Genomic DNA, 243793 nt, shown 5'->3' with positions numbered 1-243793 from the left:
TACCACAATCTGGACAGATATAAGCAACATTTTTATTACAGGCCATCCTGATCACAAAAGCCAGTGATAATATCCCATCTACTGAATCAATAACCACTAAGACCATTCCCCTGTAAATCATTAAACACCCCCACTGACTCCTAGGAGGCAGCATTGTATCACTTTTCACTCATCCATCCAATGTTGAAATCCAGGATTTGTAAGTAGAAAAAGGCTGCCCCTAAAACACTTCCAGGTAAAGAACCTGGAACACCTCCCTTAACATCTCCAGACTCTCAGAACTGTCCCTGAGATCACTGCAACTCACTTTCATTGTTTGGGACTTCATGCCCCCCACCCACAAGTGCTACCATAGGGAAGATCATATTTTCTTTTCTCATGTTATAAACAGATATCCTTATAGTTTGCTATTCATCCAAAATGTTAATCACAGACAGCAATATTATATGGTAGTATCTAGAAGTATGGTTCTTTGGATGAACATTATAAATTTCCAGAACTGACTTTCCCCACTGAAAACTGGTCCAAAACCTGTGGGAGGGGGGACCCTGGCTTTTCCACCATTTGTTTCACCCAAGTCAAATGTGGATGTGTCCTCATGTCACTGAAGATGGCACACTATTTTACTCTATATATTATTTGGAAGACTAATTCATTTTCACCAGAAATCTTAAATTTCTGCTACAATGTAACTTGTTTTACTCTTTTTATTTCTTGTCCTGAATACTGCTTGATTCTGTTTAGGATTATAAAAGATTGCCATCTGGAAGGTTGGTGTGATAAGAAATCATGAACTAATAAAAAAGTAAGCTATCACATAACTGAGTTTTACATCCTACGATAGATATTTCAGCTAAGCAACTGTCCTAGCTAACAGTCTTAGCTAGGGACAAATCTCATATGTTATGGGAAAAACAGTAAGTTCCTCTTAGAAAATATTTTAACTATGATAATGTATACTTTAAAAAATAAGAGATGTCTCCTGTACCAAGCAGAGAGAAAATGCTGTTAGTACCCACATATAGAAAGCAGATAGCCATTCTTACCAGATTGATATTCAAGGAGCTGGTTCAGTGAAACTGAAATGGGAGTCATATTTCAAAGTCTTTGGCAGGAACCACCAAGTTGGATTTAGAAGTACTGTACAAACCTAATAATAATTATATTTTCCACAGAATCAGTACAGATACTACTCAACTTATAACAGTTCACTTACCAACTGTTCGAAGTTACGGCACTGAAAAAAGTGACTTAGGGTCATTTTTCACACTTAAAGACCGTTGCCGCATCCCCATGGTCCCGTGATCAAAATTCAGATGCTTGACAACTGACTCATATTTATGATGGTTGCACTGTTCTGAATCATGTGATCACCTTTTGCGATCTGACAAGCAAAGGCAATGGGCAAACCAGATTTCACTTAACAACCTTGTATTATTAATTGAACAATTGCAGTGATTCACTTAACTATGGAAAGAAAGGTTGTAAAATGAGGCAAAAATCACTTAACAAATGTTTCACTTAGCAACATAAATTTTGGGCTCAATTGTGGTTGTAAGTCGAGGGCTATCTGCATTTGTATTAAAGTAAGTACGCATTGTTACCATCTGTTTATAGAGCAGTGTGGGGGCCTAGTGCTTACCTCCCACTCGGAAGTTGAGGATTGAATCCTAAGTAGCTAGAGATGTTTCTTTACTAGGGTGCAAAGAAAAAATATCTGCTGTGTCCATTCAATTGCCCCAACTCTCAAATTAAGGGATTATAGGACCATAACAAAGGAGTTTTTACAATCTATTTATCAGGGAACACCCAAATGGCATCTTTTTCTTCAAATAGTGGACAACTATGAATAACAATCAGTATTTATTACCTAAACTAGCAGCTTCTGCTTAATTGCTTAAGTAGGGCTACTATAAGGAATTGCAGGGAAAAAATTCTGTCATCAGATTTGTTCAAGGCAGATAAGGTAATCTTAATATTGGGCTTGCCATGATTCTATCAGAATGAGCAAATCAGTGTATTTTCTATCAAAATAAATTAAGTAAAAAAAATTCAATGCAATCTGTTCCAAAGATCAATTGAGTTCATTGATCCTTATGGGTATATATGTTTCCTGAAATTTTCTTCCAGAACTTATGCAGTTCTACTGTTCAGAACTATTCTGCTCCACTGAATGGTATAGGGACATCTGAATAATGACTTAAAGTAAAACAGATTTCCTAAGAATATGGAATCCTACCATCTGGACTCAGATCTGGAATTTGCAATCAAGCAAGCATACATAAAGGACAGAAAAGTGCTTTAATATACTTGAATGAATAGGATAACAGAAGTTCCTTGAGTGACATTGTGTTTATCTGGGCTTCATCAGAAATGTGAAAAATTAATTTGAATTGTTATCTTGACAAACTATCTGGTTTGGCTGCCCTTATCAAGCCTCGATTTTTCACTTAGTCTGCTTATCCATTTGGGTACATTTCAGGCTCTGCTGCAGCAGAAAACAAAAAGATAAAAGAGGTGGTTTTGTGTAACTCCATGCTACCCATATTCAGCGGGTACATTTAAGTCGAATGGAGTTTACTCCCAAATAAAGGCAGACAGTCCTCGTCACCTTGCACGCTTCGATTCGTGTAAGCCTCACCTCTAGGAAGGACCTGCAACGTCTGAGCAACCTATACACAACGTCGCTCCGCGGCGTCCCCAAGTGTGTGATAGCGCAGCAATGGGGCGGGGTGTGTGTGTGGCGGCTTGACATCCTTGACCCTGCCGTCGGAAGCCACGGCAGCTAAGACTATATCGTAAGTAAAACCCTTAAACATTACAGCCTAAATGATCACCCGCTACTCGGAGCGGGGGGGGAGGGAGGGAGAAAGTTAAAAAGAGGGACTCCCAACCGGTACGTCCAAAGACGCCCGCCACGTCCAAGATGGCTGCTCTGCGTATGACGGTGGCGCGTCTGGAGAGAAGATGCACGTTGCCATTGGCACATGCGCAGGAGGATGAGCGGGAGCCTGCCGAAACGACCCTTTTCTTCCTCATCCTGAGTGCTATTTAAAGGGGAAGTAGCCCCTTTTCTTTTCTCACCCCCCCTTTTCTTTCTTTTTTTCCCCTCCCCCTTGTCCAGCCTCTCCTATGGCCTGGCCTGGGCGGTGGAGGGCGGTAGTCATAGCGAAGACCGGGGGGTTATGGCCGGTTCCGGATCGACCCGGCTCCTTTACGATTTGCCTCCCGCGGTCATGTGCAAGTTCTACGAAATCATGGACGCTCTGGACCGGGCTGAGTGGGAGCGTTTCGGTAAGTGGGCCGGGCCGAGTGGGAGGGAGAGAGGGGCTTGAGTTTGGTGGCCAGCCAGGGGAAGGGGAAAGGGTCCCTTGGGTAAAGCGGAAGGGCAAGCGCGCATGGTAAAGTGTAGGCAAGAATACGGGCTTGGCCTCTGCTGCCCCGTCTTGTGGTGTCTTATGGGGCTTTTGCCTTTTTAACCACAGTTAAATTCCTGGGCTCGGCTTATACCTCTCCCAGGTACCCCAACCTGTCTTTAAATCTATGTTTGTGCCCACTGTTGGGCTATGGACGTGGTTGGTTCGAGTGGGTGGATCTCTGGTGTAAGATACCTTACCTGAACACCCATTAAGTCATCTGCCCCGAACCACTGATCCACTTAGGTGGATTCAAATGCTGTGTCTGTGTGTGTTGCTTTTGTGGTCAGGATTATTATTTTTTTAATTCCTTCAGTTTGTTTGTTAAACACATTTCTTTGCCATTGGAACCAAAACGAACATCTCTCAGTGGGTAGAAGATGACCTATTTCTTTTTTCTCTTACCTATTCGCATACATCAGATTGTGGCTTTTCTTGTTTCTTCCTTTCAGTAAATATCTATGGGTAAAATGGAATAACAGCAGCATTGAGTTAAGTCTTTCAAAAAAAGAAAAGCCCTGCCAAAAGAGTAGCCAAAATCTGGCTGAAGAGAGTTACGCAGAAGTACAGTTCAATTCTTATATATACATGTCTTATATCCAATTTTATGTATTTATCCATAGAAGAGAATATCTATACATATCAATAGTATAATGGGAAAGGAGAAAGAAAAATATTTTTTTGTTTACCAGTAGAAGCAGCATTTCACTCCAAATATAGTGGAGTTAGAACAGACAAAAAAGAAATAGTTGTTCTCACAGTAAATAGGAAATTTATCGAGTCTGCTATTCCAAGATATAAAATGGCTTTAAAAGAAGTTAGATCTAAATGCAACGGGCATGTTATATTACATACACATTCTGTTTGGGGGCTTTCTAGAGCAAATGACTAGCCATGTTTGAAGTAAGATGCTAAATGGAGTGCCCATGTAGTCTAATCCAGTGGCACACAAATATCCTTAGGACCATGATCTCAGCAAATGAAGAATGGTGTAATATTTTCCAAAGATTATAACTTCCGTCACTGTAAGGCTCTGAGGTACAGCTCAAAATGGGTTCTCATCTAGCCAGAAGTCATATTGGCTCATTTCATTTGGCAGCCCTGAAACAGAAATAATATACTGTATAATATGGGGTAGAGATGGGACTTTCTAAAACTTAATTTGAGGATTTAAATTGTGCACTAAAAATTATAATGCAGCACGGATTTACAGAGGGGAAATTTATTTCCATCCATCCTCCAGAAAAAGGGAGATGCGATTGCTTGAAGAGCTAAGAATGGCTGAAATGATCTCAGAATAAAGATTGCTTTAAAAATCATAACTGAAGAGCAGACAGTAAACCATCAGGCATTTACAGCGCTACCAAATTGCCCTCCACTCCAAGATAGATTTTATCTCTCTCTTTCCCTTCTATGTATATTCAAATTTTGCGTAAAAACATCCTATGGTTTTGACAGGAAACCCTCCTCAGTTTCATATGTTAAAAAACTCCAACCAGTTATGGTCACTTCTGATAACCCAGTGGCATTTGGGTTGCGATAACAGTTGAATAAATGAGTACTTCCAAATGCAAACTGTGCAATTTGTCTTCCCTGTTGGTGCAAAGATAACTGTACTTTGGGCAAATGGCAGCCATACTCCAAGAATAGAATAGAATTTTTTTTTATTGGCCAAGTGTGATTGGACACACAAGGAATTTTTCTTGGTGCATATGCTCTCAGTGTACATAAAAGAAAAGATATTTTCATCAAGAATCATAAGGTACAAGACTTAATGATAGTCATAGGGTACAAATAAGCAATCAGGAAACAATATCAATATAAATTGTAAGGAGACAAGCAACAAAGTTATACTCATACAGTCATAAACGGAAGGAGATGGGTGGTGGGAACGATGAGAGCTTCAAAGCTTTAGGACTAAATGTTGGTTGGCTAATCTTAAATGTAGCTAAAATAAAATGACACAAAAAATGTGGGGGCTGAGAGAATACCCACAATAAAAGTATAAATTTTAATTCCGGAATGAAGTTCTTTAGGAAATAAAACAATCTTGTTAGGCCCCTGGGCACTTATGAAATGTTGAGAGTACAAAGTTGATGATATTAAAAGTGGCTGTCGAAATAAGTGTGGTAACTCACAAAATGCTCTCTTAGTCAAACAAGTGAGGTTCCCAACTATCTCCCTGTCTCATATGATGTTCTTTGTCACAACTTACCTTTGATATTTTTCTGGATACACATTCAAATACAGCAGTGGGCAACTGCTACTCTCTTTTTACCCCCTGGAATGCCAGTGGGATCAGGAAAAAATTGTAAAGATGCCAGCTTCCCCTTTAATGCCAATGAGAGAAAAGAGACTGGGAACAATCTACGTTACGTGCCCATTATTTTCATTCAGGAGGGAGATGGGTGGGTTAGAAATTTGAAACACACACACATACACACACACACACACACACACACACACGATAAGATGGAAATGGTAAAAATTGAGTATAGAACCATAAGAACATCTGGTTTGGTAGTTCATTTTTATCTAGTATCAATTTTAGTTCCTGTTAATGTTACTGGCTTTGTGCTTGTTACTCAAAACAGCAATACCAGGCAGAACCTGGACATGTTCAAGACAGGAAGAAACTGAATAGTATTTATTAAATTCCTTGAACAGATAGGTGTTTATCAACCAAAGATGAATGCAGGTCTGATGTTGAAATGAACCAAGAACTGAATACCAGCTGTATTAATTCACTTCAGTTTAGTCAGAGGCAAGCAAATGATTCTTTCAGTTTTCTTTCTCATTTCTTGTCTGCCACAGCTGCTGATTAAAAGTTGCTTGTGGCCTTGCTTTGTAAAATACGCAAAGGAAGAACATAATTTAATCTACAGTACTCCTAAATTGAGTTCTTAACATCTCCATTAAAAGAAAAGTGAACACATAAGAAAGAGAAACTCCTTAAGCTAGCATGAATCAAAATAGGTAAGGCAAAAATAAATGGATAGATAATTTGGTGTTATATGAGATAGTTCCTATATTTGTGTTCAGATCCTATAGCACAGAAACATTTTGCCCATGTCAGCCTTCCCCGATCTGGTAACTTTCCAACCAGTGTGAATTAGGAAGTATGTTACTGGCCAGATTTTTAGGTTCCTGAAACCTTAATTGACTGGTTTGGATCAAAAAATCTGATTGTACTAGTTGTTGTTGTTAGTTGCGAAGTCGTGTTTGACCCATCGCGACCCCATGGACAATGTTCCTCCAGGCCTTCCTGTCCTCTACCATCCTCTGGAGTCCATTTAAGCTCATGCCTACTGCTTCAGTGACTCCATCCAGCCACCTCGTTCTCTGTCCCATTCTTCTTTTGCCCTCAATCTTTCCAGCATTAGGCTCTTCTCCAGTGAGTCTATTGTACTATATTGTATATATTGTTATATATTGTATAATATATATTATATATATTGTATATATTGTACTCTTCTCTAGTGAGTCTATTGTACTATAGATTAGCAATTATCCACTTAGAATTGGAACGAGAGCTAAAGAGCGGGTGCAAGATATAAATGGATATTGTTACATTTTGTTCACAAGACAATTGAATCTATATACTACTAAAATTCTTATATGATCTTTAACTGGGTAAAATAGAGTATCATAGGGGAACAACATATGAACCAAGATACCTCAAACAGGTTAACTTACATTACAAACCTGACGTCTAAGGAATGAAATTTGGGGAAGTTGTGGCTGCTTCAGTGCTACTGGCTGCTGCTGGGAATGATTTTCATTTCCAACATTGTGTGAAGGTCTCGATCTCTTGCCCCTTCCCCCACTCAGCAGCAGCTACTTGCCCTGCATCCTACAAATAGAAGGGAAGAAGCTTTCCAATGCTCTCTACCAGATTCCCACAAGGAAACTCAGTGGGGAAGCTAGAAGGAAGTTGGAAGTTGCTCCTGTTCCCACTATTTTGCCCCTCCCCAATCATTCTGTTTCTGTTTATAGAAGGAAATATCTCTGAAATAATGATCCAACCAAGACCCGGGTTGTCTAGTATATCAATAGTAATGTATCAACATTCAGTCTAGACTCTCGAACAGTAGTCAAGCCTGTTACATATGAGGCTAATTATGAGGTTACACCCTTGATAGTAAATGTGTGATTGGTAATCAACCTTTCTCTTACATACTAGCTTCCAGGATTGTACGAAACCAGGTTGAATTGCGACTGTATGAGAAGATGGATGGGCGGACACACAACCTTATGTGGACCTGGATGAATCGCAATGCCTACATTGATGATTTAATTCAGATACTTGATGACTTGCAACTATATCGGGCACGTGATATCATTGTTTCAGGTGATTCCTTCCTGCCTCCTTCAGCTTAGATGAAGTTAGTAGCAATGGAGGAATTAAAGGGATCTGCCCAAGTAATTTTTTGAGTTGGGTTTCATAGAACCAGTTTGGCTTAGTGGTTTATTTTATTTTTTCATTTTATTTATCAATCAAACTTGTATGCTGCCTATCCCTCCAAGGTGACAGTAGGCAGCTTGTGATTAAGGCACCAGGCTAGAAAGCAGAAGACCGTGAGTTCAAGTCCCAGCCTATCTAGGAAAGCCAGCAGGGTGACCTTGGGCCAGTTCCTCTCAGGCCAACTCACCTCACAGGGTTGTTGTGGAGAAAATAGGTAGAGGAAAATGTGTTGGATATGTTCACTGCCTTGATTACTTGTGAAAATAATAAAGGCGAGATATAAACAAATAAAATGTTCTCAAATCTTCTCTTTTTCCACCTCTCTTACCCAAGGACAAATGACCTTAATCCCAGAATCTGCAATGGCAGTTGTGGTTTTTTTTAATCTATCATAATTAATCCATTCAGTTGGATATTTTTCACTTATCATCTTCAAGGAGCTTAGCCTTTTCCAGTAAGCTGTTCAGAATCTCTCTTAAACTTGTGTGTAAGTAGAGGCACTGAACTATATGTATTATTTCTTATACTGCATTAAATGATACATTGCACATTTCCATTTCATGATTTTATTATATTCTGCTTGCAGTTCATGATTTATAACATGTTATAACATGTTATAAAAAATGAGTTATTTTTGCACCCAAAAATTACCATATTTTTCGGACTATAAGATGCTCCAGACTATAAGACGCACCTAGCATTTGGGGAGGAAAACAAGAAAAAAAAATCTGCCTCTGCCTCTCAGCATTCATCCGGTATTCATCTGGCCCATTCACTGCCGCCTGTTCGCTGCTGCGGCCCATTTGCCACCACCGCAGCCCATTTGCCGCAGCCTGTTTGCTGCGGCCCGTTTGCTGCAGCCCATTTACTGTGGCCCATTTGCCACAACCCATTTGCCACCTTTGTGGCCCATTTGCCGCCTCTCATTTGCTGCCGCTGTGGCCTGTTTGCTGCTGCCCGTTTGTTGTCAGTTGCCGGTGAATGGGTGGCAGCAAATGGGCGCTGATAGGCTGCAGCGGCAGTTCCCGCTGTCTAGAACAGTCGATTGAGGCTGCACCAACCCCCCTCCCTGCTGCAGTATTTGCTCTATAAGATGCACAGACATTTCCATCCCACTTTTTTGGGGGGGAGGAAGTGCGTCTTATAGTCCGAAAAATACGGTATACGTCAAAACAACTTGAAAACTGCAAAACAAGTAAATGCTAGCAATGAAACTTTATGCAAAATGTCAGAATATCTCAATTCAGAATTTAAAATTATATCAGTATTTTTTTAAAAAAAATAGTTTTTCACCTCTTGTTAAGAAATATGTTTGCCTGCATATTCCTTTAGATATTCCATAGATGGTTTTCCAACAAAAAAACCCCACTGATCAGTTTCCACTGATCTAATCTTTTGACTCTTGCCTCAATCATATTTGAATAAACAAGCTTAGATAAAACACATGAGTGAGTCTGGATGGCTTTTCAGTGTTGATTAGTGTTGTATTGCCACTTTAAGTTGATAATATCACATGTTCATCATACATGCTGCATTTCCATATAACATAGAATCTAGAATGCTTCTATTACTTTCTTCACAAATAATATGACAGAATGTTTCCAGCAATGACGATAGACATAAACCTGTTCTGAAACAACTAACTTATATTTTATGATCCCCAAATTGCTTGTTAATTTTATCTTATGTTATATTCACATAACCTATTGTTTTCTAGAGCTCTTGGGCTAAAGTTCTAAGTCAGTCTTAAAATATAAACTTCTGCACACAGCATTTGCACAAACCTCTGTGTGCAGCATTTTAAGTTATGATGCCAATCTATTGAAGTGAGCAGGTCAGTAGAAAAAAGAAAGCCATTTAACATTTCTATACATAACATCTCTAACTTTCAAGGCAATCTAGAACCACAGTTCCGTAGCTAAAGGTGACAGGAAGCTAATGCTGCAAATGGCCATGGCCTCTTGTGCTGCTTTTCTCTACTAGTCCACATAACTTTACTGTTCATCCTGATTCTTGCCAGTTCTCTAGAATCCTCTAGAATCAACTAACTGGCTGTAATAGGGATTTGGCTTTCTGTAGACAGGTGGATTCTTAGGAGCATTCCTAAGGTGGATTCTCCTGCCCATTAGATCTAATGTGAATTATTTGTTGCAAGTATCATTATAAAAAGCTAATTTGCATGATTGCTAAACCATAGCTTAATTAATTGTTGGTTAAGCAGCTAATCATTGGGCTTGGATAATATTCTAAGATATGACACATAGTTTAGAAAGCATAATAGTTGGGTACAGAACTACAGTAACCAAAGTTGTATATGAACTAGTATTTGATTCTTTTTTTCCCCATTCTTCTTACAGGATGTCTGTTGCCATGTTCCCAGAAGGCCAGGCCAGTGTCTTCTCAAAAGCCATCTACTTCTCCTAAACCCCCACCTGCTCCAGATCCAGGTGGCAGAGGCAGCTGCAAGATCATTACAAAAATGTGGGAACCCCACCAAAAACCCTCCCCACCTGAACCAGGTACAAGGTCCATGTTTGCCATTGCTCCTGGAATGTTTAGAAACAAAAGTATAATTTGTTTTCCTGTCCAGTGGGGTTGTTCAGGGACAACTTTCCTCAGATATTTGAAGCATGATATGTTTTCCATTTCATGAAACCCCCATTTCATAAAACTCAAAAGCATTTGAGCTTGGGATAATGGAATGAACCGAGAGCACAAATTTCAGAGTCTCCTCAGCAAGGCTGCAGATATTCTAAACACTGATTATGCAGTGCAGAAATTGACACTGGTTACAAAATTCAACTTTGCTCTAGGTTACTACTATCTTTTAAAATTATGAAGATGTGCCTGATAAAATTTCGGAGAACATGAAGAAGGAAAGTGGAACAAGAATCTAGCATATAGAAATCTATTTGAATAACTGGATTCTAATTTGCTTTACAGATGATGACAAGTCTAATCTTGATCAATTGGTCAAATGATTTTTAGAAAGTTAATCTAAACCAATTTTATTACACATTGGTGGAGCAGGAAATTCCTCGTTGTTATTTCTGAACATGTCAATTATGATTCCAAATTCTTGTACCAGAAAGAAAGTAATCGTACTTTTAAAATAATCTCCCTTCCCCCTCCCAGTGATTTTGCGGAGGATCTGTTCCTCCTAAAGAAATTATTTCAATCCTTTTGATCATTCTTCTTGCCATTCTGTGTGATTTTTCTTGCAATGTTCTCTTTGCAGTTATGAAAAGTAACTGAAAGGAGTGTGCATGAATATATTGAGGTTTTATGACTAAGGGTTTGACAATGCAATACAGATTTGAAAAATTTCATAAGGCCAGCAATTCTCATTCTTCTCCTCATCTACAATTCTTGTCACAGAAACAACTGTAACAATGCAGTTGTCATTTGTAATGTGTCCTCAGAAAAGATGATGAGGCCAAGCATGCATTTTTACTTTCTACTTGAAACTTTAGCAAAAAGTGAAGATGTAAAATCTTCTTCACTTTTTCAGCTTTACTTCTCCTGGCATTGTAGCCAACTGGTTTGGCACATTTAGCATTTTTATTAGAAAAGCATGGTAAAACTATTTTGATAAAGTGTCTTATGCGGCAGGGAGGTTATTAGACTAGCAACAGCTCAACTGTTAGAGCACATACTAACAAGAAAGCCTTGCAACCAGGTTCTATAGAACAGCATCCTTGAACAATGGTAGAATGTCTCAGATGATCATAACCAACTCCCCCTCCCCACTTCCTGCTCTGGGTTTTTGATTGATGCCCTACATCTCTGAGAGAATAACTCCACCCCACTGCGTTTTACGTGAGGTTTTATTGTTGTGGCTCAGGTTTACACTGCATAAAATGTTTAATAGCTTCCATTCTTGAGTGAATCTGAAATGTAAATATATTTACTTTTGATTATATTTGCTTAGGTATGTATTTAAAATTTCTGTTTTTTAAATTTTTGTATTTGCTGTTTTGAATTACCTGGAATGATTTGTTGTTGTTGTTTTAAAAAATAGTATGCAAACTCTAAAAAGCCTAATAGGCTTTTATACTTTTCAACTCATCAAAATGTTGGAAAGAAATAAAGTAAAGGTGTTTGGGACTCTAATCGATCAGCAGAGTAACACAAAGGAGAAATTTTGTGGGGTGGTAGAAACTGGTTAAAAACAAGAGAGTTAAAAAATGGGCAAATTAGTCTAGTCACTGCAGAGGAATAGAAATTTAGAATTTAAAAAACCATAATGCATCCCTATAAGAAAGATAAATGAGAAACTGCTCAGAGGCTGCCAATTGCTCCTTTGTTAATAATCCCTGTTCTTCCCTCTTCTAATTTTTGTTCATCCTGAGTGGAGTTGCTATTAATGGGTTGAAAAGAATTCCAAAAGCTATGCTCCAAATTTTTTTCCTATCTTTATTTTTGTACTTGAAATTGTCTTCCACCTATATTTTCAAATACTTGCTAGTCCACAAGCTTTTATATCCCAGCTTGTCTATTTAAGCTGCTCCTGATACAAGAGAAGTGAGCCAGGAGGGAACATACTATATGCTCATCCGTACCAGACATTTTCATAGTTTGTTCATTTCGTCTGTATGTTCCAAATACGTGGCTATTAATAACTCTCTCTTTTTCAGTGATTTGGTTGTTGCTATCAGTGTAGATTATGTTTTTTAAAAAATGTAATACATTTTTTAAGACTTTACAAAATGGAAATAAGAACAAATTCATGAGCTTCCCACTGGTGAGATGGTAAGGCAAAGGCTATGTAGAAATTTTGAACTTTGATATGGGAAAATTTTTTACTGCTCCTTATTTAACCTGACAGATTATGGGTTTACTCAGTCTGGGAAATAACTCTTCTCAAACATTTAGATTGAATTTGCTCAATCTGGAGAGCTTTGTAATAAACTTTTCAGTTTCCTCATTTACATTATCAAATATGGAGTTGGTGACCAAGATAATTCTTTGCCTTGTTCCCAAGTTTTGGAATGCACTTCTTGGTAGCTGTATTCATTTGTCTGTTTGTCTGCTCTCTTGCTTTATAGGCCACTCCAATGAACCAACTCTCAGCAGTATAGAACTCCCTAAATCCTTAATTTGGGTTAAAATAACACATAATAGTCAAAATCAAAAACATGGAGTATAAACAATTATGTGCACAGTTAAACATTCGCATTCCAAAAACACAACTACAATGCTTGCTAATCCAGAGACACTATCACAATGACCTCAAAGCTTGATAGAATAGTTTGTGCTTCACCATCTTTCTGAAGATCAGAAGATCCTGAACAGCAGGAGGAAGGGGACCATCTGAATGTCTGAGAGGGCAATACTATTTCAGAGGAGGTTATATATAGCAAATAAAAAAGTGTGTTCCATGGCCTCTTCTAGGTGGTGTCTCTAATTAAGTGGCCAACATAAGGAACCTGCTGTGCTATCTCTTACAAGGCAGGCTGATGAGAAATCTGTCCTATAGACATCCAAGCCTTGAATCATGCAGAGCTTTAAAATTAACAACCGGCACCTTGAATTGAAACCAGTGCAGCTTTCAAAATAGAGATATATAGATTCCTCCAGGTATTCCCATAAGTACTTGAGCCTTGCAACTTTACAGTCTCTGTCTTTTACAAAGGGAATAAAGACTAGGGTTGCCCAGTGATTCAGATTCAACTGAGGAAGTGATTTAGAGCATTCAGGTGCTCTCATGTGGTATCTGTTGGCAACTTCTCAAAGAATCTGTAGGAAAATACACTTCTGATTTAAGATGTTGATAGGTGTGACAGGTGAGCCCCCATACTCTAGAAAGAGTGCAGAGAAGAGCAACAAAGATGATTAGGGGACTGGAGGCTAAAACATATGAAGAACGGTTGCAGGAACTTGGTATGCCTAGTTTAATGAAAAGAAGGACTAGGGGAGACATGATAGCAGTGTTCCAATATCTCAGGGGCTGCCACAAAGAAGAGGGAGTCAAACTATTCTCCAATGCACCTGAGAGTAGAACAAGAAGCAATGGGTGGAAACTGATCAAGGAGAGAAGGAACTTAGAACTAAGGAGAAATTTCCTGACAGGTAGAACAATTAATCAGTGGAACAACTTGCCTGCAGAAGTTGTAAATGCTCCAACACTGGAAATTTTTAAGAAAATGTTGGATAACCATTTGTCTGAAATGGTGTAGGGTTTCCTGCCTGGACAGAGGGTTGGACTAGAAGACCTCCCAGGTCCCTTCCAACTCTGTTGTTGTTGCTGCTGCTGCTGCTGCTGCTGCTGCTGCTGCTGCTGCTGCTGTTATTATTATTATTATTATTATTATTATCCAAGTCACCATTTTTTTTGGAATTTGGAGCATTGCATAGCCCCAGGAGAGACCTCCCTTTTTTTGCGGTCTTTAGTCTTTGAGATACTTGAATTTTAACTGCTAAAATCAATTGGGCTTTGATTATTTTATATCATTTGGGATTTGGTGTTGACTGGATTACTGAACTACCCTATGGAAGGTAAAATAAACTACAGATTGAAATAAGAGATTAATAAATAACACAGCATCTTGTTGCTTAGAAGACTACGTTACATAGCAATTGTAATTTTCAAAATATGTGTGGTGAAAAATTGCTAACGTACATTTTTGAATTATCACTTTTGTAAAGCTATTACTGTGTCTTTCAACTTCCCACCCATCTTGTGCACATTTTTTTTTTCAAAAAAGTTTTATTTTGACATTCTTATCCAATAACATATCCAATAACATATTTAATGTACCATCATATACAATTAATCGGGTCTGCCCGGTCACCATCCCCTTCCTTTTCCTTTTACTCTCCTTCTCTACCTTCTTCTACTTTCCATAACCATCCTCCCCCTCTCTTATCTACATCCTCTCCTCTTTCCTCCCTACTCCTTTCTTCTCCCTCTTCCCCTCTTCCTTCCTTTCCTCCTCCTCCTCTTCTCTTTCCTCCTTCTCTCTTCTACTCCTTCTTTCCCTTCATTCTAAAGTAGTAGCCAGGCAGGTCCGATCTTACATTAATTATACATCTTCAATCATCTTTGTACATTAACTATCAATCCATTTTCTGCCCCTCCCCTCCCTTCCCTTCCTCCCCACCCCCAGGACTTCCGAGAACCGAGTACAGGGTATAAAACTAACAACAAAATTAAAATCTAGCACAAATCATAATCCATAGTCATTCCTTAAAACCTCCACTCCTTCCAAAGACAAAGAAGATACTTTTCTTCCACTCCATTATATATCAGACCATTCCACTCCTAGAGTTCTCAGAAGTTTCCGATTGAGTTAGTGTTTATTCTTGAATAAAGTACATAGTTTTTAATATCCAACCTTCATCAATCAATATCAAAACAACGTTCCATCTTCCAATATTCACCAAGGGTTCTTCTAAAATGTCTTTCTTCCCTTAGCAGTCTCTCAAAAATAGCTCATATTTCCAACTTAGTTTCTTTAATTTTTCTGTCCAACCTTCAGGGTAAGCAATAGTCCATTTTTCACATCTTTAACATTTATATATACAACAAATAATATTACAAATATCCAAAGTATCAATTGTAGTAATTAAAATCTTCACTTTACCTTACTTATATCAAATAACATTGTTAAAATTACACCTATAACTTATCCAAAATATATCTATTATAACAATTACATTCTAATTAACATTACATCCATCTCTTAAATATAATATTTAATCCAAATTCCTAAATTTTACTATCTATCCTCCAAAATTAAACAATATTCCATCTTCCTATTCCTTTATACCTTTAATATATCATATAGTACCCCTAAAATTACACATTTATATCCACAATAAATCATTTACAAAAATTAACCATAATCATATGTAATAAAGTTAAACATTCTCCCTCCCCTTCTTCTATCTTACACATTTTCGACCATCTATTCACCATTCAACTTAACATTTGTTAACAAAGAATTCCCAATCTTTAATACATTAGTATAAAAATCTCGTGCTTTACAAATTGTGTTGAGAAAATACTTTCTTCCTTTATAGTTCAGTGTTAAACCATCTTGTGCACATTTTAACTAGTGCGAGAAGCCCAATTACCCAGTTCTGTCTTTAATATATAATATAGGAAGATTCTGCCTATGATTCAGTATTTTTACTCATTGTAGAGAGAGCCTTTGTAAAAGTCAAGGAATTTGTCAAATCATTTCTGGAAAGGATAGGCTTCCCAATTGTTGTTGCAATAATCCACATAAGTGATACAGTGTTTCTGGGAAAACTGAATTTTACATAAATTGACATATTTTACACCTTCTCTGCTGTTTTAAAAAGTGCACATAGAAATGATTGCTTGAAATCCTGAGGGAAAACCATTTCACTGGGAAGGGGGGAAGGAATATGTTTAATCCTCTCCCTCTTCCTCATTTTTCCTAGAAGTGAAGAAGTTGGAAAATTTTATTGAAAAAAAATGAGGCAAAGATGGTACCAGGTTCCAAAGTTCCACATGTACTTTGTGGTTTGGTGCTTTGACAATTTCTCTAAACTTGATACTATTTGTGCTGTCTGGGAATTCTGGGACTTTAGTTTGAATACCTCTGAAGGGTCTTTGGTTACAAAAAGCTATTATTGATTTTTTCCTGGCTGAGAAAATAGAAAATTCTCTCCTCAAGATGGAGTCAGATGGACTTAATTCAATGGGGGATGTGTCTGCCCTATAAGTAAGAAGTATAATCCTTCTTGCCAGAAGTGAAAACCCTGATCTTTCACCAGGTTTATTTGGTTTGGTATTAATATGGTCAGTGAGGAGAGGGAAAGAAGGAGAAAGAAAGAGATTGTTCTGATAGTATTTAAGATGGTTAATTAATAACAGGAGGAAATTGTTTTGCTGGCTTTGACATTAGAAGCTTCTAGGTATAGCAAGCTCCTAATGAGCAGAACTGTGCTCTGTAGTGGAGAATACTAAAGCCTACAGGCAAAAAATTTGTTACCAGGAAAATCAACTTGGGATCTTGAATAAAGTTTGCATGCTTGTCTCCCTCCTCTCCCATATTGTATTACTGTAGTTATGGAAAAGCATAAAAAAACAATCAAGGGAGTTACTGAAGAAGGGAGCTTTATGAAATTTCATATGCACACCCAGCGTAAAGATGCTTATGAAGTTTCATCCGCTTTAAAACTTGGTATGGCAGTCTTGAAGGCTGCTAATTGTCTTCTTTCAAATGAAAGTGAGAACTTCATGAGTAATTATTTCCTTCTAGACCATCTGTCTTAGGATAGAGAAAACCAATTTCAAAGGGATGCCTGATGCAACACACATTACTAGAATTAAATGTTCATGAGTTTCTTAGAATAAACCATTTCCTGTATATAATTCGTAATGCCACACTAATGTAGTGCCTCCCTTCCTCTTTCATGTTTCACTTTTTAGTTTATTTCTATGCCTATTCTTGTTTCACCAGACCTTCTCAAAGAGGTGAATGGGCTATGAGTACTAGGGCTATTTTGAATCTTGATTGTAACTGAATTCCCTCTTGTTTCTTGGGCAATCAGATCACTCCAACCCTCAGCTCCCTTCGAGAGTCTCCCCTCCAAGGGGCTGTTTCAGCAGTGCAGCATCCAACACCCTACCATCGCCTCCTACACAGAGTGACACACAGGTATTGACTGCATTCTGCTTGCTTGCATTCAGTGGCATGTAGTCAGAAGAGATAATGGTCAATATAAGAGAAACTATGATGTGAGCAAACAATGGAACTTTAATGTTTGGTTGTTTATGATAATAGCAGATATTTAGGACTTCTTATGAGCTACAACACTTTGTTCTGTGTTTTTTTATAACAAGTTTGTTTTGTGTCTAATTGTGTGTAGCAGGCATAATCAGTATCTTTCATAGATATTCAATACATATGTACCTTTTCTTCCATCATATGTTATTCAGTATCTTTTAAATAATGGTTCTTCCTTTCTTATTGTTTTGAGGTTGCTTATGGCTCTGCTGTAAATCCCTAACCATCACCCCTTCTCATGTCCTTTTGCATTCTGCACTGACGCTAGTACTTCATTTCTCTTTACTGCTGCAGTTTTGCCATTGCCAAAGTTACTTCTCTTTGGTTTTAATTATATGAAAACCCATGTCCATCATTTTATTAAAGTACTTATCCTGTTGTTACATTAGTATTTTCTGCCTTCTTCTGGCTGCCTAATATGCTGCCTGTATGCTGTACAGGTAAGTCCATGGTTAACAGTGATAATTGAGACTGGAATTTGCAATGTTAAGTGATGCGGTCATATCCCATGTCTGCCTCACTTAGCAATGGCAATCTTGGCCCTTCCCGTTGTCATTGTTAAGCAAGAGTCACAGGTGGTTAAACAATCCCAGGGAGCTCACATACCGGCAGGCAAATAAGAGTTGCTGTTGAGTAAGGGAAGATGCACAAGGGTAAGGATGCATTGCTGGCCCTGTGGTACAAGTGCAGCAGAGCCAGGGATGGTTTCTATCAGGTTGGGAGGAAGTGCGAGCAACGTAGCAGAGTGACTTATAATCTTCCCTTCTGGGTTCTCCATTGATTTTGCTTCTGAGAAACCATCAGGGAAGTTCACAAATAGCTATCATGTGACCATGGAGATGCTGGGATGGCCAGAATTTCCAGGACCAGTTGTGAGTACAGTGTTTGCTCAGTGCTTCGTTCAACCATTACTTTGAATGGTTACATAATGAGCAGTTGTTAAACGGGGACTACCTATACTTTAATCTCTTAATCCCATTCGTTTCTAATTTCCTAATTCTTCCAACAAGTACAGGAATTAACTTTGGAATTAACTTTGACTGGGTGTCTAAAAGTCTGACCCCCAAATCAAGATTCCTGGTTTAGAAATCTGGAATTTCTGACATAAATATTTCATAGTGTTTGCCAAACTTATTCCTTTTCCCTAGCTTAATGTATATGAATATAACACAAATCTACTTTTTTATGATGTTGGAAGAGTCATTAGACTTTGCTGTAGAAAAAGTATTTTCACCTTTCAGTGTTTTGCCTTTTTTTTCTATTCATTTTCTGTCTTTTCCTTATTCATCTGAAGCTTCAGTTTATGTTTTTAAGTATCTTCATTTAATCGCTTTCATTTTGTTCATCTGGAAACAGGATTAGAGTTTCTCTTGAGGCCACTCTCTGCTACTCTAACTTACTTCCAGCTGATCTGAGGCAGACATGACTTTTCGATCATTGAAAGCCTGTTGCTTCCATTTCTCCAGTTGAGGGGGAGAAGCAATCAGCAGCCAGAGAAAAAGACACTCCTGACTAAAATGCTTATGCTTCAGAGTTATTGTGCTTTGGAGAGAAGGGATGCCCTTTCGTTCTGTTTACGTTAGGATTGCCCACCCTGTTCCAGGGCCTTGAATCTCTGCCCTCCACATGCCCTTTTGAGTGGCAGTTAGAAGAGTTGCGCCAAGCTACAGATGACTTCTCTGAACATCTCAAGATTGGTGAAGGAGGTTTTGGCTGCGTCTACCAGGCCCGATTGCGCAACACTGTCTATGCTGTGAAACGGCTCAAGGAGGTATTTCTATTGGGTATTACAACTCACAATGCTCACACTTTTTTATTTTATGTTCATTTCCACTGGCTTTTCATTTCATTCATTCATTTCCCCTCTCAACTAGTCCATGGAACGATGAACGGTAAAATTTCTTAGACTTGGCTCCTGCACCTCTAATAGACCATCCCCTAAAAATAAGATTGGGCATCAGCTCTTTGCAACCCAGGGGCCTGATAGCCATGACAGACCTAACTGCCCTTCAGTGTGACAGGGCTGTTCTTCATATACATTTGGTACTTAGTTGCTGAGCCTGCTCCTTTGTACCTCTCAGAATTCTTTTTCACTTAGTCCAGCTAATGATGACTTATATATCTTCCTTCCTTTTTTAAAATCTCCCTTAAACTAACTGACAGGAAGCAGAACTGGACTGGACTGTAATAAAGAATAGTTTTGTCACAGAAGTGGAAAAACTTTCCCGGTAAGAACCAAAATCTATTTTGGATGTTCTATGGGATCCCAGAAATGAAATAATGGGTTGGAGGTTTTCTAGTATCCTTCTGATGTGTTGGATTTCATCTCCCCTGAACCCAGCACATTCGGGGAGTGCCAAACTGGAGAACACAGTGCTAGAGAATCATGGGAACAAGGGTGTGGGCTGTGTTGGAACTACCGTTGTTTAATATTGTCTCACTTATAACTTAGGTTTCGCCATCCTAACATTGTAGAGTTTGCTGGTTGTTGTGCTGAACAGGGATGTTTCTGCCTTGTCTATGTCTTCCTGCCCAAAGGATCCTTGGAAGATCATTTACATGGCCAGGTACCTAGCTGAATTGTCCTCTCTATTTAAAAGTAGCCTCTTCTTGCAAACAAGTCTTTCAGGATCACTCCTGTCCTTGAACCTATTTTGAATTTCTTAGGTTGATGCTTGCCTCTCCTGGACACAGCGACTCCATGTGGCTCTGGGCACTGCCAGAGCTATTCAGTTTCTGCACAGTGACTCCCCTAGCCTTATCCACGGAGATGTAAAGAGGTAAGAGAATGGAGGGGAACTCATCTCCTAGAGTGAGATATAAACATAACTAATGCATTGTTTTTGTTTAAATGTGAGAATATCTGCTTTTTGGGTGAGGAGAGAGATGTTTTATTTATTTATTTTATTTATTTATTTTATTTGATTTTTATACCGCCCTTCTCCCGAAGGACTCAGGGCGGTGTACAGGCAAAATAAAACCAACAATACAAATATACACAATTTAAATACCCTTAAAAAACTTATTCAAAATTAGCCTGATGTTAAAAATTATCATCAATTAAAACCCCATTTAAAATTGGTAAAATTTAAAATCCAATTAAGCCAGTGAATAAAAGATGTGTCTTCAGTTCATGGAATGTCCGAAGGTCAGGTATTTGGCGTAAACCGGGAAGCTCGTTCCAGAGTGGGAGCCCCCACAGAGAAGGCCCTTCCTGGGGCCGCCAGCCGACATTGTTTGGCGGACGGCACCCTGAGAAGTCCCTCTCTATGGGAGCGTGCGGTCGGTGGGAGGCATGTGGTAACAGCAGGCGGTCCCGTAAGTACCCAGGTCCTAAGCCATGGGCGCTTTAAAGGTCGTAACCAACACCTTAAAGTGCACTCGAAGGCCACAGGCAGCCAGTGCAGTCTGCGCAGGCGGTGTTACATGGAGCTGTAGCTCCTCTATCACCAGCGCAGCTGCATTCTGGACTAACTGAAGCCTCCGAGTGCACCTCAAGGGGAGCCCCATGTAGAGAGCATTACAGTAATCCAAGCGAGAGGTAACGAGGGCATGAGTGACTGTGCATAAGGCATCCCGATCAAGGAAGGGGCGCAACTGCCGGACCAGGCGAACCTGGTAGAAGGCCCTCCTGGAGACGGCCGTCAAATGATCTTCAAACGACAGCCGATCGTCCAGGAGGACGCCTAAGTTGCGCACCCTATCCTTTGGGGCCAATAACTCGCCTCCAACAGCCAGCTGCGGCTGCAGCTGACTGAATCGGGATGCCGGCATCCACAGCCACTCCGTCTTGGAGGGATTAAGCTTGAGCCTGTTTCTCCCCATCCAGACCCGTACGGCTTCCAAACACCGGGACAGCACTTCAACAACTTCATTGGGGTGGCCCGGGGTGGAGAAGTACAGCTGAGTATCATCAACTCTATTAACAACTCTTCACCTTCTGTGCTTCAATATGGGGTGGTGGTGGGTGGAGGATTGTGCAAGAGAGAATGAAAATAGACAATGAATATTGTGTAAGCACAATAGTAGCTGGAGTGAGAAACTTATGACCTTTCACATTACTAAATTCCAATTCCTAGTATTTCACACCATTGGCTAGGCTGACTGGAGCTGCAAAGAATTGTGATTAACATCATTCTGAAATGCCTTGGTCATTGATTAAATACCAAATTTTATATGATTTATGTTATTATTGTATATGCTTTTTTCTGGATCTATTGGAGTAGTGTCTAGTTCAAGGAGCTCTCTAATTCAATTATCACTGTATTGGGAAGATAAAGCAAATTGAAGCAAATCTGAAATTAGTGGTTTCCAGGGCAAAATAACTTTTCTGATCCAGAAGGAATTTCTGTTCATCATCCATTAAGCTGTTTGCATCTTTTGATGTCTTGATTCCTCTTGCTTTCATAATGACTCCTTTAGTTCAGGATTTTGTTTTTCATCATGGTCAACCAAATGTTTCTGAGACAGAGAGGATACATATTTCTTTCCCCTGTAACTGGTATTTGGGAGTAACACTGAGTTTTCAAGCGTTGAGTCTCCAAACAACAAGATGAAAATTTCCCTGGTCATGCTTATTACATATAGGAGTTTGAGAAGGAATTGCAGGATCCTTGGTGCTCTCTGAGCTTTGTGGTTTTCTTGCAGACATTTCATTACCAAACTAGTGACAAAACCCTCTTTTCCTGTCATATACAGCTCTAACATCCTTTTGGATGCAGCACTCAATCCACGGCTGGCTGATTTTGGATTGGCACGATTCAGCCGCCGGCCAAAGCAGGGAGCAATAAGCAGTTCACTGGGCCAGACCCAGACTGTGAGGGGCACATTGGCCTATCTACCTCCTGAATACGTCCGGACTGGGATGCTTTCTACTGCTATTGATATATTCAGCTTTGGTGTGGTGAGTAATGTGGGAACAGGAATGTTATAGGTAGGTTTTGATTTATAACCACAATTGGGACTAGAATTTCTGTTGCTAAGCAAGACAGTTCTTCAGTGAGTTGCCCCCGATTTTACAAGCTTTTTGCTACAGTTGTTAAGTGAAGCACTGCGCTGAATGAATCGTGCGGTTGTTAAATGAATCCGGCTTCCCCCATTGACTTTGCTTGTTGCAAGCTGGCTGGGAAAGTCAAAAAAGACAATTACATGATCGTAGGATGGTGCATCTGTTATAAATACATGCTAGTTGCCAGGAATTTAGATCACATGACCATGGGGATGTTGTGATGGTCCAAAGTGCGAGGACTAAGTCACTTTTTCAGTCCCATTGTAACTTTGAATGGTCACTAAATGAATGGTTGTAAGTTGAAAACTACTTGTATTTCCAATAAATGCAGTATGATGAAGACACGATATGTCATACAAGCGGAGGGCAATTCTAAGTTCATTTGTTCAACAGCCTGTGTTCGTTTCTATAATGTCCATCTGGTGTATTCTGCTTCTACTTAGAATGCCATCTTCCCAGGTAATACTGTATGTTAAACAATTGATGATTCCAGGGAACATGCTGAGTTCATCTTCTCTTTCTGAGGGGATAGTCTCTTTAAACAATTCAGAGGGTTATTCTCTTCAGGTACCTTTCATATTCACATAACTGTCATAGGGTCTGTCTATTAAATCCATCCAATAATGGCCAGGGAGCTGCTTCTAGTTTTGATAGAAAATCTTCTTTCCCTGGGCAACTTAAGATGATTTGGGCGCAATTAAAAGAAGTTGGTAATTTTATTTGTCCATTATATGCAGACCTAAGTAAGTATCGCATTCTACATGTCAGGGGGAAAAATACTACTTGTGGGATTGTTTAAATTAATGGAAAAACTTTTTTTACTTCAGCTATGTGATGCATGGTTTGTCATGGCCAAAATACTTATGTAATTACATTTTATAATTGATTTAGATTTCGACTTAAAAGATTTGGGGCATTTTGTACATCATTAAGGGATTCAGAGTTGTTATTATATATAATAATAGCAACATAAATTGCATTTGATTTGACCAGATGGATTGCAATGAACCCTGATATCCATTTATAATTATGATGTTTTAAATGTTGATTTTTATGGCTACTAGTTAATATACATTATAAAGTTTGCCTTAATATTAGAATTGAGAGCCTTCAAAGGCTTCAAACTATACACAGCAAAACTATATTCTATTAAGAGGCAGGAAGGAAAATCCTGCCAGAACCTAATATTGTTTGCTTTTAGTTATAGAGTCTGACTTTCAGAGCAGACTTTCAGAGCAGAACTAATCAAAGAAATAATTCAGTTGATTCCAGAGTTCTTAGGAAAAAGGCCTGGTTGGAAAACTTGACACAAAAAGGTTCTTTGTAATAAATCTGATTAGCTTTATCCTAGGATGACCTGATCCTATAATGAAATTCTGTGTTCTGGTCACCTGACTGCCTGTACTGAAATATGAGGAAAGAACAAAGTGTCCATTTTAGTAGTATTCTATGTTTCTCCCATAGTTCAAAATAATCTTTCTTCATCCCTGACAGGTTCTTCTAGAACTCTTGACTGGAAGACGACCCATGGAAGTAGATTCTCGTGGACACAGCAAGTACTTGGTGAGCAATTCTTATCTCATCTTATGCTAATTAATTATGTAACATGCAGTTTGGCTTTTTACAATTGCTTGTCCACCTTTGTGCTTTCAGAAGGATCTGGTAAATGATGAAGAAGAGCAAGAAGCCCATCAGTCAACAGACACAACTTCTTCTAGTCATACCAAAGCAGTTCAGCTTGGCAGTCATCTCTACCAAAAGCATGTAGATCTCCGGTCTGGCCCCTGTCCAGAGCAACTGGGCAAAACACTAGGAAAGTTGGCTTGTTGCTGTCTCCACCCACGAGCCAAGCGCCGCCCTTCAATGGCTGAAGTAAGAGAACAAACACTTGATTTCTTCCTCTGTGAAGAAATCTGGAATTTGCTTTGTTGTAACAAAGCTTTTAACTTTAAGCCTTTGTTTCATAGTCAGGAAGAATTTTGAACTTCCATCAAAATCTGGCACAATCATGCATGCTTTGTGTATGTTACCTTCTGAATCTGTTCTTTTCACATATACTGACTTTGCTTTATGCTGTTGTTTCACATTAGCTTCATAAAGAAAGCGTATGTGTATAAATACATATATTCACAGTAGTGTTTCCTGCTCCCTTCTCTTTGAAATCCCTTTCTTTGAACATCTCCATAGCTCTGTCTGTATCTGTGCCTGGTGTGCCTTTCTGCGTATTTAGAAAGTGGAAATTTTAGAAATATTCCAGACCAAGCTTATACCAGGAGGTTCATATCAGTTGGTTGGCATCAGAAAAGTCTGGTTCCACCCCCCACTCCCCTCAAATTTATCTGATTTTTGCATGCAAGTGCAAACTGTTACTTGTCTTAAGTTCTAAGGAGAGGATTATAATTCATTTGACTCACCCAGATCATTGTAAGCACTGTAAAACATTATCCCAAGTTGGCCCTGACTTGTGAATGAGTCACTGAGAAATAATTATCGATGTCTAGAAACCATTTGGTGACCATAGAAATGCTTCTATTTACCTTCAGCGGGAGAACTAAGAACAGAGATGAGAAAAAACTGTAGGTTTTCAGATACTTTCCAACTGATTTGATTGCGTTATATATAAATAGAAACATCTGTGTCTCTTTTATTGGATGATGTTCCTGTGATGGCCATATAGTGTAAATAAAAGAGGGATGGTATATTCATGCTGGAGCCTGGAGAGAAAGGACACACATGCACACATACACATAACCCACCCATTGCTCCTCCCTTCCTCCAATGTTTTTGTAAAGTTTACTTCGTCAGCTATCTATGCCCATCCCATAGGACCTGCAACTAGAAGGATCCAGGAAGGGGGAATCAGTGGTCTTCCAGACATTGCTAAGTTTCATTCTCAGCAAGCATGACCATTGATTAAGGGTTTTGAGTTAAAATGAAGCAATGTCCAAATTCCAGTCCAGAATTACTCTATTTTTGTGGATAATGCTACTGTCACAGTGGAGTACTGTTTTCATTTGCAGGTGCCCATATCACTTCTATGGAACTGCCCAATGCATGAACCCTAAAAGGAAAGAATTAATGATGGCAAATGGGGAAGCGACAATGAATAAATACCGAGTTATTTTGAGTCTCTCTTGTTTCTGTTGCTTCCTACTGCCATTGCAGTATCTGCTGATGGCTATTTGTGCTCCATTTACCATAAATATAAGTGAAGGAATCTCAGCTTAGAATATTCACTATATTGTTTGCAGCATTTCAGGTATATTGTAAGGCTGCCTATCAGACATTAAGTGAGCTTGGGAGGGAATGGAGCTTCCTGTTCAAAGGAGCTAGCTTGTATGGCCACAGTGGCTTTGCCTTGGAAATGGAAGAATGAGTGAGTTATTTTATTTGCCAGATGGTGTTCCTAAGAAGCAATAGTATGTAACTATTCTTCCTATCCTGCAGGTCTATCAAGAGCTGGAGAGGCTACAGTTACTCCTACAAGGAAACTCTTCTGCCTCTTTACTACTGCCTCCACAGCAACCTCACACACCCCAAGAAGACTACTATTCATCCATGCCTCTTAATGAACCTGAGGAAAGTGATGAAAGCCTAGAGGCCAACTCCAAACTGTTGAGCTACAGAAGAGTGACCAGAGAAAGTGTATCTCTTGGCCAGTTAGGTACGATATTCTGCAGACATCTCTTTCTCCCATTCCATTCAGAGGCTTTGCCAGACAGAATGATCAGCCGGCTAAACAGATAACAGAAAGCTATAAGGGTGGGTTCACACAAGATGACAAGCCAAATATAAGCAAACAACATTATATATCGTCAAGCCCATGTTGCAGCAAATAACAGCCATACATTTAAAGCAGTGTTTATCAACTACCAGATGTATAGACTTCAGCTCAGAATTTTCAGCAATGGCTACATGGCTGCACTGCTTGGGAAATCCAGTGAGCTGAACACCAAAGAGCTGGAAGTTACCAAGGTTGGAAATTTAAAGTATTTATTAAGCATAATGAAATATTTGCTTATTAGAAAAATGGCTAGGAAACAACCACATTTATAATTAAGGCATTTGTTTGGAATACTTTAATGCGTCCTTGTTCCAACAAGTACAGCTGTGCAATGAATGCCTGTAATTTAGACAGAAATTCCAAATGTTTATTTTTAAATGAAAATAACAACTGGGGGTTGTGGGCACTTGGTTATCAAGCGTGTTCATGTAAATGTAATAGACTAAAATATTTTCCCTCCTGTGCTTTGCTGTCAGATGGAAGGAATGATGCAATTAAGAAGGTAGGCCTCCACTAACATTAAATCAGTTATTTGTGGAATGTATTTTGAGATCAGATACAATATGACACAAAACCTGATTTATTAAGCTCCCAATTTCAGCCTCTAGAGTCTCCAGTTGGCTAAGAAAATACCTACCTTAAACCCTGGCAAGATGTGGCATTCTGGTGCATCAGTAATATGGAGCAAGTTGGAGCTGTGGCCTAACATGGCTTTAAATACTGTTCCATATCCGTGTTAATTACTTGACCTGTCCATCTGATGTTTTACAGCTTGTTTGGTCAATTTTGTTTTAATCATTGGTTCTCCTGCTGGGCTGCTGCTTTTTAAAAATGCATTGCTTCCTTGCTTGTTCTGTGCCATCTCCACCCAGTCCTACATCTGGTAACTTTCAGGCACCCTTAGGATAGCAATACAAATACATTAAAGTAGGAGTGAAGGTACTTAAAAGATACAACTTAAAAGCAATGCTGCAACCAAGGTGCCTTTTAAGAAGCTCAAAATGTAAAAGTTGCTTCATCTGGCACTGAAAATACACAGGCTGGCATCTGGAGAACAGCTAAATGACATATTGCCGATCGGAATGATAATATGGGAAAGGCCTTGAGACACAAGAGATGCTGCCAAGGGAACTGTCAGATAAGAGACAGTATAGCCTACATTTGGATAGTGTTGTGCCTCGTCTGCTTTCCCCGCAGCTGGGGCCTTCTTATCTGCTTCCGAATGCTGAGGAATGTCCTAGCATGCCTCCCAGCCCCAGCCCTGGCTCCATGCCCAGACAGGCTGAGGAAGAAGAAGTGCCCCCAGCCCTGGCTCCACGCCCAGGCAAACGGAGCAACTAGACCCCTCTCCCTCCCCCACAGCATGTGAGCCTGAGGAAGGTCAATTACCAACAGCTGCAGACTGGAGTGACCCTCGTGTCAGGAGAATTGATAGGTGGCGTCAACAGAAGGAAGGGAGGGGCAGGCCTGGATAAGTGCTGGGTCATGGAGCCACACCCCATGGCCTATATAAAGGATCTGCTTTCTGGCATTCTCTGAGTCAGGCAAAATCTACCTTATCTTGCTGAAATCACTTTCTGGTCTCCTGCCTGCCTTGAGAACTTTGCTAGGACTTTGGCAGAGCTGCAGAGGCATGCCTGATTCGGATTTCCCTGACCTGGCTGTCAGCGGAGGAGTGGGACACGACAGATAGTTGGATGGGGCAAAAGGCTCAGAAGATACCTTGTCTTGTTTCTCGGGCTGTAAAGGAGATAGGGTGGGAGAATTGTACTTTCATACTTGCAAGATTCTGTCAATAGAGTTTTACAGTAAAGAACTAGCTCATCTAGTTGTGATTCTTATCTGGTTTACTCCAGGAGATAGACACTAATCCAGCTCTTCTGTTAAGGGCCTCAGTTTGATGATCCGGTAGGCTGTCACTTAGTGATGGTCTCTTTTATTTCCGCAGGTAACTCTGCTCCTCAGATTGTCATCAACCCAGCGCGGAGGCGCATGATGGAACGGCTAGCACTCTATCATGAGGGGGAGCTTGACAGCCTGGCTGTGCTTGCCTCTACACCTTCAAGAGAAGGTAAATGCCCCACCTCTGTAATGCTGTGGCAGCTGGAGGTGGCACTATTCAATCTCCAAATTGGTTCTGTTAAATTAGGGAGTGACATTTCAAGAAATGTAAGGGACGTAGTGGCTCAGTGGCTAAGACGTTGAGCTTGTCCATCAAAAGGTTGGCAATTCAGTGGTTCGAATCACTAGTGCCACGTAACGGGATGAGCTCCCATTACTTGTCCCAGCTTCTGCCAACCTAGCAGTTTGAAAGCATGTAAAAAATGGAGTAGAAAAATAGGGACCACCTTTAGTGGGAAGGTATCAGCGTTCTGTGCGCCTTTGGCATTGAGTCATGCCGGCCACATGACTATGGAGACGTCTTCGGACAGCACTGGCTCTTTGGCTTGGAAACGGAGATGAGCACCGCCCCCTAGAGTCGGGAACGACTAGCACATATGTGCAAAGGGAACATTTACCTTTATTTCAAGAAGGGCAGTTCAGTTCCAATCATCATTGTTCAGTTTCACTTCATCAATCAGCGTGCTCAATAGAAAAGTATCAGAAACTATCTTCTCTTATTTTCATGTCAGAATCAAAAAGATTAAGTAAGCTTTAAGATCAATAAAACAAAATGTTTGATAACTAGAGCAAGATTACTTTTGCCTGAAGTGTGCATAGACAAATCTGAATAGAAGATGTCATGATGGTTTATGTGCTTTAAATATTGTGACCTTACACATTGCAGATAAGTTTCGACAAATAGCCTTTTTTCATGTAGGAAAGCCATACAATAGGAGCAGCAGGTGTGACATTCCTGGCTTGCTCTGCATAAGCTATTCATGTCAAATATATAAAGCCTCTGTAGAAACAATGGCTCCATTTTAATCTCTGCTCTGACATCTCTATTTTCCTGTCGAATATATACTGGTATGTCACAAAGTCAATTCTTCTTGCCTGTTTCATTTTCCTATATACAGTCAAGCTTGCCATTTCACTAATGCCCACAGTGCAGCCCTAATAGTCGTGATCAGAGAAATTTGGTGTTTCACTACTTTTTTTTTCAGATTTAATTTTCCCTAGTCCGAAATGAACTGAGGGGAAAAAATGCCTTGGGGGAAAAAAAATATGTTCATCAACAGATGCCTAGGTTAAAACATTTCCTTCACTTCTGCTATTGCTGATCTTTGAAATAAATGCCTTGTGTGAGGCATTTATTTCAAATAAGTGCAGGTGCGAGGCATTCCATTAGAAGGAAAGGGAAAAGCAACAGGCCTGCCATTTTATTCTGAGCTCAACTACCTGGTTTATGTGGGGTTTTATGTATTGCTGTATTTCCTTACCTCCTTAGCATAAACAAGGATCTCACTCAAAAAGTTTTTGTTACCTAGCTTGCCCTGTGGAGTTTGCTGATGTCCAATAAGTTTTCCATCAGAAAATGTTGAAGCATAGTAATTGTATTTGCTAAGGTTCTTCCTTCTTATTGTTGGCTGACATTTACAACACTTTTTTCCAAAAGCAAAACTCTGGAAAAAAATACATACATAGAAGAAATTGCTCTTCTTTAAAGTTTAGGCTTCTCTTTGCCACTGTGAGGTTTAGCTTTGTGGGCCCATTTTATATGAAATGATTGTATTTAGGGGTGACTTTTTATTTTTAAGTTACCCGTATATACTCGAATATAAGCCGATCCGAGTATAAGCCGAGGTCCCCAATTTTACCCCAAAAAACTGGGGTAAACTGGGGACTCGAGTATAAGCCGAGGGTGGAAATGAAAACCTCCCTCCTCAGCCGAGAAGGCTGGCGGCTCCCGCCCGCCTCTCACTGCACCGGCAGGGCTTCCAGCTAATGCAAAAGCCCGCCAAGTTTGCGCCATCCGTATAATGTGAAAAAGAAGAAAAAAAGTATAAGCCGAGGGGACGTTTTTCAGCACAAAAAACGTGCTGAAAAACTCGGCTTATACTCGAGTATATACGGTAAACTAATATGGGTTTTGTTGAAAAATTATCCAGGCTTCAATCTTGCTTAGCAAGTTGTCTCCTAAAGCCAAACAGAAGTCTCCGGGACACCCCCAAGCTGGAGATATTAATGGCATATCAGTCCTCCGTATTGATATTCTGTTGCATACTACTTCTGAACATTTACTCCAAGTTAACATCTACATGGAACTGCTGAGTTAGGTCATTTTGCCACAGAGTTAACTATTATCAGTATGTTGATAACATTGTTATACATCTGTCCCAGGCCATCTTATTCAAGGTGTTGGTGTTCTTTCTTGGCCTGGAAGCTGTGCAGATTAGAGTGGAGCAGCTCTGAAAAAATTAGCTGTGGGTTTTAAGATCCCCTGTACTTGGTGATTTTCCACCATTCATCGTTCTCAATCGGGTCACGCTCCCCCAGGCAGTTTGTATGAAGTCTGGGAGTTCTGCACTCGCAGGTCCTGTTCACAAGTAGGATCTTTACATCTTGTGCATCAGTTGCACCCATTTTTATATTAGTAAATATTACTGGCTGTCACTCATGTCTTAGTCACCTTCTGGTTAGACTATTGCAACATAGTCTTATGTGGAGCTGCTTTTAAAAAAACACTTGGAAAGTTCAGCCAGTTCAAAATGTATACCGCTTGTGCCAAGACATGCCCATGGAACACTCCTGTGTGGGCTTTCAAATGCTATTGTAAAGTTGGTACCTTTAAAGCCATATGTACTCATGAGGCCAATCTGGCAGAGGGTTTGCTTCAGGCCTCCCCGGTTAGGCGTTACCTGGTAGGACTCAGGAAATATACTTTCTCAGTCACAGTACCTGTCCTGTTGTATAGTCTTCTCCCTGAATTACAAATAGTCCAGCTTATTGGCCTTTTGGAAGAACTGGCTCTTTATCTAGGCACTAGAGCTGGGATGCAGATGGATGGAGTTCTGGCATGGGTGTGGATTTGTTTGATAAGTTAATATACTTTTTAGAGGTTTTGAGCTAGTTTCCTTTGAATTGGATTTGTATAGTTTAGTTATGTTTTATTTCTGTTTAGAGTTCCTTGGGTAGAAATGTTTTAAGTAAATAAACTAACGCGGGAAGTCATTATTTTCAGAGGATGTCTGTCCTTTATCCAATATAGCACAAAATCATCCAAGAAACTAAATCCAAGCTCTTTGACACATTGTAGCAGCAGCAGTAATCTGGTCGTTAGGTCACTCACTCCTCACGTGGGTATTTTCCAGATGTGTTAGATTTTAACTCTCAATCACAGCTAGAGGATACTAAGCTTGGAGCGTCTTTGAGAAAGATGGACTGAGGGCAACCCAGACAGATTTATGGTCCTATTGTGCTATTTCTGTATTCCAGTTTTGAGACAGATGAGAACCCTGGTAGCTGATAAAGAGCAGCTGGAAAAATTTTACTCTGTGAGAGGTTGAAACCTGAGTTTCTTTTCTTTCTCCCCTTCAGATGGTGTTGCTGAGCCACCTCGTGAACCTGAAGAGAGTGATGAATTTGAATGACAAATTCAACAAACACAGGATGAAAGTTCTCATAGCGCTGACAGCACTTTGCAAATTATAGGAGTCATGCTATCCTCCTTTGGATACCATGCCTCTTCCCTTAGTTGGTACCAGTGTGGCATTTGTTTTTGGTAGAATTTGGCTTCAGGCCAGCAATCTGTCATAAATGAAAGTCACCACTGGAGTTATGAATGGAGATCAAAAGTGATGGGGAGGAAGTGATGATGATGTGGATTTTCATTGTTATACAAGTTCCTCACTACATGCTCCCTTTCACTGAATAGATAATAAAACATTTTATATATTTGTAAGTTGTCAGTATCATTTAGTTTGTGGTTTATATGATTATTCACAGGGTGTAGTAGATGTTTGCAATAGTTATAAACAAAATTACCTCCTGTGGAAGAGGAAACTTAGAAAGCAGAATCTTTGTCCTACCAGTTTTCAGAAAGGCCAGAACATCTCCTTTCTCTCATGCCTTCTTCCCCTTATTTTCACTGCAACAAACGGAGCTGTGAAACCATATGGAAGCAAAACTCCCAAAGACCGTACATGGTAGATTACTGATTTTTCAACCAGATCAAAGTGGTTGGCTTTATTATTATTGTTCTTATTTGTTTAATACCAAAACCCACAAAATTAAGAGAAAAAAAGTACAGCAAAAGGGGAAAAATTTAAAACCCCAAATTTAGATATGATTATAATAAAGAGAAATTGGGAAGAAAAAAAAAAGAGAACATCAACATAATGTCAGAAGGGTAAGTTTTGTCCATTGACATGATTTTTTTTATTTTTTTTTTTGCTGTCCTGCAATTGTGATGGAGCCCAAATAGATTCTGTTTTAGGAATGTACTTCAACATCATAGTAAGATGCTTATATTCAAAACTGAACTATGCTGAATATTAATAATGCTGAATAATTACATTGCATCACTGTGAAAGGAGAAGTTGTGGTAGGAAAAGATTACCCTTTGGACCAGTAGTGAAATCTGAACTGGTTTACTACTGGTTCGCTGGCACCAAATGTGAGGTGCGCATGCAGCACACGCCAAAAGGAGGCATGGGGTAAGTAGAACAGCGCGCACGGAGGTGGTGGTGATCAGCTGTGGCACGTGATCTTTTATTTTTAAAACCATTTTTTACAACCTATTCAGTTGTAGAAAAAATGCTTTTAAAAGTAAAAAAAGGCTCTGATGATTACACGGCTCAGCTGTGATCGTCGGAGCCTTTTTTTTACCGTTCAAAAGCATTTTTAGAACCTATTCGGCCAAATAGGTTGTAAAAAAATGCTTTTGAATGGTAAAAAAAAGGCTCTGACAATTATGTGGCTCAACTGGGCATGGGGGGGGCCAGGGATTTTTGCTACCAGTTCTCCGAACCACCCGCCACCATCGCTACTGGATCAGCTAATCCGGTCCGAACCAGGAGCATTTCACCCCTGCTTTGGACAAAGGACATGAAAGTTCAAATTCATTCTTAGCCATTGAAGCTCAGTGTATGATTTTAGCCAGTCTGTCTCGTCCCAAACCCTGATGATGGGATGGGATGGGATAGAAGAGGAAGTGTTATGTACCCTAAACTAAGCTCCGTGATAAAGTTAAAAGTATATAGGTACAAAGAGGAAATGTTAAAGGAGATGGACGACATTTACAGGGTCAGCATGAATTATGTGAGAAGAAACAATCTCCCAAAAGAGGTCCACATCCGATTTACAAGAAGGAAAGTACGAGATATAATATATTGTATAAAATATCCAGAGAAAAATAAAGATAAAAAGAAAGATAAAAAGAAACATATAAAGGTAAAGAAATTCAGATCCTCAAGCAAATCCCGAAAAGAGTGAGAGAGCAGAGAAGGGACTAAAAATTTCTGGCCAAGCAGTTGAATAAATGAGACAATCTATTTCGATGGCTGGTTCCAGAAGAGATGTTGGTTGCTTGGGAGGAAAGGATAATTAAAATAGATACGCTTGAAAAAGCTGAGGATCTTTTTGAACAACTGGCAGGGTTGGAAGACCAAAGAAGCAGAGAAGAGTTAGATCTAAACCCCCAAAGAGGACAAGACCAACTAAAAAGTGACTTATGACCATTTTTCAGAGTTACCTTTCCAGCATCCCCCATGATCATGTGATCAAAATTCAGATGCTTAGCAACTGGTTCATACTTATGACCAGTGCAGGTCCCAGGGTCGTGATCACGTTTTGCAACCTGAGAAGCGAAGTCAACAGGGAAGGCAGATTCACTTAACCACCACAACTTATCAACTACAGTGATTCACTTAACTGTGGCAAGAAATGTTGTAAAATGGGGCAAAACTCAACAAATTCTCACTTAACAACATAAATTTTGGGCCCAATTGTGGTCGTAAGTCGAGGACTACTATATTCCCATAGCCAATTTACAGAGGGCTCAGGAAATCACTGTTTGCACAGTGGCACAGTGACCTTACAAAAGCAGTTATTCAGAATAAAAGGAAAATGACTTCCTCAAATCATGCTCCAGAGCAGCTCTCCTACACTGAGACAGACGTGTTTCTCCACATGGATCAAGTGATTCCATTTTGCACTTCCAAAATGCGAATCTGCTCCATTCTCCCCGCACCCCACAAATGATACTGCCATCTGAAAAGCATCTGCCTCTGTAACAAGTTATTATTATTTTATTATTATTATTTAAATTTTTTTATACCGCCCTTCTCCCGAAGGACTCAGGGCGGTTCACAGCCAGATAAAAATACACAATAATATTACAATATAAATACAATTAAAATACAATTAAAAAACTTATTCAATTGGCCGAGATTAAAAAATTTAGGATAAATAATAAAAAACCCATTAAAAAACCCATAAATTTAAAAACTAATCCAGTCCTGTGCAGATGAATAAGTGAGTTTTAAGCTCGCGACGAAAGGTTCGGAGGTCCGGAAGTTGACGGAGTCCTGGGGGGAGTTCGTTCCAGAGGGCGGGAGCCCCCACAGAGAAGGCCCTTACCCTGGGCGTCGCCAGACGACACTGTCGCGCCGATGGCACCCTGAGGAGTCCATCTGTGAGAGGGCACGGGTCGGTGAGAGGTATTCGGTAGCAGTAGGCGGTCCCGTAAATAGCCCGGCCCTATGCCATGGAGCGCTTTAAAGACGTTCACCAAAACCTTGAAGCGCACCCGGAAGGCCACAGGTAGCCAGTGCAGTCTGCGCAGGATAGGTGTCACGCGGGAGCCACGAGGGGCTCCCTCTATCACCCGCGCAGCCGCATTCTGGACTAACTGAAGCCTCCGGATGCCCCTCAAGGGGAGCCCCATGTAGAGAGCATTGCAGTAATCCAGACGAGACGTCACGAGGGCGTGAGTGACTGTGCACAAGGCATCCCGGTCTAGAAAGGGGCGCAACTGGCGCACCAGGCAAACCTGGTGGAAAGCTCTCCTGGAGACGGCCGTCAGGTGGTCTTCAAAAGACAGCCGTTCATCCAGGAGAACGCCCAAGTTGCGCACCCTCTCCATCGGGGCCAATGACTCGCTCCCAACAGTCAGCCGTGGACTCAGCTGACTGTACCGGGATGCCGGCATCCACAGCCACTCCGTCTTGGAGGGATTGAGCTTGAGCCTGTTTCTCCCCATCCAGACCCGTACGGCTTCCAAACACCGGGACAGCACTTCAATAGCTTCATTGGGGTGGCCCGGTGTGGAAAAGTACAGCTGGGTGTCATCAGCGTACAGCTGGTACCTCACACCGAAGCCACTGATGATCTCACCCAGCGGCTTCATATAGATGTTGAACAGAAGGGGCGAGAGAATCGACCCCTGCGGCACCCCAAGTGAGGCGCCGCGGGGTCGACCTCTGCCCCCCCGTCAACACCGTCTGCGACCGGTGTTGAAGTTGTGCTTCAAAGGTTCTGATCTTAGTGTGTTTGTATGGCATTGTCAGCAGTGCCGTCTGGCGACACCCAGGGGAAGGGCCTTCTCTGTGGGGGCTCCCACCCTCTGGAACGAACTCCCCCCAGGACTTCGTCAACTTCCGGACCTCCGAACCTTCCGTCGCGAGCTTAAAACACATCTATTCATCTGCGCAGGACTGGATTAGATTTTAAATTTATATTGGTTTTAATGGGTTTTATTATTTATATTGTTTTTTTTAAAAATTCGGCCATGTAGAATAAGTTTTTTAACTGTTATTTTATTCTGTATTTATATGTACTTTTTTACTTGCCTGTGAACCACCCTGAGTCCCTAGGGAGATAGGGCGGTATACAAATGTGATAAATAAATAAATAAATAAATAAACCTGCAGTGTTAGCTATGACCTAACTGCCACATAAAAGCTGTATGCAGATATTGCCTCTTGAAAATGCCACCTTCCTACTGGTAGTATTCCATCAGAAACTTCAACTGGCTGAAAGGACTTTTCTAATGGGATTATTTTACAGGTAGTCCCTTGACTTTTGGGACCAGAATTTCTGTTGCTAAGCAAGGCGATTGTTCAGCAAATTGTACATGATTTTACAATCTTTTTTGCCATAGTTGTTAACTGAATTATTATTAATTCTAATTAATTATTAAGTTATTAAATGAATCTCAGCATCGTTAAACAAATCCATCTTCCCCATTGATTTTGCTTGTCAGAAGCCAGCTGGGAAGATCGCAAAAGTGATCACATGACCCTGGGACACGGCAACTGTCATACATTTCGGTTGCCAAGCACCTGAATTCCGATGACATGGCCCTGGCGATCCTGGCTGTGACGGTTAAGTATAGGGCCTGGTCATAAGTCACTTTTTTCAGTGCTGCTGTAATTTCACACTGTCACTAAACAATTGGTTGTAAGTTGAGGACTACTGTATAAACCAACTTTTTTTCTCTCCTATGTGGTTTTATAAAAAGCATTATATTCAACAGGAAATAAACTGAGTTGATACTGTATGGATTTCACCAAATATCTTCAATAGCTTTTTGAAGAAACTGGCGTATTTTAGCAGATTTTTTATTCTTTCAAACCACATTACAGTATACTCTTGTACGGTTGTAAGTTTCTTCTTTGATTAAGACTGCTCATTGAAATTACAGATTATTTCACTGAGCTTAGCCGGTGTCTGCTGATTAAGGTAAGGAAGAGAAAAGCACAATGGAACTGCAGCACATCGCATACCTTGGACCAAAAATGACCAGTGAGCCGAGAGAAGAATGCCCACTGGGCCAGTTCCCAATCCCACACTTTGAGGCTTACAAAACCAAAGCAACACATCGTCCCCAGAACTATAATCCAGATGGAACTGGCATTGCCAAAATGTCTTTGCACTTTCAGTACTCTCCAAAAAACAACAATTATATGTCCACTCAATGCCAACTCAAAACCCTGTGGGTGAAGAACTGCCAGGACATAACTAGTCAGTGAAGTCACTTCTATGGCTAGAAAAACATACGGTTCCCACCCATTTTCAAGAAAAAGGCACCAAAATATGACCCAAGCAAAAATTGGTAGTGTTAACAACTGATCTAACACAGCTGCCCAATGATGCTGTGTCCACAGCCGGACCCACTGTGTAGGCCCATATAAAAGCGACATGAGGGCAAAGACCTCTTGAAAGTAGGTCTGCCTACTCTTGTTACCTGGTGGCCACCAATACCAACCCAGAAGCATGTAGGCCAAATTGATTAAACAATTTGCTGGCATAGCTAGGAAGGCTGGCATTCCAGGTACTGTTGGTTCAGCATAATGCTTGTAACCAGTATCTGTGTGAGCACCATCAAAAATTCCCGAAGCCACCACTAGTATGCAAAGCAGCAGGCCTCCAGTCGCATGCAAGAACGGCTTGTTGTCTTCTGACTTCATAGCTGTCCTTTTCAAAGTCTTGAGTCTTGCTCTCTGCACCGCTCCCAAATGACCGCCACTGCTACAAATGCTTTGTTTTCAATTATTTATTCACTTGTTTTGCCAGTCTGGCCATCTGTTGAAGTCCCATTCCTCCTAGAATGGCTTACGAAAAACAAGAAGAGAGCATGAAATGGATGACGCAGCTGATTAGTTTCCCAAGATGAATTTACTTCCCAGGTTGGGCTTTGATACTTTCCTCACTAATGCTGCACAGGAAGTGAGTGGGTTCAGTTAAACTCAACTCTTAGAAACCTGAAAGCTTGGTGACATTTTGCATCGCTGAAAACACTCATCCTCCCTCTCCTGCTCAAACAGCCAACAGCATGAGATTACTCAAGCAAAGGCCCAGCATGTTTTCTTGGCAGCTCCTGTACTCACAATTCTAGCTGTTATGCTGTTATGAAACAGCTGTAGTGGCAGGATTGGCTATTGGTGACATCACTGCTTAGTGGGGGAAATGGGGGGTAGGGTTGTTTCCTTCCCATGATCTTCTGTTTTGTAACCATGGAGACAGCAAGTGCTAGATAGTAAGCCTAGAGAGCTCTTTAAGCTCAGGCTACAAAACTTTCTGTTCTCCAGTCTTGCTTGCAAACAAGTTGCTTTCGTATGCATCATCTTTGCAGACACATCTACTGCACCCTCTTAGAAATAAATCTATGGTATTATTTAAAAAACATTTCAGAAGTAATTTAGAGTTGGGAAGAGAGTCAGGTGGGGGGAAAGTTCAATTAATATTATAAACAGCAATGGGAAATCACAGCTGCTACCGTAGTTCTTTACCTGGTGTTTGCTTTTATATGCATCAAGTTCTTCCCAAGAACCTAGGATCTTGTAACTAATTGGTGCAGTATACAGGTAGTCCTCAACTTACGACTGCCGTTGAACTCAAAATTCGTGTTGTTAAGTGGGTTTTGCCCCATTTTACAACTTTTCTCGCCACATTTGTTAAGTGCGGTTCTTAAATTAGTAACTTGGTTGTTAAGTGAATCTGGCTTCCCCATTGACTTTGCTTGTCAGAATGTGGCAAAAGATGGTCACATGACCTCAGACAGTGTAATCATCATAAATGCGAGTTAGTTGTCAAGCATCTGAATGTAAATCACGTGACTATGGGGATGTTGCAATGGTCATATGTCGGAAAAATGGTCATAAGTCACTTTTTTCAGTGCTGTTGTAACTTCGAATGGTCCCTAAGTGAATTATTGTAAGTCGAGGACTACCTGTATACATGGATCTAAGCAGTGTGGTCCTTTGTAATTGACAGATGAAAATTTTGTCCATGTACACATTTTTTTTAAATGCCATTCAAGATTTTTTGGTATTGTATTGCACCCAATGTTTATTAATTTAGCAATAACTTTTGTATCATTTAGATGGGGGGGAAAAGATTATTTCCACATCAAGCTTGGCTCCTAATAACCACATGGTCCAAGCCTGAGGTTTTCCTGCCAATTGCATAGAATTTGCTCACCACTGCCTTGTAGTTTGACTTGCAACATGACTTACAACTCTGTTATCCGCGTGAGATACCCCATCAAGTCCCACAAAGCAAGGTGCTGTAGCTCTGGGATTCTTTCATCCAAGTACTAGATGTATCCAAACCTATTTTTCTGATATGACTCCAGGATAGCTAGATACTGCCATCTAGCGGAGCATCAGGAAAATACTTCCAATTATGGAATACAAAAAACCCTCAAAAATCTGGAAAATACAGTACATTGTCTATTTGGTCCAACTGGGGGGGAAAAAACCACTTCTCCGAAATTCTCAAATCACCATTCAATACAAAATCTACATAGAGCCTGGAGAGTGCAGCGAATCCAAGACAAAACTGGGGTACCTCACCACTCTCTCCACTCATCAAATCCCAGAGTGATAGCCAGCTGGCCCCCTTTGATCTCCCTAATGGTTTCCCCTCTGCTGCATCCCCTCCCCCCTCCTCTCCCTCCACCAACGTCCTTCAATTTTTCTTGCTCTTCTGCTTCCACTTCATAATTCAGGACAACACAGCCCATTTTGGTATCTGAGCCAAACACAAATGTTTTGGGTCAGATACAAACTACCTAAATTCAGTTGCTATATGTAAAGAATAGTTCATACACCAGTGGCTTTATAGATACCGTGTTTCCCCGAAAATAAGACTATGTCTTATATTTTTTTGAACCCTGAAATAAGTGCTTGACCTTATTTTTTACACTCAGAGGCCCAATTGGGCTTTTTATCAGGGGATGTCTTATTTTGGGGGAAACAGGGTAGATCCCTATTCCTAATTAACACTGCCTTCAGGTTCTTTATTCAGGAAACCTGGTTGTCCTTCTGATCAGAATATTAACTGGAAGTCTTTTTGAGCCTATGTATTGTTTACCTTTTCTCTAAACTGAAGGGAGTATCCATTTGTATGCTTGCAACCACTCAAACTACTTATTCAAAAAGGGATGGCATAATCACCCAGGGAATTTCATGGGTCAGGAATATTGATTTTCTTGGGTCTTTGTCTGAAACTTATGGACGTCCCAATATTGCTCAACTACAGCATCCAGCTTTTTCATTTTTATGTCGTAGTTCAATACCAATACAAAATGCCCCATTCCTACATTTTACTGCATTTTATTATTTGAAAGCAAATCCAGGTGTTACCTTAATTATGTTCCCAAACATATACTTATTGGTAATGACTTAATAGCAGCGATCCCCAACCTTTTTGGCTAGACAGACCGGTGGCGGTGGGAACGGAGGGGATTGGTTCGCACGCTCAACCTAATACAGCACATGTGCAAATGAAGCTTCATGCACTCGCCCACCACTTGCACGGCCTGCTTCCCAACAGGCCACAGCCCTGTAGTGGTCCACGGTTCAGAAACTGGGAACCCCTGACTTAGATGAAGGAGGCATTTTCTGATAGAAATCAATAGACAAGAATATCATTTTTGTCTAAAATATTATTCAATAACAAAAATGTAATTCATTTAAAAATTACTGGTATGTGAAATTCAGAGCAGAATGGATGAACTGCTAAGGGGCAAGTAGAAGCACCCACTTAAAGTGATGAGACATTAGCAACAAATTTTCCATTAAAGGCTGAATGAACCCTGATTATCAATAAGGTGGCAAATATCACAGCAAGATTGCCTTCAGATTATTATTTCATTTTTACTCAGCTTGGAAAATGACACTGGAAGCAAAATTATAAAATAATGATGCATCTAAAACAGCCCCAAATTCTTTGGGTTTCCCCAAAGCTAAAAAAATTGCCCAAAAGCAATTAACATATTGATTTGCATAGAGAGAATGCTCGGAGCATCCCTTCTCCTGAGTGTGAACATTAATATAATGTCCCTCCCTAAATAAACTTGTTTACACCAGCGTAATTCAACACTATTTTCATCCTTCATTAAAAGGAAGATACCAATAAATTCACTTCAAAGCAGGGGTGAAATGTAAAATTTGTTACTACCAGTTCTGTGGGCGTGGCTTGGGTTTTTTTAATGTGACTGGGTGGACATGGCCAACTTTTTTTTTTACTTTTAAAAACATTTTTTCTACAACCTCTTCCGCCGAAGAGCTTGTAGAAAACATGCTTTTAAAAGCCTCTGATGATCAGGCAACTCAGCTGGGATCACCAGGAGCCTTTTAAAAGCTTTTTTTTTTTTACAACCTCTTCGGCTTTTAAAGGGTTCTGACGATCCCAGCTGAGCCGTGTGATCATCAGAGCCTTTTCTTTTTACTTTTAAAAGCATTTTTCAACCGAAGAAAAAATGCTTTTAAAAGTAAAAAAAAACAACCTCTGATGATTGCGCAGCTCAGCTGGGGCAGGGATTTTTGCTACCAGTTCTCCGAACCACCCGCCACCATCGCTACCGGATGGGCGATCCGGTCCGAACCGGGAGCATTTTACCCCTGCTTCAAAGAGAGGCTTTGTCTCTGCCATTCCAGAGCAGTTGAAACCACAGGTCATGTGTTCCTGTACTGCTAACGTTATGATGAAATTCATCACCTCTATTTCATTTCATTTCTTCTGAAAATTTTTATATTATTTTATATTATTTACCAAGATATAACAGAAAAGCGTACTCCAATCTAAAGCAATAACTCAGTGTGTTTTTTATTTTTGCCTTTATCTTGGTAAAGTAATATTATGATTTAGTGATTATAACACATTTTTAGCACTTTAATACTTGCATTTTATTCCTCAATTTTAGTTTATCCTAATTTAATCAAAAGTTTTCATATAGTTCCATTTGAGATCAGCAAACGCTATCACAAAAGTATATACTATTCTGGTCAGTGAACACAATAAAGATGTTCTGTTCTTTTTCATCAATTGTAATTTTTGAGACATGGATGTCTCTTCATAACCAAACCTTCTTTCCCCTACCTATACAATACAAACAACATTCATGAGTTACAGAATGATTGAACAAAGGTTCAAAACATTTGACATTTGGAGGGAGAATGCAAGATAAAATTGGCAGAAGGAGAGTAAGTCATGGACTTCTAAGAGAAGATCGTCCTTGCACAATCAACCTTGATTTCAATGAATACTACTGAGGCTGTGTTTGCATAACACACTTATTCATAATTCACTGAACAATGATTTACTGACTCATGTAAGTACCCAGGTTTGTACACCATACTGAAACATAGATGAATCACGCTATTGTAATTTGTTTCATGTACACCATTCATCTACAAACTAGGAAAACATATAATAACCTTGTGTATTATGCAAACCCCCTCTGTGACAATAAATCATACTCTCCTTAGGGGGATGTAAAAAGAGGGACCAAGCAATATATTTATTACTACGGTGAGAAAGTTAACCATAGGAACCAATGTCTCCATAGGACAACTACATAATATATAGAAACATCCAGGATTAAAATATGACTATTAAACATTTTCTAAATTGCAATCCAAAAATGTATATTTCAGATAAGGTATTTACATGAATATTGCACATTTGTATGGAAAATTAAAAATGCAGGGGGAATCAAAGTGCTTTGGGGAACCATTTTAAAGTTAAAAAATGAATTAGTAAAAGAATTCCAAAGTGTTTTGCAAAAAAAATGATTACATCAGAGGTGGCATTTAGCAGGTTCTCACCAGTTCTGAAGAACCGGTAGTGAAACTTTTGAGTAGTTCCAAGAACTGGTAAATACCACCTCACTGGCCCCGCCCCCATCTATTCACTGCTTCCCAAGTCCCAGCTGATCGGGAGGAAATGGGGATTTTGCAGTAACCTTCCCCTGGAGTGGGGTGGGAATAGAGATTTTACAGTATCCTTCCCCTACCATGCCCACCAAGCCACGGCCACAGTAAAAAAATTGGAATCCCACCACTGGATTACAGGTTTTAATTTTTAAAACATTTCATTATTTATTATGTATGAACCAGCCAATAGCTGGAGCTCTCTGGGAAATGTAGAATAAAACACACTAAAATGCAATTTAAATAAAAAAGGTAAAATGAACTACAAACATTACATAAACTAGACAGCTATTATTCAAAAACTAAAACAATATCCAGATCCCATCAGCCAAAGAATGTTGGATGGCGGGGACTAGAAGACGGGCTTTTTCCACAGTGGCCCCTGCTTTACAGAACATCCTCCCTTTGAATGGCTCTGACAGTTAAATTTTTGTAAGCCCCTAACAACCTGGTTATGTTCCTGAGCCCGGGGTGCTGAATTTGTCAACGGCCCTGTTTCCCAGCTGCATTGCTAATTGGTCAAATATCTCAGCTGCTATGTATGTTTATTTTGGATGTTTTTGTTTATTGTTTTCAGATGTTTTTAGTGGCTTAATTGTATTTTTTTGAATTGTAAATTGCCCAGAGTCATTGACTGGCTGGCTGTAGGAAATGAATTAATGAGAATTGAGATACATTAAAAGCAGTTAAAAAGCTAGGAAGATACAAAGGTATCTTTTGGTACCTGGTACCAAAATGATACTATGGGCACCAATCAACACACTGTGGAGGAAATTCCAGGAATGGAATGCCACCACAGAAAACTCTTTGCCCTTTGCAGAGGTTTGGCTCAGCTATTTTGGTGAGACGACCTGGTGAAGGCCCTCAATTGATAATCTTAAAAGTATACAGGAGAAAGCAGACCTTCACCTAAACCTAAGCAGTTTAGTGCCTTAAAATCAACACTTTGAATTGACATCAGAAATGGACTGGCAGTCAGTGTAAATCACAAAGAACCGGTATCACTAAATTCACATCAGCCAATCCCACTAAGCCAGCGATGTTAAACTGGTGGCCCGCGGGCCGGATGCATCATGTGCAAGCCACGCCCACCCCAGCTCCACAAAGGCAAAAAAAGTCACGACACATCGTGATATGTCATGTGACGGAATCGAGTTTGACACCCGTGGACTAAGCAGTCTAGCTGCTTTATGAGCTTGAACAAAGAGCATCAAGGACTACTCAAACCTTTGCAGAGGTTTGGCTCAGCTATTTTGGTGAGACAACCTGGTGAAGGCCCTCAATTGATAATCAACTCTGAGCTACAAATATTCTTCTCTATTGGTAACTACCTTATTTTGAACTAATTGAAGTTTGCAGATCATTTTCAGAGGCAGCCTATGTACAACGTATTGCAAAGCTGTTTCTGTCCAATAAGGTCACAGTTGATAAATCAACCAAAGCTAACTATTTTCTTCTGCAATATATCAGGAGTCAAGCCCATGATATTTCAGCTGAAGAAAAAAAAAAGGTTCCTCTGTTTTCATTAAAATATATCACATATCCATAGAAAAATTTCAGCAAAATTTCTGGGCAGCTAGAACCAGATTAAAGGGAATTGCATTAATCAAAACATGTTTAACAAAACTGTATTGGGCCATCTGTCTTGGTTTCCTAATCTTTTCAAAGGTACAATTTGCAATCTTCTGTCACAATCTTTTTATAAAACAGAAACTCAAATAGAAAAAAATGTGACAATAAAAGCAACCCAAAATATTAAAAGCTTTTCCATGACGGTGGGATTGAAATGAATCAACTTTGAAATCTTTATAATTTAGCCCACTCCTTGTTCCCATTTGCTTTTTCTGTTGTTTAAAATTATTTTTTAAAATATATGTTATATTCTGAATCTTAATGTTGATCTTTCATTTTGGACAATTATGTGACTGCGGCTGACCACCCCAGCATGGCCACGCAGCAAGACTGAAGCAGCCAAAATGTTGCCAAATTTCAATTCCCAGATTTTGGATGCATTCTGTAAATTAGCCAATTTAAGGTACATTAATTTAAAAATTTGCCCAATGAATTATTTTTAAAAAAATCAAACAAGAGAGCTTTAGTAGTACATGCTAAGAAAGATACTCCATATGGATGAGGGGGGAAAAGAAATTGCAAAGGAAACAGAAAAAAACACATAAAAAGATATTACTATGGAAGAAAAACTCCTGAATTCAATTTACAAAGCAAAATAACTATTTATTTTGAATTCATAAGATATGGGTCCCTATTTCTCTCCAAGTATTGTACCTTCTGATCATAAATATATATTGATTTGGTACTTATACCTTCAGCAAAAAAAAAAAAAAAGCAAAACTCCATGATCTTGCTTCATCTGTTTGCAGTACATAAATCACTTATTTTCAATTTTAGAAACTTCGTACTATCTTCCCTTCCCGTGGATGCTAGTTAGGAATTTAACTTACCCTTGGAAAAAAGCACAGGTCTCCTGCAATTTAGTATCGATGTACAGAACAAAAAAACAAGTTGAGGATATATATATATATATATATAACCGAAAAAGCCCCTACTTTTGGGAATCTAAGTGTTGAATGATGAGAAACAATGGTGAAAAATAAAACAGGAGACTGTTCAAAATACAGGTATACAAAGGCAGTATGTCTAAGTTACTGCTTCACGCCAAAATCCTACAGTACTATATAATTATTAATATGCAAAGCTTGCAACTCTGAATTGACTTGATTTAAACAAAAGCCCCATTGAACTTACTTCCGAGTAACCATGCAGAGGACTAGGCTGATACTTATTGGGCAAGTTTAACTGGTTTCAGCGCAACGTAACCCTTTGCAGGTAGACCCCAAAATGAATCCTTGGGGATTCACGGGGGTTTATTGTTAGGCCAACGTGTGCAAAGCCGGAGACAATCGCAAGTCAGAAGACAAGCGATAGGGGAAAGAAAGACCGCTTTCTTATCGCGGGCGCCCAGACCCAACACATCCGGGTCTTCCCAGATGCAGCCGGGAAGGGCCTATCAGCGACAGGTTTCTGCGCCTGCGCATTGAGACCGGCGAGTCCCAGACGGTCAGTCCTAGAGTAGTTGCTAAAATCCTGTTATTGTTTCAATGTCTGAATATGCTAGTAATAGCACTTTTCTCCATTCAAGAGAAATTCGCCAGCGATAATTTAAATAAGTCTCCTACGGATCCGTGTTTTGGTAACTGAACATCTGAACCGCCAACTTGAGTAGACCAATCCTTGCAGCTCCTTCGACAAACGGCTCTGGTCATGCTGAAAAACCGGCATCACGACAGCCCGCTTGTTCTTTATTCCTAATGCGTCATTGTCAGTTCCTGTCTTTCAACATCCGGGTAATTGAGCCCGTTAGCGCCATCTTGATTCCCGATACGTACAGCGTTCGCCATCTTGGTTGCTTTTTAAGTCACGCCACCCGCTAGATTTCAGCTGGCGCCATTTTGAGGCTGTATAGCAATTCGCGTAGGGCAAGAGATTGTACATTTCTATTATCCGGTGATTCAATAAAATTTGGTTTAATCGGGAAAATACACCAGGAACGTAACATGGAAGTTTCTTGATTTTAACGAAGCCGTTTTTGCCGATGGTTCGGCCCATCCGGGTATTTATTAGGCAGCCATCTTGAATGCGTATATGTCCGCACCATCCGGGAATACAAGAATCGCCATATTGAATCTCGCATAACACAGGGCGGCAACATACGGGCATTGGAGAAAGACGCCATTTTAATGCTTGAAAGGGAGGGAAATACATCCGGGAACTTAATGGGACATTTGTGTGGGGTTTTTTTTTTAAAAAAAATTGGGATAGTAATAGCAAAGGGGAGGATCCAAAATGGCAGCTTCCAGGAAAGCATGAAACATGAATTTTATCACCATTCCCAATATTATATAAACCTGCCTAATTCCGAATCGTGTTATTTAATTCTTTGAAATTTGGGATAAGATTTAGGACCAGAAATGTTTATAGAAATTAAGATAGCTTTCCCGGAAAATAGATGCAGGTGCATTACTGAGCATGAGTGGGTCATGGGTACTGTCTTAACCGCTGGATGACACGCGAACATCCAATAAATATTATTCACGTGCATCCACGAAACGAACGCAGCGTCAATTTTTATCCCTAAAGATGGCGGCGCCCATAAGCGTTGCTATGCAGTGTAGTACTTGCTGAGAGGTGGAGGCCCATCGGACCTCCCCAAAGCACTCGTGGCCGGTACTAGCGGCAAGGCCGATTATTGGTGGAGCAGACTTTTTTAAAATGAAAGAGGGGCGGAGTTTTGCATTCAAAATGGCAACACACACACACCATTCGGAGAGTTTACACAGCTTACAGCCGGGAAAGACGCTGACAATCGTGTTGAACTTCGAATAATAATAATAATAAAAAAAAAGTGCGGTGAAACTGATCCAGAATTTCCCCTCCGTACGCATCGCAAAAGAAAGAGGGGGACTTGGCGGTCCCCCAACATGGCGGTGCCCAAGCAGCCCTGCCCACCGAAAATGGCGGCGCCCTAGTGGGTGGGGTTCCGTACAGAGGCCTCGTTTTGGCTCCGCCTTCAGGCGCTGCCGAGGAAGAGAGACTCCTCACAGGCGCAAGATGGCGGCTCCCAGGGCGGCGTGAAGGCGCCTGGAGCCCGTACTTTGCCCATCGGTGCCGTACAGCGGGGCTGGATCGAGCTGCCCGTTGCGCTTGGAAGCCGGAGGGAGAGCGCCCTGGCTTAGAACTTCGGGCTGGGGAGTAGGCAGGATCAGCGGGGAAGACGCGCCGGGTGGGGGGACGAGGGGGAGGCGGCTTCTCCCTCTCTGCGGCCGCCATTTTCCGTCCGGGCAACACAAGATGGCGGCTCCCAGGGCCGGGCTCTGAGCGGGGGCCGGAGGGGGGCGGCAGAGGGGCCCTGTTACGAGGGGGGAGGAGTAACTGCCCCACGCGGGGTAGTTCCCTCGCAGGGGGAATTGGTGTTGGTTTTGAAAAGGCAGGAGGCAATTGGGGTAATTTTGTATTAGCCCCCTCTCTTATTGCAAGGGTGGGTGTCTGTTCCATAGAGAATTCTGTATTCCGGTCGTGGGGGGAGAAATACGGTCATTGTCGGAAAGGGAGCCTTAGGAGTTTTTCAGCAACGGGGTATGCCTCTTAAACTGTGACTGCCTCACGAAATAAAAAGGGCAGCTACTTGTCCCGCCAATACTTTTTTGGGGGGGGAGGGGAGGGGAGGATTTTATTTTATTTTTTACTTTTCGGATTAGTTTGTTTGCAGCAAAGGAGGTGACTGTGACCCGGTGCCCGCGGTGAGGGGGTGTCTCACTAGTTAGAAGAATCGTGGGCGTCTTGCGTCACAGGAGAGGACTGCTTTGGTCTTGTCCTCTGAAGAAAGTAAATCTGGTGTTGCTTCCACGAACAGCCTTACCTCGAAAGAGGTAGAGTGCATGTGGCTTGGGGGGATCTTTTTTGAACTACCGCTTGGGAAGCAGAACTGATAAGGAAGCCCTTAACAACTCTGCTGTTTTAGAGGACTGGTTGCTAGAAAGGATACTTATTGAGAGTTAGGAGGTGCTTTCTATGGCCTCTCCTGTTGTCCCTAGTGGGGGCTCCCCAACAGGTGGTGGGGCCACTGCAGGGCTGCTGCAGCCCCGCTGGAAACGTGTGATTGGGTGGTCAGGCCCTGTGCCTCGGCCCCGACATGGACACAGAGCTGTGGCAATCAAAGAGCTGATTGTGGTCTTCGGAGGGGGCAATGAGGGCATCGTGGATGAGTTGCATGTCTATAATACAGGTAAGGGGGGGCCTGAACGGGCAACAGTATTTAGGGTATTCGTAGGACCAGGGCATTACTCCATTTGGGTCCATTGGGCAAAGATTGTCTATAATTGGTCACAGAGTGATTTAGTTCTCCCATGAACATATGATCTTCAATATCTCTTGTACAGAAGAAAAAAAAAGTATCTGCAACGACTGTTGTATATTCATTACATTTCTTTAACTGCTTTCATTTTCTCAAAGTGATTGGTGTATGGAAACTTAAGTGATAGAGGAGAGAACTGTAAAGATGAAACAATGGTAAAGTCTTGTTTCTCTTGAATTTTCTTCAGGCTTTTCAATGAGATAACTGGCATGTGCCTTGGAACATCTTCCATTAGATGGAGTCCAGCACCTTCACTTTGGAGACTTTTCCGATTTACATGCTTGTGCTTGGCTTGTGTAGGAATTGATTTATCTTTGCAGAAAGGACATAAAAGCAATGTTTTTTTGCGGAATGCCCATCAGACTAGCAACAGTGTACCTCAGGATTATTTTGTCAAAACCATAGGAGTTCAAATCATCAGTCCCACAACAATGTGGGAGGTGGAGGAATGAATAGTTGGCAAAAAGAGAAAGATCTCTGCCAGCTTGATGGGGGGGGGGCGGGGGGGGCGGAATCTAGAGAACTATCCATCAATGAAGCCCATGAACCAGTTTTGAACATAGCGCAGGGTGCTTTAAGGACACAAAGTTCTTGCGCTTCCATATTAACCTGGCGCTTTGTGAGAAGCTTTGCAACTTTGCTTGGCATTGTAATTTTATCTCTCCTCCCGGTGTTAATACACTATTTTCCCTCATGGACTCTCAAATGCACTCATGTGATGAGATGGCAGGACAGTACTAGAAGGAGCTTTTCTTCCCCAAAGACTTGGCGCCTAAAATTTAACTTTCGAATGCTACAGCTTTTAACTCTTCCGTTGCCTGTTTTTCCCCGTTGGCTTGGATGCATAAGAATACAATTGAACTGGGCTGACAGTAATGCTGTGGTAGGGAGCAAATGAAGGAACATTTCACCTTCTAGCTAATTGAGAGGGGTCAATTTATCTTAAGTACCAAGCTATTCATCTCCTGTAGTCTCAATTCAGGTTTGAAATTGCCTAAAATAATTCAGCACCCTGGGTTTAGTTCTAGTGCCAATTGGAAAAGTTATGTTCTGCCCCTGCAGATAGATGCCACCCCTGGCCTTTATATTTTTAATTAAAGGTTAGAGGCTTCTAAAGTTGAGGCTTTACAAATTGAGGAAGGGAGGTCTAAATAGATGGTCTCGAGACTGATGCTGTTTATCTAGGCTGCTTTGTATACATTCAAGGAGACCACAGTTTGACAGTAGAGTTAGCACAGTTTTTTTAAAGAAAGAGTGTTGGTTGGTAAAGACAGGACTTGGTTTACCCGTCTCATTCTGGCTTTCAGTCTTGGTAACATGCCACAGTAAGGTTAAGACATATACTCTGTCAGTAACGGAAATGGTAAAAGTAGCCTTGCCAGTATAAGATTGCAGAGGATAGCTACAAATGAAAATATTAGCTTTGAGTATTAAATGGAAGAATTCAGGTTTTCACATTGTTAATGAACTCATTGACCCTCGGATGCCATTGAGACCTAATCATATTTCTAAACTATGGAACTTTTAAAATAGACAGAAGTGAGCAAAGGCATAATAAGTTCAGGCTCATTGTGTATTCTGAAGAAAAAATTCAAACTCAAAGTTTTAAGAAAGTCAAAACAAAAATTCTCTTTAAAAAAAGTATTCAGATAATTTTTAATTTTTGTTTGAAATTGGCATTTCCTTTTCTTGCATGAGTAAAAGTTTCCCTCTTAGAAAATGCATTCTTGAATTCAATATCATATGGTATAGATTCTGTTGCTTTCTGCTTTTTGTATCTTTAGTGCTTTCATGCCACTGCTATGTTGCTGCAAATACAGCCCTTGAGTCAAACAATATGAAAATATATTTTAGTAACTAACAAGCCAAATACTTGGCAAAAAAAATCTGCAGTAGAAGTGCTAGATTGGGATGCCTGTCAAAATCCCAGTAAGTACCAGTGCAATGCTGGCTAAACAGAAGGGACTATAAGTAGTTAAGTCCAAGAATAAATATGTGGAATGAAGCAGTATGTTGGCTGGCAAGCACATTCAGAAGGGAGTATGCCTGCCTTCTCCACTTTTAGTGTCAGCTACAGCATCTAGATATCCTATGGTTCGGAGTCCTCTTACTATGTAACTAGAGCTGGACAGAAGTGGGTGGGTCTCAGCTTCCTGATTGGCAGCTGCCTCATCTCTCATCTCCTGATAGGTTGCTTCCTCTTGCCTGCTCATTGTAAACAGTTCAGCGCCCATGCCTCTTACTGCTATCTGCTGCATTAATCCAGACCGTTGTCCCAGAGCAGGAAGGAAGGTTTTCTTTTCTCTGACATCCTTTACTATCACAGGCTGCTTCCTTTATTTTATGCCCTCTCAGTTTAGATTATAGCTATCCTGAAAGACTGCCATTTTTTTTAAACATCCGGCATAAAACGGAATTGTTAGTTGAGAGAGCAAATAATATAATTGCAATGATGGCAATCTTATTTTCACCACAAAAAAAATAGCTTCTGAGGTGAGCTTGGGTAATTCCAATTTTTGTAGAACTTTATTTGATAAAGTATCAGTTAAGAGAAAAAGAGTGAAATCCCAAATGTCCAGCTCTGAGTTGCTTCCAGAATGTCACATGAAGCTCTATTGTATTTTAATGTAAGCTGTCCTTCATATTTATTTTTTTCCAGCTACAAACCAGTGGTTCATCCCAGCTGTGCGTGGAGACATTCCACCTGGTTGTGCTGCATATGGTTTTGTTTGTGATGGGACTCGTCTCCTGGTATTTGGTGGAATGGTTGAATATGGCAAGTACAGCAATGATCTGTATGAATTGCAGGTGAGTGCTTGCCAACTTAGTTCTTTATCTTAATTTGCATTGCTTACTTCGGTTAATAATAATTTGATCCTTTATTATTCTAGGCCAGCCGTTGGGAATGGAAGAGACTCAAGGCCAAGATGCCCAAGAATGGGTCCACACCATGTCCACGCCTTGGCCATAGCTTCTCGTTGGTGGGCAACAAATGTTACCTTTTTGGGGGATTGGCCAATGACAGTGAAGATCCTAAGAATAACATTCCCAGGTACATTGATATGATGTATTTCTGCAGTCCAGGTTCAATAACTTTTTGCCAGTTTAGATCAGAAGAAACAGGTTTTGTATAACGTTGTAATGAGTCATGTTCCCTTTTGTTTTACCTTTTCTCCAGTTTTTAAGAAAACATCCCAAGTGGTATCAAAAACAAACAGCAAAAAACAAGAGAACTACAATTTCTCACCTGGCTTTCACATGTTCTCTCTCTTTTTGTTTTTTTTACAGGTACCTAAATGACCTCTATACCTTGGAGCTGCGGCCAGGATCTGGTGTAGGGTCCTGGGACATTCCCATCACCTATGGTGTATTGCCTCCACCACGAGAATCCCATACTGCTGTGGTCTACACAGAAAAAGACAACAAAAAATCCAAACTGGTCATATACGGGGGCATGAGTGGTTGTCGTCTTGGTGATCTTTGGACACTTGATATCGGTAAAAGCAACAACGTTGAGAGGGGACAGATTTTAAACAGGCTTTTAGATAGAGCACATAACAATTTTAGTTCTATCGAAGCACTAGCCAGTTTGTATGTGTACTGTGTCTTGGAAGACAATGACCTTTGGTATGGTTTCTTCTTCTAGATTCTTTGATGTGGAACAAGCCCAACCTGAGAGGCGTGGCTCCACTCCCTCGTAGTTTGCATTCAGCCACAACCATTGGGAACAAGTAAGTTCCGCTCCTATCCTGACATGTTTCAGACTGATTTCTCACCCAAATTTTAATTTTTGTTCTTTCTTTCTTTGGCAGAATGTATGTATTTGGTGGCTGGGTGCCTCTTGTTATGGATGATGTTAAAGTGGCTACACATGAAAAGGAATGGAAATGCACAAATACTCTGGCCTGCCTCAACTTAGGTATGTGAGGATATAAAGGCAGTGCCTCTTTTAACCTTAGTTGCTCTGTATTCTATTAACAAGCCTGACATTTTGTGCATATTTCTATCAATGCAGACTCCATGGCTTGGGAGCCCATTCTGATGGATACACTGGAAGAGAATACTCCACGGGCACGTGCAGGGCATTGTGCCGTGGCCATTAATACCCGCTTGTACATCTGGAGTGGCCGTGATGGCTACCGTAAAGCCTGGAACAACCAGGTTTGCTGCAAGGATCTCTGGTATCTTGAGACTGGTAAGAAGGCTAGGTAGAAGTACTGCAGTGGGGATACTATCTACCTATTTATATATTACTCAGGTTTCTATGATGTTGTAGTCTGTTAAATCTCATGATATGCTCATGCTATTTGTTTGGATTCTCCTAATTTTATGTATTTTTTTTATCTTGCCTTTATTACTTTATAGTAACTCAAGGCAGTGAACATACCTAATACTCCTCCCTCCTCCTATTTTCCCCACAACAACTGTTTGAGGTAGCTTAGGATAAGATAGAGTGACTGCCTCAAAGTCACCCAGCCAGCTTTCATTCCTAAGGTGAGACTAGAATTCACAGTCTCCTGGTTTCTAGGCCAGCACCTTAATTATTATACAAACCAACTCTTAATTTCTTAATTAGAAATTAATTAAGATGTTTAGAGATCATCTGTCATTGAAACATAAACAGTGCCAATATTTGAACAAACTGGTTCTCTATATGGAAATTTTTAAAATACAGTAGAACAGTGAAACATGTTGCTGCTCCAGTTACATCCTGAAGTACACATTTCAGGAAGGTCTGTACTTGTGATTTTTTTTGAACGTGAATGTTGCCTTCATATTGAAATTTCTGATGGAAATGCATTGCTCTGGATGCGTTTTCTGCATTCTTTTAAAGAGAATTGTGTTGCTATAAGCCAAGACTCCAAAACTTTTAGATCTATAGCCTCACACTGATTAAGTGCACTATGGATAATACTAGTGTTACATTGATTGTTCTCCTCATCCCACAAAAAGTAAGCAGGGTGTCTAAAGTAAAATAGGATCCAACAGTAGAACTAAACTAGTCCCTGTTGAAATTGTATGAGTTTTATATCATGTTTTCAATAAGTAACTTCTAAATTAAATATTTTGATAATAATTGTAGAAGATTCCATAAGTATCCCTTCCTTGGTTTTCTGGGTCTTTTGGGGGGCGGGGGGCGGGTTTTCTATAAATGGTATAACTGCAAATTTCTCAATCTCAAGCTTTTTAGAAAGCAGAAGGAAAAGTTATTTTTCCTGGTTTTGTTTAGCCTAAGGCATTTTGTGGGAATTAAAGAGGTGGGCAGTTAGAACCTCAAATGGTACTTTATCACCCCATCAAAAGAAGTTTTAAAAGAAGATGTTTGGGGAGAAACAGCAATGTTTTGGTGCTATATTGTGTGACAGTACCTTCAGGGGGAAAAATCTAACCAGTATCCTTTCAGGTGTGTTTAAAATGGTACGGGAAACTTGTTTTCTCTGGAATGTGGGAGTTTGTGCTTTCATGACAGATAACAGTGGGGCAATTTTCCTAATACCATCTATCATCTTGTTCTCTTTTGTCCACAGAGAAACCTCCACCCCCTTCACGGGTTCAGCTGGTTCGTGCCAATACCAATTCCTTGGAAGTGAGCTGGGGTTCTGTCCCAACTGCGGATACTTACTTACTCCAACTGCAGAAATACGACATCCCAGCTGCCTCCTCGCCAGCTGCTAATCCTGTACCTTCAGTGCCTGTCAATCCCCCCAAGAGCCCTGCCCCTGCTGCTGCTGCACCTGTCCCTGCCGTGCAGCCTCTGGCACAAATGGGTATCACTCTGCTGCCACAGACCACAGCTGTCGCTGCGGCCACTGCTGCTGCTGCTGCTGCTCCTGCTGCTGCTCCTGCCCCACCAACCACAACAACCATCCAGGTGCTTCCTACTGTGCCTACAAGCCCAATGCCAGGGCCTCCTCCAGCAGCTGCTGTTGCTACTCCTCGTCCACAAAGTAAGGGAGAAGTTTTTTTTGAATTTTCAAAATTTACTCCTTTCAAAAGCTGGGCTAATTGTATACAGGTCTTGAAGTCTGAGTTTCCTTTTTAGCAGGAGCCCTGCTTAGTAAGAGCACCATCTTCAGTTTTCCAAAGGTGTGCGGGGGGTGGACATCTGTACATGGCGTTTTTTTCCTTAATGTCAGTCTTCTGAAATTCTTTTTCTTAAGAATTATCTTAAAATAATTGATTTCCTTTTAGCAGGGAACAAAGTAAATAGAGTGGAGTTGCTCCACTGAACACAGTGTACTTTCAGGTTCATATTTTAACAAATATTCTCACAATCCGTTATTTTTCTACTTGTGCATTCCAAAAATTCAAAGCCACGCAGTTGAGTGCTTTTTACATTTTTCCATGAGGGGAAAAAGATGAGCTATCCTTATGATGCATTGTGCAATCTGCAAATTGTTTCAAAGGGAAAAGATTTTAAATTGATGTTCCAGCAATTCCAGAAGTGTTTCATACTCATAGTGGTACTATTTGAATAGCTGTTTAGACTTTGGAGCATTTTGCTTACTACTTATGTTCTATCCTGCCAAGGTCATGGGTAATAACAAAATGTAGTTTCCAAATTAACTGCATTTTGCTAGGATAGCGTTTTTGGAACCCAATTCCTGGAATAGGTCAAAATCTATATTTTTGATGCACATGCATCAAAATTAATTTAGAAGTGTTGTTTTAGACATCATTTGCCATTTTGTGTCTCTGTCAAGTCATAATGTGATTCTTAAAGCAACTGCCACTTTGGAAGGCTGGAAAAAAGACAGACTACTTGAATAATTAATAAATGCTCTGTTTATATGAAGCCCATAGTACTTCTGAAACATTTTGGTAAACACAACCCTTATGTGCATGTAGTCTAAAATTTTACCTGTTTATTTTCTTTCTGCAGCTGTTCCAGCTGTGCTGAAGGTCACTGGCCCACAAGCTACCACAGGAGCACCACTGGTAACAGTGCGGTCAGCAGGACAAGCTGGGAAAGGCCCAGTGACCGTGACTTCTTTGCCAGCTGGGGTACGCATGGTGGTACCCACACAGAGCGCTCAAGGGACGGTAAGTGAAGGCAGGAATGATGGGGACTGTGCTGAAAGGAGGAATTCATCACATCTCATCCTGTCTTGTCTGCCTATGTCTTTAACACATTGTCATTGTTATTTGCATGGAATCCTAGTGGTATTAACTCACTGACTTTTTTCCTTAGGTGATTGGTAGCAGCTCCCAGATGAGTGGCATGGCAGCTCTGGCAGCTGCTGCTGCAGCCACTCAGAAAATTCCACCGTCCTCAGCCCCCACTATGTTAAGCATGCCTGCTGGTACTACCATAGTTAAGACTGTCGCAGTGTCCCCAGGCACTACCACATTACCCACCACAGTTAAAGTTGCTTCTTCTCCAGTCATGGTGAGTATCAATGGCAATTTTGCTTCTTTGCTTTATTAAATTTATATGCCTCCCATCTCATTCTTGGGACATCTTACAAAATCATAAATACAGAAAATATTAACATGAAAGATATTAAATCTAAAGCAAGGCTAATACAATACAAAGGCTTTGTATTAAATACAAAGGCAAGAGGCAGAAAGGCAAAATCGGTATGGGGGCAGTCTCTTCCCAATCAATACACCAACCACCTCCAATGATGAGCATCCCCAGGAAGACCTCAGGCTAAATTGGCAGAGTCAGGTTTCAAGCCCTTCCAGGGCACCTACACAATGTGGACAGGCCTCATCTTAAGCAGAGCCTCACTCCATTATTTCCAAGAATAGGGGCCACAGCAGAAAAGGCTCTTCTTCCACACATTGTGAGCTGAACTGACCAACAGAGATTGTACAATGCCCCTTCTGCTTGATCAAGTGGGATGGGCTGATCCCATTGAGGCAAGGCAGTTCCTCAGTTAACCTGACCTATACCATGAAACGCTTCAAAGATGATAACCAAAACCTTGAATTGGACTCAGAAGTAATATTCCCATAGTATGAATGGGTCACCAGTTTCGTTGGAATTAGTACATGGCAAAAGGGATACGGCAAACACTTGGGATCCTTGATTTACATTTGTTAGACCATGTTCTATCTGTAATAAAAAGATGTGAGAATTCATATTGTCGCCATAGACACTTATAAGATGCTCTTTTTTTAATACTGATCTTGTCTAACAAGCAGGTGAGCAACCCAGCCACCCGCATGCTGAAGACAGCAGCTGCCCAGGTGGGCACTTCAGTCTCTTCATCCACCACTAACACAGCTACCCGGCCCATCATCACCGTGCACAAATCAGGCACTGTCACTGTAGCACAGCAGGCCCAGGTGATGACAACCGTAGTGGGTGGGGTAACAAAGACCATCACATTGGTGAAAAGCCCTATCTCCATGCCTGGAGGAAGTGCGTTGGTAAGCATAATTCTTTTGATAGGGGTTTAAGAGAGGATGCTGGAAATGGAGGTTTTTTTTCCTGTCAACTTGTTCTTCATACAAGTGAGCATTTTGAGTGAGCCCTCAGCTTTTTTATGTAATGCTGAGCAGATGCTCTCATTTAACAGGCTCCTCATAAATGATTGCTGGGTATTTTACTGGTCAAATAATTGCTGAGAGAATTAGAGGAAGGGGACCATGTCCCTTTATATTAGAAGGAGTCTTAAAGCAGACTTTCTCTCTTTCTTTGTGGGGGAGCAGATTTCCAATTTGGGAAAAATGATGTCTGTTGTGCAGACCAAACCAGTCCAGACATCAGCTGTAACAGGCCAAGCATCAACTGGTCCTGTGACTCAGATAATCCAGGTAAGAGCATACAATGGAGGAGCAATGCCAGATGTAACCTCAATCCTAGGGTACTTCCCAGAGTGTATGCCATTCTCACCCCAATTGTTTATATGCCTCTTCTTCTTTGCCTGCCATTTCCCCCCCTCTAGTATATTTTCTCTTTGCGGAACGCAAGAATATTGAGACTTCCTGCATTGTGCTGATTCTTGGTGTTTTCTTTCTCCCCCTTCCCCCCTTTAAGACCAAAGGGACTCTGCCTGCTGGCACTATTCTGAAACTAGTGACTTCAGCAGATGGCAAGCCCACCACAATCATCACCACCTCTCAGGCAGGTGGCACAGGTACTAAGCCTACCATCCTGGGCATCAGCAGTGTGTCACCCAACACAACAAAGCCTGGTACCACAACTATTTTCAAGACCATCCCCATGTCAGCTATTATTACGCAAGCAGGTGCCACAGGTAAGAAATGGAATTTGATTTACCATAGCAGTTATCCTGTTTCAGTCTGTGGACCATTGGGTTGTACAGCAACCAGTGAGATCATAGCATGGTTGCTGGGGATGGGGGAAGAAAATAAGTGTGTGTATTTATATTCTCCTTTTTTATTTTCAGGTGTTACTAGTAGTCCTGGGATTAAGTCTCCCATCACCATTATCACCACAAAAGTGATGACCTCTGGCACTGGTACACCCGCCAAGATCATTACAGCAGTACCCAAATTAACCACAAGTCATGGACAGCAAAGTGTAACACAGGTGAGCTAAATGACAGGTTGGGGGATGTTAGAAGCCCCGTTCTGACTTCAGCAGTTTAATATGACAAATGTGTGTTTTCATAGGTAGTGCTTAAGGGAGCACCAGGACAACCAGGCACAATCTTGCGAACTGTCCCTATGGGTGGAGTACGACTCGTTACCCCTGTCACTGTGTCTGCTGTCAAGCCTACTGTTACCACTTTGGTAGTGAAAGGAACAACAGGTAAAGGCATTAAGTTGGAGGAAGAATTAATGGATTTAGAGTTTATGTGAGTGCATTTGCTTTCCATAGTGCGTCAGCGGGTAGATTGGCTGTTGCATAAATTTTTGGTCCTATGGACATCTTCACACCTCACAGGATCCCCTCTGTGCTGCAAAACTGGCTTGCTAACAATGTATTTTTACCAGTCTATAGCTATATGGCCTAGAAACATGACCAGGAACTTCAGAGCTTATGTTTCTAGTACTAAGGTTACTGAAATTAACATGGATACCTCTTTCAGAGTTTTTTCCATCTATATATTTTTTTTCTTTGTATCTTTTAAGGAGTTACAACTTTAGGCACTGTAACAGGCACAGTCTCAACAAGCCTAGCTGGAACTGGTGCACACAATACTAATGCTTCCTTGGCTACGCCTATTACCACCTTGGGGACCATTGCCACACTTTCAAGCCAGGTCATCAACCCAGCTGCCATCACTGTTTCAGCAGCACAGACAACCATGACAGCAGCAGGAGGCCTCACCACTCCCACCATCACTATGCAGGTATGGTTATGGCCTGGTCAAAAATTGCAAGCAATGTTTCCCAACAAAATGATGCACAGAGAGAGTGGTGCTCTGCAAAGCCTATGATAAACTTGCAACATGAAATGTGGTGGTAGTTGTTGACACAGGTGGTTTCAGAGAATGATGTTCTGTTTTATAAAAATTGATGTGTTATTGGTTATTTGCTGAGACTTTTCATATACTAGGAGTGGGTTTGATTGTAGTTAGAGAAAAGATTATATATTTAGAGGGTTCCTAGAGGAAGAAAACTGATAGCTATTAGAAACAAAATATGAAAACTAGATTCGTACATGCCTACAAATGATACGGGGTTGTGTGAAGGGAATGTACTGTAAAAGATGTAGTTCAGGGGTGTTAAACTGGTGGCGTCACATGACATATCAGGACTTTCCCCCCCTTTGCTAAACGGGGGGGGGGGGGCAGCATGTGACGCATCTGACTCTCAAGCTGTGAGTTTGACACCCCTGGTGTAGTTGGAAGAGACTTTGTGTACGTGAACCCGAACAATTGGGTTTTCCCTCTCTGAGGCTTGTTACTGGCTTTTAACTGTCATCCAGGATTTGATGTTCTGGATAATTCTGTGGGCTGTTTGGAAAGGAAAGGCAGCTGGTACTCTTCAGATTCCTTGGATTTCAAATCCCATCACTCTAGCAGACATGGCCAATGACCATGGAATTGCAATTCTAGAGAGCTAGGCTACTTGTCAATACAATACCCTTTTTAAAAAACAGTACAAAGTAGCAGTTCTGTTGTAATTCATAGATGTCATGAGAATTGTAGCTGTGGGGAAAGAAACCCTAATAGTTACCTTAGGTATCAGCATGTATTGATTTGAAACAGGCAGCATGCATGTCATGCGCAGCTCTCTGTATTGGGTAAGAATAGCTAGCATTTGAAACAGGTGAGAGCTTTTGTCCTGGGATTAGACGACTTGCTGTGCCTATCTATTTTAAAGAAGACGACCATGAGTCATGGTCTTCTTTACAAGAAGTTTATCATCTGTACAAGATCTCATCAAGTTCTGTGTCTCCAATTACTTTATATCAATATATTTTAATTTGCATCTTTAATCTTGTTGCAGACTTTTATAATCTATATATATAAAAGCGAAAACCACTCACGCATTAATCACGAAATCTCCAGAACCGTAAAGCCTACAAACTTGAAATTTTCCACAACTGTTCCTCTTGGCTTCTAGGTGCCCACTAGGAAAGGATTTTTTGAAATGACCATCAGAGCATTAGTATTTTCTATATTATTATAACATGCACTGATGCTAATTAGTTAGATGTTCTACTCCCCTTCCAACTTGAAAATAACTATGGAGAGAATGGGATAGCATAGGACAGGCTTCTGTGGGGCAAGCCTCATGGAAAGAAGTGGCTAGAAAGCCTGAGGGAGAGAAGGGGTTAGGACAGGTTGAAGCTGTAAGTGTTGATTTAATATAATATAATATAATATAATATAATATAATATAATATAATATAATATAATATAATATAATATAATATAATAACAGAGTTGGAAGGGACCTTGGAGGTCTTCTAGTCCAACCCCTTGCTGAGGCAGGAAACCCTACATCATTTCAGACAAATGGTTATCCAACATTTTCTTAAAAATTTCCAGTGTTGGAGCATTCACAACTTCTGCAGGCAAGTTGTTCCACTTATTGATTGTTCTAACTGTCAGGAAATTTCTCCTTAGTTCTAAGTTGCTTCTTTCCTTGATTAGTTTCCACCCATTGCTTCTTGTTCTACCCTCAGGTGCTTTGGAGAATAGTTTGACTCTCTCTTCTTTGTGGCAACTCCTGAGATATTGGAACACTGCTATCATGTCTCCCCTAGTCCTTCTTTTCATAAAACTAGACATACCGAGTTCCTGCAACCGTTCTTCATATGTTTTAGCCTCCAGTCCCCTAATCATCTTTGTTGCTCTTCTCTGCACTCTTTCTAGAGTCTCAACTGAATGCAATATTCCAAGTGTGGCCTTACCAAGGCATTATAAAGTGGTATTAACACTTCACATGATCTTGATTCTATCCCTCTGTTTATGCAGCCCAAAACTGTTTTATCAAGCCTGATCACATAGGTTTCGTAGCGAAGCACGGGGATCCAGCTAATCCTAGTGTCAACGTTCCAGAAACAACCTCTCTCCAAATAAAAGCAAACATTTCTCAAAGTTCTTTTTAATTAAGTAGGTATACTGGCACATATGGGAAAACCTGAATCTGAGAGTTCCAGGTTTTCCCTCAGTAAATCAAAACCCCCAAAACCATCCCCTCAATCATCAGTCAATCACATTTATTTATTTTATTTATTTATAATTAAACTTTTATACCGCCTTTCTCCCGAAGGACTCGGGGTGGTGTACAGCCATCTTAAAATACAACAAATAAATAGCAAATTTAAAAGAATTTAAAAACAAATATTAACAAGGCCATCAACTAAAACGGTCAAAGACCAACTTAAAAACCCCTTAAAATACAATTAAAATACACATTAAAATATACTTAGGCTAGTCACGCCCGATGAAATAGTAACGTCTTCAATTCCCGCTTGAAGGTCCGGAGGTCGGGAAGTTGGCGTAAACCCAGAAGCAACTTGTTCCAAAGGGCCGGTGCTGCCACAGAGAAGGCTCTCCCCCTGGGGGCCGCCAACCAACATTGTTTGGTCCACGGCACCCTGAGAAGGCCCACTCTGTGGGAGCGCACAGGACGTTGGGAGGCTATAGTGGCAGAAGGCGGTCTCGTAAATATCCCGGTCCTAAGCCATAGAGCACTTTAAAGGTGGTCACTAACACCTTGAAGTGCACCTGGAAGGCTACCGGCAACCAGTGCAGGCCGCGCAGGATGGGTGTTATATGGGAACAGCGCGGTGCTCCCTCTATCACCCGCGCGGCTGCATTCTGGACTAGCTGGAGCCGCCTGGTGCTCTTCAAGGGGAGCCCCATGTAGAGAGCATTGCAATAGTCCAGGCGGGACGTAACGAGGGCGTGAGTAACCGTGCGTAAGGAGTCCCGGTCAAGGAAAGGGTGCAACTGGTGAATCAGGCGAACCTGATAAAATGCTCCCCTGGTGACGGCCGTCAAATGGTCTATGGACAGCCGATCATCCAGGAGAACGCCCAAGTTGCGCACCCTCCCCCTGGGGGCCAATACTTCACCCCCAACAGTCAGCAAAGGCGTAAGCTGACTGTACCGGGACGCCGGAACCCACAGCCACTCTGTCTTGGAAGGGTTGAGCTGGAGCCTCAGCGTCCCGGTACAGTCCCCATCCGGACCCGCACAGCCTCAAGACACCGGCCCATCACCTTGACAGCTTCGTTGGGGTGGTTCGGAGTGGAAATGTACAGCTGAGTATCATCAGTGTACAGATGATATTCCACTCCGAAACCACGGATAACCTCACCCAGCGGCTTCATATAGATGTTGAACAGGAGAGGCGAGAGAACCGACCCCTGAGGCACCCCACAAGTGAGACACCTTGAGGTCGATCTCTGCCCCCCTGCCAACACCATCTGCGAGTGGTCAGAGAGATAGGAGGAGAACCACCGATAAACGGTGCCCAACCACCCCCAATCCCTCCAACTGCCGCAGCAAGATACCATGGTCGATGGTATCAAAAGCCGCCGAGAGGTCTAACAGGACCAGGACAGAGGAACATCCCCTGTCCCGAGCTCTCCAGAGGTCATCTACCAACGCAACCAAAGTCGTCTCAGTGCTGTATCCAGGTCTGAAGCCGGACTGGAACGGGTCTAGATAGACAGTTTCATCCAGGTATTGGGGAAGCTGATCTGCCACCACACTCTCAACAACCTTCGCCAAAAAGCGAAGGTTGGAGACTGGACGATAGTTCGCCGATGCAGCTGGGTCCAGGGAAGGCTTCTTGAGGAGGGGCCTCACCACTGCCTCTTTCAAGGCAGTGGGAAAGGTACCCCCCGACAAGGAAGCGTTGGTAACTCCCAGGATCCAGCCTTGTGTAACCTCCCGTGTGGCCAGTACCAACCAGGAGGGACATGGGTCCAATAAACATGTGATGGGATTCAGCCTACCCAACAACCTGTCCATGTCATCGGGAGTCACAGGATCAAACTCAGCCCAGGTAATATCCACAAGACCCGTCCCCGCCACCCCGCCCGAATCTATCCAATCAGTGTCCAGTCCGTCCCGGATCTGAGCGATTTTATCGGACAGATACTGTACAAAATCCTCAGCACACCCCTGCAAGGGGTCCTCCCGAGCCTCCTGCGTAAGCAGGGAGCGGGTCACCCTAAACAGGGTGGCTGGGCGATTATCTGCCGATGCGATGAGAGTGGAGAAATAATGATGTTTCGCCGTCCTTATCGCCACTAGGTAGGTCTGAATATATGACCTCACTAGTGTTCGGTCGGATTCGGCGCGACTGGACCTCCAGACACACTCTAAGCGTCTTTTCCAGCGCTTCATCTCTCTCAGCTCCTCGTTATACCAAGGAGCTGGTCGAGTTCGGCGCCGGGTCAGAGGCCGCAAAGGCACGACGCGGTCCAAAGCCCCGGACGCCGCCTCCTCCCAGGCAGCCACCAGTTCTTCGGCCAAGCCGTGGGCTAATTCCCTAGGAAACGGCCCAAGCTCCGTCAGAAACCTCTCTGGGTCCATCAGGCGCCTGGGACGGAACCATCGAATCGGCTCCGTCTCCCTGCGGTGTGGTGCAGCGGTTCGAAAGTCCAGTTGAAGGAGTAAATGATCTGACCATGACAGGGGTTTAAGAAGTAACTCCCCTAATTCCAGATCATTTAGCCACTATCCCGAGATAAAAATCAAGTCCAGAGTGTTACCCCCAGTGTGGGTGGGACCATTAACTACCTGGGTCAGGTCCAAGGCCGCCATGGAAGCCATGAACCCCCGAGCTGTCGTTGACAATTCATCTGCCGATGGCAAGTTGAAATCGCCCATGACATTAAGTCTGGTGGTCTCAACCGCCGTCCCGGCTATCATATCCAACAGCTCAGGCAGGGCTGCTGCCACGTAGCAGGGAACCAGGTACGTAATCAGCACGCCCACCTGCACCCCATGGCCCCACTTCACGAGGGATTCACAGCCGGCTATCTGCGGGACAGTGACCTCCCTCGGTTCTAGACTCTCGTTTATCACAACCGCTACCCCCCACCCCTACTTTGGACCCTCGGCTGATGGAATGCACGGAAGCCTGGTGGGCACATCTCAATAAGGGGAACCCCCCTTCTGCGCCCAATCAGGTCTCAGAAATGCCCATCAGGTCCACACCCCCCTCCTGAATAAGATCGGTTATGAGGGGGGCTTTATTCATAACGGATTTATTCATATACATGCTCCAATCACCATCCGTCCCATCTCAAGACAGCACTCCAATCACTCTTTCTCCAGATGCAGGATCGTCCTGACCTTGACTGACAGGAAGAATGCTATTTTGTCTAAAACCAATCTCTACGAAAATCCCCCCTCCTACTTTTCCACATAGGAGAAGGTGGCAGCGTGGAAGCTTCCGGCCTAATATGGCTTCCAAAGCTGACACCTAGTATATAAAATTCTGCTTCTCAAGGCGGATGTGAAGCTCTGCAATTCTCTGCAGTACAACTTAAGTTTGCTTCCATGGTCTAGTCACGTCCTTTACTACCTAATCAGTTCTGTAATATTCCTCATGCCCATTTTTTTTTTTTGCCCTACTTAGAGCTGTTCTCTGTAAATGCATGTGTATATACATCACACTGTAGTCCCTTTCAGGTTAAGCAGTATTGTACAAAGTGCAGAAAAAGAATGAGAAGTGATGGGCGAAGGAATTAAAAATAGATTTTTAAAAATCAGATTGCAGAATTCTGCATTAGACTGCATCAGAATGAAAGTAATAGGGAGATATATTTTTAAATATTCCCAAGAGTATATTTCTTGCATGTATAAATGCATTGCGTGGATATTTTGCAGAGGATTATTAAATTCATATTTCTCCATGATATGGCTGTAGCTTTTATAAGTGCAATAACTATTTTCTTTACATATGATGTTTTGTAATGCCCGCAGCCTGAAATACAGTTAGCCAAACTGTTCTGCATAACAGAACGCTTGTAAATCTTACATGTGATTTAGATATGTCTCTTGACTAGAGGTTCCTCCACTAACCTATGTGTATTTGTTTCACTCCCCCTAGCCTGTTTCTCAGCCTACTCAAGTCACCCTGATTACAACCCCCAGCGGTGTAGAGGCCCAGCCGGTGCATGATTTGCCTGTTTCTATCTTGGCCTCTCCCACCACAGAGCAGCCCACAGCCACAGTCGCCATTGCTGAGCCGGGGCAAGGAGATTCACAGCCAGGCACTGTTACACTGGTGTGCTCCAATCCACCCTGTGAAACACATGATACTGGCACAACCAACACAGCTACGACCACAGTTGTGGGCACTTTGGGTGGGCCAGCTCAGTTACAGTTTGTGTGTGATGGGCAGGAGGGTGGTGGCCTCCAGCCCAATGGTCGAGTGGTGCGGATATGCTCAAATCCTCCTTGTGAGATGCATGAGACTGGTACCACCAACACAGCAACCACTGTTCTGAGTGCTGGGCAGAAGATATGTTCCAATCCACCTTGTGAAACTCATGAGACTGGCACCACCAATACAGCCACCATCTCCAAAACAGAGAGGGCACCCTCAGAGCCACCATGCCCTACTTTCCAGACCAATGCCACTGGCACCACTATGACAGTAAAGCCCATCGTAGGTACAGGTCAGCTAGTGTGTTCCAATCCTCCCCGTGAAACCCACGAGACTGGCACTACAAATACTGCTACCACCACCACCTCAAACATGGGCCAAGGGCAACCTGATGACGGACAGAAGGAATTGACTAACACTTCATGCCAAACAAAGCAGACAGGTAGCACCAGCACTACCATGACAGCAAAAACAGATATTCCCACAGAGCGTCCATGTGCAGTTCAAATAGTAAGCTTCATGCCAGCTGCTGGCGTGCCTAATGTTGCTTCTGGCACTACCACAGAGCAAAGCAGTGAAAGACTACAAGCCCCGAAAAAAGGCCAGTGTGAATCCCATCATACTCATACCACCAATACTGCCACCACAGCTCGGTCCCTCATGGGCCAAGGGCAGCCGGATGGCGAATGGGTGGGATCTGCCAACCCTCCGTGCCAAACACAGCAAACCAATTCTACCAGCACCACCATGTCTGTCAAAGTTGATGTGCCAGTTCAGTCAAGTACACCTTGCAAGACCCATAACACGGATACCAAGGATACAAATCTTCAAGTGTGTTCTAATCCACCTTGTGAAACTCATGAAACAGGTACCACAAATACAGCTACTGTAACGACATCAAACCTGGGTGCTACCGAGCAGGTGTGCTCGAATCCACCTTGTGAGATTCATGAAACGGGCACCACCAACACCGCTACCACAGCGACTTCCAACATAGCCGTGGGACAGCAAGTGTGCTCGAATCCACCTTGTGAGACTCATGAGACTGGTACTACGAACACAGCCACCACCACCACATCAAACCTTGGAGCTGGACAAAATGAAGGTGCCCAGCACCAGCACCCCCCTGTTACTCCACCCTGTGAAACACAGCAAACCAACTCCACCAGCACCACAATGACACCCAGCATAGGAGGTGATGGCGCTCAGTCTTCCAGCTCAGCATCAGCACAATGTGGGAACTCAGAACTAAGAAAAACTCCTGAGAGAGAATCACCAGGGATTGCTGGGCCTTTGCCTCAGAGCTCAACACCCAGAATATGCTCAAACCCTCCTTGTGAGACCCATGAAACAGGAACCACCCATACTGCCACCACAGTTACTTCTTCCATGGGTGCCAACCAAGGTAAAAGAAACACAAAGGAAGGGTATTAGAAACATCTTTTATGTTTTTATATAGGGATATACAGACTTCTCTGGGTAGTAACCTCAGGGATTCCTCGGTACTCTTAATAGTACAGGACAATATTCTTTGAATTACCCCTGTTCCTTAACAAGTTTGCCCTTGGAAATGAACTGAATAATTTAGGATTACATGGTTCACGAAATGTTTGTGAGGCCTAATTTGTGATCAGTGCCTTGCATGGGCCTTGTGTAGCTTGGAGAATTTTACAAAATCGTTTGCAGTGTATCTTGGTTTGTCTCAGACACAATGGTTCCTTAGCAAGCAGTGAAAGTGGAAATTCATAGTAGCATCATATATTGTATCACAAAAATATATAAGCTTTACTAAGTTATATTCGGGTTAATTTTTCTTCATCTATCTTTAGAATTTTATCCTTGTTTTGGAATCACTATAATCAAGCACTGCATGTATTCAGAAGTTTCGTAGCTCTATAATAGCTGCTTTGGACATTATAATTCTTTGGCGGGATAGATAAAACTAAATCGAGTATCTCTGAAAAATATGTCCTCACTGCTGTCAGTCATCCCATACAAAGTACAATTGCTGAAAAATGGATTTATCTGGATAGCATTCTTTACTTCTCTCAGTGCGTATTCAAGCTATAGCCCAGAATCTTATATAAGCATGTATGTTCCTCACTTAAAAGTTTGTGCAAGGCTTTTTTTTTTTTCAATTTTAAGTGTGTGAGATTTGGTCCTAGAAAAATTCTGTCCTCTGATGAACAGCTTGCTACCTAAGAATGAGATGGGCAAACGGTAAGAATATGCCACAAAATTCTTAATAAAACAAACAAGTATTGTATTTTTCGCTCCATAAGATGCACCTAGGTTTAGAGGAGGAACAAGAAACAAAATGAACCTGGAGCACCGTCTCACTGTGCATATGGAGTGCCGAATATGTGTAGTGAGGGCAGGAGGCGGAGCCTGAGAGGACCACAGATAGGTGTCCTCTCATGTGCCAGCTCTGCCTACTGATTCCTGCACTCCAGCGGGGTTCAGCACTGTAAAAGGAGCCTACCACTGTGGCCCAGCTGCAATATTTGCTCCATTAGACACACAGACAATTCCACCCACTTTTGGGAGATGAAAGGTGTGTCTTATGGAGGGGAAAAATACAGTATTTTAAGTTTAAAACGAACATTCTGACTTGGGATGTCGGCTTAAACATTGTGCAGACAGGTTTCAAAAACATCCTTATTTCTGCTTACCTAACATTTTTAAGTTTGCTAAAGAACTATGGGGTTTTGTTGTTGTTTTAGATATCCACTTGATCAGATTTTCTCAGTCAGGTGGTAGATAATTCTGAAATTGATCTATCACATTCTATTTTGTAATACTACAATTAGGAAGTTGAGCTTCAAGTCCATTTTTCTATCGAAGCACTCATTATGGAATGAAGCAGTAAAGTTGGGGGTGGATTCCAAAATATGGAGCATTTTGTTTTAAGTTTTGAACTTTTGAAACAACTGATGTTCCAAATCTTGAAAATCCAGTGGATTCTCACAGCCAAAGACCTCTCCTTGTATCTTTGTCTTCAGTGTGTAACCTGTTTTCTTTCTGCAGATCAGCCACCTGCCACCAATGGGCAGCAAGGGGAACCTGAGATACCTGTGACTGAGAGTCCAGCTGCCAGCAGCCCGAGTGCTGCTGCGGTGACCACAGTTTCCTCCACTCAAATCAGAGCTGTCACTACTGTCACCCAGTCCACGCCAGCACCAGGGCCTTCTGTACCGGTGAGAATCAGAGGAGGAACTAGATCTTGTGTCCTGTTTTCTTTGGTTCATTCCAGACAAGAATTGAGATTCCCTAGATCACGGGTCTCCAACCTTGGCAACTTTGAGCTTAGAGGACTTCAACCCCCAGAAAAGCTGGCTGGTGAATTCTGAGAGTTGAAGTTCTCCAGGTTTAAAGTTGCCAAGGTTGGAGGCCCCTGCCCTAGATGATTCTATTGCGTTCTTTGAGGGGATGGAGTTATCCCTGGCAACCTTTCCTGATTTTAAGTCTGCTAAATCTCTGGGAAAACAAAATGTTGGCAGTTTGCTACTCATTCAGCAGATGCAGAACTATCACATTAATCTGAATATTTCTTCTTTAAATTTTATTTGTCCTTTGCACTCCCTCTTCCCCCCAATCCATTTTTCTAGTCTTGGATTTGTCTACATGCCTGATGAGCAGTGTTAAGTCTTCTAGTTCCCAATTTTTGGCTCATTTTTGTCCAAATATATTATGTAGATTCATTACCGGATATAAATGTTGTTTCCATAAATACATGTGCACATAAATATCTCCCAAATTCAGTTTAACTTGGCTCATTGTAATAACCCTTACCAAAAAATATATCTCTGAGAATCCTCAAAGGAGAAACGGCATTCCTTGGGGAAAAAAAGATAATGGCAAAGAAAAAGAGCAGAATGCAGTAGAATTTTATTAACTACGACAGTGAAATCATTTAAGGAGGAGTGATACTCGATGGCTTCTCAGTGGAGACGGCTGGTTTAACTGGGCCTTCAACCTGATCTAATGGAGATGCTCCTAGGTCCTAGTGTTTGTATAAAAAGTGTTCGTGGTAGACTAAATGCTGCCTGGTCCAGAATTCACACATAACACTTTTCTATCCATCCTTCCTGTTGCAGAACATCTCCTCGCTCACTGATGTCCCTGCAGATGAGGCAGTTCCCCCTGTTGAGACTCCTGATGCCACCAGCACAGACTCCCTTCCAGCACCCTCTGAACCACTGCAGCCCTCCATAGAGATGCAGACAGCAGTTGCAACCCCTGAGCCTCAGGGGCAAGCACAGGTTGCCTCAACTGGCATGCCGCCAACCGAAGGTCCTCTGGGTGAAACTGCTCCCCATCCAGAACTTGTCCCTCCTGCTGAAGAGACACCACCCACACCAGCAGCCCCCACCCAAGAGTCTGTGGCTATGGTGGTGCTGCCCCAGGCCACTCCTGCAGCTCCACCGTCCTCAGAGGTAGAGCATTTAGCATTGCCTCAGGAATTGATGGCGGAGAGCCAGGCGGGCACCACCACTCTGATGGTGACAGGGTTGACTCCTGAGGAACTAGCCGTAACAGCTGCTGCAGAGGCTGCTGCCCAAGCTGCTGCCACTGAAGAGGCACAAGCCCTGGCCATCCAGGCAGTCTTGCAAGCAGCCCAGCAGGCTGTAATGGGTGAGTACTTGTAACTCTCTCTTTTCCTCTCTGGAATCTTCTCCACTTACCACATGAGTCCTTGGTGAAAGATCTTGCCAACTTTCTTGGGTTTCGGTAAACATTTAGCCCAGAAGAGTCTTTTGGCTTGCCTGGGGCGCATTGAGTGAGGAGAAATTACCCTGGGCCACATATAAAATATATAAGATAAATTGCATATATAAATAATCATCTTTTTTATATTTTTGTATACAAAGAAATGATTATTTATACAATCTATGTTATATATATATTCTCTCACCCCTCTCTCTCCATCCATCCATCTTTACCTATCTATCTATCTATCTATCTATCTATCTATCTATCTATCTATCTATCTATCTCTATCTATCTATCTATCTATCTATCTATCTATCTATCTTTCATCTATTTTCTGTAGAGCCGCATTATTAGCTGTCCAGGGCTACATACAGACTGGTGATTGGACATGCCTGATTTAGCTCTTTCTTGAACAGGTCCTGGAGAAGCCATGGATACCTCGGAGGCAGCAGCCACACAGGCTGAACTAGGCCACCTGAGTTCAGAGGGCCCTGAAGGACAGGCCACCGCCATCCCCATCGTGCTTACTCAGCAAGACTTGGCAGCCCTGGTGCAGCAGCAGCAACAGCAGCTTCAGGAGGCTCAAGCAGCAGCAGCAGCAGCAGCAGCTGCCGTTCAGCAGCAACAACAGCAGCAGCAGCAACAACAACAGCAGCAGCAGCAGCAGCAGCAGCCCCCTCAGCATCAACTGCCTGCCCATTTGCCTACAGAAGCCCTGGCTCCTGCTGATAGCCTCAATGATCCTGCCAGTGAGAGTAATGGCCTCAATGAGTTGGCTAGTGCAGTGACCAGCACGGTTGGGCTGTTACCTCCCACTCCCACAGAGAGTAAGTGAGGCAAAGATGACTGCCATTTTATTTGGCAGTGGCCTTTAAAAGCTTGTTTCCATTTGTAAGCAGAGGTGCCACAGCTCAGTGATAACAGTTTGTTACAATGGTGCTTTTCAGCCAATAGCGAAAGGGAGGGTCCCCTGCTGCTCCCTTGCTCGAGATGAGTGTCTGAGCAAAGCTGTATTGCAGGGCTGTCAAATTCCTGGCCCATGGGCCGGATGTGTCACGCACTAGGCACGCCCAGTGAAGGGGGAAAAAGTCCTGCTGTATTGGGTGTTCCGGGTGGATAAGCACAATTTTTTGATCATAGGATAATTTTATGTTCCAGCCTTGTCAAGGCACCTATTACTCTTGGGAATTCTGTCTAAGGTGGGCCTTTTAGTTAAATCAGGACTTGGTTCTGTTGCCTGTATTTCCTTTCCAGTTTTAGACATGGATCAATGTCTTTGGGGATCAGGGATCTCATGGAAGTTATTGAAATTCTTTCCCTCATCCAGGTCTTGCTCCTTCAAATACTTTTGTGGCCCCACAGCCTGTGGTAGTAGCCAGCCCAGCAAAATTGCAGGCAGCAGCTGCCCTGACAGAAGTTGCTAATGGAATTGAACCAGCTCCAGTGGTAAGGAAAAAATATTGGTAGGAATTTAAGGAATGAGTTCACAAGTGTTCCAAAGTTCACCTTGAATTATCCATTCTTCACTAGAAACCAGAACCTCCCACACAACCTCCAAAAGTGGTTGTTAAGAAGGAAAATCAATGGTTTGATGTGGGTATTGTCAAGGCAACCAACATGGTGGTGACACACTACTTCCTGCCGCCTGATGATGCACCTGCTACAGATGTGAGTGGCAAGAATTAATATACTTAATATCGTCTTAACTTCACCTTAAAGATCCAAATTTTTGCTGCCACATATGTTCCTATCCATTCCAATAGTATCAAGATAATTGTGATGTCTTATTCCTACTCTTCTATCCTCTGCAGGATGATTCAGGAACTACTCCTGATTATTCTCAATTCAAGAAGCAGGAGCTGCAGCCTGGTACTGCTTATAAGTTCCGAGTGGCAGGAATTAATGCCTGCGGACGAGGCCCTTTCAGTGAAATCTCAGCGTTCAAGACCTGTCTGCCTGGTTTTCCTGGAGCACCTTGTGCCATTAAAATCAGTAAAGTGAGAGCTTTTTCTGTTTTTAAAGTCCTGTTAATTCATCTCCTTGTTTGGGTGGGGGTAATTGAAAAATGTTTGTAGAATTTGTTGTCTCCCACTCTTGCTGCAATATCTGTTGGCTGTTGTGGTTTTCAAGCTCTTTTTGCGTGTTTCTAACACAGAGTCCAGACGGGGCCCACTTGACTTGGGAACCACCTTCAGTCACCTCTGGAAAAATCACAGAATACTCGGTGTACCTGGCCATCCAGAGTCCTCAGGCGGGTGAACCTAAGAGTGCAGCACCTGCCCAACTGGCCTTCATGCGGGTTTACTGTGGGCCCAGTCCTTCGTGCCTGGTCCAGTCAGCTAGTCTCTCCAATGCCCATATAGACTACACCACAAAGCCTGCCATTATTTTCCGCATTGCTGCCCGCAACGAGAAGGGCTATGGTCCTGCCACACAAGTTCGGTGGCTTCAAGGTGAGTGGCGGCTGTGATGGGACATTGGAGGGAGGAATGTAGCTTCAAGCCACATAGGAGTGGAAAGACAGGTCCTTTAAACTAAACCTGTCAACAAGATGAGGAACTGCTACCAGGTCTCAGACTCTTGTAAATATCTGCATATCACTCACTTTCCCATCTTGAGCCTTAGTTTGCAAATGAAGAAAAACTTCCATATTGCCTTAGATGCAGGCTGGATCTTTATGCTGATATTACTGTTAGGAGGACGGGGGGTATAAGTAAGAAGGTCTCATTCAGAGTTTTAGAATATTATTTTATTGAATTTAATAAGAATTGATGAATTAGTCAGATATTTCTGCCAATTCCTAGTCTGGAATGTATCAAATTTTGGATTTTCTAATATGTGAATCTCACCATGTAGAGTGAAAATGTATTTTCAGTCCCAGCTGCAGTATAAATCGCTTGGGAGGCTAGGTTTACTGAGTTCAGTGGTAGAGACATGCTCAGCAAGCCAGATTCTAATAGTATGACTAAAGGACTGAATATCAGAATAAAATTACCCTTTTTTTTTTCATGTCAGCATTCAGTTGTATTTTATTCGTAGTTTTATCCCTATTGGATATCATGATTTAGAAACAAGTTCACATTCCTATAATGATTCAATTTGATTCAGGCCATGTTTTATCTTTGCCTTCAGTGTGTGTAATGCACTTTTGTCTTTACAGAATCCAGTAAAGATGGATCTGTGACAAAACCAACCAACAAGCGGCCGCTTTCATCTTCTGATTTGTGAGTATTGATTGGTGTATCAAGCAGTTATTTCAGCCTTTGTATTTCCTTTGTAGAGTTGTGGTGGGTTATGGAAGGAAATCTACATATATGCCCAGTCATTTTGGGAGAAAAAATGCCTCATAAATTTTCTTTTGTGTTCATCAGAACATTTTGGGTCAGCCCTAGATTGAATAAAGGGTTAAGTTACTAGATTTCTATGCAGAGTGGAAGAGGGACCTTCAGCCAGAATAGGATTTCTCCTATAAGCAGCCTAGCAAATCAAGGATGCTGCAGCAAATTCTCTACAGGAATATTGCTAAAGTTACAACTGTGGAGCTCAGCTGTTCGAAGCCTAGAAGCAGTTTGGTGTAGTATTTAAGATGTTCTAGCTTAGAAACCAGAAGACTGAGTTCTGGACCACCTTTATGCATGAAAGCTGGCTGGATAACTTTGGGCTAGTCAGTCACACAGCCCAGACCATCTCACAAGGTGGTTATTGTGGATAAAATAGAAAGAGGAAGGAGCATAAGGTATATTAGCCACTTTGAGTTGTATATAAAAAAGGTGGGATGAAGATTAAGAAGTTGGTGGCTTGCTAGTACTGATAGTGGAAAATTCCAGGGAATGAAAATTTGAATGTTGTCAGTATTCTGGGCAAGAAGAGCATCGCATTCATTGCCAAGCAGGAAGTTGGACCTTAAGTGTTTCTTTTTCATCTTCCAGGAAAAGTGCTCCAAAGAAGCCCAAAGCAGATGGGCAGTGAAGGGAGTCACCAGCCGTCCCCTCTTCCTGCCTGCTTCGCAGCCTCTGCCTGAACTCCCCCAACCAGCCAGTCACCCCATGTATGGAGGAAGATGGAACTGTCGAAAGCACATTTCATACACCATGGGATGAACTGTTGGGGTGGGGGGGGGAGAAGAGACGCTGAGGCTCATGTGAGGGAGCCCCAAGCAGGGCCATCACTGTGCCATACCCCACCTAGGAAGGGGGAAGAAGGAATGGAATTCCTCCCTCACCCTCTGCTTACTGCCCCAATAACATGGACATTGATGTTTGGGGTGGGCTTGAGGGAAAACTTGTTATGGGGGAAGGGGGGGCTGTTGGGTTTTTTACAAGTTGCAGTTACAGGAATGAAGTTCTTTTGTATTCCCCTGAATCCTGTGTGTTGGGGGTAGGAGACTTGATCTCCCTGCCTCCAGTTCTTGCCTCTGTATAGACCCTCTTCCTCAGTTTAGTTTTTAGTGTCTGCGTTTGGTAATGGAGAGAAGTCCCTGCTAGTGGGGATTGAGAAGATGTGACATGGTTGGCCACAGATGCAGCTACTTTGAACATTGGAGGGAAGGGGCTCATGCTACAGCAGCTGTTCTAATGCTCAGCGCAGGGTGTTTGTGGCTTGAATCCCCCCCCCTTTTTTTCCCCTGTACATGGAACAGCCCCCTCCTTAGCAGCACAAGCCGGGTTTGTTTTCTCTCTATGCTCTTCCTGCCTCCAGGCCACAAGGTGGCATTCTGTAGGCAGATGTCTTGCCATTCCTCTCCATTGTTTTGTATAAAACTTTTTTTAGGAAAAAAATGATTTGGGAGGGAGAATGTAGCTGATCCACCAGAGGCTTTTGGGTCAGAGCAAGGCTGGAGGGCAATATTCTTGATGGTTGACATACAACTCTCCACTGTATGTGGTAAGAGTTTAGGTTTCTCTCTATAGAGAAATATATGCCCCCTCCCCTCTTTCTCTCACTGGTTGTCTTGGGACATTCCACATAGGGAAGGATGGGGAAAGCAACAGGGCTTACTCTGTAGAGTTGGGGGAGCTCTATGGAATACAGAAGAAATGGCTCCCCCCACGCGCACTGTTTGCTGTGTTGAGATTGGTAGACAAACTAGCCCTCAGAAAATACCCCCATGAGCAAACCTCTCCCTTGCTCTGTGCCCTGGTCTTTTGTATTATAGTATATTTCGCTGTGTCCCATTTTCCTGTTCAGTCCTTAAGATTCCTTCTGTCCTTCCTATATTTGACCCGATTTATTTTCCACCGAGACAGGAACAGCCCTCATAGGAGTTTACCCTGGCTATCCACCCTGACCTCCCCTTCCCTCCCCCTAGTGCTGCGTATCTGTCGTTTTTGTGCTATTTTGAACAATTAAAGACTTTTTTTTGGAAACAAGAGTTGCTGTTTGGAAAAAGAGCTCTTTCCCTCATCTTCTCCCTTCAAAGTGTTTGCTGTCAGGTTTTTCTCTATGAAAGGACTAGATAATGCCCGTTTTCTGTCACCGGAAAGTATCAGGTTGAGATTTATTTCCATATGTTTGGATGAAGACTATCCAGCATCCAATCTGGGTCCTCCAATTATAAGGCGCGCTCTTCCAGAAGGCCACGAATATTATGGGATCCAACTACCAAAGTGGCAGGTTGCAGAGTTGGCAGACTTGTTACTGCACTATGGGGGTAACTTCCTGTTCTTGTTGGTTGCATCATGTCAAAGATCTGCAGTGAAAAATAAATCTTCCCATCTGCATTTGGGCTCATCAGCAGCCACACCTTTCCCGGTGTGTCCCTTCTGGTGGCCTGGTCTCTAGGTGAACAGAGTTGAGCTGTGACTCTTCAGGTACCCTGCGCTGAAATGAAACAGAAGGTGATAAGCACAAGTGAGAAAAGAGGTCTGATATGGAGCGCTGCCTTGATGTAGGAATTGCTTCTTGTCACAAAGAATGTAGTCTTAAAAGCATAGGCAATACCTTTTGTGGCTGGAGGCAACGTATTATTTAATAGTATTAATATATTTTTTCAGCCTAACGCATTCTTACTGCCTTTAGCTGTTTCTCTTATTAATTTTGCTAGCATATTTTGATGGCACACTGTTGGGTTATCCAGGAGTTATAAAAAGGAATAGCCATGCTTTAAAAGGTTTAAAATTGGAAATGGAGGGAATGCATTCCTTACGTTTTTCAGTACAGCCCGTATGGCCCACTCAAACACATCCTGCACGTTGGCAGCTGTCTTGGCACTGGTTTCAAAGTAGGTAGCATCATGAAGCCTGCTCCACATTTCAGCTTCCTCTGAAGAAACCTGCTTAAAGACAGGAAACCTTCATACTTTGCCCTCTTCCCAGTCCTGTCTGCAACCCTAAACTAAAAGTAGAACCTACAAATGTAAAACCTCTCCTGTAAGTTCTATATCTGCATCCTCTGCCATCAAAACCTATCCAGATTTTTCATTCAAGGCTCTGTTCCTAATCTTTAAAATACCCCTTCATTCTTAAGTTGGGTGCTACATGAGCTCTTGCACAGTAGCTGCAATTGGTGGGATTCAGCCAGTTCGCACCTATTCGGGAGAACCGGTTGTTAACTTTTTAAGCAGTTCGGAGAACCAGTTGTTGGAAGGAATTTCATTTTGTTTTTTCCCACTTTACAGGGCTAATCCTGTAAGGAAGGCAGGAAGGAAACATTTTAGTGGTGTTTCTAGCCTAATCTTTACTGCCCTGCTTACAGAAACTGCCTCTCTGGTTAACCCTTATTACATTGCAACAGCTAAGGCAAAGCGCCCATCGACGTGAGAGATGTTGACCACGCCCACTTGGTCACATGACCACCGAGCCACACCTACCCAGATGGTTATTAGGGCAGAGAACCGGTTGTTAAATTATTTGAATCCCACCACTGGTTGCAATCTATCCTCTCCGTGTGCTCGGTATGTACCTCACGGTTCTCCAGGTCAGTCTTGTTCCCAATGATGGCAATGGGAAAAGTGGGTTCTTCCTCTGGCTCAATCTGCAGCAAGAGCTGCTTGTGCCACTTCTCAAGGGCTTGAAAAGAATAGACAGATGTGACATCAAAGACGAGCAGGCAGCAGTCGGATCCTCGATAAAGGGCCGTCCCCAGGGCATGGAACCTTTCTGTACCAGCTGTATCCCAGATCTTGAGGCAGGGAGAAAGAGAGAGAGAAGATCTGATTGCTCAAGTACTGGGGAATTTAAGTGGGCAAGATGAGAAAATGCATCATTATAGGATGAGCTAAATTTTCTTTGCCATGAACATTTTAGCACAGAATGAAAAGTTTTTTTTGAAAGGCCCCATACACTTAAGACTGGTCAAGGTAGGCCAGGGCTGTCAAACTTGCAGTCCCCAGGCTGGATGCATTGCACTGGCCACGCCGACACCCTGTTTAGTGAAGGGGAAAAAAGTTACGATACGCCACATGACGATGCCTTGACGCAATTTTGACAACCTAAAGCTAGACCACCTCAAAACAATTAGCTGATGATATATTTACGTTAGGAATGTTACACCTTTTTCGAGTGCTCTAGCTTTCTTTATATTTTTAAAAATGACTGAAATGTTAGCTTGTGGTTCCAAGTTTTGATATTTAGTGATAAATTCTGGCATGTGGCAATTGTTAGTGTTAGCTCAGATAATGGTTACAACACATGTAGTGAAAGTTTTGCTTGAACTGCTTCCTTTGCTTCAACAGCTGTAAAGCCCTTGATGTAAACTATAAGCACTTTTAAGTTAACCCATCTTCCAGAAATGGTGTATCATAACTTCCATGTGCCATAGCCAGCTAAACTAGTTTAGATACTAAAGCTGAAATTTCCAAGAATTGGGTTATTGCTTATTTGAGATTGCTATACTGTACAGCTTATAGAAATAAGAAAATGAAGGAAGCAGGAAGCAAATATTTTTACTATTATTTCTATATCTACAGTACATCTAGCAGAATATTTCTAATGGCGAAACAATGCTATAGGGAGGATATTTTTGTATATTTGAGGTATCTGAAAATATGGATGTCTCTTCTGGTAATATACATGCCTGTTCTGATGAAGGTCACAGAGTCATACATGTACAGCACATTTTCTTTTTGTCTTACAAGTTGAGAGAAGTGGAATCTTTCCACAAAAATATATAATGTGGAGCTTCCCAGTTCACAAAACAAAAAAGTTGAGCTTTGCTTTAACTTTTAAATATTCTGACATCCACAGTTCAACAATCACCATTGTGAGCACACTGAATACCTGATTGATTACTGGACTGTTGTGGGTTCCTTCCCACCCCGCCCCACCCCAAAACTATGGGAGTTTTTTACTTGCATTTCTTCTTACCCTTTATCATTTTTTGATATTTAGCCTGGCTTGCTGATATCATTTCACGTGTAAGGGGTTATATACAAGAGTCTCTTTTGACTGTGTTTCATGCAAAATATAGGCTTGGTAACACCGAAGTTGGCTTGTTCAGTGATGGGAAGAGAACATTAAAATTGATCAAGGCATGTCAAAGGGTAGTCAGTAATCCGCCTTGTATCAGGCCTACCTGCACTATCAAAGTGCGGCCATCAATGTGTACTTCTTTGCTGAGGAAGTCCGCTCCAATGGTGGCTCTGAAGCGGCTACTGAAGCGGTTGTTAACATACTGGTTCATCAGGGCGGACTTGCCCACCCTGTGGAGAAGGCAACACTGGCATCAGATCCTGAAAGCAGACCAGTTACCCGTCCTCCCATTAATCAACAGATGACTGGTTGGTATCAAGGAAGAACATTATTTCCCACACCCAAGCTGTGTTGCATGAAGATTAAAGAGTGTTACGATCACAGGAATTGTGGCCCAGTGGCTGAATATTCTGCTGAACTTACTGACACTCCCAGTTAACCAATGAGCAACATTAAGCCAATTGTTCTCAACCAACCTTCCTCAGAAAATTGTTGGGATAAAATTGAGAGATACATACATTTTGGATTCCAAGTGCAATGAGTAAATATAAATATATAGTAAATATACAGAAACTTGAGCCTCCCCAAGCTACTTCATGATTTCTCATAATCCCAGCTAGCATGACTTCATAATTCCTAAGATTTGAGGCTATGATTTGGGAAGGCTTGCAGAGGGAATGTCTGATAAAACATAGGCAAGAATATGTTAAATCAGGTTGTCAAAAATAACATTTCTTTTAGTGTTTTAGATTTAGAAGTGTATTAGATCAGGGGTCATCAATCCCCGGTCGAGGCCCTGGGACCAGTCCGTGGCATGCCAGCAACCGGGCTGTGCAAACAAGCAAAGCCCCATCGGCGGGATGCAGGCAGCATGCAAAATCATGCCTCCTCCAGTCCGTGGAAAAACTTTTCTCCACAGAACTAGTCCCCGCTGCCCAAAAGATTGGGGGCCGTTGTTTTAGATAGAATACAGCTCTTATCTGAAACAAAAAAAAATTAGTTTATTAAGAAAGATGTATGGTATTTAATATTGCAACAGCCAAATTACAATAGCAAAATCAGATGCAGAAGAAGAAAATCAATTCTATTCAGAAAGCTTAGTTGAAAAGCAGATTTTGTGAAATTACAAATGATTTAAAATGTACACCTGAAAAAAATCTCATTTTAAAAAAATTACTATTGCTTTCTCTGAGGATGAAGCATTAAAAATAATTTTAACTATGTTTCTTCCTGTCCCACCAAAACAAAAAGATCTTATATAATACATCTATGTTTTCTTGTTACATTGTGATACTTTCATGATGAACAGTACCAAATGCATAAATACCTCTTTTAGCAATATTGTAAACTTTCTGCTAAAAGAGGGATATGTCCAGTCAAATTCAGTTTTTCTGGAGCCCTATTTATTTCAATAGGAGTAGCAATTGCATCTTAGTGCAAGAAATGCTCTTGGAGATAGTTTTTTTCAGAAATCAATTCATTTTTAAATGCCAATGTATGCACTTATAAGGAAGACCAATTAGGATTTCAAGGAATTTTAGCATCCAAGACAGTTATTTGTCTCTATGATTAGTAAAATTTTAAACTTAATTCTTCTTTGAAGTAAGTTTAGTTAAAATCAGTCCCTTAGTCACAGATAACTAGTTACAGTCTTGCACTTTCAGTATACTATTATACTCTAGTCCTATAGTAGAGGGACATAATTATGTTTAAGCATGTTCCACTTTAGCTTTCTCAAACATTTCCAGCATGGACAGCTGATAATTCATAATATTATAGTCCCACCACACATACATACACCAAATTTGAGGGTTTTTATTGTAATGATGAATTTTGCATATTCACATCTCTTCCACTGGGATACCATAACTCTCCAAAGCAGCACCATAGCTATTTGATTCTTGACATTCTTCAAAATAACTTTCTGCTACTGCTAGAAACAAGCACGTAATTTAACTCAACTCTCCCAAAATAAAATCTTTCAAACATTAGGCAGCTTAAACACAGCACACACTGGTTTGTACAAAGAGTAGCATGCACCTACATAAGCTGAGCTCAAAGATTCAAGGAAGAATGCCAATTTAATTCCTAAGAAGTAAAGCAAAAAATTTCTTTGAAAGATGTCTGATCATTGATTATATGAGAAGGAAGTAGCCTTTCAAATCCTAAATGGGAGAAGACAAAAAAGGAGCATGGGGCTAAAAGTTATACAGCAAAATTAAAAATTAAAATTAAAATTGAAGGTCTGTAGAACTTCAAGATAAACAAATTTTTGCCTAATTTTGTAAAAGATGAGAAGAGATTCATAGAATCTTTTAAATTTAAAACATTTGGCACTGCTGCAGTTATAGACTAGTATTCCTGAAAATTCTTCCCTTTCACCGTCATATTTGTTATGAAAAACTGAAATCTCTCTACTTTCATCAATAGGATACCCTCTATTTGCTCTTAATTATATTCTCATCATTTCTGGTGGGTTACCATGTCGCATGGGGTTGATAAGAATTGCCAAGTATAATATTGTTAACTCATGTGATTCCTCCTTCCATTTAGACAGAGTGTCAATTGGGGCATAATTCTACATCTCCAATAGCACATAGGGCAAACTCTCTGCAAAAGAATTAATGAATATAACTTTGAGTCCTGATGTCATGCTGTGTTCATTAATTCTGTTGATGAACAAAGTACCAGATGATTATTGCAGCCTCCCAGGACACTCATTAGAAATCTCACTACAAGCATTCTAAGAAAAAGAAATCTTGAACAGCACAATTGAGCAAGAGATTGCTCAATTCACATCAAAAGATTTTGGGCTATTTCCCAAAGTTTCAACAAATACAAAGGTTTTTAACCCAATACAGCAGTTAATTGATGAGATACTTACAATTTGTCTCACCTTGTATCTGCATAATCCAACTTCCCACTTCCTTCCTCATTCCAGTTTAAATCCTACAGCAGTCTAACCACTCTATGTATCTGATGAAGTAAGCTGTAGCTCACAAAAGTGTATGCCTTTTAATAAAATGTGTTACTTGGAAAGGATGAATCCTCATGAGCACTGCAGTTGAGGTCATTTTAGTTGCTCCTCTTCTATTCCAGAAAGGACTCAAAGGGCGAATAATGCCAGATTGGGTTATCTTGCTCTCTTTTCCCCCTGCATGGTGCCTGTACAGTGGCCCATCAATCTTCCTCATTTATTTCCATCCGTTTTATCTTTTCATAAATAACTCCAGGTGACAAACACACCTAAGTATTTCTTCTTCCTATTTTTCCCCATAACAACAAACCTATGAGATAGGTTTGACTAGGAGAGAATGACTAGTCTAAAGTCACCCAGCTAGCTTCCATGCCTAAAGCAGGACTAAAATACACAGTCCTCAGGTTTTTTAATCTAGTGCCTTAATCACTAGACCAGGGGTGTCAAACTTACATCATCATGGCATCATATGACATATTGCGACTTTTTCTCCTTTCGCTAAACCGGGAGTGGGCATGGCCAGCACCCGCAGGCTGCAAGTTTGACATCCCTGCACTAGATCAAACTGGCTCTCAACTTAGTCATAACATGAAGCATTTGTATCCTCTGGCATGAAGGGTTGAAGACAACGTGGGATCACAGAAATTTAGCTGTCATCAACCATCCAAGAGTCAGCCTTAACCCCTTCCACCCCCACCCATCTTTTCTTCATCTGCCACCCAATCTACTATGTTTGTTCTACTTCTGTGGATCTTGCCATTTTCCTCCTCTGTCCACTCAAAACGCTTCTTTCTGGAGCAGGTTTGAGTTTGGGGGCTGTGCACACAACCTAATCCATGGACAGACAGAATTATCAGGTGCACCCGTTTTGCACAAACTGATGAAAGTCTATTGCAACCTGCCTCCGCTAGGATTGGGAATGAGAGGAAGACAATGTTATGAGCATATACAGGTAGCCCTCGACTTATTACCACAATGGAGATCCACATTTTTGTTGTCAAGTGAAAACATTTGTTCAGTGAATTTTGCCCCGTTTTAGGACTTTACATGCCACCATTAAGTGAATAACTGGAGTCATTAAGTTAGTAACGAGGTTATTAAATGAATCTGACTTCCCCATTGACTTTCCTTATAAGAAGGTCACAAAAGGGGAACACATGACCCCAGGACACTGCAACTGTCAAGTCAGTTGCCAAAAGTGTCTGAGTTTTGCTCTGGTGATGCCGCCGTGGTTGTAAGTGTGAAAAAACAGTCATAAGTCACTTTTTTCAGTGCTTTTCAACTTTCAACAGTCACTAAAGGTACTCCTGTAAGCCGAGGACTACCTGTAAAAGACAAAGTCTGCCAGATAGGTTCAGGCTGTGCTTAAGAGTACAGGGATTAAGAGCCCTCAGTCTTGCGATCCACTTCACTAGGATAGGGAGGTGACCTCAGCCGTCCCTCTTCCCTCTCCAGTTTCCAGAGCTGCGGCTTCCCTGAGAGGCAGCAGGTGCCTTTACTTCAGCCTACACACCCACTCAGCAAACACAGCCTGGGCGTCCGGTTCCTGCGCGCTCTCCGGACTTTTGTCTTTCCAAGGCATGGGGGGGGGGGAAGGTGATGTCCACGCGCCCTCCACCCCCCTCTCCCAAAAAAAGCTTCGTGCTGTCGGTGGCTTACCCTGAATTCCCAATAAGCAGGATTTTGAGGTGTGAACGTCTGAACATGGGGCGTCTCCGCCAGAACCTGAAAAGAGAGAAGTTGGGGGCTCAGGCGTTGCCACCTCACCTGGTCCGGTAGTGTGTGGCGGCTTCCCCCGGAATCCGGTCGCCCGTCTTTCGACGGCAGCGAAAAAGCGGCAACCTAGAGGAAAACTTAGGCGCCTTATTTTTAAAGCCCAATTTCTTTCGCCCCCAGCCTCCTCCCTTCCCTCATGGTGGCTCTCTTACTCCGAGAGCACCCGTCTGCCTTTTCGTTCCAGAATGTCCGAGGGAGGGAGGGAGGGAGGGAAGGTACTGCCAAAGGAGGTCGTTCCTCACAGTTTCCTCCCAGGAGCAAGAGAAGGTGCTTGCGAGCGCGCGCAACCAACCACGCCTGCCGCTGCTGGGATTCAGGGCTGAGCAGCGGCTCCCTGACGAAATTCCCGGGGTTTGTCCTTCGGCGGGAAAAGAGTTTCTCTTAGCAGCCGATAGCCTGGAAGGAGCAATTGGCCAAAGGGGGAATTCGCTTGGATCTTCCTGTCTGCTAGAGAGGCGGTATTCAAGGCTGGTCAAAACCGACTTCCAGGCCTCAGCATCAGGACTTTCTCCTGGAGCTCCGAGAGGGGGAAGAACGTTTAAATAGCTCCTGAGCAAGTGCAGACTACAAGTAGTCCTCGACTTACGACAGTGCATTTAGTGACCATTCAAAGTTACAACAGCACTAAAAAAAGTGACTTATGTCCATTTTTCACACTTATGACCATTGCAGCATCCCCATGGTCATGTGTTTTAGATGCTTGACAACTGGTTCATATTTATGACTGTTGCAATGTCCCGGGGTCATGTGATCCCCTTTTGTGACCATCTGGCAAGCAGAGTCAATGGGAAAGCCAGATTCCCTTAACAACAGTCTTGCTAACTTAACAATTGCAGTGATTCACTTAACAAATGTGGCAAGAAAAGTCGTAAAATGGGGCAAAACCCAACACATTTCTCATTTAGCGACAGAAATTTTGGGCTCAGTTGTGCTTGTAAGTCAAGGACTACCCGTACTTTCTTTTGTCACTTGGCAGAACCAATCTGTGTTCTAAATAGTGTGCCATTGGGCTAACTGAGACATTAAACAGATTTTCAGGGCCAGGAATGATGGCCTCCTGGTCACTGGCTTGAAAATCCCTTCCTTGGAGAACAGAACACCACTCCTAAATCAGGGTGCAGCAAAGCATTGTAAGAAGCTTTGATCTGAAGGAAGGTCCACAGTCTATCCATGTTGCTGCCTCCTAAGCATCTAGCCAAGGGCAGCAAAACCTTGGGTTGCCTTGGCTTCCTCTTGGGCTAATGGAGGAAGTTGCTTTGAGCCACTATTTTGGATTATCAAGAAAAAGCAATGAACCATGATTGAGTTTACCAGTGCATATTAATTTCCAGGAATGGGGTAAGGATAGGGAGATGAATATACAGCACAGATAGTCATCAACTTACAATAGTGACCATTCAAAGTTACAATGGCACTGAAAAAAGTGATTTACAAGCATTTTTATGACTTATTGTAGCATCCCCATGGTTGTGTGATCAAAATTCAGATGCTTAGCAAATGACTCATATTTATGACAGTTGTCCCGGGGTCATGTGATCATCTTTTGCAACCTTCTGACAAGCTGTCTGGGAAAACCAGATTCACTTAACAACTGTGTTATTAATTTAACAACTGCACTGATTCACTTGACAACTGTGGCACAATAAGTTGTAAAATGGGGCAAAATTCACTTCACAACTGTCTTGCTTAGCAACAGCAATGGGCTTAATTATAGTCATAAGTTGAAGACTACCTGTATGCAATTCTTCCTTAGCTGCCTTTTTTTTCTGAACTAGGGTGTTTAGTATGCTGCTGTGAAAGCTGTGTTCCAAAGCAGGGGTCTCCAATCTTAGCAACTTTAAGATTTGTAGACTTCAACTCCCAGAGTTCCTCAGCCAGCAAAGCAAAGCTGGCTGAGGAATTCTGGGAGTTGAAGTCCACAAGTCTTAAAGTTGCCAAGATTGGAGGCCCCTGTTCCAAAGGAAAGCTTCAATATGAGATGCCTTTAACAGATTCCCTTCACAGCTCATAGCTTGCCTGGCCCTTCCCAATCTGCCCCATCCCCTTGATCTTAGTAATAATAATAGTTTACCTTACAGGATTGTTGTAAGCACTGTAACAGAATCATGCTTGTAAAAACTTTTAAACAATTTAGAATGCTAAAACTGAAGCCTTTTCTTTTTACTACAGAAATGCCCAAGTATATATTTGAAATATATGAGACTTTTCTAAAAGAATATCACTCTCCTTTGACATTATAGTTAGCACATTGCAACTGGGTAATGTAAGAATGAACAAGGGATCCAAACTCTGCCCCAAAGAACTTTGATTATATTTAGATAAGAGATAATTGATGGTTTTACTCCCATTGATTTCCATAGGTTTTCAAAATTAAAATGTCTTTTAAATGTTATACTGTGTATTAAATAATGAGTAAAAAGGGAGGTGGCTTGAATTGTATAGACTAGGCATGGGAAATTTATTTTTCATCCTGAGGCAGAAAGGTACGCATGTCTTTCCAAGAAGCAAGAAGATGAGATGTTCTGGCTCTCCATACCACAAAAGCATAACAAAATTCAACCCATAAATGCATCTATCATGCATGTGCAAACTATATTTAACTTCCAGTACAGAAGTGCTTTCTGTGTTGGGGTTTTTTGTTTGCTTGTTTTTGCTTTAGTGTGCCTATATGCAAAGGAAAATACTGTTTTTTTGCATTTTTAATGTGAGGAAGAATTCTGCCTGCCCAGATGCTATTGGCTTAGTCAGGGATGATTCCCCCATCTATTTACTTGGGAGTGGTAGGCTCACTTTAAATCTAGGATATATTTTTTTCAGATGAATACGATACATTGTTTTTCCACACAGCTCAAGCCCACAGCGGAACACAGCTGCGTAAAGGTTCAGGAAGGCAAAAAAAGAGGAGGGAGATCTCTGCACAGATACACTCCACAAATCTGCTCCTGTTTCTCGACTATTTTTGTTGCTTTCACCAGCTTAATTTTAATTTTAGACTGATAGAAAAAAATCGCTGCCGGTTTTCACCATTACTCAATCATTCGAAGTGGAAAACGCTTTGTTGATTTACACACAAGGAATCGCGGCGGCGAGTCAGTGGAATAATCTTCATTGCCCGCCCGGCCCTTGCTTTAAATAAATCGCTTTATTTAGTCTCTATGCCCAGAGTTAGATAATCAGTTGCTCTGTACGGATCCCCGGAGTGCTTTAAAATGATCTACGCAAAGAATCGACTAACAGTTCTGTAGATTTTAGAAGGGAAATTTTTATATACATCAGCGGGTCCGGGAATTAAAAGTGCAAGATAGCAGTTATCTTGTTTTTTTGTTGTTATTGTGCCAGGCTCGGGAGCAATTTACAGCAATTTTAGGGTTAAAAAAGATTCTAGGAAAAAGACACACCAAATCAACTCTTCCCCCACTCCTTTGGACTAGAATCAGGTGACTCAAACGATCATATGATCAGCGACTCACTAATTGGTTGCAAAACTTTTGCTAGATTTAAAAAAAAAATAACTTGGGTCACATACAAGAATGTGCTGATACCTCGATTTGCTTCACCAGCGGCAACAACAGCTCTCTGGATTTCTCAGAGCTAAATTAGACCAAGGAGCAGAAATGGATTGGCAGAAAACGCTGCACATCTGGCAGGAACGGATCTCTCAAGAACTGGACTCGGTGGTGGATTTTTGGCTACGGCACTCCCATGATAAGGAATATGGGTGAGCTTCGATCTGTAAAAGGCAGCTCTTCGGTATCGTGTGCAGTGCAAGCCAAGGCGATGTGGTTGGTTTATAATAAATGCAGGGCATGATCGTGTGAATTCGCAGACGAGTTGAGTAAATGGTAGTCCAGATGATCAGGCATGATGCGAATATAACCTACTATTAAATTATTTTAAAAAGCATATTTGAAAGGAATAGGAGCCGTATGCTTGCTACTGTTGCTATTTTTAAGCAAACTGTTAAAATGGAAGGGATGCAGAAAGACCTTTTTAAGATAAGGAGGGGATCCTGTTCCTATATAGCCCAGTCACTGTAGGTTTGTAGCTCTTAGTTCTTAGCAATTCCCGATGATTACTTGGGAATAATAGGCATTAACATCCAGCATACTCTGAATATCAGACTAAGAGTTATCAGACTGTTTTTGAATGATTATGATGTATTATTTTTGATTGTTTTTGGGGGAAGTTAGGAATTGATGATTGTAGGGGTATAATTAACTTGGGACGAAAATTTTTTAGCATATGTTTGTTTTATTTTTAACTATACCTTGTGCTCGTTCCGGGAAGTCGAGGGGGGGGAGGGGGGTTGTGAAGGGAGGGGGGAGGGGAGGGGGGGAAAGGGGAAAAAATGTTCTGTAAAACTTTTTGAATTAAAAAAACAAACATCCAGCATACTCTGGATTCATGATGTATCATATATAAGATCTGGCTGTGGTTAGATTCACACATCATGCTAAGCTTAATTTATATTTTCCCTGTGATTAGTGTTTTTTTTTAATGAACATCACTAAAGATGGTTTCTTTAGTGACATAACTTTAAAGTTCAAAGCCTTTATTGTCATTGTACATCATGTATACAACAATAATATGTGGCTCATCTCTTTCTCCTTTCAATAGTATGCAGAATTTACTAAGATAACTTATTTCTCTTGCTACTTGAAGAAGCCAGCTATAGGTGCCTTCGTTTGAAAAATTATTGCTAATTACCCTGTTAATGCCGTTTCTGGGAAATGCTGTTTAGTTCCTCCTTTCTTTCTCAGAGATATTTAAATTGCTGGCTAGGAATTCTGGGAGTTGTAGTACAATACTACAAGCTAAGTCAAGCTAAGGAAACCTTCAGTCTCTTTCTGGTTCTAAATGCTGCTGCCTCTTTTATTTTTCCAGAGGGTTCTTTACATGTCTGGACCAAACTGGAAAAGTTTATGATGATCAGAAATATGTATGGTTGCAAGGTCGACAGGTAATTTTCAGATTTTCTGTTCTTATCCCCATTGAAAGTTGGAAAAATAAACTGAAGTAACTGATCTGTCAGACAAGCTTTCTTAGTATAAGTCAAGAAAATGTGAGCCTTGGGAATTTGTTGAATCTTGGCTTCATAATTCATTTGGAAGGGATGGAATAAAAAAGATAAAAGATTCAAGTACATATGAAAAATAGATTAAGCCAAAAAGATGGAGCATTTGCTACTTCTTCTAATTGTGTTTGACTCTTACAACCAAAGCTATAGAAATATCACATTATTTCAACTGGGAGCAACCATAATTTTGAGTATAAAAGCTTATTGTAAATTACACATTTTGATTTGCATAAACTTAGGTTGATGACTGTCTTGGGCTTTTGGATGGCATGGGTAAACCTAAGATTTTGATTAAACAGATTCACACAAAGCAGGGTAAGATGTTTAGCAGATTGTGGGAATACTGATACTCGGGAAAATGTTTTTTAATGTAGTATTTCTGTCTTGAGCTTTCACATATTTCTTTAGAGCAGGAGAAAAGAACTAGTAGTCCTCCAGATATTGATAAACAACACTTTCCAACAACCCCTGCCAATAAGTAATTGTAATTAGCAATGTGTAGAGGGTCACATGTTCCCCATCTCTACTTTGGAAGTTAAATACAGGGCTGGTTAGTGAATAACTATGAACAAGCATATCCCAGCATCATTCTTAGCACTAAGCAGAGTGCAGGCATTAACCCTGGAAGGGAAAAATGTCATAGGGTAGATGAAAGAGTAGAGAGCAATCCTGTAAACTTTGTTTATATTGGGCTGCAGGCCCAGCTGTTTTCTTATTCATCCAAAGGATTGGCTCTTGGCAAGAAAAAGATTTACCACATTTGGTTAGATGGTGGGTCATACCCATACCAGAAAACTCAGTTGGATGTTTGCAATCTTTTTCCTCCAAGGTATGGATGTATAGTCGGTTGTATCGAAAAGTACCAAGATTCCAGCGTCCAGAACTACTACAGGCAGCAAAAGCAGGTAAATTTCCTTGCTGTGCTTGTGTTTATGTTATCAGCATAAGAGCCTAGGGCTCCTAGTGAACACACAGCCAACTTCCATTGACCCGCTAAATTTAGTATGTGTTAATTAAAATAAAGTGAAAAGGCAACATTTTCCAAAGCAAAGTGCCATCCTCAAGCTTAACTCTTATTGATAATAATGCTTATGGATTACCATAAAGTGTTTTTTAAAAATAAAAAATTTGGAGATTGCAGCTGAGTGTTTGTTTGGAAGTGTGTTCACAAACCAGGAAAAAAGGAGAACTTAGTTTAGGGGTGTCAAACCCGTGGCCTGTGGGCCAGATGCATCACATGATGGCCACACCCATACCTGGTTTAGCAAAGGGGAAAAAAATTTGTGATATGTTACCCCTGACTTAGATGGTTGACACCCTGTTCTCACCCTGTTGACACCCCTGACTCAGATGGTTCATCATATCCCAAAAGTTTTAAGGGGATATGATGACATGAGAAAATCCCTCATCTGCGTTTTGGTAAATAGGTATTCTGACGCTGACTATGACATTTATTTTGAGAAAGTGCCCACAACATGCTTTGAAAATTAAAGATGATGTCACTGACCTTAAACAAATTGAGAAGCCTTGATGTTCAGGGTAAGTTTTCAAAATTTATGAGGGGTTGAATGGCTAGGTAAGTTAGGAAGGAGGAGATAATCTTGAAAGATCTAATGCTTTGGAATAGCAATGGATCTGAGGGACAAATATATAAAATGCGGGATTTATGGATTGGAAACACTTTATCTGAAGAAGACTTTGAGCTATGGTCATCTCCAGTAATCTGAACATTATTCAGTAATGAAAGATAGCTGCTAGAAAGACAAATCCAATCTGCATTAAAAGAGTGTATCAATGATGCACTGAAGTTATTATTCCTTTCTTCTTGGCACTGGAGAAACCTGATCTGGAGTGCGGTACATAATTTTGGGTATCTGTATTTCCAGTTAGGTATTCACATGTTAAAAAAGATTCAGAGGAGAACGACAAAAATTATACATGGATTTGAGGATCGTGTCCTATAAGGACAAGCTAAAGGAATGTTCAGTCCATAGAAAAGACCCTAGGACCAGAAATATTGCATATAAGTTGAAACTAGATTTCATTTAAACTTAAAGGGAAAAAACCCTCCCTGACAGTAGGTTGTGGTTTCATCATCTTTGACGGTTTTAAAGAAGAGGTAGAACAGCCACCTCTTGAGGATGGTGTATTTGGTTTTCCTGCACATTTCCTGCAGAAGGTTGAAATAGATGATCCACGTGCTCTCTTTCAACTCTACATTTTGGGATTCTGTGAAATGTCATAAACTGGACAGTAATAACATTTGGTGTTTACATTCATTAAGTTATCCAAGGAACAACTCTGAAGGTAAACCTTTATAGTTGGAACTGTTTTGAGTAGACAAACTGTAGACTCAGTTTGGACTAGTGGTTAAGGCACCAGACTAAAAAGCAGGAGATCCTGAGCTCAAGTCCCATCTTAGCCATGAAAGCCAGCTGGGTGACTTTGGACCAGTCACTCTATCTCAGTCCAACCCACCTCCACAAGGCTGTTGTTGGGGGGAAATAGTAGGGAGGTGTTTGTGGCCTTGAGCTGTTTGCGAAAGTAATAAAGATGCTATAAAAATAACTAAACAAAGTAAACAAATTGCAGAGTTGTAATATAGTACAGGAGACTTTTGTTAAGCCTTTTCACTGTAAATCTATTTCTGGATTCCAGCTCACTCACGGCTTTCCTGCTATGCTAGCTTTTTGTGAAGAGTTTCATAAGAAATGCATTTATAAAAAGAATAAACAATGGGTTGAGCTCATTTTCTGGGCACAAGCTAAAAGAAATAGGAGTGAGATACCACTATCCAGTTCCATTTCTTTTCTCAAGGAGGGGAATTCCTGCTGAGACATGCACGAGTGGCTCCACCTTCCCAGAAATGTGCCTTTGTCCTGACCCGTGATGGCCGGCCTGTGAAAATCCAGCGTACCATTTTTAGCGAGTGTTTTTATGTTCTTGCGTTGGATGAACTTGGTCGAGCTACAGGGGAATCTCATTATCAGGTCAGACTGTGAGAGCTGAATATCAAAGTTCCTGTTACTTTCTTAAAACTATTTCCCATTTGGCACCCTCCAGCGCTCTTGGTCTATTTTTAGCGATCAGGTCTCTGGTTGGGGTTGGTGAAAATTGGCTCCATTATAATCCAATATATCTGGAGGGAGCCAGTTTGGGAAAGAGTGCTGGAAAACAACATGGGTCTTCAAACCTGTTTATTCTCCTTCCCTCTGATTAGCACCTTTTCCTGAAGCCAGGCACAACTTCTATTGCATATAGTTAAAGTGGTATAAATTGAGTAGGCCCACTTTACCTCATGATGCTGCAGTTAGAGATGGTCTTCCTGTCTCTATGGATACGGGGGTTCTACTGATAGAATCTGGGAAAGAATATCCACAATGATCTCTATGAGAAATGGCCTGTCAGAAGACTGAAATAATGTCTTGCAGGAATAATGCTTGGTTTTACAAGTAGTGGTTTGTAAGAAGAGCTACAGGATTTAATTTCTCCCATAGATGAATAGCTGGGCAGATGCCAATGTTATCCCACTCCATCCCAATATAAACAAAAAGCTCCTGAAGTGAATAAAATGTGGTAAGCCTGTGTATGCTGTTCTGAGCCCAGACAGACTCAAACCACATGTTGCTCAGCAACCTCTATGCTATGAGGTCCGATCCCATGCCTGTAGAATTAAGCTCTTGTTTACTCTGGGGATAGAAGGGAACTCAGGAATAGAAAATCTATACTTGAAAGAGAAAACTGTGGTTATAATGGTATTCCTATTGGCAGAGGGAGGCCCTTTCAATGATGGAGGCCATCGTGCACTGGGTGAGAGAGGATCCCTCTAAGTTGGGTCGTCCGCAGCTGGCCGGCGCTGTCCCACATGACTCTATGGCCGTCCCCATGATGCTCCTCAACTTGGTGGATCAGCTGTCAGAAGGAGATGTGGAAGTTGCAAATCACTTCAAGGAATTGGACAACTGGTCTGCTCAAAAAATACTGAGTCACCTTCAGGTAAAGAAATGGGTGTGGTCAGCTTCCCTCTCTATAAACGTGTTTGCCTCACCTCTGATACATTACCAGCAGGGGTGAAATGCTGCCAGTTCGGACTGGATTGGCTGATCCGGTAGCGATGGCGGGTGGTTCGGAGAACCGGTAACAAAAATCCCTGCCCCCCCATGCCCCCCCAATCACCCATTTGCCCACTTGCCGCTTCTTTTAAAAAACGCTTTTAAAAGATAAAAAGAAGGCTCTGATGATCACAGCTGAGCCGTGCTATCATCAGAGCCTTTTTTTTTTACTTTTAAAAGTAGTTTTTTACAACCTATTTGCCTGAATAGGTTGTAAAAAATTCTTTTAAAAGGTTAAAAAAAAGGCTCTGATAGTCACACCTGAGCTGCCTGATTGTCAGAGCCTTTTTTTTTTTACTTTTAAAAGAATTTTGTTACAACCTATTCGGGGAATAGGTTGTAAAAAAAATGCTTTTAAAAGTAAAAAAAAAAGATCACGCGCCACAGCTGATCACCCACCACCACCACCACAGTGTTCTACTTACCTCATGCCTCCTTCTGGGTGCGCACACCTCACATTTGGTATGTGGTGTGCACTGCGCATGTGCAGCCACAAACCAGTAGTAAACCGGTTCAGATTTCACCACTGATTACCAGCCATCTTATTTTCTTATAGAGGAATGGTGCTGCAGTTTTGGAGAATGTTTCTGAAGATGGCAAGGAATTGCCAGGGTGTTTGGGAAGACAGCAGAATCCTGGTAAAAAGTGAGGATGCTTTTGCATTCTCTAATTTGAAATATATAGAATGTATATATGATTTTATTAAACACACATTCTTATAGTAGTTTACTTTATTGTCATTGCACCTCGTACAATGAAATGAAATGCCATCTTCAGTGTACAGTATAACTATAAAAATAAAACACAAACACACATCCTTCACATTCTATACAATTGAATTGAAAACCCGATATTGCATTAATATTGCACTACTATATGCAGAAATATTGTATATAGTAGACAAGGATCAGACGATAGCAGTAGTGATAAATGTTACTAAGTGACACCAACATTAGGAAGGAGTATAAGAAGCTGGAGAAGTACCATGTTTGAAGGAAGAATCAGAGAAGATGTGGAAAATAAAAGCCACAGCTTTTTGGGCTGTAACTCCTAAGCTGGTGGATTGGCTCCAACAGATCCCAGGAATGACATCAGAGCTCTCTGTCCATAAAAAGGCAGTACTGTTAAAACTCTTGTCCTGACCTTTAACTTGAAACAGGCAAAACAGTACATCATAGGACAACACATTTTGAACCAAGGTACCTCAAATGGGCTAAATTACAAAATATATCCAAAATTCAGGATCAATGTCTCCCAAGGGAATGAAATTTGGAAAAGTTGTGGCTGCTTCAGTGCTACTGGCTGCTGCTGTCACGTGATCTTTGTTTTCAACTTTCCTTGAAGATTTCCTAGCCAGTCTCGCAATCCTTCCCACATCCAGCAGCTGCCACTTATCTCTCTGCTGGGGAAGGGAAAGAAGGAAGGAAAGGAAATTTCTGATCAGATTCCCCCAAGAAAACTCAATGGGGAAGCTGGCAGGAAGTTGGAAGTTGCTCCTACTCCGACTGCTTTTTTGCCTACTCTTGGTCTTTCTGTTTTTCTGTTTCGGTAAGAAAATATCTCTGAAACGAATGACCCAATGAGGCACAGTTTGTCTAGTGCTAATTTATGGATTGACTGTAATTAAGAGTCAGATGTTCTGAATGATTTGGTTTGTTCCTTCCTGTTCATTTTCATCTTCAGGTCATGCAATTGAAGCAGGCTGGTTCTTGCTCCGTTGTGCCATGCGCCAGCTTAACTCAGGCCTCCAGTCCCAAGCAGTGGACAAATTCATGAAACAGCCATTCCGTTCAGGCTGGGATCCTGAACATGGGGGACTGTTTGCCTTCCAAGATGTTGATGGTTTCTGCCCCACTCAGGTATGGACCATAAAGTCTTATTTTCACCACAAAGTTGAAAATCCCACCCCACCCTTAAACATTAGGGACTCTTTTTTTCTATTTTTTTTTCACCCTTTTCTGCAGCTAGAGTGGAGAATGAAACTTTGGTGGCCACACACAGAGGCCATGATTGCATTCCTGATGGGTTTTGCTGAAACTCAAGACCAAGAGCTTCTGGAGCTATTTCACCAGGTGGCCAATTACACCTTTGCTAAGGTACCTTTGAGGACTGAAAGCTGGGAATCATGGAATCTGTTTAGCCTCGGGAAATAGATGTGTTTCAGTTAGTTAGGAAAGAGGTGGGGAAATAGAGATAGAGGTAGAAAATGCTCTGCAATTTCACTTCATGAAAACACTTCATGAATCCTTGGAAAATTGCTATTAATGTTTCATAAGCAATGTTAGCCTTGATGGACTGAATATGGTTTTGTATGAGCATAGATTGTTTGCTTAGTTTCTGGAAGAACGTCAACACCCTAATATATTTGATAAAAATGAGATGAGATGCTATTTATTTTTTTAGCTTTATAGACAGCCTATTTTTCCTTCAAAGCTCTTTGGCAACACACAAAGCACTTTCTTCTCTCATTTTTCCCTACAACAGCTCCCTCTTTCAGGCTGACTGAGCTGAAAGAGAGTAGATGGCCCATTGTTACTCAGTGAGGTTCTATCACTAGTGAGGATTTGAACTCCTGTGCTAGACTAGCATTTTCACTATCACAGCTTCAGAATCAAAATAAAAATTGTGTGCTTTGGCTTTTTCTACAAATGTAGCTTGTCTTTCACCCCCATTATTTTTGCTACTAGAAGCCTTAAATTTGTTTTGTATAGACCTTGAAGTTATTAGGAATCCTCCAGATTGTGCTAGACAATTCCTATCATAATTTCTTCTATTATCTTTAGCCTTCAGATACAGACAATGCTGTTTCATGCTTTCTCACATCCTTCCTGCTCATAGCACAAAGAACGTGAAGGGTTAGAATTCATAAATTTTGGAAGGATTCCTAAATGGATACTGGGGACAACAACAGGATGCTGGTTCATTATCCTGTTGCTGTTTGTAACAGAACAAATCCTTTTGCAACACAGCACTATTATTACCTGATCACAAATAGAGTAGAATTTTTTATTGGCCAAGTATGATTGGACGCACAAGGAATTTGTCTCTGGTGCATACGTTCTCAGTGTACATACAGGCAACAAGTGATAAACCATGGTCATAATCAACATAAAATACATTCATCATAAATCATAAGATGCAACACTTAGATGTCTACTATCTACTGGATGTCCATGTTTGTTTTATTACTGTCCTCATTAGACTTGCACTGTTAAACAAAGACAACAAACATTTCTTTATATGCAAAATAATAAAAATTATAATATAGAGTGCAGGAGCTGGGAAACAATCATTTTTGAAAGTATAGTTCCTATTTGTGTGCCCTTGTAATATATCCAGAATTGACATCATATATGAAATAATTGTATATTATCTTCACAGTGTTTGTAGATAATATACTGGTAGTCCTTGACTTATGACTTCAATTGAGTCCAAAACTTCTTTTACCATGCAAGATGGTTGTTAAATGAATTGCCCCCCCCACCTTTTATAACTTTCCTTGCCACAGTTAAGTGAATCCTGCAGTTGTTAAGTTAGTAATATGGTTGTTGAGTGAATCTGGCTTCCCCATTGACTTTGCTTGTCAGAAGATCACAAAAGGCACATGACCCCGGAAACTGTAAGCATCATAAATAAATTGCCAAGCATCCAGATTTTGATTATGTGACCGTGGGGATGCGGCAATGTTTGTAAGTGTGAAAAATAGTCCCTTGTTTTCAGTGCAATTGTAACTTCATAGGCTCACTAAAAAAATGGTTTCAAATCAAGGACTACTTGTATTAGGTGTCCACTGAACTTTAGTTCCTCTTTACCCTAGTCCAGCATCCTGTTCTCCACTTCTGTCCTGCTCTTTGGTTGTTCCATGTTACGTAGCATAATTGTTATCATATTTGTTTATTCCTTAGTTCCGTGATCCGGGACTAGCGGGAGAATGGTTTGGGTATCTGAGCCAGGAAGGCAAGGTGGCTCTCACAATCAAAGGAGGGCCATTTAAAGGTAAAATACATACATACATACATACATACATACATACATACATACATACATAAAAACAATGGCCAGGGATGGGGTTTTAGTCTAAAGGTAGCTGTGTAAATGGGAAATCAGCAGAAATAAAATAACTTGTGAGTTCAACCAAAGAGCCATAAAAATAAAATGTGAGCTCCGCCATACAATGCAAAAAGTAATTAAGCAAGAGTACTTCTTATTTCCTGCAATATATGTAAGAAATAGTCCAAATGCATATAAATTGAGGGAGGAGGGGCTGAGACGTGCACTGATAATGTTACCTAGTAGAACAATGAAGTGTTTGTAAGCAAATAATTGCTTGGAGAACACCAAGAACTCCACAATTCATCTCTGAGGTACAGATATTATCTTCAGTCATAATTCATTTCCTTATCCCTTCCACTTCATGGAAATGTCCTGCTGTTGTAGATTGTCCATCAACAAGACACAATCTAAGTCTGACAGATCTCTTCCTGGGATTCCATTCATCCCTCCCTCCCTGGTATGTTGTTCCCCCTGGTGAATGTTACACCAAGGACAGTTAGTTAAATTAAGATCACTTGGTCTTGAATGGGAAGGTACCATTTTGCTTTCTACATTTCATCTTTAAACAGGACATTGGAGCAAAATAGTTCTGGAAAACATGCTCTTAGTAAAAACCCACTATTGCTGTTAATCATAAATATAGACAATATATTGTAGTGAAATGAGTAATTAAAGAATAGGACTGTTTAACCAAGGTGTAGGAAACCAATAGGAAAACTAGCAATCATTATCAGTAGAGATAGAGAAAATGCAAGCATTAGATGAATAACTAAGCAAACTCCAAAAACAGATCAATGTCCCTAGTGTTCCTTCTTAGTTTCCCTGCTATGTTTATTACCTTCCAAGGTTTTTTTCTCCAAGTCTGTTACTGTACCTTTATCTACTCTAGTGATTTGCAGAAAATATTATAGTAATGAGGAAAAAGAAAGTTCTAGCTGCTCCTCGGGAAGGAAAAAGAAGAGATCTGTAAGAATAGAGCAGTTGGCATCTGCCTCTCACACATGGATGCCTGGGGGAAACCTTTCCATACTTTTTTCTCTCTGTGGCCCCTGTTGAATTTTTGATTTTTGAAATCCACATTTAATAACTTTACGGTACCATAAATATTCATGCCATCCATAACAATTCTACAAATTATATAGTATTAATTAATTTAGGAGAGAGTAGACAACATTTTAAAATAAACAAGTTTATACACAACTTTAGGGCTTAGAAAGCATAGAGGATGCGATCAAAGGAAAAGCTGCTACCAAGGCAACGGTCAGAAAAGAGGGGTTTGGGCCTGGGCCAAAAAAGTAACTCAGACAAACCTCTCCCTAGCTCACTTGAAGATGAAGTGAAGGGACTAGGGAAGCACATTTAGACCTGCAGGTTTCTGTTACTATGGCTGTTACAATATGACGTATATATGGCATTATTTCTTGGTTTGGTCTGCCTTTTTTGTTCTGACAGGTTTATAGTTTTATTGATTTTATGGTTCCCATAAGTGGAAAGCATTTTATTGATTTTGGCAGTACTGTAGTGGTGAAAGGAGCTCTAGAGAACATACAAAAATCAAAGGGGGGGGGCAGGTATATGAGGTAAAACCCTTTAATGATAAATCCTTTCTTTTTTTCCCTTTGCAGGTTGTTTCCATGTCCCTCGTGCTCTCTATATGTGTGAAGAAATTCTGAAATCCTTGCTGGAAACAAAATCTGCCATTCAGAAATAAAATATTTTTTTGACTTTTGTAAAAGGCTGTATTTTCTGCATTTTCTGCCCTCGGGAGAGTCTAATTATAAAAATGATCTTTTCTGGTCATTTTGAAACTCACCCCTCAAAGCCTCATTTTAGAAGCCAAACATCAATGCAATGCTCTCTACATGGGGCTTCCCTTGAAGAGCACCCGAAGACTTCAATTAGTTCAGAATGCGGCCACGCGGGTGATAGAGGGAGCGACTCGTTGCTCCCATATAACACCTCTCCTGCGCAGGCTGCACTGGCTTCCGGTGGTCTTTCGGGTGCAATTCAAGGTGTTAGTTACCACCTTTAAAGCGCTCCATGGCATAGGACCGGGTTACTTACGGGACCGCCTGCTGCTACTGGCGATCTCCCATCGACCAATGCGCTCCCATAGGGAGGTTCTCCTTGGGGTGCCGTCGGCCAGTCAATGTCGGCTGGCGACACCCAGGGGGACGGCCTTCTCTGTGGGGGCACCAACCCTCTGGAACACGCTACTACCAGGTATCCGTCAACTCCCTGATCTTCGGACCTTTCAACGCGAGCTGAAAACATTTCTGTTTCATCGTGCAGGACTGGCCTAGTGGGGTTTTAATAAGGGGTTTTATTGGTTTTAAGTTCTTCAATCAACTCTAAATTTTCCTTTGTATTAATTGATTTTACTTTGACTGTAAACCGCCCTGAGTCCTTTGGGAGAAGGGTGGTATAGAAATCGAAACAATAATAATAATAATCTATTTTTACTTGTGATTTTTTGCTTTTAGATATTTTAGAAAAAGGAAGTCCCTATCATTTCTCACTTCATATTCAACTGGTTGGTTATTTTTTTATCTGTACTCTGACTAAATCTGGCAACACCAAATTTATAAGTCCCAGAATAAATCTGCAGAATGCTACTGAGCCACATTTATACACTGCTTAAAAGAGCAGATAAATGGTTAAATGTAACAATTATTTGCATTTTCTATTGGGATGGAAAAATATTTTTAGTCTCTGTTTTCTCTCTCTGATCATGATTTACTTGCTGGTCATTGTCAAATATGTGCCATTTTATTTAGATCTGTGCAATAAAGACACAAAATTTTCTCAAAAACAAATATCCCACTTTTATCTTAATGTGCTTAGGGTGGTATAAATACCTCAGCTTACAATTGGGACTAGAACTTCCATCACTAAGCATCATGGTTAAGTGAGTTATGCCTGATTTTATGTCTCTTTTTGCCATGGTCATTAATGACATCATGTCATTAAGCAAAGTCAGCTTCTCCCATTGACTTTTCTTTTTCGAAGCTTCCTGGGAAAGTTGCAAATGCAATCATGTGATTCTAGGATGCTGGTTTGATCATATGATACTACAGCATAAGTGTAGTATCATAAGTGTACAGAGTGGTTGTAAATCACATTTTTTCAGCACTGTCATAAGTCTGAGCAGTTGTTAAAGGAGTGGTTGTAAATTCAGGATTAGCTATACATAGTGCTTCTTCCTTACTACTAGGCTGATTTGGCTGAGAGGACTCGTCAGCTACGGTAGCTAAAGGAAGATCAGAATTCACCATCTTCCATTTTTAACATTTAAAAAAATAAAACAGCATTTTGATTGACTTGCTTCCAAATTTCCTTCTGAGGCAATTTAGAATGGTATTCTAAAACTGCACTCCCCAACCTTTGTGGCTTGGCCTATGTGAGCAGCAGGCTGGCATGCATGTGTGCATAACTCAACTGTGAGTTGAGTTGAGCTGTGCATGCGTGCTGACCTGCCGCTTGCGTGAGTTGAGCTGCACGTATGCATGCACCCTCACCCATGCATGCACGCCTCCAGACCAATGATAAAAATGGTGGTAGGTATATTCTTTTATTGGCATTAGGGATCTTAGCATTAGCGATCTTCTCGTTTGTCTCGCTTTGAATGTTTGCGTGTTTGTGTGTGTGAGTGAGTATATCCAACATTTTTTTCCTTCTGCCAATTGAGTCTGATTCTCGAAGACTGACTGACAGGTCCCTGCAGTTTTCTTGGCAAGGTTTTTCAGAAGTGGTTTGCCCTTGCTTTCTTATTAGAGCTGAGAAAGAATGACTGGCCCAAGATCACCCAGCTGGGTTTGTGCCCGAGACAGGACTAGACCTTTACGTTCTCTTGGTTTTAGTTTGATGCAGACATGATTCCATAGAATTCCTTGACTCAATAGAAGATATAGAAATATTAATAAACTTCTGGGCTACCTAATAGCCTGGATTTCATTTTTTTTAACACCTCATTTTGAGGAATAATTGGTAAGGGTGGAAAACAAGAGGTAAGAGCTGTTTTTCTGTGCTTGCAGTGCCATATTTTTTATTGTCTCCACTTTTTAGGCAGATTCATTGGGAAGAAAGACACAGCATGCATATGGTTCCAGCTTTAAATTTTATTTTGCATCATATTAAGGTTGTTTAACTCTATACATAAAAAGGTTGACTGAAGAGTGGTAAATCTGTGGGCCTTCACTAGGTACAGCTAATGGTAGCGTGGCATGATGACATAGAGGGCCACAGAATCTCCAGCACTGATCCCCTTGCTTGAATTTGCCCTAGACAGAAATTTTACTGACAAAATGGTTAGAAGAATGGTTAGCAGCTTTTCTTTTTTTATCTAAAATTTGTGTAGGGTGTTCCTTAATAAACTTTTGCTTGTTTAATGTATTTCTAAGCAAGATAATTTCTCATTTATTTGGCAAATTCAAGTTTTCAGAGTACTTCAGACATATTTTGCTGCAGTCTTTACAACAATTTTGATCTGATACTATAAATTGAGGAGAAAGGAAAAGTTCTAAGCCTCAGGATGGCATGTTAAAATCATAGTCTAAATGTACGACAGTGGTAGGATATCTGTAATTGGGAGATTTCTTTCTATTTTAACTTCCTAATGTGTAATCTTTACGTTTAGGGCTTCAGTCTCATTAAGGAGCAATTAAAGACAAATTCCTTGTGTGTCCAATCACACTTAACCAATTAAAAAAATCTATTCTATTCTATTCTATTCTATTCTATTCTATTCTATTCTATTCTATTCTATTCTATTCTTCCTTTGGAAAAAAACTATCACATTGCACAGTTTGTGACTTATTTCTAATCATAAAAATTAAAATTTTAAAAACAAGGTCTGGTAGTTTCTCTATCGCCTACTGCTTCCCAAAATAAAAACTGCATATGAAATGAATTTTAAACATTCAAGAAATCTTCCTTCTTGGAAACCAGGGAAGGGAGCATACAAATTAAGCCGGGTTGTTTGTAAGAAACTCATCTACACACATCTTGATATGTACAAGGGGCATCCACTCTGCTTTTATTTGAATTTAGATGACTGATATTTTGCAGGTATTTTCAGTGCACACAAATATGATGGTTTGGTTAAACTATGAATTGCAACCCGGCACATAAAGGGTCATTCAGATGTCACACCATCAAGCAAGGTTCATTTATAGTCTCTACCATACTCTTCCCCAAGCTCAGAACTCGGCAACTAATCTAACTGCAGTGTGTTCTGCTGCTGTAGTAGAATAGCTGCTATTCACTATAGTAGAACAGGCTCCACATGATTGCCATCTTCTGGAAACAGAAAGAACTATTGCTATTCATCAAAATTACACTCTTATTCAATAAGCGTTTTCTAAACAGCCCTATAAAATCTATACTGTACTAACTCCCTAGGAACATGCCTTTTTAAAAGAAATTGTTCCTTTCAAATCTAAAGAAAAGAGTCAGCTGTTCGATAGCAGCAAGGCTTCCAAATGAAGCTTCTATTATATAGTAATCCTGCCTCACTCATTATAGATTTGGGGGGAAAAACTTCCTCTCCTTGTAACTCCTGGTGTTTTCACACTAACTGCTTCTAAATCATTAACTTTTAAAATTATCATTCCAAAGATCCCACAGTCTCCCCTGAGTGCACTTTTTAATCTTTCTGCCCAAAAATTGGTTGACAGTATACTTACATGTCTTGTGATGGTTGTCACTACTAGAAGCCTCCATTTGTGGCATAAGGTAAAGGTTCCCCTCGCACATACGTGCTAGTTGTTGCCGACTCTAGGGGGCGGTGCTCATCTCCGTTTCAAAGCCGAAGAGCCAGCACTGTCCAAAGACGTCTCCGTGGTCATGTGGCCAGCATGACTCAACGCCAAAGACGCACGGAACGCTGTTTCCTTCCCACCAAAGGTGGTCCCTATTTTTTCTACTTGCATTTTTAGGTGCTTTCGAAACTGCTAGGTTGGCAGAAGCTGGGATAAGTAACGGGAGCTCACCCCGTTACATGGCAGCACTAGGGATTCAAACCGCTGAGCTGCTGACCTTTCGATTGACAAGCTCAACGTCCTAGCCCCTGAGCCACCGCGTCCCTTCTATTTGTGGCACAGAAGCCTTAATTTGCCAAATTAACCCTTTGCTAAATATGGTAATTGCTTCAACCAAGTTGTCAGATGGAATTATTTAATGTACTTTAGCATATGAGAATGTAGTGTAACCATTTAAGCCTTTCAGATAACCTCCTCCTTGCCAGTTCCAAAATTAAATATCGAAACTGCCCAGAAAAAATGGAACCATTTTTGTACGTTACAGATGTTTGGTTATGCAGAAAGAAAGGAAGACTAAATGCTGTCATCTAAATGAAGAAAGTTACATCTCTCTCTCTCTCCTCTCTCCATTTGTTCCATTTAGAAACTGCCCATCTCCTTCACAAAGTGAATCTGGATACAAACACACGTCAAAACACAAATAGAATATTTAAAATTCAGAATTAAAAAGCAGGGGGAGGGTTTTCAAGGGATTAACCACCTCCATGGCTGCATTCACCTCTGGGGGCCCCAAGCTACCTAGTTGGTAAACTGGGTCTTTTCTGGAAGACCAGGACATTTCTGAAAGGCCAGGAGAATAGGGGTCTGTTTTGCCCCTGGTGGGAGAATGTTCCAAATGATGGGGGCAATAACAGAGAAGACTCTCTTCCTGGACCCTTTCAGCTGAAATTGTTTAATTGATGGGGTCCACAGCATGCCTGACAGGTGAGATGGGCCAACGCAATAGAGTGAAGGAGGCTCTGCACACATAGGGCTTCAGAGCTCATAAAGAAATCTTGAATTGGATCCAGAAGCAAACCAGCACCCAATGCAGCTCAAGCAAATATATTGACAAGATGCCAAACTCAGGGAGGCTGAGCTAGAGAGACTTATTATATCCTTTTTGCAAATGGATCTGAGGCTTGTTGGAAGAAATGTCCATCTGGGTTCAGTTCCAAGTAGGAAGGCAGACACTGGAAACATGGAGGCTGTTTGGAAAGATGATTTAATGGTGGACAGGACCACATAGGTTCCTTGCTCCTGGGCAAAAAAAAAAAGGGCAGAGATGCTGAGAGTGCCTGTGTTTTATACCCTCTCTGGGCTTTGGATTTCCTGGGGCATAGGAAGAGTATTGTGATTGTTTGCTGTCAGAGGTCATAGCTAGCTTTGTAGGTTGTCTGTGTGATAAGTTTGGTTGAATCTTGCTGGGTGATGCAATGAAGGGTCTCCCTTTTAGGGGAAATATTTTGCCCTTTTAATATTTCCTAAAATATCTCATTTTCCTAGGAGAGGCTAACTTCCTACAGGCTCAAGATTGTGACTTTTAGAGAATACGAATTTTGAAGTTATTTCAACTTCTTTCCTGTTTTCATTCAAGAGCACAACCTGGTGTATACATTACCTTCACCTCCAATTTCCCCCCACAACCCTGTGAGACAGCTTGGGCTGAGAAAAAGGTGTGTCTGCCCAGAGTCACCAAGGTCTTCTTGACATGATTTCACGCATGTTATTAAAAAAATCCGGTAATGTCTTAGATTTGTTATTTAATTTAGATTACGCCCCTTTCTTTGGTCGATTGAGTGCGTCTCTAAATTCATTTCTGAATTTAACCACTCACAAATGCAGAGCCTCACTTTTTCACTGCTACTTTCCCTATATTATCATTCAATTTCTGGTTGCCAAGGTTTGGTTTTACTGATAATCAATGAAAGCACTTTCTCCCTTTCCCTCATTTATTTTTTTGTGCCCAAAGGGGCGGGGACAATGCAAGACTTTCCTGATCTGGATACGAGGAAAGAACCAATCAAACAGAATCATAGATGAGTTAAAAAACGATTTCACGAACGGGGGGGGAGGGAGGGGAGAAGAGAAGAGTAAGCCAAATACTCATTGGCCAGCATGACCAGTTCTAGGCAAGCTCTGATTGGATACAGAAGAAATCTTCCTTAGACAGGGTTTTCTTAATTGGAGAAGAGGGGTGGTACAATTATCAGCATTTTTGTCGGGATTGGCTAGTGGCCTTTCCTGTTTCTGCCCCGGTATTGGCTGCGTAGCGTAGATGAGCACGTTCTTCCCCCCCCTCACGTCTTTTTCCCGGGGCAACGTACCTTGATGATCGTAGCTAGCGCGTGAGCCGAGGAAGGGTCGCTGCTGTCACTATGAATATCCGGAATGCGCGGGTTCGAGTCTGGGGCTGGCAGAAGTGGAGGGGGGGAGGAGGCGTTGGGTGGGGGGGTTCAGGAGGTGCGCTGGGGCGAAAGCGGGAAAAGGCGTCAGCCTTTTTCTTTGAGGTAAAGGCTACGTAGAGAAGGCCATTGTTCAATCCTTCCCCCTCCCTAGTTAATTAAGATGAAAGAGTGGGAGCTCTTTTTCCCCGTCCTCCTAATTGTTGCTGCGCATTTTTTGCCGAAGGGACTTCAGTCAGTCAGTCAGTTCCAGATTGTTGTGGGATATTAATTGAACATTTTAAAGTTGGTTCTCCTGCTAGGTAGGCCTACCCAGGTTTCGCGTTGGTGGGGGCCAACAACCTGGTCTCGGGGAAGGAGTCTAAAATTTACAGCGCACAGAGCTGCGCTTTTGGATCCAAAGGGTCAGCCCGGCAGGAGGAGTTGATAGCTGTGAGGATCAGAGTGGAACCTTCCTTGTGAGGAGCAATATATCCTTCATGATTTAGGACTTGCCTGAAACTTCTATGTGTTATCTGGCACCAGGATATCTCCTGACCAAAATTAAAATGCTGGATAAAATAGGCAGTGTTTGGTATATAGCATGTACATAACTTTTTTAAAAAAAAATATTTGACTGGTAACAGTTCATAGCTGGTGACAGCCGTTGTTGCAATCGGTTTGATCCAAAAAGATGATTTTAATCAATGGGCAGGTTTCTGTTCCTAAAGTCAGCACTGTGGTGTGTTTAGAAAAACAAGGACTAAAATAGACAGGCACACCTTGCTGAATGGCCCACTTTTTGGCACTGTGCTACAGTGCCTTTGATTGCAGAAAATCCTGTGGTTTATTTCAGCATGAGCAGTCTCCTCTTGTGGGAATGAATTGCTACCTCTTTTTTTCTGTCTCAATTTTTATTCCTTTTTTCACTATCAGCCCGAGGACCTGATGAACATGCAACATTGCAATCTCCTTTGCTTGCCAGAGAATTATCAGATGAAGTACTATTTTTATCATGGACTCTCGTGGCCACAGGTGATTCCTTTTACATTTACATTTACTCATGTGTGAAGAATATGAAAGCTAAGGGTTGAGCCTGATCTCAAAGGGGCTTGGTGCAAGTTTCTTCTACACCAGGGGTCTCCAACCTTGGCAACTTTAAGACTTGTGGACTTCAACTCTAAGAGTCTTAAAGTTGCCAAGGTTGGAGATCCCTGTTCTACACCATATTTTCCTTTGTTTTGTCTTTTTTGACTTGGCATTGGGAACTGATACAGTACAGGTAGTCCTTGACTTACAACAGTTTGTTTAGTGACCAAAGTTACAATGGTACTGAAAAAAGTGACTTATGATTGTTTTTCACACTTAATGACCATTGCAGCATCCCCATGGTCATGTGATCAAAATTCCCATGCTTAGCAACTCACTCAAATTTATTATTGTTACAGTATCTTGGGGTCATGTGATCACTTGCAATCCTCTGACAAGCAAAGTCAATGGAGAAACCAGATTCACTTAACCGTGTTACTAACTTAACAACTGCAGTGATTCGCTTAAGAATAGAATAGAATAGAATAGAATTTTTTATTGGCCAAGTGTGATTGGACACACAAGGAATTTGTCTTGGTGCATATGCAAATGATGTAAAATGGTGCAAAAATCACTTAACTGTTTCACTTAGCAACAGAAATTTTGAAGAGTACCTGTAGCAAGGTGAAGCCTCTTCAGAAAACTAGTCTGATCCAGGTTTTCTAAGTATATATGTGTCCTCCCTCAGCCTCAATCTGCCATGTCTGTTCCAACTTCCATATGGCTATTGTTTTCAGTAAGCTGTGTAGCAGATTATATTAATAGTAATACTTTACTTCGAATCCTTAGAATTCCTCTTGGTTCTTTGATCATAAACACAAGTACTTCATATTTTAACCTTCAAAATTATTCTTTTATTTAGCTAGCTGTACCTTTAGTGATATGGGAACAGCTGACAGGGAGGAATTTCAAGTAAATTAATTTTATGAAAGACTACAAATGTAATAATATAATATGCATAGAATATTTATATTATGATTATTTAGCAAGTATATCAGGTTAACAAGTAGTCCAAAAAAGTCAAATTTTAAGCTGGCTAGTTTGACTTCTTTATGAAAAAGTAATTTGGATGATTCCCTTTGGTTTCTGGATTCTTTTCCAAGGCTTTGTGTGTCTAATCTCCTCATTGCTCTTTCCAGCTCTCCTACATTGCTGAAGATGAGAATGGCAAGATTGTAGGCTATGTACTAGCTAAAATGTGAGTATATGCATTGGATGATTTTAATGAGTGTGTACTACAGATAAACATGTTTGCAATCTTTTATGCTGCAGCAGTGAAAGGTTTCAAGCTATGATTTTATCATATTGTGTATATTTGTGTTTGTATATTTAAATTCTAAAGCTGCATAACCTCATTTTCTTCTTACTGATGATTAGTCATGAGCTTGAAAACAGAAGGGATTTTAAGAATGAATGAAATATTGCAGGATTGCAAGGGTAGATTACAGGAGGATCACAAAACAGTTACATTTGGTTTTTTTTAACAATCCCCAGGTCTTCTAGGACACTCATTATAGTTTTACTAAACCTTTGTTGATTAATAAGGAGAGCTGAAGATTTAGAGAAGAATTTATAGAGTTTATAGAAAATGGAGTGATGTATGGAATGAAGATGTATTTGAGTATATTCTAGGAGGCACTGAAAAGTTATTAAAGTTGAGTATACTTGCTAGGAATAAAGGGGAAAGTTGCTTTTTCCTTACTTTTTCCTTTTTTCAGGATATTTTTTTTATTCTATATTTTAAAATATTTTTTCTTTTTTTGTATTAGGTTCTTGTATTATTTGGGCTTGGTTGTTTTCCTGCAGCTGTTTCTTTACCAGGCTAGATAATATCAGTGTGTAGGATTGTGGGAACCAATTCAAGGAATTGGAGTTTGTAGCTTTTTGTTGCATTTTGTGGATCATTTTTGTTTATTAAATAATACAATCAGTTGATTAAATGTATTCCATTTTCACATATGGAACTATAAAAATGTGTAGGCGCTATTTTGTCTTTCCACCTTATTATTTGCTTAGGCAAAGGTAATCCTCGACTTACAACTGTAGTTAGTATTGCTGCTGTAAATTATGCCAGTTGTTAAATGAGTCATCATGTGACCACACCTGATTTTGCAGGCTTTTTTTCCTGATGGTCATTAAGTGAATGTCGTGGTTGTAATGTGGTAATTAGGTGTTTACAGTGGGCATTTTTTGTTGGAAACTGGAAATATATGGATTCCGGCAAAAAATTGCAAATCGTGGTCATGTGATCATGACATGCTGCAAACAACCATTGATGTGGGCCAGTTGCCAAGTGCCCAGAACGCAATCATGTGACTATAGGTTGCCCTATGCTTTTGGAACTTCAAATCCAGGTTATAAATCGTTCTTGAGAGGTCTGTTGTAACTTCAAATGATCGCTAAGTGACCGCTGCTGAAAATAACATAGGAAGAAGTAAATAAAGCAAGGGATGGATGAGGCAGAGGAGAAGTAAAGAATAGTCAAATGTTGATTTTTTCATGATAAGAAAAGCATTCATTTAATTATGAATGAGATAATATGAGATTTCAGATGATATGAGATTTCAATATCGTGAGATTTCTTATCTCATGATAAGAAATGCATTCCCATTAGCTAACTAAAGGATAAGGAATTGGTGAACTTTCAGAATTACAGCTCCAGGCGTCCCCCATCATTGGTTATCCTGCTGGGAGACAACATTCCTCAGCCTGAGCTAATTTAGGACTTCAGGGACCAATAGAGCAATTTCTAGTATTATAGCTGTTAGGCATTGCAAGTGGCAGAAGCAAGTGGTTTTTGTTGTTGTTATTTCAGAATGAATATACTAAACAACTTTAAGCATAAGATTGACATGCTGAATCTTCTATTATTATAATATATTGACAAAGGACTGGAAGAAGCTACAGGGAACTATTTCCTCATTTCACAAGCAAATTGTCATAGGATATAATTAAAATAACAACTTTGGTATAATTTGGGAGATGAAAGAATCAAAGAATCTGCTCTTAGTTGTTAAAATAATCCTAAGAGCTCCCTTTAAGATGAAATAGCTGAAATCTCATAATTGCTCTTGTAATGTGAAAGTCCTGAGGCAGAAAAAGGTGCAGAGTATGGTCCAAGCTTCTAATTTAGACACAGCTTTGTTTTACCTAGATGTTCTTGTATCAGGCATTTAGGAATTGCTGTTGGCTTCATCTGAACCTGTGCTTTGATAAACTATGTGTGTGTGTGTGTGTGTGTGTTTGACTCTTTCTTGGCTTACACTCTCTGTGTGTGAGCTGAAAGATACAGATGAGTACCAAAAGAGAACAAGATGGTATATCAGGCGATGAATCGTGCTCCTTCAAGATAAGGCTTGGGGTGGATTCATGGAGGATAAGATTTTCAAGACTTACTGGCTGTATAAGACCCCTAATATCAGAGGCAGGATATATTTCAGTACCAGTTGCTGGGGACCACAAATGGAAGGGTGCTGGTGGTTTCATAGCCTGCTTGAGAGATTCCTATTGATGGTAGTTTAGCCACAGTAGAAACAGAATGCTGAAATAAATGAGTCTTTGGTATTGCTGCTTTTACATTCTATGGGGCTGGGCTCTCAGCCATATGGGGGGTTACTTGGTTTAATATACAGTCTAAAACAGCCTTGCCAAATTGGAGTTCTTCAGTGTAGGGCAACACTTTCCATCATAATGAGGGTAGTTACTGTCTCACAATAAAAAGACTACTAGATTGGGAAATACATCCCAATGTAAAAAATAATTTTTTTAAAAACGCACACGAACATACACATAGTTATGCCTGGGATTTGCGTGTGGTTGAAACTGAGTTAATTTTTACTATTTCTAGGGAGGAAGACCCCGACGATGTCCCCCATGGACACATCACATCTCTGGTAATATTTCTTTGCCTTCTCTCCCCCATTTTAGCTCCAAGAGAGGTCAGTTATTGGACTTAAATAGAAAGCATTGCATTGTCCTCTGTTAGGATCAAACTCAAATTGAGAGGTGGAATCCTTCAAAAGAAATTATGAAAAGTTGCACAGATAGTCCTGAGAGCTGGTACTTGAGGCTTGACTCAGTGTTGAGTAATGCCTGGGGCTCTTTTTTCTCTGCGATTCTGAGAGTACCATTGCACAGAAATAAGTTGTTTAATTGCTGACAATCAAGTTAGTACCCATTTGGACCTCTTTGGTAGATAATGGAGAATAGGGGAAGCCATTTATACCTTTGCTAAGAAGTTTGGAGACAGATCACTATGATCTGCAGCCATATTTGTACATAGGTATGATGCTGGCAAATGCCTCCCCCCAAGTAAGAATAAGCTTAGACATGAATAGTAGCAGTATACTGCACTGACTTAGATTAGTATGTAAAATCTTCTATTGGCTCTCTTTTTTGATTAAATAAGCAGTAATCTTCCTTGCTGTCCCTCTTTGGTAGGCAGTCAAGCGGTCCCATCGTCGCTTAGGGCTGGCTCAAAAGCTGATGGACCAGGCTTCTCGAGCCATGATTGAGAACTTCAATGCTAAGTATGTCTCACTGCATGTTCGCAAAAGGTGAGTTTTCCTGTCCTGTGTCAGGTTTATTTGCAGAAACCTCCTTTTAAAAGGCAAGCCTAAACTTACCATTGTTACCATATAATTGTAAGCTTGGTTATGTTCAGAAAGGCAGGCCTTCCATTTTTCACCGCCTCTCCCAACATCTAAAGATTTTTAGAATGAATGATTCACACAAAATCCACATATTCTGTTCATTTGCACATTGTCAAATTGGATAATGTGAGAAAAGGCTATCTACACTAATTCAGTATTTGTGGAGAGACATGTCTGGACAAACAGATGTGCATAACTTTGTAAGTAACATTGTCTGCACTCTCACCCATGGTCTTCAGGGGACCACCTGTCTTTTACCACTATGTTGTTTTCAACTCAATGCCGTTTCTATTTTCAGTGAGAATTTGAATTATTTCAATTCAGCAAGGATCCAGTCCTTGTTCTTGGCATGCTCTGACCGCACTGGCTTCACAATGAATTTCCATTTGTGGCTCTTGATACTTAAGTTGGATATAAATGTAATGACCACCAAAAAGTTGATATGCATTGAAAGAGTTCTGCTCTCCTTAGGTGTGGCCATAAAAGAGGAAAAAGAGTTGGGAATTGGTGGATAGACATGTGGAAAATTTTGTCTCTGTTACATAAGTAAAACTCATCTGGATCCAGTCCTGCATTTTGGGTTACACACTGTATATGCAGGTGAAGCTGGGAAGCTTAATAGCAGGGATAGGAAGGCACCAGTTAGCTTCTAAGCAGCTTACATTTAAGGTATGTTTCCTGTGATTGAGGAAATAGTAAGCTTCATGACTAGTAGCTATTAATGGACCAATTCTGTGTAAATGTTAGTTCTCTTTTAAAACCATCTGCATTTGACACTATTGTCTCATCTGAGAGCAGCAATTTCCAATTTTAATAATAGCAATAAAAAGAAATAATGTATAGGACCCATTTTATGGGTCTTGCATATCCTTCCCTTAGTTTCTGTGAATGATTTCAGGTTCATGATGGTCTCAATCCAAAAACTGGATCAGTCCAATTTTATCATTTCTCTTGATTTATATAACTTGCATTTTCTCTCTTCCATCTTTCAGTAACCGAGCTGCATTACACCTCTATTCCAACACGCTCAATTTTCAGTGAGTACCACAAGGATGGGAGGGGGCATGGTAAAGAGTTGTTTGATGTTAGAACATTGTTGGAAATTGAGCTTTTGATCTTTTAACTGGATTGCAAAAGACCCTTGAGTGGCTCTGAAGGGGTGAGAGTCCCTCAGACTAATTACAGTACTTTGCAGGCTTGCGAGTCCCTTGTTGCTTTCCCAAGAATGAATGAGGGTATGTGGGAGTACATGGGATGGGAATTACAGGAGATGTAATCCAGTACATGTTCAGATTGGAGATATTCTGTGTTTTTAACATGGTTGATCCCATGCAAAGACCTTGCCTTGGTGAAGGTTTTATTTGGGCAATATGCTAGCAACTGATCTCCTATATATATATGTCAGAATACAGCTTTGTTTGTTTTGTACTACTTTATTAACTAGAATTGTATGGATTAAGATATCTGGATTTCTAAAACTTAGGGTTTGTTAGTACCAAGAAAACATTACACAAACAAGGAGCTACTTTTAAAATTGGCATCATCCTAAAACTTGCCAGACATTTTTTTCTCACTGCCTGAAAATACTTGCCTTCTGAACATCTGTAAATCTTCTCAGAGTATTACTGTCTAATAATTTACGTTTTGAATATTCCAAGCATATAAATACTTTCTCTCAGTAATAGTTAAAACAACCCTATAGTGTATCCCAGAATTTTCTATTACTGGGAGGAGTTCTGAGCTTGTAAGAATATCACATTGCATTTGAGTACATGGATATAAACCTGGGGCTTTGCAGCTTATATTTTTCTGTATTCTGTTGTTCCGGCTGTGAGCAGAGGAGAGGAGATTGTGAAGATTTGCTTTTATTTTTTTCAAAAAAGGAAACATGCTTGTTCTTTCTCACAGGATCAGTGAAGTGGAGCCTAAATACTATGCTGATGGGGAGGATGCATATGCTATGAAGCGTGATTTAACACAGATGGCAGATGAGGTGAGCACAGATTCTGTTGGTGGACACATGCTGGAGAACATGGCCTTGTTATCTTAAGTCTGAAACTGCTGCTGTCAGCTACAGTTGGCCCTACCATGCAGTTCAGAGTCACCACTTGTGCAGAAACGGATAGGTAGCCAGCTTGCCTTCTGGCAGGAACAAAAGCTTTATTAAAAAATCAGAACAAATGCTTAACTACATTTGCCTTTGTGACAGCCCACGTTACAACAGTTCATTTAGTGACCGTTCAAAGTTACAACGGCACTGAAAAAAGTGACTTATGACCGTTTTTCACAGTTACGACCTTTGCAGCAGCCCCATAATCATGTGATCAAAATCCAGATGCTTGGCAACTGGTTCATATTTATGACCGTTGCTGTGTCCCACGGTCATGTGATCACCTTTTGCAACCTTCCGGTTAGCAAAGTCAATGGGGAAGCTAGATTCACTTAACAAGTGGGTTACTAATTTATCATTCACTTAACAACTGAGGCAAGAAAGGTTGTAAAAATGGGGCAAAACTAAAAAATATCTGAGTTAATGACAGAAATTTTGGGCTCAATTGTGGTTGTAAGTTGAGGATTACCTGTACCTCTGAATAAGCTATTTCTTGATAATCATATTCTAAATAATCTGAAAGTGGCCTGAGCAGCCTAGAAAGAGACATTTGCATGAAAGCTGTAGCATCCACCTTTTTTTCTTTCACCGTGGGCTATATTTAATGTATTCTGGAAATGCCTTATTGGTTTATAAAAATAGATAAGGACTCCCTTGAATTGATTTTGACTCCTGTTGACTAAAAGGAAGCATTCATGCAGGTTGCTTGCTAATAATAGTACAGGTAGTCCTCGATTTATCACCACAATTGAATCAAAAATTACTCTGTTATTAAAAAGGACAGTTGCTAAATGGGTTTTGCCCCATTTTATGACCTTTTCTGCCACAGTTAAGTGAATCATTACAGTTTTTAAGTTAGTAACAATGACAGTTATTAAGTGAATCTGGCTTCCCCATTCACTTTTCTTGTCAGAAGATTGCAAAAGATGATTACATGACGCCAGGACCCTGCAACTGTCATAAATATGAGTCAGCTGTCAAGTGTCTGAATTTTGTACACATGACCATGGAGAAGCTGCAGCGGTCATAAGTGTGAAAACAGTCATAAGTCACTTTTTTCAGTATCATTGTAACTTTGAATGGTCACTAAATAAATAGCTGTAAGTTGGGACTAATTTGTGGTGAATTGGGGGGGGGGGATATTTTTTTCAACTTTGCTGTATAGCTTAGAAATACTTGGGATTTCATGTACTAACCAAGATCAAGCTTGTTTTGGTTTTCTTTATATATATATATATATATATATATATATATATATATATATATATATATATATATATATATATATATATATATATATATATATATATATATATATATATATATATATATATGCTTTATTGAACTTTTTTACATTAAAAGTGTAAAAAAAAAGGAAAAAAAGGAAAAAGAAAAGATTATATCACTTAACAGCTATTTGTGGTGTTTTTCTTCTAACAGTAATCCGTGCAATAATTACAAACATTAAATTGTACATATTTGTTTTCTTATTTTATCTATTGATTATACTTAGTAACTAAATACCCCTATCTATCTCCTTTCCATCCATCCATACCATAAAATACTGATACCATATACCATAAAATACTGATGTCTCTTTATCTTTCAGAGTTAGTTTGTCCATTTCTGTGCAATTCATGATCTTTTGTATAATAAGTCTCTCTGTGGGCACACATGGCTGTTTCCAACATTGAGCGAAGGCCATCCTAGCAGCAGTTAATATATGTAGTATTAAATATTTTATACTCTTCACGTATTTTTTTAAAAAATCCCCAATAAAAAGAGTTCGGGTTCTAGATCCAATTGTTCATTCGTGATTTCTTGTAGCCACTTTTTAATTTTTAACCAATATTTACGGGATTCGGGGCAGGACCACCACATATGGTAATATGTTCTCTCTTTATTTTTACATTTCCAGCATATGGGAGACATTTTGGGATACATTTTCGCTAGTCTCGAAAGGGGTAGGTGCCACCTGTAGAACATTTTATATGCATTTTCTTTTTATGCTGCTGATTTTGTTAGTTTATAATTTCTGTTCCATATTTACTCCCAATCTGATAAATTTATATTATGTCCAATATTTTGACCCCATGCAATCATACATCCTTTCACTACTTTTTCTTCCAATTCTACTTCTAGCAAGTATTTATAAATTTGGGTAATATTTTTTTTGTCTGGCCCTAGTAAAATTTTATCTAATTGCTGTAGTTTAAGATATATTCCATATTCTTTTATATCTTGTTTGTATTGATTTTGTAACTGAAGATAGGCTCACCAGTCAACCCGTAGTCCTTGTTCTTGGAGGTCCTGTAGTGTTTTTAATTTTCCATGAATATCTAGATCTTTATATTTTAGCATTTTATTCAACTCTAAATTATTTGGGTGAATCATCGCTTCTATTGTGGATAGCCAAATTGGGATTTTTATATAGTGTTTCTTTTTAACTTTAATCCAATTGTTTATTAGGGAATCTCTAATCAAATGTCTGTGGAAATACTGTTGTTTCGTGTGGCCTGTTTCCCACAGGAAGGGATGCCATCCTCTCTGTAGATCGTGGCCTTCTATAGCTAGTATTCTTTTATTCTTTAAATTGATCCAATCTTTTAACCAAACTAGTGTTGCTCACTATAATATAGTTCCCAATTTGGTAATTCAAATCCTCCTCTGCTCTTCATATCTTATAGATATTTCATTTTTATTCTAGGTTTTTTCCCATGCCAAATAAATTTTCCAATTGTTTTATTAAGGTCGTTAAAAAAGGTCTTTTCTAATTTGACTGGAACAGTCTGAAACAAATATAAGAATTTTGGTAGTATAGACATCTTTACGGGTGCTATTCTTCCTAATAGTGACAGCTGCATCTTCAGCCACAATTCTAAATCTTTTTTTGTTTCTTGTAATAATTTGTTGTAATTATTCTCCTTTATTGCTTTGCAATGCGCTGTCAACCATATCCCTAAGTATTTGATTTTTCTTGTTGTTTGAAGTCCAAGTGATCTTTCAAATTCTATTATTTGTGGTTCTGTTAAATTTTTCAGTAGAAGTTTCGTTTTCTGTCTATTAATTTTCAGTCCTGCTTCAGTTCCATATCTTTTCTAATTCCTTAATTAGTGCTTGTCCTCTCTCTAGTGATTCTCAATGATAAAAGCCAAATCATCTGCAAATGCTTGCAGTTTATATTCTTCGCTTCTGATTTTCAATCCTTTTATTTCTGGATTTTGTCTTAATTCGTTCTAATGATACTTCTAATGAAAGTATAAAGAGCAGAGGGGATAGGGGGCAGCCTTGTCGAACTCCTTTCTCTATGTTTAAAGTTTGGGTATTTTCTCCATTGATTATAATTTTTGCTTTTTGTATTGAATATATTCTCAAATTTGGTGCCAAAGTTCATATCATACACTTGTTGAATCATAAATTGCCAATTGAGATTGTCAAATGCTTTTTGGGCGTCCAAAAAAAAAAAACAAGGGCTACCTGTTTCTCTGGGTGAGCTTCATAGTATTCTAAACTATCCATTATTATTCTCAAATTGTTTCTAATTTGTCTGTCTGGGAGGAATCCATTTTGGTCTGAGTGTATATAACCATTCAAAATTTTCTTTAGTCTGTTGGCGATAATAGTAGCAAATATTTTATAATCTACATTTAACAGAGAGATTGGTCTATAATTTTGTATCAGCCTAGGATCCGTATCCTCCATCGGGATTAGCGAAATTAGTGTTTCCCTCCATGTATCCGGCATTTTAGCTGATGTTAATACCTCATTAAATAAATCAACCATTATTGGTCCTATTTGTTCTTCTATTGTTTTATAGAATTCTGCTGGAAAACCATCAGGGCCTGGTGTTTTATTACTTTTCTGGGATCTAATTGCTTGATTTAATTCCATTGTAGTTATATCCTTATTCAGCATTTCTTTCAATTCATATTTTATTTCTCGAGTTCTTTTTTCCCTTTAGATAGTTCCTAATCTGATCCTCATCTATTTTTTCTTTCTTATAGAGATCTTCAAAATATTTATGTGCAATCTCTTTTTTCTTTTCTATTGTATATTGGTTTTCTTCGTTTTCATCTTGTAATTGTAGATGGTTCTTTTCTCTCTCTCTTTTTTGAGTTTATAAGAGAGCCATCTTCCTGGTTTATTTGCTTGTTGGAAATGTATTTGTTTGGTTGCTTTCAGATTTCTGTCCAGTTCTTCCTGCTCAACTAAATTGAGTTTGTGTTTATAGAGAATCAGTTGTTCTTGTAGTTGGGAGTTTAATGGGTTATTCTGTAGATTAGTCTCTAATTTTTTGATTGTTTGAAGTAGATTATTTTGTTGGGCATATTTTTCTTTGTTCTTTTTTACAGTAAAGGATATTATAACTCCCCGAATCTCAGCTTTCATAGTATCCCATAGGTTTTGGGACGATGTATATTGATTATTATTTTCTTTAAAATAAAAATTTAGTTCTTCCTTAATTTTCTTAGTAAATTCCTCATCTTTCAATAATTGAGTATTTAGTGTCCATCTTCTCCTTGGGTTTTTTTCCCCCTTCCAGCTAATTTTAAGTGGGTTGTGGTCTGCCCATGAATTCAGTAAGATTTCTACTTCTGCCACTTCTACTAGGTGCCCACTCATCCATGCCATATCAATGCGTGACCAAGATTTATGGGGGTTCGAATAAAAGGTGAATTGTCTTTTTTCTGGGTTTAGTATTCTCCATATATCTATTAAATTTAATTTTTTAGTCATTTCTACAAATATTTTTGGTAATTCTCTTTTTTTACGCTTTCTTATTCCCCCCATTGTAGTCTTTTTGATAGTCTGATATCGCATTAAAATCGCCTATGATGCAAATGTTTTCCTTTTCTACTTCAATAATTTTGTCATATAGAGCTTTGTAAAATTCACTTTGGTTGTCGTTGGGGGCATAAATTACCACTAATAGGATTTTTTAAAAGTTTATCTGTATTTCTATTGCCAAAATTCTTCCTTTAGGGTCTTCAAATATTAAATTTGCCTCTATCTCTTCCTTAATGTACACCACTATTCCTTTCTTTTTCTCCTTATCTGCAGAAGCCATAAACAGCGTCCTTAATTTGGGGCAATTTAAATATTTTTCATCAGTTTTTAGAATATGTGTTTCCTGTAAGCATATAATATCTACATTTTGTTTTATTAAATTTGCAAAAATCCTTTTCCATTTTGTCATTGAATTTAGTCCATTTATGTTGATGGATAAGAGTTTCATCTCCTTTTCCATAGCCCTAGTTATCTTTCGCCTTTTGTCTTCTGATTGCTCTTATATCCCTTTCTGTTTGTTGTTGATTAGTACCTATTACTTCTTGTTCTTTGTGTTTATTTTTTAGTTGGTCTTGTCTTCTTTGGGGGTTTAGATCTAAATCTTCTTTGCTACTTTGGTCTTCTGACCCCACCAGTTGTTCAAAAAAATCCTGAGCTTTTTCAGGCGTATCTATTTTAATTGTCCTTTCCTCCCAAGTAACCAACATCCCTTCTGGAATCAGCCATCGAAATAGAATGTTTCGTTTATTCAACTGCTTAGCCAGAAATTTATAATCCTTTCTCTGCTCTCTCACTCTTCTCGGGATTTGCTTGAGAATCTGAATTTCTTTACCTTTATATGTTATTATTTCTTCTCTGGATATTTTGTATATGATATCTCGCACTTTCCTTCTTGTAAATCGAATGTGGACCTCTTTTGGGAGTTTGTTTCTTCTCGCATAACTCGTGCTGACCCTGTAAATGTCGTCCATCTCTTTTAACATTTCCTCCTTGTCTCTCTCTAACGCTTCAGCTAAGATTTCTGCCATCACTAGTTCCAAATCTTCATCTTTTTCTTGCACTACATTTTGAAATCTTAAATATGAGGCAGCCTTATCATCTCTATGAAGGTTAGAGAGTCTCCCATTTCTTTGCTCACCATGTTTATTTGTTGGTCCATCTTTTCTAGTTTCTTCTCTGTTTGTTCCGTTCTTTTCTCTACTTCCTTTATTGTATATTAATTCTTCTCTAATGCTTGTTGGATTGATCCTATTTTTTCATCAAGTTTCGATATGTCTGATCTCATTTCCAGTTTTAATTTCCCAATTTCCTCTTTCAGTTCGTTAATATCTGCTCTTGTCTCTAAATGGTTCTTTACCATTATTTCCTGGAGTTTTGCCATTGAGTGTAGATAGCGAGATTTGAATATTAATATTGGAAGCAGTATTTTGTTCCTCGGCTTTCAGCATTTCCTCTGTTGTTTTTTGTGTTATTGTGAAGCTATTGTTGCTGAGGGTGTTAGAGGTAGTGTGGTTTTCTTTCCTGCCTTAGTTAATGTGATGTTTGTGGAAGTCAACTCTTCTAGTATCTCTCTCTGCTTTTTAAGGATTTTGTACACGTTGTCCCAAATTGCCATTAAACACCTTCAAGTTCTTTACTTTGAAAGTTCGTTATTAGAATAATTCAGTACTTACTATAAACTTTTGTGTTATTATATTATTTGTATAGATCTTGATGTTCACATCACTATTCAGAAATCTTAGAATGCGTAACTAATTAGAGGGTTGAGGTGCCTAACTATAAATATCTATATGAAACTTTTTTTTTCCAAATCTGACTATAACTAGTTATAACAGTAGCTTATAGTTTGAGTTATAAATATAAATCTTAACAACTATTAATAGTTGTTAAATTATTAATTTACTTGGACTTCAGTAAAGCATTTGATAAAGTAGACCATAACCTACTACTAGATAAAGTAGAAAAATGTGGGTTAGACAGCACCACCACCAGATGGATTCATAACTGGCTGACCAACCGCACTCAACGTGTAGTCCTCAACAGAACTACATCCACATGGAGGGAAGTATGCAGTGGAGTACCCCAAGGCTCTGTTTTAGGCCCAGTACTCTTCAACATTTATTTATTTTATTTATTTATTAATCAAATTTCTAGACCGCCCTTCTCCCGAAGGACTCAGGGCGGTGTACAGCCATATTAAAATACATAGATAGACAATGAATTTAAAATAATTTTAAAATGAAATATTTAACCGGCCAATTGAACTAAAAATAATAAAACCAATTAAAATCAGTATAAAGTTTAAAATTTAAAATTTAAAAGCTCAAAAATCTAATCCAGTCCTGCGCACCTGAATAAGTGTGTTTTAAGTTCACGACGGAAGGTTCTAAGGTCCGAGAGTTGGCGAAGTCCTGGGGGGAGCTCGTTCCAGAGGGCGGGAGCCCCCGCAGAGAAGGCCCTTCCCCTGGGTGTCGCCAGACGACACTGCCTAGCTGACGGCACCCTGAGGAGTCCCTCTCTGTGAGAGCGCACGGGTCGGTGAGAGGTATTCGATAGCAGAAGGCGGTCCCGTAAATAGCCCGGCCCTATGCCATGGAGCGCTTCAAAGGTGATCACCAACACCTTGAAGCGCACCCGGAAGGCCACAGGTAGCCAGTGCAGTCTGCGCAGGATAGGTGTCACCGGGAGCCACGAGGGCTCCTTCTATCACCAGCGCAGCATTCTGGACTAACTGCAGTCTCCGGATGCCCTTCAAGGGAGCCCCATGTAGAGAGCATTGCAGTAATCTAGGCGAGGCGTCACGAGGCGTGGTGACCGTGCATAGGGCATCCCGGTCTAGAAAGGCGCAACTGGCGCACCAGGCGAACTGGTAAAAGCTCTCCTGGAGACGGCCGCCAAATGATCTTCAAAGGACAGCCGTTCATCCAGGAGGATGATTGGACCCTTTCCATTGGGGCCAATGACTCGCCCCCAACAGTCAGCCGCGGCTGCAGCTGACTGTACCGGGATGCCGGCATCCACAGCCACTCTGTCTTGGAGGGATTGAGCCTGAGCCTGTTTCTCCCCATCCATCTTCATCAATCCCCTCGTCCCCCCTTGGACGAGGGGATAGATGGGGAACTCATCAAATTTGCAGATGACACCAAGCTGGCAGGAATAGCCAACACTCCAGAAGATAGGCTCAAGTTACAGAAAGATCTTGACAGACTTGAACATTGGGCGCTATCTAACAAAATGAAATTCAACAGTGAAAAAAGTAAGGTTCTACATTTAGGCAAAAAAACCAAAATGCACCGGTACCGTATATGTGGTACCTTGCTCAATAGTAGTACCTGTGAGAGGGATCTTGGAGTCCTAGTGGATAACCATTTAGATATGAGCCAGCAGTGTGCAGCAGCTGCTAAAAAAGCCAACACAGTTCTGGGCTGCATAAACAGAGGGATAGAATCAAGATCACGTGAAGTGTTAGTGCCACTTTATAATGCCTTGGTAAGGCCACACTTGGAATATTGCATCCAGTTTTGGTCGCCACGATGTAAAAAAGATGTTGAGACTCTAGAAAGAGTGCAGAGAAGAGCAACAAAGATGATTAGGGGACTGGAGGCTAAAACATATGAAGAACGGTTGCAGGAACTGGGTATGTCTAGTTTAATAAAAAGAAGGACTAGGGGAGACATGATAGCTGTGTTCCAATATCTCAGGGGTTGCCACAGAGGAGGGAGTCGGGCTGTTCTCCAAAGCACCTGAGGGTAGAACAAGAAGCAATGGGTGGAAACTGATCAAAGAAAGAAGCAACTTAGAACTAAGGAGAAATTTCCTGACTGTTAGAACAATTAATAAGTGGAACAACTTGCCTGCAGAAGTTGTGAATGCTCCAACACTGGAAATTTTTAAGAAAATGTTGGATAACCATCTGACTGAGATGGTGTAGGGTTTCCTGCCTGGGCAGGGGTTGGACTAGAAGGCCTCCAAGGTCCCTTCCAACTCTGTTGTTATATTATTATATTATATATAAATATTAATATATTAAATCAAAATATCTAGTAATCTATAAATCTGAGTTATAAATCGGTATATATATGATTATGTATATAGGTTGAAAAAAATACAAAAAAGAGAGCAGAAACAAACATGAAAGGAGTATCAGTATATCAGATAACTTACGTAGCAGTTTTAGTCAATATATAATGTATAAATTAGAATATTTAGCTATAACCAATTCCTTCGCTGGGTTAATTAGCCTTCTAACAAGTAAATTAATGGTTTAAGTGGATTAAATAATGATAGTGATTTCCAAAAAGCATTCAAATCGTTATATCCAGTAGAAAAAGAGAAAAGAAAAGAAAATCAGTTGGCAGATTCAATAAACAAAAGTAGACAAAAGGTAAAAGAGTCACCAGTTCATCAGTTTCTTATTAATGTATTGGTCTCTCAAAAGTTCCCATCAACTCAGTCTTCCTTATTATGCTGATAAGTTGCTGAGTAATGCTCTTTGCTATGGTCCTCTCCACTTCCATTACTTCAGCTGCTTCTAATGAAAAAAAAACAAAAACAAAGCTCACAGCCTCGTAACTAGTATTCAGTTCTCAGTTTTTCAGAGTTCAAAGTTTAAAGTCTGAAATTCAATGTTCAAATGTTCAAAGGTATCCCGGATTACTATCTTCTCCTATTTTGTTTGTTAAACTGTCCTGCCTTTTTCAGGCTATCAATTGCTCCCAGTCACTTTCTGCTCTTTCTCACCAGCTTCTTAGCTGCCTTCTTGGTTACGATCAATCAATCTTCACAATAAAGTACGAACCTTTTTTTTTGTTGTTAATTTTCTGTTACGCAAATTCTTTAGCACTGACCTCTTCTTGCTCCTCATCACAAGCTGTCAATAATCTTGCTTCCCACTTTGTTGGCTGTCAGACTACGGAGCCGGCATTAAAAAATGCCAGCTTTTTGCTTGCTGGACTCCACGGGGTTTTTCTCCGTCGCGTTGATGATTGCCTGTCACCAAACTGCTCCTCGAATCTCCCCACTTCAGCACGCTTCCCTACAGGCTTCGTGTACCTTTTCAGGTTTTGCTCCAGCACCAAAAAAAGAGGGATGAAGAGCAGAGCTACCACCTCAAAGCCCCTCTTTGTCTGAGCCTCACCAACCGGAAGTCTTGCTTTGGTTTTCTTAATACCAGGCAAAGTCAGCTAGTCTTGACTTTGAACCTAAAACAACAAAGAGACAGGTGGCATCTTGAAAGCTAAAAAAACTATTGTGGCATAAACATTTGTGGTCTTCAGTACCCTAATTAAAGAAGCAGAATCATACACAGAATTATCATCTTAATTTTTGATTCTGTGTTGTTAGAATGGGAAAAAACATGTTTTGTTTTGCCCCTCTTGTTAATTTGGCTAAGGCCAAACGATTGACTTCAGACCAGCACATCTGTGCATTCATCATCAAATTCTTTAAAACCCTGTTACCATGTCTTTCTGTGAAAAGACTGTCTGGCTATAGAATTGTGAACAGGAACAAATAACATTGAAAGCAGTCCCCATGGCTGCTTCTCAGATTTTGGCGTTCTGCTTATCCTGAAGTATACCATAACAGGATTACCCTTGGAGGCAACATGAGGTTAATAATGTGGATGTATTTTTTGTTGCTGGTGCCATGTATAATCATACTTCTCTAATGCCATCCTTGCATAGAATACTGTACTCAAAACAAACATCTCTTCTTCACAGCTGCGGAGGCAGGTGGAATTGAAAGAGAAGGGAAAGCATTCTGTACTGGGCTCCATTGAGAACAAGGGCAGTGATCACAAGACTAACCATGTGGGTGACTGTTGCCGGGATGACAGATGCCCAGGGACCCTTGTGGGCACCGGACCTGGAGCTGAAGACAGTGGGGACAGCAAGGACGTCAGTGAGGTCAGTGAGGCTACAGAGAGCACAGATGTCAAGGACAGCTCAGAGGCCTCTGACTCTGCCTCCTAGCAAGGTCTTTGGCTGTGCTCTTCACTTTCCAGCGATTGGACTTGTGTCGTCCTTGGCCAGGGGTTGGACCACTACGGATGGATTGGAAATAAAACTTTTGGAACCAGGTGTCTGTGTTGTGGCTTGTGGAGAAGAAGTCGCCTTGAAAGCTGTGGGTGTGTCTATGTGTCTGTCTTGGCTCATTCCCTATTCTCTTCTGGTTAGTTGATACTTCTAGTCAAGGGTTGCCACCTTTTATAGAAGATATTACCATTTATCACCGGAGAGTCTCCTCATGGCGGGAGGGTGGCAAACACATTTAATAAATTAAAAAACTTGCAGAAGTGAGTGAAAAAGGACGTGCAAATTCTTCTGCTGTCTTAATGTCTGCACCTTTCACCAGTGGAAAAGCTTTCAGCAGCATGGTGGGCAGTGAGAAAAAAACATTGCAGGAAATGGGATGAAAGATACTATGTCTGCTTAATCCCATATTGTCTCTAGAAATCAGGGTCAGTGCTTCCTGTAAGGTGGGTGGGGTGAATGGGAGGTCAGCTTTTTATACATCCCACAGATGGGATTCAGAAGTAGTGTAGCTGGGTCAAAGTGTAAATCACTAAAACTTGTTCACTTTAAAACTTACTGCAGGTAATCCTCAACTTATGACCACAATTAAACTCAAAATTTCTGTTGCTAAGTGAAATATTTGTTACGTGAATTTTGGTCCATTTTGCCACAGTTGTTAAGTGAATTCCTGCAGTTGTTAAGTTAGTAACATATTTGTTAAGTGAATCTGGCCTCCCCATTGACTTCATTTATTAGAAAGTCGCAAAAGGGGATCACATCTATCCTAGGACATTGCAACCATCATAAATATGAGTCAGTTGCCAAACAGCTACATTTTGATCACATTATCTTGGGAATGCTGCAACCGTCATAAGTGTGAAAAATGGTAGTAAGTTACTGTTTTCAGTGCTGTTGTAACTTCAAACGGTCACTAAATGAACTGTTGTAAGTTGAGGACTACCTGTACAAGCAATAAATGAAATAGAACATTTGTAAACTTAAATATGTTTCATGACACAAAAGAGGGCTTTTGTTTAAATCGGGCCAAGGATAATTGGACACACAAAATAGAGAAGTACTCAACTGGAGTGTTCTGTTTGCATTAATTTTGGGAGATGAAGCCAAGGTGATTTCCCCATTCATCAGTCACCAAAACATGCATTCAGTTTAAAAGAAAAGAACTTAGAACCAGAAAATACAAATGTGCCATTTCTTCTAAATAAAATAGCTACAGCAAACTTTAGTGCTATCAAACTGGAAATGGAGTTGGGCCAGTCACATACTATTCAGCATATGATGAGGATACACCTTGTGTTGCATTCTCACTTCATATCAGTGTCCCCACTCTTTACCAATCCAAATAAGTGTAATGTTGTTGTTCCTTAACTGCTCAATCCTTTGTTAAAACAGCTTTGGAGCATATAAAACGGGAAGAAAGAAAATTTAAATATTACCGGTACATCATTGAACTACTCAAACATTGGGCTAGAAACCAGGAGACCATGAATTCTAGTCCTGTTAAGACACAAAACCAGCTGGGTGACCTTGAGCCAGTTCTCTCATTACCCTAGGAAGTAGGCAATGGCAAACCACTTCTGAAATCTCGCAAATGAACTATAGGGCAGAGTTCCCCAACCATTTTGGCTTTGTGGACCAGTGGGAGGGGCAAGGGGATGGTTGTGCATGTGTGCTTGCTCACCACATCTGGGGTCTGGTTCTGAACACCTCAAGGGCCAGACGTGGTCTGGGGATTGGGGGACCCCTACTCTAGGATTTGTCCAGGAAGTCTCCAGAAGTCAGGACTGGCATCACTACCAAAAAGAAAGAAAAAAATACACCCCCCCTTCAAAGCAGAGCGGGCTAGACAGGTTTTCTACATAACTATTCAAAATCGGGATAGTAATACATGCTTGAGAAAGACCTTGGAGATTAGCCTCATCTTTGGAAAAGGGATACAAACATTTGGAAAAAGGAACAATGTTAAGCATTTACAGTAATTTGGAAAAGCAGTGATGTCGCAAGTAAAATGGAGAAAGTAGCTGGAATTGAATCCAGTCAAAACTCATTTCAATCATTGCAATAGAAAGAGGCAAGGCAGCACATAAAACATTTGTACCTTCTCACAACTCCAAATAATGTATAGGTCATAGGAGCCCAGAGGCTTCAGGAAAGGTATGAAACAGATTCTGCCTGTTGGATGTCCTCAATTCTATGAAATGAAGGGGGGGGGGAGGAAAGGTAGGTACTATATGCTGCCTTAAGGCTTAAGCTACTTGTAGAGGAACAAAGATGGCCTGTGAAGAAAAGTTGATTGATAGCTGGTATAATCTTTTGTGGATATCTGAACAAATTCTTTTTGATAATGTGTTGAAATCCTTTATACATGGAAGTTTGTCACAGTTACCTACAGAATTCAATGGTACTTATTCAACTGTATTCGAACTCTTCCCACAGAATCTTATCCTGATTATTCTTTAAAAATGCTAATTTGGAAATATTCTTATCTTCAGTGATACATTTCTACATGAAATGTAAGGGTACATTTGCTATTCAACTATTTTATAAATAATCCCAGGTTTTCTTATAAAACAGATGAAACTAGTGTGATTTCATCTGAATGGATGTGCCTTGGAGCACTCCACACCTGGAAATCTAGTAATAAATCGCTGCCTAAATTCCAATTCAAGAGACCTATTTATTCTATAGTCCTAACAATGAAAACTCAGGAACACAGAACAGTCTTGGGTCTTGCATGGAGCACCCTTGCTGAGCAAGGGGATTCTTCAGAAGAAGGTCGAAACCGGCTTGGAATTGATAAAAGAAATGTCCCTTCTGATGTTAAGCAACAACATAACCCATAAACAATCCAACGTTGCTTAGTTACGCCTCTGCCTCAGATCTACAGGGTGCGCTTCGGTTTTGCACCTTGGAGGCAAAATGGTGGATCAGAGATAACCGAGAGAGGGAAAAAATTAAACGGCGGGATTCTCCTCCCAGTGTGGCTACATCAAAGGTTGCCTTGAGGCGCCCTCTTTTGACCAACAATAGAAAACGGCTCGGAAAGGCTACCGAACCGTAGCTCAGCGTTCCACGGGTTCTTCCTTCTCAATATCTGATTGGCTGCAGGGGGGATTCGCTCTTAAGGTCTATCGGCAGCCGATTCTCTCGAGATCTTTCCCCCCCACCTCTCTGGCGCCGGTGGATCTTAAAACAAGGTTGCTACTTCACGGTTTACGGCCCAGGGCGCTACAGCCGGGAGAGATGAGTGAACTTCGGCCTCTAACTAAGGCCGAAGCGCAGAGCCTCGGGCCACCCGACTGGAAACAGGCTTGTCATGCCCTTTTATACGCGCCCAACCCCGGCCGGCTTTTTGGCAAGATCCCCTTGCGTTTCGCAGTGTTGGTGAGGATTGATTTTAGCCAAGGTTGGGGTGGGGTGGGGGGAACCTCCTGAGTAGGGAAAGAAAAGGGGGACAGCATATTATTTTCTTTCATTATATCCAATCAATATAGTTATTACATACTTATGCTTATATATTATATAGTTACTTTCATGCTTATGCTTATATATACTGTTGTGACTAAATAAATGAATAAATAAATAAATAAATAAATAAATATTTATTAGGTTTAAAACATTAGGAATTGATGCTTGCTTACTTCTGATGGATTACTTGTTCCAGTATTTGTTACCAGTACTTGGTAAACTAGTGATAAAATCTGTGCCAGGTATGTGAAAGCTCAGAAAGTGTATATGTGATCTGAATAAGTTGTGAGAAAATATAGAAAATCTGGAATGGTATGGACATTTTTTACTAGAGTGTGTCATATACACCTTGCATTGACTGTTGTGTTGCTAACAGATCTGGGCTGCAGGAATCTGAATGATTAGGAGATGGCAGCAACCAGTCAAGATTTTCTAATTTGTTTGTTTCCATCTAGTGGTTGTTTTGATTTTTGTAACTGTAGTACAGGTAGTCTTCGATTAACGACCACAACTGAACCCAAAATTTCTGTTGCTAAGTGAGTCATTTTTTAAGTGAGTTTTGCCCCATTTTATGACTTTTCTTGCCACAGTTGTTAAGTGAATCACTGCAGGTATTAAATTAGTAACACGGTTGTTAAGTGAAACTGGTTTCCCCGTTGATTTTGCTTGCCAGAAGGTTGCAAAAGGGGATCATATGATCCTGGAATACTACAGCAGTCATAAATATGAATCAGTTGTCAAGCGTCCGAATTTTGATCATGTGACAATGGGGATGCTGCAGTGGTTGTAATTGTGAAAAAGTCATTTGTTTCAGTGCCGTTGTAACTTTGAATGGTCACTAAATGTACTGTTGTAAGTCGACTACCTGTACTGAGAAGAAGCTAAGTGGTATGACAGCTTTACAAACTGAGCCTATATCTTACCATGTTCAGCCCTGCCTGATCTATTCAGGTATCATCATCATCATTTTAGCCATTGTCTATCCACTGCAGGATGAAGGCATCTTCGCATTTTTATTTTATTTATTTTGTCACAACATTATATATAAACACATACAATGAAAGGAAACAATAGGACAGGAACGGTAGGCACACTTGTGCTCTTATGCACGCCCCTTACAGACCTCTTAGGAATGGGATGAGGTCACTAGTAGACAGTTTTTGATTAAAGCTTTGGGGATTTTGGGAAGAGACCACAGAGTCAGGTAGTGCATTCCAGGCATTAACAATTCTGTTACTGAAGTCATATTTTCTGCAATCAAAATTGGAGCGGTTCACATTAAGCTTAAATCTATCGTGTGCTCGTGTATTGTTGCAATTGAAGCTGAAGTAGTCTTCAACAGGAAGGACATTGTAACAGATGATTCTATGAGTTAAACTCAGGTCATGTCAAAGGCGGCGGCGTTCTAAGTTTTCTAAACCCAGGATTTCAAGTCTGGTGGCATAAGGTATTTTGTTATTTACAGAGGAGTGGAGGACTCTTCTTGTAAAATATTTCTGGACTCATTCAATTGTATTAATGTCAGAGATGTGGTATGGGTTCCAGACAGGTGAGCTGTATTCAAGAATGGGTCTTGCAAATGTTTTGTATGCTCTGGTTAGTAGTGTAGTGTTTTTGGAAAAGAAGCTACGCAAAATTACGTTTACAACTCTTAGAGCTTTTTTTGCTATGTAGTTGCAATGGGCTTTGGCACTTAGATCATTTGATATGAAAACTCCAAGGTCTTTTACAGGGTGGGGGTCATCAGTAAGGTAATGTCCATCAAGCTTGTACTTAGTGTTTGGGTTTTTTTTTCCAATATGTAAGACTGAGCATTTGCTAGTTGAGATTTGGAGTTGCCAAGTTTTAGACCAATCGGATACAAAGTCAAGGTCTTTTTGAAGGGTAGTAGTATTGTTGGTGGTGTTAAATAGTTTAATATCGTCAGCAAAGAGAACACAATAGCTTGAGATATGGTCACAAAGATCATTTATGTATAATATGAAGAGTGTTGGTCGGAGAACGCTGCCTTGAGGAACGCCACTTTTGACAGGAACAGGATTTTATAGAGCATTGCCAATTTTGACCACTTGTTGTCTGTTTGATAGGAAAGCAGTTATCCAATTGTGAAGAGGTCCTGAAATGCTGTAGGATTTTAGTTTTAGGAGAAGTTTATCGTGTACTATTGAGTCAAAAGCTTTGCAGAAGGCTGTGTAAATTGCATCTATTGTTTTGCCTTGATCAAGATTAGTAGTCCATATGTTTTTGCAGTGGAGAAGTTGTAAGTTACATGATAATTTTTTTCCTGAAACCAAATTGTTTATTAGAGAGTAGGTTGTTTGTTTCAAGGTGGAGGGTAATGGATTGGTTGATGATAGATTCCATTATTTTGCAGGTGACGCAGCATAGAGAGATTGGTCTGTAGTTTTCAACTAGGCTGGGATCTCCTTTTTTGAAGATAGGGATGACTGTGGCTAGGGACCAAAGTTTGGGAAGGGAACCAGTCGTGAAAGCTTTATCAAAGATTATGCTTAGGGGTTCTGCTATATTAATTAAAAGTTTTTTTAAGAAGTATGCACATAGTCCATCAGGCCCAATAGATAAAGATGGTTTCAGGTTGCAAATAGCTTTTTCAACATTATCTTCTGTGAAGCCTATATGTGTTAAGTCGTTGTAATCATTGTTGGTGCGATTGGGGAATGTCGGATATGTGCCATCACCGTTAACGAAGACTGAGCCAAAGAATGTGTTAAAGAGGTTTGCTTTAACTGTTTCATTGTTACATTCTTTGCTGTTAGATTCTTTTAGTGGTGGGATGGATCTTGATTCTTTAAGTTTATTGTTCACAAAATTATAAAAAGCACGATTGGAATTTGTACGTAGAAGGTCTTCTTGCTTTGTATGGTAAATGGTGCATTCAGTTTTTATTTGGTTGCAAATAGTTCTGTAGCGGTTTTTGAAGTTTGCTACATGGTCCTTTTTGTTTTTTCTCCAGAGGGATTTTTTTTTGGATTGAAGTTTTTTTATTGATATGGGTAATTTGTTTTTTTTTTATTTTGGTGGTGATTTGTGGTACGTATAGTTTGATGGTTCTATTGATTTCAAGTAGGAAAACTCTGTAGTGGCCTTTGGCAGTGATACAGGTTGAGAATCGATTTCGCCAGTCAAGAGATGAGAGATCGTTGTTTATGAGGTCATAGTTGGCTTTTTTGAAATTGTAGTTAGGAGTACTATTATTATGACGATTTATGTGAGGGCGTATATTGAGACAAAAGTCTATCATGCAGTGGTCACTGCTGGAAAAGGATTCTTTTATTTGTAGTCCATAAATTGAGTTTGTGTTGTTGCAAAAGATGAGGTCAAGGCAGTTGTTGAGTCTTGTATTGTTAGTTACTAGTTGTTCAAGACCTAGGTCTGTAATGGCGTTGTATAGAGTAGTATGGATTGGTTCAGTTGTACATTCATTTGTTATCCAGTTAATAAAAGGTAGATTTAGGTCACCCAGGAAGATGAGAGGATATGGGCAAGAAGTGGCCCCTGTTAGCAGTGAGGTTAACATATTTGCATGAGCGATGTCGTAGTCAGGGGCTCTGTAGCATAGTAAGAATCGAAGTGTGGTGTTAATGGACAGGTCACATACAATAGTTTCAGGAAGAGAAAGTTTATGTGCAACTTGAATATTCTTTAGGTTCAGAGATTTTTTGTAAAAGATAGCCACTCCACCACCTCTGCAGTTTTCACGATCGGATCGAAAAACTTGATATTCTTTGTTTGAAATAATGGAGTCAGGGAGGGATGAGTTCAGCCATGTTTCACAAACAAATATAATATGAAAGGTACCATTGTTTAACAATAGGATAAATTCAGATAATTTGTTTACAATACTTCTTGCATTTATTAATTTATATTTGAGACCTGCAGTGTTTGGTGTAGAAGAGGTAAAGGGCGTGCATCTTCTACATGTTTCCAATCCATATGGTCTTGAACTTTCTTTTGCTAATTGGACCTGTAAAACTTGCTGATGTTGTCAATCCCTCTTGTTTCAGGTCTCTGGATCCTTTTTATCAAGTGGGATCCATTCTATGGCTGCCTTGATCCACCTGCCATCAGTTCTTCTTGCTATGTGATCAGCCCATTTCTATTTCAATTCTTTTACATTCTTGATGATATCATATACTTTCATTTCTTCTCTAATCCATGTGCAGGTCTTTCTATCTTATCTTGTAATGCCGAGCATGTATCTTACCATGGCTCTTTGTGCCACTCATAGCTTTTCTATCGATTGTGAGGTTAGTCTCTGTATTTCACCAGCATATGTTAGAGCAGGTAGCACACACCGATTGAAAACTTTTCTCTTCAGGTAAATTAATTAGCATTTATGTTGCTTTTTCCAAAGTTTAGAACAATTGTTTCATGGACATTGGCTGTAATTATCACCTCAAGCGTAAGGTAAAGTGAGGATACCTCTATGTTGCTGAAATGACGCAGATGTGCAAAGATCTGCCAGAGCCCCAGAGGTTTCCAAATTGTGTGCTATACTCCAATGTGATTGAAAGTGAACATTGTCAAATATAGGGAATATATCAATGGTGGGTTGCTACCAGTTCGCCTGATCCGGGGCGGCAGGAGGCTCTGCCTACCTGCCCATGTGCAGAAGTGTTGCACATGCACACAAGTGCACCCATGCCCACAATCAAACCGGTAGCAACAGGTTTTGTAACCCAGCCCTAGAATGTATGTTATCATAAATTCTGTAATTTATTTGTTATTTTTTATTAAAATTAAGCTCAGTTTGGTTTTATCTTAATTTTACCCAGTTCTTAATAGTCCCCAGTGTCCATTTCAGTGGTCAAACATCAACTTGGCCAGAAAAAAGTTGCATATTCCTAACCAAGGAAGTTCTTGGTAAAAGTGGTGCAGTGTAAAATTTCTGGCATAGCCTATTTCATACTCATCTTAATTTTAGTTCAGGAAGAGCAGTGCAGTTTAATAGTTTGAGGTTATGGAAAGAGGAGAACCATATCAGCCCATGGTAGTCAAAACTCAGAAGTCTGGTAGCACCTTTTCAGATTGAGACATTTTATTTTAAAGGGATAATACTTCTGAAGTATGGAGTTAGTGAGTCTCTGGACCTCTTTGTTGTATAATATTTTTTGTAAAGGGCTCGCAATAAGTGTATGTACTATTATGGGAAGACACCTCATTGATCGCTTTTTACATTCAGTACAATAGTTCCAAAATCCTTAGAAATATTTTGGAGTTAATATGCTAATTGAGCTTCAGAAACTGTGTGTGTGTGTTTGTGTGCATATACGGTATATAAATATACTGTAAATATACAATATGCAGTTTTAAATTATATCTAATGCGAAGGACTGTATTTTTGATTTGGCTAAATTTGGTCACATCTAAATCCTGAAAATGTGGCTGTAGTGGGGATGCAACCGTCATGTTTTTACCCAGGAAAACGATGCAGAAGCTGTCCCTGGATAGAGAAGAAATGAACAAATATGTCTGATAGTGCTTATTTGGAGGCCTTCCCACCCCCAAATAAGGAGGCTTGGAATTGATTGAGTGGGGAAACTGCCAATCAAAGCAAGGCAAGGCAAGGCAGGCTGCTTCATCCAGCTCCATATCTTTTGGAGGGGGAAACTGAAGGAAGGGGTTTTGAAAGGTGGGGATAGAAAAATGGTCCTGCAAGTTCCAGTCCTGAAAAATGTTCATTTGTCAAGAGTCACAAGTAGGAGGAGGAGAAAGAGAAGAAAGCTTATAAGCCACCTGTCTATCTGTTTGGCAGCATATAGATTTATGTAATAGTGTAAGTCTGTTTATAACTTTAAATAGCCATTTATTTAATAAAAGCCAGATCAATTCCTTCTTTAAATTTTAATAAATTGATTGCACTGATCTGTCTTCTCCACATTTTCCCTCACTTTCTCAGAAATGCAACAAAAGAAATAGATGAGAAAAAACCAAAGTATTTCTAAACCAGGATTTAATGATGGCAGTGACAAATGGGCCCCTTAGAGTAGGGCAGGCATTCATAAACTGAACCATGCATCCCTTTGAGAATCTGGTGAAACCCTGGTTAGAATACACAAAAAAGGAAAAAGAAAATATAAATGAGAAGCAAGAACACAATGTTGAAGGGAAAATAACTGAAGATAAAAAGAAAGATAATTACTCTGGGATTGACAGTGACAAAAAAATGGATGGGGGGAATATCCTCCCAAAAAGAAGGGAAAAGAAGGAAATGGGAAAAGACTGGATAAAAACAGGGGGAGAATTATGAGGGTAACAATCTTAGAAGTGAGAGAAAGGATTCAGGGGAAAAGATAACAATAAATATAAAAAGAAAAAGAAGAATATAAGAGAATGGAATAAAGGGAGAAAAATATTAAGAAGTGGAATTTTGGAGAGGCCAAAAGAAATGGTTAAAAGAGGAAGAATAATAAAGGGAAATAAAGCATTTATTAGTTGATTCAAGAGAACTGTGTTAATAGTAGAAATTGTATGTAAGAAGCAACTAAGATGAAGTATATTGTTTATTGTAAAATGGATCAGCAGATGCAATATAAAATGTAATCTGGTTTAACTGAAAATAACTGAAATTAAGATATAAAATTGAAATGTTAGTAAATGATAAAATAAAATAATTAATTGATGTTATAATAAGAAATTAGGAATTAAGGAAAATAAGAGGTGGAAGGTTAACTAAGTTAAAAGGTTTCAGTGTAAAAATGGAATAAGATGAAAAACATTGTTAATCAAAAAATGTGATGGGAATTTTGAGAAACATATTCAATAAATGGAGAAAAAATCGGGGTTGCTCAGATACCATTTTGGAAAATATTGAATTGAAAATTGTAAGCAACAATGGAAAGAGGGATAGAAGGAGGGGAGAAGAGAGGAAGGAGAGAGAGGAACAGAAGAAAGGGAAAAGGAGAGGAAGAAAGGAAGGGGAAACGAGTAGGAGAGAAGGTTAGAAAGAGAGGAAGGAAGGAGGAGTGGGAGAAAGGAAGGGGAAGGAGAGAAGGAGAAGAAGAGGAGAAAAGAAGAAAGTAGAAAACGATAGAAGAAGGGAGGGAAGGGAAAGAGAGGAAAAGGAGAAGAAGGATTGTTGTAAAATGGCACAGGACCGGGTTACCTTCAGGACCGCCTACTGCCGCCTATAGCCTCCCATCGACCTGTGCGCTCCCATAGGGAGGGCCTCCTCAGGGTGCCATCAGTCAAACAATGTCGACTGGCGGCCCCCAGGGGGAGGGCCTTTTCTGTGGGGGCTCCAGCCCTATGGAACGAGTTACCTCCGGGGCTGCGTCAACTCCCCGACCTCCGGTCTTTTAAACGCAAGCTCAAGACTTTTTTATTCTACTGTGCAGGGTTAGCTTGAGGGAATTTTAAGAGGGGTTTTAGGATTGTTTATTTTATTGTTAATTTTAAATTTGGCCAGTTTATAATTAGTTTTTAATATGTTTTGAAGCTTATTTATGTATTAGTTGTTTTTATTTGGCTGTTCACCATCCTGAGTCCTTCGGGAGAAGGGCGGTATAAAAATCTAATTAATTAATTAATTAAATAAATAAGGGAGATGGAATGGTAGAAGGGCAACCCCGAGTATACTCAAGCTTATTAGGATAAAGAACGAACTAATATGAAAGTTAAAAGAGAATATATAAGATTAATAATGGATAAGATAAGATAACTAATTGAAATAATGTTAAGAAATTAGGATTTGAGAGTGGATGGTGATATTGTTTATATAATTATAGAAGTATTAAGACAAGATAAAAATGTAGGGGAAAAGAATATTTTGGCAGAAATTCAAACTATGTAAAGTGTATTTGGATATGATAAGTTGTATAAGATATGATTCGATCAATACTCTGTTCATAAAATATGTTTGTGAAAAAAAATCAGTAAAACTTGTTTCAAAAAAAAAAAAGAAAGAATCTGGTGAAATCTATGAACCACTTCTCAGAAAAATGTATTTAAAGCAGTTGCATTTATTTAGAGGTCAAGAACAATAAAATTGGATTTCTTTTTTATTCAAAAAGTCCCAGAAATCACAAAGTTAGACTCCTGTTTTTGAACTCCCCCAAAGATAGGGAGATTTCATCTTATAAGAATACAAGAAAGGATACAGTGAGAAGGGTATAACTAACTAACTAACTGCGTAGACAAGAGCCAAACCAAAGGGATCCCTATATCTGTAGACGAAGGGTGATTGCATAGCACACTCAGTCTGAATCTCTTCTTTTCTCTTCCAGATGCAGATGAGGTTTGATGGTCGGCTGGGATTTCCAGGCGGGTTTGTGGATCCCCGGGATATTTCCTTGGAAGAGGGACTAAATCGAGAACTGTGTGAAGAGTTGGGACCTGGGGCTGCGTCCCTCCACCTGTCTGAGAAGGACTACTTGAGCTCCCATGCTTCTGATCAGCCACAGAGAGTGGTGATGCATTTCTATGCCAAGCAGCTTAGCTTGGAAGAGTTCCGAATGGTAGAGGAAGGGGCTATTCAGGCAAAAGACCATGGACTTGAGGTGCATAAGGGGCAAGGCAAGGGAAGCGGGAAATTAAGAGAGTTGTTGGGAGCCAGTATAAAAACAATTGCTCCCAGACAATTGCTCTCTGGGCAAAGTTGACAAATTGTCCTATTTTTCTTGACTTTAATAATAATCCACACCCATTTTTTTAGTAGTTGTTTTTTTTTTTACACAATATTCTGGTGATACTGATTGGGTGTGTGTATAAGGAGGAAGCTGAATAGTATTCTCTAAGCTCACTTTGAACATTGTGACCTTTGCTAAGATTTTATCAAGTCTTGTTCAAATGCCTGTGAACATATTTTGGTAGGTGTATCAGCTACAACACTTAGAACAAAAACAAATGAAGTGGAAATGGAACATCAGTATTAGACAGCTTTGTAGCTTTATGGTAAACCCACACCTTGTGAAGTTGGGTGTCTTGAGTGAGGTGGTGGTGGTGGTGGTGACAGCAGAAAGAGGACAAGTTTCCCTAAGTGTCTTATTTTAACCTGATTTTTCTACCCTCTAAATGGTTTAGGTGATGGGTCTCATCCGCGTTCCCCTCTATATTCTGCGTGATGGTGTTGGGGGCCTCCCAATGTTCCTCAGCAATACTTTTATTGGCAATGCCCGGGAGCAGCTCATTCATGCCTTGGACACTCTCCAACTCATGCCAGCTGAACAACTTCAAAAGGCTGTCAGGATCGCTCAAAAGAGACGTTGAGCCTCGTTGACTTTGGCTGCTGCCTGTTCACCCTGATAGCCTTTGGGATGTAATCCTGAAAGAATTTCAGACTTTAGGAACAGGCAGCTGCAAGGAGAAGAAACTTAGATATGGTCCTCACTCCAGTCTTCTACCCAGACATTGTTGCTGGTGTTGCTGAATGGCTTGGTGCAAGGGTTGGGAATTTGAATGTGGCTTCCAATGATCAGGTTGTTGCGTATTTAAAACACGTTGATTGTGTCTCTCTTGCCTAGAGGTAGGTAACAAGAATTGAAAGTCTGAAGCCATTTTGACTATTCTTCTCTTCGTGGAACACATTTGTGATCTGCCTTCATACATCCTGCTTGTAGTCATAAGAGTTCTTCCAATCAAAAAACACCCTTGCAAAAATTTGTCTCTGACCTACCTCATCTTCTGTTTTCCAACATTTACTCTAAATGTATTTTGTTATTGAGAGCATTCTGAATTTCATGGAAGTTGCGTTTACCTTCTCTGTAAAAGCCAACTGCAAATATCTGTTGATCGAGCATTACTTCATTATTTTATTGTCAGATTCCCTTTATTTTTTATCAGTGTTTAAAGAATGGTTGTGACACTTTTGTGTGACTTTTGACTCATACATTTTTTATTAGCTCATAAGGAAATGGCAAGTCACCACCGGATACATGTTTTCTGTCTCATTCCCCTTCTCTTTTCCAATTCTTAGGATATACTGACTTAGATGTAGAAATTAGGAAAAGTAGAAGTGTGCTGTCATCCAAATTATTGTACTGCTTATATTGTTATACAGGTAGTCCTTGAATTATGACCACTGTTGAACCCAAAATTTCCGTTGCTAAGCAAAACAGTTACGTGAATTTTGCCCCATTTTTCAACCTTTCTTGCCATGGTTAAGCGAATCATTTCAGTTAGTAACGTTGTTGTTAAGTAAATCTGGCTTTGCCTGTCAAAAGGTCACAAAAGGTGATCACATGACCTTGGGACGCTGCAACAGTCATAAATACAAGCCAGTTAAATGTCCTAATTTTGATCATGTGACCACAAAGATGCTGCAATGATCCTACGTGGAAAAACTTTCGTAAGTCACTTTTTTCAGTGCCTTTGTTACTTTGAATGGTTACTAAATGAAAATCGAGGTCTATCTGTATTCAGATTAGGAGTGTAATTTATTGCTTGGAAACAGTGATACTGTTCAGATTTCAAGGCACAGGCATGAACGAGTGGAGAGAGCGATTCGGTCACTGCTGAGTTCAGTATTCCATTAAAGACCAGAATGGCAAAAGAACCTAGGAAGTGGAAATGATGTTTATATCCTGCATGTACCATCTAATCAGTGGAACATGGACAGCTATATCTTGGCTTTTTTGAAGTAGTCTTTAGATTAGAAATCCTACTTCACGCAGAACAGTATGAGATGCTTGGGGGTAAAACTGGGCTGAGGTGCTGTGGTGGTTATGGTATTGGATTAGGAGCAAAGATAACCAGTTTCTGGTTCACCTTCAGCCTCTGGTGGTTTAGAGCAGGGGTCTCCAACCTTGTCAACTTTAAGACTTGTGGACTCCAACTCCCAGAATTCCTCAGCCAACAAAGCTGGCTGAGGAACTCTGGGAGTTGAAGTCCACAAGTCTTAAAGTTGACAAGGTTGGAGACCCTGGTTTACAGCCAGCCATTTTCTCCCAGCTTGACCTACTTCACAAGGTGGTTGGAAAAACAGAGTAGAGAATGTCACCAAAATCCAAACTAAAAAATGGGATACAAGTAAAGTAAATATAATTCAAAATGGCTAAATCTTAAAAGAACAAAAGGCATTGTATGAAGCAGAGTATGAAGATGGTTGAAGCAATGATAATAATTTGCAGAGATATGGTGAGGAATAGCGAATGGTGTTAGCAAACATAAGATATAACTATGTCTCCTCTTAACTTAATTTCTTTTGTTTACCATTTCTTAGTTCTTTGCTTTGCTTTGCATATTATTACTGAACCTCAACAGGGAACAGTGTGATGCAGTTATTTATGTATGTATTTGGAGAAATCTTCAAACCAGGATGGGAGTATATGAGAAAAGATATTTTGCTGTTCAGAGGCCAGCACCTTTATCTGCTATGATGAGTGGAAAGAGTAAATGAAACAGAATTAACGGTACTGCATGTTAGTCTAGTATTGCATAGACCGGGGGTCTCCAACCTTGGCAACTTTAAGCCTGGCAGACTTCAACTCCCAGAATCCCCCAGCCAGTATAGTTGCCAAGGTTGGAGACCCCTGGCATAGACGCTGTGACTTCTTTACAGTTTATACAAGATTTTTCTTTTTAAAGGCTGCACAGCTTCAAAATGTCTCATTCTCTTTGCAGCTTAAAGAATCATGTACATGTACATGTGTTGGGTGGCTGTATAAATCAAATGAATGAATAAATCTTCAGTTATCCCAGCTTTGCAGACACATGATCTTGATGATGAATCTGGGTTTCTCTGTTGCAGCATGCAGGCTACATCTCCAGTGGCAATGAATTGGCTCTTTTCTACAATGGCTTCTGTCCTGTGCAATCATGTCACAGTACATCATGCCATTAATCCATCTAATCTTGCATTCTGTGTTACATGGCTGGCTGGATGCACTTGAGAGGCTCACAAGCTTGGACTGGAGAATGAAAGTCCCTTCCACTGTCAATTCCAACAACCAATGTTGATGGATAGTGGCTGTGATTTAGGATCTGGTAAACAACCTGCAATATTAGTAGTTATTGGTTCTCCATGAACCTGTCCCTCATTAAAACCATCCAAACTGACTGCCATTTCTGTGATAAAAACCTAGAGACATTAATTATCAACTGCAAACCATACTATTGGCCTCGTGAATTTTTCTCATTTATTCTAATTGCTGTTTATGTCCCATCACAAGCCTGTGTAAACAAGGCATTACGAACTCTAGCTGACCAAATTTTGGAGGCTGAAGCCAAATACCCCAATTCGCTGGCCATTATTTTGGGAGATCTAAACAAGGCAAACTTAAGGAAAGAGCTACCAAAATACTTTCAGCATGTCAATTATCCCACTAGAGCAGGGGTGTCCAAACTTGGCCCCTTGAAGAGTGGTGGACTTCAACTCCCAGAATTCCCCAGCCAGCATGAGCTATAAATATGAGCAAGTTGCTGGCTGGGGAATTCTGGGAGTTGAAGTCCACCACTCTTCAAGGGGCCAAGTTTGGACATCCCTGCACTAGAGGCAAGAATATTTTAGACCATTGCTACACAACACTAAAAGATGCTTATCAGTCTTTACCACGAGCAGCTGTAGGACTCTGATCATTGCATGATTCACCTTGTACCTGCTTACAGGCAAAGACTTAACACCACAAAACCAACAATTAAATCAATGAAGACCTGGACTGAGGAGGCAAAATTAAAGCTACAGGCTTGTTTTGATTGCACTGATTGGAATATTTTTGAAGATACCTCTACAGGCCTGGATGAACTCACAGATACTATAACATCATGTCAGCTTCTGTGAAGACCTATGTGTACCGACAAGGAACTTGCAAATATACAGTAACAACAAACCTTGGTTCACAGCTAAACTTAAGCAGCTACATCGTTCCAAAGAGGAAGCCTACCGAAAAGGTGATAAAATGCTGTACAATCAGGCCAGAAATTTATTAACAAGGGAGATAAGAGCGGGCAAAAAGAAGCTACTCTGAAAAGCTAAAGAATCAGTTCTCAACAAATGAACCAGCAAACATGTGGAAGACTCTTAAAAATATCATCGGCTACGGCAAACCTTTCCAGGCTGAAGGAAATCAACAACTGGCAGATGACCTGAACATGTTTTACTGCAGGTTTGAAAGGAAACTACAGCCACCTATCTCCACAACCCCCATCCCAGATACACCAAAAACAGCCAAGCTTCCTACAACTGACCCCATCCCATTGGGTTCACAACCCCTAGTGATCACAGAAAAGGAAGTGCAAGACCTATTTCACAGACAAAAGCCAGGAAAAGCTCCAGGCCCAGACAAGATAACTCCTTGCTTAAAAATCTGTGCCGACCAATTGGCCCCCATCTTCAATAAATCACTAGAGACGTGCTATGTTCCTTCTTGCTTCAAATGCTCTACTATCATCCCAGTGCCGAAGAAGCCCACCATCAAGGAACTGAATGACTGCAGACCAGTTGCTCTAACATCTGTAGTCATGAAAACCTTTTGACAGGTTAGTGCTGTCTCACTTGAAAACCCATCACAGATCCACTGTTAGACCCCTTGCAATTTGCATACCGAGCAAATAGATCAACAGATGATGCTGTTAATATGGCTCTGCACTACATCCTACAATATCTTGAGTCGCCAAAGACCTATGCAAGGGTCCTCTTTGTAGACTTTAGTTCAGCATTCAATACCATCATTCCAGACACTCTTCTAATTAAGCTAAACCAGCTACAGGTACCCGAACAGACTTGTAAGTGGATCACAAGCTTCCTAACAAACAGGAAGCAGCAGGTGAAGCTAAGCAAGATCACATCAAATACCTGTACAATTAGCACAGGGGGCCCCCAAGACTGTGCTCTCCCCACTTCTCTCTGTATACCAATGACTAACGATCCATCTGTTAAACTACTGAAGTTCACAGATGACACAACAGTGATCGGTCTCATTCGAGACAGTAAGGGGTGTGCATAAGCGCACAAACGTGCCTACCGTTCCTGTCCTATTGTTTTTCTTTTCTTCTTCCTATATATATGCTTATACCTCCTTATATTTACTATATAATCTTTTTGTATGAAACCTACATATATTGTTGTGACAAAATAAATAAATAAAATAAAACGATGAATCTGCATACAGACGGGAGGTTGAATGACTAGCCTCATGGTGCAACCAGAACAATCTGGAACTGAACACACTCAAAACTGTAGAAATGGTGGTAGGCTTTAGGAAAAACCCTTCCATACTTCCAACTCTCACAATACTTGACAACACAGTATCAACAGTAGAAACCTTCAAATTGCTAGGTTCTACCATATCGTAAGATCTAAAATGGACAGCTAACATCAAAAACGTCATCAAAAAAGGACAACGAAGAATGTTCTTTCTGCGCCAACTCAGAAAGCTCAAACTGCTCAAGGAGCTGCTGATCCAGTTCTACAAAGGAATTATTGAGTCTGTCATCTGCACCTCTATAACTGGTTTGGTTCTGCAACCCAACAAGACAGACACAGACTTCAGAGGATAATTAGAACTGCAGAAAAAACAACTGCTACCAACCTGCCTTCCACTGAGGATCTGTATACTGCACGAATCAAAAAGAGGGCTGTGAAAATATTTACAGATCCCTCACATCCTGGACACAAACTGTTTCAACTACCCTCAAAACAACGCTATAGAGCATTGCACACCAGAACAACTAGACACGAACAATCAGGACAATCAATATCAGTATAAATCGTAAGGATACAAGCAACAAAGTTACAGTCATAAGTGGAAGGAGATGGGTGAACAGTTTTTCCCCGAACACCATCACTCTGCTAAACAAATAATTCCCTCAACACTGCAAACTATTTACTAAATCTGCACTACTATTAATCTTCTCATCGTCCCCATCACCCATCTCCTTCCACTTATGACTGTAACTTTGTTGCTTGTATCCTTACGATTTATACTGATATTGATTGTCCTGATTGCTTAATTGCAGCCGATGACTATCATTAAGTGTATCATTAAGTGTTAAATTTGTACCCTATGACTATCATTAAGTGTTGTAAGTGTTGTACCTTGATGAAGGTATCTTTTCTTTTATGTACACTGAGAGCATATGCACCAAAAAAAATCCCTTGTGTGTCCAATTACACTTGGCCAATAAAAAATTCTATTCTATTCTATTCATTACCATAACTGCAGCAGTGAATTCACTGGTTTCACTGTGCGATAGATTTTCAGCCAGTCTTCAACCTGTCTGCATCTAGTTTCAACGGATGACCTGACATTGTCAGAGAAGGAAAAAAAAAACCCTACTTCCCAGTGGTGAAATGTAAAATTTGTTACTACTGGTTCTGTGGGCGTGGCTTGGTGGAGTGGGTAGTGTGATTGGGTGGGCGTGGCCAACTTTTTTTTTTTAACTTTTAAAAGCATTTTTTCTAAAACCTCTTTGGCCAAGAGGTTGTAAAAAAATGCTTTTAAATGACGATCAGGCAACTCAGCTGGGATCACCAGAGGCTTTTAAAAGCATTTTTTCTACAACCTCTTTGGCCGAAGAGGTTGTAGAAAAAATGCTTTTAAAAGGCTCTGGGTTCGTCAGAGGCTTTTTTTTTTAACTTTTAAAAGCATTTTTTTGGCTGAAGAAAAAATGCTTTTAAAAGTAAGAAAAAATCTCTGATGATCGCACGGCTCAGCTGGGCATGGGGGGGACAGACAGAGATTTTTGCTAGCGGTTCTCCGAACCACCCGCCATCGCTACTGGATCAGGCGATCCAGTCTGAACTGGAAGCATTTCACCCCTGCTACTTCCTCTCCATATTATGCGTATTATGCATGATTTTCTGTCGTGACTGCTTAACCTTCACTCCAAGCTAAAAACCTAAGTTTTCCTTGAAGAGGAACTGCTCTAGCCTTCTAATCCATGGGATAATCAAAAGTATCCACATTATTCCCAAATACAGTTTCACCATAGAGCCACATGATAGAATTGTTATATTGGTAGCTCTAATTAATGCTGATTATTGCAGGCATAGAATTAGCCATTTTAGCAATGGCTAAATTGCTGTAGAATTAGAATTGCCGTTCTAATTCTACAGATTAGAATGGTATTTCACTGAGCAGCCCACTATGAGGCCAACATCCCTTCTTTTTCATCTCCAGCTTAGATCTCATCACGGAATAAGTGAGGCTTGGAATTTTGGAATCTAAAGGCCTCATTTTAAATTTATTTCACCATTCCTTTTTAAAAAATGAGTCCTTTTTAAAAATATTTTTTCTTATATTGTGCTTCTGAGCAACTTCTTCCCGAAAGTTGGTATTTGTAATGGATATCTTATTTCATCATGTTTTATAATATTCATTAAAATATGAGATTGAAATAAATGAGAATAAATATATAAGTATTTTATAGTAAACACATAATTCCTAGGCATTTTGTGGACTAGCAAAATACAATGTAACAATCAAAGCTAAGCCTTGGGATCTCATTCTTTGAATGTTAATTTACATCTGTCTTCCATTTGAAATAGCCACTAGGCAAAATTTTACCAGATGCCTAAGTGGATAATTTATGCTGAATGTAGAGTTGCTGCCTGCACGCTTTGCTTTTGGACCTACAACATATCCAGCAACAAAACTCTGCTATTGTTGAAAATGAACAACTCAATAACTCTGACTGGAGTATTACTGAAAGGGATCAGTTACTAAAACTCATTGTTCAATTCAATGGGTTCTTTTTGCCCTGGTTACACTAGTTTTTATTCTGCTTTCCTGCTAGGGGGGTAGGTGGGCAGGTGGAACCAGCAGCTAATGATGGTTTTAAGTGCATGTCCCTGGTGTTTTATTCAGTGACAGCATTTCACTTTCAAAATGTTTTAATGCAGTAGGTAGTTTTGTGTGTTCTAGAAACATTTTTTTTTCCAGAAGTAAAAGATTAGTACTTGAAGAATTTCGTTTGTTTGTTTTGGTATTTATCAAATTTACATAATAAAAAACAATAAAAATCCTAAACAAAATTAAAAAGAAGGAATATTAGACAAAAGGATGTTAATAATAATGTAGCTACCTTAATGCTTATAATCTAAATTTCCTCTGGATGCTTACAGCAATGACTAACCCCCCACACCTTTAACCCACTGCAATCTTGTGAGCTGTTAACTGTGAAATGATAGCTGTTCGATTAAGAAGGGATTTGATCCTGCATCTCCCCTATCCAGATTAATGCATACATCCCAAAATACGCATGCATTAATCACAATTGCAATATGAACAGTGATGCGAAAACAAAGGAAGGTTGTTTCCAATCTCCTTTCTCTGTAGTTTTCCCACATTTCCAATCCATAGGGGAAAAAACTTTGATTGGCCCTGGACATAACTTGGTTATTTAGACATAAACATTTAAGTATTTGGCACTGCTGGATTAAATATGGTGGCAAGAAGTCTGTAAATGAGTCAGGGAAGGCACCTGTGACCCTCCTGATGAGGTGAGTTACAACTCATTGCATTCCACATGCCAGCTAGACTGCTGGGTATTCAGCAATGTTGAGCAGTGTTTCATTCCCATGCCGGCTGGAGAATTCTGGGAATTGGAAGTCCCACATCTTAAAGTTGCCAAGGTTGAGAAATCTTGCCATGGGTTCCTCTGATATACTGCAGTAGCTCTGCTTTCATCCTTTGGGGTCAGGATTCAAAGAAAGCTTCAACGCACCCTACATTTTTTTTGAAGAAAGTCCATATTCATGTCTTGATTATAAGAAGTTCCCCAGATATGGTGGAATCATTGGCTGAAGGAAAGAGAGCCCTCTAGGGCAGTGGTGGGTTTCAAATTTTTTAATAACGGTTCTGTGGATGTGGCTTGAGTGTGGCATGGCTTGTTGGGCGTGGCTTGTTGGGCATCGCAGGGGAAAGATACTGTATCCATTCCCTCCCCAATCCAGGGGAAGGTTACTACAAAATCCCCATTTCCTCCCGATCAGCTGGGATTTAGGAGGCAGAGAATAGATGGGGGCGGGGCCAGTCAGAATTTTTATTATCGTTTCTCCGAACTACTCAAAATTTCCGCTACCAGTTCTCCAGAACTGGTCAGAATTTGCTGAAACCCGCCTCTGCTCTAGGGGGAGTAAAGAGGTATCCCAGTTTGGAGTCCGTTCAGAGGAGGAAAGGTTTGAGGTCAAATCTGCTGTTTTCCAAGAAAAGGCAGTCTGTCTGGTGAGATTGTTGCAACATAGGTGATCACCAATAAAATATCTACTTGGGCCTATTCAGGAGTGGTTCTGTTTGCTTGCCCCTTACACCAGTGTTTCTTAAGGCTTGTGCCTGATGCCAGGGAAGAGAGACAGGAAATATTTTCTAGCCTAAAAAGTGAAACTCATTGCAAAGCTTGACTTGTGTTCTCTCTTTTCAACTTCCTCATTTTTCTCAAGCGTTGGCTGTGGTCGGTTTGCAATGCCTCTTAGTTCCTGAACTCAAGGCCTGATGTCGCAGTTCAGCTACAGCACATTTTTCTCCTCTCCTTCCTGCTCCTCTGGCCCATTGAGGAGTGTGAAAATAGGGTCCTCTGAATGGTCCTTCTGTCCATCTTTATATATCAAGAACTCTCCCCCCCCCCGTCCTCCATCCCCATGTTATTTAGGCATGTGGTTTTGCAAGCAGAGGCCACATAATCCCAGCTTTGAAAGTGCCTGTTCAGCTTCCTCCAAGTGGGCGGGAGTGTTTGCAGTGGACCAGCACAGGGTGTAGAATTTAAAGCAAAGCAGCTTTCTGTGCTGGGAAATCCCGTTTTTTGCACCGGAGGCACCAGCTTCAATTTTATTCTTGCTAGCTATAGATGATCCTAGCAGAAGAGATCAAGGGGGAGTCACAGAAGACAAGACAGGAAATGTGGAACATTTTACTGGCACAGTTCATTTTAATTTTCCTTTACATGCTTGATTTGAATCTGATTCAGACAAAGCTTTGTACTTCTTGTTCTTTTAAAAAAAATTTAAAAATTACTTTTGATTGAAAAAAGGACCCTGCTTTTAAATAGACACGTTGTTTTAACTATAATTTGCCTTACATATTTGACCTTTCAAATATTATTTAGTGACTAAGCTAAGTACATTTGAATCTTATGTGAGTTAAAATAGTGCAAGAAGGCTCCAAGCACTAAACTCCATATATAATTAGCAATGGCCTGTGAATGCAAGCCTCCTGAGTGTTGACACCATATCACTTATACTTTGTTTTATGCCCTGGGTTTCTTTCTTTCTTTTTTTTGCATAGAGCCTTTAATGTAAAGATGACTTGTACAAATTGCATAAATAAATGTTCTTTCTGTCTGGTCTGGTCTTGCAGAATAGCTTTTGAAAGGCAGAATAGCATTTGAAAGAGAGAAGCTGCCTGTTTTGGTCTAGGCTAGCTATTAAGTATTTAAAGTTAGTTACTGGTTTTGCCGTTATATATTATATATAGCAGTGCTTCCGTTTACTGTATTTAGTTTATTACTTCTATTTTCTATTTTGATCAGAACATGTATTTTGGTGAATGCAGAAATATTTCTAAATACAATGAACTTTATGGTTTCATAAACAAGAATTCATCCCCTGACCTTTTTTGTTTGTCCCATCTTCCATTGGAGTAACGCAAAATATGCTTATTAAATGAAGAACAGGTAATCTTGGGGGCCACAGTGGGCCACAGTTGGAATTAGGAGACCCTCTTGCGACTATTTTCATAAAATGCTGAGGGAAAATGTCCTTTTTTCTGATGTGGTACCGATGACCAGTCACAGAAGACTGATGTACCCCAAATTAACTTCCTGGCTCCCAGGTGCCTTCTGTCACCCGTGCACATATCGGCAAATTTGAAAAAAGGCTGCAGCCATGACTCATTTTAACCAATTGCCTTTGAGGCCCACGTGAGTCCCAGAGATGTTCTTAGAAATGAAAATGAATTTGAGGTCTGGCATTCTGCCATTTCATTTATTTATGATTCAAGGAGCCTATCAAAAATTAGGTGAGTGAGATTGCTGGATATATGCCAAGATAGTATCTACAGGCACATGTTGGCCAAGAGCACCAGGATGTCAGTCTCTGGCCTAATGATAATCTACTTCAGTTAAATACTTCTGCCTTCAGTTGGCTGGAGAAATTTTGTTGCCTGAGGCAAAAGACCTTATGTGCTTCCCATTCCTTTTATTTTCCAGGAGAGAAATGATCTTCCAGGAGAGAAAAGAGTATCTTCCAATACAATGAAATGGGTTTATTTAAAGGATTTCCAGCTCCAGCTCCATTCAGCACTCTAATCTATGCCACAAAGGCCTTCCGTGAAAGGATTTCTGGAGATATTTAATCATTTATGCAGCTTGAATCAAAGGAAGGAGAAAAGTGTGTGTGAAAAAAGGAATCTTTCTTATTCTATTTTGACACTGGTTTTAAAGTGGTTTATTTCCCCTTCCCCTGGGAAGACAAAATTTAACCAAATGCAATAACTTTGAGCCTTAATTTCATCAGAAGCTAAGATTTATACACTATGATTTATGGAGCAAGCCATGGTGGCCTGGTTCACAAATAGCGCAGAGCCATAACAGATGGTTTTCATACCATGTACTAAGCCACAAATCAAATACCTGGTCTTGGCATGATGCTCTAATTAGCACCGTTAATTATATTTAAGGGCAGCAGTAGATTTCCTAGATAGGTTTCTCATGCTTTTCCTGTTACTCCTCCTGTTTGGTCAGTGCACTGATACAAGCACAACAGTTTTGCTCACTCTTGTAGGTACAATCCTCTGTGCCCATTCTCTTGCAACATGAAGCACCAAAGATCTTCCACTGCACATGTGGCTTTATCCCAAGTTACAGCCCTCAGGGCCAACTCCATATGACTAATGTACTGTTATTTCTTTGAAAAATAAGCGATGAAGGGGAAAGGTGTAATTTCGCAGCGGCAACTCACGATGACCATCCTATTTGCTTGGAAATGGGCGACGCAGGAGAAGGAGGTGGTGATGTACTGTAGTTACTCCAACGCAATTCGCAGAGGAGGATGCAATCTGGTGGTGCAACAGTCGCCGCTGGCGTTTCTTCGGTTGCTGTTGATTTCTGTGCAGTCCGAGCGCTGGAGAGAGTGACACAAAGCCTTTGGCTCCTACCCTGGACTATAGCGCCTGGCACCGGGGGGTTGATAGTGGCTGGCACGGAGAGGAGAGGAGGGGAAGCCGGAAGGCAGGGGGTTAATCCCGCCGCTCCAGCTCCAGCTTCTCCTGTGGGGAAGGCAACCAGAAGGGAAGGGGGCGGTGCCTCGCCCAGGAGCGCGGCACACCGCGCCGCATCTCCCGTGCGCATCTTGCAGGCGAGCGGCGGCGGCCCTGCTGCGCCCTGCTACAGCCGGTCGAGATGAACGCGCCGGGGAAAGCGCGCCGCGAGCGAGGCAGCCTGGCCGAATACGAGACCCAAGTGAAAGGTGAGCTCGGGGTTGTGGGGGGACGGCGGCGGCGGCGGCGCCCAGTGGGGGTCGCGGTGGGGCTGCTGCTGGGGTGGGTGGGGCTGCACGAGCTGGAGAGTCAAGAACACGGGGACCGGAGGGAGAAGTGGGGGGCTGCTCAGTTGCATGCAGCGACCGAAAGGGGCGGGGCTGCGTATGAGGGGATAGGGGTGCACTGTGTGCACGGGTACCGGGGGGGTGGGGTGGAGGGCGTGCTTCGGGAGCGCCACTGCGCTATCGTAGCCAGGGAGTGGGGAGCGGGGGAGGGGGCGGCAGAAGCGGCCCACCGGAGCTGGACGTCTTCCTGCTTTTGCAGGTGGTAACCGCAGTGACAACGGCGTGGTGGCCCTCTCGCTCTCCCTCGCTTGTGAGCATGTAGGCCTGGGTGATTCAGGGCAACCTATGCTGGAGCCAGGAGCCCCCTTCCCGCTGGGGTGACTGCCTTGTCAAAGATCATCCTCCTTGCGGGGATCCATTGCGGCTGCGTTTTTATTGCTGGCAGACCAATGCGTTGTCCCACCACCCCTCCCCGCCCCTGAAACCTAGAAAAATGTGACCCAGATTTTTCAACCCAGATAATAATATTGCTAGAGGTGGTAAAAAACGAAGCAAAAGCTAGGATACTGGTTTTTTTTTTTTTTTAAATGTTCCAGGAGCATGGACATGAACATGCTCTCACAGATAAAATATGTGTGGCTATTGGTTCAAGACATAATGTGAGGCTCCTTAATGAAAAAAAGAAATAAGCCAGATTGACAGGAAAAGAAAAGAACTCTGGAGTCTTGATTCCCAGCAACCTCTCTCTTCTCTGTAAAATATTCATTTCCACTTCCCATCTGAAGACACCCTTGTACAGCAAAGCTGTTGATTATAATGCAACATCCCTTCTTCAAGGTTCCGGTTGTTCAACTTCCTCTCTGTTGTGACTGATCAACCAGCAATAATTCTGCCTCTGCCCCATTCATCTGCAGCTTCTCTCCCTCTCCCCACCCCCCAGCGCATGGCATCTTTCTGAACATGCCTCAGCTTGTTGTGTATAACAGAAGCTTCCACCAAATACCAGAAGGCTTTGGTCCAGCAGTCTGAGTTCACAGTCTTTACTACAATTTAACCAATCGACGCACAAAATCTTCTAAGGCATTTTGATGTTTGAGGAAGAAAGAAGAGGGCCCCCACTTGGGGATCACCATCATTGAGAAAACTGGGTGTGTGCATGGGAGTATAAGCTCAGTTTCAGTAAGGAGCAGCTGTACGAGAGGATAGTGCTCCATTTTAATGCAATTTGCATAGGATATTACTCAATGGATATTATATTGTGAAGCAGACTTCTCTTTCTTATCAGTGGCAAAACACCATTGATGGCATTGAAGCAGGGCTTTGTGGCAGACACCCCGGGGTCCCACTAAACAGGGGGTTTCAGCAGGAAATCCTCTAAATGCAATAGGGCTGACTTATGATATTTTGATTTGAATAAGTAATATATATATTACAAATCGGGAACAGGCTATAAAACTGTACATCCATTAAACTACGTTACTATGTCCTTGATTACTTGGCACCTGAAAACAAACAGGTTTGCTTTATTGTTGGGGTATCCCTGCCCATTGCTAAGCTTAATTTTCTCTCCCAGAAGTCCTATTACCCTGCTCACTACAATAGTCCTCCTAAACCATATAAGACTGGATACACGCTACTATGCATAAAGGAGAAATAGAACCCAAATATATTTAGACACAAATAAATTTATGCTTTCTTTCCTTTTCCTGTGTTCCTGCTAAAAGAAGCCAATGGCAGTAACTATGACAAAGATCTTGGAGTCCTAATGGACAGTCACTTAAATATAAGCCAGCAGTGTGTGGCTGCTGCCAAAAAAGCCAATACAATCCTAGGCTGCGTTAATACAGGAATATAATCAAGATCATGTGAAGTGTTAATACCACTTTATAAAGCCTTAGTAAGATCACACTTGGAATACTGCATCCAGTTTAGGTCACCACAATACAAATATGATGTTGAGATTTTGGAAAGAATGCAGAGAAAACCAACAAAAATGATTAGGTGACTGGAGGCTAAAACATAAAGAGCAATTGAAGGAACTGGGTATATCTAGTGAAAAAAAAGACTGAGTGACACCATAGCAATGTTTCAATATTTGAGGGGCTGCCACAAGGAACCTATTTTCCAAAGCACCAGAACGTAGGACAAGAAGCAATGGATGGAAACTAAGCAAGGAGAAAAGAAACCTAGAACTTAGGAGAAATTTCCTGACAGTGAGAACAATTAACCAGTGGAACAACTTGCCTTCAGAAGTTGTTGGTGCTCCATCATTGGAGGCTTTTAAAAAGACTAGAGAGCTATTTGTCTGAAATGTTATAGAGGCTCCTATTTGAGCAGTGGGGATTGACTAGAAGACCTCCAATGCCCCTTCCAGCTCTATTATTCTGATCTATTATTAGTCCCTGAAGCAGAAGGTGATTCATCTACTTCAGAAGGAGTAGGAGCTTTTGAATGTGGAAAATATCCCCTGAGGAGATTTTGGGGATGCTTTCATCATGGGGCTTAGTTCAGTGGATTTTGCTGATATGTTGGCTTTGCTGTTACAGAGGGCATGCCCCTGGGGTAGGAATAGCCAGTATGGTGGCCATGGGTTCCAACATGCCAATGAGCATCTCCAATGTGTTCCTCCAGGCTTACTACCTCACTTGACATTTTCAAAAGTTCTCTTACGTGGGAGACGGTAGTGACAAAGCAAAATGCTTTCACATCGCCCTTATCTCCAAGGAAGGCATTTTTTACAAGTAAAAAAGTAGGTGTTTGCTGTCCACTGCTTTATTTAAAAATGTGGCAATTTTGCTGCTCTTTTTTTTTTTTTTTAAAGAGAAGCTGGGGTGGTAGAAGGCGGCTTCTAGTTTACATTCTTGGAAATTAGAGGCAGTGGCTGAATACAAGCTGACTTTTTCCATTTTAGATGTGCTGCTTTGAGTCTGGTTGTGTATCTCCTTCTTAGCCCTTTTAGAAAAGTGGCCACAGCAATACAAATACATCCAGTGGCGCACTAAATGCAGACCCTTTGAACCCAAGTAGTTTAGCTTTAGGCCAGATGTCAGATAGATCCAATGTAGGATATGCTTGGTTTTCCCATGGTTGTTTCAGGCCATTCATTCAGTGCTATGTAGAAGGAAACAGAAGGGTTATTTAATTTATTATTACAAAGGTACTTTTACTACCAGAGGGAGAAGCACTTGTGGAATGTTCTGCTTTAATAACTTCACCTCTGGGGGCTCTGTGCTTTCCTTAAGGATATAGGCAGTGTGTTGTGTCTTGCCCGCCCTCAGAGCAGCCGGGGCCTTCTTATCTGCTCCCGAACACGGAGGAATGTATGCCTCCCGGCCCCAGTCCTGGCTCCATGCCCAGACAAACTGCAGAAGAAGGAGCACCTCCCGGCCCCAGCCCTGACTCCATGTCCAGGCAAACGGAGCAGCTAGACCCCTCCCCCTCCTCCACAGCATGTGAGCCTGAGGAGGGTTTATTACCAACAGCTGATTGGAGTGACCCTCGCATCAGAAGATTGGATAGGCGGAGGCAACAGAAGGAAGGGAGGGGCAGGCCTTAATGAGTGCTGAGTCATGGAGCCACACCCCATGGCCTATATAAAGGATCTGCTTTCTGGCAGTCTCTGAGTCAGGCAAAGTCAAACTTATCTTGCTGAAGTCACTTACTGGTCTCCTGCCTGCTCTGAGGACTTTGCTAGGACTTTGGGCAGAGCTGCAGAGGCAAGCCTGATTCGGATTTCCCTGACCCGGCCGTCAGCGGAGGAATGGGACACGACACAGTGGTGAGATTCAAGTAATTTAACAACCGGTTCTCTGCCCTAATGATTTCTTCCAGCAACCAGTTCGCCAAACTGCTCAGACAGTTAACAACCGGTTCTCCCGAAGTGGTGCGAACTGGCTGAATCCCACCACTGGATATAGGCCATATTTGCTCTTCTGCCTCTGACAGTACTGTAAAATGGTTGGGACCAAAGCAAGTTAATTCAAGGTATAAGATGAAGCTAGCTAAGCTGCAATGGTGGGCATACTGCCCCTTGAGTGTGTTAGGTTACATCTCCAACAGTTCCTAATAGGACAACGTTTGGCCATATTGACTGGGAATAATGGAGGATGTAGTCCAACACATCTAGAAGGCACAAGGTTAAGGAGTGGAAGGAGAACCTTAGAGAACTAGAATTTGCTCTGAGGTACTTGAGTTTTGGATACCAGATTAGCTGGAGACTCAATAAGGGTAACATAATCTGTTTGAACCACCATAAAAATTTGAAGGCAGGCAGATATATCTTAATAAATAAAATCCTTGCAATTGCATCACTAAGTCGTTCTTTTTTAAGCAAACTACTTTCTAAAGAACAAGACAGTTTGCATGAGAAGAATATAGTATTACAAGTAGTGCTTGACTTATGACTGTTCTTTTAATGACAGTTTAAAGTTAATGATGATTTCAGAAAAAGTGACTTATGACTGTCACAAGATCCCTGGGGTCAGGTGATTGCATTTTGGGTGCTTGGCAATTGGCTCACATTTGCTACCAGCTGCAGCCTCCTTCACTCACATGATCATTGCTCGTTACCTTTTCTGCTGATTTCTGGCAAAAGACACCCCTTGGGGAAAGTGAATTCACTTAACAACAACTGCAGTAAACATTGTCATAAAATTGGGTCTGACTTGACTTACAATGGTAATGTTTTACAATGGAAATTCCAGTCCCACTTGCAGTATATGTCGAGGACTTCCTGTAGCTGTGTTCAGGCGAAGATTTGAGGCATGTGATAAATCGGATTATTTGTAGACTCTTGAATGCCTGACTCCAGTATTTGTTAGTGCAATTAATATAGATTATTTTCATTGTCTTCTCTATGGCTTACTGGAATGAAGCAAATACTTCTTAAAGGCTTTCTTATTTTGTCCTTCTTTCTCATATCCTTGGCTTTGTGCCTTATCTTGTTGCTGAATCAAGACCTTGCATGGGGGTAGGGGATGGGGAATGGCCTGATATCACTGCCTTCCTTTTTCTCTCCAGTCAACTAATTCTCCGTTCTCCATGTTCCCAGCTGAGTTTTCTCTCCCCGTTGAGTATAGCTTCCGAGTTGTCAGTTCTGATTTTTCAGAGGCTTTTGTGCTGAGGGGTGGGGGAAGGGCTTTATCCATTTCTGTGTCTCTTCACTCTTCTGCCTTGTTTCTGTTGATAAAGCTGGTAGATAAAGCAGATGTGTTCCCCCCCATCCTTATTTGCTGGCTCCTTTCTTAATGCCCCCATCCCATTAAGCAATAGACTTCCAGCACCCTGGGGTCTGACATGGATCATGGTTTTTTGAATTCTAGGCTGAGTGTTGGTGGAAGGAATTCATTTTTAATTTTAATAGATTTTTTTTATTTTAATTTTTTTTTTAAGTTCATTCTTACTTCTTCTGTTAACATAAAACCTGTTCATGCTAAATCAGGAAACATTTCTTCCTCAACATATTATTCTCTTCCCATTATTTTGGATTCTAGTATTTTTAATGCTGTATATCACCCAGCAACCTTCCATATTTCATAAATTTGGGTGAGATGGGTGACATAAATTTATTCAATCAATCAACCAATATGCACACACATACCTTGTGATATCAAGGGTAGATGCAAAATACATTGCTCAGAAACGTAATTCCATAATCATTTGATAATATCTAGCGTCTAAGCTGACCTGCAGTTTCAGCAGGCATTGGCTTCTCACACATTTTCAAGTGTAAATCTCACACTTTCAGGGGACTAGAAGCTGAATTTTGCACACAATACCACTGCTTGCATTGTTCCTACACTTTTCTAGAATATTTACATCATATGACCATGTCTCTTGTAGGACAATCCTCCACTCTGCCCGATGATGTTTCCATATGTACAGTGCATTCAGAAAGTATTCAGACCCCCTTCACTTTTGTAAATTTTGTTATATTGCAGCCTGACTCTATAGTTGTAGAAATTCATTTTTTCTCATTAATCTACATTCAGTACCCCATAATGACACAGTGAAAACAGAATGGCTGTAAATGTATTAAAAAGGAAAAACTGAAATATCACATTGGCATAAGTATCCTTTGCAACAACAACACTTGAAATTTAGCTCCAGTGCCCTCCATTTCTCTTGATCGTCACTGACATGTTTCTATACCTTGATTGGAGTCGATCTGTGGTAAATTAAATTGATTGGACATGATTTGGAAAGGCATACACTTCTCTGTAGAAGGCCTCACAGCTGACAATGCATACTGTAGCGGAGCAAAAGCCACGAGGTCAAAGAAACTGCCTGCAGAGCTCCGAGATAGGATTATTATAAGGCACAGATCTGGGGAAGGCTACAATAAAATTTCTACTGCACTGAAGCCTTGATAATTCTCAAATGGAAGAAATTTGGCACAACCAGGACTCTTCCAAGAGCTGGTCGTCCAATCAAACTGAGCAATCGGGAAAGAAGGGCCTTAGTAAGAGAAATGACCAAGAACCCGATGGTCACTCTGTCTGAGCCCCAGAGATCCTCTGTGAAGATGGAACAGAATTCCTGAAGAACAACCATCACTGCAGCCCCCCACTGATCTGGGCTTTATGGCAGAGTGGCTAGACAGAAGCCTCTCCTCGGAGCAAAAAGCACCTAAAGGAATCTCACACTGTGAGGAACAAGATTCTGTGATCTGATGAAACCAAGATTAAAAATAATTAAAAGTAATTGTGTTCTCTTCGTTGACGATGTCAAAATATTTAACACTACCAACAATACAGCTACCCTTCAAAAAAACCTTGACTTTGTGTCAGAATGATTTGGCAATTCCAAATCTCAACCAGCAAATGCTCTGCCTTACACATTGGAAAAAAGAATCTAAACACTAAATACAAACTCGATGGACATTACCTTACAGATGATCCCCACCCTGTTAAAGACCTTGGAGTTTTCATATCCAATGATCTAAGTGCCAATGCCCACTGCAACTACATTGCAAAAAAGGCTTTAAGAGTTGTAAACCTAATCTTATGTAACTTCTTCTCCAGAAACACTACACAGTTAACCAGAGCTTATAAAACATTTGCTAGACCAATTCTTGAATACAGCTCGCCTGTCTGGAACCCATATCACATTTCAGACATCAATACAATTGAATGTGTCCAGAAATATTTTACAAGAAGAGTTCTCCACTCCTCTGAATACAACAAAATACCTTATTCCACCAGACTTGAAATCTTGGGTTTAGAAAACTTAGAACTCCGCCGCCTTTGACAGGACCTGTGTTTAACTCATAGAATCATCTATTGCAATGTCCTTCCTGTTGAAGACTACTTCAGCTTCAATCACAACAACACAAGAGCAAACAATAGATTTAAACTTAATGTTAACCACTTCAATCTTGACTGCAGAAAATATGACTTCTGTAACAGAGTTGTTAATGCTTGGAATACACTACCTGACTCTGTGGTCTCTTCTCAAAATCCCCAAAGCTTTAACCAAAAACTGTCTACTATTGACCTCACCCCATTCCTAAGAGGTCCGTAGGGGGCGTGCATAAGAACACAAACGTGCCTACCGTTCCTGTCCTATTGTTTCCTTTCATTATATCCAATTAATATAGTTATCACATACTTATGCTCATATATATGCTTATATATTATATAGTTATTTTCATGCTTATGCTTATATATACTGTTGTGACAAATAAAAATAAATAAAAATAAGATTGTAGTGTTTGGCCTCAATTCTAAATGTTATGTCTGGATGTAACCAGGCACTGGTCATTACCTGCCCAGTATCATTCCAAAAGTAAAGTACGGTGGTTACAACATCATGCTGTGGGACTGTTTTTCAGCAGCAGGGACTGGGAGACTGGTCAGGGTTGAGGGAAAGCGGAATGGAGCAAATATAGGGATATCCACAATGAAAATCTGTTCCACAGTGCTCAGGACTTCAGATTTTGCTGAAAGTTCACATTCCAACATGACAACGATCCTAAGTACACAGCCAGGATTACACACGAGTGGTTTAGAGAGAACTCTCTGAATGTCCTAGAGTGTCCCAACCAGAGCCTTGACTTGAATCCTATTGAATTCACTATATATTGTATAGGTCATACTTTGCAAGTGAAAAAAGGAAGTGTGGGTATATGTTTTACACACACACACACACACACACACACACACACACACACACACACACACAATTTATATCTATCTGCCTATCTATCTATTATCACTCTATCATCTTCTTTCTAATCTCCCTCCCTCCATCCCCCTACCTACCTACCCGGTGTTCCCTGTTGTAAATTGTTACGCTAGCTCTCCAGATGAATTGTTTACAAGCCTATTTCAATGTGAAGATACATGAAACCAGTGTGAGCTCCATTTAGCACTGTGCCACTGCATGCAATTTGGATTACGTTCTCTTGTGTTCATCAGCCAATAGAGTTGTCAAAGAGAACATGACAAGCTACGGGACTCTTAATGCCTCTCTCTGCATTTCTTTGCACGCCCCCTCCCACCCCCCCAAAAATGGAGATTTTTGAAATGGTTAAAGTACGTTTTCTTATATATGATAGTTGAATATATGCAGGGCATACATTAATTTGTCCATGCCAGTGTGAAACTATGAGCATGACATGAAAAGGGCGCATTCTTTTCCTTTTCCAATTTACAAGAATGATTGTTCAGTAAGAATGGGCTTCCTTTTTGCATAGGTTTTGAAGCCACTGTTTTTCTTTATGTAGATCTAGGTCTCTTGTCATAATACTTAATTATACAGTCATACTTGCTAGAATCATTGAGAAGCAGTATTCAGCTGTCAGCATTGGTATGTAATTTAATATCTATATATGCAATTTTGCTCCAAGGTGTGGCTTTTGGATGGCTTGATCGCAGCAGTGACATCGTAATGCAAGTTGTGCCTCTCTGCATCAAATCCAACCTGAGTCTGCTTTTATTTTACCTTTGTATTTTGTTTTTATAGATGTTTATTTATTTATTTATTTGTTTATTTACATTTATATCCCGCCCTTCTCCGAAGACTCAGGGCGGCTTACATTGTGTAAGGCAATAGTCTCATCCTATTTGTATATTTATATACAAAGTCAACTTATTGCCCCCCCAACAATCTGGGTCCTCATTTTACCTCCCTTATAAAGGATGGAAGGCTGAGTCAACCTTGGGCCTGGTGGGACTCGAGTCTGCAGTAATTGCAGGCAGCTGTGTTTAATTACAGGCTTCTTACAGCCTGAGCCACACGGCGTTATTAAGTGAATTACTAGCCTTGATTTTTTACAATACTGTACAGGTTTATGGTTTCTTACCTGATACTAGCACAGGTCTTCAACTTACAACAGTTCATTTAGTGACTGTTCAAAGTTACAACAGCACTGAAAAAAGTGACTTATGACTCTTTTTGCACTAATGACTGTTGCAGTGTCACCATAGTCATGTGATCAAAATTCAGATGCTTGGCAGCTGGTTCATATTTATGACGGTTGCTATGTCCGAGGATCATGTGATCACATTTTGCAAACTTCGGACAAGCAAAGTCAGTGGGGAAGCCATATTCACTTAACAAGCATGTTACTAACTTAAAAACTACAGTGATTCATTTAACAACTATGGCAAGAAAAGTCGTAAAATGGGGCAAACTCACTTAACAGGTGTTTCACTTAGCAACATAAATTATGGGGTCAACTGTGATAGTAACATCAGGACTAAGCATACCAAATTCGGAGGGGCAGTATAGATAGAAAGAAATATGCAGAAATGTGATAGTATTCATTAAAACTTAGGTTTTCTAAGAAAGTTATCTTATTGATAATTTATGAGAAACAGTCTCAGCATGAAATTAAGAGGGGCCGTAGTCCAACTTTTTCTACCTTACAGAGGATATAAAAAGTTTACACAATCCTGTTAAAATGCAGGTTTTTGAAATGTAAAAGAAATGAGACCAAGATAATTCACTTCAGATTTTTTTTGCATATTGAATACAGTATAACATGTAAGCTGTACAGTTCAACTGAAAAACAAACTAAAATTGTTTATGGGAAAGAATTAACAATAAAAAACATGTAATGATGTGGTTAAGTGTGCACACCCTTTTGTAAGTAGGGAAATGGCTGTGTTCAGAATTAACCAATCACATTCAAACTGTGTAGCACACTATTAATGTAATTCTGATCAAGCCCATGTAAAGTTTAGTTGTTCTAGTAGGATTTTTCTGACATTTCCTCAGTTGACTCTTACAGCAAAAGCTGTGGTCTTCAAAGAGCTAACAAAGCATGAAAGGCATTTCATTGTTGGAAAGTATCAGTCAGGAGAAGGATGCCAAAAATTTCTAAGGCATTGGATATACCATGGAATACAGTGAAGACCAGTGGTGAAATTCAGCTGGATTTATCCTGATCTCGCGATCCGATAGCACCAGCGGTGATTTTTTTTAGCAGACAATGACCCAAGGCATACCCCCTAATCAACAAAATAATAGCTTCACCAAAAGAATATCAAAGTTTTGGAATGGCCTACACAGAGCCTGGACCTGAATCCAATTGAAAAACTGTGGAGTGACCTGAAGAGAGGTGTGCACAGGAATTGCCCTTGAAATTTGACAGATTTGAAGGGCTTTTTGCAAGGAAGGGTAGACAAAGATTCCCAAGACAATCTTTGTGCCATGCTAATAGGCTCCTACCCCAAAAGACTGAATATTGTCATAAAACCAAAAGGCACTTCAGCAACCTATTACTTTAAGGGTGTTGCATACTATTTATTGTATGTCATTTCCCTTCTAAAATGATATTTGTTTGTGTTCAATACTTTCCAATAAAGGTGGAAAAATTCAGAAGTGTTCTATCTTGGTCCGATTTTTTTTTTACATCTCAAAAACTTGACATTTTAACAGTGGTGTGTAGATGTTTTATATCCATGGCATATCCTCTAGATCAGGGGTGTCAAACTCATGGCCCACGGGCTGGATGCATCACACTCTGGCCAAACCCAGGCCCGGTTTAGTGAAGGAGAAAAAAAACATGATACGCATATGATGATGCTGCGACGATGCAAGTTTGGCACCCCTGCTCTAGATCCCGGGTCCCCAACCCCCCTGGACCAGCACCATGCATGCCAAAAATTGAGTGCCGTAAACAAGCGGAGCCCCATACACCAGATGCAGGCAGCACACAAAACCACGCCCCCTCTGGTCTGTGGAAAAACCTCTCTCCACGGAACCGGTCCCTAGTACCCAAAAAGTTGGGGGCCACTGTTATAGATGTATTATTCTATATATCCCTAGATTTCCAGCTAGAACGGCTAAATGTTTTGAGTTGTAATATCAATACTCTGATTGACAGAGATGCTCCCAAATTATATTTTTATTTCCTTAAACACACACACAGAAACACACATGCTTCTCCAAAACCGGTATCCAAACTCTTTTCTTGGCAAATACGTTTCTTGGCAAATGACAGGAATCAACTATATTAGGTGACTTCCAACAGCAATTCCATGTTTAAAGAGGAAATGTTTTGTATATAGAGAATTTTGTGTTGAAAAAATTAATTAAAAATTAATTGCCTGTTGACCTGGATGGAACAGATCATAGATCATGTGGTTAATTTGTGAAAAGATACATATTAGTTGCATAAAACTAAAGACACTACTGATTTATTAAGTAGTAGTTGCATTGGTAGTATTTATTGCTGCTTTACAATAAGAATTATTGTTGACAAGAATGCTTTGAACTGATACAACATTAGTTCATTTCTTCATTTTGAAAGCAGATGAAATGATCTTAAAATGTCATGGATTTTGACTTAAAGGAAAGATTCCTAGATGTGTGTCGCAGTAAATGAAGGACAAAAGGCATTTATTTTGAGAGCTTTATTTGTTGCTATGATGAGAAAAGGGAAGCCAACCAATTAAGTCTGTCATTTCAGCTTGGTTGATTGCAGGAAATTGAGGGCTTTTTTTGCAAATAAATTGCTCATCATCTACAAGAAAAAAAGATTCATCGTGTTAACTCTTATGTTTAAAATATTTTTAGCACATAATGTCATGAAGTAATTTACATGTTTCATTTAAGAGGGTTGTCTATGCTGTATGAGATTGTGATTTTTTTTTTTAAGGAATAAGTTAGTACCAGTAATAGATATAAAAATATGTTCCCCAAGATTTTGTCACTCTTAAAGACAGAGACCTTCTTCATAAGACTCACTTCTGCATTGTTACACTCATACCACAGAATGATGCCATAAAACTCCCCTCCAGCGAAGGGTTGCCTAAAAAATAAGGATGAATATAAGGATGGGCAGGCACTGCCCTAGGATACCAAAGCTTACGGGGCACCAATGCCAGCCTGCCTGCTAAATCATTCTAAACATACAGAACTTCACATTGATGGCCAGTCCCCAGTTTGGCTTCCCTCTGTAAGGTTTACTTCCTTACAGAGTGGAAAGGTGAACCAGCTGCAGCATTTGCTCCTTCAGATATGGAGTACAAAGCATGCTTAACTCTCCTGGGATGGGGAATCAAGACCTATTCAGGACAATACTTTTTTGATAAGCAACCACAAGGAGGCTCAAGAAGAAGTGAAAAAGAGAAAGCATTTGCATACAAGCATAAATACCAGTTGGGACAAAGGGATTAGAAATGGAAGATTAAGTCTAACCAGTGGGAAGAAAAGAAATACCCTCACTCACCTTTTGCATGACTGGCTTAACAACTCTATACAACAGGAGGTAAGAAACTGACTCAGCATGGCCAGGCAAAAGACCAGGAGTAGTTCACAAGTTACAGGTTCAGCATAAGGAAAGTTGGAGAGAGGATTCTCTCCCCATGTAGCATAAATTAATATCATGGGATTTTGCATGGTGAAATAGTCCTTATCCTGCCCTACAATTTAATGGGCCCTTTGCCATGTGCTGCTTGATCTTAAAAGCTGGGCAGTTCTTGGCTGCTGACTTAATTGCAATCTTTGCCCTAAAAAGTCTGGCTCTCAACTGCTCCCCACCTCATTTACTGCTTCACATAGACTGATAGTGGTGTTTATATCACCTTCGTACCATCACGTAAGCAGAGAATAGAGGGATGCCCTACTTTCATCCTAATTCTTCTCCTACTCAGAATCCCATTCCTGAGGCAACTGAAGGGAGATCATATATAGTACTGTATGAGTCAAGATTTCAGTCTGCCTCTTTCATATAGCAACTAAGGGACAATACCAGTGGTTCCATGGAAAGCACAGTGTGGTATTTTGAAAAGAGTAATTGCTTATCTCGTAGCATGTAATGAGCCACGGTGGCGAAGTGGTTAGAATGCAGTACTGCAGACTACGTCTGCTGATCACCAGCTGCCAGCAGTTTGGCAGATCGAATCTCACCAGGCTCAAGGTTGACTCAGCCTTCCATCCTTCCGAGGTCGGTAAAATATGGACCCAGATTGTTGGGGGCAATAGGCTGACTCTTAGAGAGGGCTGTAAAGCACTATGAAGCGCTATATAAGTCTAAGTGCTATTGCTATGTAAGGGGAGAGGAGCCTTCCTAGACCAATGACTTGCCAAAAGATGATGAAGAATCTAGGAGTGTTCTGGCAGTTATTGCTGTTGGTGACAAAAAAGGTGTGAGATGGATTCCTTGCCTGCGGAGATGCAGCTATGGGTTTCTGCTACCAGCAGCAGAATTTGGCCCTGAATATTGAGAAAAGTTTGCAAAGAAAAGAGGAAATGATTTGAAAATCCTTATGTCTCAGCCTCACCATTCACTGGAAGTAGAGAAGACTGCCTTGATTGGGGTTGTTGTGAAAGAGTGTGGATGGTATGGTAAAAGGCCTCCTGAACATTGTCTGGTCTTTACCAGAAGTTAGCTCATCTACCTGCTCTGTATGGTCTGGCAGAATACAGTATAGTTCAGATAAAAGACCCAAAACAATGGGGACTGGATGAGACAGAAAGCTGTAAAAGCCAATTGTGCCATTCTCCAATAAGTGGGAGTGGGAAACTGCAGAATCCAAGAAGTGGTGGAGTTCCCATCCATCCAGAGGAAACTTGGCAGCATTTTTACAGCATGTTTTTCCCTATCAGGAACTGAGCCTGTAGTAGTTTGTTGGCTCAGCTTGGCTTTGAAAGCCCCATGCCTTGGAAGATACCAACAGAAGCTTCCCTTAGGGATCAATTTTGCTAATTTCTGGATTTGTTCTTCCCTTCTCCTTACTTGTGTGTTTGTTGTGTCCAGATACCTCTTGACTCCTGAAGGTTGCCAGAATTTGGTCTTGGGCACCTGTGTCTCTAAGTCTCAAGGTATTGTTAGGTACGGTGCCTATTTACTATGCTTGTAGTTTCTTATGAGAGTATTTAAGATAGCTGTCTGCGAAGAAACATTCTTGTGTATAATTTTTCTCTCTCTCATTATCAGACCTTTTGTTTATAAGCTCTGATGATCCACAACATGTGGGCAGAGACTCCTCTTACCTAACTACTAAACTCTGTGGAATTTATGGATTCCAGAAGAGCATCTGCAATTCTGCTGTAAGGTGTCTGCTGTTTCCTTAATCTCTTCAGCTTGCAGATAGGAAATGCAGGATTATTTCTGTAATGGATCAGATTTGTATTATATTTCTTTACCCTCCTTCTGGAAATAATATATGCCAGGACGTATCTCTTTCTTGTATACAAGAAAATAATAGTAGAGAATCCCTAAGTATATCCAGAGAACATTTTTCATTCTACTAAGAAACATCCCAATCCCTCTGTTATATAAATCCCTTGGTATAAACTACAATTGGGAAATCAGGGCCTCCAAATCAAAGAGGGAGGTGTCTGCTTGCAATTATTCACCGATGCTTTTTCTTCCCACTTGTAATCTGTTGCTTCCTTGTCAATTCTCTTCTTGAAGGGTGTTGTGAAACTGACAGTGTTTTTAAAAAATCTCTCAATATTGCCTCTAAAATAATATTGTCTTTAAGACTCTTACATCATGTTTTTGAAGATCCTAATTATAGAGGGCTTGTCAGGAGATAACTGGGTTTGCATACTGATGTAAAGTGGAAATATTTGATTTATATTTAGTTTATATTTGTTAACAGACTTGGAAGTATTACTTCCAAGTAATACCTGGGGTGTTTCATTATTTAACTTTCCAGTGAATAAGACGGCTGAAAAATCTATGAATATATTCTTGTTTTTTGGCCAAATATATATTACATAGATGTCAAGTTGAGGGGAATTAAATTATTGCAGAAGCACACAGTAGTTTTTTCAGATGTACAGGTAGTCCTCAACTTACAACCACAATTGACGTCAAAATTTTTGTTACTGAGGCATTTGTTAAATGAATTTTCCCCCCTTTTATCTCTTTTCTTGCTACAGTTGTTAAATGAATCACTGTGTTAAGTTAGTGACATGGTTGTTAAGTGACTCTGACTTCCCCATTGACTTTGCTTGTCAGAAAGTCGCAAAAGCTGATCACGTGACCCTGAAACATTGCAAACATCATAAATATGAACCAGTTTTCAAGCGTTCCAAATTTTTGTCATGCGACTATGATGCCACAATGGTCATAAGTGTGAAAAACAGTCATAAGTCACTTTTTTCAGTTCCACTGTAACTTTGAACGGTCACTAAATGGACCGTTGTGAGTTGAGGACTACCTGTATTTATTCTTGCCATAAGTAACTTTGAGCTGTAAAAACTGATGTCAATTCATAACAGAAGCTGAATGAAAATAATACTGAATGGCCTGTTTCCTCTATGCTACAGACACCCCCTCTCCCATTTATATTGTCTTTCCTTTTTAAGTAGTAAAATTGATGAACAGATCTTTTACATTTTAAAAGTTTGCACGATGGTATTAAAAATCCTGAGTGATTCATTTACTAGGGTAATTCAACATCTACTTAGTGTGACTACAAAAGATTACTCTCAGTCTAAAAGCAGGATTATAAAAGCATCCTTTGCTTTCGAAACTAGACAAATAACTTCTTTGATAGAGAGACAAGCTAGCTGAATGGGACGCCATGTTGTGATGGTCCTCCTTTCAGCTTTTCCTAAAAGCATTATTTATTCAGCAGTGCTTGTATCCAACCTCCATCCTAGTGGACGCTGGGTGGCAAAAACCTTGTGAAAATAATAAAACAAAGCAAGGAAAATAATTGCAGCTATTATAGTAATAATAAATCAATAGGTGAATAAAATAGCCAGATTCCAGTCTCAATATCTGACTGATTGTGCAACCAGCCATAATGCAATCATATAATAAAATGATCAAGTCATAATCACATAATTCTGGTCTAACAATCAGTTTGGAATAATGGCTTGCAGAAATAGATTTCATCATCTCTCTGTGAAAAGCAAAAATTGCAAGAACCACATAACTCCATGGCGAGAAGGTTTCAAAGAATGAGGCTGTGAAAGAGAAGGCCTGCTTTCTCAGTTACGTCTCTTGAAGGAGAAATCTTTAATAGGCCTTCTCTGTGTGTCTGAATCAGGAGGAAAGATTTTGTTCTAGCTAGGCACTGCCTGAGGTAGTGACTAGGACAGGGGTCTCCAACTTTGGCAATTTTAAGCCTGGAGCAAAGCAGGCTGGGGAATTCTGGAAGTTGAAGTCGAAGTCCTCTAGGCTTAAGTTGCAAGGATTGGAGACCCCTGGTCTAGGACAACTCAGCGCAACCAAATTGGTGTGGCCAATTTGCTGGAACAAACTCGCTGCTAAGCAACTCGTTGTGGGACAAGAGTTACATTAATATCAAAAAACCTGAGTAAAATCATTAAAAAAAGAATGTAAATGGAGGGACAAAATGAAATGTGAATGACAGAAATTACAATAATTTTTTAATAATTTTAAATACTTAAATTGGATTGTTGAATTGTCTCTCAGCAAGTTGTCCCGCGGTGAGTTGGCCTGGGCGATTTGGCTGTGCCGAGTTGGCCACAGCAACTTGGCTGCATCAAGTTGTCCCATTCCGCCTGAGGTATCCTGATGGTGCATCAAATACAGTAGCACTTTAGGTCTGGAAACTGCATCAATAATGAATGGAACAACATCAGAATTGGTGTTGCTTGGCATTGGTAGGGTTATCCCACCAATAGTTTAGCCACATATTCTGTATCAGTTGCATCATCCAAATCGTGTTGAAAGAGAACTAACTCCATATAAATTATATTATAAGTACCAGTAAGTAACTGAGTGGTAATCAACGTTGGATTTACTTTTGGTGGGCATCCTGATCCAAGTAAGGTTGTAACTGGTGTATCAGCCAAAGCTGTGTGAAGAATCTCGGGTCATGGTTTCCACCTGCTATTGAAGTAGGTGCCATGGATTTAGGAAGATCTACAAACCAACATTTTCAGAAGGAGTGCAACTCCCAACAGAGCAATGTTTTAAGAAAATGCCTCCAATTTACAGAAACTCTTGTTCTCCAAACCTTCCTCTCTGCTATAATCTGTGCTTCTGTCTCAGAAATGCGCTGGCAGATGGGGGAGCAAGTCCGAGGTCTTGACTCTCAGGCAGAGAGTCGACAGCAGTTGCTCCAAGATGTGGCTGACTTCCTACGCCGGAAGGCTGAAGTGGAACAAGAATATTCCAGAGGACTGGAGAAATTGTCTGAACGTTTCTCGGCTAAGATACGTGGTTCCAAGGAGCATCAGAATTTCAGGTTAGAGTCTTTGGATTCTTCAGGAGGGAGGGGTGAACAGATGTTGAGAAGGAAGTTCCACAGAGATAACTTGAGGGTGATGATTGTGTGAGAAGAAGCTGGGGGAAAAAAGTTTAGAGACATTATTGAACAGTAAATGTCAAGAGTTTGATCCTTGGAGCTTTCCTGACAAGGTCTTTCCTGGCATCCATTTTGTGTGTAAGTCAGTGCAGTGGTGATTATATATATCTTATTATATCTAAGAGACGTTACAGCAGGTAACTATACAGGAAGAAGTAGAAAGTTCATGAGTTGATAACCAGTAATTCTGTACTTGGAGGCCACCGTTGTTGGAATGTTTGTTATTAGCCCATTTCCTCTCAGTGTGCTTGGGTTGATGCTATCATGCCTCATCCCCTCCCCTTCTGCTTTTTGTTAGAAAACTGATTAATCTTTCCCAGCCTTCCAATCTCTTGGGAGAGCTAGAAATACGGGATACACTCCCTCTCATAATCCCTTTGACCTTTTACCTATTCTTCAGTCAATACTGCAGTTCAGTTTTAGTGGAGCACATTTCATAATCTGTGATTCAGTGTCATACTACCGACAGAAAATTCCTGGGGATGACATTTTTGTATCAGGTAATGTAGACCCTCCTGTTAGGAATATTTTATAAAGAAAATTCAATGTACAACAACATCAACATATATTTTATGTAAGCATATGAAAGCAATGATTGATTAAAAAAAACCTACCCCCCCAAAAAATATCCCTGGATTCTTGAAAGGTAATAGTCAGCAGAACAGCTTGAAGCAGATGTGATGCTTGACATGAGTGAGCCATATGCTTGTAACTAAGTGCAGTATAAATATAGAATAAAACATTGATTAATACTTTAACATAGTTATGGTATAATTGATTGGAATATCATAATATATAAGATGGATTTCCAAATGAAAAGGTCCAGAGTATATAGTATCAATAGTACCTATCTTAGGCAAGAAAGCCAGGTGAGTGACACAGAGCCAGTCCCTCTCTGCTAGCCCTGTGAAGAAGAAGGCAATGACCATTTCCAAAATCTTACCGAGAAAACTGCAGGGGCTTATTTCACCCTGCTTGGTTCTCATGGGTGGTGACCTCCTCTGAGAAATTAAGCAGAATGTATCAATCATATCCAAGAGATACCTTTTCTTAAAAGCAAATCTGATATTGTTAAGGAAAGCCAGGTTTTGCTTTTTTTTTTTTTTAATATTTCTGGAGGTGGCCAGCAGTGGAGAAAACAACTGGTGGGATGGCAGATGAAGGAAATGTGGGTTGCTGATGGAAGGTCTGATGGTGGGGGTTAAGTCTGAATATATTAGGATGGTTGATGACATAATCTGCAAATAAATTTGTGTGACCCAATATTATATTCAACAATTTACCTTGGAGGATATAAATGCTTTATGTTATGACTAGGCTGAGTTTTTTTTTTATTTGCATTTATATCCTGCCCTTCTCCGAAGACTCAGAGCGGCTTACATTATGTCAAGCAATAGTCTTCATCCATTTGTATATTATATACAAAGTCAACTTATTGCCCCCAACAATCTGGGTCCTCATTTTACCTACCTTATAAAGGATGGAAGGCTGATTCAACCTTGGGCCTGCAGTAATTGCAAGCAGCTGCTGTTAATAACAGACTGTCTTAGCAGTCTGAGCCACCAGAGGCCCTTTGGTCTAGTGGTTAAGGCACCGGGATAGAAACAGAGAGACCTTGAGTTATATTCCTGCCTTAAGCATAAAAGCCAGCTAGGTGGCCCTGGGCCAGTAACTTTCTCTCATCTCTAGAAAGCAGGCAATGGCAAACCACTTCTGAAAAAATCTTGCTAAGAAAACTGCAGGGAAAACTGTTCCAGGAAGTCTCCAAGAATCAGACACAATTGAATAGAAGGGGAAAAATGATTAGGTTACCTCACCAACAATATTTGGTTTGATGTTACCAGTGCAATGTCAGCACATGAAGAGCAGCTCTCCTTCTTGTGAGGAAAAAAACATGTAGATGCAGAGTTCTGATAATTGATTTGAACATAGAAGTTGAGCAGCAGGAAAAGTGAAAAATGCCTAAATTTTGTTACTACACTTAGTAACAATTATCACCCGTGTTTGATTTGTGTGTGTGTATGCAGTCTCTTAAGGTATCTGTGGTGTAAATGGGTGAAACACAACATAGCACTCATGTTAGGCTATAACTGTGTTGTGATCATTGTTGTTAGGTCCAAATGGCTTAGGAATGGTCACAGTTGGCACACTAAATGTGGTTGTGCAAACAAACTCCTTGCCACTGTTACAACCATGGAGAGGCAGCTTTGGATCTCCCCCACCCTGCAGACCTCCTCTTTCAGAGGTAGTACACACTGATCTAGAACAGGCTAATCACAATTCCAGAGCTTAGCTACTTCCTGACAGTTTTTCCACCTTGTGGGTGGTGATAGTTAATTTTAGACAGTTGGCCTTCATCCAGCACATTACCAGACTTGGCCAAGACCAGTTTCAGGTATTCATTACTTCCTTGGTTAAATGGTGGCGAACAATAGAACCAATATACCTCAAATAAGGAAGAGAGATAAAAGATGATAAAAGCTAAGGATGTAGACACTAACTGTGTTGTTCCTGCAGTCAAGATTAAAGAGCTTCCCTCTTTACATGCAGGAAGGACCAGAATCTCCCTTCACCTTTGAATTGCTGGTATACAATCCTCAATCAGACACGGCAGGCAAGCCGGGATCATGGAGCACTGAGTGAAATCTACACAGGGCATTTGGTGCTTCGGTTGGTGCACATCAGTGAGGATGTGGGGCGATTGGCCCGGAAAGTAAGTGCTTTGGAATGAGACCAAGGTGGATTCCATCCTCAGGTCACCTTGATATGTCTATCAAAGTTAGTCTTTGTACAGAGTCCTAGGCTTGAACAAAGACCTCTTCTTTGTAACCTATACTGTCCCTTGGTCTTGCTCTTGCTGGAATCACCCTTTGCCATCAGCCAGTTATTATTCCTGATTGAAAAGGGAAAATGGACAAAAAGAAGAGTTTTTATGACTCTCTAGCATCTGTGTCAGAATATTTTCCCTAGCCTTCTCTTAATTAATTCAAAAGTTGGCTAATGTTTCTGTGACTGTTAAGTAATCATGGGAAATGTTTTCTCAGATCCAGTTCCATACCTGGCAGAGCAGTGCTTGATGACCTGGAACATGGTTATGAAGTACCAGCACCAAACATGATGGACATTGTGTATGAGAGGCATGCCACTATGAAGAATGGGCTCAAATATTATACTCTGAGCCCAATGTGCTATTTCTATTCAGTATCTCCTTGTGATCTTTGTGTGCAGCCCCATTCTATTGGTCATTCCCTCTGAGTTTTGTATCTTGCTCGCCAAAGGTTCAAGGTCATGCACAATAATTTCCAAGTTTTTATTTGGAGCTCTTATGCTAAACTACCTGATCGGAAAACAATCTGCTCACAAATTCAGCAGTTTGCAAGCCTTCCCTTTGTCAATGTCTCACAATTCTTGATTATTTAAATCTTACCTACAGGCAAAGAAGCCGAGAAGGACAACCATATTCAGTAAATGAACATTTGCCATTTAAAAAGTATTAAGGGATTCAGCACTTGCTGCCTTAAACCAAGCATTTGCCTCCCTATATGAGAACATTATAATTAAGAACTCTCAAAGAGAAGAAAATTGAGTGGATAGGCTCAAATGCTCCCATCAAGTGTAAAAGACAAACTCATCAGATAGTCCTCTTACAGGATTTAGGTATTGCTATCTGCAATCCTAGGTTGAGCCAGTGGAATTGGGGATTGTTAAGAAGGCATTAGCCCTTCCAGGTAAATCAGCCAGGAAACCAGTTTGTGTGACCCTACATTATATTCAACAATTTATCCTGGAGGTTACAAATGCTTTATGCAAGAGATACTAGAATTCTATTTTACAGATACAGGTGCTATGAAAAGTGAGAACCAGTTTGATGTAGCAGTTAAAGCATTAGCTTAGAAACTGGGAGACTGTGAGTTCCACTCCCACCTGAGGGTCAAAGCCAGCTGAGTAACTTTGGGCCAGTTACTGTCTCTCAGACCTAAGAAATAGCAAACTGCTTCCAAAATCTTCCAAGAAAACTGCAGGGACTTGTGCAGGAGTCAAAAATTGACTTGAAAAACAAATCACAGTTCTCTGAGCATAGGGAGCATGCAAAATAAAGGTGTTTTGGGGTTTTTTTTGGTGATAAATTACTTTTAAGACCTTACTTTTTTGAGGTTAGACATGCACCATCAGAAAAAAGGAAATAATATTTTTCTATTACATCTGAATTTGCTTGAATTCAACCATTTCTTGCTAGGATAGTCTGTAGTTTTATGCAGTGAGAATCTGAATTGGCTGGCCTTTATGCTTTTTTTTTTTTTAAAGCAAGTGTAGGCTGCTTATGCAAATCCTTTGTGTCGTTGGAGGGAAGCCAAGAACTGCCTGAGCATTTGAAGCCCTATCCTTTGGTCACTGGAAATCCTTGTTAATCATTGCCATGATTATGATTATTCTCAAGCGTTGCTTGCTGGATTGCAACTATATTTCCATAACAATAAGGATTAAATATTTGTTTTCTTAAAAATCAAAGCTGAGATTCTCAGCCTGCTGCAATAACAATGTCTCTGTTTTTCCCTATAGTTGAGTAGACTATGTGCAGCCCAGGATGCCCTATTAATCTTTCCTCCCTTTTTCTCCCTGGTTAGAGCAAAGAGATGGAACAGCAGATGCAGGATGAGCTCCTGAAGGCAATTTCAGAATTGCAGATGGTAAGTGGGGAAGAAAGGGTCCCTATCCTGCAGTCGTCATCTCATTTGGTCTCTAACACCGGGGTGTCAAACTCAAGGCCTGGGGGTCAGATCCAGCCTGCAGAGTGCTTAGATCTGCCCTGCTGTGCCACCCTGGTAACAGCAAAGGACCGGCTCGTGGTGCCTCTGCCAGCAAAAATGGAGCTCCGTTTTTGCTGGCAGAAGGTTGAAGGAGGCCGTCGCAGCCAAAAACGGAGCTCGCAAGCCCATTTTTGCTGGCAAAGTACTCAGACCTCGACAGGCGCCCCTGACACAAGTGATGTCGAGCTGGCCATGCCCACTCTGGCCATGTCCCCTCCCAGCCCCACTGAAGTAAAACACAACCCAGTTGCAGCCCTCAATGAAATTGAGTTTAACACCCTTGCTCTAACAGGGTAGGGCAAATGGCAATAATATAATGACTCAGTAATTTTGCAGCAGTAGACATAGAAGAGTCTTTGTGTTTATTCTAAGACTGAGATCCTCCTTTCCCTAGGCTATGCATTTAGGATGGAAGGGTTTGCTTGGAGCAGAAATACTCGATCTATTCCCAATAGATGGCTGTTTAGAGTTGGCTTGAACACCACCATCTCTTTAGGCAACTGATGTTGCTCAGGAAGGATTTTCTGATAATTTAGTTGGAAAATCTGTTTTCTTGAAATTTAAGCCCATAATTTCATGTTCTGTTTTTTGGAATGAGGCATTGTTTGTGGCGTTGTTTCATATATTTAAAGAGTGCTGTTATATCCACCCTCCCTTTTTTTTTCCTGGGGACTAAGACACCGAACCTCCTTAAATCTTTCTTCCTAATGCTTATTTTCTAGTCCCCAATCACCTTGATCGGCTTTCATTGAGCCAGTTTTAATTTTTATGAATCCTCTTTATTTGTGGTGCCCCAAAATGGATACAGTACTTGAAATGGGGTCAGACGAAAGCAGAATTCAGTAGAGCTGAATAGTTTCTTCTCAAAGAGGTAATCTAAACCCACCTTTGTCTTTTTTGTAGCCACATTTTATTGTTGGCGAAAATTCCGCTTATTTATTCCTCTAATAAGATTTGTCCTTCTTTCTTAACAAAGTTCGACAAGTTCGAGCTGATCAGCTTCTGTCTATTCGTAGGCTATGAAGTCATACCAGACTTACCGCATTGATTGCCTGAACGCCGAGGCGAAGCTGCGTGAGGCTGAACGGCAAGAGGAGAAGCGCAGCGGCGGAAAGCATTCAGATCCTAGTGGATCCCCGGGTGGGGCTGGACTTGACAAAACCCCTCGACGCACTTCACTTCGGAAGGTGGAGCGCCTCCTGGAAAAGGTAGCTAGAAGATGGGGGTGGGAGTGTTGGAAATTTTGATCATAGAGCAAAATGTGACTGGGTCTTTTGATAAAGATGCTAGTACTGTTCACTGAATATACTAGGACTTATATTGGAGCAAATAAGTTTGGTTTAAAGCTGTGGGGCTATCAGCCTGTTCACACAGCACGCTTAACTGGATCAGGACAAAAGCCATTTGCATGACATAAATTTGTGTGTATTAACTTTTAGTTTTTTTTGTGGGTTAGTGTGTTTTAGGAACACATTCGGCATCTTTGTGGCTCAGTATATTGGATGAAAAATGCAGAAATATGAGTGATAAATCCGAATCTTCCCTTCCCATTTTGAGCTGGAGAGGTTTGGGGAAGAGGGATCTTCAGTGTATTGTTCTTTGGAAGAGGGAATTCATAGAGCTTTTCATTCCAGCTTCAGACTGGAGCAGGGGTAGGAAGCAAGAAATGACCAGAGGCTCCTTTTCAAAGATGCACCAGAGAATCTTCCCACAGAAGGGGGAAAGTTTTGAGAGATCACTGATTGGCTGGCAATTGAGGTCAACCAAAACCTATGACCATTTATTACGTAGCAATGATTTGAGGCAGTAAGTTCAGACCACAAACCACTTCTTTTTCTTTTGGTTTTTTTTTTCTGCTGCTGGTGGGCTGATGTGAAACTTTTGTGACCTCGGTGGAGGCAGGTTGGTTCCATCTGACAAGGCTGTTTCTAAACAATAAAACCGATAGCAATTGTCTTTAAGGAACACTAGCATAGGTTACAAGTCTCCCCTACTAAACACACTGTTGTTCCAACATTCACGTAAATCCATTAATCATTTTAGAATGTCAGTGCAAACTGAGCTCGCACAGATACCAGCCTATTGAGTTTGCCAGAATTCCCTTTATGCCCCTTAGAAATCTGGAAGAAAGTCCTAAAGATTTGTCTTCCTTGTAGTCATGGAGAATATATCAGTGTTAAGGTCTTGCATCTAAATGAAGTTCACACTGAATCTTTGTAGCTTTCATTCTTGAGCTGATGACAGATTGGCCTAGATTATATTCCTTGAATCCATTTAGATAGCACTTACTGCCTTTAGTTCCTGAGTTCTATTGTATGTTGTTTGTTGTTATTTTCCCCCTAAAATATTTCAGTTTGTTTTTCAATTGAATTGTACAGCTTAAATGTTGTGTGTAGAAAAACTTCTGAAGTGATTTGTCTTGTTCTGATTTTTTTTTTACATTTTTTAAAATGTCAAAACTTGCCATTTTAACAATGGAAACAATGGAATTGTTGGGGTAGTGCAAGGCAGACATGGTGTTTGCACTGTTCCTACTCTCACAGAGGAGTCCTGTATCACAGGAAATAGGATAGGTATTCCTCAACTTACAATCAGTTGCTTAACAACCATTTGAAGTTAGGATAGATTTCAAGAAAGTGACCTATGAACTGTCCTTGAAGTTACAACTGCCACACACTCCTTTCCGTCATCTTGGGACTGCATTTCAGGAATTTGGCATTTACAACTGGCTGCAACGTCCTGCAGTTGTGTGAAACCAGCAGAAAATGGCAAAAAACCACTCATTGCAGGGGTGAAATCCTACTGGTTTGGATTACAGGCATCACTTCGCCGAACCGGTAGTAATTACCTCTCCTTGGCCCCACCCATGATGTTAAATGCAGCAGAGAGAATGCTAACTTTTCTCCCTCCGTTCAGAATGGAGCTGCTGCAGCTTGTCTCTTTAAGATAGTCCCCAGGAGGGAAGGGGCTGGGAGGGAACCATTAAGGGAGCAGCAGCTCTGTTCTGAATGGAGGGAGAAAAGTTAGCATTCGCTCTGCCACAGAATTCAATGTTAAATGCTGCAGAGAGAATATTAACTTTTCTCTCTCCATTCAGAATGGAGCTGCTCCAGCCTGTCTGTTTTAAGTTAGTCCTTAGGAGGGAGTGGGACAGGGGTGGGGGGAGCAGCTGGAATGGAGACATTTTTGTGAAAGGCAGGAAAATGGGGAAGGGGATTTTCCTGCCTGTCATCCATTCCTCAATCTCAGCACAGGCTGAGGGAAGGATGGTAGGCAGGAATATTCCCCTCCCCATTTTCCTGCCATTCATGACAAGGAGTGGCTGGGAGGGGAGGGGCCGGTGAGAAACCCCTTGATGTGAGTGATGTCGAGTTGGCCACGCCTAGACCAGTCACATGACCTCCCTTCAACAAGCCACGCCCACAGAACCGGTAGGAGGAATTTTTTTATTTCACCCCAACTCATTGGATATGTTAGATTTGCTTATTAATAGATTGCAGTGTTTCTATTATGGTCATTAAACAATCATAAAACCGAGTCCAGTTACGTGATGCCTTGACTTATTATCGCAATGCCTTACAGTCAAAATGTTGGCCTCCATTGTGGTTATAAGTCAAACTGTATGAACTATATATAGTAGATCTGGAACCCCAGCATCATACTTATGAACACCGCTCTGCCCACATTTTTTCAATCATTTTATGCAATTTCCTTACTAAATGACAATTATGGTGCCTCCAGTGTATCCACAATATTTCAAATATATCCATCAGTTAAAAAGTGGTTAGGGAAGATTCCCAGCAATAGTACTTTATTCTGAACCCACCAGATTTTTCTTGTTATGCAAAAGTTATGGGAAAGTAGAATGATAGGAGGAAAAAATATCATCAAGGGGATTACTGGGAATGAAGAAATAGTTATCTGTCACTCCCCAGCTGCCTATCGAATAAATTTGCTGCATAGCTCCTTTGGCGATTTTCTTCAATGATTCCAGAGATGATCTTCTTCTTCCTTCTTTCTCAGTGATTTATCATACAACATCTGCTGGAATCAGGCTAGGAAGGAGGTTGTTCCCTTTATGAGCAATTGTTGCCATTATTTATCAGGAAAAAAAAGATGTTTGCAAAAGTACTAAGTGGAGGGAAGAAGGAAGGACAGTCTGGAATTTTAACCTCACGATTTCTTGATCTTCACAGAGACAATCTAAATTCCTGGAAAGCAAACTGAAATGTGCCAAGGCTCGGAATGATTACTTGTTGAATCTACATACCGCTAATTCTGCCATGAGCAACTACTATGTACGCGATGTTGCCGACCTGCTAGATGTGAGTCAGTTTTCTCCATGCCCATCAGCAACATAGGGGTCAGCAACATAGGGGTTAGCAACTGCCAAAGCTTTGGTTGCCTATATGGATTCCTTTTGTCACTGTTTATGTAAGGGCACGAGTCCATATATATATCAATACTGGTCTTCCAGTGTAACTTCGTGGCTTATCTAAGGTATCCTGCAACTTGTATGGTGGGAATGTTGAAATTGCTCATAGGTTACATGCACTCTCTTCACAGAACTGTAGTTCCAAAAAATTTTTGGAAAAGGAGAGCGTATGCATCAGTATTAAAACTGGATCAAGACTGTGGGACATGGGTATCTTTTAAAATCCCCAACTCCTGGTCTGCGGCTCGATGCTGGGCTGCAATCCATTAGAAACGGGTACGCAAGGGCAGGAGAGCCTGCACGCACAGCTGCTTTTGCGCAAGTGGTGCACACACACCTGAAACCATCCCCTCTTCTTCCCATTACCACTGCTGCCGCATGTCTGCAGAGCCAGAAAGGTTGCGAACCATTGTCTTAAAAGATACATTATAGAGAAGTTAGCTAGTTTCCTGTAACTCTTGAATGTTTTTTTTTTTTTTTTTTGAAAAGGCAGTGCCTGCCATATTTTAACAGCTATTTTAATGGGGGCATTTTCCATTTAAAAGTGATATAAGTTTAGCCCTCACAGATGAAAATGGAAAGCTTGAAAAAGATACTGGAGTAATTTCTGCTAACCAACTGAAATAGGGTTACCATATCTTGGTTATAAAATTTTAGATGACTATTAGGTGACAATAAAGAGTTGGAGTTTTCCATAGCTCTTTGCTGCACTAGGATATAATTGTCCTACATTTCTGATATGAAGCTTTAAGGGCATTCTACTTGTTTGTCTTTTTTCCTGTGGTCCTAAACAATGAAATACTATAAATTTCTAATCTTACAATCACAAAATTCCAAATCCTGCAGAATCTCTTTCCTTTCTTGCAGAATCTACTGCACACTTTGTCATGGCTTTATTTCTACACTATTATCAATTTCATAATGTGACCTGCATTTATAACAGATGGTCATTTGCATGTCATAGAAAAGATGCACCAACAACAAAAGTTGTGCTTGTTGTGTCATTGTGCAGCCATTGGAAAAGATAGTGGGGATCGGTCAACCGTGGAATCTAATAACCATCAGGCTCATCTGATAACTAAAGATATCTTTATCATATGATTCCAGTGTTTTGACCTTGGCTTCCACCTGTCACTGGGCAAAGTACTGAGGACCTACCTCGCTGCAGAGTCACGGGCCCAAGCCTCTTGGCAACAGGGCTTGTGTGCCATTGAAGGGGCGGTTGATGCTTTAGATCCATTGGGAGATAAGTCCAGGATGATGGAGGCCAACCCCGCAGCCTATTGCCCTCCTCTGTCCTTTGACTACCAGCCTCATGAAGGTGATGAGGTGAGAGGATTCTTGGCTTCTTGATCTACATTTTTTGCTTTCTGCTCAGGCTGGCCCTTATTATTTCTTTTCTATAATTTTTCTATCTTCAGGTATCTGAAGTCCGGGCTGAGGGTCCACTGAGAAATGAACTGGTTTCCCGTTTCCAGCACATCCAGTCCCGTCTCAATTCCATTACCCTGGAGACAGATGAAGTAGGTACCAATAGAGAGTGAGGTGCATTTGGTGGTGGTGGGGGGATGGGCAGGAATTAATTTCAGTTTCAAAAATCAGTTTCATTAATTTTGGGAACTGCAAAGGAGAAGTGCCAGGGGGGGTGGGAATTCTAGCACTTCTTCCTGCCACTGACTGTTCTGCAGATGCCTTTCCCATTCCCTTAGTGCTGGAGCGGAATTCCTGGGATTCATCAGAATGTAGCTGGGCTCTTAGGAAGACCTTTCTGCTGTAGAAGTCTCTTGGCATAGAAATTTCTATTTTCTTTCACAGGTCAACAAGACTCTGAAAGCCACTCTGCAAAGTCTGATAGATCTTTTGACAGCAGAAGAGCCAGAAGCACTTGATGCCTTTCAAGGCTGTCAGTCTACAGAGTCACTCAAGTCCACAGGTTCTGATGCTGGCGGGAAGCAGGCATTGGCAAAACGCCGGGCCAATCAGCAGGATACAGAAAGCTTCTATATCATGGTAGAATCCTAGATATCTAAAAGAATTAAACTTGATGCACTCTTAATATGCGGTCCTAAAGACGAGGACACCATAACCTAATACATTTAGATAGTTTTGTTTTTGTTAGTTGCGAAGTCGTGTCTGACCCATCGTGAGCCCATGGACAACATTCCTCCAGGCCTTCCTCTCCTCTATCATCCTCTGGAGTCCATTTAAGCTCACACCGACTGCTTCAGTGACTCCATCCAGCTACCTCGTTCTCTGTCGTCCCGTTTTTCTTTTGCCCTCAATCTTTCCCAGCATTAGGCTCTTCTCCAGTGAGTCCTTCTTTCTCATTAGGTAGCCAAAGTATTTCAGTTTCATCTTCAGGATCTGGCCTTCTAAAGAGCAGTCAGGGATGATCTCCTCTAGGACTGACTTGTTTGTTCGCTTTGCAGTCCAAGAGACTCACAGGAGTTTAGATAGTTATTTTTGTTTTAATTAATCTAGATTTCAGTAGAACTTGTTTATGATAACTTGCCCTCCTCTTATTTATATAAGACAGCATGAGGTCACTTTTGCTGTTGATAGGTCTCTTCTTTACGATGATTTCTCTATGAAATAACTGATAGAATGTTACCCTGAAATAAGCCCCCTTCAGCATCTTCAGAGATGTTCTGAGCAAGACCTATTGCCAGAGACCCTTCCTTCAACCCCATTTTAGAAACATAGACAAAAAGAAGGTGGCTTTGGATTTTGTCTCCCAAAGTGGAGAAACACAAAATACAAATCTGCTGTAGAATGAGAATCCCTGACTTGATTTAGGTACTATAGAGACCCGGAATAAAAAAATAAAGTGATAGAAGATTGATTTGAAAGAAAACCAGTTTCTGACTCTTTTGTTCAATAGTGGAATGCTTTTAGTTTTAAAATGAATGATTTAGCTCTTTCCAATTATCAAAGTAATCTAGAAAAGTGACCGGGCCACTTTCTTGCATTCTAAATAGCTGGCTAGATGCAACAAGACTCTAAATATTTGTGAAGGATGAAAGATAAGTTCTGTCCCATTCAGTCTTCCTGGTACGGTTCCAGTTTGTTGAAAGCTTCAGAAAGACGTCCTGGATTTGATCATTATATAGAGCAGTGGTCACCAACCAGTGGTCCCTGGACCACTGGTGGTCCGTGAGAAAATTTTGGTGGTCCACAGAGAAATCTTTGCATTTCTCTCAAGGAGCCCAGCCGAAGTTTCCCATGCCGCTCGCGCTTCAGCGCTTTGACTCCCAGGGACAGGATGGGGTCCTTCAGGCAGTTAGCTTGGCCACCTGTTAGCAGAGAGAAGCAGCCGGAATCAACTCTGGCTTTGCTGTCCATTGGAGATGCTAGATCGGCCCCCTGCAAACTCTCGTCTCTCAAGGAGCGCCACCTGAAGCGGCACAGGAAACTTTGGCTGGGCTCCTCGAGAGGTGAGAGTTTGCAAGGGGCCGATCTAGCATCTGCAATGGACAGCAAAACCAGGGTTGACTCCGGCTTCTTCGCTCTGCTGTAATGCTTCCAGGATGCGATTTACCGCTCCAAGCCCCAAGCACTCCAAGCCCCAAGCGCCCCCTCATCAGTCCCTTGCAGCAGCTTCCCTCCAGACGGCAGGTCAAGCCCAGTGCCGGCTCTCGTATGCCAAGCCAGGCCCTTCATCTACTTCAAGCTATCCCCCATCAGGGGGACTCCACAAAGCCCTTGCTGCCCCTTCCATCCTTCTGCCCCCAGCCAGCCTTCTGGATGAGGTGGAAATACTGGATCTTCAGAGGTTGGGTGGCTACGGCCGGGGAGAAAAGGAAGAAGAGAAGCAGCGGTTCCAGAAAGAGGAGGAGGAAACCTGGTAGTAGGGTATCTTTGCCTGACTTTTCCGCACAAAGGCTTGTCTCCCGCCTGGCTCTTTCCCCTTCTTTCCCTTTTCTTTTTCTGGGAAAAAAAAAAGACCATTCCTCTTTTTGTACCCAGCTGGCGCTTTCCAAAGTTCACTTTTCCAGCGTTAGTTGCTCAAATCCCCTTTGATTGTGATTTAAAAAAAATATTATTTACATCGGCCATCCCTTTCTGACATCTCCCGTTTTCTCATTGATTTCCCTCCCCCAACCATTACTTTTCCAAGTCCTCCATTTGCTTCCAACCTGCTTTTTTTTTGCCTGTGTGATTTAAAAACAAAGATTTAGAAACACCGGGCTTTAAAGACTTCTCTTTGTATTGGATTGGTGGATAAATTCCAGGTACGAATATGCCTATGCGTTTAATATGGAAATGAGTATAAATTCTTAAAAGAAACTTAGCATGAAGCTGGGGAACTGAGATTTGTTAGCTTTGCTTTCTGTGCTGCGTTGCCTTGGTTATGTTGTGCAAAAAATAATAATGGTTATGGTGCACTGGTTAAAGGCGGCTGAGCCTCCCCCTGCCCCAGTGGTCCGCGGGATTTAAAATTATGAACTTGGTGGTCCCTGAGGTCGAAAAGGTTGGGGACCCCTGATATAGAGTAACTTATAGAGTAACTCATAGAGTTACTCTGATATAGAGTATCAGAGCCCTGATATAGAGTAACTTATAGAGTAACTCAGCCCAGTCGCCTACTGCTTTCTTTGATAACATATTTCATGCTGTCTCTTGCACAGAAATTCAAAGAATATCTCTCTGGACGAAGCATTCAAACAAAACTGCAAGCAAAGCATGACCAGATGAAGGAAGCGATAGAAAAAGGTGAGGTGTGAAGTAATAGACAATATCTGTACTCTTTGATTAGAAACCTATTATTGGTATTTATTATATTTATCCATTTATCCACCCACTCATCCACCCAGTTTCTAAGAACTTGAGAAACACCCGATAATATTTAAAAGAATAAATCACTTTGTCATGCTTTCTCCCAGAATACTCTCAAAATTACGGGTTGCTGAAAACGTTTGCCTTGGTACTCTTTTCAGAGAATTTCTGATCCCAAAGTTCTCTGTGGAAAAGGCGGTGAGAATTGTTTAATAGTTTTCACTTAAGGAAGGAGACAGCAGTCCATTGGGGAGTTGCATTCTCTTCTGTAATACACACACACACACTCATACACACAGACACACAGGGTATATTTTGAATCCTGAATGCTGATAGCTCTTTGAGTGATAAAATCTGTGATTCTCTCGTTTATGGCTTTCCTTTGTCATATTTACTTGATCAAATATTAGTTCTGTGCTTTATTGAAATTATTATTTTAAAAACCTTATATATATATTTTGAGAGAGATGAAATTGGTTTGGGGAATAGGATAAGAGCGGACAATTATATAAATGTATTTGAAATATATATTAAATTAAGTTATATAGAATTCACTATTAAAATGATATACTTTTTTTTCTTTTTTCCTTTGTTGTATTTTTTACATTTTCTTTTTTTTTTTATTATTACTTTTTTTTTTTTAACATTACAAACAAAAAAGAAAATACATTTTCCACCCTTGTGCTATACATAAAAAAAAGGAAGATTTGGGTCTTCGGACATGTCCTCATGATTGCCAAAATCCACGTTCTCGAGGTACAGGTACCGAGGCGTCCAATGTTCCAAGCGCATAGTCCACGAATGGTTTCCAAGTCTTCCAAAAAATATCTTCTTTATACACACCACTTCTAATTTTAATATCACATGTCATTTTATCATTTAAAGCTAATTTCCACATTTCAGAATTCCACTCTTCTATTCTAAAAATCACATCTAATTTCCAATATCTAGCTATTATAATTCTACCTATTATGTATTTTTTACATTTTCTAAAAAAGCATCTATGTACTTTCCCCCCCCCTTTTTGGCATTATTTTAAAAGCAATTAAAAATAAATAAATAAAGGACAAGGGCTTGCCATTTGACCCTTCTTCTTGGGAAGCAGGGAAATAAATTTCACAAGGTGATTGATTGGCTTTGCTGTCGATTTGTCCAACTCTGGTTTCTGACCAAAACCAGATTCTTGCTAAGAATCGTGGCCCCAGTGAGAAAGCAAGCTGAATCAGTGAGTTCATTCCAATGAGATTCTTATTGTAGAAGCAACATGCTGATCTTGAACAATCAACAAGCTCTCTGATTTTACTTTAAATCAGAGGCATGAAGAAAGCCACTAAGACTCCAAATTTAACTTTTTTTGTCTCCTTTTGTTCTTTCTTCTTGCTTTCCCAGGTGCTGCCGTGGATAGAGAATTAGCCAGGTAAAAAAGGAATCCTGGGATTAATGAAAATTGCAGATTCAGTTGGTGGTGGTGGTTCCCTTGTAAGAATTCCTCAGGCCTCCTCTGCAATGGAGAATCCAAGCAGAACTCTTGGGAGGATACCATTCCAGTTTGAGGGGGGGGTGCACTCTGACATCTGCCTTCCTCCCCACACTACAAAAATGTTGGTTCCAGGCCACAGTCCCAGCGCATCCGGCGGTCCCGCCCTCCCTCGCGCTGTCATCACCAGCTCTTCGAGGGTGACCTACAGGCCTTCTTGGAGGTACCGGCTGCTGCCCTCAGCTGCTCCCCTCCTGCCCAGCTCCTAGTCTTGCTTTCTTGCCTTTTGCCTAGTGTGAATACTCTGCGTTGTTCTGGCCCAGCTTTTGCCTCTGGCTCTCCCCAATGGCTTTTGCTGCTCCCTTTGCTTGTAACATGTCTGCTCACTCTGTCTCTCCTGTCCCTGCTGCCCAAGGAGGCGGAGGCTGCAGGCACGGAAGCAGGTACAGGACTGGCGGTGGGAAACGGTAGCCTAACTCGGTGGGTGGGGAGGCCTGCCACCCTAAGGGGCATGGAAGGGTACTTGGGCTGCTTGTGTGATGGACTGTTCTTTTCTCATTAAAAAAAACACACCATGATTCTGGGTGTTTGTGCACTCACTCACTTATATATATATATATATATTTATGTATGAGTGTGTCTGCAAGTATTTGTGGGATTATAAAGTGCTAACCTTGCATGAGGCATGCTTTGCACATCAGAATATTTGATACTGCATTTCTGTATGTAAGTGCCTTTGTGTGCATGCAGTGCTATCTTATTTGTATTTCTGAACATGCGCTATTCCATCTTTAAAAAAAAAAACATTTACTTGTAACTGGGAGATCTTGATGTGTTCTCGAGATAAGACATGACTGCATGTTTTAGCCATATATTATCCATTGTCTGATGGTCTCTTTCAAGCCATTAAAAGGCTATAAAAATTTAGTTCTGTATAGGAAAGCTTTGAATTTGTATCCCTGCTACTTTCTGGGAAGTGCTCGCTGCTTTTGCTGTTATAGTTGCAACATTATGCTCCAAGAAACAGTGCGCTGGCATGAGCATCCATAGGGACAAAGGGGCAGATAAGGCATGATGACATAATCACACAGATCTTGCAACACATGTGTTTGTTGACAACAAATGTCATTGCAGCGTTTGCCATGTGTGTGTCATCATTTTGTTGTCATCATAACTTGTTGTGGATCCTGTGGATCATAGCCTGGAGTCCTTTGCTTCTTTTGAATTTTAAGCTGATAATTTAGGGATGACTCTGGGGACCTGAGCCAAGTAAGTTGAACCAAAATTTCCTGCCTAGCCAGTCAGTGACCAGGAGCTACATCCATAAATTAACAATAAAATAAAGTACTGATTACTTTAGAAAAGAAATGATACCTTTTCAGGTAAATGACGTGTGAAAAAAGGTTCTGCAGAACTTGTTTTATAGCAGGGTTGTCAAACTTGTGGCCCGCAGACCAGATGCATCACACGCTGGCTATGTCCACCCCTGTTTTAGCGAAGGGGAAAAAGTTGTGATATGTCACGTGACGTGTTGTCGCGAGTTCAACACACCTGTTTTATATCATTAGAATAAGGATATTAAAATACGCTAATGCAATTGAACTAAAAGCTTTTGATTGCTTCAAATTTGTCCATAATTAAGCAAATAAATTCATTCGTTCTTTACAGGAATTTATTTGATAACTGTAGGTAACGGATCCTAGCTAAGAAAAACCACTTGTTCCTTTTTGCCTCTTTGTAGGCAATACCTGTTCTAACCATTTGCCTGCTGTGATCTTTAATCTACAGATCATCAGAATTGTTTGATTCACACATCACTAATATCTTATGCAGTTTTGTTTGGTTTAGATTTTATTTTAGTTTTCATAAACAAGGTAAAGAGAGAGATTTGGGTTTTGATCTAGACCACGCTGAAAGTGGTCTGTTGAACTCATAGAGATTTGAATTCTTCTCAATTAATTTAATTCTCTTTGGTTTCAATTGGCCCACTCTCACCATGTTACATTTGGATTCCACCCACAATTTATCCACGTGTTAGAAATGTGGTAAATGTGTGAGAACTTGAACTCAAATCCCAGCATGCCAATGAGACATCACTGTGCTTTACCAGGTCTTTTTGCAGTCATGCACAGCACACAGAGATGGTATGTATGTGGGTGAAGGGGTGGTTTTCAGTGCTAAAATGAGACCAGCAGCTTTTGATCCTTGTGAATGTGCACCTTGTTTCTACCCCTAGACTACACGTGATGTCGTATTTTGCTCTTTCATTGTTGGGTATTACTGTATTAAAAGGGACGCAGTGGCTCAGTGGCTAAAACGCTGAGCTTGTCGATCAAAAGGTCAGCAGTTCAGCGGTTCGAATCCCTAGTGTTGCGTAATGGGGTGAGCTCCCGTTACTTGTCCCAGCTTCTGCCAACCTAGCAGTTCGAAAGCATGTTAAAAAAAAATGCAAGTAGAAAAATAGGGTCTACCTTTAGTGGGAAGGTAACAGCGTTCCGTGCGCCTTTGGCATTTAGTCATGCTGGCCACATGACCGCGGAGACGTCTTCAGACAGCCCTGGCTCTTCGGCTTTGAAACAGAGATGAGCACCGCCCCCTAGAATCGGGAATGACTAGCACATATGTGCAAGGGAAACCTTTACCTTACTGTATTAAAACCACAAAAAAAGAGAGACCTTGCCTATTATTCCCCCTGCCCAATTTTTTCTGTGCTAACTAGTGAATGTGGCTTAATATTTAACACAGAGTCTTTTGCTCATAAAGGTAGACTGCTTTTTCCATTGTATACATGAGAAGTTAGGGCTGAGCATTTTAACAGTTTGCAAGCTACATGTGAATCCCCACCTCTGCCGCCCCTGTCTTTCTAGCTCTTCAGTTTTTTCCCCCCAAAGGCCTGGGGCCAAAACCTTCAAATGGGTTTCCCCAGTTTGAGGAAGTTGGAGGTGTTTCAGGCTTCAGATAAGTATTTTAAAGCTTCCCTAATAGATAAAGTCACCCCACTTTTAAAATTCCATCTGCAATGGTTGTATATTTTCCCTCATTTGCAGATGTTTTAAGGGGTGAGATGAGTGTCAAGTTGTTGAAAGTTTCTGTAGCAATTTTGCTGCTTATTAGTAAAAAACAAACAAACATGGGGAAGAGAAGTGGACATTTTGTCCCTTCTCCTCTGATGATACTGTAATGACCCTAGGCGCAGCTCCTTTGATCCCCAAATGAGGCACAGAGACAAAATCACACACACAGACACACACACAAAAAGAGTTGTCACTCCTGCTGTAGAAGGAGACTTGAGTTCAAACATAGAGGCTACGCTGGGAAATCAAGACATCAGCCTAGAAAGAGATGGTAGCAAACTGCTTTCATAATAGTACTGAGAAAAATGCATAAATGTAGGTAATGGAAGCAGGGTAGGGTGGGGTGAGCTGTCTTCAAGATGCTTTTACTTTCTTTATGATCTGCAATGCTTGCCTAACTAGGGAAAGCCCAGGTTCTCTCTCTAATTTCCTTTTTGCCCCCTTCCCCCTCACTCATTGCCATATTTGTGCAAAAAGTGAAACTGAGAGGAAGTGGGGTTTTTTTCTTTTGATTTTGTAATTCTGGACAATATGTAGCCATTTTTCTTAGCTGGGGCATGGTTGGGATTGCTTTAAATATAACACAGATTTCTGTACTAAGTAAAATTGAATATGTGGACCAAACAATTTGATCTGCAGTTTTTAGAGGAGAAATTGAAAGGATTTATCTAAAGCTTTAAAGCTCTCTCCAGAAGAATGGAAATTTGATGGGCTAATTATGCAATTACTTGCATAGAATCTACCCTTTCCCCAGTAGTAGGTTTCAAATCCCGTCGCTACTGGTTCGCTCCTGGGTGCGCAAGTGCGATGCTTTTGCGCATGCACAGAGACATCCAGGCGGGTGGGCGGAGCCTCCCGCCGCCATTGCTGCTACTGGTTTGCCCGATAAGGGGTGAACCGGTAGCAACCCACCACTGCCTTTTCCCAAGATTGGCCAGAGTAAGGTATCTAGAGGTTTTTTTCCTCCTTTTCCTACTTCATTTTATCTTCATTTTTTCCCCCTTCTGCTTTCCAGGCAGTCTTGACCCCTGGCGACTGCCTGGGCAAGTCCCTGAAGTTTTCTTGGCAAGATATTTCAGGAGTGGCTTTGCCTTGCCATTTCCTAGGGCTGAGAGAGGAGGACTGGCCCAAGGTCAGCTGACTTCATGCGCAAGGCAGGAATAAAATTCAGAGTGCTTCAGATTCTAGCCTGATGCCTTAACCACTACACCAAACTGGCTCTCATCTTCACAATTGTCCTGTAAAATTTATACACCTGACAAGAAAAAAAAGAAAAGACATACTTTGTAAAAGTTTCTTCTCTGAGTTTTATTTGACCAAGATGGACTTTTTATTTGTTGTCAGGGGCTCAGTCACACTCTTCTCTTCAAAAGCCCAGGGTATAAGCTTGGCTATCGTGCATTAGAAGGTCCTCATTTCTTTGCCAAATAGCGCCCACTGAGTTAGTTAGCAGTTGCCCCATAATCCAATTTAAATCCAACCTTTCTCATCCCTCCAATGTGCATGCTGCACTGAATATAGAAAAACACAGTTTAAACAGTTGAGTTTGACAGTAAGAGGGATCGTTTCTAGTGATGGTCACACTCCTTCTGTTTCTGCTGTTGATAACAAAAGTTTTTTGTCTTGTTTCCAAAACCTCCCATGTCTGCAGAGCAGCAACAATGTGGAGAAGAGACACATGTAAAATAAGCTACTGATAACTGCTGTCGGCAGCACCCAACCATTTTTATTCATCTATCTTTTCCCACATTATATCACCTATTACACAATTCACTAGCTACAGCAGTGAGTTACTGTAGATTGCATTATCTTAGGACAAGATAAGAATAGTATCTTATCTTGTCTTAAGTTACTATTCTTGCCCCTCTTGCAGATAAAAGTTTGAATCTGAAGGACTGATTCATCTAACTACAAGTAACCCATTTGGAGCCAAGATGAGCAGGCAATTTTCTAATCAGCGTTTATTTTCTTACCTATACTCGCTGTAGCATTTTGTTTTGCTCTCTCTGCTGAATCAGAATAAAGATGTCATTGATTAATAAACAGGTCCAATCACGGCAGCTAGAAAACTAGCCCCCAGCAGTCCTGGGTGTGTTGTGAGAATGCCATCTTGTGACCCTCTGCTTTCCTTCCTGTAACTCCAGGCCTCAGGCCAAGCAGTGCCCCTTGTGGTGGAAAGCTGCATCCGCTTCATCAATCTCCATGGTAAGGCTGTCCTGTGCTAACCCCTTCCCCCCCCCCCCTTCCTTCCTCTTTCCTTGTGCCCGTATTTGGTCACCTTGCTGGGAGGTGCTGAACTGTGAAGACCATGAGTCCTTCACTGAAAATATCCCTTGGTATTTTTTTTCCTCCTCAGGCCTCCAACATGAAGGTATTTTTCGTGTGCCTGGATCTCAAGCACAAGTAGCAGAGATCAGGAATGCCTTTGAGAAAGGTGATACCTCTTACCTTGAATTCCAGAAATGATAACCGAAACAAAAATTGCTCTTCAGATCCCATTGCAGCAACCTTCAGTGTTGGCAACAGCTGCCGCATTCAAAGTCATTTAGACATTTTCATAGCTAGTGTGGGATTAGGCCCCATCTTTTACCTGTGGTTGCAGGTTTTATTTTTCTCCACCAGGTGAGGACCCCTTAGCAGATAGCTATGTACAGCATGACTTGGATTCAGTGGCTGGAGTGCTGAAATTGTACTTTCGGGGACTGGAAAAACCTCTCTTCCCTTATGATATTGTTCCTGAGCTGCTGGCCACAGCCCGTAAGTATATTTGCCTCTTCCTCAGTGTTGGTGCTGCAGCAAATTTGAATGTTTATGCGTTGTATTGGGATATACAAACCATTTCTTACAAAATCAAAGAGTTAACATTCTACGTGTAAACTTCATCTCTCTTACATACATTCTTTTTTGAAACCCATTTATTTTCTTTACAAGAGAATAAAGCTGAGCAGTGGTAAGAAAAAATGGGATACAGTATAACATCTTCACCAACTTCAGTATAAACGCAGATAGCAATAGCAATAGCATTTAGACTTATATGTCGCTTCACGGTGCTTTATAGCCCTCTCTAAGCGATTTACAGAGTCAGCATCTTGCCCCCAACAATCTGGGTCCTCATTTTACCAACCTTGGAAGGATAGAAGGCTGAGTCAACCTTGAGCTGCTCAGAATTGAACTCCTGGAGTAAGGAATGAGTTAGCCCTGCAGTACTGCTTTTTAACCAGATATTCCTTACTTACCAATTACTTTATTTAGCAACCTTTTAAAATTATGATAGTACTAAAAAACTAAATTTATGATTGGTCCCTGAACTTGTGGCTGTATCATTGTCTTTGAGGTCATGTGATTGCAATTTGGGCGCTTTGCAAACCAGCAAACATTTACAACAATCACAGAATCCCTCAGTCAATTGATCACCATTTGCAACTATCACAACTGACGTCTAACAAAAAAAAAATCATTGTGGAAGCCAGCAGGAAGTCACAATCTTGATGATGTCATATTGTACTTCGTGACTGTGGGTACTTCGCTTAATAACTGCAGCAGAACTGACATAAGTCCAGTGAGGTCATATGAAGTTTCACTAAACCATATCACTTAGTAGTGGGGTTGCTGGTCCCAATTGTGACAATAATTACAACCTGTAATTCATTTATTCAGCCTGTAATAAAGCAAGAATCTCATCCTAATTAGAAGCAAATGGAGTATTTTTAAATAATTATAGTAATGTATTGATAATTTGTTTTATTCAGCAAATAATATTTAAGTAATTGAATAAATTATAGTTTGGAGTAAAGGTCTCAGAAATGGTTGAATATACAATTACTTTATGCACACGTTGTACAATTTGAATGGGATCTGTGTGCATGTATGTTTATATTTATACAGCTAGCTGTGTAGAGGCCCATATATATTGAAAAATGAAAAATATATATATTTTATATATTATATAAAAGTGAAACATAAAAAATAAAAATAAATGTATAGGAATTTAATATTGAGAATGAGACCTCTCTCTCCCCCCTCCCCCGGTGTCTTTTTGAAGGGGTGGATTAGGTTTAGAGAAGAGATAGCCTGTGATATATAGGTCAATTTTATAGTCCACTTTTTGCAGCAAAGAGGCAATCATTGGTCTGGGAGGGGAAAGACATTAGGAATCAGATCTACATAAAGACATGTTTCATTCATCACATTTCCCCAGCTCAGTTGTTTCTCCCTATCCCTAGCTGGCAAGGAATCAAGAAGTCCTATCCTTTGGGAATGGAGTAAGGCTGACATTTTCATCCCTTCCCTTATTTTTCTGGAAGTTTAGAGCAGGGGTCACCAACCTTTCGGACCTCAGGGACCACTAAATTCATAATTTTAAATCCCGTGGACCACTAATATGATCTGCCTAATGACTGGCTGGATGGGTTAGGTGGTCATGTGACTGGATGGGCGTGGCCAACTCGATGTCACTCACATTGAGGGGTGCCTCGCTAGCCTCTCCTTGCCCCTCCCCTCCCCGCCACTCCTCGCCTCCTCACCCGGGCTCCTTAGGGCCCCAACAGGAAGCAGTTGTTGGAGCTAAGCAGCCACCACGAGAATGAGTTGGCAAAACAGCTCAGTTCATATTGGATCTGACCGAGAAGGAGGCTCAGGAGAAGCACCTCACTCAGGACTACAAGCATAGGCTTTCCAAGCAGAGGGAAGACCTGCGGGAGTGCAAGACCAGTACCGGTGCCTGGAGGCTCAGCAGGCTGAGATGGTCAGCCAATTCCTGGCCATGATGCAATCCCACTGGAACAAGGTCCCCCAGCTCTTCGCCACCAGCGTCACTTCCCTCCAGCCTTCGCCCAGAGCCCCACACCAGGAGGCCGATTTCTGTCCCTCTCTGACCCACACAAAAAGACCCCGAAGGGGGAGATTCTCTGCAGTAACCCAGATATTCATTGCATGTATCTGTCCCAGGGGCCGTAGTTTGAGGACTATAGTGCAATATAAAAAATGCAAATAATTTTTCTACGGACCACCAAAATATTCTCGTGGACCACTAATGGTCCATGGACCACCAGTTGATGACCACTGGTTTAGAGGGTCTCCACATGCCATTTTCTCCACAGCTCCCAAACTCTTTGCATCTGGTTTTCCAAACAGAGGGAGGAGGCAGGTAACTTAATTGGGCTGATTTCTGTTGGTGCATTTCTCACAACAGGAAATGTCAGCAAAAAACAGATCCTTGACCCTTGTGCAGCTTAGAGTTTATCTGGGAGGGCAACATGTAGGTTATGGGAACTGACAAGGGGAGATTTAGATAATGCTAAAATTCTTGTGGGGCAAGATGGAGAAATCGCTATTCTCAATTGCTGAATGACAACTATCGTTGAGTTAGTAATTGAAACAGTCAACTTCTAAAGAGTAGTATGACTTAACACTGATTTAGAAATATGAAATATAAACAAATGAATAACACGCTGAATGCTTCATGCACCAATAATGTACTAATCGTATAAATCTTTTTCCACTGTTCCTTTTGAGCACAAAGTGGTTATAAATTATAATACCCAAAGATGAGAATTAACTAAGTTTGTGGGGATGCAGATGGACATGCAGAAGTGCTGATCAAACACTGATCCATCCAATGCATGGTCCTCTATCTCATACTGTTATCCATTGCTTTCCAGATCTGGAGCCTTTAGCTGATCGCATCTCGCTCCTCCGGGCTCTCATTTCCCAGCTTCCATCTGTAGTACTGGTGGTTCTGCGGTACCTTTTTGCTTTCCTCAACCAGTGAGTATTCGGGCACCGTGTGGCAAGTAAACCCGCTCCTTAGGATTTCCATGGTCAGAGCTTTCTTTGGCTAAGGGAACTCTATTGCCTCCCCCCACCCCTCTTCTACCTGCAGTTTATCTCAGTACAGCGATGAGAATATGATGGACCCCCACAATTTAGCTGTCTGCTTCGGCCCCACCCTGGTGACGGTACCTGCGGGCCAGGATGCCGTGTCGGTGCAGCCTCACATCAATGAGGTGGTAAAGTGCCTGATCGTCCATCATGAAGCCATCTTTCCTGGAGCTAATCAGCTGCCTGGGCCCCAGTATGAAAAAGTCATGGCTCTGGCCGAAGAGGAATACTGGTATGAGAAGGAGTAGAGGAGGAGGATTCTGTAAATTGGGGACAAAGCAGCCAGGGGTGCGTGCAGATACTGTTGATGCAATGCTGGTTCTCCATATTGTGCCTTGTCAGTCTTCCATGGTGGTGTGGCAGCTGGGATCACATCCCTGCTTAACCAAGTTAGTTAAAGATCTGCATCTGCATCTGTATCAGTATGTTAAGTTTGCTTAGTTCAACTTAGGGGTTTGCTTAGACTCTCAGGGGCTGCCACAAAGAAGAGGGAGTCAAACTATTCTCCAAAGCACCTGAGGGTAGAACAAGAAGCAATGGCTGGAAACTAATCAAGGAGAGAAGCAACCTAGAACTAAGGAGAAATTCCCTGACAGTTAGAAGAATCAATAAGTGGAACAACTTGCCTGCAGAAGTTGTGAATGCTCCAACACTGGAAATTTTTAAGAAAATGTTGGATAGCCATTTGTCTGAAATGGTGTAGGGTTTCCTGCTTGGGCAGGGGGTTGGACTAGAAGACCTCCAAGGTCCCTTCCAACTCTGATATTATTATTATTATTATTATAACTTTGGTCCAAAGCGCACTGTCTGCCCCAAGGATGCTCCCTCTGGCAAGATTTGATGCCCTTTGTTCAAAGGTAACAAAAGATTCCTATTCAAGAATGCCTTTGCATCTGTTTGGATGCCATGCGCTTGTCCTGCTGAGCTGCCCCTCACCTTCACCCTGTGTTATACCTGAACCTTTCATCAGATGCTTGGGCTGGCCTCAGTCTGAAATTGTGCTCTTTCTACTAAGAGATCAGTCTACTTTAGCCACTGCAATAGATGAAATTGTGTTCTCTTTGATTGAAGTTAGAAACCAGTGGGTTTGATATGAATGGCTTAGAACCCCCAACACTAGCCTATTCACTCTGTTTGACTGACTTTTTTCTTCCTTTTGGTAAACCAGTGTCAAACAAACAAAAACTTTATTTTAGCCCAAGACCAGCATAATATAATACAATAAGAAAGTCTTTATAGAAATATAAACTTATAATACAAAAGGCAAAGGGTGATACAAGGGAATTGTGGGGGGGGGGACAGGACACAGGACCCATCATCGGGAATTTAGGCCTAAGTAACAATAAGATTAAAATACCATTTAAATGTTTATTTTTTCAAAAACGTCCCATATAAATATCTAAGTACATTAGGCAAGTAAATATAAACATAAATACATAGAACATAAATATAAAAGAGGTTGCTGAGGATGAAAGGAAGCATAAGGAAATGAAGGAAGAAAAACTGAGGAGAAACTGTTTATGCTAACTTCTTGTGGGCATCTTTCTGATTTTACATGCTGTCATGCAGAATTTGGCCACTTTGTGTGTTATGGTAGGAGCCTTATCAAACAATAGAAACAACAGATAGAAATACCTAGAGTGGCCCAGAAAATCTAGCAGGGGCATAATGGCAGTGTTGCACATATGGCTTTAATATTGGCAAACCTGTAGTGTCTGCTTAGTTGTTTCTATCTTCCCATCCACAGAAGGGCCCAATTGTTCTGAATAGGGTACTTTTTAAAATCAGCCATCAAACATTATGAGTGTCAATAGCTTTTATGTGGCCTGTGTTAATATTTCTCCTCCTTTTATGTTCTTTATGTTTTTGGTCTGTGACTGTACGGGAAGCAAGTATATAAGAAATAAGAACAGTCTTGGTATGTGTGTGTTGCTTGTATGCCTGTGTGCTTTGGTTTGTTGTGCAACTCCAGCCCAATGCTTGGCTTTCATTCTTTGTCTCTTGTCTCTCCTTTGACAGTGATGTCTTGCCCCTGGAGACTACAGCAGAAGAGCCTGAGACTGAGGGGACCCCAGAAACTCCAGCAAGTGAAGATGGTGAGTGTGTGTGTGTGTGTGTGTGTGTGTGTGTGTGTGTGTGTGTGTGTAAGAAGAAATTCTGTGACTTGTTTTGTCTTGTCCCGCTTGATACTGCCCTCCACATGGGGTGGGGGATTGCAAGAATTCTTAGTTAAGTTACAGGGGCATAGCATTGTTTCTTTTCAGTGCTAAAGGAAGAAGGGAATCAATGGTGGGGAGTCTGTAGTTGAGCTTCATGGATGAAGACTATGTAGGAAGCCATCTATCAAAATACAGACATGAATTAAAGCGGAGTACATGAGTCTGTGTCCTGGATCAGGGTCTGTCTGCGCCTAAGCATTTTTCACAGTTGGAATTGATTAGTCCCTCGGCTGTAGTTAAACATGGTAAATGGTGAGTGATGCTGGGAGTTGTAGTCCAGCAACACTGAACATTCCCCTTTAGATATGCTTTAAATGTGACTCTTAGGGGACATGCTATGGATTTCTGATATATAAAAATTTGGGTTTCTGGGCTCCATATCTTTATTGGAGTATCATCTGGCTATGCAGTAGAATTAAAGCCAGTCTGTGCAAGAGTAAGTATGACTAGATACTTTGGGATGTTGGCTCACATCTGTTTTTTTTTATGGAAGAAGATGTCAGAGTCTGCCCCTTATTTTAAGAGACAAAAGTTGTTCCTGCTCCTCCACTGTATTAATGAACTTGGCTGACACACTCATCCCATAGATCCTTCAGAAAAGAGAAATATATATTGTGGCCCAACCATCCCCTGGTTGCGTTAATAATGTGACATTGATATTCCTAAAAATAATGATTTTCCTATGAATTCCATTCCCTACTTATGATAAGGACGACCATTTTACAAGCTTTTTCAATAAGCTTCAGTCTCCTATTTAACAATACAATATTTAAATGCAGGTAGTGCCTGAGCTTGCTCGTTACGGTTGCAAGATGTTTTAACGATTGTAAAATGATTTTATAAGCTTTTTTTGTAGCAATCATTAATACAGCAATTGTCAAATGAATTCATTAAGCAAACCTATTGTTTACTAGGGTAGCTCTAGCTGTATTGCCAACCTCTAATGTGCAGCAGTCATGTGATTGCAGGGGTTGGCGACCATTGAAACTTTGGATTTGGGACATGTCCCTTTTTCAGGTCCACCATAACTTTGAATGGTCTCCAAGCAACCATCATAAGTTGAGGACTACCTGTATGTTTCTGTCCATGTTCTGCACACACAAGCATCCTTTATTTGTTAGATCCAATTATTCCAACAAGAACAGGGTGGGCCATCCTTAAGATAGTTGTCTACTCTTGTAGACACTGCTGAGAATAAACCTTCATTACCATTTCCTCTGTGGAGTTGTAGAAACACGCTGTCTCACTGACATTTGAGGAGTTCTTCTGCAGTGAGTTGGGAAAGGCCTGTTGACTTACCAATTATTCATTTTCTTGCCCTCTCAGAAGGAGACTCCCAATCAGAAGCTGTGCCCCGCTCTGGTCCCATAGCTCAACCTGAAGAGCGGTTTGTACGAGGAATCCCAGTTGGCTGGCGACGAGGTGAACGTGGTGGCAACCGGGGATTAATACCACCCATTGTCTTACCAGACAGGTGAGTGGCCATTACATTGCCAGTCACAGGGAAAGTAGTAGCCATGAATGCAAGCAGACCAGGGTAGGATTGGAAAGATACAAGACTGCTGGTGAAATCTTCATGCTTAGCATATAAAAGGAAGGCACTGTTGCATATTGCGTGCTTTAGTTGAAACTATCCCAGAATGAAAATAAAATAATATCCAAGAAGCCCCATTCCCAATCTGGACTGAGAGGAGGGGATAGAAATAACACAACAGTGTCAGTTAAATAGAAACCAAATGCTTCCATAGATGTCAGTGACCAAGGATTGTGGATTTGTGTGGATGTGGATATGTTAAGGGTTGTCTTGGGGTCTGGAGAAAAGATTGCTAAAGACAATTTCAGTGGAAGTGGTCGTGGGAATGCATTTGAATGCATTTGAATTATAAATTCTACATGATACTTATTTCAGATAAATAACATTTTGCAAAGCACAGCTAGAGGAGGCTAGAGAAGGAAATTAAAGTCTGGCAGAAAAGAGAGAAGGAAAAAAAATTGAACTAATTATATCTTACATAAACCCAGTTCATACTATAACTCATATATTTTTATTCTTGCAAACTATTCTTGTCTCCGTTGATTCACCTCTTTATGCACCCTGATTGCCTTTTGTTCTTTAAACTTCTTATCGCTCTTTTCTAAAGAGCTCAACACGTCATCTACCATAAATTTATTCCACATCCTCTCAAACTGTTCATAGTTCTTCATATATTTGTCTTTTGATTTGATTTTTATTCTTTCTCTCTATATGCCCTAACCATTTCAGGGTTCTTCCATACTGGTAATGCACTTCCTACTGTATTTAACTTGTTTATACTGTAGATTTCTCCTACCATCCCAGTTCTCTTCCATATAGCAAAGTCTGAGAAAGGTTGTTCTTAGAGGCCAATCTATTCACTTTTTTTTTTTACACCAATATTCACTTTCACCTTTTGTAGTTTCAAAATTCAAATGATAGCTGTATAATCCCAAAGAGTGTGGATCTGAATATTACTGCATAAAGGAACTATGATAATTGTTTGGAGTTAACAATTATGCATAACTGACAAACATCTAGAATGAGTAGATGAATTTGTGTATGTTCATAGAATATTTGCTAAAGATGGGAAACAGGACAGACAGATTTTGTGATGTGCAAATGTTGGTACAAAGTTAATGGGTAGGAATGAATGTATGTTTTTAAAAAGTGTAATTAAGTTGGGGTATGCTTCTGCCCAGTTCGTTATATGCAAACAAGTGATAAAGTCAGTAATGAATGGATGCTTAAAAATGTAGATTGAATACAAGAGTAATCAGCAGGAGAGAAGTTTATTGAGGGGGCTTGGAATTGGAACACAGATACATGAAGTATGAGTGAATGGATCAAGAGGAAGGTGGAAACCAAGAATATTAGGGTTGGATGGAATTGATGAGATCCTCAAAAAGGAAGTGTTACAATAAGCTTAAAGAATAAAAGCCAGTGTGTAAAGTGATGTGTGAGTCTGGTGGACCCAAGAATAGTTTGCAAGAGCAAAAAGGTATGGAAATGTATACAGTAGCAAATTATCTTGGTGTAAACTGGATTTAGCTACTGTATATTTCATTATCTCTTTGCTTATTTCTTATTCCATCACAATTATCATTCTTTTATTAAAGTCTCCAAATGCCCCAATCACTTTTTTTTAATTTTTTCATTATATTCTTACCTATCTATTCATATTCCTTAAATAGAATAATATTTCCTCTGCATCACAATTATCCAGAATGTTGTTTGTTGTTTCCCAAAATTCATCCCTTCGTGTGATTTTCTATTTTTATGCACTTGCAACTATAGAGACACCAGTTCAATCTTTCTGAGAAACATTTTAGCCTTTTTAGTCATAATGAAATCAATATTTTTTTCATCCATGTTATCAACTCCACAACATCCGATAACTTTCATATTCAAGCTTCTGATATCCTTTACTTTTCTCTTACTTTCATGTGGACATGTTACTTTTTGTAATTGTGGCTTTTATTTTTAGATTTTATCTATTAACCTTAGGGCTAGAATCTTAGGGATTTTTTTTCTGATGGTTTTCCTTGGGGGTTGTTTCATTTGTTTTATTTTCAAAGAAAAACAGATGTGCAATATGAAATCAGGAAATGTGGGGACTATCTTTTTTTATGTCAAATGGTTTTTAAGTTTCCTCCAAAATCTGCGTGAAAGAAGATTCTGGAAGAAGGTGTGAGTTACTTAGGAAGGAGCCATTAGCCCCTCTTTCTAACAACTTTCTTGGTTCCTTGGTTGCTTCTTTTGCAGTGAAAAACAATCTAACACCCGCAGTTCCAGGTTAGAGATTGATACTGGACCATCCCTGGAGGAACCGCTCCCTGAACCCACTAGCAGGTAGGAGAAGTGTGGCAGGTAGACCTCATCCAAATTCTCCGTGCTGTGTGATGGTGACTGATACTATTATTATTATTTATTTATTTGATTTTTATACCGCCCTTCTCCCAAAGGACTCAGGGCGGTGTACAGGCAACAATAAAATACAGACACTACAGTATACAATTTAAAATGCAAGTTAAAAAACTTATTATAATTAGCCTAGAACTTTAAAAATTTATAAAAACCAAAACCCCATTTAAAATTAGTAAAAAATTTAAAATCGATAAAATTTATGTAATTTAAAATTTAAAAATTTAAAATTTAAGCCATACTACCTCTGCGATTTGTTGCCTGCTGCCCCAGAGAGGGTTTGCCTTGGGACTGGATCTTTCTCTTAAGCAGATGTTCTCTCTGCCTCTGTCTCTTTCATATTTTAGGCTGCGTGTCAATTCAGATGTGAGTCGCCAGCGTGGAGGAAGCAGCCCTATTCGCAAGTTGGCATCACCATTCATGGATGGGGGCCGCCTGCCCTTTCCCATCCTACAACCAACCCAGGCCAAGACCTTTCACCCTGTTGAGAGGTGAGAGTGTTGAAGGGGAGGGCACAAATGTGCATTGGCATGTGCTGGATTGATTAGGTGGGAGGGACATTTAGAGGTGGCTCTTATATTACCTAGTCCTAGAAAATGCCAAATAATATTTGGGAAGTATTTCATTTCTGCTTTGGTAGAATCCAAAAGAAGCATCTGCATTAGATGGGATAGGAAAAAAATAGACAATATCTTTGTGGTTTGGGATATAATTAAATGGGGAGATTCTAATTTTGAATGCTCTCTTATAATAAATCATGGCTCCCATTTCAAATGCTTTTAAACAAACAAACAAACAAACAAACAAACAAACAAGCCTACAAGCAAGCAAAGCATCCAATTTGGAATGCTCCCTTATAACAAGTAAGAAAATAAATAGAAAGCAAGGAAAACAAGCATTATAAAGCAGAGGCAGATCATATGTTCTTCTTAATAATGCTGTTGAGTGTTTTTCATGATACAAAGTCTGGCTAGAAAAAAAAAATAGCTGAAGTGGCATTTCAAGGGAATGTTGTCAATGCAGACCGAATAAGGTTGGCAGAGGAATGGAGAGAACAAATGGGCACGAAGGGTGATGCCTGATGTTGATCACTGCTCTATTACTGAAATGTGTGTTTTCCGTAGGCTTTTCCAATAGGTACTTGATAGTTAGCAGTAACTGTCATGGGAATAACTATTCCCAGTTGCAGGATTTGATAAATTGTGTCCACAAGGCTCTCTGCGGGGCATTTTCTTCTCTATCAAATGTCCTTTTCAACCACCACTTGGAAAGTGCTAACATAATATAAACTAAGATAATTGAGAGGGATGGATAACTGAAAAAGAAAACACAAGGGATAGAATATTAATGATACACTTAAGAAGTCCATATGCAGTCTTAAGTTTCATACACTCTTTGGTGCTTTTTGTTTTTCCCCAGGCCAGACCGCTGGAACGAAGTTTCTCCACGGACCTGGGCTGGCAATAATTTTGAAAGACAGGGACCAGTGGAGAAACGGGTAGAGGTAGATCGGGTAAGAGCCTGTCCATTTTTTTCCTCCCCTTTCTAGTTTTTCCTCCTCCTCTTGCTCCCTTCACCATATTTTCTCTTTTTCCATTGATAGGAGGTTGCCAGGAATATGGATTCTGTGTTCAAAGAACTTCTTGGGAAAACTACTCTGAAGCACACAGGGATTTGTGACCCTCCCAATCATTCTGAACCCCCAAAGAGCAATTCTTTGGCTAAGAAGGGTATCGCCCCTGCCAAGCCAGCCCCTTCAAACAGGGCGCTTCTGCGGGGCAAAGGGGTCTTCAAGTCTTTGGGAAATGGAGAGTGAGTCAAACTTGACATGGGGAAAAGCACCCCCAGTATGACTTGCCCAATACTGTGGCTACCCTCCTCCTCCTTCCTTCCTTCCTGTTCCGGATACCAACTCAGGGCAGTTGTGTCTTGCTCTCTCCTGGTGGGGGGTGGGAAGGGCGGGTGATGTAAGATTATCAGCATTTGTGTTCCGACTTCCAAGCCAAATGTTGAAGATGCATTTGCTGTTGGGCATCTTCCTGCATTGGAGGTGCATCTGAAGGATTTCATGTTGTGGATGTGACTGGGGCTAAAACATACAGCTCCCATCAGGATGGTCCTGGACCCAACACCCAGACCAGTTGTTCCTTTGTCACAAACAGTTTGCACTTGGATCTTCATGTGGAAGGGATGCATGGGGGAGGGAATGTGCCAAGATTCCTGGACTTTGTTCTTGGCCTTGGGAAGGGAATCATGTCTAGTGAGTTATGGTGCCAGAGGTTGAAAGGGAGGGCATTGTTTTGTACGTGTGTTATTCTCTTCCTGACGTGCTTCACACTAGCCTTCACCATCTCTCCTTCCTTCCTCGACTCTCAACCCCGGCAATGTATCTCTTGTTGCTTTAAACATTTGTCTGAATTTAAAACTCTTTCCACACATGCTACTTGGTACAGCCTCATCCAACCCTGCACGCATCACCCTCCTACATTGGGGCAATAAGTAAGGGGACATATTTGTGGTGGGGACTCATGTGCCAATTTTTCCCTCATCATCCAGTTTGTCTGCCCCCCCTTCCCTACCTTCTACTCCAACATCATCTTTTGTCTTTACTGCTCAGTATTAATCAGGGCTGCATGTACTCTGTGCTTTAAAATGCTGTGCAAAGTCAAGCTGAATTCTGCAACCTGTGTAAAGTATGCAACTTAAACTAGTAGAGATTCTCTTCCATAATTTATGTTGCCAACCTGACAACTGGAAATCTGATTTAAGGGTACCCTTGTGGTTCCAAACTTTCAGCAGGAAATTAAAACCACACTTTTGAGCATCACTTTATAGACATAAGGGCTAGAAACCTGCTCTTTTATATATATAAAAATTTTATATATATATAATTTTTTTCACATTCTCAGGAAGCAGAATTCTGTGCCCAATGCCACATCCTGTGAGTTTCTTGCGAATTACAGCATATGTACAGCCCTGGTATTAGCTTGTCATTAACAAAAATGACTGTACTGTGATCTTTCTATACAGTCTGTTGATTTCTGTCTCTTGCAATAAACTGGATTTATAAACTCTCCACAGAAAGCGCCTGCCAGTCAGGATTTTATAAAGAATAAACAAGACACTGAAGGATTTGCTTGGGTTTTATTGTCATAAAATGCAAAATATCTTTTATAATTTTAGAAAATTGTCAGTGTTTGTTTCAAAGCAGCAATTGGCATTGAGGTTTAAAAAAGAGCAGTACTGATTGAGTAATGTTGTGTCCACAAACTGATTTCAAAGAAAGCTACCACAGTGATGACATGAAATGGGTTGGCTGAAACCGTAATATAGTGAGTGTCGAGAGAGAGATTAAGATGTAACATGTAAGGCTTTAGTGCTGTACTCAAAGCATCTCTGAAATGGCTTCCTAGGACAATATATCATCTTGTTCCAATTTAAGGTAGCATTGGAATTTTTTATCCTGGATATGATGGCTCTAATCCCATTGGCTGCCTCAATGTACTGTGGAATGGCAACTCAAAGTATCCTGCAGTCAGGCTGCTGGAAGATTCTGGACGCTGTAATTGTAGCACATCTAGAAGGTGCCACAGTGGGGAGGCTATGATGCTGAAATGACCCACAGATCAAATGCTTGGCCATGGCAAGTTGGCTGTGGTGAGTTGGCTGTGGTGAATTGTCCTATTCTGCTGCTAGAAAACCTTGCTATACAAAACTCTTACAGCATTCTCCTGCATAGTTATTTCACAAGAGGGCTTGTATAGAAAAACTTGCCACTATGTTGTGATACGCATGTGTGTGTGTGTGTGTGTGTGTGAGAGAGAGAGAGAGAGAGAGAGAGAGAGAGAGGGAGGGAGGGAGAGGGGAGAAAGATGGGGAGGGGGAATTTAGAACAGTGTTTCTCAATCTTTGCAACTTTAAGATGTGTGGACTTCTTGGAGTCGGAGTACAGCTGGCTGGCTGGGGAATTCTGGAAATTGAAGTCCAGACATCTTAAAGCTGCCAAGGTTGAGGAACACTGATTTAGAGTACAGGGGATTTTGTGTGTTTGTTTGTTTGTTTTTCCCACCTTAATCAAAAAATGATGGAGCAATTTCTTGGAGGCAAGGAATTCAAGGTAAAGATCCATCAGCCAGATTGTTTCCGCCTCCATCAGTTGACTGATTCAGGATTCTAGCTGAGCTACTGTCCCATCTGATTGGGTCAAGTGGAGGAAAAATGAAGCCAGAATCCTGTCCTGATCCAAAGGAGAGGCCTCAGTCCTTTGCATGTTCCTTGCGCAGGGCCACTCGGACATCGCTGCAAACTTTTCCCACTGCTTCAAAGAGAGGGTCACAGAAGGTACGTATGCACAAGGCATAGCAGCGCCCACAGCACTGCACCTCTATGAAGTAGCTCTTGATGCAAGGCATGGCCATCCAGATGTGGCAGAAAGAAACACAGGCAAAGAGGAAGCCCCAGAGCAAGGCAAGGGGCAGGCCTAGCATCCCCGACAGAATCCGGTAGCACCAGTATTTGCTGACAGTAAAGGTGGTGTTGCTGGCCTTCCACACTCCATCAAAGCTGTGGGTGCCCTCTGGCTCAGCGATCACATCTTCAAAGTCTACCTGGCAAGGTAGGAAGAGACGTTGTGAGTTGGCCAAAGCTTTGTTTCAGTCAGGAGGGTGCGTGTGTGAGTGAGAGTGTGTATGAGAGAGAGAGAGGTGTGTGTGTGCGCACGCGAGAGAGAAATTGTTAATGCTAGAACTATTGAATCCTAGGGCTGGAAAGGAGGATGTCTGGTCTAATCCCTTATCCAAAGTAACAATCCTCATACTATCCCAGATTTCCACATCTAAATCTCTTCCATCATTGGTAGCAGTTTTTCTGTTGCTAATTAACCACAACACATTTTAGACATCTTGAATGCTAAAATATATTTTCTAGTTATAGGGAAGTACAGCTAATGACTACCCAAATAGTATCATAGTGGGTATGATTTGGAACAAAGATTTTCCTCATTGAGGGGTGGGGTAGGGCTGTTACTCTTTTCCCTGAATCTGAGTTCCTAAACATATTCAGAATTTACTTCTAGTGAAAACCTGTATTAAACTCGGTGGCGAAAGGTTGCTGTGATTGGAGAAGAGTTAACCTCCACCTCGTCTGCTTTTCTCTGTATTGAGCTGAACTTTCAAAGAATTATTTTCCTTATGAAAAAGTCTGCCCGAGTTCTGCTATATGTGTTTACTTGCAGCCTGTAATTCTCGAACGGATGGAATACCACCTGGTATTCAAATTGCAATCATGCCTTTAAAGGGGTAGATCATTAGTAGGATTCTACACATTTCCATAACTAATAAACAAGGAAAAAATTACCAGGAAGACAGCAGTTCATTTGCATAGCTTTCCTACATGCTACTCTTAGTCTTCATTTAGACAATCCCAGCCTATCTTTCACTTCCAATCTTCAGAGCAACTTCCTTGCCTTTTGGAGCTGTCGCTGTTGAAATATGAATTTTGGAAGTGCCCTTTGTGGAGTAAAGAGCAGGTGAGTAACTGCCTCAGCAGGGGGTGATTTCCCAGGAACAGTGTGTCTCAAAAAAGTTTTCCAGAACAGGCCTCATTGAAAGAATTGCAAAATCAGGGCAGGGAAGATATTAGCAGGCAGGGGATGGATTTATTATTCGTCTCAGGAACCAAAATATTTAGTTCTTTGGAAATTAAGCATGATCAAGGACAAATTGGAGTCATTGTGATGGTTTAAATTAAGCATTATTTTTAATTGTTGGCAGATATTCTGGTTTTATCAAGAAGGATAGCTAGAAATGGTTTTGCATTTATAAGCAAAAATCCAAGTTTAAAAGCTTCTAGGAGCAAAGTTCAACTCTTCTCCCATTGTGCAAAGGATTAGAACAGCATTCCCAACCTCAGTAGCTTTAAGTTGTGTAGATTTAAACTCCCAGAATTCCCTCGGCCAGCATGGGGAGTTGAAATCCCCCCAGCTTAAAATTTGCAGAGGTTGAGAAACACTGAATTAGAATACTGCTATAGTATATGATTAGTCTTAGGCTGATTATCCCTTCCCAGGTGTCATTTTTTAATTTTATCTTTACTCTATAATCCTTTTTAGAACCTTGTTAGCTTTCTTGCAAAGTGAGTTAATCAGCAAAACATTGAATTAGAGAGAACTGCATTCTTTCCCTTTGGCCTTGATTAACTTTAGGAAGTAAAAACTGCCATTAGATAACCAGGGGGAAAAAAAGGAAGGCATGGGAAAAAGAGGTCCTATTTTTTTTTCTCTCCCCTCCCCACTCTTTAGCTATTTAGGTGAACAATGTGCTTGCAGAACATTAATCATTAAAAAGGAAATTGTCACGTATAATACCCACAAGAATTCCGTGTTTAAGCTTTTATTTGTAGAGGGAGCTAATTTTACAGGCTCCTTAGAAAATCTCAAGGAGACAATGGTCTAAAAGGAAATCAGCCTGTTTGAACCTGTTTGGTATTTTGAGAGCATGTTTTGGTCCACCTCACAAAATGGCTGCCACAGGGCTGCTGCCTATTCACAAAATGGTGATTTTATAGGTGTGAAATATGACAATTCCTGTTCATAAGAAACAAGGATGCTGGGATTACTATGCATCTTTCTCTAGATCCCCATAAACTTCCCATTGTCACTTCTAGTTGATTATACTGGGTTGATTGTTGTTGTTATTTCTTTTTTCTTTTTGGACAAAAAAACCCCCAATAAATTACAGGGACCAGCTGTTTCTATTTTGTAAAAATGCCCATATAAGCCCAAAGGCACTCATAGAGATGGAATATTGGCCAGCTTATTTTTCAGCATGGCATCAGTTGTTTATGCCTGATGGAGTGTCTTTGAAATCCTTCATTTGAAGAGCTGAGACTGTAGCCCAAGGAAAGAAATACCTTACACCAGGTTTTCTCAATCTTGGTGCCTTTTAGATGTGTGGACTTCAACTCCTAGAATTCAGCATGGCTGGTGAATTCTGGGAATTGAAGTCTGCATACCTTAAAGTTGCTAAGATTGAGAACCGCTATGTTACACTAAGATTAGGGTAGAACAAGTACTCTGGGGATTGGGGATAATAAAGTCATACCCCAGCTTCTCTAAAAGAAGCTACTTTGAAGATCGGTTTGGGGTAAGTCACATTCTCTTGGGTTAATGAGCAACACACAGATATTATAGCACAAACTATCTGTACAAAGATATGAATCTAGCTCAGTTTTCAGTATAATGGCAAAGTAAATATATTCCCTAAAAAGAGGAAGGGGTCAAGGACACAGTATTTCCTTAAAATTAATTACAGTAATCATGTTAGTGGAAAATGGAATGGTGACCCTCAGTTCCACTTCCCATATCCTGCTAAACATAGTGAAGTGAAAGAAGTCCATTCCCTCTCCTCCATGCTTGCTGCTGTTGAGAATTTTTTTAAAAAGTTGCCCTTCTTGTGACTTTATTCATTGTTTTTAAATTATTTTAGCCCTACATTTATTAATAATAAAGCTTTTTTATTATTTTTATAAAAAGTTTTATTTTTACAATCATATCAAATAATTCATCCAATGTACAGTTATATACAATTAGTCGGGCTTGCCCAGTCACCACCCCCCTTTTTAACACTCTTCCCTCTTCTACCTTCTTCTACTTTCCAGACCTTCCTCTCCTTCTCTTATCTACATCCTCTCCTCCCTCCACCCTACACCTTCCTTCTCCCTCTTCTACCCCTCTTCCTTCCTCTTCTCAATAAAGCTTTTTTATTAAGGATTTCAAGAAAAATGATGTCGTTCTGCTCAGCCGCTACATATAAATTGGATGTTCCTGTTTCCGCAAGACTGCCTTTGTCATCTGCCACTAGAGGGGGCTATTGCGCTGTTTTGTTTCTGGGCTTCCTCAAAGCGCCCACGTTGGGTGAAGAATGCTGGACCTTGAAGTTGATCTGAAGCACCCTGGGCTCTTCAGACATTCTTGTGAGAGTCCCAGAAGTGCATGTTGCCAGCCACACCTTTTTACCTAGACATCTTGCCCCCTTTTCTCTCTCTGTTCAATTCCTAACACTATCTTTTCTACTTTTTCTTTCCTAATCTTTCCAACATTTCTAAAACCAGTCATTGCCTGGCACGTAAGGAGGGGTGTTCCTTTGTGACTTGGCTTTCAGAAAAGTGTTTCCATTACACACACACACACACAAAAAAGGGAGTCTGAAACCCACCTAGGAAGCCCTAAGAACTCAATGTGGCTGCTCCTGATTACCTTTCATTCCTTGCTACCTTTCCTGTTCCTCCATTTCATTGTGGCCAGCTTGATTTTACTCAATATGATTATAATATAGCTCAATACCCAGAGTTCATACAATGTGCTACGTTCCCAAAGCAATAAATTAAAGCTCTAAAATTAAACCACAAACTAGCTTTTAAAAATAATACATTCCTTGGGAAGCAACCACTCTTTTTGGAGGTGGGGGGGAGGGGAGAGAGAGCATAGATTTATGCAGTACATTCTGTGAAAAATAAAATTCTTAGCTTAAGAGAAGTGGAAGCACCCTTCTGTTTTTCTCCTCTATATCTAAAGTGATACATGCAACCCCAACAACTTAGCAGGAACATTCTCTCTATTATACCATGCATTCACCTTATGTAGTTTATATTATTGTAGAGGGAGGGTAGGGAAGACGACTTTGGAGAAAATATGCAGGAACCCCTATTACCAGTCCTAGGCAAAAGGGGCTAAAGTATATATTCTGTTATTCTCTGTTAAATCCAGACCTACAAGATAACATTTAGGCAGGCAGACCGGTCTCTAATTCAATGAACTACAAGATGGAGGAGGAAGAGGAGGAGGGACAGCACAATCAAACTTGCCAGATTCAGTTACTATACCCAGTCTCAACAAAAATACAGAAGTGTTAGCCTCCTTGTGGAACTGATTGATTTCCTGATCTGGTCTGTCTAGTGAAGCTGACTCCTTGCTGCTTCTTTTCAGTCTGAAGGGAACTTTGCAAGAAGAATAGTTCTATGCTGCCACCGCCGCCGCCACCACTTTTTTGTCCCATGCCCTGGGAGATGTGCTCACCTTGACCACCTCTTGGTTGATCTGCTTGGGGTCTCTTTCCACCAAATCAATCTCTTTGGTGAGAGGGTCCCGGGAGTCGATCTTCTCCAGAATCACATCTACTACTTCTTGTTCTTCTTGTTGGGCCATAGCTCTCGGCCTGTTTCCTATTCAGGATCTGTCTGTCTTTCTCTCTGTAAAGCAGCCACCAGTTGTCTCTGACTGTCAGGGAAGAATAGCCTCTCCCCTATTGCTGCCCCCCTCCCTTTTCCGTCCTGATAACGCTTGACAGCAGTTCATAGATAGAAATAGTCCCCATCGGAGTCAGAATACAGCTCCCTTTCAATCAAGACTCAGTTGTTGTTTTTAGCTAGCCTAAATAATTAGCAGTCTAGGTAGTCTTTTCACCTTTATTTGTTTTTAAAAAAATCAACTCATAATTATAGAACTTCCTAGATAAATCAGCTTTTTGAAATGAAATTTAAATGTATTGGTTACCCGTCTCTCAGTCTGGATTGTGTACATCTCATTAAAAATAATAACCAGTTGGAGGAAAAATAATTAGGTTCTTTGAAAGGACACAGACAGATTTTCAGAGAGATGAAATTGGGAATATAAATGCCTTTTTTCAAAGACACGAATTTATTTGTGTTGCAGTGCTTTTGTCACTACTCAAAGGAGTTTCTGAAGCCCTGCACAAATCTGCAACAAACAAAATTCAGTGATGAGATAATGGCAAGATAAGCATAGGCACCAAGGTTCAGCAATACATATCTTATTAATGTATACTATGTTACGCTTTGTTTCCAAAAAAGGCTCTTGTTTTACACCAGCCCTAGGGCAGATTATGTTTGGAGGTCAAAATGACTTTTGTTGACTTGGCCAGCCAAAGATAACAATAGCTGAAAATGTGATATCTCTATCCAGAAGCTCAGTTTCTACAGGCTGAAAATAAATAGCAAAAGCATTTGGTCTTAGAACATTATCTGGGTGTTGTAATGGAGGAAAAAAAATACTTTGACCATGGTTGTTTTCTTGCCTGTGCTTCATTACACAAACTAGGTAACACCATCAGTGCTAACTGCTCATTTCAACCCTGAGCTACAAATACTCTCCTTCATTAGTAAAAAGTACCCTGTGAGTTCAGTGATATTGAACTCATAAATAGATTTAATTGAAGTTGAAGAGACATTGCTTAGCTATTACTTACTTGCAAGTGAGTAAAAAAAAAAAAAGGAAGGATGTGCAGAAGTTTATTCAGCCCAACTATCGCTCTAAGATTTTCATAAGGATTGTACTCATGACCCATAAGAAAGTATAGCTACCAACTGAGAGAGACCTAAACTTCAGTCAAACTTCACAGAGTTGGGCGAATATGATGGGTTAGTTATTTAACCCCTTCCTCCTCTAGTCATTCATTAGTTGCTTACACAACTTGTTTAGCCAGGTCAGCTAAATACTTCGTGGATGCACTGATACAACATACCAAGTTTGGTTAATGTTAATGTTGATTAGTATATTTTTCTGTTTCAGTGAATTGTGTGAATCCAACCAATTAATTAATTTATTTATTTATTTATTTTTATTTATTATTCGAATTTATATACCGCCCTATCTCCCAAAGGACTCAGGGCGGTTCACAGGCATATAAAACATCAATATACAAATTAAAATAATCCTTAAAAAACTTATTCTAGCGCCCGAATTATTAAAAATAGAAATATAAATATAAAATATAAATATTAAAATCAATTTAAAACCCCTCTAAATTTAAAATCTAAGCCAGTCCTGCACAGATGAATAAATGTGTCTTGAGCTCGCGACAGAAGGTTCAAAGGTCAGGAAGTTGACGGAGTCCTGGGGGGAGTTTGTTCCAGAGGGTGGGAGCCCCCACAGAGAAGGCCCTTCCCCTGGGCGTCGCCAAACGACACTGCCTAGCTGACGGCACCCTGAGGAGTCCCTCTCTGTGAGAGCGCACGGGTCGGTGAGAGGTATCTGGTCGCAGTAGGCGGTCCCGTAGATAACCCGGCCCTATGCCATGGAGCGCTTTAAAGGTGGTCACCAAAACCTTGAAGCGCACCCGAAGGCCACAGGTAGCCAGTGCAGCCTGCGCAGGATGGTGTTATGCGGGAGCCACGAGGGCTCCTCTATCACCCGCGCAGCCGCATTCTGACTAACTGCAGCCTCCGGATGCCCTTCAAGGAAGCCCCATGTAGAGAGCGCAGTAATCCAGGCGAGACGTCACAAGAGCGTGAGTGACCGTGCATAGGGCCTCCCGGTCCAGAAAGGCGAACTGGCGCACCAGGCGAACCTGGTAGAACGCTCTCCTGGAGACGGCCACAAATGATCTTCTAGAGACAGCCGCTCATCCAGGAGGACGCTGTTGCGCACCCTCTCCATCGGGGCCAATGACTCGCCACCGATGGTCAGCCGCGGATTTAGCTGACTGTACCGGGATGCCGCATCCACAGCCACTCTGTCTTGGAGGGATTGAGCTTGAGCCTGTTTCTCCCCATCCAGACCAGACGGCCTCCAGACACCGGGACAGCACTTCGATAGCTTCGTTGGGGTGGTCCGTGTGGAAAAGTACAGCTGGGTGTCATCCGCGACAGCTGGTACCTCACACCGAACCCACTGATGATCTCACCCAGCGGCTTCATGTAGATGTTGAACAGAAGGGGCGAGAGGATCGATCCCCGCGGCACCCCACAAGTGAGGCGCCTCGGGACGACCTCTGCCCCTGTCAACACCGACTGCGATCGGTCGGAGAGATAGGAGGAGAACCACCGATAAACGGTGCCTCCCACTCCCAATCCCTCCAACCGGCGCAGCAGGATACCATGGTCGATGGTATCGAAGCCGCTGAGAGGTCTAATAGGACCAGGGCAGAGGAACAACCCCTATCCCTGGCCCTCCAGAGATCATCCACCAACGCGACCAAAGCCGTCTCCGTGCTGTAACCGGCCGGAAACCGGACTGAACGGGTCTAGATAGACAGTTTCATCCAGGTGCAAGGGAAACTGATATGCCACCATACTCTCAACAACCTTCGCGCGGCGGGTTGGAGACCGGACGATAATTACCTAAAACAGCCGGGTCCAGGGAAGGCTTCTTGAGGAGGGGCCTCACCACCGCCTCTTTCAAGGCGGCCGGAAAGACACCCTCCACCAAAGAAGCGCTCGTAATCGCCTGGAGCCAGCCTCGTGTCACCTCCTGCGTGGCCAGCACCAACCAGGAGGGGCATGGGTCCAGTAAACATGTGGTGGCATTCAGCCTCCCCAACAACCTGTCCATGTCCTCGGGAGCGACAGGGTCAAACTCATCCCATAAAATGTCACCAAGACCACCCTCAGCCGTCTTACCCGTATCACCGCAATCTTGGTCCAAACCATCCCGAAGCTGAACGATTTTATCGTATAGATAACCGTTAAACTCCTCAGCACGTCCTGCAGCGGGTCATCCGCTCCCCTGGTGTAGGAGGAGCGGGTCACCCAAACAGGGCGGCTGGGCGGTTATCTGCCGATGCAATGAGGGAGGAGGCGAGCTACCGCTTCCTCAATGCCACTAGGTAAGTCCTAGTATAGGACTTCACTAGGGTCCGATCAGCTTCTGAACGGCTAGACCTCCGGGAACTCTCTAGGCGCCTTCTCCGCGCTTCATCCCTCTCAGCTCCTCGGAGAACCAAGGAGCCGGTTGGGACCTGCGCCGGGTCAGAGGCCGCAAAGGCACGACCCGGTCTAAGGCCCCGCCGCCCGTTCCCAGGCCGCAACAAGTTCCTCAACCGAGCCGTGAGCCAGACTCTCAGGAAATGGCCCAAGCTCCGTCCGGAACCCCTCCGGGTCCATCAGGCGCCTGGGACGGAACCAACGTGTCGGCTCCGTCTCCCTGCGGTGGTGAATGGCGGTCAGAAAGTCCAGGCGAAGAAGAGAGTGATCTGACCATGACAAAGGTTCAGTGACTATTTCCTTTAAGTCCAGATCTCTCAACCACTGACCAGAGACAAAAATCAGGTCCAGAGTGCCACCCCCAATGTGAGTAGGGCCATCAACTACTTGGGTCAGGTCCAAGGCCGTCATGGAAGCCATGAACTCCCGAGCTGCCATCGATGACGAGCCGGATGATGGCAAGTTAAAGTCCCCCATGACTAAAAGTCTGGGGGTCTCAACTGCCACCCCGGCCAGCACCTCCAGGAGCTCGGGCAGGGCAGCTGTCACGCAGCAAGGAGCCAGGTACGTGATCAGCAAACCCATCTGGCACCTATGACCCCATCTCACAAAGAGGGATTCGCACCCGGCAATCTGAGGTACAGTGGTATCTGAGGTACATATGATTACAATAGGATGCAAACTGAGAAAAGGATGACGGGTTGAAATAAGTTGTGTCTCTATAATTGTGACAGAACCCCTCCCCTCCCTCCCTTGGGAAGTAATATAGAGTTGTGTGCAGAGAACTGAACAACAGCCTCATTTTGACCACGAGCATTCCTGATGGATGGTCATTCACAAATCATCCCTGTTAGTAGAAGCATTAACGATATGCACCCTCTGGTGCTAATTAGATAGGTTTGTTGTTATAGAAACAGCTAGTACAGTACATATCATAATTATCTTGGAGTATGAGCTTAGCTCAGCCATAAATGAATGCTAACAGATGCAGTATATTTGAAGCAAAAGCTAGATTTTTGAAGAAATGCATAAAAGGCAAAGTTTTAAATAGATCTTGAAGAGGGAGAAAGTAGAAGAGAGAGGTTCGGGGAAGGAACTCTCAAAAAGAGACTCATTTAACTTAGAATAGGTGCAGTGAGGAACAAACACAATAGATAATTGTCAAAACCTTTCCCCTCACCTAGCCCTACCATTTGGTTAAAAAGTCTCTTAGGTGTGAAGAGATGATACAATTTCTGACACCCACAAAGAACAGATTTTCACCCAGCACTAAACAAAGCAATGACACTTTAAATAAGTACAGCTGTAACTCGCATCCCTAAATACTGTAGTTAAGTTTAGCAGCCACTGGTCATTTCTAGAGTGGGTACATGTATCCTCTGCCAGGGTGGCAAGAGAAAAAAAAATAACAGGGTGGGTGTCCCCCGCGTGCAGCTGACTCTGGCATCAGCAGCACTATGGCCACCTGCCAGCCCAGTGCCATGCCTGAGAAAGAGAAATATGTGCCTGTAACATTACTCCTTCTGCATGAGTGCACGCAGCTACTTTGCTGCCAGCCAGAGCTTTAGGAGACACAGTCATGATGGGCACCAGCAGCTGTAGGCTGTACCATCCTCAGGGCAGTAGGCAGAAGAAATGGGGCATGTTAAGGTGTGGTCTTGTCATGGAGATATATGTGTATGTGTGTGTCTGATTGGCTGGTATTAGGCAGAGAACACAGGCAGTCACTAAATCTAAGGCATATGTAAATTGGCAAGTACCAGCCTGCATTTTGTATAAATAATTCTGCTGCCATGAGCTTCTATTTCAGCCCCAGCCCTGTCACTGCTGCCAAGGAGTGCAACTGCGCAGGCTGGCCAAAAGGCCATAGATGGGGGGAAGATGGGGAGTGTGGGCAGCTGAAGTGCCTTGGCAGTTGTAAGTGGCAGCAGGCGGTCCAGTTACTTGAATTTTGATTATGTGATGGGGGGATTGCTTCAATGGTCATAACCTCAAGGACCAGTTGTAACTCACTTTTTTCAGTGCTATCATAACATCAAGCGGTAGCTGAATGAATGGTCATAAATCGAGGACTACCTGTAAAGTTTAATTCTTGGCAGCTGTATTGCAGGACAATTAAGGGAAAAAAATTGAAGATTGCCCTGGCTTCATTTCCTCTTCCTCCCATAGTTGTCAGCCTATGGAATAACTAGCCTTAACTATATTATTTAATGTATGATGGTGTGGTCTTGGTGTGGAGAGGAGGGGTGCCTGGCCTGAGGGATTTAGCCCCTTTCAAGTTGCCTGAATGACAGATTGCTGATGTGAAGGTGTCCTGCGTTGGGTCACCGCAGATACTATGTTGGGTATCTCAACATGGTTACATGGCTTATCTTGGAAGTCCAGGAAACCTATGTCTCAACTGCTTGGCAGGGAAATTGTGGGGTGCAGAGGTGGGATTCAGACTGAAGCAAGAATTGATCATATGGTATACCAGGAAAACTCGCTCCACCCTTCCTAATTTGTCAGCCGGGCTATTGTTGGGTATCCAATTAGTAGAACTACATTCAGAAACAACTGAGTGACAGGTCCCAGGCACAGCACAGAAGCTGCCAGGAGCACTGAGGAATGTCTCATCCAGACCTCACCCTTTCCCTGCATCTGTGATCTGTCATTTAAGCTATGACAGGAAATTGGCAGAATTCTGGTCAGTTTCACCCTAGATTTCAAATACTGTAGGTAGTTCTTATATGTAAGGGAATGGCAGCTACAACTTGCAACTGCAACCAGCAGTTTCTGGAAGTATTCTGGTGAACAGTAGAAAGTAGAAGGGGCCTCTGTGGCTCAGACTGCTAATGCAGTCTGTTATTAACAGCAGCTGCCTGCAATTACTGCAGGTTCTAGTCCCACCATGCCCAAGGTTGACTCAGCCTTCCATCCTTTATAAGGTAGGTAAAATGAGGATCCAGATTGTTGGGGGCAATAAGTTGACTCTGTATATAAATATACAAATAGGATGAAGACTATTGCTAACATAGTGTAAGCCGCCCTGAGTCTTCGGAGAAGGGCGGGATATAAATGCAAATTAAAAAAAATGCTTACTGACCAGAATAGGGACTGGCAACTCTGTTGTTAAGCAGTGCAGTTGTTAAACATGATGATATGCAACCACACCAACTTAGTAAGTCCTGTCAATTCTGGCTTCAGTTGTTAAGTGAATCATCATGGGTCATTAACTGCAATTTATATGACTCTGGCTTGCAGCTTCCTGCTGGCTTCTCCATTGATTTTGTCGGAATCCAGCTGTGAAGGTTTCACATGGTGATCCACTGACTGTAGAATGCTCTGACCTTTTAAATGTGAGCTAGTTACCAATTGTCTGAATCACAATCACCTGGCCATGGAATGCAACGGCTGTGACTTCAATAACTAGTCATAAGTCTCAATTTTCAGCCCTGTCATAATTTTGGTCACTGAATGAGTGGTTGGTAAGCGAGGACTACCTGTAGAAAGCATTCACCTTGCACGGGTGGCAAAAGCCAACTCTTTCCCAGTACATTGACCTCCAGGAAGAGAGTGCTAATTCTGTGTTTTAAACTTAGATCTATTGCTCTTTTGAAAGATCACTAAGTATATTATATACAAACAGATCAAACGCTGTTCCAGAAGAACGCAAGGCTCGTGTCCATCTGGAAAGTACATAATGCATAAAAGGTCTTGTTGGATGCCCCACTGGAACGGGGTACCTGATCTCTCCACTAGCCCAAGCCAAATGGCCCTGAAAGGCAAGTCCCAGTGCACAGAAGTGATAGGCTGTTCCCACAATAACTAAAGGAGAAAAGCATTACTTTGAACCAAAACAATGAAAGGGGAATGTAAGCTGCCCCTGTGGTAGATGAATTGTAGCAACAGTTAATGGGGTGTCTTTGTGCCATGGAATATGATGGTTTGCCACAAGACAAAGCAGGCAGAAGGAAAACTAAGCAATAGTTTATTAATATTAATAGTTTATTGTTGTTCACTCTACAGGGGTGGGAATTTAACATATTAATTCCAGTTATTTCTAATAGGAGAGGGGCTGAAGTGAATCATCTCTCCATGACAATTTGTTCTGTCAGAGGCATCATGGGTTTGGAAGCATTTCCTTTGCAAACCCCACTCTATGTCTCATTAGTGGAATTTACCCCACCCGATGGCCTCCGGAAGTGGTGGGATGACAACTGGTAAGAGGACATTAGATTCGGAATGGCCTAGTTGGAGGGCCATTGCCTATCTGCTATATTGATCTTTTCCTAATGTGGATATGTGTGACATGGATTGGAGAGCCACTGAGCGATAAGAATTGAGGATTGGATACAGGTCTAATCTTGGGAGAATTTAGAAAGAATCTTCTGGACACGCTGAGAAATGGTGGAACGTGGAGCAGAGGCAGCTTTGGCTGGCCACAAAATGGCTGCCATTGTTGGCAGGATAGTGTAGCACAAAATACCATTTTGTCAGAGAACAAACTGGGGAAGCTATTTCCTAATCTAGCTTCACAAAATATTGATTACCATACCTGTTGGCTTTTGCCTTTTGGAGGGTGGGGAGAGAAGGGGCATACTTCAAAGAAAGCTATGGCCTGAAAGCACTCACTATATTTACTTTCTCACAATGCCTGTGTGAGTCCTGGAGGAATAAAGACAATGCTAAGGGGGTTGCTTTGCTTTGCCCACTTCCCATTGGACTTTTTTTGAATTAAAAGAAGATGGGGGGGGGTGTTGACAAAATAAGGTGATTGGTAAGGGAGAACTTCCCAGGTATACAAAGTGTTTATATGCCATAAGAACCACATAGCCTACTTCTGCCTTACAAAAGGACATGCATGGGGGCTTGGGGAAAGGACTCACCCATTTTAGTCTCCAAATGGAAAGAGTAAAGAAAGCATCATTCTGAAGCCCTGTTTACAAATCTGGGCAAAGGAGAGGGGTTTGGAGAAGAAAAGGGGGAAAGAAGCACTTGGAAGTCTACCCTGCCATTCATTCTCCAAAGGGCTCCCTTTCTATTCTTTTTCTCTGTCATTCCCCACCACCATTCAAGTCCCATATTTCAAAGCTTTGGTTAAAAAAGTCCCTTGGTCAGTCCTTGTGGAAATTGAATGTATTCAGTGGGTTGTATAATGAGAAGTCAGTGCAGTATGGATCTCGATGGACGAATATCCCTCTATCACTTCTGAGTTACTGTAAGGTAGATGGCACTGCAGCAGCGTCCCAGGCTAGTGAAAAGAGGGGCTATCAAAACATCCAGGATGCTAGCCCAGAGGGTACGAACTGGAGGCATGGCCATTGTACACAGCTGGATGCAAGGCATCACACACCTGTTGTGGGAAGAAGAAGGAGGGAGAAAAAAGGTTGGCCTTCTAGATAAACCTTCCTCATTTTTCCTTAATTTACACTTCAGTAAGACAAGCAGTTGTTTGATTCTGCAATGCATCAGATAGCTAACAACAATTATAATGAAAATGAAAAGTAAAAGGTAACACAAAAATAAGACATATGCTCAAAATAAGGAAAATTCTATTAAAACACCATTAAAGGTACGTGAGCAATTCAGACAAGTAATGAATGAACTCGTACAATTAATATGGAGCTAGTTTGATCTAGGGCAGAGGTGTCAAGCCTGTGGCCCAAGGGCTGGATGCGTCACATGCTGGCCAGGCCTACCCCCAGTTTAGTGAACGGGAAAAAAGGTTGTGATACATCACGTGACAACAATGTGTCATCGCAGGTTTGACACCCCTGATCTAGTGATTAAGGCATAGTCTAGAACAGGGGTAGTCAACCTTTTTATACCTACCGCCCACTTTTGTATCTCTGATAGTAGTAAAATCTTCCCACCGGTTCCACAGTAATACGCCGTGTATCATCGTCTGCACATGCCTCTCACACATCATGGATTGGGTTTGGGAGGGGCGCCGGCTACCAGCTCTGCTTGTCTGTTACAGCTGGGTGGTGTGGGGGGAGATGCGCGAGCTATTCTGGGATGGGGCTCTTTTGTTTGCGGTTGCACCATAGCACTATTTAGTTTCACTTACGTAACGTGAACTAAACTTATGCACAGGCGATACAAATAGTATATTTTCAGAAATTTAAATTGTCACGGGGAATTTTATGAAAACCTAATGAAAATGTTTTTAAATAATGCTATGAATTTTTTTTAAAAAGTCAATTAAATTAAAAAAAAGGAAAGTGCTTCAGTATCGGACAAAACCCCTACCGCCCACCATGAAAGCTGGAACGCTTGCTAGTGGGTGGTAGGGACCAGGTTGACTACCACTGGTCTAGAATTAGATTAGATTTTTAACTTTGTTATGATATTTTAAATGGTTTTGGATTATTGTCGTTTACTTGCTGTACACCACCCTGAGTTTTCGGAGAAGGGCGGTATAAAAATGCGAATAAATAAATAAATAAATAAATAAATAAATAGAAACTGAGACACTGAGTTCTAGTCCTGTCTTAGCCATGAAAGCCAGCTGGGTTACTTCAGGCCAGTCCCTCTCTCTCAGCCCAGCCCACAAGGCATTTGTAGAGAAAATAGGAGGAGGAAGGAGTATTAGATATTCACCACTTCAGTTATTTATAAAAAAACTAAAGGAAGGATCTAAAAAACAATCTAAAACATGGATAACAAGGAAGGAGCTGGCCCTGACATCCTTTGGAAGGAATGCTCAAGCTTGTGAGTGACACCTGAGAAAACCCATCTTGTCTTCCTACCAAACTCTATTTAAATTAACCAAATAGATCAGGGGTGTCAAACTCAAGGCCAGATCCAGCCCACGGGGTGTTTAGAACTGGCCCGCAGGGCCACCTAGGAAACAGCAAAGGATCGGCCTGTGGTGCCTCTGCAAGTGAAAACGGAGCTTGGGAGGGCCACGGGTGCCCCTCCCAAGCTCCGTTTTCGCTGGCAGAGGGATGCAGGAGGCCATTGTAACCGAAAACAGAGGCTGGGAGCCTGTGTTCAGTGGCAAAGCACTTGGGCCGCCACAGGCAAGTGGTGCTGAGCTGGCCAGCCACCTTGGCCATGCCCACCCCGGCCACTCGAGGTCAAACACAACCCTCATGCACCCCTGTATCGTTTTGATTTTCATATTTTTCCAATTCTAAGAAATTCTTACATTATCATCAAGAAGGTTTGTTTATAATTTCCTTTCTAAAATTCCTGTTTTCTGGATACAATGAGGTTTTCTATCCAGAACAAACAGATATAGTTTCTTCCATGTAATTACTCAATTTATATTACTAAAGTCCTCATTTTTTTCAGGATTATGATTCTTTTTGTGACTAACTTTGGTGACAACTTTGGAGTTGCTGTTTTCCCCGAATACTCTGAATGTTTTCATTATTCTTATGGTAACAGTACCATAAGAAGTTGACGTTGTAAATTCTGGAAAAATGCAAAGCAGACATTGAAATTAGCCCTGTTGCTGACTCATTTCTTCTTTTGTAATAGTCTAATTCCTCAGAATGCCTTAATTACACACCAGCTACTCCTTGTCTGCCCTCCAGTGACAAAGTCCTCTACTTAAGGGAAATGGTGACAAACATTTCAAGTTTATACCAAATGCATTCACAATTCAATCCAAGATAATGTTATACATATATTTGTGTCCATGCCCATGCCAGCATGGTGTAGTAGTTAAGTTCCTGGAGTAGGAGTAGGAAGACCCATGTGCTTTCAACCTTAGACTGGGAGAGTAAAAAACACCCATCAACCAACGTGCACAGGGCCAACGTAGTAAATTATGATCCCTAACCTCCAGTGAAGAGATCCATGTCTTGCTATGGGCTGAAAGTAATAATTCATTCTCCCCTCCCTCCCTCCCTCTCTCCCCCCTCTCCCACCCTCCTCTGCCCTCCCTCCCTCCCCAGAATGGGGAAAAGAATGGTGCTAGCTTTAAGGATGGATAGATATAATGCAGAATTGTTTGCTCATAATTTAATCTACCGGTACCTAAAGTAGACTGTTCTGCAAGAAAGCAATTGTATTTCTCACTCTTATATGGCACCTCTGGGTGACCATGTCCATGCCTTGGAGATGTTCTTCCATGACTTTCTTTAGTTCCAGTCTCTCAACTCACATGCAGGAACATAGTTTCCTGTGGTGGAAATTTGCATGGGGCTGTCCTTGCTTAATTAGTAAGAGACAGAAGGAATTGAGATGTAGGCAACGGGTTTTTTAGGGGCAGTGATATCTTGGGCCTCCTCATTTGCTTCAGCACCGAGTGGCCCCCTTTCTTTCTCACCACTGTATTTACAAACTCTAGTAATCTATTTTAACTGAACCATGGTTTGTTGAATTTAACCAGATGTCTAGGTTCATACAATATACTTAGCCATAAACCAGCCAACTGATTTTTCTCCTAGTATGTGGTGCAAACTTAACCCCTGCTGCTGTTCTCCCATAGTCCCTATTTGCATACCTCCCAGTGGTCCAGTGGCTTTCTTATGTCCCATTCCTTACATGCTTGGAGTCAACAGGAGAGTAGGCAGGGACAGCAAGACGAGGGAAAAAGAAACCCCAGAAATCATCTAAAGGCTGCCTCAACTGGTAGTGGCCACTGACAACAGCCCATATTTGTGATGTAATGCTGCATTTTCAAATAAAAGATATGGGGAGACTTTATTTAGCAACCACTTCATTTAGCAATTGTTTGTAGTTACAATGGTGATTAAAAAGTTGTTGTTGTTGTTGTTGTTTACATTTATATCCCGCCCTTCTCCGAAGACTCAGGGCGGCTTACAGTGTATAAGTAACTTAATAACCAATCTTGTCATTTATGACTTTCATAGGTCTGTAAAGTAAAGTTGAAATAAGATTGTAAGCACAGTTGTAGTTTCACTTAGCAAATGAAATAACCAAATTGTGGCTTCAATTGCGGTATTCAATTGCTAAATGAATACCGCAATTGAAGAGTATTGTACTGTAAGTACTGTAATTTCTTTGCCAGGTTGTACCCTATCTCTCAAGTCTGTACAGTATCAGCCCTGGCATATTCCTTCTCTCATGTTCTTCTCCTGTCCAACAGAGGGCACTGGAATCAATAGTTGGCTTCTGCTGCTGCTTCCCATGGGATTTATGGCTACCAAAGAGAGACATGGGAAGGCTACTATAATGTCTGCTTATGAGTGACAAGGGTTGGAGCCCCATAAACAATGTACAATGTCTACATGTTGTGGAAATTTCTATGGCCATTTTGAGTCCTACAAAGCTTCAGTTTGCTCCCCCAATAACTGAAATTATTTTCTTAAGAAAAAATCAACAGGTTTTGTTTCCACTTGGCTGCAAAAACCCTCCCATACTGTAACCCTCCTAAAACCTGCAGGAGGACTTGTTCCCATACAAAATGTTTTTTCACTCCAAACTGCAAAAATCCAGATACCAAAGAGTAGATAAGGGTTTTCTTGATAGATCTATTGTCCATCTAGATCTTGCAGTCGAGCTCTGGCAGCTCTATTATGTCAGCTCTGCTGGTCTGAGGTCTGAGGTGTGGGGAGGATATGGTCAGAGAAGTATAATAATGCAGGAAAAAAGAAAAATTGGGCGCAGGTGTGCCATGGGGCAGAAGTTGACCTCTAGGAGATGCTGGTGGAGAGTCCCAGGGAGTCACACTCAAGGGGGCTGAGAATATATGTGGTGTTGGTCACCTTTTTTTAGGCATGCAGGTCAGCCTTCCACAATCTTTTGATTGACTAGGTTAGGGAAAGATGATGTAGATGAAGTTCAAAACTTTCTTCTTTGTGATTGTGATGTGCCATTTATGACACATCTAATATCCTCTAAGATAGCATGTGATAGAAGGAAGATTGGTGGTAGCCAGGAACTGATCTTTCAAGGCCCCTTTTTTTGCATTGGGTTCACATAGTGCAGATATGGCTGGCTATTGATGGCTTGCTGTGTTGTATAAACAGCTAGTGAGGTAATTCTATGGTTTGGTGTGTTATATGAACCTAGACAAAATAAAAACTCTACAAAAAAAATCATCTTCATTATATCAACATATACAGATTGGTTTTTTTTGTTTTGTTTTACAAATCGGTCTATAAGTAGATTCCTATTATCTTCTTCAGGGATTTATATTTTTGCTACCCATTTGAGTTCCAGGCATTAGATTCCTAGAAATCTCCTATTCAAGTCCTCACCAGATCTGTCCCTGCTTATCTTTTTTAAAGATCAGCCAAAATCAGCTAGTTCTGCTGTTTGCTTGTTGGTATCCAAACCAAGGTGATTAGATTAGTTTAGTAAATCATTGTCAAGGTAATCATGGACCAAAAAGTTGTACAGAGATATTTACCCATAGTGATGCAAGCAACCTGAGAACTACCTATTGCCTATTGCAATGGTTGATAGTTCTCCTGCTGATGATTAAGAGGTTGCTTTGTTTTTAAACCAACCAGGAGCACAAGTTGACTGGGAGTTTCAGTAGATTCAAGTGATATTAGGAGAGAAAGCCAAAAGAAGATGCTCACCAGATGTGGAGGCAGCCCAGGCAGGCAAAGAGAAAGCCTGAACATAAAGAGACTGGCACAGCACAGAGCAGTGAGATAATACGGTAGCACCAAAGGCGGGAGCTCTCAAAGGTGATGTCACTCCAGGTCCAAATCCGATCAAAGGTACGGAATGAGGAAGGTTCTGCAAGGATGTCGGAGAATTCCAGCTACCAAGAAGAATGGGAATCTGGTTAATAAGGCTTCCTCACTGGACAGATTAAATTAGATTAGGCAGAGCAAAGAACCTGGACTCTGGTTATCTCTATGTGTAGACATAGTCTTGTCAAGCTCTGTTCTGCAGGAGATAACCCATGAAGCAAGAAATACACAAACGTTGAGGAATTTTAATGCAAGAATAAGCAGAGAATTTAGGCAACTGCAATACAAAAGCCCATCTCTAATTTATTAAATAGTTCATTAGGGTGGAATTTCTTTGACTCTCTTCTTCTTGAGCATTAGCAGCCTGGACTGAACTTCTAGTTATGAGGTAACCAAAAACTTTCTAATATTGACCTCACCCCATTCCTAAGAGGACCATAAGGGGCGTGCATAAGCGCACAAACGTGCCTACCGTTCCTGTCCTATTGTTTTTCTTTTTCTTCTTCCTATATATATATATGCTTATACCTCCTAATATTTACTCATATATATGTTTATATACTAAATAATCTTTTTATATGATACTTATATATATTGTTGTGACAAAATAAATAACATAAAATAAATAAAATAAACTAATACATTCCATTTCTTTCTCTGTTCATTATGTCTAATATTCCTCTTTCTTTCTGAGGTTTCCCCATAAATGCAGGACCAAGTTTGTGTGTGTGTATGTGTGTATGTGTGTGTGTGTGTGTGTGTGTGTGTGTGTATGAAGAGAGAGAATGACTGACTACTGATGGACTTTGAGACCTATTATAAGGAAATCAATCAGGAAAGACAGAACATTTGGGGCTGAAGTAGGGAACCATAAGTAAGCCTGCATTTCAAAAGTGGGAGGAGACTGAGTTTTAAAGAGGACATAGCTCCCTTGCTGGGTGGCATGGCTTTTTACAGAGGTGTTCTTATATCTTGGACACCCAAACATGATTATTACTTGGTTCCCCTTCTTACCTTTAGATGTTGGTTGATCCCATGTGGATCTCGGGGATCAGTTTTGGGTGGTATGTCGACAGTGGATTGCAGGAGCATAGTCTCTGGTTCTTGCAAATGAGGATCTTCTGGATCTAATTTATACTCCATCAAGTATTTATCACTGATCATCTTGAGAGTAGCTCAAGGTTTCTCAGACTATCGGATCCAGGGATGCTGTCAAGTACCTCCTAATACATGAACCTGTGACACTTTCCCTTTTTTACAACACTATGTTTTATTCTGAAATTATCCTCCCTGTCTGTCTATCGTGCCTCCTCACACTGTCTTTATTGCTATACAGGAATCTGACTCCAGTTCTATTCTCAGCTTCAGCCAACATAGATTGGAAGGAAAGGCCAAGCAAGGAGGGTGGATCTTGGCAATTGCACACCCCCACCTGGTATTTTCAGCTATGGGGCAAGCCATATGTATAGGGACAAGGGTTATAAATATGCACTGTCCCAGTGATCCTTTGCTGGGAGAAGGAAATGGGGGGAGGAAGGAAGGCCAGCTAAATATACACGAAGCCAGGCTATTCTTACAACTGGGATTAGGATGGGGTTCCATGGACTAGAGCAGAAGAATTCCAAGGCAGAATAATTATGCTGATGAAGCCAAGTGGGTTTCATCAATGTGGGGCGCCATCTAATGGCCACTGAACTCCTCATAGATTTACAGAGTAATGCGGAAGTGAAAAAAAATGTTTTTATGCAGAAACTGCTCAATATTACTATTACATAATAATAATTAGGAATACAGTAGTTTTCATGTTATCTGGATTCATGTACTGTGCAAAGCCTTAGTTTATGAAATAAATTACAATTGGCCAAGTTTACAAAATGCGCTAAACTATACATTATGGCTTAAGGCTAGAATACTTAGGTTCGTACAATATGCTAAGCCAGAGCTCCCCAACCTTTCTGGCTTTGTGGCCTGGCCAAGGGCTGGAGAAGAGGGGATGGTTCCACGCAAGCAGTGGGCAAGCGCACACATGCATGCAGCTCCATTTGCATGCCCACCATTCAACACAAACGGAGCACACACGCACATGGTTGTCCACTGATCACGCAAGTGGGGATGCACAGACACACTCACCCACCACTTTCATGACCTGGTTCTGAATGGCTCAAAACCTGGTAGAGGGCCGCAGCCTGGGAGTTGGGGACCCCTGTGCTAAGCTTTGTGACAAAATTAGTAGACCAGAGGAATACTGTCGATATAATTTACTTGGACTTCAGTAAAGCATTTGATAAAGTAGATCATAACCTACTACTATATAAAGTAGAAAAATGTGGGTTAGACAGCCCCACCACCAGATGGATTCGTAACTGGCTGACCAACTGCACTCAACGTGTAGTCCTCAACGGAACTACATCCACATGGAGGGAAGTATGCAGTGGAGTACCCCAAGGCTATGTTTTAGGCCCAGTACTCTTCAACATCTTCATCAATGACTTGGACGAGGGATAGATGGGGAACTCATCAAATTTGCAGATGACACCAAGCTGGCAGGAATAGCCAACACTCCAGAAGATAGGCTCAAATTACAGAAAGATCTTGACAGACTTGAACATTGGCTGCTATCTAAAATGGGTGCTATCTAAAATGAAATTCAACAGCGAAAAAAGTAAGGTTCTACATTTAGGCAAAAAAACCAAAATGCACAGGTACCGTATATGTGGTACCTTGCTCAATAGTAGTACCTGTGAGAGGGATCTTGGAGTCCTAGTGGACAAGCATTTAGATATGAGCCAGCAGTGTGCAGCTGCTGCTAAAAAAGCCAACATAGTTCTGGGCTGCATAAACAGAGGGATAGAATCAAGATCACGTGAAGTGTTAGTGCCACTTTATAATGCCTTGGTAAGGCCACACTTGGAATACTGCATTCAGTTTTGGTCACCACGATGTAAAAAAGATGCTGAGACTCTAGAAAGAGTGCAGAGAAGAGCAACAAAGATGATTAGGGGACTGGAGGCTAAAACATATGAAGAACGATTGCAGGAACTGGGTATGTCTAGTTTAATGAAAAGAAGGACTAGGGGAGACATGATAGCAGTGTTCCAATATCTCAGGGGCTGCCACAGAGAAGTGGGAGTCGGGCTGTTCTCCAAAGCACCTGAGGGTAGAACAAGAAGCAATGGGTGGAAACTGATCAAAGAAAGAAGCAACTTAGAACTAAGGAGAAATTCCCTGACAATTAGAACAATTAATAAGTGGAACGACTTGCCTGCAGAAGTTGTGAATGCTCCAACACTGGAATTTTTTAAGAAAATGTTGGATAACCATCTGTCTGAGATGGTGTGGGGTTTCCTGCCTGGGCAGGGGGTTGGACTAGAAGGCCTCCAAGGTCCCTTCCAACTCGTTGTTATTGTTAAGCTACATACAAATATACTACTATGATGTATAAACTATGTTGTCATGTGCAAGGGAGCTGTGGACAGTTATGGCTCTTTAGTGTACATGTGTTGGAAGGAAAATCCATCTGGTTCAGTTCCAAGGGAGAAAGACACTGGAAATAAAATGGAAGCTGGAGGCTGATTGGAAAGAAAGACCTATTTATTGATAAACAGAGCCACCAGGGATTGTGGTTCTGGGTAGCTGACAAAATGGAGTACAGAGTGGGTGGATTTTTATACCTTCTGGATTCTTATGGGGTCATGTAAGGGTCATGGCTGGCTGTACAGGCAAAAGGGGAAATGCAAATCCTAGGTGCTTGTCTGAACTAATTTTGTCAACCTTTTGTTTGTTGCTTATCTGAGTTTCTGCCTTGACCCAGTCTTTCTGAATGGATTACCAAATCTGCATTTCTAAAAGCTGACCTCCTCAGTTTCTGCTTGGGGCAGGGAAATTGGGGCTGATTTCTGCCTCCCTTAAGATTTTTTTATTTCTCCCTTATCTATCCTGCCTTTTTAACATCCCCCAAAATATTTCATTCTTTGGGGGGGGGGCCTTCCTACACATGAAATCTATGTATATATTGCAATAAATGTAAATATACATATATGATTCCACGCATCAGCGATTAACTATTTTTCACTCCTCTTACATATGGGGATTCAGGAAGATGAGAAATATTTAGACAAAAACACTATAAACATGAAGTAAGACAATTATTCAGAGTTATTCATAACAGCAAGCATTAATACACCTAAACCTTCAGTTTCTAAAATTGATTCATTGTATTTATAACATTTTGGCATTCTCAATATCAGCTTCCAAAATCATTGATTGGTTATGATCTCTTATTTCTCTTTCTCTTTCTTTCTGTGTATATTTGTCTGCACACAAATGTACCCCATATACTCTCTTTCATTAATAAACTTTTAAACAGAAACAATTCATCCATGATTTTCTATTGGTTTGGAAATTAACAAAGCCACCATTCGGGGTGAAATGCTACCGGTTTGGACTGGTTCAGGCAAACCGGTAGTAATAAAAGATACCGGTTCAGGCAAACTAATAGTAAAAAAATGATACTGATTCGGATGAACCTGTATTTCCAACAATGCTGCTTTCTAGCGAATCTAAATTGTGCAGCACAGCTGTCCCCCACCCCATCACTGTTCTACTTACCTTAGAAAAGGCTTCTTAACCCTTCTTTTTCAGTGCTGCAGGGTAGCGCCTGTGGTGCGCCTGCGCGCAAAGCATGCATTTGGTGCGCACTGCAATGTGCACATGCAACGAACCGGTTGCAGACCTTGGAGGATTTCACCACTGCCACCATTTTATATTGCTTAAAACATTTACTTCTTGTAATCTAAATGCTGATCCTGTACTTGTTCTTACAATGTGGGCCAAACACTATCCTACTCTTACTGGGTTGTTGTTATAAAGGTAAAATAAGGGGAGACTTCCATGTCAGCTTAAACTCCTAAATAATGTTTTAAATAAATAAGGACAATAAATACACTTATTTACCTGTGGGAATGTGTAAAGGGGCCCCAGTCCAGAGGTGGGTTTCAGCAGGTTCTGACTAATTCTGGAGAACTGGTAGTGGAAATTTTGAGTAGTTCGGAGAACCAGTAGTAAAAATTCTGACTGGCCCTATCTATTCTCTGCCTCCCAAGTCCCAGCTGATCGGGAGGAAATGGGGATTTTGCAGTAACCTTTCCCTGGATTAGGGAGGGAATGGAGATTTTACAGTATCCATCCCCTGCCATGCCAACCAAGCCACACCCACAGAATCGGTAGTAAATATTTTTGAAACCCACCACTGCCCCGGTCCCACTTGTAATATGTAGAAATGTTATTTATGAAAGTGCACACAACATAGACTTGAGTTGTTACTTACTAACCAAGCTTATGGACTGCTTTTTCTTGAAGGAAGGAGTAATACAAAGAGAAAATCAGGATATGATAATATTTTTGCCATGCAACTTAAACTATTCTGCGGATCTGTTTTCCTCTAGCAATGTTATGAAATCAAGTAAACTAAATCATGCTTTGTTCTAGACTAGTCCTACGTGCATATTTGCTTTGGCAATTTGATTGTAATTTGATTCAAAGCATCAGATTGACTCAGATGTTTCCAGATTGGTTCATATGATTGCATGTACCATGTAACTTTTCTGAACTGAACTGACTTTTTAAATTTGATTGATTTGGTGATTTAATTTGAAGCTTTGAATTTGCTTGACATTGTAAATTGAATTTGATCAACTACCGGTACATACATCCATTGAATTAACTTTTGAAGAAGAGTTTCAGAAGAGAAGAAATGTTATGAGGGCAGTGACTTGAGGCTGCTTAAGGCCCCATTGTCTACCCGCATGTCTGTTGGGAGACTAGGCTGATGTCGCCATAAACTGAAAATGGAGCAGGTACATAGGCTTAATTTATTCCCACTTCATACAGTCACACAATACATACACAGGAGGAATTGGGTATTTAATGGATTCTGCAGAATTCCTCTTTAAGAAAGGGCTACAGGAGAACAAATAATATATTCAAAAATATATTATTTTTAAAATAATATATTTGGGTTTAAGGGATCTATATTCTAAAGGGATCTAAAGATGGAAAAAGTTCCTCATAATTCCAAACCCTTCTATCAAGAATCCATTTTGAAAGACCTCATTCAGGCACCCTCTGAACATTAGGTTCATCCTGGGGCCTTCCTTCTCTGTAGGAAGCCATGTTGATTTTTTACCGGACCTGTGAAGTTTTTCTTGCATGTTTCCCCCAGAAGGCAGTTGCCCTGCCCTCAGGAGCTGCCACTGCCTACAAAACTTTCAGTTGGGCAATTCTTACCTTGTTCTCTCTCCCAATGAGAGGATGAGGCTGTTTAAGTATGGAAAATGCCCCGTTGTATACACTTGCTGCTGTGTTGTGGTTTTAAAGAGAAACAGCTGCAAAAGCCTTGCATTTATGACACATTGGCTCTACTGCTTGTTTCTAGGTACCTCCATGACCTAATTACAATGGAGAACTTCAAAAACCCACCTCTTTACTTAACCCCTACACTTTCCGGCTCATACGAGTTCTCTCACCTCATCTAATTGATGACTCTGAATCTGTTCTATTATTTTGGAATCCAAAACCTTTTACTTTAGCTTGTGGGGTGTTCAAATTCTTTTTCGCATAGCAACACTGAAGAGGAATGCCAGAATGGTGACATGGTCTGCGTTAGGATCCAGATTCTAATTCTTCTTTAGGCATGGAAGTAGTCTTAGGTGGCCTTGTGCCAGCCATTCCCTCTTGGCCCTGATCAGCAATAGGCTTTGTGACCAGCTGATTATATCTCCCTCTTTACCATGTGAATTGTGTGAGGGCAGTGCAAAAATGAATGGACCATCCCCCTGCAACTGTATAATAGAAGTGCAAAGTACAATAACAGCAAGTGACATTGTAGTTTTTGATCTTACTCACTCGCTGGTTAGTACTGAATTATATCAAGAGGCAGATACATTCCTATGTATAGGCCAGTAGGAAAGCCTTCTCACAAAATATATTGAAGCCAAGGCAATCTCCATAAGAGCATATGGGGCTTATGGGCTGTCTGCCCTCTTCAATGGAGTTCTGAGGTTGGAACAAACATCTAAATTTGCTTCGTGGTAGGACACAGCCTCCATTTTTTAAATTTGAAAACCTAAGCATGGTGAGGTTCCAACACATCCAACAAAATACTGGCTGGTTTGCACACAGTACATTAAGCAATGATATTCTTTTTTAAAACTCTGATTGGTTAATCAAATAGCAATAGCCAGATTGGCATGTAATGCTAAACCATAAACGAAGGTTTATAATGATTCAGACTTTGCGCTACTTCAAAGCCAATCAAAAATATTACAGAGGAAATAGGATATTGGAAAAGGAAATAGTTTCCCTAGTACCTGCTCCAGTGTTGCCACTGAAGCAGATTATCAGGGAATTCAGTCCCTGACAGACAACAACAACACCCCCCCACCCCATCAATCCATTCAGAAGCTTGGTCTTGCTGGTGCTGCAGTCCTTTCTGACACAAGTTCCCTTCATTTAGCATTGCTGAGCAGAATGTCTGCCCCTGCTAAACTGTGAGGCAGCCTTAGGCAAGCTGCTGGTTGCTGAGAGTCAACCGTTCTGCAGGAGTGCCCTTCACACCTGCCTTTCTGCCTGCAAGCTGCTGTCTCAGGAAAGAGTGTCTCGGCCCAGTGAGAAGCTGCCTGTGAGAATGGAGTCTTCATACAGGGAGCTGACTTGCCGGTGGGCCCATCTGGGGCAGAAGATTCGGCGCAGTTCGCTTGAGATGCTGTTGCTGAATGTGGCATAGACCCAGGGGTTTGTGCAGCTGTTGAGGCTGGCAACGAGCATTAGGAGGGTGAAAGCTGGGCCTGGAGTAAATAATAGGAATGAATGGAGTCACCAACAGAAGTTAAGCTCATCAAAGCTTATTTTGCAAGCTATTCAGTAATGGCAGACCCATCATCACTGAGGAACAAAAAATTGTGTTTGGGATTAAAATAAGAACTTCACATGAGAGTTTTTCTCTAGTCAAAAACTGGCGACTCAACCCAACCCTGCTTAACTTTATAGAAATGCAATGTGAAGTGATATAACATAATATATAAATTTTATACTATACTATACTATACTATACTATACTATACTATACTATACTATACTATACTATACTATACTATACTACTATTGTGTAATATAAAATATAGTCAAAATACACAATAAAGGGCACGATTCACTGCATTTATTTGTTGCACATATTGATTGATTAGTGCTCAGTTCCATGTTCTGCTGAATTAATTCAGATAGTTTTGCATGAACATTTGATTGTATTGGATTGCAGAATAAGAAGACAACAGGATCAGGGAAGTGGCAAGCAAATTATGAAGGGAGGGCTGGGCAATTGGATCAAGATCTCTAGTAGGTAGTCAAACCAGAAAGCAAAGTCTCAGAGGAACCACAGAAATATCAGGAGAGAAAATAATATCACAGGCAGACAGACATTAGTCTTGACATTCCAGCAGAATCTGTTTGAGAGTTGGTGAGATGTTGTAGTTAAAGCGTTGGATTAGACTGGATGGCTCTAGGTCAGCCTTCCTCTCTTTCTCATTAAGGTTGTTACTATTGTAGAAATAAAATAAAGAATACATCATCCTGGAGTAATGGATGCATTATTCCAGGATGGGAGGGAAGGAAGGGAGGGAGGGAGGGAGGGAGGAAGGAAGGACCTATTCATAAAAACTGCCATGGGAATGAGCAGAAAGAGAGGGACCCTCTCTTTTCCTAAGCTGTTTAACTGGATAAAAGAGCCTTCCTTAATCCAGTATCCCACAAATGAGTTGGACAATGTTCCATCATTCGACCTGATCAACATGGCAAAAGCCATCAGGTTGTGGGAATCTGGGATACAATCTGGTTAAAGTGCTGTTACCGAATGCTGCGTAACCTACCTTCAATAGGTGCTTGAGGATCCCAAACAGCCCATAGTTGTACTAGGAAGAAGGGAGCCCAGCAGAATACATAGGTGAGCACGATGACCAAGGTCATTTTAAGAGTCTTAGCTACAGCGCCAGATATAGGGGAGGCCCCTTGTTGGCTCCCCCTGCGAGCAAGGGCTGCTTCTGGCCCCAAACGCAGGCTGTGGTAGATGTCACAGAAGATCATCCCTTGGCAGGTGGCAATGAAGAAGGTGGGAAGGAGGAAGACCATCAGAGTCACCCAGGTGACGTAGGCTCGGGCTCCCCAAGGTTCAGCAAAGGTTGCCCAGCACTCATGGGCTCCACTGGGCAGTTCCGTTTTAGAGAAGATGAAAAGCTGTGGGAGGCTGAGAAGGAAGGATGCTATCCATGCCAATAGCACAGGTCGATGCCGTGAGGTTGTCCCTCTCCGAAAAGCCAGCATGGGCTGGCAAATGGCCTGGTAGCGATCATAGGTCATGGCCACAATAACATAGGATGAGGCAAACATGCCGACCACCTGCAAGTAAGTTATGGCACGGCATAAGATGTCTGGGCCTTGGAAGCGATCGGTGATGTCCCAAATGAGCTGAGGGAGGACTTGGAAGAGGGCCACCGTCATATCGGCCAGGCAGAGGTGTTGGATGAATCGATGCATCGGGCTGGCCCGGCGACTCTGGCGGAACAGAGCTCCAAGCACCAGGGCATTGCTTAGAGTGGCCAGCAGGAAGATGGAAGCCAAAATGGCAATTTCAGCCTGAGCCAAAGCATCATCACGGTCATCGGATGGAGGGAAAGAAGCATTGGGAGTGGGTTCCAGGAGCACAGAGGAAGCGTTTGGCATTTGATCCTGTGAAAGGCACAAGGGGAGGGTGGAAAAGGTCAGATCAACATGTGTCCATTTTCCCAACTTTCTCCAACCCCACAGCAAAAAAAAACTATCATAAAATCAGGTATGACTGACTTAATGATTGCCTCGCTTAGTGACAGACGTTCTGGTCCTAATTATAGTTGCAAGTTGAGAACTATCTGTACTATATCCTCTGTTTTTAAAAAGTATGTGTATGGTAATGTGATACAGAAAGGACTGTGCATAGGAAATCCTTTATTTTTAGTTATGGTTACTTATTGGTGGCACCATGACAATAGGGGTCTGGCAACCTCCCGGGCATCTTTTCAGATTAACTGAAACCCCGAGACTTAATTGCCCTTTTTAAAAAATTGATTTTCAGATTTTGGGCCAACATCTATAATTAATTATATTCTGGTGCTGGTATACTGGTTTCAGTCCTCCATAGCAAAGAGCTAAAGGTTTGGCAATTTGGTTTATATTGGCCATTGCCATCACTATAGTAAGTAGTTAAATGCAACAGATAAAATTGTTGGGGTGGGCGGAAGGGATTCAGATTTTTACAAGCCATGGAACCCGCTAATGAGAAGAAAAAATTCTCAGAACCCCTGATGAAGAGGCAAGGCTACGGTGACCGAAAATTGGCAGTGTTCAAGTGAACCTCTTTTTTTTCTTCTTGCTTATAGTCTCCCACAAAATCTCATCAATCTTTTACAGAAACGTAGCATTATAGACAACACAGTTCGAAAAATTCTGAATTAAGCTGTTTCCTTGAAGTCCCACTGCTCTTCTTTCAAAGCATCTATCTCAAAGTTGGCAGAAGGTAGATAGGAAATTTCTATGGTGTTTAGTACATTTCTAACAGTTGGATCTTTTAATAACAATAAGAGCACAACCTCTCCACCCATCCTGAATAAATCTGCCAAAAATGGCATGGAGCAGAGCTGGTTAAATCAGAGTGTATGTTGCATTGAAAGCCTATGAACTCCATTCAGTTTGATCCACAATAATTTTGGGTTGCTTTATGAGGATTGAAAAAAAGCAGAAGGAAACTCAGAATAACAGAACAACAGATTTGGGAGGGACCTTGGAAGTCTTCTAGTCCAGCCTCCTACTCAAGGAGAAAACACTATACCATTTCAGACAAATGGTTGTCCAATCTCTTCTTAAAAAATTTCCAGTGTTGTAGCATCCACAATTTCTGGAGGCAAGTCGTTCCACCGATTAGCTGTTCTAACTGCTACTTAATGCTAACTTAAGTCAGCATTTGAAGAAGGGTACAGGAGGGGAACAGACAGGCAGAGGGCAACATTTAAAGTCCAGGTTTAAGCCTGCTGCCTTGAGGTTTTCCATACTCAAACCCTTACCTTGTCATTCATAATCGGAGCATCAGCTGGCAAATGGCTTCAACTAATAAACCTTACTCTGCCACCTGGCAGTTGGCTTGCAGATCGCACTCAGGGCAAAAGAGAGGAACTGGCCTGCTCAGCGAGGTGAGGAAGAAATCTGAAGGAAACCAGGAATTTTGTCCTGGACCTTTGTGAAGAACTTGCTTCACCTTCTTCTTAATGAGATCCAGTGAAATGTAGAGCTTTCAGTAACCACAATCAAGGAGGAGGGACCCCGGAAAGAAGGGGGTGGGAGTAAGGGCTTTTCCCCACCCTCAGGCAACTCCGCTGGTAGAAGTTAATTTGCTGACTTGATTGGATGCCAAACACACTGGCTTTACACAGACTTTCCCAAGAGTGAATGAAAACTTTCAGGAAAGAGGAGAAGGAAGTAGCAATAGTTCAGGGTGGGTATGAACAGTTCTCCCCTCCTCCATTGCATCCCCCCAATTCTGGATCTTGCAGTTTTCAAATCAAGAATGTGTTAACCTGCAGTATCATGATTTATATATTACACTCCAGGTCTTGAAATCAAGGTATTCTCTGTTCGAGGTGCTTCAATTGGTAGACTCCACTCCTTCCCATGGCAGGACTGGCAGAGTTTATTAGCAACTACAACTTCCATCGGCATGCATTAGGTAATCGCTTCTGATGGATTGTTTGCTTAACTCAGCATAGAGAATTTCATAGGTAAGACACCCCTCCTCCCCTGTCATCTTCAGTATCTACCATGCAACTATAAAAATATAGAAGCAAAAGAAGACAAAATCGAATCGGCAAGGCATAGTTGGTCTAGTTCGAGTGCCAAACACTTGAGTTATTAAGGCATTTCTTTCTTTCCTGATTTCTTTCCCCATTATCAGACGAGGCTACATGGGGCAGACAGATCTTAATATTGTTGTTATTGTTCGTTGCAAAGTCATCTCCGACTCATCGCAACTCCACGTTCCTCCAGGCCTTTCTGTCCTCTACCATCCTCTGGAGTCCATTTAAGCTCACACCGACTGCTTCAGTGACTCCATCCAGCCACCTCGTTCTCTGTCGTCCCCTTCTTCTTTTGCCCTCAATCATTCCCAGCATTAGGCTCTTCTCCAGTGAGTCCTTCCTTCTCATTACCGTGTTTCCCAAAAATAAGACAGGGTCTTATTTTCTTTTCTTTCTTATTATTGGGGGTCTTATTATTTTGGGGGTGCTCATAGTCGCCGTTGTGGCAGTGCAACACAGCCGCTGGTCAGCTGTTTGCCTGAGGCCGTGCTTGTGTCCTCAAGTCCCTGTGCCCAGCTCTTCAGGAGCCTGCTTCCAATAGATCAGCCGCCCGGCACCTTTTGCCACTTGGTGCCCACCCAGCGGACACCTCCTCTCCGACCAGGCAGAGCGCCACTCACCGACCGAGCAGTATCCCAGGATCATGATGTCTTCCAGCAGCCGGGGCAGAGAGGTGGTGAAGGGAGCCATAGCCCCGCATGGGGAGTCTGTGCCACCGCCATCCCAGCACTGAAGTCCGCTCTATGGTTCCAGGTCCATGCAGCTGCCCCAGCTCCCGAAAGACTCGGCAGCAGGCAGCTGGCCTGACTGGCCTCTTCTCCGCTTCCAGCCAGGGTTTGGAAGCCACAGAGGAAGCCAGTGCTGGGATGGCAGTGGCATGGATTCCTCAAGGACTTGGTGTTCACCGGCTTCGCCCACATCATGATCCTGGGATACCACCCAGTCGGTGAGTTGCGCTCTGCCTGGCCAGATTGGGGGGGCGGTTGTCCGCTGGGTTGGCACCAAGTGGCAAGAGGTGCCAGGTGGCTGTTTTCAGTTGAGGGGGATGGATGGATGGGAGGTGGGTGAGCGCCAAGAATGCTGGGGCAGCTCCCGATCAGCTCAGCTGATCCGCGGGTTGCCATTAAGGAGCCCAGCTGCCATTACCTGACCGGGGAAGGGAAAAGCTGCCTTCTGTGCTGCCCATACCCAACCCTTCACTTATTTTGGGGGGAGGGCATATATTTACGTCCACCCCAAAAATCAGGCTTGGCCTTAGTTTTTAGGACATGTCATATTTTAGGGGAAACACAGTAGGTAGCCAAAGTATTTAAATTTCATCTTCAGGATCTGTCCTTTTAAAAAGCAGTCTTAATATTACACCTGGCCTAAAATCTCACCTCCAGTTACATTTGCCAAATGCAGATTCCTGTATTCATGCCTATTTTCAGTGGGAAATACAAAGCGAAGTGATGTGGGCACTTTCATTGCTGGTTTTGGGTTTTATTTGTGAAGGTGAACCTCACATCCTGAAATACAACACATTGAAGTCCTTCTGTTGAGCCCAAAAAGCAAGGCTCTGCTAGAGTATAGGTGGTCCTTGACTTACTACAGTTCATTTAGTGACCATTCAAAGTTGTAATGGCAATGAAAAAAATGATTTGTGACTTTTTCACATGACTGTTGCAGCATCGCCCTGGTCATGTGATCAAAATTTGGACATTAACGCATATTTATGACAGTTGTTGTTTCCTGGGGTCGAGCGATCCCCTTCTGCAAACTTCTGTCAAGCGAAGTCAATGGGGAAGCCAGATTCACTTAACAAATGTGTTACTCACTTAACAACTGCAGTTGTATGTTGTGTGTAATGAGAATTAATATATTGTAACATAACATACTGTAAGGTTGCTAAAACACACTTCTGCTGAACAATCAACTGACAAATACAGAAACCAATTACTCTAGCAAGAATGACAAAACAAAGAAACCATTTGACCACACTTCCTCAAATTCACAAATGAGCTGCACAGGCACCATTTACACAACAAAGAAGAAAGCCTATGGATACAAGGAAGGACAATTAGGGCTAAGCCTCGAACATAAGGAAGTACTATTAGGGCTAACCTTTGGGCAAAATCATACACCAGAATAAACACGTACACATCCACGCTGCACAAACTCTATACAAAAGACCAGTCCCCTATAAAACAACCCCTTTGTATCTCATCTTTTCCGCAGCTACCTCCAGGAGTGAATCATTTTTTGCTTTTGAGACTAAATGGATCACCTCCTTTTTACAGCAGAGGCCTTGGGTCTTATTTGCAGAACCCAGCTTAGATTGGGACCTGAAATTCTTCTAACATTTGGACTGGACCGAAGAAGGAGTGGGGCTTAAGTAAGCCACTATTATCTTTTCCATCTTAACATTAGCTTGCAACATACAACACTGCAAAAAAATTTGAACGCTTCAAAGCTCTATATAGACCAGTCTTGCCCAGACTGATGCTATCATATCTATTGGAGGGTACTCTAAAATTAGCAGCTCCAATTTATCTGATCCAGACAGTGCTTTTACTGGTGAGAAACTCTGCTTGGAAGCTGAAAGACTCTCTTCTAATAAGAGGGACTTACAAATAATGACCTTCTACAGCTGAATAGATTCTAGAACTGAAGGCCCTTCACCTATTCTCAGAATATCTCTCCATTCATTAAAAACTGACTGGGATTGCCTGGATCTTGAGTCCAACAATAGATGAGACCCAGCGATTCGGTATGCCACAGACATAGTGGAAAATTTTATTTTCTCAGGTCAAAAATGGAAGACAAGCTACTTGAAATACAATTTGCCCAATATAATTTGTATCTGTACCATGTTGCTATTTTGTTAGCATATTATACAAACAAAGTAATAGTGTTTTTTTTAAATCTAGGCTAGGGTTTTATTGCATTGTGTGACTAGAATAGAATAGAATAGAATAGAATAGATTTTTATTGGCCAAGTGTGATTGGACACACAAGGAATTTGTCTTGGTGCATACGCTCTGAGAGTACATAAAAGAAAAGATACCTTCATCAAGGTACAACACTTACAACACTTTATGATAGTCATAGGGTACAAATTTAACACTTAATGATACAACATTTAATGATAGTCATAGGCTACAAATAAGCAATCAGGAAACAATAACAGTATAAATCGTAAGGATACAAGCAACAAAGTTACAGTCATACAGTCATAAGTGGAAGGAGATGAGTGATGAGAATGATGAGAAGATTAATAGTAGTGCAGATTTAGTAAATAGTTTGACAGTGTTAAAGGAATTATTTGTTTAGTAGAGTGATTGCATTCGGGGGAAAAACTGTTGCATTGTGTGAACTAACTAAAGTTAATTTAAGATACTTATTCTATTGTGTTCTATAGAAAGAATTATTTTGACACTGATAGGGGAAACATTTTTTTTAATTAAATCAAGATCCCTGCAGTTATAAACCTCATGTAACAGGTAGAAATTCTACAGAGGAAGTTCTTCTGATTATTCCATTCTGTTCTAGAGTGGTAAGGTAAAAAGGTAAAGGTTTCCCTCGGTGCTCATCTCCGTTTCAAAGCCGAAGAGCCAGCGCTGTCCGAAGATGTCTCCATGGTCATGTGGCTGGCATGACTCAATGCCAAAGGCACACAGAACACTGTTACCTTCCCACCAAAGGTGGTCCCTAATTTTTCTACTTGCATTTTTACGTGCTTTCGAAACTGCTAGGTTGGCAGAAGCTGGGACAAGTAACGGGAGCTCACCCCATTACACAGCAGCACTAGGGATTTGAACCGCTGAGCTGCCGACCTTTCAATTGACAAGCTCAATGTTCTAGCCCCTGAGCCACTGCGTCCCCTTCTCTAGAGTGGTAGATTTTCTTATTTATCCACACAGGCACTAGGTAAGAAAAGCAAGAGGTTCTGTCGGGAGAGAAAAAGTATTTTTATTCACATCTGATGTTTCTATCAATTTTTTTCCTGGCAGAATTCCCATCAAAGCAGACAGAACACGTGTTTTCATATCACCACATCTTTAGTGGGAGAAATGTCATTGCTGAATGTAAAAGACGCAGGAACCTAGGCAGGATAGTTGAAATATTTCTTGAACTTCCATCGCATGCTGGTCGTGCCACAGGTTCTCTGCAGGTTCACCCTGAGTTCTTGATTGCAACTGGATAGATGCTGGGGGAGGAGTAGAATAGGCAGGCAGCCAGCCAGCCAGTGTGCATGTTCCCTCTTTATCTGAAGAACATAAATGCTGCAAATCATAGTTCTGGCCAACTGGCAGAAGGAGCCCATTCAGGAAATTGAACAGCTAGCCAACCAGTTCCAACTCTTCAGCTCTTAACCCCTAATATGCCAAAGTTCCTTCTGCCTTATCTAATTTACATGACTTCATAGGGGCTCAAGCGGTTGTTTTTTTCCAATTTTCAGAAGTTTATTTGGCTTATTTTTCTATATGTGAGATAGCAGGAATTTCAAAATATGGTAGCGTCAAGGCTAAATGGGCTTAATTAACATGCTTTTTAAACAAAGAAAAAAGCATACAGATTTTCCAAATCCAAGTTTCTAGGTTTGCCCATTTTGAATATCTGACCCTCATCTGTTAGGTGTATCAAAAGGTTGCTTACTCATTTGGTAAGTGCAGTAAATAGAATCAATTCCCTGCCATTCTTCTTTTTCAGAAGTACCAAATGATATTGCAAAAAAAAAAGAAAAGAAAAAAAAAGAAAAAATCCAGGAACAAGAAAATTAGCTTCTCCAGATACCATCCTGGATTAATCTAGTTTTGCCTCCCCAAAAACTGCTTTCAAAGGGGGAGGGATTAAGAACTAGTCTGGATCAATGGTGAAATTGGGCCTCTGTGGCTCAGACTGGTAAGACAGTCTGTTATTAACAGCAGCTGCTTGCAATTACTGCAGGTTCAAGTCCCACCAGGCCCAAGGTTGACTCAGCCTTCCATCCTTTATAAGGTAGGTAAAATGAGGACCCAGATTGTTGGGGGCAATAAGTTGACTTTGTATATAATATACAAATGGATGAAGACTATTGCTTGACATAGTGTAAGCCCCCCTGAGTCTTCGGAGAAGGGCGGGATATAAATGCAAACCAAAAAAAAATTCAATTTTTTTTATTGCTGCTTCTGCAGGTGTGGCTTGGTGGGTGTGGCAAGGAAGGATACTGCAAAATCCCCATTCCTACTCCATTCTGTGGGCCAGTCAGAGGTGGTATTTACCGGTTCTCCGAATTACTCAAAATTTCCGCTACCAGTTCTTCAGAACCGGTCAGAACCTGCTGGATTTCACCCCTGGTCCTATTAGAACAGAATCAAGACCAGGGGTAAAATCCCTGTTGATTCTGTTCTAATAGTTGGCCTATTCTGAAATAAATGCAATTGGTTCTTATTTATAGCATCATAGATCCTTTGGTAATGGTACTATTCTCCACTAGGGGGAGCCAGATGCTTCAGATCAGGGGTCACCAACCTTTTCAATCCCAGGGACCACTAAATTCATAATTTTAAATCCCACGGACCACTAATATGATCTGCCTAATGATCATATTGTGGACGTGGCAAAGTTTTCATGTGATTAGGTGGGCGTGGTCAACTCAATGTCACTCATGTTGAGGGGCGCTTTGCCAGCCTCTACTCGCTACTCCTTGCCTGCCCACCCAGGCTCCTTGGGGCCCCAACAGGAAGCAGTTGCTGGAGCTAAGCAGCCACCATGAGAAAGAGTTGGCAAAACAGCTCAATTTAAATTGGATCTGACCGGGAAGGAGGCTCAGCAGAAACACCTCTGTTGTGGCTCCAGACACCCCCCCCCCGGGCCTGGCCCCCTGCCAGAAAGTGACTCAGAGAGTGAGGGGGAAGGGCTGTTGGGGCCCCCCTTTGCAGGGCCGGCCTCTCTGGCTCAGCTCCAGGAGCTGGAGGCAGGCCAGGTGGAGGAGGTGATGTGGCCTCTGTCTCCTGTATCTCCCCCCACCCAGGCAACGCTTCCAAACCTAGGTGTGGACAATCAGTCCTGGTTAGATCCCAGGTTTTGTAGACAAGAGAGGCGGGAACAACAGAAAAAGGGGTGGGGCAGGCCTAGAGAGTGCTGAGTCACGGAGCCACACCCCACAGGGTATAAAAGCAGGAGGGGCTGCTCTACTACTTTGTGACGGACAAAACAAACTGACTGGAGAAAACTTGAGCTGAACTATTTGACTGAGCATTTGGCCTGGATTGCTGTTTGTTCCTGACTTCCTGGTTGCTCCGGTAACATCAGAGAAGATAAAGAAAACCTTGGCAGACGTTTGCTGGTCTGCTGCCAGAACTGATAGCTGCCGTGGACTAAATTGCTGGCTAATTGAGTCAGTTCACGTGACTGAGGTGGGGGGGGGGGGACAGAACAACCTCATTAAGGATTACTACCATAGGCTTTCCAAACAGAGGGAAGACCTGCAGGAGTGCAAGGCCAGGTACCGGTGCCTGGAGGCTCAGTGGGCTGAGATGGTCAGCCAGTTCCAGGCCATAATGCAGTCCCACTGGAACAAGGCCCTCTGGCTCTTTGCCACCAGCAGCACTTCCCTCCAGCCTTCGCCCAAAGCCCCACACCAGGAGGCTGAAGCAGACCCAAAGTCGGAATTTCTGTCCCCCACCAACCCACACAAGAAGACCCCGAAGGGGGATACTTTCTGCAGCAACACAAACATTCATTGCATGTATCTGGCCCAGGGACCATAGTTTGAGGACCCCTGATTTAGTGCAATATAAAAAATGCAAATAATTTTTCTGTGGACCACCAAAATTTTCTTGTGGACCACCAGTTGGTGACCCCTGCTTCAGATCATTGTTTCTCAAACTTGACAATTTTAAGAGAGTGATCTTCAACTCCCAGAATGCTCCAGACAGTTCTCTAGGGAATGCTGGGAATTCAAATTCACATATTTTAAAATTACCAACTTTGGGAAACACTGCTTTAGATGCCGTTTGCCTCTGAATGCAAGATGTGTCTCTATATGTCAGTCCCAAAGGTGAGTCATCTGAACTTTGTTTTTCTTTGAAGAAGTTTTGCTTCTCATCGAAGAAGCTTCTTCAACTCTGACTGGATGGTAGAAAATGGAAGGATTTATATTCCTTGCAAACAGGTGGTTATTTGCATTCTTTTAGAATAGTTGAGACCACCTGAAGGTTTATCTGTGTCCTCAGGGTCACCTGAGTAGTGCAAATGGGTATGGAGTCTTCTTGGATGACTGAGAATCTCCATAGACACTCTACATGTCAGAGATTGCAGCTGATGGGTAAAGTACTGTGTTCTGCAATTCTGACAATCTCAGATTCAATTCCATCTCTATCTCATATTCTAGTTGAAATGTATAATATGGAAGGTATCTCCTTCTCGATCTATTAGAAAGCACCCTGCTGATGAAAGCCCATGGCTGGGCAGGCCATGTTGCAAAGATGCCAGACCAACCCATCCCTAAACAGCTGCTCTATGGTGAGCTGTCTCAAGGAAAGTGATACAAAGACACGTTGAAAGCCTCCTTCAAGTCCCTGGATATCAACACCACCTCCTGGGAAACCCTGGCACAAGATCGACCAACATGGCACACGTTGATCCACCAAGGCTGCCAGACATCTGAGGACAGGAGAACAACCATAGCACAAGAGAAGCGAGCACTCCACAAAGCCAGAGCTGCAAATGCTGCAACAATGGTGCCCACACATGTCTGCCCGACATGTGGCAGAATGTTTCATGCTCGTAGAGGCCTCACCAGCCACCAGCGGACACATCGTGGACAGCCCACAACCTGTTAGATGTCAAGGTCCTCTTCGAACATGATGGACAAACATCATCATCTAACTGGGGGGGGGGGAAAGTCCTAAGAAACTTTTTTTTCTCCTGTGTCCTGATGAGGTTGCCTTCATTTGATCTCCATTTCCTACCTGAGGTAGCTTTTAAATCTCCTTTAGTTGTTCTAATATATTGTCTTAAGAGATGAGATCAGCTCAACATCCATTGACCACTTCGATTTGCTTCAGGCAGGCCATTTTCTCTGGGCCCCTGAGCGCTGTGTTTCGGCAGCATTTTAGCTAGAATTCCTTGGATTGTGAAACACTTGCACAGAATGTGTTTTGACAAGAACTCATCCCTTCTCTACAGTCCCATCCCACATTAAGGAGAACGATTGGAGGAATTTTGACTACTGATGTTTGAAGGTAAGAAAACAAGTCCAGGGGACTCCACTAATCCCTGCCTTTAATATGCCTTGCACAAGGACAGCAGCCCATTTGCCTTCAGAGGATTTGGATTGCCAGTGGAGGCAGCAAATTGCATAACAGATCTGAGACTCTTTTGAATTTATAAGAATACTTTGAAGACCAACAGGAAATCTATATACATCTTACTATTATGGTTATCTACAAGAGATTGTTCCTCTTTACAGCATATGGAATCCATCTTGTTTCGCATATTCACTGGCACTTGTGGGTACGACCTTGAAGATTACAGAAGATGGGTTTTGGATGGGATATGATGGGTTTTGGATGGGATCCTTTTATCCCCCCACCCCATAGGATCCTCATTGTAAGCACAGTTTGGACTTCTGCAAGGTAGACTTCCACATTCTTGCTGGTTAATGATAACAGCCTCCTGTTTTCCCACTTGAATTAACTTCCAGATTATCTGTTTATGGAAGAAAACAGTTGAAGAAAAAAGATCAGGAAAATTGGGGTAATTGGGGGGACAAATTGTAAACAGAATAATATTGAAAAGGTACCACCTTGCCTTCCCCTACAAACATACCACCTCTGACATTATTGAATAATAGGATAAAAATGTTGGGACAAAGGCATGTGCCTCCCACCTTGCAGTTTTACCTTTGGTTGCAATACAGAAATGTAGATAGCAGTTTTCTAGAAGTTAAGAGAGACTTTTAGCCTTCAGACAAGATCTGTAGATTTCAGGAGTCTGCCTAGGTCTTGGAGGCCTGGCCACTGACTATTGTCAGCTTCACCGATCACCAGGAATCTCCATTAAAATTGTTTCCTTAATTTTTAGCCCTTTTAATCTTTCACTGATCTCACTTGCTGCATGCTGGTTGCCCTATGAGGTTACTCATTTCTCATATTATCCACAAACTGAAAGACTTTTAGTATACAGTATAAAGCAATTAGCAAGAGAGGTATATAACTAGAATTACACACTTTAAATCATTAATGATGATGATAGATGTGGTCATTCCAGCTTGGGGGAAGAATTTGATTGGCCTTAGTTGATTCTTGTTCATGGAGAATTGCTCTCCATGCATTGTCTTCATGTGGTATGGCTCCAGGGAAGGGGGCTCCAGCCAGATTCCATTGGCTTAATACAGATGTTTTGTGATCAGTTTTCCTAACCCTATTGTAGCCCTTCCCCTGATCCTTATGCCTGGATTTGGGTATACTTTTAAGCTGCTCAATGAGAGCTTGGAAGTGGGTTGATTCCCCTTGAGTTAGTAAATTGAAAAGGATGTTTCTCAAGTTGCTTGTTTTAATTAGATAATTGTGGCAGCATGGTGCTAGGCTCGGAAGACTCTGAGCACTTTACACCATAATATATATATATAAAATAAGAGCATAAAAAGCAATAAAAGCTGCCATAAAACAATAAGCGTAATAGTGACCATTCACTCCTCCAAGGCCCTCTGGAGCAATCATGTCTGGAAGAATAGCAGTGAAATTGTCAATCTAATCTCTAGGGGGTCCGTTCTGTAAAATGGCACTGCAACCGAAGAACAGTGGCTGTAAACCCAAGGCCCCTTTCCTTACATGGAGGATCATTGAAAGATATTGGTGGCAGGTCTGCACTGGGCACACTGAGTGGGCTGCCTCTGTGCAGAGAAGGCATCTGCAAGCACCTCCCTTGGGCCAAGCTACCCCATAATCCCACAGAGTCATCTAAATATAAGGAAGATGGGAGAAACCTGCAAACAGTCTCCTATAAGTAGCTTCAGCTTCTTAAAATTGTGTTTTCACACATGAGGATGAATATTAATAGACAGGAAGCTTTCAATATTTGGCCGTGCTGGTTGGGAATGCTGGGAATTGCAGTTTAATGCACCTAGCTGGTACCAGGCTGGGCAAAAACTGGTATAAATCTTTCTTTGGGGTCTGTTATGGACATATGATGCATTTACCAGGGAAAGCATATTGGATGAGGGATGTTATGGCTAAAGAGTTGTCTAGACACAAAGTGACCCCTTAATTATGAGGAACTATTGTGAAGCTCTCTAGGAAATAAAGCACAGTGAGATTAGAAGGTGGACATGAGAGTTTTATGGATCCAAGACAGTAGTGAAATCCACATTTTTTACTACCGGTTCTGTGGGCGTGGCTTGGTGGGTGTGGTATGGCTTGGTAGGCATGGCTTGGTGGGCGTGGCAGGGGAAGGATCCTGCAAAATCTCCATTCCCTCCCCACTCCTGGGGGAAGTATATTGCAAAATACTCTGTGGGCCTCTGTGGCTCAGGCTGCTAATGCAGTCTGTTATTAACAGCAGCTGCCTGCAATTACTGCAGGTTCTAGTCCCACCAGGCCCAAGGTTGACTCAGCCTTCCATCCTTTATAAAGTAGGTAAAATGAGGACCCAGATTGTTGGGGGCAATAAGTTGACTTTGTATATAAATATACAAATAGAATGAAGACTATTGCTAACATAGTATAAGCCGCCCTGAGTCTTCGGAGAAGGGCGGGATATAAATGCAAATAAAAATAAATAAATCTTCATTCCCACCCCACTCTGGGGCCAGCCAGAGGTGGTATTTGCTGGTTCTCTGAACTGCTCAAAATTTCCACTACCGGTTCTCCAGAACCTATCGGAACCTGCTGGATTTCACCCCAATCCAAGAGTAGCATTGGCAGCTGCCTCCATCGTCCTGACAAACTTATCCTTTTTCTCCTTATTAGGCTGACTGCTATCAGAAATACCAGTGGTATTGCTAGCTGTGCCCACAAGCTGTCTTCCTGATTTACTGGCCAGCTCCTTTGGCTCCCCAGCAGGCTTTCTGGGACAGTGGATAGAGAATTCCTCTAAGCTCATGCTGCTGAGTTTTGTGAAGCACTCCTAACTGCGTATCAGTTCTCCAGTGAGCTGCAGGAGGGGACCGACCTGCTACAGTGACAGTTGTGTCCAGCAATTTTTAAGAGGGAAACCCACAGGAGTGGCAGCAGAGGACAGGGCCCAGGATCTATGGGGAGTGCTTGCCCAAACTAGCCAAGAGATGTTAGGCTGTTGCTGCCCATATGGGTCAACTGGCTGCACCTCTGGAAAAAACAAAAGGTTGGCAAAGAACATTGGAGTTTAGACGTCTTAAAATTTCCATGGGCTGCTGCCAGTTGCAGCGGGAAAACACATAGTCCAACCAGACCATCTAAGGACAATGTAAGACTAATTCACTCGTGAACAGAGGATGAGATGAAGACAACATCACGAGGGCCACAGCTGAATAAGGAGGTTGCTAGGATGTGTTTGCACTGTGTTTGGAGGCATGAGGAGAAAGGCCTTTCCTCAGTATTCTTAAAGTGTTCTCTTCCTATTCTTGAATCAACAGAGGCTGCCTCCATCGGCCCAACAAAATTACC

The 243793-nt window shown here is 41.2% G+C and overlaps 11 protein-coding genes across 19 annotated transcripts; 6 read left to right on the top strand and 5 right to left on the bottom strand.

Moving 5' to 3' along the window:
* Positions 1-2657: 2657 nt before the first annotated feature.
* IRAK1 (interleukin 1 receptor associated kinase 1) lies at positions 2658-32278 on the top strand. 3 transcript variants are annotated; one of them, XM_058169919.1, is made up of 15 exons: positions 2658-2798; positions 3125-3294; positions 7600-7767; positions 10239-10400; positions 17410-17516; positions 19249-19416; positions 19809-19873; positions 20098-20212; positions 20313-20425; positions 22344-22548; positions 24148-24216; positions 24307-24525; positions 26101-26317; positions 28386-28508; positions 31919-32278. In XM_058169919.1, the coding sequence occupies exons 2-15, from the start codon at positions 3186-3188 to the stop codon at positions 31969-31971; spliced, it is 1893 nt and encodes a 630-aa protein (XP_058025902.1). In that variant the 5' UTR covers positions 2658-2798; positions 3125-3185; the 3' UTR covers positions 31972-32278. The 3 variants fall into 3 exon arrangements, 2 of the variants coding, with proteins under 2 accessions (XP_058025902.1, XP_058025903.1); XR_009153539.1 differs by lacking the exons at positions 2658-2798; positions 31919-32278 and having other exon boundaries at positions 2986-3294; positions 26101-26628; XM_058169920.1 differs by lacking the exons at positions 2658-2798; positions 19249-19416 and having other exon boundaries at positions 2986-3294.
* A 3781-nt stretch (positions 32279-36059) lies between these two features.
* Positions 36060-46621, bottom strand: TMEM187 (transmembrane protein 187). 2 transcript variants are annotated; one of them, XM_058173427.1, is made up of 2 exons: positions 45504-46621; positions 36060-37935 (listed from the first exon to the last, which is right to left on the bottom strand). In XM_058173427.1, the coding sequence occupies exon 2, from the start codon at positions 37789-37791 to the stop codon at positions 37027-37029; it is 765 nt and encodes a 254-aa protein (XP_058029410.1). In that variant the 5' UTR covers positions 37792-37935; positions 45504-46621; the 3' UTR covers positions 36060-37026. The 2 variants fall into 2 exon arrangements, with proteins under 2 accessions (XP_058029410.1, XP_058029409.1); XM_058173426.1 differs by having other exon boundaries at positions 45808-46621.
* Positions 46622-47968: 1347 nt separating this feature from the next.
* Positions 47969-75785, top strand: HCFC1 (host cell factor C1). Of its 2 annotated transcripts, none has more exons than XM_058167482.1 (26): positions 47969-48844; positions 51633-51781; positions 51865-52025; positions 52262-52470; positions 52620-52704; positions 52786-52892; positions 52989-53168; positions 54502-54921; positions 55857-56017; positions 56166-56363; positions 57122-57352; positions 57635-57739; positions 57963-58182; positions 58336-58478; positions 58562-58700; positions 59024-59244; positions 65423-67106; positions 68729-68898; positions 69799-70336; positions 70831-71241; positions 71742-71860; positions 71945-72082; positions 72226-72411; positions 72570-72867; positions 73575-73638; positions 74344-75785. In XM_058167482.1, exons 1-26 carry the CDS (start codon positions 48631-48633, stop codon positions 74381-74383), a joined length of 6591 nt encoding a protein of 2196 aa, XP_058023465.1. In that variant the 5' UTR covers positions 47969-48630; the 3' UTR covers positions 74384-75785. The 2 variants fall into 2 exon arrangements, with proteins under 2 accessions (XP_058023465.1, XP_058023466.1); XM_058167483.1 differs by having other exon boundaries at positions 47970-48844; positions 57125-57352.
* Positions 75786-75879: 94 nt separating this feature from the next.
* Positions 75880-83800, bottom strand: LOC131190271 (ras-related protein Rab-7a-like). 2 transcript variants are annotated; one of them, XM_058167484.1, is made up of 6 exons: positions 83728-83800; positions 83459-83524; positions 78926-79052; positions 77315-77533; positions 76560-76685; positions 75880-76234 (listed from the first exon to the last, which is right to left on the bottom strand). In XM_058167484.1, the coding sequence occupies exons 2-6, from the start codon at positions 83503-83505 to the stop codon at positions 76145-76147; spliced, it is 609 nt and encodes a 202-aa protein (XP_058023467.1). In that variant the 5' UTR covers positions 83506-83524; positions 83728-83800; the 3' UTR covers positions 75880-76144. The 2 variants fall into 2 exon arrangements, with proteins under 2 accessions (XP_058023467.1, XP_058023468.1); XM_058167485.1 differs by lacking the exon at positions 83728-83800 and having other exon boundaries at positions 78926-79082.
* A 3244-nt stretch (positions 83801-87044) lies between these two features.
* RENBP (renin binding protein) lies at positions 87045-99980 on the top strand. Its single transcript, XM_058172402.1, has 10 exons — positions 87045-87293; positions 88460-88535; positions 89482-89557; positions 91470-91642; positions 92424-92648; positions 93321-93402; positions 94448-94623; positions 94729-94860; positions 96670-96760; positions 98443-99980. Exons 1-10 carry the CDS (start codon positions 87190-87192, stop codon positions 98526-98528), a joined length of 1221 nt encoding a protein of 406 aa, XP_058028385.1. The 5' UTR covers positions 87045-87189; the 3' UTR covers positions 98529-99980.
* A 4879-nt stretch (positions 99981-104859) lies between these two features.
* On the top strand, positions 104860-123718 carry NAA10 (N-alpha-acetyltransferase 10, NatA catalytic subunit). Of its 3 annotated transcripts, XM_058171359.1 has the most exons (9): positions 104860-105014; positions 105936-106034; positions 107228-107286; positions 109936-109981; positions 110529-110644; positions 111733-111777; positions 112649-112733; positions 114769-114814; positions 123359-123549. In XM_058171359.1, exons 1-9 carry the CDS (start codon positions 104994-104996, stop codon positions 123415-123417), a joined length of 576 nt encoding a protein of 191 aa, XP_058027342.1. In that variant the 5' UTR covers positions 104860-104993; the 3' UTR covers positions 123418-123549. The 3 variants fall into 3 exon arrangements, with proteins under 3 accessions (XP_058027342.1, XP_058027340.1, XP_058027341.1); XM_058171357.1 differs by lacking the exon at positions 114769-114814 and having other exon boundaries at positions 123359-123718; XM_058171358.1 differs by lacking the exon at positions 114769-114814 and having other exon boundaries at positions 104939-104963; positions 123359-123718.
* A 2854-nt stretch (positions 123719-126572) lies between these two features.
* NUDT16 (nudix hydrolase 16) lies at positions 126573-139397 on the top strand. Of its 2 annotated transcripts, none has more exons than XM_058173303.1 (3): positions 126573-126665; positions 135385-135657; positions 136181-139397. In XM_058173303.1, exons 2-3 carry the CDS (start codon positions 135385-135387, stop codon positions 136364-136366), a joined length of 459 nt encoding a protein of 152 aa, XP_058029286.1. In that variant the 5' UTR covers positions 126573-126665; the 3' UTR covers positions 136367-139397. The 2 variants fall into 2 exon arrangements, with proteins under 2 accessions (XP_058029286.1, XP_058029285.1); XM_058173302.1 differs by lacking the exon at positions 126573-126665 and adding an exon at positions 126696-127054.
* Positions 139398-148022: 8625 nt separating this feature from the next.
* Positions 148023-199977, top strand: ARHGAP4 (Rho GTPase activating protein 4). Its single transcript, XM_058171235.1, has 23 exons — positions 148023-148496; positions 166006-166201; positions 168872-169034; positions 170947-171009; positions 172146-172337; positions 175326-175454; positions 176672-176893; positions 176986-177087; positions 177380-177574; positions 180193-180277; positions 181730-181757; positions 181953-182040; positions 187036-187096; positions 187248-187325; positions 187514-187648; positions 190552-190657; positions 190773-191003; positions 192791-192867; positions 194317-194464; positions 196769-196855; positions 197275-197418; positions 198347-198440; positions 198531-199977. Exons 1-23 carry the CDS (start codon positions 148430-148432, stop codon positions 198741-198743), a joined length of 2904 nt encoding a protein of 967 aa, XP_058027218.1. The 5' UTR covers positions 148023-148429; the 3' UTR covers positions 198744-199977.
* An 80-nt stretch (positions 199978-200057) lies between these two features.
* Positions 200058-206229, bottom strand: LOC131192247 (caveolin-3-like). The gene is made up of 2 exons (XM_058171236.1): positions 206001-206229; positions 200058-201534 (listed from the first exon to the last, which is right to left on the bottom strand). Exons 1-2 carry the CDS (start codon positions 206127-206129, stop codon positions 201184-201186), a joined length of 480 nt encoding a protein of 159 aa, XP_058027219.1. The 5' UTR covers positions 206130-206229; the 3' UTR covers positions 200058-201183.
* A 6414-nt stretch (positions 206230-212643) lies between these two features.
* Positions 212644-221722, bottom strand: LOC131193306 (caveolin-2-like). Its single transcript, XM_058173330.1, has 3 exons — positions 221266-221722; positions 220132-220319; positions 212644-214979 (listed from the first exon to the last, which is right to left on the bottom strand). The coding sequence occupies exons 1-3, from the start codon at positions 221413-221415 to the stop codon at positions 214829-214831; spliced, it is 489 nt and encodes a 162-aa protein (XP_058029313.1). The 5' UTR covers positions 221416-221722; the 3' UTR covers positions 212644-214828.
* A 6170-nt stretch (positions 221723-227892) lies between these two features.
* On the bottom strand, positions 227893-231407 carry AVPR2 (arginine vasopressin receptor 2). The gene is made up of 3 exons (XM_058171579.1): positions 231396-231407; positions 229173-230028; positions 227893-228095 (listed from the first exon to the last, which is right to left on the bottom strand). The coding sequence occupies exons 1-3, from the start codon at positions 231405-231407 to the stop codon at positions 227893-227895; spliced, it is 1071 nt and encodes a 356-aa protein (XP_058027562.1).
* Between the last annotated feature and the right edge of the window lie 12386 nt (positions 231408-243793).

This window comes from Ahaetulla prasina, chromosome 2, assembly GCF_028640845.1.
Source record: "Ahaetulla prasina isolate Xishuangbanna chromosome 2, ASM2864084v1, whole genome shotgun sequence".
Classification (NCBI taxonomy): Eukaryota; Metazoa; Chordata; class Lepidosauria; order Squamata; family Colubridae; genus Ahaetulla; species Ahaetulla prasina.
The sequence above is the reverse complement of the archived record's forward strand: the minus strand, read 5'-3'. Positions and strand labels throughout refer to the sequence as shown.

Bases quoted from the DNA above. Each gene is read 5' to 3' on its own strand.
- IRAK1 (XM_058169919.1), top strand. From the start codon at position 3,186: ATGGCCGGTTCCGGATCGACCCGGCTCCTTTACGATTTGCCTCCCGCG. The intron at 19,417-19,808 runs GTATTTCTATTG...ACTAACTGACAG, and splicing joins CTGTGAAACGGCTCAAGGAG to GAAGCAGAACTGGACTGGAC. The intron at 28,509-31,918 runs GTAAATGCCCCA...TCTCCCCTTCAG, and splicing joins CTCTACACCTTCAAGAGAAG to ATGGTGTTGCTGAGCCACCT.
- TMEM187 (XM_058173427.1), bottom strand. From the start codon at position 37,791: ATGAAGTCAGAAGACAACAAGCCGTTCTTGCATGCGACTGGAGGCCTG.
- HCFC1 (XM_058167482.1), top strand. From the start codon at position 48,631: ATGGCCTCTCCTGTTGTCCCTAGTGGGGGCTCCCCAACAGGTGGTGGG. The intron at 52,471-52,619 runs GTAAAAGCAACA...TTCTTCTTCTAG, and splicing joins TCTTTGGACACTTGATATCG to ATTCTTTGATGTGGAACAAG. The intron at 56,018-56,165 runs GTAAGTGAAGGC...TTTTTTCCTTAG, and splicing joins CACAGAGCGCTCAAGGGACG to GTGATTGGTAGCAGCTCCCA.
- LOC131190271 (XM_058167484.1), bottom strand. From the start codon at position 83,505: ATGTTCAGACGTTCACACCTCAAAATCCTGCTTATTGGGAATTCAGG. The intron at 77,534-78,925 runs GTAGGCCTGATA...CCCTGCCTCAAG, and splicing joins GCCGCACTTTGATAGTGCAG to ATCTGGGATACAGCTGGTAC. The intron at 76,686-77,314 runs GTACATACCGAG...GTCTTTAAGCAG, and splicing joins CTGACCTGGAGAACCGTGAG to GTTTCTTCAGAGGAAGCTGA.
- RENBP (XM_058172402.1), top strand. From the start codon at position 87,190: ATGGATTGGCAGAAAACGCTGCACATCTGGCAGGAACGGATCTCTCAA. The intron at 91,643-92,423 runs GTCAGACTGTGA...TCCTATTGGCAG, and splicing joins CAGGGGAATCTCATTATCAG to AGGGAGGCCCTTTCAATGAT. The intron at 94,861-96,669 runs GTACCTTTGAGG...TTTATTCCTTAG, and splicing joins CCAATTACACCTTTGCTAAG to TTCCGTGATCCGGGACTAGC.
- NAA10 (XM_058171357.1), top strand. From the start codon at position 104,994: ATGAATATCCGGAATGCGCGG. The intron at 106,035-107,227 runs GTGATTCCTTTT...TGCTCTTTCCAG, and splicing joins ATGGACTCTCGTGGCCACAG to CTCTCCTACATTGCTGAAGA. The intron at 112,734-123,358 runs GTGAGCACAGAT...TCTTCTTCACAG, and splicing joins TAACACAGATGGCAGATGAG to CTGCGGAGGCAGGTGGAATT.
- NUDT16 (XM_058173302.1), top strand. From the start codon at position 126,914: ATGAGTGAACTTCGGCCTCTAACTAAGGCCGAAGCGCAGAGCCTCGGG. The intron at 127,055-135,384 runs GTGAGGATTGAT...TTTCTCTTCCAG, and splicing joins CCTTGCGTTTCGCAGTGTTG to ATGCAGATGAGGTTTGATGG. The intron at 135,658-136,180 runs GTGCATAAGGGG...TAAATGGTTTAG, and splicing joins CAAAAGACCATGGACTTGAG to GTGATGGGTCTCATCCGCGT.
- ARHGAP4 (XM_058171235.1), top strand. From the start codon at position 148,430: ATGAACGCGCCGGGGAAAGCGCGCCGCGAGCGAGGCAGCCTGGCCGAA. The intron at 172,338-175,325 runs GTAGCTAGAAGA...TGATCTTCACAG, and splicing joins TGGAGCGCCTCCTGGAAAAG to AGACAATCTAAATTCCTGGA. The intron at 196,856-197,274 runs GTAGGAGAAGTG...TTCATATTTTAG, and splicing joins CTCCCTGAACCCACTAGCAG to GCTGCGTGTCAATTCAGATG.
- LOC131192247 (XM_058171236.1), bottom strand. From the start codon at position 206,129: ATGGCCCAACAAGAAGAACAAGAAGTAGTAGATGTGATTCTGGAGAAG. The intron at 201,535-206,000 runs GTGAGCACATCT...CTACCTTGCCAG, and splicing joins TCAACCAAGAGGTGGTCAAG to GTAGACTTTGAAGATGTGAT.
- LOC131193306 (XM_058173330.1), bottom strand. From the start codon at position 221,415: ATGATCAGTGATAAATACTTGATGGAGTATAAATTAGATCCAGAAGAT. The intron at 220,320-221,265 runs GTAAGAAGGGGA...TCTTCTTGGTAG, and splicing joins GGATCAACCAACATCTAAAG to CTGGAATTCTCCGACATCCT. The intron at 214,980-220,131 runs GTGAGCATCTTC...TTCCCACAACAG, and splicing joins CTGGGCTGCCTCCACATCTG to GTGTGTGATGCCTTGCATCC.
- AVPR2 (XM_058171579.1), bottom strand. The intron at 228,096-229,172 runs GTAGGTTACGCA...TATTTACTCCAG, and splicing joins TCCTCAAGCACCTATTGAAG to GCCCAGCTTTCACCCTCCTA.